This window comes from Erythrolamprus reginae, chromosome 1 (genome assembly GCF_031021105.1).
Source record: "Erythrolamprus reginae isolate rEryReg1 chromosome 1, rEryReg1.hap1, whole genome shotgun sequence".
Classification (NCBI taxonomy): domain Eukaryota; kingdom Metazoa; phylum Chordata; class Lepidosauria; order Squamata; family Dipsadidae; genus Erythrolamprus; species Erythrolamprus reginae.
Genome location: NC_091950.1, coordinates 334,905,643 through 335,187,837, shown reverse-complemented (window position 1 = coordinate 335,187,837; position 282,195 = coordinate 334,905,643). Strand labels below are relative to the sequence as shown.

The 282,195-nt window shown below is 39.4% G+C and overlaps 2 protein-coding genes across 2 annotated transcripts; both read right to left on the bottom strand.

The window, feature by feature from the left end:
• Nucleotides 1-38,839: 38,839 nt before the first annotated feature.
• On the bottom strand, nucleotides 38,840-245,197 carry DISC1 (DISC1 scaffold protein). The gene is made up of 13 exons (XM_070733963.1): nucleotides 245,062-245,197; nucleotides 214,303-215,228; nucleotides 213,158-213,227; nucleotides 195,875-196,022; nucleotides 190,216-190,336; nucleotides 186,937-187,172; nucleotides 175,690-175,744; nucleotides 172,814-172,916; nucleotides 166,169-166,357; nucleotides 103,308-103,368; nucleotides 74,001-74,274; nucleotides 47,698-47,814; nucleotides 38,840-39,071 (listed from the first exon to the last, which is right to left on the bottom strand). Exons 2-13 carry the CDS (start codon nucleotides 215,005-215,007, stop codon nucleotides 38,928-38,930), a joined length of 2,223 nt encoding a protein of 740 aa, XP_070590064.1. The 5' UTR covers nucleotides 215,008-215,228; nucleotides 245,062-245,197; the 3' UTR covers nucleotides 38,840-38,927.
• Nucleotides 245,198-253,377: 8,180 nt separating this feature from the next.
• Nucleotides 253,378-273,021, bottom strand: TSNAX (translin associated factor X). The gene is made up of 6 exons (XM_070733962.1): nucleotides 272,656-273,021; nucleotides 270,127-270,228; nucleotides 269,541-269,655; nucleotides 269,081-269,211; nucleotides 257,576-257,697; nucleotides 253,378-255,089 (listed from the first exon to the last, which is right to left on the bottom strand). Exons 1-6 carry the CDS (start codon nucleotides 272,669-272,671, stop codon nucleotides 254,712-254,714), a joined length of 864 nt encoding a protein of 287 aa, XP_070590063.1. The 5' UTR covers nucleotides 272,672-273,021; the 3' UTR covers nucleotides 253,378-254,711.
• Nucleotides 273,022-282,195: the final 9,174 nt, after the last annotated feature.

Below are 282,195 nucleotides of genomic sequence, written 5' to 3'. Positions count from 1 at the left end.
AATCCCATCTTGGATCAAAAGCAAAATCTGGGATTAGACAATTTACAACTATGTCACCTCCAATTTGATCTAAATGTAGTTCATAAAATCATATACCAAAATGTCCTTCCTGTTAATGTAAGGTGACCAGATTGCTAAAGAGGGACACCATTGGTGGGGGGGAGGTAGATGGGGACGGGGAAGGGGGGTGTCATGATTAAAAATTTGGTGTACCGTATTTTTCAGTGTATAAGACGCTCCTAGATTTTAGAGGAGGAAAAGTATTTTAAACCAAATCATGTAGTATTAAATAGTAATAGTAGAATAGAATAGAATAGAATGATGAGAAAAAACTAGTAGAAATAGAAATGCAGACTTAGTAAAAAGTTTGACAGTGTTGAGGGAATTATTTGTTTAGTAGAGTGATGGCGTTCAGGAAAAAACTGTTTTTGTGTCTAATTGTCTTGGTGTGCAGTGTAATAGTAACCTCTCCAGCCATGTTAGGGGGGGGGGGGGTTGTTATGAATTTAATTCGTTCCGTGACCAGGTTCTTAAGTAGAAAGAAAAAGCAATTTTTCCCATAGGAATCAATGTAAAAGCAAATAATGTGTGCAATTGGAGAAACCACAGGGAAGGCGGAGGCCCTGTTTCCCCCCAGGAGATGCCTAGAGAGGCCCACGGAGGCTTCTCCCTGCCTTTTCTGGTTACAATTTCCAAGGCTTGGGTTTGGGAAAATGGTTCTTGAGAAGAGGCAAAAAAAATCTTGAACACCTGGTTCTTATCTAGAAAAGTTCGTAAGTAGAGGCGTTCTTAGGTAGAGGTACCACTGTACATGAGAAAGGGGAATGAAACAAACTGGTTTTCCTGAAGGAATTTCTATGAAGTGGAATTTTTTGCCAACCAGGTTGCTTTGTACACAGATGGGGGCATTAAGTGAACTCATTATACAAATACCCACTCAGAATTTTTCAAAAGGAAGGCAGAATTTTTGATGAAGTGAAAAATCAACATTGTTGATAAGAGACAATGTATCTGTCATTCTCCAAAGATAAATACTGCTGCTGTTTGTTTTTTTCCACAGAAAAGCAGCCTTTTAACTTGATATATCTGACAGATGACCACATATTTTGTTTTAAGAGATAATTATGTTTCAGTATGCAACCCTTATTTGATTACTTCATCTATTTTAAACACAGTGGTTTTTCAGGAGCCCTTCTACATTTTCAAAATTGTGTTTATCCTCCTGAAAAACTACAAGAACATTCAAATGTCTTTTTTTCTGAAATTAAAGTTAGATCTCTTGATCACGGAGAGAAAAGATCTTTTTATTTCCAGCACATTGACAAAACTTCAGAAGAGAAGGATTTAGGGGTAGTGATTTCTGACAGTCTCAAAATGGGTGAGCAGTGTGGTCGGGCGGTAGGAAAGGCAAGTAGGATGCTTGGCTGCATAGCTAGAGGTATAACAAGCAGGAAGAGGGAGATTGTGATCCCCTTATATAGAGCGCTGGTGAGACCACATTTGGAGTACTGTGTTCAGTTCTGGAGACCTCACCTACAAAAAGATATTGACAAAATTGAATGGGTCCAAAGACGGGCTACAAGAATGGTGGAAGGTCTGAAGTATAAAATGTATCAGGAAAGACTTAATGAACTCAATCTGTATAGTCTGGAGGACAGAAGGAAAAGGGGGGACATGATCGAAACATTTAAATATGTTAAAGGGTTAAATAGGGTTCAGGAGGGAAGTGTTTTTAACAGGAAAGTGAACACAAGAACAAGGGGACACAATCTGAAGTTAGTTGGGGGAAAGATCAAAGGCAACATAAGAAAATATTATTTTACTGAAAGAGTAGTAGATCCTTGGAACAAACTTCCAGCAGACGTGGTTGGTAAATCCACAGTAACCGAATTTAAACATGCCTGGGATAAACATATATCCATTGTAAGACAAAATACAGGAAATAGTATAAGGGCAGACTAGATGGACCATGAGGTCTTTTTCTGCCGTCAGTATTCTATTGATGATCAATTGATCACATATTTCTGTGGGTTTTCAGTTAGCATTCCATTACTCATTTCATCGTCCAAAGAAAAAAAGAAAAATACTGTATATCATTGTAAGTGCACAGTGCTTTTAAAAGTGGAAGTGTAAAGAATTCTGCTTGCCTTCTCCCACCTCGTATCAGTTTGGGACCCATTTGTGTTTGTCATTTAGTTTTCTTATTAGTGTGAGATTGAATCGAACCATTCACTTGGGTTTGAAAAGATCTTCAAAGGCTGACATCTGCTCTGAACTTTGGACTTAGAGGTATTTTTTTACAGAGCTTAACATCATGATGTGCTCCAGTGGATTATCTGCATCCAACACAAGGTTAGCATTTCTAGCAATGAAGCAGTTTCAAAAGATTTTGAAGGGGTCCATCTGAAACTAGGTTTTTGTGGTTTTCTCTTAAGCAGCACAAAACTAGAGCTCTGTAAAAAAAATCGAAAGCTTTTGTGACTCAGTTATACATGCTGCATTTCTAAAACAAAACACATTTGGCGTTGGATGCATTTAGCTTATTAAAAGAAAAGCCTGGGGCAATTAAAAAAAATAATTGACCTAGAATGTAACATGATGAAAATTATGTGACATGTTCTTTATATTTAGATTTTGGGACTTCCTGTCCCATTCTTTGTAAGCAGTGATGGGCTACCAAAATTTTTACTACCACACTCTGGGCGTGGCTTATGCATTTTGTTTCAACATCTTTCAGTGCAAATTGGGTGCTCTGGGGTGGAGCTCCAAATTTTGCTACCGGAACTGTGTTCCTAACCGTTCCCGTAGGAGCCCATCACTGCTTGTAAGATGATTTTTAGGCTTTTGGAAGTTTTAATGCCAATACTTTGGGGGGCAACTCTCCAAAAAGATAATGGCTCAATTCATGGAACATGTTATGGTAAGTGAGAGGAGACTATAGTGGAACATTCTACCCCAGTGGTCATATCATATCATCATTCATGGCGGTGTAACATGATTGTGACATGGCAACCTACCTACCCACACATGCAACTGATTAGTCGGGTAAATTGAAAGATAGCTAAAATTGTATCTGGGGGACCTGCTCAAGCTCTCCCACTAAGTGTAAAGAAAATAAGAAGAGCCATGCTGAATCAGGCCAAAGCCCATTGAGTCCAGCATTCTGTGTCACACAGTGGTCCACCAATTGTCCATGGGGATCTTGAGCAGAAAGAGAAGGCAAGACCCTCCCATTCCCTTGACCCCCAACAAATGCTACCCAAGGGAATCCTGCCTGCCTCAACCAACATAGAGGAGGCACATGGACATCAGTTTCAATAACCACACTTGGCATCTATTTATCTGTCTAATCCTGGGTTAGTGATGTTTTTTTCTGGCTGGTGGGTGAAACGAGCAGAGGGATCCTCTAATCCAGTGTTTCCCAATCTTGGCAACTTGAAGATATTTGGACTTCAACTCCCAGAATTCCCAAGCTATCAAATGCACTCGCTAGCTTGGGAATTCTGGGAGTTGAAGTCCAAATATCTTCAAGTTGCCAAGATTGGGAAACACTGCTCTAATCACTGCCTTTCAATTGTTCCACAGAAATGCTGGGAAGACAGTATCAGTCATGAGCCTTGTCACTGAGGTAGATCAGAGTTTAGCTGTTAGGGCACTGCTAATTATGCTAGATTACATTTCCGCCGGCTTGAGAATCAGATGAAATGCATGCTAATTTGGCCCATAAATTAGCATATATTCCAGTAGAGGATGATTATTACTACTTTTTTCTTCAAATGTGATTCAATAAGTGCCATTTTCTTGATGGTAGCAGCAAATTATGAATTTTCTTAATATTTACAGCCCAAATCTGTTAGTTCTTATGATACAATATGTTTCTGGCAATGATTTTACCCTTTTAACACTTTTCTTTTTTCAAAATTATCCAGTAAAAATATATTTATTTATTTTTATTTATTTATTTCGTCCAATACACAATGAGGGTTTTAGTGGGTATATATCTATATACACATAGTAAAATACATGATGAAGGTTATAGAGGAGATACTCATAGTAAAATATATCTAAGAAATAATAGAAAAGAAGGTATAGTAATAGAACGTATCAATGAAAGAATAGAAGAAGAGATATAGGAATAGAAGAAAGGAATAGAAGATATAGGAGAGCAATAGGACAGGGGATGGAAGGCACTCTAGTGCACTTGTACTCGCCCCTTACTGACCTCTTAGGAATCTGGATAGGTCAACCGTAGATAATCTAAGGGTAAAGTGTTGGGGGTTTGGGGATGACACTATGGAGTCATTACTATGGAGTAATGAGTTCCACGCTTTGATAAGACAGCCAGCAGTTTGACTGTACCACTCAATGCTTCCTCACTCTTTTGTGAAAGAACCCTCTATCCCTTTTTCCCAGACCTAAAGAAAATAAAATAGATCTAGAAAGATGTTTTTTCCCCCTGTCTGAAACAAAAATACAAAATTTGTCAGTTTTATGAAAGCAATAAAGATTTATCATATGAGGAAATATTCTAAATCGGGATATACAAATGAAACATAGGAGCTTATTTGAGGAAAGAAGGAAAATGAGAGGAAAGACAAATTTCACACCTAGATAATATCGAGAAAATCTAATCTCAGTCTATGCTAGCTATTCATTACTTGTTTGAGTGGGATCCTTAGTCCAAAGGCATATTTCAAGGCACAGAGAATGATCTGAAAATGCATCTTAGCATCCTGCTTAGGTGTTAAGTAGATCTTTTTTTCTGATTCTTATAGTTCCATAGAACAGTGTTTCCCAACCTTGGCAACTTGAAGATATTTGGACTTCAACTCCCAGAATTCCCCAGCCAGCAACACCGCCATAGAAAGTGGAAATAAGTGAATGTTAGAAAGTTAGAATGTTAGTAACTTTCTTGTCCCAGTCAAGCAAAACCCTCTAATGTGATATCAGATGTTCCGCCAGCAAATCAACAAACCTCCTGGTGGCAAAACTCTCTCCTCCCCCCCCCCAATGATTCTTCAGCTGAATAGTAAAGGTGCTGACCAGTTTTCACAGATAAAATATATGAACAGAGATTTTTGTCTGAGATACATGCTAGAAAGGAAAATGTGATTTATTCAAGCTCAGAGCTATAAAATTAGGTAGGGATTTGTTATAGATAACAAAATATCTTGGGTTGCCTTGCCCAAGTTTTTACATTACATTACAAATATTGCTCACAAATCTATATTTAATTTGTCTCTGTGTGGGCAAATTCTTGTATAATTCTTCTCTCTATAGGTATACAGTTCTCTCTATAGGTATAAGGAGAAAAAAAATCAGAATTATATTCTGATTATCAAAGTTTATGTCATCCTGCAGAAAAAACAGTTGCTGCCAACCTGCCTTCCATTGAGGACCTGTACACTGCACGAGTCAAAAAGAGGGCAGGGAAAATATTTACTGACCCCTCACATCCTGGACACAAATTGTTTCAACTCCTACCCTCAAAACATCGCTACAGAGCACTGCACACCAAGACAACTAGACACAAGTACAGTTTTTTTCTGAACGCCATCACTCTACTAAACAAATAATTCCCCCAACACTGTCAGACTTTCTACTAAATCTGCACTTCTATTCTACTAGTTTTTCTCATCATTCCTATCACCCATTTCCTCCCACTTAGGACTGTATGACTCTAACTTGTTGCTTATATCCTAAGATTTTTATTAATATTGCTTCTTTATTGCTTATTTGACCCCTATGACAATCATTAAGTGTTGTACCACATGATTCTTGACAAATGTATATTATATTTTATGTACACTGAGAGCATATGCACCAAGACAAATTCCTTGTGTGTCCAATCACACTTGGCCAATAAAGAATTCTATTCTATTCTATTCATTCTATTCTATTTGGCTATTCCTGAGATGCCTCAGGTCTCTCTGAAGTAAGAATAGGAAAGCCATGTGATTTGCAAAAAAGCCAGAAATTAATGGAAGTCCTCAGTGGTCCTGAAATCCTGAGGAATCTCAGGGGGATTGGAATGTCAAACAGAGTACAAAAGCATGTATGTTTTACCTGCCCTAAATTTTAAAAAAAATGTATTAACATTTAGGGAATGAACAACCCATAACCCAGAGAAGTTCTATGTTGCAAGTATACATTTACTTTGTATTATACACAGAATTATAGGAACTATTGCTCCATCTGTGCCTTCAGAACATGCCAAATTCTAATTTTCATTAGTAGGAATTTGAAGCTGGGGGATCTATAGCCTCTGTAGGCTCCTCACCCCGAGACTCTTCCTCTTCCTCTGGCTCGCTCTGTGACTCCCTCGGTAGCCACACAGGCCGTCCATGCCCAGATGGTCCCAGTTCATCAGGCTCAATGTCCATGGCCAGAGAGCCTGGCTGTGAGCCAACCACAACACAAGATAGCAGGTACTGTTATGAACATAAACAAAAGCAAAGTAGGTACAGGTAAATTTGGACAATAGGGCAGTAAGACAGGGATGGTAGCAGGGGTGGGGTACTGCCCGGATGGCAGGGGTGGGGGACGCAGTGGGGTAGCGAAAATGGAGCTCCACCCCAGAGCACCCAATTTGCACTGAAAGATGTTGAAGCAAAATGCATAAGCCACGCCCACAGTGTGGTATTAAAATTTTTGGTAGCCCTTCACTGGATGGTAGGCACAATGGTGTGCTTATGCACCCCCTTACAGACTTCTTAGGAATGAGTAACAGATTAACAGAGTTGGAAGGGACCTTGCAGGTTATCTAGTCCAACCCCCTACCCAGGGAAGAAACCCTACATCTGCCTTTACCTAGGATCGAACACACAACCTCACTCATTGTGAGGCAAGAGCTCCACCTCTAGATGGAATGAGGTCGACTGTAGATGGTTTATTATTTATTTATTTTATTTTATTTCTTTATTTTGTTCAATACACAATACATATTGAAGAGGATAGACATGAAGTATTATATATAAAGAAAAGATATAAAAACAGAGGAGAAGATATATGAAAGGAAGAAAAGATATATGATATATGAGATAAGGAAAGACAATTGGACAGGGGATGAAAAGCAGGCTGGTGCACTTATGTATTCCCCTGACTGACCTCTTAGGAACCTGGAGAGGTCAATCGTGGATAGTCTAAGGGAGAAATGTTGGGGGTTGAGTCCGGTAATGAGTTCCACGCTTCGACAACTTGATTGCTAAAGTCATATTTTTTACAGTCAAGCTTGGAGCGATTAATATTAAGTTTGAATCTGTTGCGTGCTCTTGTGTTGTTGCGGTTGAAGCTGAAGTAGTCATTGACAGACAGGACGTTGCAGCATATGATCTTGTGGGCAATACTTAGACCGTGTTCTAGGCATCGTAGTTTTAAGCTTTCTAGACCTAGGATTGATAGTCTGCTTTTGAGGGCATTCTGTTTCGAGTGGAGGAGTGAAGGTCTAAGGTTAACGTTTTTGGGGTTTGGGGAAGAAACCACAGAGTCAAGTAGTGCATTCCAGGCATTGACCACTCTGTTGCTGAAGTCATATTTTCTTCAGTCGAGTTTCAAGCAGTTTAATTTGTGTTTTTCCTTTTCTTCCTTTTGCCTAAATATAGTACTGTACTCCCCATATTGTTTTAAATAAAATTTCAGGGTAAACAGGAATGACTGTAAATTCAATGGACAGGATTTTGGGGTGGCTCATTCTATGACTTGCTATCCAACCTGCACAACAGACTCAATTAGTTTAGCCATCCATTTTCAAAAAGCTTTCAGTCAAAGAGTTTCTGGCAAGGAGAAGAATATAAACTCAAGACAGATCTGACTTGAAATTTTAGGAGTCCTCCTGGATTCTTAGCGTGTTCTTGAGCAGCAGGTGGGAGCTGTAGGCAGGAGGGGTTTTCACCCAGCTGAATCTTGTATGACAATTGTTGTGGACTTTTGTGGGGAAAAATCTTTCTGCATAGCCATGCATACCATTGTATCTGAATAATTGGATTTTGCTCCTGAGGATCTCTTGCATTGCACGGCTGGTTCAGGTTCAGTATGCAGTGGCCTGAGTAATTAGTGGTGCCCCCATTTTCACTCAAGTGACACTATTGCCATGGGAGCTGCACTGGGTGCCAGTTAATTTCTAGATACAATGCAAGATGCTGATTGTCACCTTCAAAAGGTTCAAGACCCTGATATCTTCAAGACCATGTTTTTCCAGTTTGAATCTGCTCATCCAACAATATGAGGGGTAAAGAGCTTACTAAGAGTCCTTTTACCAGAGGAATGTCATCTATAGCAAGGGTCCCCAAGCCCTGGTCCATGGACTGGTCCTGGGCCACAGCATGCTTGCTTTTTATATGAAGAGGTTTAAATTCTTTTTAAATATTGGATTTGTACTGTTTTTATTGTTGTGAGCCACCCCGAGTCTTCGGAGAGGGGCAGCATACAAATCTAATTAATAATAATAATAAAAATAAAAATAAAAATAAAAATAAAAATAAAAATAAAAATAAAAATAAAAATAAAAATAAAAATAAAAATAAAAATAAAAATAAAAATAAAAATAAAAATAAAAATAAAAATAAAAATAAAAATAAAAATAAAAATAAAAATAAAAATAAAAATAAAAATAAAAATAAAAATAAAAATAAAAATAAAAATAAAAATAAAAATAAAAATAAAAATAAAAATAAAAATAAAAATAAAAATAAAAATAAAAATAAAAATAAAAATAAAAATAAAAATAAAAATAAAAATAAAAATAAAAATAAAAATAAAAATAAAAATAAAAATAAAAATAATAACAATAACAACAACAACAACAACAACAACAACAACAACCACCACTTTCACTGGCTTATGCCAGAGTCGTTGAAGATCTAAAAATTGAGCTGCAATGACTCTGGCATAAGCCAGTGAAAGTGGTCCCAATGGTACTTGGCACGCTGGGCGCAGTGCCAAAGGATCTCAGTGGGCATTTGAAAACCATCAGAATTGACAAAATCTCCATCTGTCAATTGCAAAAGGCCGCTTTACTGGGATCGGCAAACATAACTCGCCGCTACATCACGCAGTCCTAGGTGCTTGGGAAGCGCCCAACTGGTGATGAAATAAGAAATCCAGGATAGTGATCTCGTTTTCTGAGTTGTATTGACATAATAATAATAATAATAATAATAATAACAATAATAATAATAATGATGATGATGATGATGATGATGATGATGATGCCAGAAACCAGGTTGTGCAAACAAGCAAAGCCCCATCTGCGAGATGCAGGTAGCATGCGAAACTATGCCCCATCACAGAAAAACCTCTCTCCCTGGAACCAGTCCCTGGTGCCCAAATATTGGGGGGGGGGGCACTGATCTACAGGGACCATATTAAGCCTTTACAGGGCCGGACCCCTCTTGTGGAACAGTCTGCTCAAGACTTTCAGACCATCTCTTCCCTAGCTTGCTTTTAAATAGTTGTAAAAGCATAGCTGTTTAATAAAGCATTTGAGGAAATGTAATTATTGTTCTAATCAAGATGGTGCCTCTGGTCATGACTCTCAATGTTACATGGTTTGGTTTAAATCCAACAGTGTTGGCTCTGAAAGCTGCTTAGTGCTTGTTGGAATCAAACAGCACAAACCCCAGAAGTGATTAAATAAATAAACAATAGTACAAATACTTCCTGAGATTCTGTTTTCAAAACAGATTTAAATTTCTGTTAAATATAGCTCTAATCATACAGTATTACTTCTAAAAAGAAAAATTGCTTAATACATTTAAAAGTTTTGTTGATAAATTAAAAGTATATTTCTATATTTTGCACCAATCTGTGCTTGGAATTAATCTGAGAGGCTGATTACTTGGATTTTAGCTTTTTTGAGAAAGCTGAAATATACAGTTTTACTGGTGGATGGAAAGAAAGGAAAACTTTTTCATTTGTGGGATAAAATATGAGACTGGGTGGTGTTTCACTTTTAACCATTTGGTCATGCTGCTATTCTGGCAAATAATGAAAAAGACCATCTGTTGAAAGGAAACATGGAACATTCTGACTGCTGAATTGATTTAAAAGGCTGTTCAGCAGTGTTACATTAACAACAGCTAAAAAGCCGTCTTCTCTTCTTCGAACATTCTCAGAATCTTATGATGAATTGGAAACATAAGTTGGTGGGAAACACTGAAGTCCAATCTAGAAACAAGATAAATAAGACTACTTTAAAGTTCAATCCATAAATATAATCAATAAGAATCTTAATTGTCTCCTAAATCAGAGTCTTCGGAGAGGGGCGGCATACAAATCTAATAAATTATAATTATTATTATTATTATTATTATTATTATTATTATTATTATTATTATTATTAATATTATTATTAATATTATTATTAATATTAATATTAATATTAATATTAATATTATTATTGCATTGGTTGCCGATCAGTTTCCGCTCACAATTCAAAGTGTTGGTTATGACCTTTAAAGCCCTACACAGCAATGGACCAGATTACCTCCAGAACCGCCTGCTACCGCACGAATCCCAGTGACCGATAAGGTCCCACAGAGTTGGCCTTCTCCGGGTCCCGTCGACTAAACAATGTCATTTGGCAGGCCCCAGGGGAAGAGCCTTCTCAGTGGCGGCCCCAGCCCTCTGGAACCAACTCCCCCCGGAGATTAGAACTGCCCCCACCCTCCTTGTCTTTCGTAAACTACTCAAGACTCATTTATACCGCCAGGCATGGGGGAGTTGAGATAGCTCTTCCCCCTAGGCCATTACAAGTTATGCATGGTATGTTTGTGTGTATGTTTGGTTTTATAATAGGGGTTTGTAGTTGTTTTTATTATTGGATTGTACATGTTGTGTTTATTATTGTTGTTAGCCGCCCCAAGTCTACAGAGAGGGGCAGCATACAAATCCAATAAATTATTATTAAATTATTATTATTATTAAATCAGGATTAGATGCCCTTAAGCCACCTTTTGTATTCCCTACTTCAGAATGTCATCTGCTGGCTGAAAACCAAAGGTTTTGGAGGCAAGGAATAGATACAGACATACGGATGAAAACCTTGGACCCCACAAAATGTTAAATATCGATCCCATGGTAGGAATTTCCATGTGTTAGATGCCGGATCTTGAATGCTTCATCCTATAAGTGAGCAAATCTCTTTCTTGCTTACTAGAGTTGAAGGAATCTTTTGGGGCATCTGCTGTTCATCTAATTAGTATTACAGCTGAAACATTGGTGAATCATTATATAATTTTCACCCGTCACAAGAGAGACTTGGGTTTTATTTGGGGCCAGTACAAATCAAAACTTAAAGTCAGTGAGGTATGGTTAAATTATTGAACAGGTTTAGGGTTATAACAGAATCGGGTTCTTCTTGATCACAATTTTGATCTCAAGGCTGGATGAAAAAGGGAGAGAGGAAGGAAGGAAGGAAAGAAGGAAGGAAGGAAGGAAGGAAGGAAGGAAGGAAGGAAGGAAGGAAGGAAGGAAGGAGATTGTCATCATCTGGGCTGGGGAATTCTGGGAGTTGAAGTCCTCCAGGCATGAACTTGCCAAGGTTAGAGACCCCTGATCTTAAAGGAATGATGGACTACTGCTTCTTGAGCAAATTATTTTAGATTATTCTTCTGAACACCACTGTTAAAATCTAACACCCTTTCAGGAGAACAGATACTGTATTTGATGCTTGCAGTTGCACAGTTTCAGTAGAAGTTCTCTTTCTGTGTTTCCCTATAAAAATAAACGTGTCCACATAAAGAAATCATTATACTGGCCCTGAAGCATATGTCTCTGAGAGAAGATGGGAGTCTATATATCTCTGATACATCATATCAGGAAGAAGCAGATTCTCTTAAGCAGCAAATTATGACAAGATGGGAAACAGCTAAGCAATCTCAAAACCATCCATTTTATGTTCAGAACATGACAGAAGTTATATATCTACCCTTGGCCCTAAAGTGTAACTACTTCTGGCACCTAAAATACTGATATTGCCCAGGCTACCAACTTATAGCATCAGTCAACCATAGATTTGCTGTTAAAACATTTCATATCATAACCATAAGGGCAGGTTGGTCACCTTGACCAAACCCTAGAAGATCTCTTAAGTAAGTCAAACACTAAAGAGGGAAGAGTGGATTCATTTATTTTTGAATGAGCTCTCTCACAAGCTTGCTGCCATTTGTTCTGAATATTAATGTTTTCCATTAATCCCTCCTGTGGGTCTTTCTGTAAACGAAGGAAAAACAATACACCGACCTTCAAATTTATCCCATCCAAAAGCTAGATTCATTTGAGCCTAAATCCTCCCAGGTTTTTTCTTTATTGTTCTCAGTGAAACCTCCAGTGGCATTATTCATAAAGATCAGAATAATAGGATTAGAGGTGTGATCAGACTCCTGGGTGGAGGTAATATGTGGTGATTTCAGAAGTCTAGCAAGGAGGATAATTACATTTATATGGATTACTACAGTCCATGAACTTGTGCCCTCCCCACTCACAAACCAGATGCACAAAGGTCTCTTCATTTTCTCCCTTTCTACATTTTTTCTGAAAATTGTAATTATTGGGCAAGTTTTTCCAGAAGAATACTTTTTATTTCTCTCCGATAAATCCAGGGGCAGGCTGATGGGGGTTCACAGGGGGTTGGGAGAACATCTAGCTAAGATTCAATACAGTTTGGAGAACTCCCAGATCCCTGGCTAGCCCCACCCTGACCACTCCATCTCTCCCAGGAGTCCCCATGCAGCCCATTTTGGATGCAGGTAAGTGCAGAATGCAAGCAGAGGCCTAGAAGGGTGAAAAACAGGCCTTCTGGAAGTTTAAGAAGATTCCAGAGGACCCCCGGGGCCCGAGGAGGCTGTTTTCACCCTTCCGGAAGCTCAAAGAAAGCCTCCGGAGTCCGGGGAGGGCAAAAATGCCCCCCATGGTACAGGGGGATGACTAGGCCACACCTACCATGGCCGTGCTCACCCAGCAACCAGGCAGAGAACCCCTTGCTAAAGTTTTTGAAGCCCACCCCTAGATAAATTGATTAATTTCTTCCATTTTTGTAGTTAACACTATCAGTTCTAGTCAACCACTTCCTGTTTGCTCATCTCTTGGATCCTTACAAGGTTGAAAACTGGCCACTAACTGTGATGAAACACCTTCTCCCCAAACCTTGAACCATCTATGATTATCCCTCAAAGCTGAGAGCCAGCTCCCTGGCACTGTTCTGTCTGGGCCAGGTCATCGATTGGAATAAAAAGCACACACACGCTCAGAGAATCCAAAATAAAACTACATTGCTATTAAAACGTCCATTACAAAACAGGTTACCTTTTAGTCCATGCTGGCAGCATTCCTGGCTAAATTATCTCTGAGAGAAGGGTCAAGTCCCGGCCCGGAAGCCAAAATCAATTAGGAAAATTCCTTTGTAGTGCTTCTGTCATTCAATACAGACTTATAGCTCTCCGTGGGTTTTTGCCAGACAATGTCATTACTTGACAATGAGCTTACATGAGTTAGAACAATCTGCAAACGAAGTATTCCTTGAACCTTGGAGCTGGCACATCCAGCCATGATAGAAACATAGAAGACTGATGGCAGAAAAAGACCTCATGGTCCATCTAGTCTGCCCTTATACTATTTCCTGTATTTTATCTTACAATGGATCTATGTTTATCCCAGGCATGTTTAAATTCAGTTACTGTGGATTTACCAACCACGTCTGCTGGAAGTTTGTTCCAAGGATCTACTACTCTTTCAGTAAAATAATATTTTCTCATGTTGCCTTTGATCATTCCCCCAACTAACTTCAGATTGTGTCCCCTTGTTCTTGTGTTCACTTTCCTATTAAAAACACTTCCCTCCTGAACCTTATTTAATCCTTTAAGATATTTAAATGTTTCGATCATGTCCCCCCTTTTCCTTCTGTCCTCCAGACTATACAGATTGAGTTCATTAAGTCTTTCCTGATACGTTTTATGCTTAAGACCTTCCACCATTCTTGTAGCCCGTCTTTGGACCCCTTCAATTTTGTCAATATCTTTTTGTAGGTGAGGTCTCCAGAACTGAACACAGTACTCCAAATGTGGTCTCACCAGCGCTCTATATAAGGGGATCATAATCTCCCTCTTCCTGCTTGTTATACCTCTAGCTATGCAGCCAAGCATCCTACTTGCTTTTCCTACCGTCCGACCACACTGCTGACCCATTTTGAGACTATCAGGAATCACTACCCCTACAAACGTTGTTCACCAGCTCCCTTTTCCCAAGCCTGTCTCTTATATAGGAACCAGGCATGGCCAAGTGTTCCATAGAACTATAATGCAAAGACCCTTTCTTCCTCAAATATTCATATCTAGCCATCGTCCTCCTCACTCTTGCATCTAACATGGGCTCCCCTTCATCCTCTTCTGACTCACTAATATGCATCTGTCTCTGGATCCTCAAAATCCGTGACCAGCGGAGCCAGACACAGACCAGCCACAACAGATACTACCTTCAGTTTTGATTCACACACTGTGCTAAATTATACTTGAATGTGCTTTTCTAAATGTGATGTATAGTTGTGATTGAATTGGTTGACTGTTTTTAATACATTGGGATTTTAGCTTGTAGTTTTTAATTAATTAGATTTGTTGTACGCATTGTTTTATATTGTGTCTTGTGAGCCACCCCGAGTCTCCAGAGAAGGGTGGCATACAAATCTAATTATGGCTATTGTTGTTGTTGTTGTTGTTGTTATTATTATTCCATGGAGAGGGGCGGCATACAAATCCAATAAATAAAATAAATAAATAAATAAATAAATAAATAAATAAATAAATATTATTATTATTATTATTATTATTATTATTATTATTATTATTATTATTATTATTATTGCTGGTCTCAGAGCTTGTGAATTATTGCCTTTTTATATACTTTTATATACTTAACAAATCATGTTTGGTTCAACCATGGTTGTTTTAATCAAGGCTTAATGTGGTTCATTTTAATAAAAACTAGCCTGGAAAAAGGGAAAGCATGCTAGATAATGTTTGTGGCAGCTTGGGGCAATGACTTTCAGCATTTCCCCTGCTAGGATTCCTGTAATTGCTGAGCTGCCTAGAATCTGCCTTATGCAATGGAAGGAAAACTCCCATTCCCATTTTCTGTTTATACCATCTAACTCAACTCTCAGTTGTACTGTTACATCTTTGCTTAAATGACAATTGTACAAGGCCAAATCATCAAATCCTCTTTGCTTGCAGTAATATCTTATTTTTTTAAAAAATGCCGTGTTTGTGGAATGCTTGCCAAAAGCAGAGCTCCCTTTGTTTTACGAACAATGATGTTTGCTTATCCTGTGTTGTCAATATTTATATAGTTGCCGTGAAGTTTAAAAGCTAACCCTAAAGAGAGGCTCTTCAAATGCGCTGAGGTTTTCTTTAGTCTTGAGGATGTTCATTGGAGCCTTGCTGTGACTCTCACTCCTGCTGTGCAAATCTCTTTGCCTATTTGAGTTCTCGCAAGCAGCGCTTCTGACTGTTATGATGAGAAAGACCCCAAGCCATTCATCTCTTCTTAGCTTGGAACTAATGTTGCTAAAGGGAAACTAAATTGCATTTTTCCACTACTCCCTCATTTAAAGCTCCATGAGCCTTCCCTTAGCTCTGTACTCTGATCTTGAGCTTAAAAACTGCCAAGAAGCAAAACTAAACAAAATTCAAGCTGGAGATGTGCCTGCTATTATTTTCAGATTTAATGTATAATTTTAAAAATACGCCCGTATGGTTATAAAATAGGAATACTGGACTGAAAGAAAGAGAAAACACTGAAATGTTTGAAATGGCAGAAAGCTTGATTAGAAAACAAAGGCCAAGGGGAAAATGTGGGAAGATTATATGGTGCATAATCTTTCAGTGTACATACAAGTAACAAGTGAAAAAACACTGGAAAGGTATTAATTGCACTGGACTAATTCAAGATATGATTGAAGGTATTCTCCAAGAAGATAAATAAGAAAAACAGATGGTGGTACACCAATAAAAGTTTTGCACATCACTCAGAGCAATGAACCACAGAGGTATTGTTAGTGTTAAGGCAGTTATATTATTTTGCACTGCATTGGTCTTATGAAAGAGTTTGCTTTAGAAATTGTTTCAAAAAGCAATTGTTCCCCCCCCCCTGTGTGTGTGTGAGAAAGAGGGGGGAGAGGGAGAGGGAGAGGGGGGGAGAGAGAGAGAGAGAGAGATCTTGGACATCTGATGATGTGGTGGGCAAGAGGAGTGTGTGAATGTTCTGACATTTATGATGTAATTGGTGTATCTCTCCAATGATCTAACGCCTCTCTGATTCTTCTTGCTTTAATCCAGTCCTGAGAAAATATATTATGATGAAACAACTTCATCGTGCCTTTTCAGGAGCAGAAGCCCTGCCTTGAGAAAGAGTTGTAGACTGTTCCCCTGGAGGAAAATTTCTTTCTTCCCTGTGAATTTGGTAGAGTTTAAAGGCCATCTACAGTACATCCAAGCTCAAGTTAGTTGATCATCAACCAGTTGGATGATGTGACACAATTCAACACCACTGTTGCATGTGTGGTTACATGTTTCTAAGAACTAATTGCAGAGGAACAACAACAGAAGAAGCCTCAGGCTCAGCCTGAGCTCCACAAAGGCATTTGTAAGGTTGGATTGGATTTATTTATTTTATTTAGCATATGGCAAATACATGGACTTATAGTAGTTCAAGTATTAATGTCCAGTCCAGCCAGCCATTCAAAACAGGGTGCTACGTTGAAAAAATCAGACATTGGGCCAGTATAAGCTCTTGATGGACATTTGGATGCAATATGATGGAATTGGATGTATAGTATACTACAGTACAATACAGTACAGTTTGGTCTGTGTGTGTATGTGTGTGTACATATACACACATATACACATGTATGTGTGTATGTGAACATTAAAATTAACACAAACCAGTAGAGAATAATGAAAACAAAGACAGAAAAAGAGAAAGAAAATTTGCAAAAAGAAAAGCTTTTTTAAAAAAAGAAATAGCTCCCAATTTCCTTTACAGCAAATATAATCACAAATTTAGCTCTTATTCTGTGGTTACAAAAGAATTTTCTTCCATTATTCTTTTTTTCTTAATCATCAAAACCACAAATCATTAGTGTAGGTTTTTTCTGCTTCATGAAGAACATCTATAAGGGCTTTCCAATCAGCCATAAATGTAGGCGTTGCCCTTTCTTTAATCAAAGATGTCAGCTTAGTCATCTCTACAAGTTCCATCACCTTCATCAACCATCCTTCTATTGTGGATAGTGTCGAACCTTTCCACTTCTGAGGCATATAAAAATCTCACTGCAATTGTCATATATAAAAACTAATTTCCATGGCTCTTTTCTAGCAATCTGTTCATTAATCAAAAGAGTTCCTTGTTTCATTTTTTCCCCCATCTGTCCAAATTCCCCTGCTTCAATTGTTGTTAATGGAATAGTCACATTAGTTGCATGCGATTGACCAGGAAACATATTGTTAGGGATATTGAAAAGTTTTATCTCCCTATTTTGGGGAATGAGTGGGGATAAAAGTAGTAGAAGAGAAAAAGAGTTAATTTTCTTCCTTTTTTTACAGTGTGTTACTCTAATGGCTGAAATTTTAATTTTGAAATAGTGTTTTTTGTTTTTTATTTTTATTACTGCTAGTAGCATTATTTTGTTTTTTTATCTGCCTTAAGCAGTCTAGTGGAGAGGTAGGGTATTGACACATTAACTAAATAAAGATGGTCCACATATTTCTTAGAGATGAAAAACAATTGGCAAAAATTCTCAAAACTAAGCGGTAGCCACAATGATGTTCTGTCTGGGTGCCTCCAGACTTCAACACCAACTGAAAAAAGCAGCCAGACACGCTGGTAAAAACAAAGGTACTTTACAGTTGGGAAAACAAACACAGAGACAAAACTGTTCTTACAAACAGGGTTGTTAGGAGGCTTCGCAGCAGAGTCATGACGGCCAGACAATACAACAAACTTCCTGCTGGCACACACACCTTTGTAGAGAATAAGACCCACGCCTCCCCCCAAGGTTTCAGCTTTCAAGGCCACAAGCCAGATTCAGAGACGCCAAAGAGCACAGCCAGATCGCAGGACTCCCAAAGATAATACTCCACAATTACAGGAAGGGTGGGCCTGCCTTTTCAGCCTTTCTGGGGAGAACCACACCCAAACCCAACTGTAGCCTATTTAGTGCTGGAAATACCTGGCTAATTGTCCCCTTCGCTGGGCTGCTCTTCTCTGCCTTAGATCAATTATGGCTTGTGCATCCTCAGCTAAGGACTCCAGGCTGCTTGCTGGGGAGAGCTCCATCCCGGGGGACTCAGGCTGTTCTCCCTCTCCCTCGGCCTGATATTCCTCCTCCCCGTCTGCCTGGGCCTCCTCCTCCTCCTCCTGTTCCTCATCCTCCCCCTCTGAGCATGGAGCCGGCAGAGGTTCAGCCGTTCCCTGAGGAGCCTCAGACGGAATCACAACAAATGATAATAAATCTTGCACTGTTAAAATTCTATTCCACTGTATATGCCTTATTCATGTGATCTAAAATCTGTAATTTAGTATATTTCCAGTGTTTTTACAAAAGATATGTAGCTATTTTAAATGAATAGCATTAATCACAAACATTTTGGAGTTCAAAAGCTATTATCAACTATTTAATAACTTCTGAATTATCTAAAGCTGGCGATTCCTTATTCCTCTAAATAAATAAACATTTTGCTTCCATAGCAGTGCTGTGTTTTATTACATTTTGTAATGCAGCAAATATTGCACATGAAAATATGATTGCAGCTCGGAGGTCACTCTGACTGCAGACTCCCTGCAGGAGCTAGTCAGTTACTACTAAATGACCTGAGGAGTGCTCTGTTCTTCCATGCGAAGCAATAGACTGGTAACCAAAAATGAAGCTAGAAAGTAGTTGGCAGATGGAAAATACAGCAGGAAGTCAATTGCTGGCAGCCAGCAAGTAGGGAGCGCAATGGGAGAGACAGCTACCTGCCAAACTAATTGATGCAAGTGACACTTGCTAGTGAGTTGCACAATTATTTACACTTGGTCTGGGATCTACATCAAAGAGGGTTGTGCCTTTGTAGTTATCAAAAGCGATGATATAATACACCCAAGAGACTAAACCTGTTCTTAGTGTAATTCACTTTGCCACGATCTTATTTAGCAGCGGCACAAAGTCTCATTAGAAACTGTTGCTCTCTTGTGGATGAGATTTCAAGTCATTTCTATATGCTGAGGAACTGGAAGGGGACTGATGCCCCGTGGTAAAAGAAAGGTGAAGCACGCAGAAAAAAAATATTTCGGGAATAGTGAGAACTACCAGGTTATAGGTCACATTGTATGTGTTCCAGGGCTTCAAAGCAGGATCTTCTCCAGCAGTTCCAGGAGATGTCAAAACTGTCTGAATTTGATACTCTCTGAAATTTTATTCATTCCTTTTTTTGTTTGGCTCCCAGTTTGTGCTCTCTGGTGTTCATCCTTTTCGCACATTTCATGCTCTGTAAATCTTTTATAATGTAAAGAAACACTGAGTTAGTTTCCCAGCACAAAAGGGCAGGTTGTTTTGAAGTTGGGTTTCTTTTCTTTTTTTAATAAGATGGGATGGATGTCTTTCAAACAAATTATGTGTACAGCAGGATATAATAGATGATTAATAAAACTGGGAATACATAAAGTCCCATCCGACTGCAGAGGTTAGTAACTTTATAAAAATATACTTTTTAAGACCTTCCATCTAACCCTACTTTGTTTATTCAGCAGCTGGTCCAATAAATTCAGCACAACATGCTGTGAGTCTTTCAGGAAGACACTATTGGGGTTCTAGCTGGGACTTCCTCTTTATTCCTTTCCCCTTGAATTTTGTATCTGCTGAGGTGACTTTAGAGAAGCCATAAATCTAAGGCATTTGAAGTTCTGTGGCTACTTCCCAAACAGGACTTTTATGGTAACATCCAAGACAGTGTGATACCTCCCAGTCCCTCTGAGTCACCTACTGTGAGTAAATAATGACCAGAGGAAGAAAGCAGAATAACATATGGCCAAACGAATGTGCCAATGGATGAGAATTCTGTGCAGGCTGCCCCAGGACTATAAAACGTCGTGCAATTGGCTGACCAGCTGTTGGATTTATGGGCAAAGGAAACTGGCTTGCTGTTATTTTTAGCATGATAGTGTCTTGTGTGAATTAAAATATAAGCCAACACATATTGATTTTGTCCAAATAGACCAGCTTTGAAGAATGAGAAATTGTTGCTTTTTACCCCAGGGTTCTTTGCAAACTACTTCATTTAGTTCACCCAATTATCTATCTGAAGCTCTGGATATGCACATTTTGGCTGGCAGCTGTTGACAGTCTTAACCAATACTGAATCTTGGCCCATCAGGTCAGACTTAGCAAACTGATGCTCAGAGTATCTCTAAGTATAAAACCTTGGAACAACTATGAATTCTAGTGAATCTCTAATAGAGAATCAAGTTATTTTCCTCTACTTAAGAATAGTGATGGGCAAACCGAACCCGCACAATTCGGGTCCATACTGAATTTTGCAGTGTTCGGCAAGCCGAACACAAACCCGAAATTTTTTAAAACTTTGGGCAAAGTTCGGGGGCGTGTTCAGTGTTCGGAGCTTTGACGTCACCAGCAGGTTGCTAAGGATGCCAAGGTGATCACTTCCTGGATTCCACGAAATCCAAGAAGTGATCACCTTGGCATCCTTAGAAACCTGCTGGTGACATCAAGGCTCTGCCCCCGGAATCCCTTCATGGGAGGGATTCCCCAGCTCCTTCAAAGGGAGGTCTTCATGTAAAAATAAACATGTTTATTTTTACGTGAAAGGACCACCCTTTGCTTGCAGCGCCGCTGCAGCATCCTTTTTCGTAAAAATAACAATGTTTATTTTTATGTGAAGACTTCCCTTTGAAGGAGCTGGGAATCCCTCCCACGAAGAGATTCCAGGGGCGGAGCCTTGATGTCACCGGCAGGTTGCTAAGGACGCCAAGGTGATCACTTCCTGGATGCCATGGAATCCAGGAAGTAGATCACCTTGGCGTCCTTAGCAACCTGCCAGTATATGTGATGTCAAAGCTCAGCCCCCGGAATCTCTTGGTGGGATTCCCCGTTTGGGTTTGGGTTCAGTTCGGGTTTGGCCGAATTTTGCGTAAAGTTAGTCTGAACTTGCCAAACCCGAACACCGTTGGGTTCGCCCATCACTACTTAAAAACATTTCTAGATAAGAACCAGGTGTTCAAGATTTTTTTACCTCTACTTAAGAATCATTTTCTACTTAAGAACCCGAGTCCAAAAAGATTTCCCAGGAAATTTGAGAGCAGGCCAGTTTCCTGCCATTCCTCCTTTAATCCCAGCCATCTGGGCTGCCAGAGGAGCCTTTTGGTGGCACTTAAGGAAGCTTTGGCTGTCCAGAGTGAACAAAGCATTTTCCTTTCTCGGGGTGCTTGGACAGGGAATAAACTTCTGCCAGCGCCCAGAGAATCACTCCCTTGACTCTGGGAAGCTGAGGAGTCACCATAGTGAAGGAAAAGCCCCAGCTATGAGCGAGAGGAGAGGGGAGCCCTTCAGCATGGGAAGGAAGAGGCAGCAGCAGCAGCCATTGTATCAGAGGCAGTGTATGGGAGGCAGCCTCGCACATGCCACTTTGCTGCCTCAGAGTCCCTCTTTTTTTTTTAAGCATTAAAGTTTTGGATTTTTTTGATTCCCCTTACTTCACCTTCTTCCTTCAGCAGTGACTCTCCTCCTCTTCTTCTTCCTCCTCCTCCCCCCACCCAAATTCCTAGCTTTTATTTCTTTCCTAATGGTTTTGCACACATTATTTGCTTTTACATTGATTCCTATGGGAAAAATTGCTTCTACTTAAGAACCTGGTCACGGAACGAATTAAGTTCTTAAGTGTTGTGGTTAGCTCTGGCCCAGCTCCTGCCCCAAGGACTGTAGATGTGAGGGAGACATCCACATGCTGCAGGCCTGTTTTGCTCCCGGTGGAATCTGCTGATGAAGGCTCCTCTGACCAAGAAGACATGAGTGACAGGGGGGAGGAGGAGAGTGTGGCAGACAGCTCAGAAGGAGATCAATTATCTAGCTCCTCCTTGGATTCGGAACAAGAGTTAATGATACAGCCACGCATGCAGAGAGCAATGTATAGGCAGCAACAACTGAGAAATTATTATCAAAGAAAATGAGGCCACCTGTGGTTGGGTGGGGCTGTAGTAATTAGTGACGCTGCTATAAAGAGCAGCCTGTGGGTTTGGCCATTGTGGAGGATTATCTGATCGTTGTGTTTCGTGCCTGCTTTGCTGACTTTGACCTTTGTGTGCTGATTTTTCCTCGCTTTGAAACTAAACCAGAGCAAAGTGTGTTTCACTTTGTGAAAGAAGAAGGACTGTGAATTGCCTCACAGCTGCAAGCTAAGTATCACAGAACTGATAAGGGACTTGTACAAATTACCAGTTTGCTTGGAGACCAGTGCTCTTTGCTATATCAAAAGAGGGCTTGGTTAAAGTGAATTTTCGGTATAAAGAACATTGTTTTGAATTTTCAAACGTGTGTGTGTGTGAATTTGTATCTGTGCATTTTCGGGAGGATTCTACCAGAGAGCTCGATATAACATTAAGCAGAGGTACCACTGTATTTATGTAGTATTTACATTTATCAGTATTACTTATGAGGCCCCTATGTTAAATATTTTTGTGACATGAGCTAGTCTTACACCTATGCAAGAGAAAAGGCATTGATTTCTGATTTGGTGCAGTAGAATAGGGTAATAACATCAAACCACAACTTTTCAGTTTTACATAGTAGTTTAAACCAACCATTTCCATAAAATCATATCTAACTAATAGGTAAAGTTCAGAATCAAAGTTTCATTTTTTTCCTCCCTTTTCTATTACTAAAATAGAAAAAAAGTGAGATGGACTCTTAATTAAGCTAAAAATAAAATATCCATCAAGGACAATTTTACTAGGAAGAGCTATTCAGAAAGAATCAAGATACCTCCTGGCTAGGTGCAACTTCTATTGATAAATACATTGAGGAGTGGGTCACCATATGACATATACACTATAAAAGGATATTTGCTAAATTTCCCAGTGAAGGAAAATTCCAAGCATAAAACCGACACCAAAAACAATTTTCTTTCTCTTTTCTTCTTTTTTCCCCACACTTTTCATTTTCCCTTTCCTATTTATTCTTCTTTTTGCTTTTGTATTTTTTTGTACTGGTATGGATCAAAAATTAACAAAACTTTTTTCAACAACAACAAAATTTAAGAGGCCATCTCAACAAAGGGATAAATAATCATTAATCATTGAGTAACGGAACCTTGTTACTTGTTTTTTGCCAGTACATTCAAGTTTCTATGAATTCTTTTTAAAGACTATGTTCTTCTTTGATCAGTATTTACAGCTACTCATGTTCATACATCCATGTGAAGGATGTATTACATAATGCACCTGGGAAGAATTTTTTGCAGCAAGACTATTTTTCTAGGCATGGTATAAATAACAATAATAAAAAAGCAAGCCTTTTCTTCCCTGTCAAATATGATCAGCTACAAAAGGCAGAGATTGAGAAAACAAATGTGAAGCCATATATTCCCAACAACTCTGTCCATGTGCTCAAATGCCACAACCGGAATTTCTCCCAATAATATAAGAATGAGAAGAAACATTGGATACCAGGACGATCTTTATAAACAACTGCAGAATCTAAGATGTCACAGATAATAGCATTTTTTCCCCCTGCACAAAATGTCCCAAACGTTCCAAAAGTGAAGTTTGAAAAGTCCTCCCAACTGCTAAAGAGAGCTCAGCTGGATTATATTCAGGAAATATAAACATAAAGGAGGGAGGGAAATGCGATTTTTTAAAAATCTTATTCCTCTTCCCAAGGCCTTCATAGTATTCAATTGATTCATAGTTTTCTTTAATTCCAGGTTAGTCTCTAAAAAATATGAATGGGCGTCAAAGCAGTATTAAGGAGCTATCGCATGAAATTCTTGGATCATCTCTGCATTCTATATGTTGATGAGAACGTCAACAGAAGCTCAGTCACTCTGCTGGGAGTCCATTGAAATCCATCACCTCCCAGAATACAATATCTTGACTTCTGCCCCATCATCCATCTATATCAAAACAAGAAGCAATCTGGGCAGGACTAAAGAAAGATTATGAAATCCCTCTTGTCCTTTTAAGCGTGCTATCCTCCTGAACTTTTGTAATATTTTCTGAGACCGCCCGAGACCCATTATGATGATAAAGAGAGCCTGTAAACAAACCATGTGGAAACCTATGGAAAAGGAATTAGGGTTTGTTTGTTTTTTGTGAAATTTATAGTACCAGCTACCAATACTGGTTTTGCTCCATATTCTAGATTGCTTGTTCCCCATGTGCTACACAGACCCTTAAAAAGGGGGGGAGGGGGGAGTCTGTGGGCAATGTTGTTTTTTCAGGCTGAATAAAGTGAAAAGATTTCCACTTTTAAATGAAATTTCTATTAGACAAATATAAAATGTTCTATTATCTTAATTATAATTTACTAGCTAAATGGAAAAGAAAATGGGTTTTGTCTGTTACAAGAAAATGTCTATTAATGCCATAAATATCCTGCCAGGAACACCTGTGCAAAAAAATAATAATTAATGACCCTGCTGAATATTAGCAACTCACCCCAATAGATCTTCTATAGACAGATCACCCCTGGTTGTCTTGTGTATTAAAACTTCATAGAAGCAAAGACTAATTTAAAATTGTGATTAATCCATCACCCAGAGGCAATATCAGTCTTTCATTTCTTTCACTACATAAATTCAATGTTATATTTAATGGGGTTATTAAACACTGACATACTAGCAGTACTGATCAATACTGGGCTTCCAGCTAGGTGCTACTGAAAAGTTTGCATGAACAAGCGCCAAGTCGATGCAGCTTACCAAGGTGACGTTACTCCCTATTTGCATATTGTAACTACAGGGATATCATGTCTTACAAACTTAATTGGTTCTGGGACGAGGTTCTTAAAGTGAAAAGTTTGTAAGATGAAACAATGTTTCCCATAGGAGTCAATGGAAAAGCGATTAATGCGTGCAAGCCCAAAATTCACCCCTTTTGCCAGCTGAAGCGCCCGTTTTTGCACTGCTGGGATTCCCCTGAGGCTCCCCTCCATGGGAAACCCCACCTCCAGACTTCTGTGTTTTTGCGATGCTGCAGGGGAATCCCAGCATCGCAAAAATGAACACTTCGCTGGCAACGGAAGTCCGGAGGTGGGGTTTCCCAGCGAAGGGAACATCAGTGAAATCGCAGCATTGCAAAAACACCGTAGTCCTCGAAACCCCACCTCCGGACCTCTGTGTTTTTGCAATGCTGCAATTTCAATGAGGCTCCCCTCGCTGGGAAACCCCACCTCTGGACTTCCGTTGCCAGCGAAGGGCCCGTTTTTGCACTGCTGGTTTTCCCATGCTGGGATTCCCCTGCAGCATCACAAAAACACGGAAGTCTAGAGGTGGGGTTTCCCATGGAAGGGCGCCTCAGGGGAATCCCAGCAGTGCAAAAACAGGTGCTTCGCTGACAACGGAAGTCCAGGGGCATCCCAGTGGCGGCAATGGGTTTGTACGGTGAAAATAGTTTGTAAGAAGAGGCAAAAAAATCTTAAACCCTGGGTTAGTATCTCAAAAAGTTTGTATGACGAGGCGTTTGTTAGATGAGGTATCACTGTATTTCTATCTTTGTTCTATGATTTGGACATTGGCTTGAGAACGTTTGAGATGAAATCCCAAGCACTGAAGTAGATTCTTGACACCCTTGCAGAGAGAGAGAGTTGAGAAGAGGTGAATAAAATAGGGGCTCCATTCTAAAGAGAGATGGGATGTCCTTCATGCTGACAGGATTAATGTAGCATGACCACTTAGAGATGAAATAGTTCATTGGGAAATGAGATATGACATGTCATGCGCAATGAAGATCTGATACTCTGGTGACCTCAGTCAGAGCCTGAGGGTTAGGACAGCACTCAAGTAAATTGCCCTGGAAGGATGGGCCACACTGTGAGGCAGTTAACCAGTTTTCTAGAGACTGAAGCTGTTTAGGCGTTTGATAAGGAAGACCAGGCAATAATCCAGCAGTATACATCCTGGTACCACAGGTAAGAATGGGTTCCAATTTTATTAAAAGGGAAATGTGGACATTCTGTGTTTTTTCTCTGCTTGCTCTGCTCTGCTCTGCTTTTTTTGAGGGTTTATGTATTGTGGCTGGTCCACGTCTTGCTCAACTGATCACAGATTTTGACGATCCCTGAAGGCCAGCTGATGGACTGATTTGACACCCTTGATACTCTTGCAGAGAGAGAGTTCAGAAGAGGTGAATAAAATAGTCTTCGGAGAGGGGTGGCATACAAATCTAATATTATATTATTATTATTATTATTATTATTATTATTATTATTATTATTATTATGTCAGTACAACACAGCAAACGAGATTACTATGCTGGATTTTGTATTTCATCACCAGTCGGGCGCTTTCCAAGCACATAGGATTGCGTGATGTAGCGGCGAATTATGTTTGCCGATCCCAGTAAAGCGACCTTTTGCAATTGACAGATGGAGATTTTGTCAATTCCGATGGTTTTCAAATGTCCGCTGAGATCCTTTGGCACTGCGCCCAGCGTGCCAAGTACCACTGGGACCACTTTCACTGGCTTATGCCAGAGTCGTTGCAGCTCGATTTTTAGATCTTCGTATTATTATTATTATTATTATTATTATTATTATTATTATTAAGGGGCAGTGGGCAAAAGTGACTTTGGGACTTCTGTGTGTATTGTGTACCACTGGCTGTTGTCAAATAGTGTTGAAATTTACATATCTGCATTGTGTCATCACATATTGTAATTCACATACATGTGCCTTTGGCATTACGTTTGATGGGCTTCCAATTAACACTCTGGCCTTGTTTCCACCTTAGGGCAGCTGGGCCTAGTGGTGGGTCCCTACCGGCGCGGTAATTTTTTTCCGGCATCTCTGTATCAGAAGAAGCCCTCCCATCTGCCCTCGTCTTAATGCCGACCTTTATTCTTCGTCTGAAGCACAGCTGAGAAGCTCCTTCTCAGGAGACGTGGGGGGGGGGGGGAGAATCACCAAAAATTACATCATCAGTGAGTTCTTACCTGTGCGATGCGGTAGGAACCCACCCCTGAGCCTGGGCTGTCCATGCAAAGAAAGGAACAAGGAACCTTGCTAGTCTGATCATCAGAATCACTGGATGTTCTTTGGAGATTTAATTCAGAAAAGGGACTTTAGAAGGGGGGAATCACTTTCTTACCCATGGAAAATTAGACAGCTGTTAATTGACAATTGCTCCTTCTCCTAAATGAAATAAATGAGCATGCCTAAGATAGTATCCTCAAAGGAGAAATGCAGTGGCATGAACTTTTTCTGTTTTCCTTCTAAACTAAATAACATGAATGCTTGCCTTTCCTCCCACTTCTTAATAACTAAATTGTAATTGTGAGCAGTCATTCTTACTGTTCAAGTTGTTTACAGCAGTTTGGCAGATTGAATCTCAGAGGGCTCAGGGTTGACTCAGCCTTCCATCTTTCCAAGGTCCGTAAAATGAGGACCCAGATGGTTTGGGCAATGTGCTGACTCTCTGTAAACCGCTTACACAGGGCTGTAAAGCACCATGAAGCAGTATATAAGTCTAAATGCTATTGCTATTTATATTTACTTTCATCGACTTCCCAGTTCCAGGGGACTGTGGGTGAGCTACAATAAGCCAAATGACACAAAAAGCAAAAAAGAGCAGTTCCGCTTATATTCAGCTTAATAGACAATTAGAGATTCATCACCACTACCCTCCTCCAGATGGAACTCCAATAATTTTGGCCTGGGAAAGCAAGAAAAGAGCCAATGTCTAAATGCCAACAGGACCAGTGCCAACTATATATTGGGGGGAATTGCTCCAGAGACCACAATGGAAAAGGTGTATTTCCTGGGTCCTATCAGGGGATATCATTTTAGGGAAGGGGCCTAAAGCATGTCCATCCTATTAAAGTATGTAGAATGGATTGATACCATTCTGTGTTGTGTGGGGCTTTGTAGGTGTTAAGCAACATCTTGAATTGTACCCAGAATTCTGTAGGGAGCCAGTGTATTTCACAAAGTAGTGGCATTACAAAGGTATATCGAAGTACAGTGTTCCCTCGATTTTCGCGGGTTCGAACTTCACGAATAGCCTATACCACAGTTTTTCAAAAAATATTTATTAATTAATAGTTTTTTTCCTATACCATGGTTTTCCCCACCCAATGATGTCATATGTCATCGCCAAACTAGCAATTTTTGCAAATAAATAACAAAAAAAATAATTATTGTTAATAAATAATTATGTTTATAAATATCAGGATCACTAAGTGTCTTATTCCATGGTGAGTACTAGTAATAATGGTGAGTAAATGGTTGTTAAGGGAATGGGAAATGGTTATTTAGGGGTTTAAAGTGTTAAGGGAAGGCTCGTGATACTGTCCATAGCCAAAAATTGTGTATTTACTTCCGCATCTCTACTTCGCGGAAATTCGACTTTCGCGGGCGGTCTCGGAACGCATCCCCCACAGAAATCAAAGGAACACTGTACATCTGTAACTTCCCATGCTATGCATTCAGGACCCATTGTAATTTTTAGACAGTCTTCAAGGGCATGCCCCTGTGGAGAATATGGAGGGGGGGGAAGTCCAACCAGGAGGTGATTAAAGCACGACTGATAAATATTAGATTCTTTTTATTCAGTAACAGTCACAATTGGCTCATAAGACAAAGCCTTCACATAGGTGGGTTCCAACTTACCTTGCTGCCAGTTCTCTCCCTTCCATGCCACGTGGGTGCGCCTCGTGGGTGCCCCACTGATGGTTCTTGAAACCCAGCTCTGGAACAGTTTTGTATATTGGTGATAGGCAGGGGTGGAATGGTCCCAGTTCAGGCATGCCTGCCAGTCATCATAGAGCCGGTAGCGATCACAATGTGAGGCTTTACCCACCTGCCTGGACACTGTGATTTGTATGTTCTGAGCATTCCCAGAAGGTAAAAGAACCCAAATAACGGTGTCTGGGAGTGGGTAGGCGAAACCTCACACTGTGATGGCTATCGGCTCTATGAAGATCAGCAGACACGCCCAAACTGGGACCATTTCACCCCTGCCTATCACCAATATACAAAGCTGATCCAGAGCTGGGTTTCAAGAACCAGAGGAACAACAAAGTTGTTTAGATCATTGTTTCCCAACCTTGGCAACTGGAAGATATCTGGACTTCAACTCCCAGAAGTCCCCAGCCAGCATTCTGGCTGGGGACTTCTGGGAGTTGAAGTCCAGATATCTTCCAGTTGCCAAGGTTGGGAAATACTGGTTTAGATGAACTTAGCAATATGTGGACACCTGTGGTTAGTATAGAGTGTTTGTTACTAAACAAGCATTGGGAAGTAATCAGATCACTGCTAAGTTCATCAAAAGCATAATGAAAACGTGGGGAGCAGGATAACATAATTGAAACATGAAGTGCGAGTAAAATGGGAGAAAACTCAAAATAGCATAGCAGGCATAAGAAGGAACATCTTTTGGAAACTTGAATACAAATCAATGCAAAGAACATGGCACCAGGCACAGCTCCAGACCCAGACTCTTAGCCATGATATATATTCTATAGAGATACAAGATGTGCTGCAGAGCATTAATATGACTCAGGAGAAGAGAGGTCTAGGCAAACTACTAGACTTTTGGTCTTGTGAACCAACATTCCCAGATGGAACAATAAATTTCCATCCACATCCTGGCACTTATTCCCATATGAGGCTTTTGAGGTAGAACACTTAATCCAAAATTGACATGGTAGATAAAAGAAGCAGCAATGGCAATCCTGTCTCATCTCCAAGACGACAATACAGTCATTAAATCTAAAGGAACCCAAATCCCATATTTGTAATGCAAGACAGGACTGTTCCATAAATATTGCTTATTTCCTCCCCCATCTTGAATAAAAGAAAACATGAAAAGTGCATTATAAATCAATATTATAAATAATTTGTTTCAACTTATAATTTAAAGAATGCCAGAACAATTTGGAAGCTGCCTTTCAGTTTTTTGGAAGTTCTCCACACAGATGAATGTCCAGGGATTTAATTGTCATCTTATTAGAAATGATATATAAAGGGAAATGATATATAAAGGAAGACATGGAGGCATGGTTTTCGTTATAAGTGCATCACTAGAAAACTAACAGCCAATTTTTCAAAGGACATTTAAGAGACTTGACTTGGGAAATGTCTTTTGGGGCTCATAAAAATGAGCTGCACATCATAATTTTTACATAATCCTCATCCATAATGTCAAGACTTGTGTGGGATTTCTCCATAAACCTTTTTGAAACTTCAGGCAGTTGCCACCCAGACTTGATTAGCATAGCCAGCCTTGCCTTCCCATGTACTGTTTGCTTTCTTGGAAGGAAAGAAGGAAGGAAGGAAGGAAGGAAGGAAGGAAGGAAGGAAGGAAGGAAGGAAGGAAGGAAGGAAAAACTCTTCTTTAAAAAAAACCCTGAAGGTCCATCAGGGAAACTGATGTTAGATGGGTCATTGAATGGCCAGACCTATTAATGGGATTATTTTGGGGAGGAAAGGGCTATTTAAAATATACATTCCAATTCTCCTCAAATATAATAAACCCTTTAAAAGCACATAAAGAGATAATTAAATGTTGAAGTTACATTTTTAATGCCAAGGTAGCTGCTGGAGAAGTAGTATGTGTCAGCGCAACAAATAGCATCACAATAGAGGCTGCAACCTCACCTCATCTTAAGTATGGTTATACATTTTTTTAATGCTTCCCCAGCCATGAATATAATAACACCAAGCAGATCTGATGACAAGAGTGCACAATTTCATTCATACGGTCCTCCCTGTGAATGTGGGAGAGGCAATACAATTCACTTCTCACCAAGTATGCTAGAAGTCTTATTGTCTGCAACTGCTATTCAGCAAGCATTTTACACTAATCATTCTCAAGTGGCCTGTAGCTTCCCTATAACACAATGAGTTTAGGAATAGGATTCAGATGTCGGTGAATTGTTTGATCTATTCTGCTATGTAAATCTAAATCAGAGCATGTGAACACTCCAAAAGGGAATATTCCATTTGATCTGTGGGACAAAATTATCTTGCTGCAAGGGATCCCAATTTGTATGTTTTAGAAGGGATGTTAGAAGAAGTAATCATTGATGCTTGTTAAAGCTGGTAGGCAGAGGAAATTGTGGCACATAATAGGTAGCACTATTATTTCTAACTTTGGCCCAGTGTCCTTTGCGACAACACTAAGTCCATTTAAGCACTGACTCCAGACTTAATAGGAATGATTTTTACTTAGCTGCTATTTGAATCTCAAGTGGGGAAACTGTGGCTGCCCTAAGCCACTATCTCTATCCACCAATTAGTCTATCATTCATGTGGGAAAAATGCATTAGTGTAATTCAATTTAGAGACTGTCAAAGCCAACTAAGGTGAAGGATACAGTCAGCAGGGTGCTGGTGAATGTTAAAGAACTGGCTGTGGCCCAGCTCTTCTCTCTTACAAAGTTCTACAAAAATTAACAATCAACTCCCGCAAGCTGCCTCTAGCATCCTGTAATGGAAGCAGATCACGCATGGGTGCATATTAGAAATTTTGAGATTCGTTTTCTGGACTTGTTGCTGTAGACCAATGGTTTCTGGGCCACTTCACTCTGGAACAGACTAAGTAAGTGGATAGCAATGGCAGACTATAATTAGCTGGGAAAGTAAGAAGAACAAGAGCCATAGCCACTAGAGGTAGGAGAATCACGCTGATTTTTTTTAAAATTCAGTTATTGAATAAAAGTACTTTTAATAAAGCAAATAGTACAAAACTATTCCCCAACAACAAGAATTGTTGGCAGCCATTTGTGTGTGAAGCTTACACATAATATAGCAAACTGTTGCTACTTTGGGGAAATACATTTATCTTGATTAATTAACATTTCAAATAAAAATTATCTGGAAATTTAAATAAAGGAGGGATAATCAAGTGGTGGAGTACATCCCAGTAAAAATGGCAATACAGAAGAGGATACAACTCAGAAGAAGAGCGGGGGGGTTGGATTAGAAGACCTCCAAGGTCCTTTTCAACTTTGTTATCCTGTTCTGCCTTGTCCAAAATGAGCTGTGGTTTCTATGGGAGGTCTGCATGCTTTGTAGAGAAGGAGAGAGAGAGAGCCTGGGCTCTGTAAATGTTTAAATTTAGTTGTTTCCAAAGAAATGGATTCAATATTTAACAATGTTTATGAAAACTTCTTCTTCCATAGGTATATCTGTCTGTCCTTTGTTTTCCTTTTTGGAGAAAAATAAGGCAAACTCAGAGTACATTGATTGAAGCAATGTACTATCATCACTAGCCCTCCTCCAATGGAGCAATTTTAGGTTCAGACTCAAGCATCAGCATCCACAAGAGAAGATGAAAATGGAACTTTATAAATTTATGCCCAGAAGGAAAAGGAGGGAGGGGGGAGGGAGAGAGAGGGAGAGGGAGCATTTTTTCACCAAAACCATTTGAGAGCATTTCACTGAGGCAGCTTTCGATGGCGCCATCTTGGTTTCTGTCATGAGGCAACTTCTGCCATTTTGTGATTTTTGATTGTGCCCCGCAACTGCCAATGGAACCTGGCTGTGGAACCTAGCAAATTCCTATTATTCTTTGCTTAAAATTATGTTTCTAAGCTCATTTTAAAAACTACCCCAATAGTCCTATTTCAACTGATTTTTTCTTTCTCAGGTATACTTGCACCCTCTCATGAAATAAGACAGATTTACTTTTCCCTTCATCACATTTTGCCATCACACACACACACATCCTCTTTTTATTTTCAGGAAGCAAACACTGTTTCACACTTCTGCCACCTTACTCTTTAGAATTAACTGAAAACTAAACCAAGCCAAAAATCTAATCTGAAATACTCTATTTTTCCTCCAATATGGAGGGGGGGTTCTCCTTCAAAGCAGTTTCCCTATTGCCAATATTCCTGAATTTCAAAAATGAATAAAGTAGGACCCAGCTTCTTTTCATTCCTCTCCACAATATACAGTAATTACATGTATTTGTTATTAAGTCCTGAGGTAAAATGTGTATGGAGGAGTAAGCCTATTGAGGTAGTGCCTTATTCCTGCTTCCTGGGAAGAATATGTAAACAATTATGGGGGCGAGTACAAGTGCACTAGAGTGCCTTCCGTCCCCTGTCCTATTGCTCTCCTATATCTCCTATACCTTTCCTCTATTCCTATATCTCTTCTTCTATTCTTTCATTGATATATTCTATTCCTATATCTTCTTTTCTATTATTTCTTAGATATATTTTACTATGAGTATCTCCTCTATAACCTTCATCATGTATTTTACTATGTGTATATTGATATATACCCACTAAAACCCTCATTGTGTATTGGACTAACTAACTAACTAACTAACTAACTAACTAACTAACTAACTAACTAACTAACTAAATAAATAAATAAATAAATAAATAAATAAATGCTAAGAATGTACTGTAGAATCCTAACAATGTCACTCAAGATGTGAAGACACCCCAGCAGTGGTCGGTGGCTGCCGGTTCGGATTGATTCTTTAGAACCGGTTGCGTAAATTTGGCACCACTTACCCAAACCAGCCACAATGACCGGTGGTCCATGCTTCAGAACTGGTCTTCCAGTCACCGCAGATTGCAAAAAATCCCTATGTGCATGCGCAAAGGCTTCTACACATGTGCAGAGGGTCATTTCCGGGAAGAGATGCGTGCACTTCCATTGTGATGCAAACTGGTGGGGAAGGTAAGTAGAACCCAGTAACACTCCAGCTGCCCAGTTAAACTAAGAAATATAGAAACATAGAAGATTGACAGCAGAAAAAGACCTCATGGTCCATCTGGTCTGCCCTTATACTACTTCCTGTATTTTACCTTAGAATGGATATATATTTATCCCAGGCATGTTTAAAATCAGTTACTGTGGATTTACCAAGCACATCTGCTGGAAGTTTGTTCCAAGCATCTACTACTCTTTCAGTAAAATAATATTTTCTCATGTTGCTTCTGATCTTTCCCCCACCTAACCTCAGATTGTGCCCCCTTGTTCTTGTGTTCACTTTCCTATTAAAAACACTTCCCTCCTGAACCTTATTTAACCCTTTAACATATTTAAATGTTTCGATCATGTCCCCCCTTTCCCTTCTGTCCTCCAGACTATACAGATTGAGTTCATGAAGTCTTTCCTGATGAGTTTTATGCTTAAGTCCTTCCACCATTTTTGTAGCCCATTTTTGGACCCGTTCAATTTTATCAATATCTTTATGTAGGCGAGGCCCTTATATTGGCAGCAGCAATATAGGAAGATGCTGGAGGTGAAAGATCTCTTCGGTGACAACAAACAACAGCATTTGTTAATTTCCTCGTTTCATACCGCACTTGAGACATCAAAGATAAACCCTTTTGTATTTTACTAAGAAAATAATGTGGATAAAAAGGAAAAAATGACTGACAGCATTTTGCCACATGTATGGCCTCTCTAGTTGGGTTGCACTCAACACTCTACAGGGAACCAGCTAGGATCTTTTGAAATACTAATGGTGTTTATGATGTGGCTAGATTAAATCTTTCAAGACATCTAATTGATGAAGTCACCATGCAGGAAAAGAAAATCTGAAGCTGCAAATATAGGTAATCTTTGTTTAGCTTTTGGGAGCGGCAACTCAATGGTTGCTAAGTAAAACCATGACTGTCCTTACATTCTTACTTCAGTTTTCCTTTGCTTTACAACCTGACAAAGTCATGAATGTGAGGATTGGCTGCAATGTTACTTTTCATCACTGGCATAATCACTAAACTAGGCGGTTACTAAACAATTACAGAATTGCTATGGGCACATGGAACTTAAGAAGCATCAACACAGTGAAAGATGAAATGGATCGACTTTATATTGACATTTTAGGCATCTGTGCATTGAGACAGACTAGAATCCGATATTCTCAATCATATCACACTGTTTACAACTCTGGACATTAAAAAAAGAAAGAAGTTGTTTTCATAATTAGAATGTGGATACAGCAACATTACTTAATTACATTGCAGTCAATGATTGAATAATATTAACTAGATTTTGTGGACAATTGTTTAATATGATATCCAAGTTTAAGCTCCAACCACTGAAGGAGAAGTGGAAGAAATTGATGGGTTTTATGATCAAGTTCTATTTGAAATTGACAGAACATGCAGGTAAGAGTTCTTGAGATTGGAGACTGAAATGCCGATGGAGTACATAAAAATTGAATTGACCGTATTATTGGTACCAGAGGGTAATATACTGGCAACAGCAAAGACATGGCTGTCAGATCACAAACTGACCAAGGCAAGTTCCAAGTTAAGCTAAAGTAGAAGAAAAAAGAATCCGTTTCATTGTATTATCTAGAGCAGTGTTTCCCAACCTTTTTTGAGCCGTGGCACATTATTCATATTTTCAAAATCCTGGGGAACATTGAACCGGGGGGGGGGGGGGGCTAAAGAAAAGTTTGGACAAAAAAAATCTCTCTCTTTCTCCCTTTCGCACTATTTCTCCCTCTTTCTCTCCTTCCTTCCTTCCCTTATTTCTCTCTCCATCCCTCTTTCTTTCTTTCTTTCTTTCTTTCTCTCTTTTTTGCTTTCTTTCTCTCTCGCTCCTTCCCTTCCTCTATGTCTTTCTCTCCCTTGCTCTCTTTCTCTGTGTCTCTCTTGCTATCTCTTTCTTGCTTTTTTCTCTTTCTTGCTCTCTCTCTCTTTCACTGTCTCTTGCTATATGTCTCTTTCTTTCTCTCTCTCTGCCTCTCTTGCTATGTCTCTTTCTCTCTCTTTCTCTGTCTCTCTCTCTGTGTCTCTCTTGCTATGTCTCTCTCTCACTCTCTCTCTGCCTCTCTTGTTATGTTTCTCTCTCTCCCTGCCTCTTGCTATGTCTCTCTTTCTCTCTCTCTCTTTCTCTGTCTCTCTTGCTATGTCTGTCTGTCTGTCTCTCTCTCTCTCTCTTGGCTGATTGCAAGCGGGAGCCCTGACGGCGTCAGCTGGACGTGCTGCTGGACGCCGTTTATGCCAGTCCCGCAGCACCAGCATGTACGGCGTCCAGCAGCACGTCCAACCGCCACTGTCGGTGCCTCCACCCTGGAGCTCCCTCTCGCCGCCGCCATCTCCCCGTGATGGGTACTGAATAATTAATGGCAGAATATATTGTAGTGTCTCTTTTCACTCCTCTGGCAAACAGAAAATATTTTGTCCCAAAGGTGCTTTTTTAAGAGGCAACCAGACCTTCTCGTTTTTCTAAGAAGAAGACTAGATGGATCATGAGGTCTTTTTCTGCCGTCAGTCTTCTATGTTTCTATTTTTTGCAAAAAAAAATGGGATGCAGGGGTGGGGCGTCCGGAGGCCAAAAAATGGGTGTATTCAGTGTAAGATGCACCAGCATTTCCACCCTCTTTTAGGGGGAAAAACAGTGTGTCTTATACTCCTAAAAATATGGCATATTATGACTGTGATCTATCCAATGTACTATCATAGAGAAATAGCATGATCTTACTCATCCCCAAATGCTTTTTTCCCCCTTGTGCAATCATTCAGTCACTTCCAACTGTGATCTGATACACATTATTTCCCAGGATTGTCTGTCAATAACCACTCCTCTGAGTTCTTGTAAATCTCATAATGTTTGTTCAAAGACAATTTTGCCTCATGAGTCAGCTGAAATTTCTGTTCTGCCTTTACATACATAACCCTATCCTGCAAGAAAGAAGATCTGCTTCTAAATATATATATATATATATATGCATTTTGGTAATTAGGTGCTCATCAGTCCTACCACTGAACAGTTCTGATACCTTTTATTCCTATCCAACCCAACCCAACCCAACCAAATGTTGGAGATAAATAATATAAAAGCACTCCGAATTCTGCTTGTCTGCAGACTAACTCTCAAATCAGAACAAAGTGGGATCAAATTTGGTTAAATGGGAGAAGCTGTCAAAAAAAATAGCAATAGCTTTTCCAGCCCTTTCTAAGTAGTTTATGGAGTCAACATATTGCCCTCAACAATTTGGGTCCTCATTTTACCAACTTCAGAGGGATGAAAGGCTGAGTCAACCCTGCGCCAATTAGGAAGTATTGAATTTGAAATGGGCTGGATCTAAATTGGGTAAGAGGAGAAAACCATTCCAGAAAAAATAAGTCCAGAAACTACACATCCCTCTAGAAAAGACACCAGGCACCACCCCATTCTTAAATTCTTCTCTCCTCATTCCAATCCCCTGAATTAGAGATCATTCTATGCTCCCCAGTGTGCCCATATACACAAATATACAACACAACCAGAAAGGAGAAAATATAGACAGCTATATTATTATTACTTGTTGCAGAGAACAAAACACAGAGAATACCTGTGTTCATTGCTGGTATGAATTTCATAAACTCTTGGGTGTGTTTTTTTTAAATTCCAAAAGACATCAAATAAACGCATATAAAATAAAATACAGTTGGATAGTTGCGCTTAAAAACTCTTGAAAGTTTAACATACAACAAACTACATATGATCAGCTTTTAAAAATCATTTGTACACATCCTAAATAAAGTATCACTAATGAATATGCTTAAATATAAAATGTACATTTAAAAAGCATTGAAACATTTGTGTATTTTTTAATCAGACTAATCATTGCTCAGAACTTCAAGTTTTTTAAATCATTAGTTAATTCTTTAAATCATTTTGCCTCTAGAATTAACAAGCATTTGCTCTCAATTTTCGAGACTAAATGAAAATAATTGAAAAGCAATTATGTGATCCTTTGATATTAATTATCACTGCTATACAGAGTGCCAATGGGTATGTACAGTCCTCATTTCATTTAGCAAAATTTGTTTCTTAGTTTCAGCTTCAAGTTAGTGGTTTCTTTTTTGCTTTTTTTTTGGTCTCTCTTACTTTTAAATATATTTTGGAGGAAAAGAAGCAATAGGATGCATTTTACCCCAATCAACTTTTTTTTTAACAATGCTGCTTATTTGTGGTGGGGGGGACATCAATGTTATGTTATCCTGTGCTTCTGTTCCCCTAGAAAGTCACGATTTCTTTGGCTTTTCAAAAACAATGTGATTGTGTTCTCGAAAGACTAGTATTACGATCCTCCCTTTCATACTACAATGGTCTTGAGTGACATCTCAATCAATAACTCTGCAGTTGTCACCAGCACTTTAAGCTAACACAGCTTCTCATGGATGCTTTCTTGTGGGGTGTCAACTGCCTGGACATTTATCTGATTTCATGCATCCATTGACAACTGCCCCTTTTTGTAGCTTGTCTTGCTTTCCAATTCTGAAATATCCGTCACTTTGAAACAGATTCATGTCCATAAAAATGTTAACTCTCCTGGCAATGTACCAGTGCTTGTAACATCCTTGGGGTTTTGTTCTTAAAGATGCTTGCTCCTGTGACTTCTGAATGCATGGGTTTCCTGGCTGCATTTCAGGTACAGGAAAAACTAAGCCAAGGGGCTTGTAAACACATTGTCATTACGCAAATGCTTCTGTAAGGCATCATTTAAAACTACCACTTTTAGGAAAGGATGGATGAGCTGCTGTTGAAAACCGTTTCTAGAACCTGGCAGCTGAATTGTGTAAGCACCATTATTTCTCCAGGAAGACCTCTGGTTTCTATTCGCCATCTCCCCGGCTCCATAATAATGGCTGTTATTAATTTTGCAGAGATAGTGAAAATCCTCGAAGCCTGATAAGATGGCATTCCATTCTTGCAAGGAAGCCTCGTGAATTAAAGACCTTCCTTCCGTCTTCCTGCTTGCTACTCCTTTAAGCTTTCCTTTCCCAGACGCCAGCTGTCACACCAAGGAAATTTGCTGCAGTGACTTCTCCTGCTTCCTTCGTTGGCTGAAGCTGCACCAACATGGCCTGGAGAGTTTCCTTCACCATCTGGATCTCTCTTTGTAGAGACTGTATATGCTTTATTAAGGAATAAATTGAAAGGTAATTGGCAGCTCCTTTCCCCTCCCGCTTATTTAATAAGTTGTTGTTGTACTCTGCACAACAGATGGGCACTGCTAGCTAATTGCAGCATCAAGTTCATCTAAATTGATTGGATTAAATATTAATACATATTTCACACTAGCTCCCACCCCCGCACACAGACACACCTGTTTTTGTGAGCCTATAGGCAACCAACAGCCTTTATGCAGTGTTTTTGCTTAAGGGGTGTAAAATGAACAACATTCTAGGGGCATGTATGTGCATATGTTAGTGTGAACGGCTGCTGTAACTCCCAAAGTGGTACACAAAGAGAGAATTGCAGCCCGCTATTCTCTGAGAAAGATCTGAAATCTTCATTTCAAAAGTATATAAATGAATAAAAATAACTCGTTTGTCATTGTGCCAGAACTTCAGTTGATAGACATTAATTTTAACTAACATAAGATTTGATATCTGAGTGCATGTTTATACAATTCTCTTTCTTCCACCAATACTGCTTCTCCTAAAATGAAATGCAATCCCATATTTTTTTATCTAGAGTCAGAAATAAAAACATTCTGAACATGAGGTTCCACTCTGTTTGTAAACACATGTGCTCTAACATAAAATTTGTAACTTGGCGCATTAGCATGTACCCCCAGTTAGGAGTGCTGACTACAACTTGCAGACTTGAAGATGAGAATTTATTTCCTCTGCAGCCTTATTTTGTGCAATTGGATCAATATGTATGGAATGACTCTCCATAACACTAACCAATTTCCTATGGAACCTAGCACAAATGGAGCTTAATTAGAACAGATGCAATCAGAGTATGACTAATTTCTATGTACAGCAAGAAAAAAACGATACTTCAAAAAAAAAGGTTACATGTTTTGGTTGAGAACCAAATGTTGAAAATTATTTTAACATGAAGAGAGTTAACATCTTAACATGCAAATAGTTTGTGATGGGCATCCATTATTTTGTTTCAGATTTCTGATCCATTAGACAAACCTTGATGATTTTCATCCCCATTCAGCAAATTGCTTCTTTTATGGTGCAAAATAAAGGAGCAAAGGGATCACCTGGTGTCTAGTCTTCCATCTCTCCTCTGCTCTGACTATGTGCATCAAAGGTTAAAGATGGGATAACCATAGGCCACTTCTTTATGGACTGGCCATGCTGTTTATCTACAGCCCTCTGTCCAATAGCTCTGGAAAGTACTGTGCCTTTTGATACTGTGGAAAGTTTTATACCAAAATATATTCTATTTTGTACCATCTCCATCTTTCCTTAAACATTAACAAAATTGACAATGAACTGAGAATTGTGTCTTCGCTACATAATTGTCAGTCAATCTGAAACTAGGTTAATCTAGGTAATAAAAATAGCAAACGGGGGAAATCCTTTATTCAAACTTCGTTGAACCCCCAAATCACCCAGACTTAATCCACACATCAAAGAAGAAGGTCTGTAAATTCAAAAGAGAGTTAATTAAAACCTTCTCCCAGCAGAATTGCACATTCACTAAAATAAGCACCACAGATTACACATATCTACTCAAACTCCATGGCCCACAAAGAACCACCTTTCTATAAAAATGTCTGATTTCTGTAGCTGGATTCTGTGCTCTTTAAATAAACTAACTCCTTTCCATGCAGCATATTTGGTGTCCTTGAAACACCCTGGCTCAGATCGGGACCCTCAAATGTCTTGCACAATACAGATGAATAGATACATGGATAATGGAAATTTTTGCCTGTTATTCAACTATCTCTCTCTCTCCTTGAGGGTGGTTTTTTTTTTTTGCCTGTCCTATCCTATTTGCCAGTTAAATGTTTTGATGTTTGCTGATGTTTAGCATATAAACATCAAACTAAATTTTTGCTAGTTGATCTGAGTGGTGTACATTGTATGTACATTGTTTGATCTGGATATGTGGGTTGACTGGAGGTATGCTGGGTACAAAGCACTCTGGAGATTACCCACAATATTTTCCAACAACTGTAAGTTAAAAAAAAAATATGTGAAGGTTAAAATGTGGCCTTAAGAGGTAACTGGAAGGGATGGAAAATTCCAAGAAGGAGATGGGACAATCAGAAGGGAATGACGAGAAATATAGGTAAATGTTTTCAATCTCAGTTTCACATTCCAATTTAAAAGGCATTTTTTTCAGCTTTTTTCTATTAAAGCTTTCTCAAGATTCCGCCTCCCTCCCCATCATTTACATAAATTTGTCGAGTTTTTAAAAGGAATTGTACCGTTCTGTATATGCATGTGTAAAATTTCACTTTTTTATTTTAGAATTCTATGTTACTGTAGAAATGAAATTACAGAGAAAAACAAAAAGAATGAAACTGTAATACTAAACTCAAAATAATAATAAATTGAAAAATGAAGATGAAGATTCATATAGCAAGTTTCAACCTGAGAATATGAATATATAGAAAGGTCAGACAGGTTTTAACAATATTATTAAATTTAGACACACCGAAATATAGTGCTTCAATTTTTCATTTTCCACAATATTGGAATACTGAAAAGATAACTCACCTTTTGAATTCACATACTGTAAAGTCTTTATTTCCTCTCCACCTATGTAAGACTTGGCTGGGTTACACAGAGTGATTTTAGTTCATAAAAATCAACATCCACATTTTAAAAAATGTAATTTCAACCTTGTGCAAAATTTGATCCAGTGTTTAAAGATTTTCTTTTTTTGTATTGCTGAACAATTATTGCTCAGATCCTTAAAATGAAACATAAACTGACCCTTAATGAATCTTCATAATTCTACAGCAATTATGGAGGTTACCCATTCGAGGGAGTGAAATGGATACTGAAGTTCTACAAGGCCTTGTCAGACACACTATACACTCTTCTAAATGATGGTGCTCCATCTGTGTCAGAGATCCATCCTCACCCTACATTTACACAAGTTCAAACTATCTGGAGATAGTTCCAGGTCAGAGGGTAACAAGTAATAAGCTTCACTGGTAGGTTTTGTGGACCATTGAGCAAAATCACTTCAACGAACTTCCACTCTCCCAAAATGACCTTGGTAATTTTCCTCTGATCTAAAGTGATCTTAACCGATCTCCAGAGAAGCAAAGAAGGTTGGATCTGATGAGTTCTTGGAAGCAAATATACCAGAAAATCTCAAATTTGTAGGCAAGATTAGGACGTCAGAAAACATTCAAGAAGGCGGCAATCCAAAGTAATCAAAAGAGCTATGTCTGCTTACTACGCTTCAACAAGAGTTGAATTTGTTCTAAGAACTCTTTCATTTTTACTTCTGGGCCAATTGGAAAATCAAATAAATGCTTCTTCTCCTTTTCTTTGCTCGCTAAGAGAAGGCAAATAAACAAGGAAGCAATTTATTAGATGATTACTAACATGACCAAAGATTCAGGGAATAGCTATGGATTGACAACAGATTCTCTGCAACATAGAGATTTGTAATACAGATGTTCAGAGACAGCAATTTTTATGGTGAAGAAGGTTTAAATTAACAGTAAATGCAGTCTCAGTATGTAACCCTGAGACTATGCATATAGGATAGGATAGGATAGGATAGAAATTTTTATTGGCCAAGTGTGACTGGACACACAAGGAATTTGTCATTGGTGCATATGCTCTCAGTGTACATAAAAGAAAAGATACATTTGTCAAGAATCATGAGGTACAACACTTAATGATTGTCATAGGATGCCAATAAGCAATCAGGAAACAATATTAATAGAAATCGTAAGGATACAAGCAACAAGTTACAGTCATATGGCCATAAGTGGAAGGAGATGGGTGATAGGAACAATGAGAAGACTAATAGTAATAGTAATGCAGCAGTGAATAGTCTGACATTGGTGAGGGAATTGTTTGTTTAGCAGAGTGATGGTGTTCAAGGAAAAACTGTTTTTGTGTCTCTAAATAATATGATATTCTTTTAGCGGTTTTAGTTAAACGAATATCATATCGTTATCATATCAGGCAAAAGAACAGGATAGACATTCTGATTTCCACATGCACCTTCCTCCAAATACTATGTTTTTAGTTTGTTTTTAAAAAAACAAAATAATAATTTCCCCCCAAAAGAGAAAATAGGAATCAGTTAGTAATTCAGGACCACTACAGTAAATTATTGAAAGCTTTTTGGGGAGGGGCGGGGAAGCATAGTGAAAAACGAATCCTTTGTACACACAGAATTAAATGAGTCAATCTATATTTTTGTCAAACTATTATAAGCATTCAAATTGTCTGGCAAAATCATAACTGCTAATTAAGACCCCAAATAACTGTGAAATTGCAATATAAAATCCATTTAATTTTATTGGAAATGCTAGGACTCTCCCTATCAGTGAAATAACACCTCTCATCAGCTCCTTAGACACCAGAAGTGCATTGCCTTAGCTTTTGGCTCTTCCAATTAACAATTCAGATTATTTTCATATGCTTTTCAACTGATTAACAGCCACTGGCTCTTTTACAGACTTGCTGTACTCTGGTACTTTTATCTAAATATATTGATCAGGCAAAGGGATACATACAATCCAATACCAGCTTACTTGGGAGTAAGTCTCATGAAATTCAAGGGATTTATACCAAGCGAGGAAGTCTAAGAATGCAGTTTAATTTGGTTGTTTGCTTTTTTCCCTCCCCCATCTGCCAAATGTGAAACCTACCACTTAATATTTACTTTGAGAAGCTACAATATTAAATAAAAATCCCTAGTGGGCCTGGGTAAATATTCAGTGTTAAACATCAGTGCTGGCTTCTGGCTTCATCTATGTTGTGTTAGTCAGCTCCTGCTAGCAGGCTGGTTGATTCCAGTATTCGGTGCCATTAAAATGTAGATTGAAAAAACAATGACATCTGGGATTTATTCCTTCTAATAGAAATTTAATTATTAATCAAACCCACAGTGTGTTTAAATATTGGCAGAACCGCTTGCTTGACAGCACCAGGAAGTTGGATCACTCAGAAGGAATCTTTTAATCTCTCTTTTAAGAGATGCAGTTCTATCTATTAAACCTTAGTCAGACTCATAACTAAGGGTCTATTTTGCCATCTTGTTAGCATACAGCATGGAAAAAGGGAATGGAACGTTAAGAGAGAGCTAATTTGCATATTGGTATGTAAATCAGTTTTTGGCAGTTGGAAGATAGAATTCTTGGGATTCGTATGATGACTGTTGGTGAATCTGCATCATAGAGAGCAGATATAGAAAAATATACCGGTAGTTATACTGTCAAGTTGTTTATTTGTGTAAATATGAAACCAGTTCAATGAGAAAAGAAGAAATAAAAGCATAAGATTTATATCGGAGTCACTGTATTTGTACCCCAATATACATTGTATTATAAAAGTGTAGTTTGGAAATAACAAGACTTTAGAATTTATACTAACATTTTTCATATTTAGCATGGCATACAACTAGCTTGAAAATGGTTCAGATGAACCTTTGTGGGCTCTGTGAAAACCAGCATATTTTAATCTGACATAATTTAGATGAAGTTGGTGAGAAGATTTCACTCAGTTTCAAGAGCACTGGATAAATGATTTTCTGACAGACTCTGGGGAATTGACTGTTCAGGAATACATCTGATCCATCTGGTAATTTAGAATAATATTAGATGGCTGACAGGAAAAAAAATTAACCACTGATTCGTATCATGAGTGCAAAACAATAAGTGCAAAATTTTCAGTGCAGTGCAAGCAAAGACAATCTTTGGGAAAGCCTCTTGCAATACAACCAACCTCAAACAAGCCCCCATACAAGCCTTTTGCTTGTTCCTGTGAAAAGTTATTCTGATTCATCCCACACCTTAACAGGTAAGACGGAGAAGCTGGTCACTGAGGTACATGGGCCCAGTTAAAAATGGCAGTACAGTATCATGGCTAAGATTAAGACTGAGAATACTCTGGTTAAAGTCTTTAGCCACAGAAGTTCACGGAGGGACTTTGCTTATGCTTTGCTCAACTTTCCTCAGTGGATTATTTTTGTGGAGCTAAACTTGAAAAAAGACCCCTACGTAACTCTTGGAGGAACAGTGGGAGCCTCCCAGTTTAGACCAGATCGCCTGAACCGTCAGTGACCTGCTGGGTGACGGGGAAATGTCATCACGGATCTGGTTTAGTCTGTGCCCGTCCTTGTCTGCCTCCATCTTTTTTGGGGGGGGGGGGGTGTTCAACTATTTTTTCTTTGTTTGGATGGCTTCTCCTTGCCCTCTGCTTGGGGAAAGCCCTCCCACCCGCCCCTTTATTTCTTCACCCAAAGCACAGCTGAGAAGCTCCTCAGCTGTGTTTCAGGCTGAATCCACCTTCTGAGCATGCACGGAAGTGAAATTGCATGTGGGGATGCGCATGTACACAAGCAGAGCAAATGCACATGCATGAAACATCGCAATACGAATCAGTGGCAAAGGTAAGTGGAACCCACCCCTGCCTGGAAGTTAATCTAATTACTGTTTGTGATGATGCAGAAAAAACAATTGCTGCCAACCTGCCTTCCATTGAGGACCTGTATACTGCACGGGTCAAAAAGAGGGCGGGGAAAATATTTACTGACCCCTCACATCCTGGACACAAATTGTTTCAACTCCTACCCGCAAAACGTCACTACAGAGCACTGCACACCAAGACAACTAGACACAAGAACAGTTTTTTTCCAAACGCCATCACTCTACTAAACAAATAATTCCCTCAACACTGTCAGACTTTCTACTAAATCTGCACTTCTATTCTACTAGTTTTTCTCATCATTCCTTTCACCCATTTCCTCCCATGTTGACTGTATGACTGTAACTTGTTGCTTATATCCTAAGATTTGTATTAATATTGCTTCTTCATTGCTTATTTGACCCCTATGACAATCATTAAGTGTTGTACCACATGATTCTTGACAAATGTATACATTGTTCTATCGCTTTTCGCGGGGGATGCGTTCCGAGACTGCCCGTGAAAGTCGAATTTCCACGAAGTAGAGATGCGGAAGTAAATACACTATTTTTGGCTATGAACAGTATTGCAAACCTTCCCTTAACACTTTAAACCCCTAAATTGCAATTTTCCATTCCCTTAGCAACCATTTTGATTGTTACTCACCATGTTTATTTATTAAAGTTTATTTTTAAAAAAAATATTAAAAGCAGACGAAAGTTTGGCGATGACATATGACGTCATCAGGTGGGGAAAACCGTGGTATAGGGGAAAAACCCGCAAAGAATTTTTTAATTAATATTTTTGAAAAACCGTGGTATAGATTTTTCGCGAAGTTCGAACCCGCGAAAATCGAGGGAACACTGTATTTTATTTTATGTACACTGAGAGCATATGCACCAAGACAAATTCCTTGTGTATCCAATCACAATAAAAATTCTATTCTATTCTATTCTATAAAGGAGGAGGGAATTAAAGGACCTGAAGCCAGAGTAAGTGAAGGGGGAAAGTTAGATGCCCGAGTACAGAAGGTTTGCTGAGAGAAGTGAAAATGGGTCTTTGTTACTGGATGAAGAGAACAAGGCAACAAGCAAATTAGAAGGTGAAGCCCTGAGATAGTGGATGGAATCAAAAAATATTTTTGAAGGAAGTTGTTGAAAGGCAACTAGCACTCATTAACACAGCTTAAGAAAATTAAAAGCCATTATCCTTATAATACCTGATCATACCCGGAGAGAAGTAGGAAGTACAAGTGCCTTATTTTACATAATATATAATGCATTATACAGCTTCTTGTCCTTTCTTTCTTTTCTGATGACAATCTATGTAATTTTTAGCATCCAAGGTTGCACTCTTGATACCTTTATTAGTTGACTGAAAGGTCATCAAGATAGGATTGACTCCTGGTGAATTCATCGACAAATATTCAACACCTCAAGCTGTCTCTAGTAATAGTCTCTGGTTCTTCCAATGAAAGTCTTACAACCTGCGGAAAAAGTCAGAATTGGCTGCCTGCCTGTTCCTGGAGTAAAAACCTAGTGAGGTAGCATATTAAAGGTAGAGTGGACTGATTAAATATGTAAATTTTAAATAGATATTTATTTATGTATTGCCCTTGCCTAAAATCTATTTTTAAATGGATTTTTTTGCCTTTGAAAAAAAAAATTAGCACGAATATTAGGGTGGCTGAGGAAAGTGATAACATGACTGATGAGAATCTTTCAGTAGAACTAAACAAAAGGCTTTTTCTCCTCGAATGGCCAATACTTCAAATAAAGAGCCTTTATGAGATGAGCAAAGATAATTATGTGATTTACTGGAACTCTATGCTCAGCATGAGCTAATCTACTTCCCTTTAAAAAATATTTTTTTAGATGCATGCTCCTGAAACAAAGTTTTCTTTTCCAGCCTCCTAGTCAACGCTGAACCTAGGAATTAGTCATTTTTACTTTATAGCACTCAAATACATACTAATAGATCTGGGGTTTTTTTAAAAAAATAATATTTCTCATCAATGCGATTCAGTAGTTTTTAAAACTGTCATTATTTGGCTAGTTTTTAGGAAACAATACTACAATAGTTAACTTAAGCAAGCTTCCAAGCAAGGCAAGTTTCAATGCAGGAGTTGAATACAACCCCTTCTGCCGGAGTACTTAGTACAACACATCAAAAAAAGGATATGAACAAGGTTTTCATCATAGCTACAGGCTGCTAGTTGAAGTTGCTCTTCCAAGAATACCAGCTTCTTGCTTATTCTTTCACATTTCTCTCTGAATTCTGTAGAAAGCATATCGAATTCCTGTAAGTACATAAAAAATATGAAAAGGAAATGGTTGTCATACATTCGGTTGTTATTATCATAATTGGTGTTTGATAATATTTCACTGCTCAGAAGCAAATGAAACACTATAGCAGAAGGTATACCCCCAAATACGTATCAGAAGCGAGATAGCTGGAAAACCTATATGTTAAGGAGGACTATTTCAGGAAGATAATCTCTCCCTCTTTCTCTCTGTTTGTAGACACATGCATACTTTCAGCTGATTGTGCAAGTCTCTTTGTTGTGTAGTGGTTTCATATATAATTGGACCAACGGATTTGTTCCACATTTATCAAGCTGAAATTTATGTAACAGGAGATTAAGCCTTAGTTCTTATTTAGGTGGTAAAGTTCTTTCTGGACTATGCGGTTTGGTAATTTAGAAAGTGGTGTTTGATACCCAACTAATGCTACAAGAAGTATTATTGCAAATTCAATTCCATGGTTGCCACACTAAATTATTATGATAGCTTTGCTCATTGGAACGGTTGAGAGTTAAAGCAAATTTTCCATATGCCTATGGAAATATAATACAATTAGTGATTTTGGAAACGATGACAAAGTATCAATTTTACACCAAACAGTTTTTTGTTTTTTTCACATGTAATTATTCTCAGTATTATTAGCACAAAACAAGTAGGATGTATATAACAGTCTTACAGTCCAACTATTATGGTTCGTTGTACAGTTATTTAGATGTTCAGACTAGATTTGGTATGTTTATCCATCTATCAAGTATTATAATTGACTCCACTTTCTTCTTGATGGGTTTATATTGCTCCTCAAAATGATATAGCTGTTTTTTACTCTTCTTTTCGCTAGTCATCCATTTTAAAGATAATTGCGAGGGAGGGAGGGAAGGAGGAAATAATCTAATTTTTCAGGAGGCACCAATGTTTAGAAAGAAAGCTTTTGACATTTAGAATCCTTAAGAACATCCTATTAGAAGGATAGGTTTACATCAAGTATCTATATTTCAGGTGTCAGTGTAGCACATGCTTTTAAAAACATGGACAATCAGACTGAAGAAGAGAAGGAGAATCTTCAAATATTGGTTGTAAATGTTTTAGGGGACTTCTGAATGAACAACTTATCCCTCAAATTGTTAAATTATTTCTTCTGTATTTATAAGGATTCTGCATATTTGGGGGAGGTTATGGGGGAATACCTGAACAATTTTCAAAATTCGGAAATGTTAAGAAAATACCTTTATGGCTAGCAAGCTCTATCAACACAGTAAATATTGCTTATTTACAAATTTATAAGGCAACCACTCAAGGAATTATTATTATTATTATTATTATTATTATTATTATTATTATTTGTTTTGAAATACACATTGCCAAATGGATTACTGATGATCAAAAAGCATGTACATCTCAGAATCAGTGCTAAAGAAAGTTTGCATATGTTTAGGAATGGGATCTATTCATGACTATTACTTGGACTAAATACTAGATGTTGGTAGGAAAAGCTTTCAGCCAAAGCTCATAAACATTTATCAGTGAAAGTAATGAAAACAAGACACTCCCATCTAAATTCCTCTCTGAGGACTTCACCCAAGTAGAACCATCATAATTCAAACCAGGCAATGTTTTATTTCTTATAAGCATAGAAATTAAGCTGCAATTCCAGTGTTGATTTATTGAGTGCTTCAGCTGAATCTAACCAAACAACACCACTATATATGGCTATAGGTCAGACTCCCACTTCAATCACAGTAGAGACAGGCAACACTGATTTGAAAATGTTAGTTGCTATAAACAAAATTAGACATTGTGAAAGTTGTGACCTTTGTGAATGTTTGCTGTCTACATATCTTCTTTCCCACAACCAAATCACAATACTTGAGCGTACTGCTTAAATTTCAGATTATACAAGAGTATATAACCTGCATTCAAAACTCTGCTATCTAGTTATTGTTAATGGCGAGTATTCTGAGCAGAGTCAGGTTACAAGCGGTGTGCCACAAGGGTCTGTTCTGGGTCCTATTCTTTTTAATATGTTTGTGAGTGACATATGGGAAGGTTTGGTAGGGAAGGTTTGCCTATTTGCCAATGACTCTAAAGTGTGCAATAGGGTTGATATTCCTGGAGGCGTCTGTAATATGGTAAACGATTTAGCTTTACTAGATAAATGGTCAAAGCAATGGAAACTGCAGTTTAATGTTTCCAAATGTAAAATAATGCACTTGGGGAAAAGGAATCGTCAATCTGAGTATTGTATTGGCAGTTCTGTGTTAGCAAATACTTCAAAAGAAAAGGATTTAGGGGTAGTGATTTCTGACAGTCTCAAAATGGGTGAACAGTGCAGTCAGGCGGTAGGGAAAGCAAGTAGGATGCTTGGCTGCATAGCTAGAGGTATAACAAGCAGGAAGAGGGAGATTATGATCCCGCTATATAGAATGCTGGTGAGACCACATTTGGAATACTGTGTTCAGTTCTGGAGACCTCACCTACAAAAAGATATTGACAAAATTGAACGGGTCCAAAGACGGGCTACAAGAATGGTGGAAGGTCTTAAGCATAAAACGTATCAGGAAAGACTTAATGAACTCAATCTGTATAGTCTGGAGGACAGAAGGAAAAGGGGGGGGCATGATCGAAACATTTAAATATATTAAAGGGTTAAATAAGGTCCAGGAGGGAAGTATTTTTAATAGGAAAGTGAACACAAGAACAAGGGGACACAATCTGAAGTTAGTTGGGGGAAAGATCAAAAGCAACATGAGAAAATATTATTTTACTGAAAGAGTAGTAGATCCTTGGAACAAACTTCCAGCAGACGTGGTAGATAAATCCACAGTAACTGAATTTAAACATGCCTGGGATAAACATCCATCCATCCTAAGATAAAATACAGAAAATAGTATAAGGGCAGACTAGATGGACCATGAGGTCTTTTTCTGCCATCAGACTCCTATGTTTCTATGTTTCTATGTTTCTATCTAGTTTTCTGGACGATTTGAGCAACTGGGTGTGTCTTTACCTTGAATACATCTACTTTGATCTTTCTTGCCTGTACATTTGCCAAACCAAGTAGAGTTTCTTTCACCTGCCATTCAAATCAAAGATCGTGACTTGGTGCTCATTTACAAACTAAGGTTTTAAATCATGGCCTTTTCTCACCCATGAGGTCTGGCTTCTTTTGAAGTTACTAATCAGGACCTCTGAATAAAACTGTTCTTCTCATTGTTATTGTTATTTATTGTAAAAATGGTGCTAGCAATAAGGAACAAAGTGGGTACAAACAAGCTACATGTATAAATGCATAATTTATATAATCATCTTCCATTCTTGATCAAGCATTTTGTGCAAATTCAGCCCTTTACAGCTCCAACAAGAACTGACAGGAATATAAAACATGGTTCATCTACATTCCTTGGAAGAAAAATATGAAATACAAGCAATAAAAGAAAAAAGAAAAGAAAATGTGTACATTGAAACTGTTATTTCAAATGTAATTAGAAACAAAAAGTAGGTGTATTAGGATAAATGATATGAACATACGGCAGATACACACACACACATACACATATCTGTTTTTTTAAGAAATATAATTAAAAGTATATTGTATAATTAACTGTAACCTTGGTCTGGAATGTGTCACTCATCAGCTTTGGGGGATTATCTCACATTCCTCCTGAATATCATTTCTTCTGCTTTCTTTCTTTCTTTCTTTCTTTCTTTCTTTCTTTCCCTTATAATAGTCATTTTGTGTATAAACAGAAGTTACATGGGTCAGAGGGAAAAGTCCCAAGTGCAGATCAGCCGTAGGAATCCTACTCTTGGTACCATCTATCCACCTCATCCAAATTAAAATTAACCCAATACAATCTATTTAATGGAATGTTGAAAAAAGTAGTTATGCTGTCAGGATTTTATATTTTTTAATAACTGAAGATAATCTCATTTTCTCACTATGTAGATAATCTCACTACACTCTACATAATATCACTTGCTACTCTGGCCAGTAGCAATGAAAGATTGATGGATGAATGTTTTAATATTGGGATTTTGTATTTTGTTTTATTGTTGTACACTGTCCTAAGTCCATCAGGAGATGGGCGGCTTATAAATCTAAATAAATTAATAATTTTTTAATCAGAATCATTATTTTATTTATTTACAAATTTTGAGAGATTTAACCAAAGAAATCAATATGCCAAGGTGGCTATAAAATAGAGAGTAGTTCAAATGAAATGGTAATCATTTGTCTTTATGTCATTCCTATCAGTCCCTATCTTTTTTTAAAAATAACATAACCCCTTTTTCACTTTAATTTCAAAAATAGATAACTAAAATGCCTCACAGTGGGTCCTATGCTTATTAATCTTACTGCTAAAAATTTTATCTGCCTGATCTACTAATTATACATAAAAGCTAGTGACAATGAAACTTTTTTAAATATTTCCCAGCTGGAATTCTGTACACAGTCCCTGTATGTACAAAATTGTCCTTGTCGGCATGTTAGCCAAATGGCATGCTAAAGCTGGCAAGTTGATCTACTGTTACAAGCAAATAGCTTTCATTCTGGAAGCTTCTCTAGTCTCTTCTGTTAATTGAAAATAATATTTTTAAACTGAATGTTCGGAGGAAGCAAAACTCTGCTTCCATGAAGGATCCAACATACTATAGTAAAGATGAACCCCTACTTTTAAGAGGATGACATGTTTTCAGGCCTTCTAGATTTTACAATAGTTCTTGGTCGGTTGATTGAATGCCCGTCTCGCTGCAAGATGGCAGGAAAACTTTGTTGGTAGCAAAAGGAAGCTGCTGACCGCTTTTCACAAGATAGCAGACTTTTTATTCCAGACCAGCTGGCTCCAAGTTAGTTTAACTAGTCCTAATCCTGAAGGTCATTTAATCGGAGAGTAGGTAGAATGGTGGAAATGACACTAATTTAGGATGGAGGCTGAGTTCAGAAACATATACATATAAGAATCTGAGGGAAGGGGGGAGTGAGTGAGTAAGTGATTGAGTGAGTGAGGAAGGAAGGAAGGAAGGAAGGAAGGAAGGAAGATGGAAGGTGTTGTGGTTGGCTCTGGGCCAGCTCCTGCTCCAAGGACTGTGGGGGTTGATGTGGGTGAATCCTCCCAGTGTCAGAGGCCAGTTTTACTGCCAACTGCTTCCGACAGTGAAGCGTCAGTAGCAGATAGTGAAAGTGAAGTGGGATCCTCAGAGGGGGTATTTGCAGGCAGCCCATTAGATAGTCGCCCCGTGAGTGATTCATCATCATTATCATCACTGGATTCGGAAGAGGAGACATTCATTGATGTGCGCAGCCGTAGGGCAATGTCTAGGAAAGAGCAACTGCACAAAATCCAACAGGAAATAAGGGAGATCACCTGTGGCTGGGGGTGATTAGGCTAATGGGGCTGCTGTTAAATTGTCAGTGTTCTGGCCTTTGGGCGTGGAAGTTTATCCATTCGGTGAAGGAGAGACGTGTACTTTGCATCAGAATTCTACAAAAACTCTTTGAACTGTTTCCAGGACTTTTGAACTAAATCATAGTTAAGTTTGTGACTTGAGAACTCTTGAAGGAGGGTGGCTGTGATGTCTTTACAGCTGCTTGTTATCTGCTTTGTGTTTGCTTATTGTTCTTCACAGCATTCAAGGCTGCTGTTTTGAAGGTGAGCACTTTGCCTGACTAAACGTGTGTTTGGCTTGTATTTTCCTTTTGATAAAATAGTGTTACTGACTTTACAACTGTGTGTGTCTGAATTTCTCCCTTTGAACTTAATTGGGGGCTCTGTCGAGAAGCCCGGAAGAACAGGAGGAAGGAGAGAAAGAGAGAAGGAAGGAAGGAAGGAAGGAAGGAAGGAAGGAAGGAGGGAGGAAGGAAGGAAGATAGGAAGGAGGGAGGGAGGGAAGGAAGGAAGGAAGGAAAAATATTTGAAATAGCGAACCAAGAAGACCCTCCTCATCCCCCATCTGACAAACACTTATGAACAAAGCGTAAAGGAACAAGGGGAAGGAGGCTCACAGCAAAAGAGGATGCCAGCAAAATATGGAGACTATACAACCAGGAAAGAAAAGATGTCTAGAAAAGATAAGAATGCTGAAGATAAATATTCTGAACGGAATCAAAATGAGGTTAAAGGAAGATAGAAATAATGTACTGAAACTGCCTAACAATATTCCAGAATGAAATACACATTTTTAGGGAGAGTATGACAAAGAAGAACACAACCATACACTGCCAGAGAAATGTGAAATGATCAGGCAGATTTGACAAATGGTCAAGTGTTACAAGATCAGATAACTGAGAGAGTAAGAGAAATCCAAGAAGTTGCTTCACTGACTACAACAAGGTCTGTGTATTAAAGGCTAATAAGTGTGCCAGAACATGATCCTTCAGAGGTATCTTTACAATGAGGAAGAAACTACTGTACTCAAGGAACTGATCCCATATTTCTAATGGTGATACTGGTCATGAACACCGAGCACAGAAAAAGAAGAAAGAAGAAAGGAAAGAAGATAGATTCCTTCAAATTATACATTTGGAAAAAAGGTTTCTATGAGTACTATTGAATCAGTGAAGGGCTGCAAAAATTTTTACTACCACACTGTGAGCGTGGTTTATGGACTGCTAAATTGGCCACATCTACCCAGTCACATGACCACCTAGCCACACCCACCTAGCCAGTCCAGCTCCCCAACAGTCTGAGGGAATGTGAATTGGCCCCCTGTTTAAAATGTTTGAGGACCCCTGTTCTAAGCAGACCAAAAAAATCCAACAACTCCAGAACGTATATACAATGTGAGGACTGCAACAACCAATATGTGGGATAAACAGCCAAAAGTTGCCACAACGCATCCACACACAGCAAATCGCAGTCAGAATACATGAAATTTATTTAATTTCAAAACATATAGACAGATTTAACCATAGTTTCAATTGGAAAAATGTGAACAAGATCCAGACCAAGCCAAGTCCAACAATGCCAGGGAATTTCTAGAAGAAGACTGGCACTCTGACAAATCAGCCATCAATAGACATATGGACATTAACATCTAAAGATGATGCTATCACCCAGCCCAAAAAGGAACAAAAAAAACCCAAGCATCACTTCATCACCAATCAGCACCCAAATCAGCATAGATTAACTCCAAGCTTAACATCAGACCAACAATCAAACAAACAATATCCCAATCAAGAAACTGCCAAGCCCAACAAACGAATCTCTAAGACCATTCCTGCCAACACTGACAGGTAGGCCACTAGAATATAAACTGACAGCAAACTGCACTCCTTATTAGGGCTGATGTTGTTACCTAGTTTGGGTAATGAAATGTCTGCAAGAACACAAACAAGTTCAGAGAGTATCAATTCTGAGCTACAAATATTCTCCTTTATGGGAATTTCTATTTATAAGATGCAGGCTAATGGGTCTTGTCTAACAGCTTATAACATTTTGAATTGCTCAAATGGTGAGTAGGGGCCTTATTTTATTAAAACAGAGGGCCTCTAAGCTAACCAAGCTACTGAAAAAAAAAAAGGTTTAAAATTAGGTAAATTTTTAGGGGACCGCCCAGATTTTCTCATAGCTTATTCAAGAAATTATTCATAAATATATGGCAATGTATGTCAAAATAAATTATAATTCTTCATATTTATATAAATCCTTTATTTACTGAACAAGGAGTGAGGCGTTCTAGCAGTAAGAACATTGTTTGTTCACGTTGTGGTTTATAAATCTTATGTTAAGAAAAACATTTTGAATATACTGTAAGAAGCCTCTTATATTCTTATAAGCAGATTTCCTATTTATGGTGAAATTTATTTGTGTCTGTTCAGTGTCACATATATTCCAGTGTGACAGTCCAGTTTGTTTTCTGATTCACAGGTTCCTTTAGGCTTTTGAGCACCCCTACTGCTTTTGATAAGCATCACAAGTGGGATGCAAGTTTATTTCCTGGAGACCATATGCTATATCTCCTGGCGTCTAAGACCGCCCCTGTTCTCTTGGCAAGTGTTACTGCTAATGGCTGGACATTATCTATGAATCATATTCCCTCCCCTGCAAGAAACGGTGTTCCGTTAATTGGAGAAAAAATTCTATGATTCTCTTACAATTCAGCAGATTCAGACATATTGATGCCTTGGTCTTCTTCTTTTAATTTTTCTAGTATAATTTAATTACTTTTATTCTGAATGTATTACATTTACGTTTTACTGACACAGAAATAAAGGGAGACTAGCAATGTTCCCTCTCATTTTTTTTCGGTGTGGGCGGAAAAGTATAGTGTCTGAGCGACAGTCCCTTTGGGACTGGGCGGCATAGAGGTATAAATAAATAAATAAATAAATAAATAAATAAATAAATAAATACATACATACATACATACATACATACATACATACATACATACATACATAAATAACCCCCTCATATATACAAACCCATGTAACATCCCCTTATAAATACAGTCAATCATCAATCATCCCTCCTGAAATTTATACCACTGTCTCATTTCTGGGTACTTCTCCTGTCTTTCCCCCTTTTCTCTCTCATGTTTCTCATTTCTCTCTCTTCCTCCCTTTTTCCCTCATTCCTTCTCCCTCTCACTTCTCCTCTTTTTCCATCCCTGTCTCTCTCTCCCCCCCCCTTATGTGTGTGTGTGTAACCATTTCCAAAACCAGTTGAGGGCTGGTTTTTTTTTCTCTTTTATTCTTTTCAAAAACAGGTGTGGGCTGGGGGGGGGTTTCTTATTATTTGGATGCTTTTTACCATATGCTTCAAGAATCACCTCTCTCTCTCTCTTTTGTTTCTCTCTCCTCTCATTCTCTGCCTCAATCATTTTCTCATTTCTCCTTTTTTCTCCCCTTTTTGTTCTCATTTCTCTCGCTCTCCTTTCCTCTCCCTATCTGTCTTGCTTTCTCTCTCTCTTGCTATCTTTTTCTCTCTTGCTTTCCTTCTCTATCTCTTGCTATCTTTTTCTCTCTCTTGCTTTCCTTCTCTCTCTCTCTCTCGTTCTCTTATTTTCTTTCCCTCTCTCTCTTGTTCTTTCTCTCTCTCTCATGCTTTCTCTCTCTTGTTCTTTCTCTCTCTGTTGCTCTCTCTCTCGTTCTCTCTCTTATTTTTTCTCTCTCTCTCTGTCTCTTTCCTTTCTCTCATTCCCACTTTCTCTCTATCCTTTCTATCTCTCACTCTTTCCTTCTCTCCCTCCCTTTCTCTCTCTTTCCTTTCTCTCATTCCCTTTCTCTCTATCCTTTCTATCTCTCACTTTTTCTTTCTCTCCCTCCCTTTCTGTCTCTTTCCTTTCTCTCATTCCCTCTTTGTCTCCTGGGGCTGACTGCGCCTGCCTTGCACCCCCCACCGCGGAGGGAAAGCATTTGGCATTGGCACCGCCAACCCCCCCCTCCAAGAGCAGCAAAAGCCTAAGCGACAGAGCCGAAAGGCAAACGGCGCACCCCGCCACTTAGGCTTTTGCTGCTCCTGGAGGAGGGGGGAGGATTTTCTCCTCCCCGCCCCCCCGGCAGCCATATGTCGCTGAGGCTTTCGGCATCGGCGCCCACCCCTCCAGAAGCAGCAAAAGCCTAAGCAGCGGGGCGCGCCGTTTGCCTTTCGGCATCGGCGCCTTTCCCTCCACGAGCAGCAAAAGCCTCAACGATGGAGCCGAAAGGCAAACGGCGTGTCCAGTCACTGAGGCTTTTGCTGCTCGTAGAGGGGTGGCGCTGATGCCACTCCCCCCCCCCCAGGAAAGAGGTGCAGGAAAGCAGCGTGTTTAAAAGGCGCGCTGCTTTCACGGAAAGCAAACCCGGCTTTCCTGGCCAGCACAGGGCTTTCCCACCGCTCCCCCCTGAAAACACAATGGAGGATGACAAGTAGGACGAAGTGGGGTGGAGCAACGTGGGGCTCAATCAGGCAGCTTCCGCGCGTTTCTTTTGGCGGAAGAAGAGAGGGAGCGGATTGGGCGGGCAGGGGCAGCGCCTTCTACTGCCGGCGCCTCCCCCCCCCCCCCGCGGGCTGGCAGGGGGATGGGGACTGCGCGCCCATGGAAAAGGGCGCACGGGGGGGTATTTTGGGGGGCGCTGGCGCGCGGGCGCGCAGCCTACGGGGAACGGTGGAGACTAGTATGGAGATATTTCAAGCCATTTAGCTCTCATCAACTAGCCATACCCTTATGGGATTTGAACCCAGGCTGCTCACATATTAGGTAAATGTATTTACCTCTAAGCCATGGTTTCTCCTTATTTTGTCAGCTATATCGGGGGAGTGATTAACGGGGGGGGGTCCTCCGGTGAGACCAGTCTATCAGGGCAACCTGATCTACCCAATTATGGGATGGAACATACTGCTTTAGTTTTTGGAAACAAAAGCAGTATGCTCCATTCCATAGTTGGGTAGACCAGGTTGATAGACTGGTCCCACCAGAGGAAAAAACACTGTTACCCTGAATATTATACAGTATTCCTTATATTACACCTTTCCAGAATGAGAACATATGAGCTTATTTCAGTATGAATAGACTATCAAGAGTAAAAACATGTGTATTCTCAACCTACCACTGAACAAACATTTTATTGATTCTAAGAAAATGCCATTTCATGCTGACCTTCCTATTTATACATGCCCATGGAATCAGTGAAACAACTATTTTTTTTCTCATTGAGAAATTACAAAGTATAGAGAGTCTTAGTATTTATGAATATACGTTAAAAAAGCATTTATTTATATTGAAGTTAGGGGATTTAAGCTATATGAGAATACTGTATTTATTAATGGAACGGGTGGAAAATATCCAAATATGCTCGTTGTAGCTTAATATGGCTTTCTGAACCTTTAACATTATTGAACAAAGTCATTGAAGAATAAAATCATTTAACAAAATAGTAATTAGCAATGAAATGTAATTTTTTTCACAGCTATTAACATCAGCCGCAACTGTACCATCCTACTTTAGCAAGAAAAATGCATGATACTCTACTAGAGATGCAAAATATCACACTTTTCAGTAAAAAATCTCTCTCCCCCCCCCCCCCAATTTCACACAATTGAGAAAATGTTCCTGGTTGATCTTTATGTATAGCTGGGATCAAAAAAAAAATATTACAATAAGTTTGTGAGCTGATTATTAAAAAAACATATAATAGAAGATATCTTGTTGATGAGGGTCCTTGGTGAGGGATCCGTGGTCCTCTCTTGGAGCTTGCTTGTTTTCTTGCAAATGTTTCATTACCCAAACTAGATACCATCATCAGTGTTAGGTAACAACATCCACAACATCTTGGTTGTTTTTGATAAAACCTTCCTAAATCCATTTCAGATCTGTGCTAGGACTATATTCACAACCCTAGGCTCATAAAACTATATTGAAGAATAGGAAAAGGGACAGGAATTTTTTAAACACACATAGAGTAAGCTCTTCTCATTTACATAAGAGTTTTTCACATATTTGCAGAATACAGAACCCGATGCTTAATAGAATAAAATAAAATACAACTATCAGGACAGGGATGAAATGCTCCCAGTTTGCTTCTGCCTGTCAGTTGTCAGAGAGTCGGTCGTGAAGAGAGCGTGAGGTTTTGCCCACCCACTCAGAAAAATGGTCATTTGTTTTGTGGACACTCAAATATGTATTATTATTATTATTATTATTATTATTATTATTATTATTATTATTATTATTATTTATTTTTATTTTTATTTTTTTTTTAATTGGATTTGTATGCCGCCCCTCTCTGGAGACTCGGGGCGGCTAACAGCAATAATAAAACAGTGTACAGTAATAATCCAATACTAAAAATGATTAAAAACCCATTAATATAAAAAACCAAACAGACATACAGACATACCATGCATAAATTGTAACGGCCTAGGGGGAAAGAGCATCTCAATTCCCCCATGCCTGGCGGCAGAGGTGGGTTTTAAGTAGCTAACGAAAGACAAGGAGGGTGGGGGCAATTCTAATCTCTGGGGGGAGTTGGTTCCAGAGGGCCGGGGCAGCCACAGAGAAGGCTCTTCCCCTGGGTCCCGCCAAGCGGCATTGTTTAGTTGACAGGACCTGGAGAAGGCCAACTCTGTGGGACCTAACTGGTCGCTGGGATTCGTGCAGCAGAAGGCGGTCCCTGAGATAATCTGGTCCGGTGCCATGAAGGGCTTTATAGGTCATAACCAACACTTTGAATTGTGACTGGAAACTGATTGGCAACCAATGCAGACTGCGGAGTGTTTATATATTGTATAAATTTCCTGCATTATAAAGGGTAGATTATGGTTTCCTGCTTCTTTATAAAACAAGATGGAAGGAAGCTGTGTAACAGGCTTTATAGCAATGGTTCTCAACCTTTCTAATGCCGTGACCCCCTTAATACAGTTCCTCATGTTGTGATGACCCCCAACCATAAGTCTAGTGCCAATTCTCTGAACAGAGCTTTAAGCTGATTGGCAGGAAGATCAGAGGACACCCCCACTGTAAACACCTGATTGGTCAAATTGTAAAGATATGTTCCAAGGTGCCAGAATAAAAGCTTTACTTCCTAACACCATGGGAAATTTGCCTTTTCCCATGGTCTTAGGGGACGCCTGTGAAATGGTAATTTGACCCCTAAAGGGGCCCCGACCCCCAGGTTGAGAACTACTGCTTTACCTAAGACACTTCTTTAGGGAATTGTTAAATAATCATATTTTTCATTAAACTAACATCAACAAAATGGACTATTGGAGTATATATTAATTTGAAAAGAAATTTAGTTTGCAAAATTTGGTTATAAAATGTTTAATCTACCTTTTTTAAGTGTTATTTTTAAAAAAATAATAAAATGGAACAGTACCTTCCATTTTGGTTCTCTCTTCTATTTTTATTATGTATTGCAAAATGCCAAAAATAAGTGCCATTGAATCAAATTAATTCACCATAATGGGGGAGAGACATTTTCCCATTTCTACAGAAATTCTGTGGATAATTAATTTTAGTAAATCCTCCCATTTTCTGGTTTATCAGATTTTAAATTTCTTGGAGAAGCACTATTCCCAGTACAGTATGTCCTTCCTTTCCTTGGACAAATGTATCTTTTCGGGGGGGGGGGGGGGGTTCAGCTTTTTGGTTTTGCAAATCTGCAAATTATAAATAGAATGAGAGAGAGGGAAATTGGTTCACCTTAGGGGGAAAAAGTCAAATTCCCCAGCATCAATTCTCCAACCTTCATAATTAGCAGTTGCTAGCGATTAAAACAGAATAAAAATATGCTGCTAGATTCCAATTATAATTCCAAATTAGTTGGAGATTCTTTTTGGTAAAGTTTTCATGTAACATATCTATGAATTTTCATGCACCTTTTTTGCACAAATGTACATATTTGTAATTTTACCTAGTATAAAGTGACCAGATTATAACCCCGGTAAAGCGGGACACCATTGCCGGTGGGGGACAACCCCTCCCTCCCCGATGCCCTCACTTTCCCTCTCTTTTACTCCCTGGCTTTAAGCCCACTCTCCTTTCAACCGCTTTCTTTCATCTGCAAAGAAAACCTGCCCCAAAACGTCTCTCTCCCACACGCCCAGAAAGCCCTCTGCCCTTCCCAGACAACGACCACACCCCTTCCAGCTCCCCAATGACAAAACTCGGCCTTTTGCCAGTGTGAGAGGCAGAAGACGGGGTGCTCCAAGGGGTGATACATTGGCTGAAGCTCTATTGGATGTTAATCAGGCAGCTGCCAGGGAGAAGCCCCACCCTGGGAGTGCTGGGTCGGACCAAGTCCGGGGAAAGGATTAATGGGGGAGGGGCAAAAAAGTCTGTTCGCCTTTTCAGATGGGAGGGGGAAAGAATTGAGAGCCCTCAAAGCTGCAACTGATGAAAAACTCCAGGTGGTGAGGTCCTCTTGTAAGCTTACCTGGATGCAGGTAAAGAAGCAGGGATGTTGACACCTTTATTCCATCCCCCAAGAGAACCTTTGCTTCCCTCCCGTGCCCACCCTTCCAAGAGTTTCCAACTTTGAGCTGTTGCTGCTGCTGCTCTTCATCCCTTCTTCTTCCAGGAAGAGAAATCCACCCCTGGAGCCCTGCGGTGGCCGATCCGCCCCTCTCAAGAATGGTTTTCCTGTGCCCACTGGCCCCGCCCACCTCACCTGCCTACCTTGCCGACTTTTGTGGGGAGGGGTTGAAGGCAGATTCCCGCCCCCCACAAGACCCCTGGAGTAAGGTGACCAGATGTTCCATTTTTTAAAAATTGGGACTTTTTAAAAACGCCGCGGGACATGGGACAAATTACTCAAAAGCCGGACTGTCCTGCCAAAAAGCGGGACATCTGGTCACCTTAATCCTAGTATACAGTTTTTGCCAGCAATTTCCCTTAATGTAAAAATTTTGGTACACTTGCTATATTTGGTACATACATTATTTGTAGATATATCTGCATGTAAGATTTCTCTAATATTTATTTTTTATTTTATATTTAATAGACAAATGATATTAGTTTGGCTCCCTATGAAGTGGCAATTAAGTATGATTTATTTTTCCATTATTTCAAAAATGTGAAATTGTCTAAGTTTCTGTACAAATTCAAACTAAACAATTTGTCTCCTATTCCTTCTCCAATGCTGTATATCTGCAAAAGCAGTGATTACAACATTTAAAACATTCTTAAAAGTGTGCTACAGTTTCCTACATGTGTTTTCAGGAAGTATTTGTATGTAAAATCAGAAGAACATGTCAAGTTTATATCATGTTTTTGCATTTTTACATGGCCTTTTAAAGATTTTATTCTCATGGACATGCTCCATTAGATTCCTCAGGGATTTCCTGGACAGCATTGTTAAGGATAGGTGATGATAGTGGGGGGAAAAGTCAAAACATTTCTCATTAGACAGTAAAATATTTAGACAAAAATGAATATTTAATGGGCATGGAATCATATTCATTTGCAAATTCCTGGAGCCATCCTCTTAATGAGAAAGTCAAACAGAATATCAAGGACTTTTGCAAGGGGAATAGTTAATTATGGTATCTAATCATAAAGCACCTGATTTTAGGACATCAGTTCAAGGAGGCAGGGAAATCTTACAATGTTCTCAACATATAAGACAAATTCCCAGAACAAAATAAACTGATGCATCCATTTTGGACAGCTCCCATCATGTACAGTATATATGCTATATTCTGTGATGGGCTGCTGTCCCCATTGGAAGGGGGGGCACAGTGAGGGTAGTAAGTTTATGCACTATTTATTGAATACTTAATAGTTTTTATTGTCCTTCCTTCTCTAGTACCTTAGTATGACACCTTACAAAATAATACTATAGAGGGATATAGCATTGCTTCCAGCTGTACGGATTCAGCTCCAGTGATCTTAGAAGCCGATGTCTTAGAAGAACTTGAACGATTAAAGATAAATAAGGCAATGGGTCCAGATGGCATCCACCCCAGAGTTCTTAAAGAACTCAGATCTGTCATTGCTACCCCCCTGACTGATTTGTTTAACCAATCCTTGTTAACAGGAGAAGTTCCTGAGGATTGGAGAATGGCCAGTGTTGTGCCTATTCACAAGAAGGGCAGTAGAGAAGAAGCTGGTAACTACAGGCCAGTTAGCTTGACATCAGTTGTAGTTAAAATGATGGAGACTCTACTCAAAAAGAGGATAAATCAGCATATAAAAAACAATAACTTATTAGACCCAAATCAGCATGGCTTTACTGAAGGCAAATCATGTCAGACTAATCTCATTGATTTCTTTGACTATGTCACAAAGGTGTTGGATGAAGGTGGTGCCGTGGATATTGCCTACCTGGACTTCAGCAAAGCCTTTGATACGGTTCCACATAAAGAGCTGATAGATAAATTAGTGAAGATTGGACTTAATCCCTGGATAGTTCAATGGATTTGCAGCTGGCTGAAGCGTAGACATCAGAGAGTTATTGTTAATGGCGAGTATTCTGAGCAGAGTCAGGTTACAAGCGGTGTGCCACAAGGATCTGTTCTGGGTCCTATTCTTTTTAATATATTTGTGAGTGACATAGGGGAAGGTTTGGTAGGGAAGGTTTGCCTATTTGCCGATGATTCTAAAGTGTGCAATAGGGTTGATATTCCTGGAGGCGTCTGTAATATGGTAAATGATTTAGCTTTACTAGATAAATGGTCTAAGCAATGGAAACTGCAGTTTAATGTTTCCAAATGTAAAATAATGCACTTGGGGAAAAGGAATCCTCAATCTGAGTATTGTATTGGCAGTTCAGTGTTGGCAAATACTGAAAAAGAAAAGGATTTAGGGGTAGTGATTTCTGACAGTCTCAAAATGGGTGAACAGTGCAGTCAGGCGGTAGGGAAAGCAAGTAGGATGCTTGGCTGCATAGCTAGAGGTATAACAAGCAGGAAGAGGGAGATTATGATCCCACTATATAGAATGCTGGTGAGACCACATTTGGAATACTGTGTTCAGTTCTGGAGACCTCACCTACAAAAAGATATTGACAAAATTGAACGGGTCCAAAGACGGGCTACAAGAATGGTGGAAGGTCTTAAGCATAAAACGTATCAGGAAAGACTTAATGAACTCAATCTGTATAGTCTGGAGGACAGAAGGAAAAGGGGGGACATGATCGAAACATTTAAATATATTAAAGGGTTAAATAAGGTCCAGGAGGGAAGTGTTTTTAATAGGAAAGTGAACACAAGAACAAGGGGACACAATCTGAAGTTAGTTGGGGGAAAGATCAAAAGCAACATGAGAAAGTATTATTTTACTGAAAGAGTAGTAGATCCTTGGAACAAACTTCCAGCAGATGTGGTAGATAAATCCACAGTAACTGAATTTAAACATGCCTGAGATAAACATATATCCATCCTAAGATAAAATACAGAAAATAGTATAAGGGCAGACTAGATGGACCATGAGGTCTTTTTCTGCCGTCAGACTTCTATGTTTCTATGTTTCTATGATCCTTAATTACTTTTAAAATAGGAAATAATTAAATAGTATGTTTTTACCCATAAATGCTTTAATCATTTTAATTATTATCTAGAACTGAACTTTTATAGCAATTCAAGAAAATTGAGCCACCTGCCTAATCTGTTATCATAATGAACCTTGTGGGTTCAGAACAAAACCTTAAAACCTTACTGTGCTCCTCAACAAATAATGCTGTCTATCATTTGTCCTTTTTGTGGGTATTGAAATAATGTGGCTTAATCCAGTGATTTTCAACCTTTTTTGAGCCGCGGCACATTTTTTACATTTATGAAATCCTGGGGCACATTGAGCGGGGGGGGGGGGCGCTAAAAAAAAGTTTGGACAAAAAAAATCTCTCTCTCTCTCTCTTCCTCCCCTTCACTCTATTTCTTTCTCCCTTCTTTCTTTATCTCTCTCCATCCCTCTTTCTTTCTCTTCCTTCCTTCCTCTCTTTTTTGCTCTCTTTCTCTCTCCCTCCCTACCTCCCTCTATGTCTTTCTCTCTCTCTCTCCTTCCCTCACTCTCTTTCTTTCTCTCTCTTGCTCTCTCTCTTTCTTTCTCTTGTTTTCTCTCTCTCTTGCTTTCTTTCTCTCTTGTTCTCTTTCTCTCGCTCTTTCTCTCTTGCTTTCTTTCTCTCTCTCTTGCTTTCTTTCTCTCTCTCTCTTGCTTTCTTTCTCTTTTGCTTTCTTTCTATCTCTTTCTCTCTCTTTCTTTCTCTTGTTTTCTCTCTCTTGCTTTCTTTCTCTCTGAGCTTCGCGGCACACCTGACTATGTCTCGCGGCACACTAGTGTGCCACGGCACACTGGTTGAAAAACACTGGCTTAATCAACTGAAAAAGAGTCCAAGCACCTATTTGAAAACTTATCTTGGTTGGTAAGACACTCCCACCCAGTCACATGACCTTTAAGCCATCCCCCAATCACATGATTTTTTCAAGCCACTCCTACCTGGTCACATGACCAGCAAGCCACACCCACAAAATAAGCCATACCCATAGTGTGGCAGTAAAAACCCATCACTGACTATACTGTACATCCTCTACAAAATAAGCACGATATGGAAAAAGATCGAGTTCCGCTGAACAAATTTTAAGATGGGAAATGTGTAATGTATATATCTTTCTATGTACATTTTTGATCTTTAGGGGGGGGAAACATGCCCAGCTTTTTCATTTGATGGCACTTGGAAAGGTTAAAATGCCCCAGCATGACTTCTCCAGTCCCTGCAATTAGTAGGTGTTAACTATACGCAGAAATATGTACTCCACAGGAGATCCTGACTGCAGATTTCCACCACCTGTCTAATTAGATTTCTGGGATCCAAGTACATGCATATAATTTTTCCTTACCAAAGAATGGTAAAGTAAATTATCCTATCATATTATGAAGATAGAAACTAAGCACCTTGAAATGGTATCAGCAGTGTAATTATTCTCAGTAATAAAGCTATTGGGAAAATTATTTAGGTCAAACCTGAAGCAAATCATTTCTGAGAAGCTTTTCAGAAAGATTCCAGCCTCCTCTATACAGAAGAAAAATCTTAAAGATGGAAAATAAACCCAACTCCCTGAAATGAACTTTTCTGAGGTCCATATTTTCCCAAAGAAATTTGTAATTCCATCATTCCTGAGTGGGGGAATCCTTGTCTCTAGAAAAGAATGAGGGACACAGCATATGGCATAAGAACCAGACATGTGTTCTGCCGGGCTCTCTGATAGGAGCCTCTCGAAAATTCAAGGGTACAAATTTCAGACACACACACGTTTGAAAGTTCAAAACAATGTTCTTTATCACAAAATTCAAAATAAACAAAGCACTCTTTTTGTATTGCAAAGAGCATTCTTCCCAAAATAACTGGGTAGTCTATACAATTTCCCTTAAGCAGTCATTAAGTACTTAGCTAGCAGGTGTGAAGAAACTTCACACCCCTTCTTCTTCCATCGAAGTGAGACACACACGCACGTTGCTCTGCTTTGGTTTCGAAGGCATGAAAAAGCAACAAACTCCAGCAACACAAGATTCCTGACGAACTCCGATCAGATATTCTTCCACAATGGCCAAACCCACATGCTGCTATTTATAGCAGCAGCCCTAATTACTGGAGCCCCACCCAAACACAGGTGGCCTCCCTTATTTCCTGTAATATGTTCTTACTTGGTCTCTTCTACGCATAATTTTGCGCTTGCGTGGGTCCAAAATGTCATCATCTGAATCAAAGGTAGATAAGGGAGATTGTCTGCCTGGGCTGTGTGCCAAGCCCTCCTCTGCCGAGTCACTCCCACCTTCTTCTTCGTCCGAGGAAACTAAACAATGAACTGATTCTGAATTTTCCCCTGCATCCACCTCCCCATTCCCTGGGGCAGGAGCTGGGCCAGAGCCAACCACAACAACATGTATACTTTACTAGAAGAGCCCTCCACTCCTCCACTCGCAACAGAATATCCTACACAACTAGACTTACAATCCTAGGTTTAGAAAGTTTAGAACTACGTCGCCTTAAATACGACCTAAGCCTAGCCCGTAAAACCATCTGCTACGATGTCCTTCCTGTCAACTTCAGTTTCAACCACAACAACACACGAGCACACAACAGATACAAACTTAAAGTAAACCGCTCCAAACTCACCTGCAGGAAATACGATTTTAGTAACTGAGTTGTTGATGCACTACCAGACTCTAGTATCATCACCTAACCCTCAAAACCTTACCCTTAGACTATCCAATGTTGACCTCTCCCGATTCCTAAAGGTCAGTATGGGGCATGCATAAGTGCACCAGCATGCCTTCAGTCCCCTGTCCTATTGTTTCTCTCTTACTAATATCATGTATATAAACATTGTTATATCTTTGAATACTCCCAATATGTACGACAAAAAAAAACCCAAAATAAATAAATAAAATGTATCTCTGGTCTTAGAGGGTTTGTTGCAGGAGGATTTGGAAGAGGTCCATCTAGTCTGCCCTTATACTATTTTCTGTATTTTATCTTAGGATGGATATATGTTTATCCCAGGCATGTTTAAATTCAGTTACTGTGGATTTATCTACCACGTCTGCTGGAAGTTTGTTCCAAGGATCTACTACTCTTTCAGTAAAATAATATTTTCTCATGTTGCTTTTGATCTTTCCCCCAACTAACTTCAGATTGTGTCCCCTTGTTCTTGTGTTCACTTTCCTATTAAAAACACTTCCCTCCTGGACCTTATTTAACCCTTTAATATATTTAAATGTTTCGATCATGTCCCCCCTTTTCCTTCTGTCCTCCAGACTATACAGATTGAGTTCATTAAGTCTTTCCTGATACGTTTTATGCTTAAGACCTTCCACCATTCTTGTAGCCCGTCTTTGGACCCGTTCAATTTTGTCAATATCTTTTTGTAGGTGAGGTCTCCAGAACTGAACACAGTATTCCGAAGGTGGTCTCACCAGCATTCTATATAGCGGGATCATAATCTCCCTCTTCCTGCTTGTTATACCTCTAGCTATGCAGCCAAGCATCCTACTTGCTTTCCCTACCGCCTGACTGCACTGTTCACTCATTTTGAGACTGTCAGAAATCATGATGTCATGTGATGTCAATGTAACATGGCAACTTTGACACCGATGCCATAAAAGAAATAAAGATATAGTTCTTTGTTTGGGGACTCTTTTTTCCCCCGAAGGAAGTCTAATAAAGTTGCCATACTGAAAGGCTGAAATTGGTTACTACTTGTAATTGGATTCAGAACTAAATTTATCAGACCGATGAGAAATTCTTAAGGTATTTGTGGCTTGCCTTCTCATAAATTTCAAGTAATCACTAATATGTAATGAGACACCATTATATAATTCAGAGTTGATTTGCTTTAGCTACGTGCATAGTTGATTAAGTATTCATTTAATTTGGAGAAAGACAGTAGGTTACCAGTAACAAATAGCTTTGAAGACTAGCTTTGGTAAGATAAATTACCTCCCAAAATAATTCAGAACTTTTCACCCATATTATTGAATAAAATAATTATAGCTGAAGGAAGACTTAAAAAAAAAAAGATGGTGCACTGAAAATATTGAGTACATATTTTTTTTTTACCTTAACATTCTGGTTCTTTCTATTCTCCTCAGTCTGAGGCAGCTAAGAGCTGTCTTTTTCACCCGTTTAAATAAATGATAAATGCATAACGTCAGATCATATCCAAAGACTCGCTTTCTCAAACTTAAATTTTTCACTTTATAAGGCACTGCCTGGAGCCACCAGCAGCACTTTCAACACACTCTTCACCCAAAGGACTGTCCTGCACCAGATAAATCTCTCCCAAATAAGGCTTTCTTTAAAGACCAGATCAAACCTACCGCTAGACATCTCAATCTGTACCTTCAAGCCAACCCTGATGCCTGAATTGAGCATCCTGATCCCTAATCTGTACCATTTTCACTCCCCTCACATGGAAGGTTCCTTCGTGTATAGAACACACATGGACATGGACTACTGCGTTAATGGATAAATTAACAACTGATTTGAAAAGTATTAAAATGACTGAGCAATGGGGAGTAAGTTTTTTTCCCCTAATATAGTGGTACCTCTACTTAAGAACTTAATTCGTTCTGTGACCAGCTTCTTAAGTAGAAAAGTTCTTAAGTAGAAGCAATTTTTCCCATAGGAATCAATGTAAAAGCAAATAATGTGTGCAAACCCATTAGGAAAGAAATAAAAGCTCTGAATTTGGGTGGGAGGAGGAGGAGGAAGAAGAGGAGGAGGACAGTCGCTGCCGAAGGAAGAAGGTGAGGTGAGGGGAATCAAAAAAATCCAAAACTTTAAGGCTTGAAAATAAAAGAGGGACTCTAAGGCAGCGAGGAGGAGCATGCGCCTCCCATACAGCCGGCGCAAGGCTGCCTCCCATACACTGAACCAGAGCGAGAAACCCAGGGTGAATGGCAGGAAACTGGCTGGGCCTTTGTGCCGCTCTCAAATTTCCTGGGAAATTTTTCCGGGCTCGGGTTGTTAAGTAGAAAATGGTTCTTAAGTGTTGTGGTTAGCTGTAGCCCAGCTCCTGCCCCAAGGACTGTGGATGTGGGGGAGACATCCACATGCCGCAGGCCTGTTTTGTTCCCGGTGGAATCTGCTGATGAAGGCTCCTCTGACCAAGAAGACATGAGTGACAGGGAGGAGGAGAGTGTGGCAGACAGCTCAGAAGGAGATCAATTATCTCTCTCCTCCTTGGATTCAGAACAAGAGTTAATGATACAGCCACGCATGCGGAGAGCGATGCATAGGCAGCAACAACTGAGAGATTATTATCAAAGAAAATGAGGCCACCTGTGGTTGGGTGGGGCTGTGGTAATTAGTGAGGCTGCTATAAATAGCAGCCTGTGGGTTTGGCCATTGTGGAGGATTATCTGATCGTTGTGTTTCGTGCCTGCCTTGCTGACTTCGACCTTGGTGTGTTGCTTTTTCCCCGCTTTGAAACTAAATCAGAGCAAAGTGTGTTTCACTTTGTGAAAGAAGAAGGACTGTGAATTGCCTCACAGCTGCAAACTAAGTATCTCAGAACTGATAAGGGACTTGTACCAATTACCAGTTTGTTTGGAGATGAGTGCTCTTTGCTATACAAAAAGAGGACTTAGTTTAAGTGAATTTTCGTTATAAAGAATATTGTTTTGAATTTTCAAACGTGTGTGTGTCTGAAATTTGTATCTGAATTTTTGGGAGGATTCTACCAGAGAGCTCGACAGAACATTAAGAAGAGGCAAAAAAATCTTGAACACCCGGTTCTTATCTAGAAAAGTTCTTAAATAGAGGTGTTCTTAGGTAGAGGTACCACTGTATAGTCTTTCAATAGGCATTTTACCTCTTTGGCTCTTTCCATTGCCCAGGAAGTATTTTGGAAAGACTGTGGCTGGTGAGAGTGGTTACTTTTTCCTCTGAATTAGTAATATATAATAACATTGATATACGGAGGTTTCTATCTTAACCACTGTAAAATAAATCTCTGTGATTGAATTTAAATGGATACTGAGTGGCTCCACAATCCCTTTCCTTTTCCTCCTTTGTTATTTTCTAGCTTTGATATATACCCTGGATATTTGTATAAAAAACCCTAGAAATTGTCCTTCTGAAGGAGAAAGACCTTGAAAGAATAAAACAGAACTGGCACCTACACTATTAAAGGCGCAGTTGTAGCCCTCTGATTTTGCTCATGTTAGACGCACGCTTTTATTTCGAAGCAAGTTCAAGACTCAAAAAATAATGATGTCGTTTAGCCAGGAGTCAGAGGGAACAGGGTATTTATCAGAAGAATGCACACTTTCATTTTGGAAATAAACAGTCCTTTTGTGACACAAGCCAAAATACTTGCCATATTTTAATAGGCTCATAAATACACTTGGGCTACTTCAAGCCAACCTTGCTTGCTTCTTCTCTTCTCCACTCCTGTCCCACCCCAAATTTATCGGGAGTAAAGAGTGGTATGAATGGGTAGTTTATTTATTTATTTATTAGATTTGTATGCCACCCCTCTCCGCAGACTCGGGGTGGCTAACAGCAATATTAATACAATGTAAACAAACCTAATATTTAAGTTCATGTCTTGGCCAAATTAGAGCCTGAAGGCTTGCCAATAAGAAACTTCAGAGCACAAAGATTCAATTATAGATTAAATTTGCCAGGAATTTGGGGTGGGGAGAGCAACTAGGAAACTCTTCAGTGGAAATAATGGTAACACTGCGTGAGAGTTGACTACAGGGAAGTCTGAACGTAGCAGCTGGTAAGGAAGCATCTGGAATGGGCCTCAAGTATCTCATACCGATCCTGAACTGAGAATTGTTTAGGTTATCTTGCTGCTTTCAACTGAAAGGGTAACATGAACTATAAAACAAGAGAGAGAGAAATCACACAAAGAAACAGCCTCCTACTTGAGCTAACATATTACTGTGTTTCCCCAAAAATAAGCCCACTGCAACAATATCGCCAAAAAGGCTTCTAGAGTTGTTAACCTGATCCTATGCAGCTTCTGCTCTGGCAATCTCACGCTACTCACAAGAGCCTACAAAACTTTTGCCAGACCCATCCTTGAATACAGTTCATCTGTCTGGAACCCATAACTCATCTCGGACATCAACACCCTTGAAAATGTCCAAAGATACTTCACCAGAAGAGCCCTTCACTCCTCCACTCGAAATAGAATACCCTACGAAAGCAGACTATCAATCCTAGGTCTAGAAAGCTTAGAACTACGTTGCCTAAAACACGATCTAAGTATTGCCCACACGATCATATGCTGCAACGTTCTACCTGTCAATGACTACTTCAGCTTCAACCGCAACAACACAAGAGCACGCAACAGATTCAAACTTAATATTAACCACTCCAAACTTGACTGTAAAAAATATGACTTCAGCAACCGAGTTGTCGAAGCGTGGAACTCATTACCTGACTCAGTAGTGTCAACCCCTAACCCCAAACATTTTTCCCTTAGACTATCCACGATTGACCTCTCCAGGTTCCTTAGAGGTCAGTAAGGGGCGTGCATAAGTGCACCAGTGTGCCTTCCGTCCCCTGTCCAATTGTCTCTCCTTATCTCATTTATCTTGTCTTCCTTTCAAATATCTTCACCTATACTTTTATATCTTTTCTTCTATTCTTTTCTTTACTTATATTATTACATATCTTTCTCTTCGATGTGCATTATATATTGGACAAAATAAATAAAATAAATAAATAAATAAATAAGACCCTGTCTTTTATTTTTTTGAACCCTGAAATAAGGGCTTGGCCTTATTGCCATGCATTCAAAAAAACCCGATTGGGCTTATTATCAGGGGATGTCTTACAAGGGTTATCCAGAAAGTAAGGTTACAAGGCACATAACTCTTGTGGGGAACGTTCGTGGGGGAAGTTGGTATTACTATTGTGTAGCGAGAAGCCAGCGGAAGAGAACGAGCAGTGCCAGTGGTCAGTAGATCATTGACTGGTGTTCTGGTGAAGGTTAGAGATGAGTGCCCCGCCAAGTGCGAAATGCGCATTGCAATACACTACTTGAATGCTAAGGGCAAGAACGCTGCTGTGATGGGTTCCCAAGATTTGTGCGTGATGGGTGCCCAAGATTTTTCTCGCTGATTGCTGAGTTTTGAATTTTTGGGCTAAAGGAGAATGAGTATGGCGCCACTGCATTTATTGACATTTGCTCTCTGAAGTATGGTGGTAAGTCATTTCTTATCACTGTACAGTTGAAAAAAGCCTTGCCTTCAATCTCGAAACAGTCAAGAAATTCTCGGGGTGGCACTGATTCTGCCGATTTTATGCACTTCAGTAAGCATCGGACCAGAATATCTTCGGGACCACCTTCTGCCGCACGAATCCCAGCAGCCGATTAGGTCCCACAGAGTTGGCCTTCACCAGGTCCCATCGACTAAACAATGTTGTCTGGCAGTACCTAGGGGAAGAGCCTTCTCTGTGGCGGCCCCGTCCCTCTGGAATCAACTCCCCCTGGAGATTCGAACTGCCCCCACCCTCCTCACCTTCCACAAAACTTTGAAGACCCATTATGTTGCCAGGCATGGGAGGATTAATGCGCCCCCTTCCGACTAGCAAGACTTGAGTATGGTATGATTGTGTAGTATCGACTGTTTTTTAATGATAGTGAGTTTTTTAACGTTAGTTTTAACCATTAGATTTGTGCTATATTGTTATTGTTGTTGTGATCCACCCCGAGTCTTCAGAGAGGGGTGGCATACAAATCTAATAAATTATTATTGTTGTTGTTGTTGTTGTTGTTATTATTATTATTATCATCATCATCATCATCATCATCTTGGGCACCCATCACAGCAGTATTCAAGCAGCACTTTGCACTTGGAAGGAAACAGAATGAGGATGCTCATCTCAAACCTTCACCACAATGCCAGTCGATGATCTACTGACCACTGGCGCTGCTCGTTCTCTTCCACTGGCTTCCTGCTACACAATAGTAATACCAACTTCCCCCATGAACATTCCCCGTGAGAGCTACGTAACCTTACTTTCCAGATAACGCTCGTATTTGGGGGGGAAACAGGGTACATGCACAGTGGCTGCATGTTAGTAGGATATTATTACAGGCATTATGATAATCAATGAAAGTCAACCTTCTGCAATGCATCAAGCATCTCTTTCTCATTTCATCATCTGATTCCAATAAATAATAACATTTCACTTCTTTTTTTTTTACTAGGCTGGCTTGCTTGCAGCTCAAAATGGAACAAGCCTCATCAAACCCAAAAGAATGACTGCTGGAAACAAACTGGGAAAAAACTAAATCGATACCTCTTTTAATTCACAGGGCGAACTTTGGTGTTTCTTCTCAATAGGGGAGTATCGGAAAGATTTTTGCTTGGAACTATTAACTGAAAAGCAATTTGACTGTTCCCACTTTGAGGTTGAAAAGGCATCTTCCATCTCCTCTATTTCCTCAGTCTGGCTCTCTTCTCCCTCCGAAACAGAAGGGCCATTTTGGCTGAGCAGAAACCCATGGATCAACAGCTGACAGGCCTCCAAGTCAACTTCACATACTTTTTCTAAAAGATGGCTTCTTCCACAGCTGAAAGAAAAGGCAACATAAAAATCAATAATATGCTTAGAGAAAAAACACTCATGTCTCATATAAAAATGTCAGGATTCTCTTGGTTTCTTTTAGGGCATTTTGGTTTTATCATTGTAAAAACAGTTCTCATAAAGGATTCAGCAGATGTGTTGCCTTGTCAGTTTATTATATTTTTACCCCTTTTTTATTACTTTATAAGTAACTCAAGGTGGCAAATATACCCAAAACGCCTTCCTCTTTTTATTGGTTTGTTTGTTTGTTCCTTCATTTATTTATTTGCCGCCCCTCTCCGAGGACTCGGGGCGGCTTACAGCATATAAAGGAACATTATAACTTCCTAAATCCAGTTAGCTTAAATTAATTAATCTAAAAACCTAAAATCATTTTTTTTAAAACTCTCATTCCCACTCAATCAACTAACTGATAGTACATTCGTCAGCCAGGGGGTTAGAGTTTAGTGACCCCAAGCATGGCGGCATAGATTAATTGAGATTCTTGCAAAAGGTGAGGAGGGTGGGGGCAGTATGAATCTCTGGGGGGAGCTGATTCCAGAGGGCTGGAGCCCCTACAGAGAAAGCTCTTCCCTGGGGCCCGCCAAGCAACATTGTCTAGTTCAGTGTTTCCCAGCCTTGGCAACTTGAAGATATCTAGACTTCAACTCCCAGAATTCCCTAGCCAGCAAATGCTGGCTGGGGAATTCTGGGAGTTGAAGTCCAAGTAGCTTCAAGTCTGCATTGGTTGCCGATCAGTTTCCGGTCACAATTCAAAGTGTTGGTCATCACGTATAAAGCCCTTCATGGCACTGGACCAGGATATCTACGAGACCGCCTTCTACTGCATGAATCCCAGCAACCGGTTAGGTCCCACAGAGTGGGCCTTCTCCGGGTCCCGTCAACAAAACAATGTCATTTGGTGGGGCCCAGGGGAAAAGCCTTCTCTGTGGCAGCCCCAGCCCTCTGGAACCAACTCTCCCTGGAGATTAGAATTGCCCCCACCCTCCTCACCTTTCGTAAGCTCCTTAAAACCCACCTCTGCCATCAGGCATGGGGGAACTGAGATATTCGTTCCCCGTAGGCCTTTACAATTTATGCATGGTATGTTTGTTTGTATGGATGTTTGGTTTTACAATAAGGGTTTTTTAGTTGTTTTTAGTATTGGATTTACATGATGTTTTTTATTACTGTTGTTAGCCGCCCCTAGTCTACGGAGAGGGGCGGCATACAAATCCAATCAATCAATCAATCAAAAATAAATAAATAAATAAATAAATAAATAAATAAATAAATAAATAAATAAGTAAGTTGCCAAGATTGGGAAACACTGGTCTAGTTGATGGGACCTGGAGAAGGCCAACTCTGTGGGACCTAACCAGTCGCTGGGACTCATGCGATTCTTCCTGTGCTCCCCACAACTACAACCTTGCAAGGTGAGATGTATGGCTCTATGACAATTCACTATGGCCAACACGCCACAGCAAGCTCACCACAGCTACCTTGCTACAGGATAACTTACTGCAGGGCAAGAGTTACATGTCCAGATATATCACTATTACAGTTCTACTCAATATCCAACTCACGCTCAAACTACTCCAGCCAGCCAACGGACAATAACCACCATCAACCTCAAATGACCACAAGGGAATGGTGGAGTTGATCTGCATATTATAATGCTCTGGCCCAATCACATTGCAGTTCACACCCAATGACTCAGCATTAGCATGCTTGCATTCTACCTTTTACCTTATATGGTAATACAGTGATCCCTCGATTATCGCGAGGGTTCCGTTCCAAGACCCCTCGCGATAATCGATTTTTCGCGATGTAGGGTTGCGGAAGTAAAAACACCATCTGCGCATGCGCGCCCTTTTTTTCATGGCCGTGCATGCGCAGATGGTGGAGTTTGCGTGGGCGGCGGGGAAGACCCAGGGAAGGTTCCTTCGGCCGCCCAGCAGCTGATCTGCTCGGCAGCGCAGCAGCAGCGAGCAGACGAAAATCGGGGTTTCCCCGCCGCCCACGCAAAGGGGAAACCCCGATTCGGCTCCTCGCTGCGCTGCCGAGCAGATCAGCTGCTGGGTGGCCGAAGGAACCTTCCCTGGGTCTTCCTCGCTGATGCCCCCGCTCGCCCACCCGCTGCCCGCCCGCCGCCCGCCAGCAAGAGGGGGAGAGATAGAGAAAGAGAGAGAAGGAAAGAAAGAGATGAGAGAGGGAGGAAGAGAGTGTGAGAGAGGAAGAAGCAAGATAGAGAAAGAGAGAGAGAAAGGAAGATGAGAAAGGAAGAGAGTGACGTCATCGGGTGGGAAAAATCGCTATATAGCGTTTCGCGAAGAACGAGATCGCGAAAATCGAGGGATCACTGTACAATGAAATATCACCCAGATTGCTAAACCTGACATTACACTAATATCAAAGAAATGGAACAGCACCATTAAAGAATGAATACGAAAGGTGGGACAAAAGGAAACATGAATGACAAAACTTTGTTTTTAAAAAATTAAATAATTAAATTGAATTGTCAAATTGGTGAGTTGGCCGTGGTGCATTGTCCTGTGGTGAGTTGGTGTTGGCAAGTTGGCCAGAGCGAATTGGCCCATTCCAGATTTGGGCTCCGAAAGTGAGTAAACTGGCTCAAAGTCACCCAATCTAAACAAAACAAACAGTTTAGAATAATAGCGACTTGTTTCAGTATGAATTCGGGTGAATTTGGTTACTATCAAGCAGGCTGCTTAACATCAAGGGAAACCTGCAGTGGTGTGCATATTCATTTAAGAAGGGATGGTTTAGTTTGTACTTCATCCTATTCTGCAGCTCTTTCAAGAAATCACAACATTCAGTTTAGCCTCATTCAAATACAGTGACACCTCTACCTACAAACGCCTCTATTTACGAACTTCTCTAGATAATAACCAGGTGTTCAAGATTTTTTGCCTCTTCTCAAGAACAATTTTCCACTTACAAACAGGACCCTCTGAAACTGTAACCGGAAAAGGCAGGGAGAAGCCTCCATGGGGCCTCTCTAGGAATCTCCTGGGAGGAAAGAGGGCCAGAAAATGCGGGGAGAAGCCTCCGTGGGGCCTCTCTAGGAATCTCCTGGGAGGAAACAGGGCTGGAAAAGGTGGGGAAAAGCCTCCGTGGGGCCTCTCTAGGAATCTCCTGGGAGGAAACAGGGCTGGAAAAGGCAGGGAAAAGCCTCCGTGGGGCCTCTCTAGGAATCTCCTGGGAGGAAACAGGGCCGGAAAAGGCAGGGAGAAGCCTCCATGGGGCCTCTCTAGGAATCTCCTGGGAGGAAACAGGGCCTACACCCTCCCTGTGGTTTCCCCAATCTCACACATTATTTGCTTTTACATTGATTCCTATGGGAACAATTGCTTCTTCTTACAAACCTTTCTACTTAAGAACCTGGTCACGGAACAAATTAAGTTCATAAGTAGAGGTACCACTGTGTACACTATCTATACAGTGATCAGGATCCAATGATCAAGGCTATCATGGGAGCTTCAGAAAAGCATGAAAGCATCCATTTTCAAGAGTAAAAATACTACAAAGCATGAGTCAAGTCTTTTTGCTAGGAAGAAACAAGTAAACACTGGAGTCCATCTTAGATATGTAGGATTTAATGTAAAGCCACAGTCCTCTAAAGCAGCGTTTCCCAACCGGTGTGCCGCAGCACAGTAGTGTGCCGCGAGACATGGCCAGGTGTGCCGCGAGAAGCTCCAGCTGGGCGGGGCGCTGCTGGCGCCCCTGCCTGAGTGTCGTCCTGTGGATGGTCTTGGGCTTCACAGTCGCTTCCTGGTTCCCTCTCCTCCCACCACCTGTGTCTCCCGCCGTTGCCTCCCACCAAGCCGTCACCCGTTGCCATGGGTTCCTCAAGTGGGAGCTGCCGCTTCCCTCCGTCCAGCTCAGCCACGCTACCGTAGAAAGCACAGAGGTTATTGCCACCGCTTCTGCCTCCACTCAGGGAGCCACCGTGGTCACCGCGCCTTTTCCTCTCGCTCAGCTCAACCACGATGGCTCCCTGAGTGGAGGCAGAGGCGGCGGCAATAACCTCTTGGCGGAGGGGAAGCGCTGACGGGCTCTCCTCCTTCCCCACCCCCGCGCTTCTCTCCCGTCCTGGCTTTTGCTTCGCCCCATGATTTCCCCGCAATTTCATCCAGGCCACCTCTTGCCTCCTTTTGAACTGCGGGGAAATCTGCGGGCGAAGCAAAAGCCAGGGCGGGAGAGAAGCGCGGGGGTGGGGAAGGAGGAGAGCCCGTCAGCGCTTCCCCTCCGCCAAGCTGCCTGCTTGTCCTCGCGCCTCGTTGCTACCTCCTGCCTTTTTCCAGGGGCCTTTGGAAGGTACCCAGGGAAGGGGGGGGATTGGGGGTGGCTGCAGCAGCTTCTCGTCCTCCTCATCGGGCTGCTAACGCCCGCCCGGCCCCTCTTGCATGCAGTCCCTTCACCAAGTGCTTTTTTCTTCTCACAGCTGAGGCAGGATTTGGAATGTCGGGGGTGTGTGCGTGCGTGCTCCGCATCCCCCTGCCACCTGGAACATTTAAAATAAGAAAAACCTTCGCCGGCCTCCGCAGAGAAGAAAGGAAGAGAGAGAGCAAGAGAGACATAGCAAGAGAGGCAGAGAGAGAGAGCAAGAGAGACATAGCAAGAGAGGCAGAGAGAGAGAGAGACAGAGAAAGAGAAAGAGAGAGAAAGAAAGAGAGCTAGCAAGAGAGAGAGAGAGAGAGACAGAGAGAGAGAAAGAGAGACAGAGAGAGAGAGAAAGAGATAGCAAGAGAGAGAGAAAGAGAGAGAAAAAGAGAGAGAATGAAAGAGAGATAGCAAGAGAGGCAGAGAGAGCAAGGGAGAGAGAAAGACATATAGGGAGGGAAGGAGGGAGAGAGAAAGAGAGCAAAAGAGAGAGCAAGAAAGAAAGAGGGATGGAGAAAGAGAAAGAAGGGAAGGAAGGAAGAGAGAGAAAGAGTGAGGGAGAAATAGAGCGAAATGGAGGAAGATTTTTTTTTTTGTCAAAACTTTTCTTTAGCCACCCACCACCCACCACGTTCAGTGTTCCCCAGGATTTTGAAAATGTGAATAATGTGCCACGGCTCAAAAAAGGTTGGGAAACACTGCTCTAAAGAAGCCGGTGGGAAGAATGACCCAGTTATTTTGATTACAAAAGAATTAAGACCACATAGGAGTACATAGCTATCCCAGCTAAATCTTGTTAAAATAACATAACCTAGTTTCTCAAATGACAAATAGAAATAATTTTGAAACTAAGGAGGAATGTAATTATATGGAAGTATCAACTTCAATTTGTTTAAAAATTTTACACAGTAAGGGCAAATTCTTTATTACATTTGGTATCTTTTCTGCAGAGTCTATATAAATGAAATTTCCTCATTAAGATACATGCAACTGAACTACTTAGGGTATGACTATGTATATGTAAGAGTATCTGTAATTCAAATGTATGTAAGAGTTGGATTTAACAGATTCAGACATAAGAAATAAACTTTTTTACTTGTTTAATTTTCCCAGCAATCCATGCTACAATCCTCATGCAACTGATGCTATGCTAAGATATTCATGAACTGGGACAGCCAGTGGTAACAAAGTCAGACAAGAGCAACAATAATTATGGGACTGGAGAAAAACAATAATAAACAACAATAAAACAAAAAGGCAACAAAGTTCTAGGCTGCATTATAAGAGGGATAGAATCAAGATCAGGTGAAGTGTTAATACCACTTTATAAGGCCTTGGTAAGTCCACACTTGGAATACTGCATTTAGTTTTGGTTGCCACGATGCAAAAAGGATGTTGAGACTCTAGAAAGAGTGCAGAGAAGAGCAACAAAGATAATTAGGGGACTGGAGGCTAAAACACATGAGGAACTGGGTATGTCTAGTTTAATGAAAAGAAGGACCAGGGGAGACATGATAGCAGTGTTCCAATATCACAGGCGTTGCCACAAACAAGAGGGAGTGAAGCTATTCTCCAAAGCACCTGAGGGTAGAACAAGAAGCAATGGGTGAAAACTAATCGAGGAGAGAAGCAACTTAGAACTAAGGAGAAATTCTCTGACAGTTAGAACAATTAATCAGTGAAAGCACCTGCCTCCAGAAGTTGTGGGTGCTCCAACACCAGATGTTTTAAAGATGTTGAATAATCATTTGTCTGAAGTGGTATAGGCAGTGATGGGCAACTACCTGGAACGGCTGGAATGCCGTTCCGCCAGCAGCAACAGAGCGCATAGGCCCACTTCGTTGCCGCTGGGCATGCACGTGTCGTGCGTGCACAGCTGGCACTATTCTGGTAAAAATTATCGGGGTTTTGCTTCTGTGCATGTGCAGAAGCAAAGAAATGGAAATTTTTACCCAAAGGATGTCAACGTGAGATTTCAGCTGCTAAATGTCACTGCCGCACCTAGAGCAGCACCTAGGGCCAACAGGTAACAGCCGCCTGCCCGAGCTCCAGCCAGGTGGCCTGCTCTCTACTCTCCCGCGCCACAGGCATCTCTCGGCGCATGTGGGAGAGCACAGAGCTTGGGGCTGCCCTACCTGCTCCCCGCGCCATGGCCCATCGACCAGGAGATCAAATGTAAGAGCCGTGGTGCGCTGTAGGGGGCAGGCTGCTTGTGCTGGTGTCAGGGGGCGGTGGCAGCATGGCGGTGGCTGGTAACGTGGCGGGCCAATGGGAGCCGGCAACTCCCATCGCTCATGCTGGTGTCAGGGGATGGGGGGCAGCATGGCATCGCCTGGCAACGCGGTGGGCTGATGGGAGCTGGAAACTCCCATCGCTGGTGCCAGAATCAGGGGCAGGGGCAGCGTGGTAGCGGCTGGCAGCGCATTGGACAGATGGGAGCAGACCAGGGGGCGGCATGGCGGGGGCTGGCTGCGCAGTTCTTATTTGTTTCCAATTTCCGGGGATTTTTTGCTTCCACACATATGCAGAAGCAAAAGAAAATCCCGGAAATCGCACATATGCATCTTTGCATGATAATTGGCTTCTGCGCATGTGCAGAAGCCAAATCTCATGCCTGGCACAGGCATGCACCAGGGGCGGGCTGGGCATGCGCACATGGGGTGCACTCCCGGCACATTCCGCTAGGGTTAAAATTGGTAGCCCACCCCTGGGTATAGGGCTTCCTGTCTGAGCAAGGGATTGGACTAGAAGACCTCCAAAGTCCCCTCCTACTCTATTCAAACAATCTCATAAGATTTCAACAAACACAGAAGGTTTTTAAGATATTATAATCGTTAGTTGATAACATACTGGCCATTTCTCTCATATGTAATCTGCATAATCAATCTGTTTTCCCTTCTCTCCATATCCCAGTTTAAATCCTACATAAATTTAGTCTCATGAAATGAGCCACAACTCAACCATGTGCCATTTAAGAACATTTGTTAAGTTAAAAGTGTGCTACCCGACTCCTGATTTTCCTCATTCAATAGACTAACACCACTCTCTTCCTACAAATGTCACAAATGGAGAGAAAAAAAATGCAACCCGCCTGTTCAGTAAATGCCTGGACGTTTTCAAACGAGTTCACTGGGTGACCTTCACCAAGGCAAAGAAAGGCACAGTTTATGCCCATACAAGGGAGGAGGTTTACTTCTACTTCACTAGCACTTGTAAAATGTCATGAAGCCAAAAGCCAGAGGCTTGCAAAGGGAGAACAAGTTATCTTGATGAACAGCTCTAAGGAGATTTCAAGAAAAGTCAGAATAAAACTGAAAAATCAAGGAGAAAACCCAAAAATGTTTATGAAGGAGAATCATTTCTAGGATGAATGTGTTGTATGCTGTAACTGCTGAAAACAGAAAGAAGGTTTCAGTTGGAAACCCATCCACCCCTTAGCTGTATGGTGTATATGAGGATGGGGTTTCTTCTAAACAATTTTGTAAGGAGAGAGTTTTGACTGCAACTCTGAACAGTGTCTAAGTGAAGTCTATAAATCACAAAGACCAAAATTAAGTTTTTGTTCCTGAATTAATTCAAGATTCAACCATATGCAATTAGTTATGTTTGTATGGATTAAACATGGAGAAGGGCATATATGTTTGGACTTAGGGGTATAGAAACATAAACATATTATTATATGTTAATACATAGTAATGCAGCATGTCTTAAAGTGTACAGAAGATTGTCTTTGCTAAATGGTATTTTCATTTAGAACGGCCAAAGATCAGATGAATTTATTAATAAAGTCTTTTTTAAAACCTTTTTTTTTTTAAAGTAAGTGTGCACGCTGTAATGCTTGCACGCACTTTCGGCACGCGACGAGAAAAAGGTTAGCCATCCACTGGCCTAGTTGCTTCTCAGTGACTGATTATATGTTTTCTCTCTGCTAAAAGTTAAACACATCAACAGCAGTTAGAATCTGCAGTTTCCTGGCTGATGATAATAAAAAAAAAAAGTGGTTTCCGAACTCAGGCTGCACAATACCCAATCTAAATTGAACTCTAAAAATAGCCTCACAAAAGAATTTAGAGTGAAAAAAAGCTGACATCAATATCTTGAGGGCAGAGCAGCTCCTTGGATTTTATGAGAGGGTACCGATTATGTAACTATTCTTGTTACGTTGGGAAGCATTCAAGAAAATGAAAGGGAAGAGCAATTTTTCTACTGCTGAATCCAATAATGGATGTTTGATTATGGTTATTAAAAACAACATACCGCATAATACAGCAGAGCAAAAACAAGTCATAGAAAACCTTTCAGCATGAGTTAAGGATTGGAATTAAGCTCAGTTTCGGAGGGGAGGGGGTCTTCTTTTCATCTGCCAGATATTTATTTCATCTAGGACACAACTTTAATCACAGCCTGTCATTTTTCCTATCAATGTTCAACATCAGTGCGTTATAGTTAAATTATCTCCATGGGAAACTTAAAATGAGAGGCTGCTATAGTTGATTGTTTCTTCTTTGATTTCTTCCTTAGGTGACAACGATAAGCTTACAAAGTGGAGTTGTCAGACGCAGGAAATTAACTAATCTATAAGGAAATCAGCAAGGCGTCTTGTTAAGAGTTTACATTCTAATTGATTCATTTGATATACTGCCTCCTTTTTAAAGGATATTATCTCATGTACAACATCAAGTATTTCATATTGAACCGCTCTAAGCCTTTCGGAAGCATAAATCAGTCACTCAAGCGGTCCCATCCACAGCCAACTTGCTATCTTTGTTCCCAAAAATACTTCCATGCGATAAGATCAGGCCTTCCTATCGCTGTCCCTCTCTGCCAAATAGGTGCTCATCGTTCTGTGGTCATAGGCTATGACCGCTGTTGGTATGTCTCGGTATAGCTAGGCTATGAGACCTTTGACATACACTGAGCAGAGAATTTTAACAGAATGTGGATATGTGGTAAAGCCAAAGAAAAAGACACAGACTTAGTAATGCTTAATAAGTACTATTTACATATATACAAAATAGAAACAATCCATAACAAGCCCTAAGCAAATACATTCCCCCCTCAAGGCAAAGCAAAAGCGAATGAGCGATAAAGCATCATTGAGGGAAGGAGTACTGGCGCCCTCTTATGGCGAACCAGGCCAAAATATTTAAAGTGATAGTACAAGAGACTACAATAGGTAGTTTACAAGGGCAAACCCAAACAACCATGTACCTTGTACTAACAAACTCCCCCTCTGGGGTTGACATTTAAACACAGTCCCATTTAAGGTTTCAGGTTATACCCGGTACAATTATCAATATACAGGAAATAGTAAAAGGGCAGACTAGATGGACCATGGGGTCTTTTTCTGCCGTCAGTCTTCTATGTTTCTATGTTTCTAATATGTGGTTTAGCCCCCTGCGCCTTGGTGAAATTGTCAGCAAGATTATCAGAACTTTCATAGTACTCCAAGTGAATTGGGCCATCCTTAACACACTCTGTTAATCTTCCTAGCTTGTGACAACTTAAAACCAGTCTTGGTTTTCTCAATGTCAATGCCTAAATAATGGCTAATTTCTCCAATTTCTGCAGACCTATGGGACTCATGGCACAGGTGGCACATGGAGCCATATCTGAGGGCACATGAGGCATTGTCCCATGTCAGTTACAGAGCACATGTGCACTCTGGCCACTTGATTTTCGGCCTTCTTTTCAGCCATTTTCGCTCTCCCCAGCCTTCAGGAAAGCCTATGAGCATGTGTTGGGGGACAGCATGGGGAGTTGTGAGCATGTGGGGAGGCAGTGTGTGTGGGTGAACATATGCACAGGGGAGGGTATTGCATCATGGGTGTGGGCATGCAGAGGCACACTATTGTGTGCACACATCCTTTTGGCACCTGAGCCAAAAAAGGCTCGCCATCACTGGGCTATGCTCTGTCCTCAATTAGATGTCCTAGGTTGCCTTCAGCTTTATTCCTAAGTAAGTCAATGAATAAATTGTACAATTGCAAATCATGAGGTTTCCCCAAATGTGCTACTCTCTTCCTTTTGCGTAGAAAGAAAAAAGAAGTGTGAGGGTGGGATCACAGGGCTGGCTGGAGGGCACTGACAGTACTGGAAAAACTCAACTAAAATGATGCCCCCCCCTCTCTCTTTGTGGAATCAAAAAATACATTTAGAGGGAGGATCCAATGGTAATCAGAATACCCATCTTTGTTCCTGTACTAAGTATGCTAAGATTATTATTATTATTATTAATAATAATAATAATAATAATAATAATAATATAAAAATAATAATAATAAAATAATAAAATAATAAAATAATAAAATAATAAAATAATAAAATAATAAAATAATAAAATAATAAAATAATAAAATAATAAAATAATAAAATAATAAAATAATAAAAATAATAAAAAATAAAAAAATAAAAAATAAAAATAAAAATAATAAAAAATAAAAAAATAAAAATAACAACAACAGAGTTGGATGGAACCTGGGAGGTCTTCTAGTCCAACCACCTGCTTAGGCAGGAAATTCTACACTACTTCAGACAAATGGTTATCCAACATTTTCTTTAAAACTTCCAGTGTTGGAGCATTCACAACTTCTGGAGGCAAGCTGTTCCACAGAGTAGTTGTTCTAACTGTCAGGAAATTTCTCCTTAGTTCTAAGTTGCTTCCCTCCCTGATTAGTTTCCACCCATTGCTTCTTGTCCTGCCCTCAGGTGCTTTGGAGAATAGTTTTGACTCCCTCTTCTTTGTGGCAACGCCTGCGATATTGGAACACTGCTATCATGTCTCCGCTGGTCCTTTTCATTAAACTAGACATACCCAGTTCCTGCAACTGTTCTTCATATGTTTTAGCCTCCAGTCCCCTAATCATCTTTGTTGCTCTCCTCTGCACTCTTTCTAGAGTCTCAAAATCCTTTTTACACTGTAGTGACCAAAACTGAATGCAGTATTCCAAGTGTTGCCTTACCAAGTGGTTATAAAGTGGTATTAACACTTCACCTGATCTTGATTCTATTTCTCTGTTAATGCAGCCTAGAACTGTGTTGACTTTTTGTTTTATTGTTTTTCTTTATTGTTTCAGCTAAAACAAGACTAGCACTGAGACCATGTATTTTAGCGATGGTTTGCTCTTTGTTCGGACCACTTTTTAAAACCAGTAGTGCCAGCAGGGGGAGACTCCACCCACATGCCCCGGACACTTCTGTGCAAAATCATTTAGAACTCACCACTGATGGTGGAACACTATCTGCATAGCAGAGCCTCTCAATCATAGCAAGTGGCTGGGGAATTCTGGGTATTGAAGTCCACACAGCTTCAATTTGCCAAGGTTGAGAATCACGAGCTTAAAAGATTGTGCTTCACTTTTTTCCTCGCCAGCAAATTTCTGGCTACAAATACTTTTTTTTTTTTTTTTTGCTAGGAGATGAACCTAGAGCAGTGTATTTCAACCAGTGTGCCGCGGCACACTAGTGTGCTGTGAGACATGGTCAAGTGTGCCGTGGGGAAATTAAACATTGGTCCCCAAACTATGGCCCGCGTGCCGGATACGGCCTGCAGAGGCCATTTATCCAGTCCGCCGCCAGCCGCCTCCATCTGAACATAAACATTCCCCTCACAATCCCTCCAGCTATCAGCAACAGGAAGAGTGGAGGCACAGGGAACGCTCACTGACCAATCACCTTCTAGGATTCATCCTGACCACTAGCGATGAACCAATAGCAGGCTGCCTCTCATCCACACCCAGGAAGATCCCTGCTCGGGCTGCCACGCACTTGTCATTGTGTGGCCGTGGCGAGTAGTTGAAGCTGCTACTCCTCCCCATGGTCCCGATTTCTAATCCTGATCAGGACTGGAGGTAAATGTTGCCACCACTAGATGAAGCCTCCTAGATGTATAATATGTACTGTGTTAGAGTGTCATTTTGTGCCATTTTGGTTGGTGGTGTGGCCCAGGATTTTGTAAATGTAAACATGCGCCGCAACTCAAAAAAAGTTGAAAATCACTGACTTAGAGGACAGGGTAAATGGTAGAGGACAGATAAAACATTTTCATAACTTTCTTATACTGAAGTTCTACTGAAGCTGTCTTTTTCAATTTCACTCAAGCACGAGAAGCTGTATCTCATACTAATTTGGTTCCTGCGATTCAGATGTGAAAATGTCGAGGGCTGCACAACAATGCAGGGATGTCTGTTCGTTACATTTATACCCTGGGGTCTCACAAGACTCTTGGAGGTTTTACAGAAATAGATATAAATCATTAAAACATCTACAGTCCCGTTAAAAGCATGCAAAAAAAAAAAACCAAAGGCTATGCATCAACTTGCAAGTGCCCTCTGGAAAGTTTCTGTTTTCAATTGCATTCAGATGGCAGACAAAGTGGAAACTAACCCGAGTTCTAGTGTTGGAGCACACTGCAGTCAACTAGATGAGTAGTGATTGTTGTACATACTCCTGATCAGTTGGAAGATGATGAAGATATTGAGGACTTGGATTCAGATAGTGTTTATGAAGTAGTGGGCAGCCTGGGGTTACAGGTAGTAGAACAAGTGGGAGGCCAGCCACAGGATGGAGCTATGAGTTCAGGATCTAGCGAGGGAGAATCAGATACTTGCTGGGTTAATCCTAAATTCAGAAGAATTCAGAAACGTAGAGAGCAGAGGTCTGGAAGAAGATATTAAGGAGAGGAATGGGTTAAATATTGTAGTGAGGTAATTGGCACATCAGGCGGCTAGTGGAGAAGAAGGGTGGAGTTTCAACGTTGATGAAAGGAAATATGGAGGTGTTTTCACCACGCTAAAGTAAGCCAAAGTATTTTGTATTGTATTTAGTCAGTGCTGCTGTCTTTTTTAAAGCTATGTATTTAGGAAATAATTCTTGTCTAAGTGAAGCAGGAAAAGGAATGTGAGGAATGCGGCAAGAAGAGAGATAATGGACCGATTGATGTCTGGAATGTGTTGAAGTGCAAGAGAGCAGAGAAATAAACGGAGTTGCTTATTTCATGAAATGATGCATTTAATGAGAGTTATTTGTAATTACTAAACTTCTACCAGAAACCAGAACAGTGATGAGGGCGTGACTCACTGTTCTAAGATTCTCTTATTCCAAGTAGACTTGCAACTGGTGCATCAGCCAAAGCTTTGCAAACCTGCTCTCCCCCAGCCATTACTTCCACCTGCTGTTCAGGCAGCAACCATGAGTACAGGAACACCATCAAGTCCCAGACATGCTCCTTCTGCAGTAGTGCTTCTCCATCAAGAGACTCTCTGGAATTGCCCAGGCAATAATTCCATCCTGCGATGATTCAAAATCAGACTTCCAGACACCAGACCAAAACCTGAGTAGCCTTACCAACCTGGAATAGACATGTAAAGCTGAGCATCATCAATATACTGAAGATATTGAAGCCTTAATCAATGAAATGACCTCACCCAGTGGTTTCATGTAGGTGTTAAACAATAGCCGGGAAAGAATCTAACTTTGTCACTCTCCACTGAGAAACTGGCATGGAATCAAATCACCACCCTCTTCCACCATTGATTGGCCATGGAAGGAGAAAAGGAACTTCCTTCGGCAAGGAAGTTGCTGAAAAACAGTAATTCCAATCCCTAACCAACCAGAAGGATGAGATACTTAATGCAGGCTACTGGAAGTCTAAAAGGATGAGACGTGGTGGCACAGTGGTTAGAAGGCAGTACTGCAGGCTACTTCTGCTGCCTGCTAGCTGCCTGCAATTTGGCAATCTGAATCTCACCAGGCTCAAGGTTGACTCAGCCTTCCATCTTTCTGAAGTTGGTAAAATGAGGACCCAAATTGTTGGGGGTAATATGCTGACACTGTAAACTACTTAGAGAGAGGTGTAAAGCACTGTGAAGTCTAAGTGCCTAACGCCATCACTCTACTAAACAAATAATTCCCTCAACACTGTCAGACTTTCTACTAAATCTGCACTTCTATTCTACTACTTTTTCTCATCATTCCTATCACCCATTTCCTCCCATGTTGACTGTATGACTGTAACTTGTTGCGTATATCCTAAGATTTTTATTAATATTGCTTCTTTATTGCGTATTTGACCCCTATGACAATCATTAAGTGTTGTACCACATGGTTCTTGACAAATGTATATTTTATTTTATGTACGCTGAGAGCATATGCACCAAGACAAATTCCTTGTGTGTCCAATCACACTTGGCCAATAAAATTCTATTCTATTCTATTCTATTCTATCACCATCTAACTCTTATAAAGTTCCTCCACCAATGTGACCAAACCTATCTGTATCCCATCACAGTCCTGGACCCAAATGACAAGGAGCCAAATAATGCATTTCATCTAGAACATTAGTCATAGTTGCTAGAGATGCTAGGACTTACAGTCCAGCCACAATTGACGAATTGTGGGCACTCTGTTTCTTTATTTTGGAACTGGATATGCTCAGTGTTGGTTATGACCAATAAAGCCCTACATGGCACAGGACCAGACTATCTCCGAGACTACCTTCTGCCGCACGAATCACAGCGACCGGTGAGGTCCCACAGAGTTGGTCTCCTTAGGATCCCATCGACCAAACAATGCCGGCTGGCGGGACCTAGGGGAAGAGCCTTCTCTGTGGGGGGCCCGGCCCTCTGGAATCGCACTGCTCCCACCCTCCTCATCCTCCAGAAGAGTTTAAAAACTCATCTTTGCCGCCAGGCCTGGGGTTCCTTAGGTTTTCCCCCCAACCAATGAATGCTTTAGTTTGACTGTTGAATAAATGATATTGATAGTTTTTTTATTAGAATTTTAAGATTGTTTTTTATTGTATTACTTGGATTGTTATTATTGTTTCCTGTTTTTCTGTACATGCTGTGAGCCGCCCCGAGTCCTCAGAGAGGGGCGGCATACAAATCCAATTAAATAAATAAATAAAAATAAATGACTTAGATTTGGTTGAATGCATTTTGTATCTGAGTCCTATGCAAAAACTTCCTCTTTTGCGTTTAGATTCACAATTGTGCATTCCTTCAAAATATATATATATATTTAACCATCAGAAATATTGTGTGGTGGGGCATCTCCCTTGGAGCAACAGGATCTGCCAGGTGCAATTCTTTGGATTGTTTTGAAATATATTTTAAGAACTGTGCCTCCCAAAGTACTGGGTCTTAAGGAAACATTATTTCTTAGAAGATTTTTGAAAAGGAGATCCAAGCTCAATTCAGTAGCCTGGAAGGATAAAGGTAACCTTGGATCAGTTCTGAATCAAAGAGCAAAGTAAGAGCTGGGTGGTTGTGTTTTGCTACTTCATAAACATCAAAGGGATCTGTCAAGGGCAGAGAGTCCTACAATCTGACCTATTTTTTATGCTGATAAAAAAAAAAGTTGAAGCTTTGTGAAGAATATATAAGCACTAAAGAATCTCTAGCTCTGAAACGGTTTAGTGTACTTCCTTTATTTTCCAACCAATCAATGATACCAATCAATGATAAGAAGGCCGTGAAAATATTTATTGATCCCTCGCATCCTGGACGTAAATTGTTTCAACTTCTACCCTTAAAATGACGCTACAGAGCACTGCACAACAAGACGCCTAGATACAAGAACAATTTTTCCCCGAATGCCATCACTCTGCTAAACAAATATTTCCTCCACCTCTGTCAAACTATTCATTAAGGCTTGATTTCTATTACTATTAGTCTTCCCATCGTCCCTATCACCCATCTCCTCCCACTTATGACTGTATGACTGTAACTTGTTGCTTGTATCCTTACCATTTATATTAATATTGATTGTTTCCTGATTGCATATTTGTACCCTATGGCAATCATTAAGTGTTGTACCCCATGATTCTTGACAAATGTGTCTTGTCTTTTATGTACACTAAGAGCATATGCACCAAAGACAAATTCCTTGTGTATCCAATTATACTTGACCAATAAAAAATTCTCTTCTCTTCTCTTCCTGCAACCATTCTTCATATGTTTTATCTTCCAGTCCCCTAGTCATCTTTGTTGCTCTTCTCTGCACTCTTTCTAGAGTCTCAACATCCTTTTTACATCTTGGCGACCAAAATTGAATGCATTATTCCAAGTGTGGTCTTGCCAAGGCCTTATAAAGTGGTATTAACACTTCACGTGATCTTGATTCTCTTCTCTGTTCATGCAGCCTAGAACTGTGTTGGCTTTTTTGGCAGTTGCAGCATATTTCTTCCTGCCGATAGAGTTACAATTCCTTTTTCAGAATAATTTCAAAGAACGTGTCTTCCTAATCAGGAATACTGTGTCCTTTCCCTCTTAGAAGTGACTGAGTTGGACAACTAAAGACTAAAGGATACCCTTTTTAATTTCTTAGGTACAGCTGCAATAGACTTCCCAAACTTGTTATCAAATGTTAACTTTTAAGGAACCATTATCCTTAATAAATAAATTATTAAAGGATTATTCTTCAGCTTTCTATTAAAAAGTCTTTCTGACAATTATTCCTTAAGGCAAAAGGCTGGCCTCTATTTCCAGTTTCACTGTCCTTATCACTACAAAGTAGGCCTTAATAGAAGCTGTTAGATTGTACTGTAACTCCACCACAAGTCAAAAATAGTCAAGGAGCTCAGGCAGAGAGGTTGTCATGCAGCTAGGAGACTGATACAACAATGACCCCAACTCCCCTACAGCCCAGGGAGAACAGGAAGTCATATCCAGTAATCTGTGGAGTAGCACCCCTAAAAGCTATAAGGATGACAATCGCTAAACTTCCACCCCTGTCCTGAAATCTCAACTGATGTCAGACCCGGAACCCAGCTGGGTGTATCTCCAAAAATCCCCCCACCTTCGGGCCTAAACCTCAATAACACATGCCAGGTTGATTCTCCCATCAATGAGGGATTGCAGATGAAAAAGAAGTTATTAGATGCTGATCTTACATTTAAAAGCAGCATCCAGAAACTGGGGCATTTGAAGGTCTCCTGACTGGCGACAGGGACTGAGACCGTAGAACTTGAATGCAAAGCCAGCATCATATAGTGGCCAGTCCCACATTCTCCAAGAACTCCACTTCCTGTCTCCCACATCTCCTGAAGCCCCCATCACTTTAATACTTTGGCACACCTTCTACATATCCTAAAGGTAGCAGCATCCTTCCCTCCAAACCGGGGACAGATCCCAATGTCCTCCATTTCATTCATCCCAAGGACCAGGATCATTGTTTTTATTTATTTATTTATTTATTTATTTAATTAATTATTTATTCATTCATTCATTCATTCATTCATTCAATTTTTATGCTGCCCTTCTCCTTAGACTCAGGGCGGCTTACACCATGTTAGCAATAGCACTTTTTAACAGAGCCAGCCTATTGCCCCCACAATCCGGGTCCTCATTTTACCCACCTCGGAACGATGGGAGGTTGAGTCAACCTTGAGCCGGTGATGAGATTTGAACCGCTGACCTTCAGATCTACAGCTTCAGTGGCCTGCAGTACAGCACTCTACCTGCTGCGCCAGACCGGCTCTTTTTAGCTTTACTAGCTCTCAGTGTCATCAGGATATCCTGTGACCCGCACCCATACTCTACCCACACAATAATCGCACTCAAAAGGGATGCTCCTCTGATGCTCTCACCATCTGGCTATATCAGAGATATGCAACACTAGCAAATTTATGACCTGTGGACTTTAACTCCCAGAATGGCTGGCTCAGGAATTCTGGGAGTTGAAGTCCACAAGTCATAAAGTTGCCAGGGTGGACCATCCCTGGGCTAAAGGCTCTCTCTTCATTCTCCACCCACCCATCCACCCAGTCCCACCAATCTCTTCTCTGGCTGTGACCCAGAAAAGAAGAAGGAGAGCAATGGGAAACCTACAGTTCAAAATCATCAGCAACTTAGCCAAAAGATGGAATCCCCAAAAAGAGTTTGCGCCTCCACCAGAGGTCCAGGAAGAAAGAAATGTCTATCCAGGAGGAAATGTTTTCTCCACCTTCTCTCCCTTTTCACTGAGTGAAAATAATCTTTTTGAGATTTAGGATAATCACCTAACCACATTAAATGGCTTCCCCTAAAAAAATATGCTATTTATTTTGACTGATACAAATAAAAAGTAGTTTGGACCCTGAAAGAACAGCGATAAGGGATTTAGAATCCATCACTGTCTGTTCCGTGAGATGCCGTGAAATTCCATATCAACATGTGATAAATACAACTGCAGTCTTTCAGAAGAAAGATTGGGATATCATTATTATTATTATTATTATTATTATTATTATCATCATCATCATTATTATTGAACTGATATGATGTCATTTGTAAACAGTCTGAAAAAAAGAAGGTGCAACAGAGCTGAACAGATAATTAAGTAAATCACTTATTAATTAGAAGGTTTATCCCTCTGCTCTAAAGACTCACGTCAGACAACAAAACAAGGCTGGCTGCTTACCAATAAAACAGAGAGGAAAAAATGGCAAAAGGGGAAAAAATAAAACTAGATGTAATAATAGCATGTTTTATTATCCTGAGCTCACTATACATCCAGACAGGATAAAAATAACTTTTTAAGAGTTAGCAGTTAATAACAACCCTCAGCACTGCACATCTTGTCTTTTGCTCTCAAAACAGTATCAAAATTGATTTTTGGGGTGGGATTCCAGAAGGACAAAAACAATTATAGTGTATGATTTGTTTATGGAAATTGTTACTAGAATCCATGGTGAAAAGGATTACACAAAATCAGGGCAGTAAAACCTATCAGTGACCAAAAGTTATTACAGCTGGATGCCTACTTTCCCCCCAGAAATTAATGTTTGTGATATTTATTTCTATAGCATAATCTCCTCATACTTAAAGGCACAGTAAAGGCAGTGTCTTCTACCAGTAATGCAATATTGTGCCTGTACTTTCAAGGAAAGTGCCCCCAAAGGCTCATTGGAATATTATAGCCACACAAAATGTAATACAGTGGTACCTCTACCTACTTACAAACTTTTCTAGATAAGAACTGGCTGTTCAAGATTTTTTTGCCTCTTCTCAAGAATAATTTTCCACTTACAAACCCGAGCCTCCGAAACTGTAACCAGAAAAGGCAGGGAGAATCCTCTGTGGGACCTGTCTAGGAATCTCCTGGGAGGAAACAGGGCCGGAAAAGGCAAGCAGAAGCCTCTGTGGGGCCTCTCTAGGAATCTCCTGGGAGGAAACAGGGCCAGAAAAGGCAGGGAGAAGCCTCTGTGGGGCCTTTTTTAGGAATCTCTAGGAATCTCCTAGCAGGAAACAGGGTCTCCATCCTCCCTGTGGTTTCCCCACATTATTTGCTTTTACATTGATTCCTATGGGAAAAATTGCTTCTTCTTACAAACTTTTCTACTTAAGAACCTGGTCATGAATTAAGTTCGTTAGAGGTACCACTGTATTAGATAAATTTGGAGTTATATTGACTCACATTTTCTCTTAGAATATAAAACAAAGCCACATTCTTTATATAGTCATTGTATATTGGAACTTGGGCCATTCTAGGCCGGAGATTGGGATCCATCTTGGACATTTTTTTAAAAAATCTAAACGTTCTATTAATGGTTCTGAATATCATGTAAGAATATTCAGACAGCATTCTATTTAATCTGATTTTCATTGAAAGCGTCTTCCTCGACAATATGCAATTAATATTTCAAAAAGTAAGATAACAATGCCATCATTTTGGGACACTGGGCAAATACTGTAAAAAATGTTTCCTTAACAGGGACACAAAAAATAATGGTTTTCCTTTCATTCCTGGTATAAGTTTCTTTATCAAAATGGAAATCTGATCATTATCATCAAATTATCAAGGTACCACCCCAAAGAAATGTAGTAAATGCACAGGATCCTTTGAGGACACTGAAAGCCCCATAGCAACTATTCTAAACTCTTCCTTTTCTTTCCCTCATGTCAGAGGTGGGTTCCTACTGGTCTGGTGCGGTAGTCCAGTAGTGGCCTGCCGATTGCGCAATTTGCATGTGACAGCTCTGGTGCTGCCTTTGTCGGTCCATGCGCAGCACCATTTCTTTTCTTTTATTACTATTTTTAGGCCTTTTTTTTGGCTTCTGCGCATGCACAGAAGCAAAATCGCAGACGAGCAGGGGTAGGCAGTTTGCTCTTCTACAAGTTGTGGACTTCAACTCCCAAAATTCCTGAACCAATCATGTCAACTCAGGAATTCTGGGAGTTGAAGTCCACAAGTCATAGAAGAACCAACTTTGCCTACCCCTGCACAAGGGGATGTTCGCCCGCATGTGATTTTCAGCTTTTTTTTTTTTTTTTGCTTCTGCACATGTGTGGAACAAAATCACGTGAGGAGATTTATTTATTTATTTATTTATTCAATTTTTATGCCACCCTTCTTAGACTCAGGGCGGCTTACAGCATGTTAGCAATAGCACTTTTTAACAAAGCCAGCCTTTGCATTCTTGTGATTTTCAGCAATTTTTTGCTTCTGCGCATGCGTGGAAGCAAAATTGTGTGTGTAAAATGTTGCGACACACACGCAACACATCGGTATGCAGGTAAGAGGAACCTGCCCTGTCTCACATCCTGACCTTCAATCTGACCAAAGATTAAAAGTCTACCTCTACAAAGAGGTCTTCAAACTTGGCAACTTTGAGACTTATGGATTTCAACTCCCAGAATCCTCCAGCCAGCATAGCTGGTGATATAATGACATACCAGTGATACTGATGATACAATGACAATTCCATGTAGTTGTCTAGGCAACATTTTGAGGTAGTAATTAAACGAATATTACTTTCATTCTTTTTCTGACCATAATCAAAGGAAACATTTAAAATGGACAATGTTATGCAATTACTTGCAGAATTTACCAGCAAGGAATAGCCAATTAAATTCTGTTTTTTAGGTGGCAATACTTAGTATGAATGTCGAGGCTCGACTACTGTAACGCTCTCTCCATGGGGCTACCTTTGAAGAATGTTCGGAAACTTCAGATCGTGCAGAATGCAGCTGCGAGAGCAATCATGGGCTTTCCCAAATATGCCCATGTTACTCCAACACTCCGCAGTCTGCACTGGTTGCCGATCAGTTTCCGGGCACAATTCAAAGTGTTGGTTATTACCTATAAAGCCCTTCATGGCACCGGACCAGGATACCTGCGAGACCGCCTTCTGCCGCACGAATCCCAGCGACCGGTCAGGTCCCACAGAGTTGGCCTTCTCCGGGTCCCATTGACTAAACAATGTCGTCTGGTGGGACCCAGGGGAAGAGCCTTCTCTGTGGCGGCTCCGACCCTCTGGAGTCAGCTCCCTCCAGAGATTAGAACTGCCCCTACCCTCCTTGCCTTTCGTAAACTCCTCAAAACCCACCTCTGTTGTCAAGCATGGGGGAACTGAGACATCTCCCCCTGCCTATGTAGTTTTAGTGCATGATATGACTGTATGTATGTTTTTTATATTGGGGTTCCTTCTTTTTAGATTTTTTAAATGTACAATTGCTATTTTAGATTTTAAATTATTAGATTTGTCAATACATATTGTTCTTTATCACTGTTGTGAGCCGCCCCGAGTCTACGGAGAGGGGCGGCATACAAACCCAAATAATAATAATAATAATAATAATAATAATAATAATAATAATAATAGCTTTGATGACATGGTTTATCGTTTTTATATTCTATCTTTCTTTTATTCAAAGTGTCACATGTTATTTATTGTTTGATTTGTTGTCTTAGTCTATAAGAATAGAATTAAACTAAATTGAATGGGAGCTGCTACAGCTTCCATCTTAAGTGCTAGCACTGTATTGACCAATATAAAGCATTAATATTCAGTTATATTTACATCCATGTGTGCATACATGGAAGGAGGGAAGGAGAGGGAGAGAGATTACAGATTTCAGCATAAGCAATATAATGCAGAGGTCAGAAAATGAATAAAAAATAGTAAACCAAAGAAAAGCATGAGATACCGGGGGAGGGGGAATTAAATCTAGTTTTATAGCAATATCATTCATAATAATAATAATAATAATAATAATAATAATAATAATAATAATTTATTAGATTTGTATGCCGCCCCTCTCCGAAGACTCGGGGCGGCTTACAACAGTAATAAAAAGCAGTATAGCAATAGAACAAATCCAATAATAAAAAGATATATAAACCCCCAACAATTAAAACCATACAGCACATACATACAAAACATAAAATATAAAAGTCTGGGGAGATGTCTTAATTCCTCCATGCCTGGCGATATAGGTGGGTCTTGAGTATACTTTTTCATACCTTATATAAACCATCACTCTTTTCAAATCTGCCTTCCTTCTAATTGTCATATTAATTTCCAGTTAGTTCAGAAATTTTTAATTAATGTATATTATAAGATAATTAGATGTCCTTTAGTTGCTTCAAAGTGACAATAAGATATTCTATATATATTGATATAGAGAAACCAGCACAACAACCTTCCCCTTTCTAAAACCAACTATTCATATGAAGAACTTTTTAAAAATGTAAATACCTAGATAATCCTGTTATAAAGGAAACACAACACCAAGAGATAAGCCATTTAAGAGGCAACCAAAGCCTTAAGGGAAGCAACAGAGCTCTTCAAAGCTAGAAGATTAATCTCCACAGGAGTTCCAGAAATGAAATAGAGGAAACAAGCTTTATCTGAATAAGGATTAAATAATAATTTTCTTTTCTTGCTTTCTGTATTTGTGGACTATAAGGACTAGAATTCTTATTGATCTTCAAAGTTCTTGAGAATCTAACAGGAAATTATTTGATGACATGATACAATAAGCAGTGGAAAAATTCAGCTGAAAGGTGCAGAAAAAAGAGGCTGCAGATATAGAGGATTTTCCAGTATTTCAAGTTAAATAGATATTATTTTTAAATCCGGAGCTGCACAACCAGAGGCCCGGGGCAACCCTCTAAAGTGCTGAATGTCCTTGAATGTGTCAAAAGAGAAATATTATGGAATATATGACAGGCACCGTATTACAGTTTGCTCATTTTTAGTTATATGTAAAAGAAATAAAATCAAATTTACATTTAATTGTCGATTTGCCCATTACTTTTTGTATACAGTCACTAGCATGCAACATAGCGGCTAAACATGGCTTCAGCTCAAAAAAGCCACCCCTGTGTTAGTTCATATCTGGTTCATTGCCAAAGAGTAAACAAGGCATTTCAAGCTTTAACTCATCAAACAATTCGCTTCTCAGCATGAAATTTTTAGAAAGCAAGAAGGTTGAATCTTTTTATATCCTCCATGGATCCAGCACTATAAACTTGGCAACTTTAAGATTTGTGGGACTTCAGCTCCCAGAATCCTCCAGTCAGTCAGTCAGTCAGTCAGTCAGTCAGTCAAATAAATAAGCATGTCCCATTCACCCATGGCTACAATTTGACAATTTGTTTGTCCACTTAGTTTCTTGACCAAGTTCTACCCTCCACATCGGCAAAAAGAATCCGAACCTCATATATAAACTGAATAAACAAAACCTCACAGCCAACCCCCACTCAGTAAAAGACCTTGGAATACTAATGTCAAATGATCTAAGTGCCAAAGCCCACTGCAACAATATCGCCAAAAAGGCTTCCAGAGTTGTTAACCTGATATTATGCAGCTTCTGCTCTGGCAATCTCACGCTACTCACCAGAGCCTACAAAACTTTTGCCAGACCCATCCTTGAATACAGTTCATCTGTCTGGAACCCATACCACATCTCGGATATCAACACCCTTGAAAATGTCCAAAGATACTTCACCAGAAGAGACCTTCACTCCTCCACTCGAAACAGAATACCCTACGAAAGCAGACTATCAATCCTAGGTCTAGAAAGCTTAGAACTACGTCGCCTAAAACACGATCTAAGTATTGCCCACAAGATCATATGCTGCAACGTTCTACCTATCAATGACTATTTCAGCTTCAATCGGAACAACACAAGAGCACGCAACAGATTCAAACTTAATATTAACCGTTCCAAACTTGACTGTAAAAAATATGACTTCAGCAACCGAGTTGTCGAAGCATGGAACTCATTACCTGACTCAGTAGTGTCAACCCCTAACCCCAAACATTTTTCCCTTAGACTATCCACGATTGACCTCTCCGGGTTCCTTAGAGGTCAGTAAGGGGCGTGCATAATAGAATAGAATAGAATAGAATTTTATTGGCCAAGTGTGATTGGACACACAAGGAATTTGTCTTGATGCATATGCTCTCAGCATACATAAAATAAAATATACATTTGTCAAGAATCATGTGGTACAACACTTAATGATTGTCATAGGGGTCAAATAAGCAATGAAGAAGCAATATTAATAAAAATCTTAGGATATAAGCAACAAGTTACAGTCATAGTCAACATGGGAGAAAATGGGTGAAAGGAATGATGAGAAAAACTAGTAGAATAGAAGTGCAGATTTAGTAGAAAGTCTGACAGTGTTAAGGGAATTATTTGTTTAGTAGAGTGATGGCGTTCGGAAAAAAACTGTTCTTGTGTCTAGTTGTCTTCCGTCCCCTGCCCAATTGTCTCTCCTTATCTCATTTATCTTTTCTTCCTTTCAAATATGTTCACCTATATTTTTATATCTTTTCTTCTATTCTTTTCTTTACTTATATTATTACATATCTTTCTCTTCAATGTGAATTATGTATTGGACAAAATAAATAAATATAAATAAATAAGTAAATAAAAAGTCCATGTTATTTTTTTAAAAAATCAGGAAATGTTGGAAAAAGGATTTTTCTTCATCTGTAAACTTTCCAAATCTGTTAAAAGAGTGGATGACTCCTCAGTGATGACTGCATCCTTTATAGATGTTGAAATATAAATAAGTTTGAAAAAACTATTTGTTCTAGCTTTGTGCTATTTATGCATTCCTATCCTATCAGACACAACGATCTTAGTCTTTAACACACTAAATTTCAGATTCAGTCTCCTACATCATGTAAATTATCTTCACATATACTGCCAACTATTCAGGTTTTCAACAACAGAACATAAAACGTTGACAAAAATACATTCAGGCCCCAGTCAATGTGCTTCCAACATCACTACAAGCAAAGGGACATGACATATCCTTGTCCTGCTTCCTATTAAATTTCTAAGTTTTCTGTTTATTCTCATCTCTCATTTAATTCTACCACATCTGCCTTTACAGAATACTTTGGGAGAAGATTAAAGAAAAGGTTACCAGTCTGGGGTATATGAAATGGGTAGGGGGCTCAGAAAAGTTAAGATAGTGATCGCAACCATGTGTTTAAAGCCTCACAGAAAAAAGTTGTGGGCTTTGACCATATTTAGAAATAATACGGCCACTATACTGTCATATTTTACTCTCTCGAGGACACCCTTGTTATCAGCCCTAGTCAAATATGAGCCAGCAATGTGCAGCAACAGCTAAAAAAGCCAACACAATCTTGAGCCGCATCAACAGAGGGATACAATCTTGGACTAAGGAGATACTAATACCACTTTATAATGCCCCAGTCAGACCACACCTAGAGTACTGCATTCAATTTTGGACTCCACACTATTAAAAAAAATTGAAACTCTGGTAAAAGTACAGAAGAGGGCAACCAGAATGATAAAGGGACTAGAAACCAAAACATACGAGGAAAGGTTGCAGGAACTGGGCATGGATAGTCTAGTGAAGAGGAGGTCCAGAGGGGACATGATAGCAGTCTTCTTGAGGGGTTGCCACAGTGAGGAGGGGGTCACACTGTTTTCCAAAGCACCAGAGGGCCAGACAATGAGCAACGGATGGAAGCTGACCAAGGAGAGATTCAACCTAGAAATAAGGAAGAACTTTCTGATGGTGAGAGCGATCAACTGGTGGAATGGCCTGCCTGCGGAGGTTGCGAATGCCCCAACACTGAAGACCTTCAAGAGGAGACTGGACTGCCATATTTATTTTATTTATTTATTTAATTTATTAGATTTGTATGCTGCCCTCTCCGTAGACTCAGGGTAGCTCACAGCAATAATAAAAACAACGTACAATAACAAATCTAATATTTAAAAATATCTAAAAAACCCTTATTTAAAAACAAGATATACATACAAACATACCATGCATAAACTAAATAGGTCTGGGGGCGATATCTCAATTCCCCCATGCCTGATGGCAGAGGTGGGTTTTAAGGAGTTTATGAAAGGCAAGGAGGGTGGGGGCAGTTCTAATCTCTGGGGGGAGATGGTTCCAGAGGGTGGGGGCTGCCACAGAGAAGGCTCTTCCCCTGGGTCCCGCCAGACGACATTGTTTAGTTCAGTGATTTTCAACCTTTTTTGAGCCACGGCACGTTTTTTATATTTACAAAACCCTGGGGCACACTGAGCGGGGTGGGGGTGGGCTAAAAAAAGTTTGGACAAAAAAATTATCTCTCCCTTCCTTCCTCTTTCTTTCTCTCTCTCCATCTCTCTTTCTTTCTCTTCCTTCCTCTCTTTTTTGCTCTCTTTCTCTCCCTCCTTACCTACCTCTATGTCTTTCTCTCTCTCTCCTTCCCTCCCTCTCTTTCTCTCTCTTGCTTTCTTTCTCTCTTTTGCTCTCTCTCTCTCTTGCTCTCTCTCTTGCTTGCTTTCTCTTGTTCTCTTTCTCTCTCTCTTGCTTTCTTTCTCTCTCTCTCTTGCTTTCTTTCCTTCTCTTGCTTTCTTTCTCTCTCTCTTGCTTTCTTTCTCTCTCTGAGCTTCGCGGCACACCTGACCATGTCTCGCGGCACACTAGTGTGCCACGGCACACTGGTTGAAAAACACTGGTTTAGTTGACGGGACCCAGAGAAGGCCAACTCTGTGGGATCTAACTGGTCGCTGGGATTCGTGCGGCAGAAGGCGGTCCCGGAGATATTCTGGTCCATTGCCATGAAGGGCTTTATAGGTCATAACCAATACTTTGAATTGTGACCGGAAACTGGTCGTCAACCAATGCAGACTGCGGAGTGTTGGTGTAACATGGGCATACCTATGTCTGGGATGGTATAGGGTCTCCTGTACCAGCAGGAGATTGGACTAGAACAGTGTTTCCCAACCTTGGCAACTTGAAGATATCTGGAGTTCAACTCCCAGAATTCCCCAGCCAGCATTCGCTGGCTGGGGAATTCTAAGAGTCAAAATCCAAATATCTTCAAGTTGCCAAGGTTGGGAAACACTGGACTAGAAGACCCACAGGGTCCCTTCCAACACAAACTATAGATAGATAGATAGATAGAGAGAGAGAGAGAGAGAGAGAGAGAGAGAGACAGACAGACAGACAGACAGACAGACAGACAGACAGACAGACAGACAGACAGACAGACAAAAAAGTATAAAATAAATAAATAAAATAAAATAAAAAAATAAAAATAAAAAATATAAAATATAAAATATAAAATAAAAATAAAATTAAATAAATAAATAAAATAAATAAAATAAATAAAATAAATAAAATAAATAAAATAAATAAAATAAATAAAATAAATAAAATAAATAAAATAAATAAAATAAATAAAATAAATAAAATAAATAAAATAAATAAATAAAATAAAATAAAATAAATAAATAAAATAAATAAAATAAATAAAATAAATAAAATAAAATAAAATAATAAAATAAAATAATAAAATAAAATAATAAAATAAAATAACTCCTCTTTTACCCCCAACCAAATTCCTACTACTCTAGGTAAGCTGGGATTTCTCCATGTTCTACCAACTTGGAGGCTCAAGTAGTATACCAACACCTTCTCTAGATACACAAAGGGAATTCATAATAATGACATTTGTTGTCCCAAACACCTTATAGCAGGAATAAGCTATCATAGTAGACTGATCTCAAAACTAGGAATCTTCGAGACTGCACCATCAACATTCAGTAACATAACCAGCTAATTCTCCATGGATTGGATTAGAAAGTCATATCAAATAAATATATTAGATTTTAGAGAGGTTCATTTATCTATAAGAGGAGAGTGAAATCCGTCATTACAACAACCAAAAATGAAAACAAAAGAAGTCAAGATCCCTGCCCCACCTATTCTGGAGAATTTGTAATGTGCTAAATCTCTGATACCCCCAGTGAAATACTATATCTTAGTTTAAAAGATTCAAAATAATTCCTTGAATTATATTTAGTCCAAGATAATTAAATGCATAACTAAACAACATAAATGCCCAGGAATCAGACACCACTGAAAACACAAGAGCACACAACAGATTTAAACTTAATATTAACTGCTCCAAACTTGACTGTAAAAAATATGACTTCAGTAACCAAGTTGTCAAAGCGTGGAACTCATTACCAGACTCCATAGTGTCATCCCCAAACCCCCAACACTTTACCCTTAGATTATCTACAGTTGACCTATCCAGATTCCTAAGAGGTCAGTAAGGGGCGAGTACAAGTGCACTAGAGTGCCTTCCGTCCCCTGTCCTATTGCTCTCCTATATCTCCTATACCTTTCTTCTATTCCTACATCTCTTCTTCTATTCTTTCATTGATATGTTCTATTACTTTATCTTCTTTTCTATTATTTCTTAGATATATTTTACTATGAGTATCTCCTCTATAACCTTCATCATGTATTTTACTATGTGTATATAGATATATACCCACTAAAACCCTCATTCTGTATTGGACAAAATAAATAAATAAAATAAATAAATAAAATTTTCTAAAAATTTGAAAGATCCCAGGATGTCTTTACCTTTGCAGTTTATCTTCTAGCACTTCCATGTACTTGAGAGTGTTTTCTTTCAACTTTTTCTCTGTAAGACAAATATGATTTTTTTTCCACTGAGAGAAGAAAGAAAAAGGACATAACAAATTATAATTTATAATTTTCATGGTTAAGGGAAGTTTTAAAATTAGAATTTTTAGGATTGTTTTTCAATGTATTATTAATTGGATTGCTTATTATTGTTTCTTGTATATGCTGTGAGCCGCCCCGAGTCGTACAGGGCGGCATACAAATCCAATTAAATAAATAAATTAAATAATAAATAGAAATAGATAGGAGAATTTTACATATTTTGCTCCAGTACAGTTTTCAGATTTAAAGTTAAAGACTTGCTCTTTATTAAGAGTTGCATTTGGCGAGATGGGTGGCTATGTAAATTTGATGAATGAATAAATAAGAAACACCCAGCTGCTAAAACACTAAAGGTAAAGGTTCCCCCATCAGTAGTATCTGATAAGGGCAGTGATGGCGAACCTTTTTTTCCTTGGGTGTTGAAAGAGTGTGCGCATATGCTATCACACATGAGCAAGTGCCCACACCCATAATTCAATGCCTGGGGAGGGTGAAAACAGCTTCCCCTGCCCCCTGGAGACTCTCTGGAGGCTGGAAACGGCCTTGTTCCCAACTTCTGGTGAGCCCAGTAGGCTCGTGTTTCAGTCTCCCCAGGCTACAGAGGCTTCCCTGGAACCAGGGGTGTCACGCTGTGTATTGCCAGCCCCAGAGACATTCAGAGACATTTAGTAATTAAATAGTTAACTGTGTGTATGTTAATCTAGCTCCACCCATTATGATGTAAATCCTGTCTAGATAGCCAGCATCACTTCCCTTCTTCTCCGATGAAGAAGAAGAATCTCCATCTTTCCTCTAACTCTCTAGCAATGTAGACGTACAGTAAGAGCCTGGGACCAGGCAAAGCTGTTTTATTGTTTTCATTAATAAAAGTAACTTCATTTTGAAGCAGTTTCTGTAACTTTATCCATCGCCTCCAGATTTGATTCATCATAGCTCACGCGGGCTGTGATTTATCTCTCAAAAATCTGACAAGGGGAAGGTAAAAAATTCCCTCCCCATCCCCCTGGAAGCTCTCTGGAAGTCAAAAACACTTTCCCAGAGCCTCTGCGCAAGCCAAAAGTCACCTGGACGGCACACACACTCACGTTGGAGCTGAGCTGGAGCAACAGCTCGAGTGCCAGCAGATATGGCTCCTCATGCCACCTGTGGCACCCATGCCATAGGTTCGGCATCACTGGACTAGGGCATGGTGCTCATCTTCGTTTCTTGGCTGAGGGAGTCAACGTTGTCTAAAGACAATTTCTATGGTCATCTGGCCAGCAAGGCTATGTGCTAAGGCACACGTAATACTGTTACCTTCCCACTAAAGTGGTACCTATTAATCTATTTGCATTTGCATGCTTTCACATCAGAAGGTGAGCAGGAGCTAGAGCCAGTAAGGAGAGCTCACCTGTTGCACGGAGCTTGAGCTTGAACCCAGGCTGTCACAAACCCAGTGTCCTTAACCACTGAGCCATCATGCCCCCTTGCCTGTTCTCAAAAGTGCATAGATACATAATACAAATATACATAATATAGATTATTATTATTATTATTATTATTATTATTATTACATCATGCAGTCCTAGGTGCTTGGGAAGCGCCCGACTGGTGATGAAATACAAAATCATAATACACATATACATGATATAGATGATGATGATGATGATTATTATTATTATTATTATTATTATTATTATTATTATTATTATTTATTAGATTTGTATGCCGCCCCTCTCCGTAGACTCGGGGCGGCTCACAACAGCAATAAAACAATTCATGACAAATCAAATAATTAAAAAACCCAGTTATTAAGCAGACATACACACAGACATACCATACATAAATTGTATAGGCCCGGGCAAAGGTGGGTTTTAACGAGTTTACGAAAGGCAAGGAGGGTGGGGGCAGTTCTAATCTCCGGGGGGAAGCTGATTCCAGAGAGTCGGGGCCGCCACAGAGAAGGCTCTTCCCCTGGGACCTGACATTGTTTATTCGATGGGACCCGAAGAAGGCCAACTCTGTGGGACCTAATCGGTTGCTGGGATTCGTGCGGCAGAAGGCGGTCCCGGAGATATTCTGGTCCGGTGCCATGAAGGGCTTTATAGGTCATAACCAATCATCTGAGAAGGACAGCATAGAAATCTAATAAATAAATATGCTATATGCATATGCCTAAGCCCTAAGACATAAACCCATATAAATACTGCCCCTCTTAAATACACAGCAGAAAAGGGAAGCTTGAGAATTCACAAGGTTGATATTGTATGGAACAAAATTGAAGCTGAATCTGGATGTTGTGCTATCCCCTCCCAGAAGGTAACAAGGAAAACAGATCATGAAGAGTATGCGTAGTGTCCCATACATTAAATGTACAGTGTCTCAGACATTAAATGTTCTCCGTTTCATGCCTATAGAAATTATATGATCTAATTTAGCCTCAACATCCTTATATCATGCTACCTGTAGGCACTAGAGAAAATGTATCCAGCTTGGTCCATGGCCTGCTAATTTAAAAGAGGGGGGGGGAACCACCCACATATAATGTTTTATATGAGGCATATCATCTTTACACCAGAGTTCATGTATATTTAAATGCCCCTTACTTATTCTAAACATTCTTCTGTCTTCCAGAGTTCAATCTGAGGACTGTAAAATTACTGAGATGTGGCAAGGACATGATGGCTTTCTTGAATCTCATGGCCGTCTCAGATCAAAGTTAAAATAAAAAGTAAAGTCTTCTGCCTGTGTGTCCATGTTTAAATAGCAAACACTGTCAATCAAACCTGTGATAAATCCTTTGATAATACCACAGCTTTATGCTCCAGCTTTCATTCCCCTCTGCCCTGATCTCATCATTATATGGCCCTGGAGCATGACATAACACTCTCCTTCATTTTAAATGTACAATAGCAATAATCCGGTAACTGGAGGAAAAAAGGATCTGTGCTTCATAATGACTTTGTTTCTAACTAATGTTTCAATATATTCTATTACATGAATGATAAACCCGAGTTCCAATTTCTCCTGCTGTGCTAGCTGGATTTTAATTGGATATTATCTGACATAGTAATTCTTGCTTTTCACAGTTGTGTCCTATTCCCCATGTGCAGTTTTACAATGTCCTTGAAGCAGATAGCTTAATAAATCAGCAGTATTCAATGACAAAAAACGAATCAGGTAGGAAACCATCAATAAGCGAAAAGTAGGTCAGTTAAAAACCCTCCAGGAAACATAAGCATGGCATACGCAGTTTCATCAAAATGCTTTATCTAAACTGAAATGACAAAAGAATATAATATTATTCTCACACGTCACAGGGCATAAGTTATAACCCTTTTAAAATACCAGTCAAATTATTTCCCACCAACAATTTGAAGAAAATACCACGAAATATATCTGGATTTTCCTTAAGTTTAGATCGACTCCAAGCTACTGACGTGGAGTTTTAACTGAATGCAAGTGAGTGGCAATTGTTCAAGGAAAGGGATGTATGGGAATCCAAAATTTCTAAATCGAATCACAAAAAGAATAATGTAATCGTGCTATAAGTTGGGGCAAGACAGAAAATTATGCAACTGCACTCTATGTACTGTATATGTTAAAAGATTTATTTTCGTTATCTCTTTGTGTTCTTATCCCCAAGGTTGATTTGGTCAGCTGTTATTGACCATAAAAGAGACCCACTAATGGAAGAAGATATAATAAAAATCATCCTTTGCAGAGACACAATATGCTTCGAGCAGTGCCTTTTTTTAATGCTTATCTTTTTGGAAACAGGATTTTAATGCTGAAAGCGCCATCAGATTGTATAGAAGAAAGGCAGCCAGACCAATACCCATCATCCCAGCATCTATTTGCTAATAATATTGTACTGTCATTGTAGGATATTAATTCAGAAAAATGTGCTTTAAAATGCTATGTATTATTCCTATGGTTGTAAAATTAATTGATTCATGAATACACCACACACCCCATATTGTAGCAATAGCACTTAGACATATACCATTTCATAGTGTTTACAGTCCTCTCTATGTGGTTTATAGAGACAGCATATTACCTCCAACAATCTGAACCCTCATTTTACCGACCTCCGAAGGATGGAAGGCTGAGTCAACCTTGAGCCGGTGAGACTCAAACTGTACCTTATATGATGAGCACAAGACCTCAAAACAGGCCATGTGTTATATTTCCAAACATTTTATTGATTGATTGATTTGTTGGTTGGTTGGTTGATTGATTGATTGATTGCATGTAGCAATCCAATATTAAAACAACTAAAAAACCCTTATTATAAAAACCAGACATACATACATGCATAAACTGTAGAGGCCCAGGGGAAAAGAAAATCTCAGTTCCCCCATGCCTGACGGCAGAGGTGGGTTTTAAGGAGCTTACGAAAGGTGAGGAGGGTGGGGGCAATTCTGATCTCTGGGGGGAGTTGGTTCCAGAGGGCTGGGGCTGCCACAGAGAAGGCTCTTCCCCTGGGTCCCGCCAAACAACATTGTTTAGTTGACGGGACCCGGAGAAGGCCCACTCTGTGGGACCTAATCGGTCGCTGGGATTCGTGCGGCAGAAGGCGGTCCCGGAGATAATCTGGTCCGGTGCCATGAAGGGCTTTATAGGTCATAACCAACACTTCGAATTGTGACCGGAAACTGATCAGCAACCAATGCAGATTGCAGAGTGTTGGTGTGACATGGGCATATTTAGGGAAGCCCATGATTGCTCTCGCAGCTGCATCCTGCACGATCTGGAGTTTCCGAACATTCTTCAAAGGTAGCCCCATGTAGAGAGCGTTACAGTAGTCGAGCCTCGAGGTGATGAGGGTGTGAGTGACTGTGAGCAGTGACTCCCGGTTCAGATAGGGCCGCAACTGGTGCACCAGGCGAACCTGGGCAAACGCTCCCCTCGCCACAGCTGAAAGATGTTATTGCAAGAATAATATGATGCTTGAGACAAAGCAGATAACCTTGGTCTGTATTTCCAGATTCCTAGTCCTCTTCTAGGTTTAACATACTAAAGAATTAAAGGCATTGTCTACAGTAGGTATCCAAGGCCAGAAAGAGATGCACGAAGTCACAAAACTATTTAGTTAAATGGAAAATTAGAAGATCTGTAAATTGTTAAACATTTAAAGATGAGCAGAAGTCAATTGCCCAATATAGTCATACTCAGTATTTTCTGATATTATACTTTAAAGTATTATTTCAGTGAGAGGAGGAAAATATCTTACTAAAAAAATAGAAGAAAACTGGTGGAACATCAGAACATTAGTTGAGATTAATAAAACCCCAGACACCACTCCACAGAATATATGGGATACACTCAAAGCTTATATAAGAGGGTTAACAATATCTTACACAGCAAAATACAATAAGGAAAATAAATTAAAGTACGTACAACTAATAAATGAATTAAAACAATTGGAATTTGCATCGCAGCAACACACCAAGAACAGAGACTTTAAAACAGAAATAAATGTAATTAAACATAAAATTAGAATTATAGAACAAAATCAAATAACTGAAAAAATTAAAAGAGCAAAACAACATTATTTTGAACATGCAAATAAACCAGGCAGATGGTTAGCATATAAACTTAGAAAGCAGAGTCAATCCAAATTGATAAAAAAATTAGAAGACAAAGATGGTACAATAAAATATGATACAGAAGGAAAGGCGGATATTGTTTATAATTTTTATAAAGATCTTTATGCCAAAGACAATGTTAGTGAAGATGAGGTTTTTAATTACTTACAGGCTTCAAAATTACCACAAATAACAGAAGATCAACAGACTATGTTGGATGGTCCAATAACAATGGAAGAACTCCTAACTATAATTAAAAAACAGAAAAACAATAAGGCCACTGGTCCGGATGCTATACCGGCAGAATGGTATAAGATAGACAATGAAATAGTAAGAAACTATATGTTAGAAATTTTTAATTCATGTAGACTTGAGGGTAAAATTCCGAAATCTTGGTCAGAATCGCTGACAACTTTAATACACAAATCCGGCACTGACCCACTAAAAATCAAAAATTATAGACCCATATCTTTATTAAATGTAGATTATAAAATATTTATTGCCATTTATGCAGATAGACTTAAAAGAATTATAAATGGAATAATACATCAAGACCAAAATGGATTTCTACCAGGGCGACAAATTAAAAATAACCTTAGAACAGTAATAAACACATTAGAATACTATGAACAACATCCAGATAAGACAGCATCCTTAATGTTCTTAGATGCTCAAAAGGCCTTTGACAACGTTAACTGGACATTTATAAAAATGCAATTAAACAAAATGAGATTTGGCTCAAAATTTGTTAATTTAATAGATACTATATACTCAAAACAAACGACTAAAATAATATTAAATAATAACCAATTACAAGCACTTGATATAAACAAGGGAGTTCGTCAAGGATGTCCTATATCACCATTGTTATTTATTATGACACTTGAAACTTTATTAATTAAAATAAGAGCGGATTCCGAAATAAAAGGTTTAACTATAGGAGACGAAACTTACAAACTCCAAGCTTTTGCAGATGACTTAACGTTTATAATTGAAGAACCGATAACAACTGTCCCTTCTTTATTGCAAACTATTGAACAATACGGAAAGGTAGCAGGTTTAAAGATAAATAAAAGCAAAACTTCTTTCTTAACCAAAAATATGAATAAAATACAAGAAACTAAATTAGAAAATATTTCTGGAATAAAAACCGTAAAGAAAGTAAAATATTTAGGAATAAATTTAACAGCGAAAACAATAACTTTAAAAAATGATAATTACATAAAATTATTATCAGAAATTAAAAAAGATTTAGAAACATGGAATAACCTGAAAATATCATTTTTAGGAAGAATTGCCACAATCAAGATGAATATTCTGCCTAAGGTTTTATTTCTCTTTCAGGTAATTCCAATAAACCCAGGGGGAACTTTCTTTAAAACTTTGACAAACTTAGTTAAAAAATTTATATGGCAAGGGAAAAAAGCAAGGATAAAAATAAACTGTTTGGAAGACATTAAAGAAAGAGGAGGATTTGGTCTTCCAAACTGGAAATTATATTATCAGGCCGCCGCCTTAACATGGATTAAAGATTGGATTACCTTAGAGAATAAAAGAATATTAAATTTAGAAGGACATGATCTTATGCTGGGTTGGCATGCATTTATATGGTATGACAAGGAAAAAAATCACTCATATTTTAAAAGACACACATTAAGGAAGTATTTACTAGAGGTTTGGAAGGACATAAAGAAAAATCACTTCTTAAATGTTCCAGAATGGATAGCCCCCCTAGAAGCAATAACACATCCAAAATCTATAAAAGACACGAAAATATTTTATAGATATAAAGAATTATTAAATGATCAGATGAAGCTAAAGCCTAGGAATAAACTACAAGAAGAAGGGATAATAATAGATTGGTGGCATTATGCCCAGATTCGATCCAGATACCAGAAGGATATAACTCTTTATACTTTTAATAAAAGTAAGAATTTGCTAAGTCATTTAATTATTAATAATTCAGTAAAAATGATAGGGAAAATATATAAATTTCTTATCGCTCACAAAAATATAGAGTTGACTCTAAAAGATACCATGATAAGATGGTGCAGAAATATAGGCAAGGAAATAGATATAGATACTTGGGAAAAAGTCTGGATTAATAATTGGAAAATGACCAAGTCAGTTTCATTAAAAGAAAACCAAATTAAAATGTTTTATAGATGGCACCTTCCACCAAACAGGATAGCTAAAATGTTTCCTAAAACATCCCCACTGTGTTGGAAATGCAAGAAAGATATAGGAACTTATTACCATCAATGGTGGACATGTAGCAAAGCTAAAACTTATTGGAAGATGATTGAGAAGATATTAAAAGAAATATTAAAATATGACATAGATAACACCCCGGAATTTTACTTATTAGGAATTACTAATCAGACTTATAACAAGGAAACTCTTTACTTAATTATACACATATTAACTGCGGCTAGAATAATATATGCGCAAAACTGGAAGGGGGAGGAAATCCCCAAGAAAGAAGAAGTTATAGCTAAAATATTAGATTGCGCCGAAATGGATATGATGACAAGACGATTAAACGATCAAGAAGACACAAAATTTTATGAAACATGGAACAATATATATAAATGGTTAGATAAGAAAAAATAAGAGATAGATTTGTTTTTATTTAGGTAATAACAATATTAGATGTATTTGTTGATGATTTTGACATAGTTGTTTACTCACAAGCGATATATTAAAAATTTTGTTTTATGTATGCTTAGTAATTGAGATTAGTTTGAATGTTTGACTAGATGAATATATTACACATAAATAACATATTAAGCATTTTTACTTATACCGTACTAATATTGCATTTAAGATTTGAAAATTTTTTACTAGACTTTTTAACATTTAACAAATGTTTGATTATGTATTCTTTTCTCTATTTGAATGTATACTTTCAAAAGAAGCGGGGAAATACATCCCCATTTTATGTTTAATGTTTGTACGTCTGTATGTCTGTTTTATGAAAAATAATAAAAAAATTGGAAAAAAAAGAAAAAAAAAAAGAACATTAGTTCTGGAAATTAAATAAAAGTATCCATGCAGTTTTGAACTATGCCCACATAATGCATTTGAATCAGAAGGTTTAGTATGCTATAATTGCTATAAGTTCAAAAACATTATGTGGTGTTCTCGAGTATACGGTCTCTTAAAGTTTTTATTCTAGCTTTAGGCTTTATTCAAGATTGTTAATAAAAGCAATCTGTTGTCCACAAAAAAAGATTTAAGGTGACGTTCAATAGGGAAGGCTAATGCAACCGAAATTATGATTATGTGAAACAGATGAGGAGTGGTACTATTTTGTTAAGGAGCATAAAAGAGAAATGTTAACATGAAAGAGAAGATTTAATATCACAGGTCAGGAGCCAAATGTGAGCTACAGGGAGAGTGCTCCTTTTTCTTTATGCCGGCCACTAGATCATCATCATCAAAAGTTTTTAAGAACTACCACGTGGGCCTCAAGGCACATTTCCTTTCTTGAATGGCACATGCCAAATCACAAAAATTAAACAAACGACTCAAATGTGACAAGATGATAAGCCATTATGAATTTGTGATTATATCCTTCCTTCTAATTTAAAAAGATATATGCTGAGCTGTATTCAGAAGATCATCAGCTTTAATGGTCTTTGGACCACAGGAAAACTAGAGAGCTCTAGAATCTAGGAAAAGCACGTGACGATTGCCAATGGATGAGGAAATTCTAGATCGGTGGTTCTCAACCTTCCTAATGCCGCGACCCTTTAATACAGTTCCTCGTCTTGTGGTGACCCCCAACTATAAGTTTAGGGGCAATTCTTCCAACAGATCTTTAAGCTGATTGGCAAGAGGGCAGAGGGACACTCCCCCTGTAAACGCCTGATTGGTTGGATTGTAAAAATATGTTCCGAGATGCCAGAATAGAAGCTTTAGTTGCTAACACCATTGGAAATTTGGTGAATTTTGGCTTTAGTTGCTAACACCTGTGAAATGGTCGTTTGACCCCCAAAAGGGTCCCGACCCCAAGGTTGAGAACCACTGTTCTAGATCGAACCAGATCTCTCTTCAGGCATTCAGCTGAAGGAACGGAAAGCTTTAAACTGGGTGGAGAACTGATTGTTCCTTCATGTTGTTTGTGCCCCTCCCGTCACCAAGGCCCTCCATACCTTCAGTTAAGTTGCACTTGTACAGTATATGCAAAAGCATGAATACAGGTATGTTTTCAGGAATCGTTCTTTGTTAGCATCCTGAATCACTCAACTTCAAAAAAATATCAGTACCGCTCTCCTTCAGAATTCCAGTTCAATAAGTAAAGATTGAGAGGTAAAGTTGCATGTACAGTTTTTAGCTTCTAGGACAGTGATGGTGAACCTTTTTCTCCTCGGGTACCAAAAGAGTGTGCCCATAGTGCCACTGCACATGTGTGAGTGCCCACACCCATGATTCAATGCCTGGGGAGGGCGAAAACAGCTTCCCCCACCCTTTGTAGGCCCCCTGGAGGCCGGAAACTGCCTGTTTCCCACCTTCTGGTGGGCCCAGTAGGCTTGTGTTTCACTCTCCACAGACTCCAAAGGCTTTCCTGGAGCTGGGAAAGGGTAAAAACACTCTCCCCCCATCACCCCTGGAAGCCAAAAACGCCCTCCTAGGACCTCTGTGCCAATCAAAAATCAGCTGACCGGAATAAACACGCAAGTTGGAGCTGAGCTAGGGCAACAGCTCGTGTGCCAGCACCCGTGCCATAGGTTCGCCAGGATAAACCCAAAGAAGGTCAACCCCCACCCCCATTCACCATTAATTAACTCCCTCCAAAGATTCGAACAGCTTCCACCCTCCTCGACTTCCGTAAAATGGTGAGGACCCACTTTTGTCGCCAGGCGTGGAGATAATTACCACCTTTCCCCCCCCCCCTTTTTTTATTATGTTTTTGGCCTTACTGTATGATAGATTAGATTGAATGTGTATGATTGCATAGTTAGGGATTTTATTATGTTATTAATGCTTTCTTAAATTGATTTAATTTTTATTATTGGATTTGTAATGTATTGTATTACTGTTATGCTGTGAGCCGCCCCGAGTCTTCGGAGAGGGGCGGCATACAAATCTAATAAACTAAACTAAACTAATTTCAGTTTCTTGTTCAGAACACATTCTTTCTCTATATTTCCTCAGAATCCCAAACATGACATATCAGAAGTTGTGACTATTTATTATCTTATTTTACTTTACTTTACTTTACTTTACTTTACTTTACTTTACTTTACTTTACTTTACTTTACTTTACTATTTTATTATTTTATTTTATTTTATTATTTTACTTTACTTTACTTTACTATTTTATTTTATTATATTATTTATTTTATTTTATTTATTTTATTTATTTTATTTATTTTATTTATTTTATTTATTTTATTTATTTTATTTATTTTATTTATTTTATTTATTTTATTTATTTTATTTATTTTATTTATTTTATTTATTTTATTTATTTTATTTAATTTATTTAATTTATTTATTTTATTTATTTTATTTATTTATTTATTTATTTATTTATTTATTTATTTATTTATTTATTTATTTATTTATTTATTTATTTTATTTATTTTATTTATTTATTTATTTATTTAATTTTATTTTATTTATTTATTTATTTTATTTTATTTTATTTATTTATTATTGAATTTATAGGCCACCCTTCTCCTAGCAGACTTAGGGCAGTTTACATTAAAAAGATTACAAAATTAACATACCCCAATACATAGAATAAAAACAAGTAGAAAAATTAAAACCCAGTATAAACGGCATACAATCATCACTCATTCATACTACTATCGCTCAACGGCCCCAGGCCTGCTGGCATAAGTGTGTTTTCAAAGCCTTCCAGAAGGTGAAGAGAGTGGGGGTAGTACAAATCCTGGGGGGGGGAGTTAGTTCCAGAGGACTGGGGCTGCTACAGAGAAGGCTCTTCCCTATGGTCCAGCCAGCCGGCATTGCTTTGCTGACGGGACCTGGAGAAGGCCGAATCTGTGCAATCTAATCAGTCACTGGGACATGTGAAGCAGCAAACGGTCCTGTAAATAATCTGGTCCTTAACCATGTAGGGCTTATGGCTAAATCAGTGTTTCCCAACCTTGGCAACTTGAAGATATTTGGACTTCAACTCCCAGAATTCCCCAGCCAGGGGAATTCTGGGATTTGAAGTCCAAATATCTTCAAGTTGCCAAGGTTGGAAAACACTGGGCTAAATCATGGATTTAGACTATGGATAAATCTTGGATGCTGCAGGGGACGGGGCAGATGGGGGACAACCCAATAATAAGACTAAGTACAATATTATCAAAGAGAGAAGAGATTATCTTTTTTTTTTTCCTGATCCAAATTGCCTTCATTCCCGAGATATTTTTCTTCTTTTCTCTAATTAAAAATTGGGTAACATTATTAATATTAGCAAGATGATGAATACCAACTCTAAACACTCAAAGATCCCATGCAAGAGCGTTAATCCACTGATCTATTTTTACATGGTTTACATGGAAGATGCAATTTCAATGAAACAAGGTAATTAGGTCTTGGATGAGAAGAATAGGGTTTGTTCCAGGGCAGCTGCTCCCATTGACAGCTGAATTATACATTTGCACACAAAGCTTTGCTCATGCTACATCAGAACCAAACTGAGGAACACCTCCACCTGGTAGTCTTGTGCTTTCTCTAAATCTAAGATGGGTCAACCCAAAAAGTAAGCTACTTCTGCAATAACCAATGGATGCCTTAGACTCTTTTTCATATTCTACTTATACAACTATGTTGCTCGTTTATCCAAAGTACTTACTGCTATGCCAAATGCCATTTTGGGTTAAATCCCAGATTATCCTATTATGCTTCAATGGCTGTACAACAGCTTACTTGCAAAATACAAGCAATAGCTAGAGGCATTCAATCCAGAAATTAACTCAATTAACTCAAATGAAAAAAAAAAAGTCAACTGGTAGAGTTCAGTGCCAAATTTTCCTCTCCCCTTCTTTCCCCCACCTTCTTAAGACATGAATTGCTATTATTGAGCTGGCAACATTCTTGTATGTATTTGGAGAAATTCCAGGCACTCGGGAGGCTCCGTTTCATGCAAGAGAACAACATGACATTTTGTGCTGCTGGTAGATCTTAATTTGTTAGTGAATTATGTCAGGAATGCTGACACCCGTCTGATATGCATAAAGTCAGCTGAGCTTTCTGAGTTTTCAAGCCCCAGCCATTTAAGTATGCATAAAAGAACAGGGGGGCAATCATAGCAAATAAGAAACTGATGAAATCAGAGCTGTTGTCTCAGCCAATGAAAAGCCCTGGCATATAACTTACCAAAAGACAAAAGAGAGTTATAATATCACTTAGCTTTGTGGTTATTTTAAAAAAGCAATAAGCAGTAGAATGTCTAAAGCTGTAGACTGAAAATATAGAAACATAGAAGACTGACGGCAGAAAAAGACCTCATGGTCCATCTAGTCTGCCCTTATACTATCTGAAAGCAAAGAGATACAATTTTTTTTGACAAATCCATTAGTAAAAAAAACTCCCACAAAAATACAGCTATGATTGGAAGTAGGGAAGAAAATGTTTTTGAAATTAAAATAATGTTGAAATTAAGGGGGGCAATTGAAGAAAAGGCAAAGAAGCCCTCTTATCTATGCAACAGTCCTTCTAGCTTTCATATTTAAACATCTATGGGGAACCATGGAGTAGCTAAGAGTGGTAAGAATTCAAGATGATCCCTGTTGTATATGCTGCCATTGCCATCCACTGCTGTTCTCATCATACCAGTTCGCATGATCAAAAAGGCACCATATTAGGTAAAGCTGAGTTATCCCTTTTCTCCTGTACTTTGACTACTGCAAGGGTCTGAATTGCTTTAACCTTAAATATTTTTATCTTACCTACTGTCCTAGAACTACTAAACATCTTACAATTAAATTCCAAGATCAACACAACACAATGGGATTGTTTCTATCCTATAATCAAGTTACTTATCTTTGTGAGGCAAAAGTCCATAATCCACAGCAGGTCAGACATCTCCATTATGAGCCGGGGTGGCGCAGCAGGTAGAATGCTGTACTGCAGGCCACTGAAGCTAACTGTAGATCTGTAGGTCAGCGCTTCAAATCTCATCACTGGCTCAAGGTTGACTCAGCCTTCCATCCTTCCTAGGTGGGTAAAATGAGGACCTGGATTGTGGGGGCAATAGGCTGGCTCTATTAAACAGTGCTATTGTTAACATGTTGTGAGCCACCCTGAGTCTGACGAGAAGGGCGGCATAAAAATTGAATAAATAAAATAAATAAATAAATAAATAAATTACTCTTCATGCTACCAATTGTCACAAGGGAATCTAGGGGGTTGTTACTCCCTTCTCCACTTCTTCCTTGCTTCATTTTCACCACCCTCTGGAAGCAGAGGCAGAACACATAGAAATGATCTACTCCTATGTGGCTCTCTGGGACTATTTCAAACACAGATGGAAATGAAAGTTAAACCTGGCTTAAGAAAACCATAAAATATAGTGGGGATTAGTGTAAACTAACACTGGTCAGTGCTGAGCTAAAACTATTCCCCTAAGAATTAATTGGTTGGATCGAAGTCAAAAGAACTATCAGACTACACATACCACGAATAACTACCACAACTAAGAAAAACAAACTACCCATATCAATAAGGAAGCTACAATTTTAAAAAAATTCCCTGTTGAAAAAACAAAACAAGCTATGTAGCCAACTTCAAAAACCGCTACAAAAATATATGCCACCAAATAAAGACAGAATATTTCAACTATCACAGCAAACAAGAAAAAAAGCTTCTGCACCCCAAATCCAACCCCGCCTTCTACAACTTAGTAAATAACAAACTCAAGGACTCATCCCACTACTAAAAGGACCCAACAACAAAGAATGCTACAATTAAACAGTCAAAGCTAATCTTTTCAACACATTTTTTGGCTCAATGTTTGTAAACAGTAACGGCTCATGCCCAAAATCCTCATGTCATATCACAATACTCACAACAATTTAACACAAATAGACTTCAATGAAGACAACATTGAAAAAGCTTAAAACCTTCTCTATCAATCGGGTCTCATGGACTATGTGCATGCTTCCTAAAAAAGCTCTCCACAGCCATAGCTGAACCACTAAGTATAATCTTTCAAACATCCTTCAGGAGCAGTTTCCTACCAAACCTATGGTCACTAGCCACAGCCATCCCCATCTTCAAAAAGGGAGATCCCAGTCTAGTTGAAAACTACAGACCAATCCCTCTTGGCTGCATCACATGCAAAGTCATGGCATCAATCATAAAACAATACATTGCCCTCCACCTAGAAACTGACAACCTACTCTCTAACAATTTGGTTTCAGAAAAAAATTATCCTGTAACCTGCAACTTCTACACTGGAAAAATAAATTTATTGGGTCAAGTTCAGAAATCACACACACATTCAAACACACATTGACAGACACACCTATACCATATACCGTTAACATATTTTCTTGGAATATGCCGGTAATTCCACTATGTTTAATGAATTTCTCTTTTGATTAGGTCTATCTAAAATTAAAGCCCTTCATGGCATCGGACCACAATATCTCCGGGACCGCCTTCTGCCGCACGAATCCCAGCGGAGTTGGCCTTCTCCGGGTCCCTTCGACTAAACAATGTTGTTTGGCAGGACCCAGGGGAAGAGTTTTCTCTGTGGCGGCCCCGACCCTCTGCAACCAGCTCCCCCCAGGGATCAGAATTGCCCCCACCCTCCTCGCCTTTTGTAAACTCCTTAAAACCCACCTATGTCATCAGGCATGGGGGAATTGAGATATTCCTTTCCCCTCAGGCCTATACAATTTATGCATGGTATGTTTGTGTGTATGTTTGATTTTTAATAAGGGTTTTTTAGTTATTTTAATATTAGGTTTGTCATATGCTGTTTTAGTATTGTTGTTAGCTGCCCCGAGTCTATGGAGAGGGGCGGCATACAAATCTAATAAATAACGAATAACGAAATAACGAAGATGTAGGTCTTAAATTTTCATAAAGGAAGGTAGAGAATTACATTTAATAAATGCATTGCAATCACCAATTCTTATTTTCATATGTTCCAATATTCTGTTCCGAAGGATGTAAAGTGTAAAGTCTTTTTTAAAGATGTCCTTAGGGTTGGAATCTACTTCTGATAACTTCATGGTCACATCCAACAATAACATATAAGAGGTCTCCATTGTTTCCTTCCAGAATGTTATTTTTTTCTTCTACTCACTGTTGCTTATAATTCTGGTACTCTAATCCAGTGTTTCCCACCCTTGGCAACTTGAAGATATCTGGACTTCAACTCCCAGAATTCCACAGCCAGCATTCGCTGGCTGGGGAATTTTGGGAGTTGAAGTCCAAATATCTTCAAGTTGCCAAGGTTGGGAAACACTGCTCTAATCATGTCTCAATCATACTTAGCATCTCTTTTTTATAATTCCAATCAGGGTGGGCCACCATTCCCGGCGTAGATGCCGAATCTCATGCAGGGATGGATGTGGCTGAGATTTCCGGGAATAGGCCAAAATAAAATTTGGCCTGGAAATAGGCCAAAATAAAATAAGTGACTGCTGCTGCTCACCGCAGCTCACCTCTGCTTGCCCTGCTCGCCCCACCACTCACCACCACGAGCATCAGCTCTGCTGTGAGTGGCCTGCTCACTGCCCACTCTGCCACGCCGCCACCTGCCGCTCCCGGCCTTTACCTTGCTCCGGCACGTGACCTTCTGCAGGGGCGCCGAGAAAATAGGCCATGGTGCAGCAGCCACACGGCCTGCTCTGTGCTCTCCCATCCCGCAGTCCTCTCTCCTGCGGCATGGGAGAGCAGAGAACAGGCCACGCAGCTAGAGCTCAGCCAGGCCGCTTTTGTTGCTGTCCCCAGCTGCTGTTCTACGCACCGCAGACATCCTTCCGGGAGCAAAATTTGCCAGTTTCTTTGCTTCTGTGCATGCGCGACAGCAAAAATAAAATGGTATTTTTTTTACTGGAATTGTGCACGTGCCATGCACGCGCACGCCTGGCGGCAATGGAGCTAAGCTACGTGCTCCATTGCTACCACCAGAATGGCATTCCCTCCATTCTGGGGGGGAGCACAGTGGAGTAGTGAAAATGGAGCTCCACCCCAGAGCACCCAATTTGTACTGAAAGATGTCGAAAGAAACTGCAGGGCATCCTGCATAAGTCACGCCCACGGTGTGGTAGTAAAAAGTTTGGTAGTCCTTCACTGCGGTAGCCCATCCCTGATTCCAATGAAACTATAAAAAGTTGAATTAAATCACTCATTAAAGTAAATGCCAAAACTATTTAAACTTTTTCTTTCCTTTTGCATACCATGGAGAGACTTGCTTCCTGGCATCTTGCTAGAATAATTAAAACATAAGCTAGTTTACAACTAAACCTTTAAAGTGTCAGAAGCATACTTTGAGCCTGAGCCTTGGCACCAGTGAATGACATCTGCTCATAAACCAGGGGACAATTACAAAATCAACATATTTCTCTACAGGTCATTCAATACTAATGCAAGGCCAGGATCCAATTTTCTGACATGGCAGTCTTACTTGGCCTCTTGGCAAAACTCTTCTGAAATTTGGAGTTGTTTCAGGAATGAATGAGCTTGATATCTGTCACTAAAGCCAACTGTTCAAAGAAAAACATAATCCAAAATTCCAATGAAGGCATCTCAATTCAATCCAATAGGGGCATCTATACCAGCTTGAAAGCAGTTTTACAACTTGGGTCATATACCATCAGCAGTGTTGCACAACTGATATTATTTCTGGTTCAACCACAATATATTTGAAATTGCTGGGAAGGTAGAATGTGTTGGGTTTCTTGCCATACATTGATTTCTTTTTGAGACATGGTAGTAACAAACTCAAACTCAACCCAGACAAGACGGAGTGGCTGTGGGTCTTACCTCCCAAGGACAATTCCATCTGTCCATCCATTATCCTGGGGGGAGAATTATTGACCCCCCTCAGAGAGGGTTCGCAACTTGGGCGTCCTCCTCGATCCACAGCTCACATTAGAGAAACATCTTTCAGCTGTGGCAAGGGGGGCGTTCGCCCAGGTTCGCCTGGGGCACCAGTTGCGGCCCTATTTGGACCGGGACTCACTGCTCACAGTTACTCATGCCCTCATCACCTCGAGGCTCAACTACTGTAACACTCTCTACATGGGGCTACCTTTGAAAAGTGTTCGAAAACTTCAGATCGTGCAGAATGCAGCTACGAGAGCAGTCATGGGCTTTTCCAAATATGCCCATGTTACACCAACACTCCACAGTCTGCATTGGTTGCCGATCAGTTTCCAGTCACAATTCAAAGTGTTGGTTATGACCTATAAAGCCCTTCATGGCACCAGACCAGATTACCTCAGGGACCGCCTTCTGCTACATGAATCCCAGCGACCAGTCAGGTCCCACAGAGTGGGTCTTCTCCAGGTCCCGTCAACCAAACAATGTTGCTTGGCGGGACCCAGAGAAAGAGCCTTCTCTGTGGCAGCCCTGGCCCTCTGGAACCAACTCCCCCCAGAGATTAGAATTGCCCCCACCCTCCTTGCCTTTCAAAAGTTGCTTAAAACCCACCTCTGCCGCCAGGCATGGGGGAACTGAGATATACTTTCCCCCTAGGCCTTTACAATTTTATACATGGTATATCTGTATGTATGATTGGTTTTTATATAATGGACTTTTAACTGTTTTTAGTATTGGATTTTGTTATATACTGTTTTATTGTTGTTGTTAGCCGCCCCGAGTCTGCAGAGAGGGGCAGCATACAAATCCAATAAATAAATAAAATAAACATATTCTTATTGGAGAAAACATCTACTCCTCCTCCAGTCTCTGAGCTTCAAGTCCTGAAGGAAATGGTGGCCGGGTAGCTCACCCTTAGTAATCCAGACATTGACTAAGTCATTGCCAATTTTCCTCTTCTCTGAAGCAATGGGATTTTCCCCTTCTTTCTTTCCCTGTGGTGATAAGAGAATTATTGCTGCTTCAAGATCTTTAGCCATTTGGGGCACAGAGGTGCTTTCTGATTATTGTTCTCAGCATTTCAAGTCAGCAAAAGTCAAGGCAATGACAGATTACCTTCAAGGGCTTCTGGGGGATTAGAGAATTGAAACAATGACCATGTAAGAATGATCCCAAGCAGTTTCATATATTCCAGCTAAATACCTGGAACTCTCCAATAACTGATATGGGAATTAATATTTTTTCTGATAATGAAAAGGAAGGGAGACTACTATAGATCTATTTCGGGCTTATTTGCCCTCATCAGGTAGCCACACCCTTACTGGGATTTGAACCTGGGGCGCTGCCTTGTAAGGCAGTGGCCTTAGCCTCTGTATCAGCTTGTACCAGGAAAGGGTTATGTGTGATTTTTTTTGTCGAGTCATATATAATTATGTAATGTAAACATAGTACAGTAGTACCTCATCTTACGAACGCCTCTTCTAACAAACTTTTTGAGATACGAACCCGGTGTTTAAGATTTTTTTGCCTCTTCTTCCGAACTATTTTCACCTTACGAACCCAAGCCGCTGCTGCTGGGATGAAGGGGTTTCTTTTTCTTTTTTCCTTTTTTGAAGAAAGAAAAGGGAGGGGCGGCTTGGAGGGGGAAAGAGTTTGCATTTAAAAAAGTAGGAGAACAGCGTGCTTGCACAGGCACTGAAAGGGTGTCTTATGAAGAAAGAAAAGGGAGGGGCGCCCCCCTTGCCTTTCTTCCTTCCCACTCACCCTTTAGCCTAGCCTTGCTTCTTCCACCCGCCCCCTTTAGCTGCTCCTCCCTGCCCTCTGTTCGCCTCCCTTCTAAAGTTTGGGATTTTCCTGAAGGATTTGCACGCATTATTTGCTTTTATATTGATTCCTATGGGAAACATTGTTTCGTCTTACGAACTTTTCACCTTACGAACCTCCTCCTGGAACCAATTAAGTTTGTATCATGAGGTACCACTGTATATTCCTGTGTTTAAGGAAACACAAGACTGTTGCTGTTCCTTCTTTTTTAATTACAATCTGTTTTTACACCTTGTGCTTTGCTTGATTGTCTTTTTTTTCTAATCAATAAAGTTGCAAATGTGGTAATAAATAAATATATCTGCCATGCCTCCCTTAGGCCAGATGCCAGGGAAAAAGAAAAATTTTTGTCTGGTACCCAGCCAGCAAACCTGAGGTTTACACACAATGCGAATTCACAATTTTTAAATATGAGGGGAGGGAAATGTCAACAAATCACAGTAACCATGCTTAGCAACGCTGAATAATAATTGGTTCAAATAATACAGTAAACCAGAGTATAATAACAAACTGACTTGAAAGCAAACCAATGCTAGAATAGTTTCTTATTTGTTTCCAGGGTTTTTTTCTTCCTTCAACTCATATGCTGTCTTTCATTTAAGAACTCAAGACAGCATTTTAAAGAAAAAAAGGTAAATATTTTCCCTGATGAGTCGTGTCCAATTTTAGGGACTGGTACTTACGCATTGTATATTTCCTAGCAGACAGAACCAGTGTTGTCTGAAGATGCTTCTGTAAGCACATGATCAGAATGACTAAATGCTGTGGCACATGGAACCTATTTATCTACTCCCTCTTTCATGCTTTCAAATTCCTAGGTTGACAGAAACTGGGGCAAGGACTTCCCATCATGTAGTACTTGGGTCTCAAACTGCCAGCCTTCCAGCCAAGAAGAACAGCATTTAAAGCATCTTCCACAATAATCCTGGAAGGTTGATTGGGCTGAAAGCAAGTAAGTGATCCAAAGCACCTCAATTAAGGTTCTGTGGCTAAATGTAGATTAGAAATTGGGTCCCTTTGCTCCTAGCCGGGGTGGCGCAGCAGGTAGAGTGCTGTACTGCAAGCCACTGAAGCTGACTGTAGATCTGAAGGTCAGCGGTTCAGATGTCATCAGATCTCATCACCGGCTCAAGGTTGACTCAGCCTTCCATCCTTCCGAGGTGGGTAAAATGAGGACCCGTATTTTGGGGGCAATAGGCTGGCTTTGTTAAAAAGTGCTATTGCTAACATGTTGTAAGCCGCCCTGAGTCTAAAGAGAAGGGCGGCATAAAAATTGAATAAATAAATAAATAGTCTGTCACCTTAATAATCGTTTCATACTTGCTTTCATAATGTTCTCTAACAAATACACACGTTATATAGAGCATTATGTTTTTAAGTTTCACAATTCCTGCTTATTCACCATCATATGAAACCCAGTATCCAGTACTAGTTTCTTACTTAGCACATAGGAAATAAATCTCAATTCCCTGATTCACAGGCAACATGAAACTTTTCTTTTTGTAACTCAGGACAAAGGACAGAACAGGTTAGGGCAAGAGAAGAGTCTCTCAGACATACAGTCACAGTTGAGTTAATGAACCAAGAATCTATCAGTTCCTATTTTTTGACTGACAGCCAGAGTTTTAGTTTCAAGGGACTAGAAATGAAGACATTAAGAACTGCCTGCTAAATTCAGTTTTCAATTTAACTGGGTAGTTTTTAAAACGTTGGCACTTGATTGAGATAGTTCTATAGGAAAAATATCCAGTGTTGACTGTTTTTTTATTTTCAAGTTTTATATACAATTATAAACAGTGATTTCTTATTCAACACATGTTATTTCAAATCAGCATGTAAATTATACCTGTTAAATTCATAGTTTAGTGTGCTGAAATGCTGTAATACTGCTAAATCCCCAATGAGTCGTTCAGAAATTTAACTTATATTTAAGGGGCTATTACAAAAGAACAACTTAAAAGCATTTTCACGGTAATATTATACATTCAAATTTTATGCAGAGGAGGAACAGTTATGGTGAAATTACTTTCTTACTGTCATTTTTTTCCACCACTTAAATTGGCAGCTATATTCTTGACATACATATATTCATGGATTCTCTGTCCCAAAGGATTGTATATATATTAAACACAAGTTAAGCCTACTAGGATTTAATCTATAGTCATTCGATGTTCATTATGGGGTTTTTACTCTGGTATTTTGCTTAATTATTTCCCCCCCCCCCAATCTGCAATATTGAATGGCAGTAATAATGAACTCATATAATTGTACAAACCCCAATAGTAACTATTCATCATTTGCTAATGCAACATTATATTTGCATTAAAATATTCTGTTCAAAACGTGGTCTGTAAATGAGTTCAAACCACAAATCTTAAAGTAGAACATCAGCTCAATTAGCAGCTAAGCCAAAAGAGTTACGTGAGAATAAAAAAGATGTTTAGCAATTAAAATCCAAATTAATATTTTCAAACTCAAGTAGATGTGCAGACAGGTGATCTCTACACGTTAACATGTAATACAAACTCATAAAGGGTGTAGATACAGCAATGTCGACTGGCGGGACCACGGGGAAGAGCCTTCTCTGTTGCGGCCCCAGTCCTCTGGAACCAACTTCTCCCAGAGATTCATACCGCCCCCACTCTCCTCCCTTTCTGAAAGGCATTAAAAACACACTTGTGCCAGCAGACCTGGGGCCATTTAGTGATAGTTCTTCACTCCGCTCAGTAGTATGAATGAGTGATGACTGTAGGCTGTTATATTGGGTTTTAATTTTTATATGTTTTTATTCTATTATTGGGGTATTTAAAATTTGTAATTATTTTATTGTTGAAAGCCATCCTGGGTCTGCTAGGAAAAGGGTGGCCTATAAATTTGATAGGTAGACAGACAGACAGACAGACATCTGTTTTTTTTTTAAATACTAAGAGCATGGCAATCTGGTCTCAGCATAGGTAAGGACTACAGAACAATTTGTGAAGGCAGGAATGTGGCCTTCTCTATTATTGCCATGCATCAAACATAGTGGGGGGGGTTTTCTTCCATTAATTTTGAGAATATAATTCAGAATATATACACTTCCCAAACAGCTAGGGCGATGTAAAACTGTGATATGACAAACCCGTTTCCGATAGCAAAAGGGGTCTGTCAAGGTTGCCCCATGTCACCTCTTCTTTTTATCCTTACACAGGAAATACTACTAAATAAAGTACGGAATAATAAAGAAATAAAATGCATGCATGCATTTTCACATTCTAGGTGAATCCACCTCTGGCATCATCATATGCTGGATCAGTTTTTCTATGAAAACTGCATCGATTCTGGATTATAGCTGCTCCTAGAGTTCTTTGTCCACTTAATTATTTGTTTGCCAAACATATACAAGATAGCAGGTGTTAGGTGTAAATATAAAACATAAGCAAAGTTAAGTACAGATAAATGAGGATAATAGCACAGAAAGATAGGGACAATAGGCACAATGGTGTGCTTATGCACGCCCCTTGCAGACTTCTTAGGAATGGGGTGAGGTCGACAGCAGACAGTCCAAGGTTAAAGTTTGGGGGGTTTGGGGAAGAAACCACAGAGTCAAGTAGTGCATTCCAGGCATTAATCACTCTGTTGCTTAAGTCATATTTTCTGCAATCAAATTTGAGCATTAAGTTTGTATCTATTGTCTGCTCGTGTATTATTGCGGTTGAAGCTGAAGTAGTCATTGACAGGTAGGACATTGTGTCAGATGATTTCATGAATTACATTTAGATCAGATCGAAGATGATGTAGCTCTAGGTTTTCTAAAGCCAAAATTCCAAGTCTGTTGCAAGCAGAGAAGTGGAGGACTCTTCTTGTGAAATATTTCTGGACTCTTTCAATTGTATTAATGTTCGATATAAAGTGTGGGTTCTAGATGGATGAGCTATATATTAGAGGATTGGTCTGGCAAATGTTTTGTATGCTCTGGTTAGCAGTTTAATATTGCCAGAGAAGAAGCTACACAACATTAGGTTAACACCTCTTAGTGCCTTTTTGGCCATGTTGTTACAATGGGCTCTAGCACTTAGGTTATTAGATATGAGTACTTGATATGTTCATTTTAATTCCATCTGGGGAGCAGATTTGAAAAGCTGTGTGAGCAGAAATGCTGTTCATCTTTTCTGGATGTGGTTGCATCCTTGTGGTAACTCTGGGGGCGGTGGGAGATATATGCACCATCATGTTCCATGTGCACACAACTTTACAAAGAGAATACTGCTAAAAACCAAGAAATGTCACATTGATTTATCCCCAATTTGTTATTTGATTACGAAGTGGACATGTTTAAGGAATGAAAAACCAAAATAACACAATGTAATTAAATAATTTAAATTGGCAGATAAAGAATGATGGGAGTTGTAGTCCAATGAGCATGGAGGATATGAGGAAAGGGAGAATCAAATAACCAATTTCTTTTAATCCATTAGTTCTAGCACCATTCAAAGAAAAATATTTCGAAGGCGTGGGTAGAGTGATTTAATTCAACAGCTTATATTGTCACATTTCTGGAAGGTTTGAATCTCTTGTGAGGGTTTAAATCCCCATAATGGAAATAATTAAACTATCTCTTTCTTTTATTCTTCTAGCTGAGTGAAGATAATATCAAAAGTGCACCGAAAAGCAATGAGGTTATTTCAAACAACAAATTAGTGCTGACTACCAAAGATGAAATACGTTGAAGGCAGAATGCTGAGAGAAGCCTAAACATAGAAATAACATAATAAACCTCCACAAAGAAGAAAAAGAAGAAAACAGAACTCATTCAAGAAGAAGAGGGGGAGTCTCCCCCCAGATCATGCAAATTTGCTGAAGCTAGTGAAAAGCTCTTAAGAATAATTAGAAACAGATGATACAGTCAGCATGCTAGTCAGTATGCACACGTAATGAGTGCAACATTATAGATATTTTATTTAGCAAAATTTTCCAAAACAAAATAATATAGTGAAAAAATTCAAGTATATTAAGTACAGGTCATACAAACCCCAAATTAAGGGGAGGGGGAAGAAATATAAAAAGATTTTGCTCGTGCATAAACTGATTGCTCTTTGTAATAAATAGCTCGCTGCTCCTCTTTCTCCAAATCTTCTATGCTTCTGCACTAAAAGTCCGCCCGATGGACATATTTATTTAGATGATGGCAGCTTAGTGCAGTGTTTCCCAACCTTGGCAACTTCAAGGTATTTGGACTTCAACACCCAGAATTCCCCAGCCAGCGAATGCTGGCTGGGGAATTCTGGGAGTTGAAGTCCAGATATCTTCAAGTTGACAAGTTGGGAAACACTGGCTTAGTGTACCAAAACACTAAGTTGGAAATTCTGACTTGGCTCTCTGTGTGAAAAACTGATTGAACACAGTTAAACATACATCCAGTAGTGGGTTGCTACCGTTACGGAAGAGGATGGTGCACTGGTAGCACACAGTGCGCTGTGCGCACAGATTTGGTTCTTTTGCATGTGCGTGCACATCCTAGCATGTTTTTGCTTCTGCGCATGTGCAGGAAGCAAAAATGTTCTGAAATCTGGCAAGGAGACGCAATCATGTGTGAGATTGCCAAGATCTGTTGCACATGTCCGCTCATGAGTTTGCTTCTGCACATGCTTACAAAGAAAAAATACGCTGGGACACACAAATGCGCATGCAAGAGAACTGAAGCTGCATGTGCAGCACATCATGCGCTATCGGTGTGCTGCCCTCTACTGTGCTGGTAGCAACCCACTACTGACTCAAGCTCAACCCGGATAAGACGGAGTGGCTGTGGGTTCTGCCTCCCAAGGACAATTCCATCTGTCTGTCCATCACCCTGGGGGTGGCAATTATTGACCCCCTCAGAGAGGGTTCGCAACTTGGGCGTCCTCCTCGATCCACAGCTCACATTAGAGAACCATCTTTCAGCTGTGGCGAGGGGGGCGTTTGCCCAGGTTCGCCTGGTGCACCAGTTGCGGCCCTATTTGGACCGGGACTCACTGCTCACAGTCACTCATGCCCTCATCACCTCGAGGCTCGACTACTGTAATGCTCTCTACATGGGGCTACCTTTGAAAAGTGTTCGGAAACTTCAGATCGTGCAGAATGCAGCTGCGAGAGCAATCATGGGCTTCCCTAAGTATGCCCATGTCCCACCAAAACTCCGCAGTCTGCATTGGTTGCTGATCAGTTTCCGGTCACAATTCAAAGTGTTGGTCATTACCTATAAAGCCCTTCATGGCACCGGACCAGGGTATCTACGAGATCGCCTTCTGCCGCACGAATCCCAGTGACCGGTTAGGTCCCACAGAGTGGGCCTTCTCCGGGTCCCATCAACAAAACAATGTCGTTTGGCGAGCCCCATGGGAAGAGCCTTCTCTGTGGCGGCCCCGGCCCTCTGGAACCAACTCCGCCCCGGACATTAGAATTGCCCCCACCCTCCTTGCCTTTCGTAAGCTCCTTAAAACCCACCTCTGCCGTCAGGCATGGGGGAACTGAGATATTCTTTCCCCATAGGCCTTTACAATTTATGCATGGTATGTTTGTTTGTATGTATATTTGGTTTTACAAATAAGGGTTTTTTTAATTAGTATTGGATTTACATGATGTTTTCTACTATTGTTGTTAGCCGCCCCGAGTCTACCGAGAGGGGCGGCATACAAATACAATTAATAATAATAATAATAATAATAATAATAATAATAATAATAATAATAATAATAAATAATGTTGAATTGTGTTCATAGAAACGTAGAAGATTGACGGCAGAAAAAGACCTCATGGTCCATCTAGTCTGCCCTTATACCATTTCCTGTATTTTATCTTAGGCTGGATATGTGTTTATCCCAGGCATGTTTAAATTCATTTACTGTGCACCACGTCTGCTGGAAGTTTGTTCCAAGCACCTACTATTCTTTCAGTAAAAATAATATTTTCTCACGCTGCTTGTGATCGTTCCCTCAACTAACCTCAGCTGGTTATTTAACCCTTTAACGTATTTAAATGTTTTGATCGTGTCCCCACTTTCCCTTCTGTCGTCCAGACTATACAGATTGAATTCATTAAGTCTTTCCTCATAAGTTTTATGCTTAAGACCTTCCACCATTTTTGTAGCCCATCTTTGGACCTGTTCAATTTTATCAATATATTTTTGTAGGCGAGGTCTCCAGAACTGAGCACGGTATTCCAAATGTGGTCTCACTAGCGGGATCACAATCTCCCTCTTCCTGCTTGTTATACCTCTAGCTATGCAGCCAAGCATTCTTCTTGCTTTCCCTACTGCCTGACCGCACTGTATGCCCATTTAGTGTTCAATCAGTTTTTCCCACAGAAAGCCAAGTCAGGATACTGTAAATTTGCTTCGTAAGAAGTGCTCACTAATCTGATTATATTGATTGAAGAAACATCTATAATAATAAATAATAATAATTTATTAGTTTTGTATGCCGCCCCTCTCCGAGAACTCGGAGCGGCTCACCCTTCCAGGTAAATCTATCCCAATTTAACTTTAAAACTGCCTATAGTCCAGAAGGATTTCTGAGTTTATTTTATCATTACAGTAGCTAAGTTTCTTGGTAATCCAAACAATCCACTACAGAGTAGTTTTCGATTTGCTACTGCAACTAAGCCAAAAATTTGTGGGACATTTGTTAAGTGACGTTTGCCCCATTTTATGATGCATTTTCCTGCCTCACTTGTTTAGTGAATCACTGCAGTTGATAAATTAGTAACCTGTTTGTTAAGTGGATCTGGTTTGCCTGTTGACTTTGATTGTGAGAAGGTCACAACAAGTGATCACATGACCTTGGGACACAGCAACGGTGTCAGCATTCCAAATAACATCCGAGAAATAAATCTCGCTGGCTGGGGAATTCTGGGAGTTGAAGTCCAGATCTCTTCAAGTTGCCAAGGTTGGGAAACACTGCTATAGAGAAAGGTGATCATAGATTGTGCCCAAAAGAATAATAATATCTATTCTGATTTATCTATTCTATTCTGTAATATTTTGTGTTCTGATGCTCTTTGCTTTTTTTTTTTTTTTTTTTTGGCTTCCATTGCTTTTACTTCTATGTAAAAATGTACAAGCATAATAAAATAATTTTGCAGTTATTACAGCTGATGTAAGGACTAATATATATACAGTGGTACCTCTACTTAAGAACTTAATTTGTTCCATGACCAGGTTTTTAAGTAAAAAGGTATGTAAGAAGCAATTTTTCCCATAGGAATCATTGTAAAAGCAAATAATGCATGCGATTGGGGAAATCACAGGGAGGGTGGAGGCCCTGTTTCCTCCCAGGAGATTCCTGGAGAGGCCCCATGGAGGCTTCTCCTCGCCTTTTCCGGCCCTGTTTCCTCCCAGGAAATTCCTAGAGAGGCCCCACAGAGGCTTTTCCCCATCTTTTCCGGCCCTGTTTCCTCCCAGGAGATTCCTAGAGAGGCCCCACAGAGGCTTCTCCCCATCTTTTCTGGCCCTGTTTCCTCCCAGGAGATTCCTAGAGAGGCCCCACAGAGGCTTCTCTCCATCTTTTCCAGCCCTGTTTCCTCCCAGGAGATTCCTAGAGAGGCTCCAAGGAGGCTTCTCCCTGTCTTTTCCGAAAAGTGGAAAGTGGTTCTTGGGAAGAGGCAAAAAAATCTTGAACACCTGGTTCTTATCTAGAAAAGTTTGTAAGTAGAGGCATTCTTGGTAGAGGTACCACTGTATTTTGCTGTATCCAGTATTGGGTTGCTACGGGTATAGATGAGAACAGCACACTGGTAGCAAAAGTTGCACATGCACAGAAGCAAAAAAAAAATCACCAAACTCACATGAGCACACACATCCCCTAGTGAGTTTTTGCTTCCTGTGCATGCACAGAAACCAAAACACACAGGGATGTGAGCACACACATGCAGGAAAACAGAGGCTGCACACACAGCGCACTGATATCAGCTGTAATGGGAATCTACCCTTGGGTGTATCATTTCTTTAAAATATAAGCTTGTTTTTGTGCTGGGTTATTTACTGTAATTTACCCCTATTTACAAAATGTGGTAGATAATTTCTCTGAAGCTGATTCAGTATGTTGAGGAAAGTGTGGGGGCTATGGGACATGTTTCGGATAACTAGACTATTGATCATGGGAATTCTACTGTATGAGAACTGACAGGCTAAGTATTTAAAATACTTAGCCTGACTGTCTGCCTTATTAAAACTATTTCTGTATAGATTTCCAGACTTATAAATAGGTTCATAAAGTCAAGTAGTTTAATGGCCATTTCTTTGATTCTGCTTCTGGATGTATTCAAAAACACCAGGCTGCAATTGCCATATTTATAAGTGAATCCTCTCTTTGGCATCCAGCTATTTAAAGTACAAAGCATTATCGCTCAGCCCAAATGTTATGGCGCCCAATATTTACAGCAGAACTGTCAACCTCATAGGCATTTCTAAAATACCATATTTATCCAGCATTATCGTACCCACAGAAATTATTTCAGGTTTTCTCCAGAGTCAGCTGCTGTGGGCTAGAGGTGGAGCTCTTGTCTCACAATCAGGAGGTTGTGAGTTCAATCCTAGGTGGAGGCAGATATAATGTTGGGATGTGGGTTGGACTAGATCAGTGTTTCCCAACCTTGGCAACTTGAAGATATTTGGACTTCAACTCCCAGAATTCCCCAGCCAGCAAAGGCTGGCTGGGGAATTCTGAAAGTTGAAGTCCAGATATCTTCAAGTTGCCAAGGTTGGGAAACACTAGACTAGATGACCTGTAAGATTCCTTCCAACTCTGTTATTTTGCTGTTGATTTTTTTTTTCAGGAAAAGCAATGACGACGACGACGATTTAGATCTGAATTATAGTATTTATTTGGTTAAGACTGAAATCTGAGTCAAGGTTTCAGAGTACAGACCCCACTGACAGATGGACCTTGTGGATATGCACACACATGCTCAGTAACAAAATAAATAAATAAATAAATAAATAAATAAATAAATAACAAAGTTAAAAAAAAGATGGCAACCATATACACAGTGCTGGAACTCAGCTTCTGCACATGCTCAGAATATTTTATTTTTAAAAAAATTGAAAAAAAATTGAAAAAAAGATGGCGACACCCACAGACCAGCACCAACCAATCTGGTTCGGTGATAATTATGACATCACCAGCGGGTTGCTATTGGTTCAGGTGAACCCGTCCGAATTGGGAGGAACCCACCTCCAAAATACACCCTTGTACACTGAACTCTATCCCCATGCTGAATTCTGAATCAAGTCATAAGTATATATGCTTTTTAAAAGGGAGTAATCATTTATCATTACAAGCGGGAACAAATAGTCTTCCAAGTACTGCTGAATGACAATTCTAAATATTTTGTTACTATGGCCAGCAAAAAAGAAAACGGGAATTTTAATTCAGCAACAAATAGTAGGTTGGCTTACAATTTATAATTAACTTTCTACTGTTCTTTGGGAAGAAATGTTTATATCACTCTTGCAATACAAGGAAGTTACATCTTATCCAAGACTTGTAATGATTTGCAAAGTTAATCATTAAATGTCTTGTTCTAGTACGTTTTAAAATAATCAAATTTGACCAATAAAATTACTATTCTTATGTAACTACCTACAATATACATATTCATCACACAAATCCCTTAACCAGGGCTAAGCAAAATGCAGTAGTAATTTAAGTAGCTATGAAAATACATTAAAGAGAAAGTTGATCTAAGTAAATCTAGCTTGTACCAAACTTGTACCTCTCCTTGTTTTCACCATGTCCAAAATCATGTAATATATTCTCTTTTGCTCTTCAAATGTTATACTGTATTTCTTACATTTTCACTTTTGACTTTCTCACTTTTACATCTCTTTTTTATCCATTCACTTTTTCTTCATGTATTTGTTTTGTTGTTTAACTGTTTCAAATTCAGTCTACATCATTTCTGTATTTAATCCATTTTATCATTCATTTATTATCTAAGATCTTCATTTTTTCATAATACATACATTCCATTCCATTCTATTTTACTCAACTTGCTTTTGTTTCTTGTGATGTACCCAATTCTCACTTCATGTAGCAAAGGAGTTCATTTTTGCTTCATCAAAAAGCACCACCTTTTACCCATTATCCAACAAAATCTGCATATCTTAACAATTTCTCTCATCCTTGTTCCCAATATGTGAGCCTGTTTGGTCCAAAGATAAAGGTACCAGACTAAAACTGGGAGAGAGTTTTAGTCCCACTTTAGGAACAAAGCCAAACTAAGTGACTTTGGGCCAGTCAATCTGTCTCAGCTCCAGGAAACAAACAATGGTAAAAGTTTTGCTGAGAAAATTGCAGGGTTTGAAAATGTTGAAACAGATGAGGAGCTAGAAAGAGAAAAAGCTAAGGAGACTCTCTAAAATAAGAGCTTTAGAAATGATGATAGCTCCCAAAACGATGTACCTATTTCAGGTGCTGTCGGCGGGGGGGGGGTATCGGCATGTAAGGTTAAAGAGTGGGACAAAAAACTAAATTATTGGATTGAAGTAGATAAGAGACCAAGAATAAGGAAAAAGTGGTAAATTGCGAATGAAAAAGAGGGGGGATGGGGAGTTCCCTGTTTGGAGCTGTATAGGGAAGCTTTTCAAATGGAAAGGTTAATGGAGTTGCAATTATGTGAAAATAAATGGGTGAAATTGGAAAAACAGATAAATGGGATGAAGAATAGAGAATTAATTTTTAGAAAGTGGAACAGGACTGACTTAGGTAAATTAATAGGCCCCATGAAAGGGACTATGGAAATTTGGAAAAAATGGCAGGGGAAAATAGGATTATATAAATCTAAACTGTCATTGCTTTATGTAATAAATAGAGATAATGAAACGAACTTAAATAGGGTTATAGGAGAGTTGAAGGGAAGATGGATAACTAAGATAGAACAGTTATATGAGAAGGATGGCAGGCCAAGTAGAAATCGTATAGAATGGTGGTTAGGTAAGGGAAGGTAGCTACAAATAAATGCAATATGTAAATATCTTAATGAAAGGGCGAATAAAGAAGTACTATGGAGGGAGGAGACAGGGTTAGAGAAAATAATAAGAGAAAAAGGTGAGGGGATAAAGGCGCAAGCAACCAATATATATAAATTCGGATAATGAAACTGAGTTGGGACAACTGATGGGACGGTGGGACAAAGTAAGACAATATATGACAAGCAGAATCCGAGACCAAGCTACAAGAAATAAATTGGAATCACTCTATAATATGTAAACAGATATATTGCTCTTGGGTTAAGTAGACTATACAAGAAACACCCCCAATTTGGTGGTGGGGAATATGTGTGTGTCGGGGTGGTGGGCACAATTCACTATGCACTGTTTTATGTTGTGTGATATAAAAATTGTTAAAAATTAATTAAAAAATATTTTTTAAAAAGAGAGAAAATTGCAGGGTTTGAGGAAAGCTAATCCAATAATTCAATAGCATCAGAAATTAATCTATTTTCTAACAATTCTTCATATAGTTTTGTAGTTTCTCTTCCTGCATTCATTTGAGTTTTCCTCTACTTTCTTTCTCGTCTTTCCTTATTTCCATGTCCATTTTTCCTCTAAGATCTCTCCTTGATCAAATCAAATAATGATTGGTCTTATATGCAGTGTCTCTTATCAGCCCTGCATTTTTTTAGTAATTTTATTTTTCTTTCATTATATACAACAAAATAAACTATGCTTTTGCATTCATTGCTTTTCCATGTGTATTTCAATAAATTTTGCTTAAACTACTTATTTGGAAACAACAGATGTTTTTCTAAGCTATAGATAAGAGTCATCATTTTCATTCATTCACAGGTGTGCAAATGGCCCAATTGCTTTTTCTGTACTCTCTTGTCTTGTTGCACCAATCTATTTATATCACCTAAATTGAATAATTTTCTGTCAATTGTATCAATTCAAATTGTTGCTCTGATCTTTTCCAACTCTGTAATTGTACTTTTTCATGATATTATTTGATAATTCATGTTCTTTATAATTTATTCCTTTTATATCAAAACTGCAATCTCTTACATGCCATGATTATAATTGTTGTGTTCATGAATATTGATCACCATGCTCCATCAATGCCTTTGGTCAACCACAGCTTTTACATAATGGTCTTTATTAAGATAGGGTGAAAAGCATTCTACCCAAGATTTCTAAAAATGAACCAGAATATATTGTATTATCTTTTGCAAATTACTTAAGACCCACCTTTACCGCCAGGTCTGGGGGAACTGAGACATCCTCCCCCAGGCTTTGATATTTTATGTTTGGTATGTATGTGTTGTATGGTTTTAAATTGCTGGGGTTTTAGATATGTTTATTTTAATATTTTAGCTTATTTTAATATTTTATTTTATTTTAATTTAATATTAGATTTGTTTCACTGTTATATTGTTTCTATTACTGTTGTGAGCCGCCCCGAGTCTTCGGAGAGGGGCGGCGTACAAATCTAATAAATAATAATAAATAATAATAATTATGCTGAATCACTACCCTCATAAAAATCACAATTTTCATGAGGGTAGTGTCCTCCATTACACTAACAAATATTCTTGTAGTACAAATGCCAAAGAAAGCACTTCCCAAAGTTTCGGGTGACAACATTCCAATCCTTAATTTGAAATGATTGTGTGCATGAGGCAGTTTTAGCATCAACAGACTATTATGGGATAATCAGGCATGTGGCCATATGAATGTAATAGCATTCTCCACTCTCTACTCTTTCTCTCCAACAGCTTTTGCAAGACGTTACTTCTGATATTTGACCTAATTTATAGACAAAAGAATAGTAAGCCTTATTAGCCTTTTTTGAGAACTGCAGCTACTTTTTTGCCTAGAGCAGTGATGGTGAACCTTTTTTTGCGCCAAGAGAGAGAGATAGAGAGAGAGAGAGAAGAGAGAGTGTGTGTGTGTGTGTGTGTACTAGCATGCATACATGTGCCCACACTCCTTCCCTCCCCCATGCATGTGCACTTCCCCTTACACAGCCCCTACATATACGCACAATCCTCCCCCATCCCCGCACGCACACACAGGCATCACTGAAGCCGGATACGGCGAAAAAACATCTAAAAAGGCAAACCAGAAGTTCGGAAAATGTGGGAACGCGGGAACTAAAAAGCATAGACCTTGAGCATGACACGTATGATAACCCAGTTTCTCTAGCAACATTCTCCTTCCCAGCACTCTTATCTTGCCTTCTTTGCTGCTAGCCTAAGAAAAGTGCAACATTATATATCATGGGGTGGGCTGATGGGGCCCTTCCCTCGCTCTTGCTTTTGTTTTCTCATGAATCAGCACGTTGAAATGTAGCACAAGTTGTGTGAATTTTATTGGTTATATTTTGTAATACGTTATGAGTTCGAATTGGTGTAACAGACCCATGTGAAATGTAGCATCATAGAAGCCTGCCTTTCTTTGTTTGCTTTCAATAAAAGGGTCATCCTGGATTTAATCTAGGTTGTTTCACCAAAGAGAAAAAGTTGTTTTCAAGTTTCTTGTCCGAGGTTTTTTCTCACAATTGGATTTGTGAGTAACCCGCAGTCAGTTGCCAGCTGCGAGCCTCAATAACCCCCATAGGGAAACACAAATCTGATTTGCCCATTGTACTTGCTTTTTGCACTCCCGAGGGTTCGGGGAAACATCCTGAAGCCCCCGAGTGCAGAAAACAGCACAACGTGTATTTTTCTGAACTTCTGGTTTGTCTGTTGGGTGGTTTTGTTTGCACTCCAGGGCTTCAGGGACACTGCTCTGAAGCATCCGGAGGATAAAACGGCCTTCTCCAAGACTGAAAATCAGCTGGCCAGCACACACATGCGTGCTGGAGCTGACATAGGGCAACACCTCGCATGCCCTCTGATATGGCTCCACGTGCCACCTCTGGCACGCATGCCATAGGTTCGCCATCATGTGTTCTGGTTTCTGGTAGAAATTTAGCAATTACAAATAACTCTTATTAAATGCATTATATCATGAATAAAGAAACTCCATTTATTTCTCTGCTCTTCTGGAATTCAAACACATTTCATACACGCACTTATCTGTTGGTCCATTATCTCCCTTGACCGCATTCCTCACATTCCTTCTCCTTCTCCACTTAACAAGATTTATTTTCCTAAATGCATGATTTCTAAAAACAGCAGCCCTGACTGTTAATCAACACAAAATACTTTGGCAAGAAAAAACATCCATTTTTCTCATCGGCAGCGTTGAAACTCCACCCTTCTTCCCCACTGACCCCAAATACATCACTACAGTATTTAACCCATTCCTCTCCTTAATATCTTCTTCCAGACCTCTGTTCTCTACGTTTTTGGGCCCTTCTGAATTTAGGGTTAACCCAGCAAGCGTCTGATTCTCCCTCGCTAGATCCTAAACTCATAGCCCCATCCTCTGGCTACCTCCCACCTGTTCTACTACCAGTAACCCCGGGGGCCCCACTAATTCATAAACACTATCTGAATCAGAGTCCTCAATATCTTCAACAACCTCCAACTGACCAGGAGTATGTACAACATCATGGGCCTAGTGAATTCTACAGTTCAACTATGATTTGTGTGAATTATTTTCTTTTACTTGGGTGGGCATCACTAGAAAAACGCAGTGTTAGAGTCTGCACAAAAGTAACATCCTAGAAGGTGACAATGGCAAATTATTTTTGGTGTGATGCCAAGCAATTGACATTGATGGATCTACAGTATGAAATCACTAGAACTTGCATTTCACTTGAAAGAAAGTTTTTCGCTTTTCTTAGCAGTTTCCACTTAGATAAAAATGTAGTTAGTTTTTAATGATGTAAAACTTACATCTCATGATAGACTCTGGGCATCACACAGACGTAAGTACAAAGCTCTCTGGTGAATTTTATGACCAATTGATTATCCAGAAAATTTGTGACCATTAATTTATTGATTCTGATTCATATTTTATATACAATGAAATTACCCATTACTAAAATATTTTTCTTTAGATGCTTCCTTAATTTTATTTACTAAAACAAAATCACTTGTCTTTTTCTTTTATGTATCTTTTTCTTTTATGTACGCTGAGAGCATATGCACCAAGACAAATTCCTTGTGTGTCCAATCACACTTGGCCAATAAAAATTCTATTCTATTCTATTATTCATTCCAAAGAAGGGAATGGCTGAGTTTTATAAAATTAAGAAAGAAATGTTTTAATAATGGGCAATTTCATTATATAGAATAAATGAATCAGTGGAAATTCTGGTCACAGATTTTCTAGATAATCAATTGGTCGTAAATCCATTTGATAATTCTGTGAAGATATCCTATCTTGTGATTCTCTCCATTGTCCAAGTTTCCACAGTGTCCACTGAATCAATGCCTTTCTCAAAACCAATGTTTTTCCTTCTCTGAAGTTGCTTTTGGTAAGTGCAAAGAAGCATCTTTGCACAAAATCTCTTTAGCAAAGTAAGTTTCCTTTTTTAAAAAAAAAACTTTTTCAACATCCTTCAGTTCATTCTGAACTTATGTTCCTTAGCACTAGCCAGTTTTCAGCTAGGACCAAGTTAAAAATTACTACTTTTTTCCCATATGACCTGTCATCCGATGAAATATTGCACAGCTTCACTTGTCTCCAAATTTCCCCAATGGTTAAATTCCTCCTCTTTCTATTCTGTGCCTGAATCCATGCACTGATGTATCTCTTTTTCTTTTGTCCTTGATAGGCAGCAGGTAGCATTTTAGAAAAAAGCTTAGAAAGGTTGGTTTTCCAGTTTCCTATCTAGCTGTCACACTTGGTTTTCAGAAGTGTTTGGCTTAGTCGTACATCATTGGCAGCAATGCACCTTATGAGCAATACCTACAACTTTTTTCCAGCAGGTAAAGTGATACTTTACACAGGTGATACTCCATTCAATACACTGGATAGCTTTACAACCTTGCTGCCTTTGTCTTCCTACTTCTTTATTGATTTGTTTCTCTATATTCTCTCTTATAGTTCATCTTTATATGAAGTCTGTGGCTTGACCTTGCATTCTGACCTTCAAACAAATCGAGTTCTTTGAAGGTGGGAATATTGTAGGAACAGCACAGCTTGTTCTATTCTGAGCTCCCATCGCGGTCTTCCTGATACTTTCTCTCTTTGAGAGTTCAGCTAGATAGCAAGTTTAAAATATGCAGGTTCCTTTAAAATTTGTGTTAGGGAAATCTTCTTCTGGAAGCTAACTTTGAATAAAATATGACTGGGTATTCTTGGTTGACAGATATTTCCACAATTTCAGTGACTGATTTCAAATAATATTTCTAACCATTTCTGTAATACATCAACATGTCTATTTCCACAGCAGCCAGTGAGATGCCAGTGGGAAACCAGAGCTGGAGATGATTTATGTTAGCCTTTTTCTCTTGCTAGTCTCAGCAACCATCACAGGCATACTGAACACCAATAAAGCAGTTAACCCCCAAATCGGTGCCCTTCAGAAATCTTGGTACCAGGGCTTCCAAAATTCTCAGCCAGAAGGAATTTATAATTTAATTATGCAGTTAAAGATTTTTTTAAAATCATGAGACCAAATATACTACCATGTCAGTTCTTGACAATGAATAGTAATAGGCAGTGAAGGGCTGCAAAAAATTTGCTACTGCACTGCAGGCATGGCTTATTTTGTGGGTGTGGCTTGCCGACCATGTGACCAAGTGGGAGTGGCTTGATGATCATTTGACCAGGGTGGATTAAAGGTCATGTGACTGGCTTAAAGGTGGCCAACTTGACGTCACTCACATCAAGGGTTTGGGTTAGGGTGCCTGGCATTGAAAGGCTACCCAAAAAAATTAAAATGAATTGAATTGAATTTTGTTTCAACATCTTTCAGTGCAAATTGGGTGCTCTGGGGTGGAGCTCCATTTTCGCTACCACACTTTGACACACACACCCTTTCTGGGCAGTAGCCCACCCCTGGTGCCTGGCCTCTCCTCATCTCAAAGAGATACAATTTCACTGTCTGTTTCCTATTACTGAACAGCCGAAATATACTATTTAATTCTATGTATATATGCCATATGCGTACATACATATTACACGCAGGCACACAAAAATATACTATATAAACTGTATGTGTACATACATACACACACATACGCATGCACAACTCTTCTAAAATTATACACATTCAGCCTGATTTACTGTGATAGGAAAAACATACCCAGAGCCCAAAAGGTGGGAAAAGAAAAAAAAATCAATTTTTTTCCTACCAGTTCTGCGTACCTGACCGTACCTTTAGGAGCCCATCACTGGTAATAGCCCTCTATATATAGAATTTGAAAGCCAGTTTCGTATAGTAGTTAAAGCAGCAGGTTAGAAACTAGAAGATCAGGAGTTATAGTGCTGACTTAGCTCAGGCCAGTTGGGTAACCATGGACCAGTCAATCTCACTTGGGCCTAGAAGGCAGGCAATAGCAAACCACTTGTGCAAATCTTGCTAAGAAAACTGCAGGGATTATCGAGGTAGTTGCCAGGAGTCTAGACTGCAAGGCTGACTCAAAGGATGCACACAAACGTATACCCCCTCTCTCACACACACATGCACTGTACAGTTTATAATTTTGTAGGAACCTGTTGTATGTTTATCTAAATACAAGCATATTTTATTTATTTATTTATTCATTTATTTATTCTTTTATTTATTTATTTTGTCCAATACACAATACATATTGAAGAGGATAGACATGAAGTATTATATATAAAGAAAAGATATAAAAGTAGAGGAGAAGATATATGAAAGGAAGAAAATATATATGAGATATGAGATAAAGGAAAGACAATTGGACAGGGGACGGAAGGCACACTAGTGCACTTATGTATGCCCCTTCCTGACCTCTTAGGAACCTGGAGAGGTCAATTGTGGATAGTCTAAGGGAGAAATGTTGGGGGTTAGGGGTTGACACCACTAAGCCGGTAATGAGTTCCACGCTTCGACAACTCGATTGCTAAAGTCATATTTTTTACAGTCAAGCTTGGAGCGATTAATATTAAGTTTGAATCTGTTGCGTGCTCTTGTGTTGTTGCGGTTGAAGCTGAAGTAGTCATTGACAGGCATGATGTTGCAGCATATGATTTTGTGGGCATTACTTAGATCGTGTTTTAGGCGTCGTAGTTCTAAGCTTTCTAGATCTAGGATTGATAGTCTGCTTTCGTAGGGCATTCTGTTTCGAGTGGAGGAGTGAAGGGCTCTTCTGGTATCTTTGGACATGCACACATGTATCCAAGCAGCTATACTAAAAGTCTGAATTGTGAAGTAAATAGATTACCTTTTAAAGTAGCCTTTAAAATACTTAATGTGCAATACTCTAAACTTATATTTGGAATGGTGAGTTCATTTAACAACAGATCCACGTCATTCATTCTTCACAGTCTGCAGAAAAACCCCTTAAAAGTTAAAATCAACGAAGAATGAGACAAGAATGAGAATGACCTTGGTTACAAAAAGAAACTATAATATAGACCTCTGAATCAATGACAGACATTTGCAGCACTCCGATACAGTAAGATCAATACAATGGATTTGGAAATATATGAAAGAACAGCTATACGATAAACCCTAATCAGGAACTTCTTTCATTACTAACAAACCAAAGAGTCACAATTTGATAACAAGTAGATGTGTAACTCAACATATTCTGCCAAACAGGTTTTGAAATGAATGATTGTCCAAGGCAAGTACTGGTGTATTGACTTTTCTGTTATTACAGACAGCAATACATCACCCAAACAAATATTTTTAGCCATCACTCACAGACCGGAGAGAGCAGGAACTGGTCTGTTGTGTCTTTAAGTTGCAAGAGTACACTAATCTACACAGTCTCATTTTCCGGAGGTAGGTAACCAAGTAAATGGATAAGGATATAGAATTTATATTGACCTAAAGAGTAAATACATTTTAATAAAGGAGGAGGGTGGGAAAGCAAAGTTGGATTGTTAAATTCAGTTTTCAATAAGCACAAGGTACATGCACATAACATAGAACTTTGATGGCAAACTTATGGCACATGGAGCTATAACGGAGGACACAGGAGACATTGCTCTATATCTGCTCCAGCGTGCATGAACTCACTGGTCATCTGATTTTTGGCCTTGGGGAGACTCCAGAGTGCAAAAAACAGCACAATGGGCAAACCGGAAGTCTGTTTTTCTAAATTTCCAGTTTGCCCGTTGAGCCGTTTCCCCCTGAAACCTCCAGAAGGCAAAACGGTCTTCTGCAAGGCCGAAAATCAGATGGCCAGTGCACACATGCATGGTGGATCTGACATAGGGCAACATCTCATGTGCCCTCCAGTATGGCACCACTGTAGAAACAGAGAAACATAGAAGATTGACGGCAGAAAAAGACCTCATGGTCCATCTAGTCTGCCCTTATACCATTTCCTCTATTTTATCTTAGGATGGATATATGTTTATCCCAGGCATGTTTAAATTCAGTTACTGTGGATTTACCAACCACGTCTGCTGGAAGTTTGTTCCAAGCATCTACTACTCTTTCAGTAAAATAATATTTTCTCACGTTGCTTCTGATCTTTCCCTCAACTAAACCTGAGATTGTGCCCCCTTGTTCTTGTGTTCACTTTCCTATTAAATCTTATTTAACCCTTTAACATATTTAAATGTTTCAGTCATTCCCCCCTTTCCCTTCTGTCCTCCAGACTATACATGTACTTTGTGCTTATTAAAAACTGAATTTAACAATCCAACTTTGCTTTCCTCCTTCTTTATTAAAAACCTAAACAAAAAAATCAATAGCAAACCATGGTAGGGATATAAAAAGTAATCCCTCTAAGCCAGAGCGTGATTCTTCCTTGAGATCATTATGGTTAAGAATCTTTGCAAAACCATTCACAAATTACAAAGGTCACCGCATCAAGATTATACACCTGATATTTGAATTAATAGGAGATTCTCTAAGATGCGTTCCGCAGCTTAGATTTTGTACATGACTGAATTTCTCACAAGTCATTCAACATAAAAGAAACTCCAACTCTCATCATTTTGATTCTAAAAACTGCACAGGTGACGCTTCATACTAATAACATATCAATTTGAATATTTTTAATACAACCACTTCTATTGCCATTTTGACCCTTATCTATTAGTTTTAAATGGCAGTATCACAACAAACTCAATATTAAGTCAAAATCAACTCCAAAATACTATGCAATTTGAAAGCAAAATTCATTGTTCTGAAAACAGGCCATCAAAAAAAGTCTCACTAGCAAAGAGGAATGTAATTTGCAAAGAGAGATGATAGATAGATATTTTCCCTTCCCTCTTGTACTTTGCAGAAATCAGTAACAACGATGTGAACCTAATAAAAAAAAATCCAACTTTGAAGTTCATAGTTTCACCTTTAAGTTACTAATTGTTTTTATTTTCGATTTATAGTGCAACAACAGTGCCCCCTGGTGCAAGAAAAAATGTTTTAAAAAATATCTTCTATTTCAAAAAGCTATTACCTTAATTATGTATTCCTTGCCATTTTCAAACAAGGTCAGGTAGAATATTTCTAGGGACCATAAAGGTTACAATAAAATAAGAGCTGTATCATTCAAAAGAATCAAAACATTAGAAGACTTCTATAAAATGCAAATTTGTACACTTTTAGGTCTGGTAAAGAAAGACTCTAACAAGGGCATAATTCCACATTACACCGAACTGAAAAACATACTTTGCGTATGCCCCCAATGACAAAAATTAAAGAAACAAGAATTTGATTGTTTATATCAGATTGCATGGAAGGTATTTCTACCATAATGTTTATGTAACTGGAGAATATATTAACAAAACCAAACATGCATCAGCTTTTCCAACTTGTTCTGATTTGCCTAATTGTGATTTTCATCATCTGTAAATATCTTTGTAAAAACATTCCCATTGTCATAAATCTCCTTGATGTACCATTATATGTGGGTGTAGGAATGGTTACATGCCTAAGTACTAACACATCAGGATTTAATATAGAATTCAGCATTTGTTCTTAATTTCTTACAGAGCAAACAGACAGGGATGAGTTAAAGAAAATAAATCTATTTTGAATCACAAATAAAGGAGACTGTGAACCTGCAAAATTTATTTTTGAACATGAACAATAGCCATGCTAAAATAGGTGATAATTAGTATACAGCAGTATAACAGCAGTAATACAGTGGTACCTCTACATAAGAACGCCTATACTTACAAACTTTTCTAGATAAGAACCAGGTGTTCAAGATTTTTTTGCTTCTCCTCAAGAACCATTTTCTACTTACAAACCCAACCTTCTGAAACTGTAACTGAAAAAGGCAGGGAGCAGTATCCCTGGGGCCTCTCTAGGAATCTCCAGAGTGGAAACAGGGCCAGAAAAGGCAGTGAGAAGCCTCTGTGGAGCTTCTCGAGGAATCTACTGGGAGGAAACAGGGCCAGAAAAGGTGGGGAGAAGTCTCCATGGGGCCTCTCTATGAATCTCCTGGGAGGAAAGAGGGCCTCCACCCTCCCTGTGGTTTCCCCAATTGCACACATTATTTGCTTTCACATTGATTCCTATGGGAAAAAATGATTTTTCTTACAAACATTTCTACTTAAGAACCTGGTCACGGAACGCATTAAGTTCATAAGTAGAGGCACCACTGTAATTTAAATACAACATAATTAGCATATACAGTATTTTAAAATACACTTGGTAAGAGAGGTAATTTGATCATTTTCAAAGGATACTCTGAGATTATCCTCAAACAATACAACAGAAGCCATCAAACATTTGGCAGTGCTGAAGTTCTGGGTTAATGACCCTAGTCTAGAAACACTTCGCAAGCTACTATGGCTGGCACCTTCAGAGAAAAATGATCTCTAGGCTGACTACAGGCAAACTATGCAGGCACTGCCTGGATTCCTGTCTTTATAGCCAAACAACCTGATTGGTCTTTAGTCAAAATGGTTTTCAATTGGTGCAGGTTGATGCCAGCTGGATTCTGATTGGTTCTTTTGCTCAATCCTGATGGGTTTTCTTGGTGTCACCTGGTTATAAAAACAGTCCAGTCAATTCCTGCTTAATCCCCTGTCATCTGCCTGGCACACCACCTTGATTCTGAAAATGGCAGCCACAGTTGATGGTGAAATGTTGGGATAATTACTACCTAGACCAGGGATAGGCAAAGTTGGCACTTCTATGACTTGTGGACTTCAAGTCCCAGAATTTCTGAGCCAATCATGCTAGCTCAGGAATCCTGGGAGTTGAAGTCCACCTGTCATAGAAGAACCAATTTTGCATACCCCTGACCTAGACTATGGTCCCTAAACTCTGAAGCCCAGCACTGCCCAAAAGTTACCATCTGCAAAACCCTAAACCAAGCAAAGGTTTATTGAATCCTTGACATTGTCAATATTTTGGATAGAAAAGTGGCACTCTATCAACTTTACCAGCAAGCCCATCCCCAAGGTTAGTAAAATAGCTAAATTAAGTTTTCCTCAATAAAAACCTGACTTTGCACATTTATTTTTGGATACATGTCATATCTTCTCACTCACATCATTCCTTTCTTAGCAAATCCTAGAGCAGTCCCAGTACAGTAAATCATAGAATAGGATGAAAAATTGGCTATATTACAATTCCTTTTTTCTGAAACTGAAACAAGTATGTTTTCCTGAACAGGAGATACAAGTTCTTTCAAAATTGTGGAACTTGTGCCCTATGGAACAAAGTGATTTCTATAGTGTGTATTTTATTTGAACATCTCCTATTTTACTGTGTATAATAGCAAAAGTAATATACAACTATTGCGGAAGCAAAGCACAGTGGCCCATACCAACAAAATAAAAAAGAATTAATCAAAAACATAAACTGGAATCCCTTGAAACATATCAGAACACATGGCACAATAGGGTGGAGTCCTACCTAGAAGTAAGACATCTAAGAGCATGAAACTGGCAGAACCAGGAGCACCTGTGGAAACATAATATACTGCTCAAAAAAAATAAAGGGAGCACTCAAATAACACATCCTAGATCTGAATGAATGAAATGTTCTCATTGAATACTTTGTTCTGTACAAAGTTGAATGTGCACAACAGCTTGTGAAATTGATTGTCAATCAGTGTTGCTTCCTAAGTGGACAGTTTGATTTCACAGAAGTTTGATTTACTTAGAGTCATATTGTGTTGTTTAAGTGTTCCTTTTATTTATTTATTTATTTTGAGCAGTGTATGAACCTGTGGCCAAGACTAGGGCAATCAAAACTCTGCCCTTTTTAAATGCACAAATCAGAGCTTCTATTGCATGGCTGGCTCCCATCTTGATTTTAAAAAGAAATCTTGTCCTTTTTCAGTAGCATTTCAGAATGATACTGCAACCCTTCACGAAGCAGAGGGGAGTTTTACGCCTGCAAAGGAGGCCTAGATAAGTCTTTCTAGAGAAGAAGAGCCTCTACAGTTTGAACCTGTTTAGAAGACTCTTTCTCACATGCTACAGAAACAATCCTAAAATGTGCCCCAGATGTTGGCAGAACTGAGAGATGAAGTGATAAAACTTGAGAGATCAATGGGGCTGATTAACTCATTACCAGACTCCATAGTGTCATCCCCAAACCCCCAACAATTTACCCTTAGATTATCTATGGTTCACCTATCCAGATTCCTAAGAGGTTAGTAATGGGTGAGTACAAGTGCACTAGAGTGCCTTCCGTCCCCTGTCCTATTGCTCTCCTCTATCTCCTATAGCTTTCTTCTATTCCTATATCTCTTCTTCTATTCTTTCATTGATATGTTTTATTCCTATAACTTCTCTTCTATTCTTTCTTAGATATATTTTACTATAAGTATCTCCTCTATAACCTTCATCATGTATTTTACTATGTGTGTGTGTGTGTGTGTGTGTGTGTGTGTGTGTATATATATATATATACTGTACACCCATTAAAACCCTCATTGTGTATTGGACAAAATAAATAAATAATAAATAAACAAACAAACAAACAAGGATTTCTTTTGTATTGCTCAGGACTCCTCATCCAATTTAAGATGCTTTAACAAACTAGGTAATTTTGGAGCACATTAACTGAAAAATGTTTTTCTTATACAAAGCTTCTTAAGGCACAGGTGCTTTATTTATGTAAACCTATGAATTGTGTCTGGAAATGAACTTGGAGTCAGTATTATTACTGTAAACTAGAGATGGGTAAATAAGTTAATGCTAACTTTGCTACATTTCTTCCATTCCTTATCATAAGCTTCCCCAAATATGCCCATGTTACACCAACACTCCGCAGGCTGCATTGGTTGCCGATCAGAGCCCTTCATGGCACCGGACCAGATTATCTCAGGGACTGCCTTCTGCTGCATGAATCCCAGCGACCAGTTAGGTCCCACAGAGTTGGCCTTCTCCGGGTCCCGTCAACTAAACAATGTCGTTTGGCGGGATCCAGGGGAAGAGCCTTCTCTGTGCCGGCCCTGGCCCTCTGGAACCAACTCCCCCCAGAGATTAGAATTGCCCCCACCCTCCTTGCCTTTCGTAAGTTTCTTAAAACCCGCCTCTGCCGCTAGGCATGGGGGAACTGAGATATTCTTTCCCCCTAGGCCTTTACAATTTTATGCATGGTATGTTTGTATGTATGTTTGGTTTTATAATAAGGGTTTTTTAGTTGTTTTAGTACAGTATTGGATTGTTACATGCTGTTTTTATTACTGTTGTTAGCCGCCCCGAGTCTGCGGAGAGGGGCGGCATACAAATCCAATAAATAAATAAGCACTTTCTGTAGCAACCTACTTATGCACAAACCTACATATTTGGTGGGACTTAACTTCAATGTGAACATTCACATGCTTTTTGTGTGAATGCTTCTCATAATATGTAGTTTATATGTGCACATTTTGCTGGTTTAAAATGTCTTATTGTGGTGCATTTTGGTGCACCTTTTCCTACTATAAGTTCTGCATTTGTTTATGCATGTATGTGTTTTGAGTTATAAACATTATAAACAGTTTGAAAACTGTGGGTTTTGCAAAAGTGCATTGTGGCTTCACAAATGCTTGAGAAAGGCAAACTAAGTATCTTTATATCAAAATTGGGATCAAATGTATTTCTCTTCATCTCATGTTGTTGCATAGAAGTCACCCATTTTCTATATATGGCCTCAGAAAATAATCTGGCTGCAACATACCGTATTTTTCGCTCTATAAGACGCACCTGCTGATAAGACGCACCTAGATTTTAGAGGAGGGAAATAGAAAAAAAATATTTTGAGCCAAAAAGGGGAGAGGAAGAGAGGAAGGAGTGAAAGAAGGGAGTGAGGGAGGAAAGAAGGGAGGAAGGAAAAGGAAAGCAAGAAATGGAGGGAGGAAAGGAAGGAAGGAAGGAAGGAAGGAAGGAAAGAAAGAAAGAAAGAAAGAAAGAAAGGGGGAAGGGACAGGAACAGAGGAAGGAAGCAAGGAAACTTATGAAAGGGGAGAGTAAGAGAGGAAGGACTGAAGGGAGGGAGGGAGGGAAGAAGGTAGGAAGGAGAAAGAAAAGAAGAAATAGAGGAAGGGAAGGTAAAAGAAGAGAGAAAGAAAAAGAGCAAGAAAGAAAGCAAGCAAGAGAGAAAGAAAGAAAATGAAAGAGAAATAAAAATAGAGAGGGGGAATGAAAGAAATGGAAGGAGGGAAGGAAGGAGAGAAAGCAAGAGAAAGAAAGAAAGCAAGAGAAAGAAAAAAGAATGAAAGAGCAAGAGAGCAAGAGAGAAAAAGAAAGAAAGAGAGAAAGAAAGAAAGAAAGGCAACTTCAAAGAAAGGCTCACTGAGCATCTCTCACTCTCTCTTTCTATTCCTCTTTCTTTCTTTCTCTTCCTTTCTCTCTCTCCTCTTCCTTTATTTCCTCTCTCTCCCTCCCTCTCTCTTTCTCTCCCCCCTCTCTCTTTCTCTCTCCCCCTCTCTTGCTATCTCTCCCCCCTCTCCCACTCTCTTTCTCCCTCCCCCTCTCTTTCTCTCTCTCCCCCTCTCTCTTTCTCTCTCTCTCTCCCCCTCTTTCTCTCTCTTCTTCTCACTTTCTCTCTCTTGTTTTCTTTCTGTCTCTTTCTGTCCCGGGCTCTCAGCAAGGGGGTTGCAGGAGAGGCGGGGCCGGCGAAGGTGATATTCAATGTCGGGGGCGCTCGGGCGGTTGAGTGCGCTCCCTATCTCCCTGCTAGCCCACTCGGAATATTCAAAATAAGAAAAACCTTTGCTGGCAAAGGCTTTTCTTATTTTGAATATTCTGAGTGGGCTAGCAGGGAGATAGGGAGCGCGCGCAACCGCCCGTGCGCCCCCGACATTGAAGACCTCCGCTGAGAAAAGCCTTTGCCAGCATTTCCTCTCGGCATCAAGGAGGCGCAGCGGCGGGCAGAGAGAGGGAAGGGGGGGCAGCGGCATCCCTCCTGGCCTTGGCGGGCCGCCCGACCCTCCCCACCTCCTGCAAATGCGGCGGGCGGCGGGGGGAGAGCGAGGAGCCGGTTCTGGCAGGCGCGGGGCTTGGCTGGCTGGCTGGCGGGGGGAGCGCCGCTGGTGGTGCAGAGGGAGACCCTCCTCCGGGAGGGAGGGGGCCAGGCAGCAGCTAGCCAGCCAGCCGGCGGGATGGCGCTTCCGAGTTCGCAGCCTCCCCCCCCCCCTCCCTGCCTGCATCTTCGCTCCATAAGACGGGGCTGATTTTTCTTCCTACTTTGGGAGAAAAAAAACTGCGTCTTATGGAGCGAAAAATACGGTACCTACAGAACTTTGTTGACAGTACTTAAATTTGATCCAGAAAATGCAATTTATCTCATGAATTATAAATAGACTGAAGCTTACCATTAGTTTTCTATCAGTGACCGGGAGTCATTGCCACTGCTCATAGTCACTCATTTATTTATTTATTTATTTATTTATTTATTTATTTATTTATTTATTTATTTATTTATTTATTTATTTATTCAATTTTTATGCCACCCTTCTCCTTAGACTCACTTATGACCTCATCACCTCGAGGTTCGACTACTGTAATGCTCTCTACATGGGGCTACCTTTGAAGAGTGTTCGGAAACTTCAGATCGTGCAAAATGCAGCTGCAAGAGCAATCATGGGCTTTCCCTAGGTATGCCCATGTCACACCAACACTCCGCAGTCTGCATTGGTTGCCGATCAGTTTCCAGTCACAATTCAAAGTGTTGGTTATGATCTATAAAGCCCTTCATGGCATCGGACCAAAATATCTCTGGGACCGCCTTCTGCTGCACGAATCCCAGTGACCAGTTAGGTCCCACAGAGTTGGCCTTCTCTGGATCCCATCAACTAAACAATGTCGTCTGGTGGGACTCATGGGAAGAGTCTTCTCTGTGGCGGCCCCGACCCTCTGGAACCAACTCCCCCCGGAGATTAGAATTGTCCCCACCCTCCCTGTCTTTCGTAAACTCCTTAAAACCCACCTCTGCCACCAGGCATGGGGGACCTGAGACATCTCCCCCGGGCCTATACATTTTATACATGGTATGTTTGTGTGTCTGTTTTCTTTTTAATAAGGGGTTTTTAGTGATTTTTAATTATTAGATTTGTTATATATTGTTTTGTTTTTGTTGTGAGCTGCCCTGAGTCTGCGGAGAGGGGCGGCATACAAATCTAATAAATAATAATAAAGTAATAATATAATAATAATATACATAGGAGACAGTAGGATGACAATTTAAAAAACCCAGAAAGGTACCACTTCCAAGAGATACTGTACATCAATTGTCATCATGACTTAAAAGCAGATTTGCACACATGGTTGTGGAGGATAGGAATTATGAATGGGTGAAGTCAAAAAGAAAGAAAATACAGAATGTAAATGCAGTGATAACTGCCCATCACAATGGACATTTATCAACAGTTGTTGGGTGTTGCCATAGAAGCCTTGCACTGGTAAAGTTGATTAATAAAGAATGCCTTGTGTTACAAAAATATGTTCAAGCTACAAGACGTATGAGCTAAATGTCATGAATTGGCATTTAGATATTTCATATTGAAAATATATTTCTTTGTTCAAGGAAAAAAATATTTCCTTGTCCACCATAAAGACAGTAACAGATTACTTTGAGAGTCTGGTATTTCCCTGTTCATTTTTAACTACTGCACTGTCATTTCTCTTGTCAGATTGTAGAATTTCTAAAGTCAGCCTTATAGTACAACACTAACAAATTGTGCTTGTATCATGTCAGATCATAGAGGTGCAAAAGCTTCTTATGTGTGCATCCTGTTCTGTAAGAGTTGGCAAAAAATCCACCCCAGTGCTTTTGTGTATGTGTGACTATGGATGACACAATTTCCCTAGCACAAATCAGCATAATAAATCCATTGATTGTAGTTAACAATTTGCTAGAGACATTAAAAATACCCATCAAAACTCATTCTCAATGCATTCTTGAAAAAATCTTCCAATTCTATTTTTCACGCCCTAACAAATAATCCATCTTTTCATTTAAAGACTATAATATTTTTTTTTAAAAAGAAGGGGTGACACTAACAGCTGAAGATGGAACAATTGGAGGGATGCTTACGCTGTATCCTAGCAACCACAAACAGAATCTTACTATTAGACCAGAGCTACTCAGACACTCCTTTTCAGATGTGAGCTTCTTTGCTCCCCATACACAGAAGCATTTAAAGCTATACCAAAGGAGCCAGCAAATCTTGGGAACAGTTTTGGGTCTGATCTCTTCAAGATGGGAGCTGGCAGAACACATGTTTCCTCTAAGTTAGCAGAACTTTATAGCATTTGGATCTAACTAGCAATATTTAGAGATAAAATTGTAATCATACACGTTCTCTCTGCTGCAACATGTTACAATTTCTGTAGAGAAACAGAATCTCCAGCTGGCAATGGAAACATACAAAACTGAAACATATAAAACTGTTGACAATTTGTTATCTTTTCAGAGGTAGCTGAATGACAATGGGCGGGCAAAAAAAAGTACTGGCAGTGGGAGTAACTGCTGACTTTCTGCCATCTTCCCCGTTGACCTGCTTGTGAGAGGCTGAGAGAGAGAGTATCAGAAAAATTCTTCTCTCCCCTCTTCCTTCCTCCCACTTCCTCCCTCCCTTTCCTTCCTCTTCCTCGTTTTCATATTTGCTTACTTCTCTCTTTCCCGCTCTCCCTCCATTCCTTCTTTGCATGCTTGCTTCTTTCTTCCTTTCCTGTTTGTTCTTTCTTTCCCTTCCTTCTTTTCCCCCTTTCTCCTTTCCTAATTTTTCTCGTTTCTTTATTCCTTCCCTCCCCCATTCCTTCCTCCCTGTTTCTCCCTCCCTTTCCTTCTTTCCCTTCTTCTATCCCTCCCTCCTTCACTTAATTAACCTAAACCACCACAGCAGAAGTTTGCAAAGTTTGGAATCCAGGAAGTTATCACCTTGGCATCCTTAGCAACCTGCCGGTGTACATGACGTCAAAGCTCCGCCCCCAGAATCTCTTTATGGGAGGGATTCCCCAGCTCCTTCAAAGGGAGATCTTTTCATGTAATTTTTTTTTTGATTTTTACGAAAAAGAACATTGCAGCGGCACTGCAAGCAAAGGGAGGTTTTTCACATAAAAATAAGTTTTTATTTTCACGTGAAAGGACCTCTCTTTGCTTGCGCCGCCACTGTGGCATCCTTTTTCGTAAAAATAAAAATAAATAAAAATTAAAAAATCATAAAAATAAAAAAAACGATGGGATTCTGGGGGCGGAGCTTTGGCACCACGAACCGTTCAGGCTTGGCTGAATTTTGCACAAAGTTCATCCAAACTTGCCGAACCCGAACACCGTTGCGTTCGCCTATCACTACTGAAGATCATAAGGATAATGTCTATTTCAGACTATAGCTTCATGTCTGGTATTCTAATTAGAGATATTCTGAACAGAGAGAAGTAACTAATAAATGTATCCATTTGGCCTTAGGCTGCAATCTAACTCCCAGATTAAAGTTTCTAATCACACTGACTTCAAAGAGATCAACTTGCTGAAAACTGTAACCCCAGAGTCCAATTTCTAGAAAGTCAAGTACAGTACACTTAAGCAAATCTACCAGTGCTACAGGTGAGGTCAATAATCTATTTTTAGCCACAGTGTTTGGAAACATTAACATTAAAAGACGAAATGAAAGCTAACATCCCACATGACTCTTTATCTCTGCATACCAGTCTATGCTGTTTGAATATGAATTTCATTCTCCTAAAATAATTTGGTTTTCATTTTAATGCACAGAAATTGAGAGAAAAGCATTAAATATAGTTCTGTTGATCTATTGCATATAAATAATAATAATAATAATAATAATAATAATATTGCAAAGAGTACATCATGTTAAAATAGTCATAGTTTCAAATTATGAAATTGACGTTCAAATCCATGTTATCCCTAAAAATCATCACTCATCTTTAGAAAGTTCATCTCATTACCTATGACCATCTCATAATATCTTATAATTTTTGTAAGGTAAGAGACTCTGGACTCTGAAAATAATTTTAACAATAAAAACAATGAGGAATTGTTATTTAAGCCATCCAGATGACATCAATTTGCAGAGGGCTGGAAAGGCCCCATTTAAAACTCTTATATTCAAAACATTTTGAATGTGTAAAATAGATTTTGCAGAGTTGACACAATACCCATTAAAGCAGTTATCTGAAATGATTTTTTTCTCAGTTATTTATAAAATAAGTGATATAATGTATTGCATCACAACAAAAATGTAACTTTTCTTCTTATTATTTTTCCTTTCTTTTCTCAACAAGCTTTATTCCAAAAGTTATTTTTGGCCTCCACTGCAGATGTTTCATAATCTTCCCAAATATTGTTGAAATTCTCCATCTAAACATTAGTTTTTCATTCATAAGAAATACACATTTCACTGCCAGGGTGAAATGTATATAAACTCCATTAATTAAAATACAGAATTTTTCCCATCCTTATATTTGGGGGAGAGGGCAGTAAGATTAATAGGTTCATGTGGAAATGACAAGGGAATCACCATGTTTCTTTTGACTGTACCGCTTTTGGAAAATGTGCATTGAAAATGCTATTAAGCCATTTTGAATCCACTCTAAAAAGGCTATTAACTCGGATGGCCAATAATGGGCGTTGTGGGTTATATTCCATTAACAGCATTGTTTTTGCATGAACAGAAATATTTCATCTATTTCATTAATGGAACTAGGCAAAAGGGGGATATCTGTGGAATGCTCTTCCCCTTCAGCAAACAATGCAGATTATTTGTTGAATTGGATCTTTATTCTCATTCTATTGAATTGTTTGCTTTCAAGAATAGAAATGCTGCTGAACAAAGCATCTTGTAATTAGAATTAAGAGGAAATTATGCCTTCAATTTTAACAAAATCATTGTAATGATTGTATTTCACATTTGGTAGATGTGCTTTATTGTTGTTGTTTTCAGCTCCTATCGGCATCATTTGTCAAATCTGGACCTTAGTTTACCAGAAACAGCAACATGTTTGAAGATGGTACTTTGAAATAATAGTACAAGAGCAAAATGTCAGAGTTAGAAATAACTGAATGTTAAATGAAATAGTTTTCCACTGGTTAATGATTTTGACAATGCCTGTAGAATACAATTTTTTTAATTTTAATTCATGGGTGAGCAATTTTGTAGTGTTGAACTACAAGCCCCAGCACTTTTCATCTTTAGTTATTTCCAGTTCTATTTATCTTTCCACTTTTTTATGTAAAAAAGGGGGGGGGAGGTAGATCTTTGCCTTAGGAATTCATATAGGCCTGTAGGAATCATATAATACCAAACTGGATATAGGTTTCTGATTGTTTTTAGTTGCACTTCTGAAATATGGTAGCAGAAGAAAAAAAGGAAATTTATAATAACTTATGTTATTATAATAAGTAATAAGTAATTAATAACTCCTTGAGTACCACTTGTTGGGGGTCAAGGAAAAGGGAGGGTCTTGCCTTCTCTTTCTGCTCAAGATCCCCAAGGACAATTGGTGGGCCACTGTGTGACACAGAATGCTGGATTCGATGGGCTTTGGCCTGATTCAGCATGGCTCTTCTTATGTTATGTAATGAGGCATTTGCAATATCAGTTGTAGAAAGGTACGTCCAATTTGAAAAGGGGGAAAACAGACATTTCAGAAGCCAGGATCTGTCTGAAATTCTATCAGCCAAATCCCTCGTTTCTCAGGATCCCAAACAGCTGCAGAGGGCAACCACGCCATTCCAAGCAAAGGTGTGACTGCTGTGAAAATTTGCACACAGGTGTTGTGTTCCTGCCCTGGCATGCTCCAAAGGATTGGCTTCAAATTTGAAAAGCTAAAGATACTTCGAGAAGAACTTTCTCTAAGGCTTCTCCTTAGCAAAGTAAAACCAACACATTGTAAAACCACCCTCCTTGCCTTTCGTAAGCTCCTTAAAACCCACCTCTGCCGTCAGGCATGGGGGAACTGAGATATTCTTTCCCCCCTAGGCCTTTACAATTCATGTATGGTATGTTTGTATATATGTATGTTTGGTTTTATAATAAGGGTTTTTAATTGTTTTAGTATTGGATTTACATGCTGTTTTTTGTTACTGTTGTTAGCCGCCCCGAGTCTACGGAGAGGGGCAGCATACAAATCCAATCAATCAATCAATCAATCAATTGTAGAAGAGGGTCAGGGAAACAAGCTATTTGAGCTCAGCAATTTGAAAATTGCCATCAGGATTCTAGAACCACAAAGGGGGCAGGGGTTTTTTTAAAAATAAAAGAAACCTAGGTGTTATTACAAAACATTATATGGACTATCCAAAGGTGAAATGCTGCTGGTTGAGCCAAGTACGGGCATAGTGGTAGTGGCGGCTGTCAGTGGTTCAGAGAACTAGAAGCAACGGCAGTGTGAGACTCCACTTACCCATCCATGCCATTTTTTTTTTAACCCTCTGCACATGCTCTTCCAGTTTCTGGCATGTATGCCCACTCCCATTTTGGCACTTGGCGCCAAAAAGGTTTGCCAACACTGACATAGAAGAAGCAAGCTAAAAAGAATATTTTTATGGCAGCTTAAGAGCAAATTGAAATATTATAGATTCAGGAACAACACATCGCACCTAGAAATTAAAATATGCAGGAAGCAACTAAATGTAAAATATGTTTTAATCTTTCAGAATGCAGTGATACCTCGTCTTACAAACCCCTCATCATACAAACTTTTCGAGATACAAAACTGGGGTTTAAGACTTTTTTGCCTCTTCTTCCGAACTATTTTCACCTTACGAACCCACCGCCGCTGCTGGGATGCCCCGCCTCCGGACTTCCGTTGCCAACCAAAGCGCCCGTTTTCACGCTGCGGGGATTCCCCTGCAGCATCGCAAAATCCGGAGGTGGGGTTTCCCATGGAGGGGAGCCTCAGGGGAATCCCACGAGTGCGAAAACGGACGCTTTGGCTGGTAAAAGGGGTGAATTTTGGACTTGCACGCATTAATCGCTTTTCCATTGATTCCTATGGGAAACATTGTTTCATCTTACGAACTTTTCACCTTACGAACCTCATCCTGGAATCAATTAAGTTCGTAAGACAAGGTATCACTGTACTCTGATGTTACCTGAAATTATCTTCCTTTGCAGAAAACATGGTGTGCCTGAAAGTGCCATTGGAGAATTGCTGAACCTTGGTGCTATTCTGTTCTCCCACCATTGGCATTATATTACCTTTAGTAAATCCAGCATTGGTGTGCACACCATACTTTCTTCTGGAGGAGTGTTACAGGGTCAGCCTTTTGTTGCAAAAATGTTGGTAGGTTCAGCTATTCTGCCTTAATTAAAGTAGTCAGAGTTGGTAGTCAATTTCTTAATTGGTGGTATCCTAAAATTGAAGGTTTGGCCAGAGGCTACTTTAACAATAAAGTCTAGCTGGAGCAGGAGTGTTGAAATCAAATATCAGCTTTGAAGAGATACAGCAAGTACACAATTTATCATGCTTTGGAGAAAATTATTCTGTTTCTGTGTAAAAATTTTCTGTCTATATTAGCATATATGTTTAGGATTTCCAAATTGAGAGAAATTTCTCCTATTTTGGCCTTTTGGGGGTAATTTGGTTCTTCTTTTAAACAATCCGCAGTCAAAAGAAATACAGAATTTATAGGTTTCCATTTTTTCCCTTTTGGGGGATGTAGGGGGAGGACAGTGGACATATTTGGAATTTAGAGAGCATGTTACAGACAGTGATACAAAATGGCCAAACTTTCAGATCTAGGATACCCCAAATTAAGAAAATCCTTCCAAATCTGCCCACTTTAATTAAGGCAGAATAGCTGAAGCTTTTTATTTGTTTGTTTATTTGTTTTGTCAAGTACACATTGGTAGTATACAAAGATATAACAATGTTTATATACATGATACTAGTAAGAGAAAAACATTAGGACACGGGACGGAAGGCATGCTGGAGCATTTATGCACGCCCCTTGGTGCACTTATACACCACGTTTAATGCTACCAACATTTTTGCAACAATACTGACCCTGTAATACTCCTCCAGAAGAAAATATAGTGTGCTCACCAATGCTGGATTTATGAAAATTAATATAATGCCAATGGTGGGAGAACAGAATAGCAGCAAGGAATGGTGGTTCAGCAGTTCTCCAATGACATTTTCAGGCACACCATGTGACCTGCGAAGAAAGGTAATTTCAGGTAATATAAGAGTATTCTGAAAGACTAAAACATATTTTACTTGTAATTGCTTCCTACATATTTTAATTTCTTGGAGCAATGGTGTTGTTCCTGGATCTATAATATTTCAATTTGCTCTTAAGCGGTCATAAAAAAAAATTTTTTTAGCTTGCTTCTTCTATGTCAGTGTTGGCAAATCTTTTCGGCACCAAGTGCCAAAACAGGAGCATGCATACGTGCCAGAAACTGGAAGAGCAGCCATCAAGTGCGCATTCACATGCTGGGAAAATTATCTTCCAGTTTCCCGCATGTGCATGTGTACCCAGGAATGGGCAGCCAAATTTTTTACTGCTACTGTGGGTGTGGCTTAATGGTCATGTGACTGTGTAGGGGTGGCTTGCCAGCCATGTGACCAGGTGGGAGTGGCTTGAATGATCATCATCATTCAAGTGAACTGTTAAGTCCCCGACTTACAACCTTACCAATGTTGCTCGCTGGGGTGACAATTTGCTTCGCGTTTCCTGCACTCTCCTTCCTGGGCCGCCCCCCCCCCCCCCCACTTCAGGCTGGGTAGCTAGGCGAACGGGTGCCGCCACAAGCATAAATGCTGCCAGCGCCGCTTCCACCCACACCTTCTGCTTGCACCTCAGGTGGGAGGTGGCGACGTGAGGCTGGAGGGGAGCCGGGAAGGAGAGAGGGTAGCTCCTCCGAGGCCAAGAAGGAGGAAAAAGGAAAAAATCAAGGAGTTCAGATGCAGCAGCAGGGGGAAAAAGGAGAGCCGAGCTGAGACCAGTAATCGAGGAAGTGACAGCTGCTGATCAGCTGGAGCTGCGCACGCATCTTCATTTCTGCCATTGGACACTGCGTTCCACCCCATCCTGCCTGCTGCCCACCCCTGTGTGTACCGGCCACCTCGTCATCTAGCCAGTGGGCATGGACACATCAGAAACTGGAAGATCACCTTCCTAGGGCACGCATGTGCACCAGGCAGCTACTCTTCCAGTTTCTGGTGCTCTTGCATGCATGAAGACCAGTTGGCTGGCACACCAGAACCCAGAACAGCAACAAGTGACAGCCCACGTGCCCAGAGAAATGGTTCTGCATGCATGGAAAGATGGCTCTTCATGCCTCTTCTGGCATGCATGCCATAGGCCAGGGTTTCCCAACCTTGGCAGCTTGAAGATATCTGGACTTCAAATTCCAGAATTCCCCAGCCAGCATTCGCTGGCTGGGGAATTCTGGGAGTTGAAGTCCAAATATCTTCAAGTTCCCACGGTTGGGAAACACTGCCATAGGCTCACCATCACTGTTCTATGTTAACTGTATTGAAGAAACCTGCTTGGAAACCACTCAAGAAACGATTTAAATTTTCTGTTCCATGCTGCAATAATTATATTAGGTTATATATCCCATGAACATTGTTTAACGTGTGGCATCAATGTGAGCAGCCAATGATAAACCTCTAGAGTTACTGAAATAAAATCAGAAGGTGGGGTTATGGTAGGAGAAAATGGCAAATTCACATGCAATTGGAGTTATGGGCTTAATTGCACGTACCGGCTGCTTTGGGATCTTTAAATCATAAGCTCAGGCCATATTTATTCAAAAGGAACTACAAGATTCCAAATATACCAGAGGTTTTTTTCCCCCCTGCAAGGCATACACAGATCAAAGGATAAATATATTTGCTAAGCCACTTCTCTGTGCTACTTCTGCAAGCTTAGCAGCTGGCAAGGAAAGAAAAAAACTAATTAACATACTAATGATGTGCCCCATTTTAAATTCCAGCCCTGATTATTATGTGATTAAATCTCTGCCCTTGACTTCTGCCTCCTTCTATCAGTGTAAGAATACTATCAAGTCAGGCTTAGCTCAAACGTCTGCTACAGATCTCCGCTGTGCTGAAACTTATGGGTTCATAGTTCTATATATTTTAACTATTTCTTCTTTTCACAAGAATTGATTCATTCTATTACCTAGGTTTTCTTTAAAAAAAATACTTTGGTTATTTTCTATGCAGGCTGGGAAAAGTAACGTTGTGATAAATATAACAATTACTTGCAAACGTTGTGGGTTTTTTTTTAAACAACTATAATAATAATAATAATAATAATAATAATAATAATAATAATAATAATTTATTAGATTTGTATGCCGCCCCTCTCTGAAGACTCGGGGCGGCTCACAACAATAATAAAAAACAATATTATAGCGAAACAAATCTAATATTAAAAAAGAAGCATATAAAACCCTATCATATTTAAAAACCAAACAACATATACATACCAAACATAAAATATAAAGAGCCTGGGGAAAAGGTGTCTCAACTCCCCCATGCCTGGCAGTATAGGTTGGTCTTGAGTAGTTTACGAAAGACAAGGAGGGTGGGAGCAGTTCTAATCTCCGGGGGGAGTTGATTACAGAGGGCCGGGGCTGCCACAGAGAAGGCTCTTCCCCTGGGGCCCGCCAAACGATATTGTTTAGTCGACGGGACCCAGAGAAGGTCAACTCTGTGGGACCTTATCGGTCGCTGGGATTCGTGCGGTAGCAGGCGGTTCCAGAGGTATTCTGGTCCAATGCCATGTAGGGCTTTAAAGGTCATAACCATTCACTAATAAACCCCTGCACATTTTGTTTTTGATCCTCTATGGGAAGATGACAGGGTGTTTTTTTTAAAAAAAAATTACATTAAGCAAAAGTTTTGCAATTTGGCATATACTTCATGAAATAAAATAACCAATCCGTCAGTGGAGTGAGGTCCCATTAAATCCAAATCTAGAGAATTGCAAGTGATGAAGGTAATGTCACAAGAGGATGTCATAACATCATTCAACAAAACCGTCCCCAGTTTGCCTCATCAGTCCTCTTTTTGGAAAGAGCATGCACAGGCATGACTTTGGCAAGACCTCAAAGCAGCTGCATCAAGGATCGGAACACCTCAGCTTCACTTCCAAAAGAATGCTCAACTCATGAATAAAGGCCGCTTGGCAAACCAAGTCAACTCAAGCATAAGAACTCAAGCAGGGGCAAACCAAAGTGCTTTGGAGGGGACCAGGGTCAGTCCTGATTACTGTATTTTTTGGAGTATAAGACTCACCAGAGTATAAGATGCACCTTAATTTGGGGGGAGGAAGACAAAGAAAAAAGGCCTCTGCTCCCAGCAATTTGTCAAACAGCAAACAACACAGATTTAATATAATTTATTTGACTTATATGCCACCCAATCCCATGGGACCCAGTGTATTTATTTTATTTTATTTTATTTTATTTTATTTTATTTTATTTTATTTTATTTTATTTATTTTATTTTATTTTATTTTATTTTATTTTATTTTAATTTATTTTATTTTATTTTATTTTATTTTATTTTATTTTATTTTATTTTATTTTATTTTATTTTATTTTATTTTATTTTTTTGTTTGGATTTCTAGGCCGCCCTTCTCCAGTGGACTCAGAGCGGCTTACATAATAAAATCCATACAAAAATACAATATATTTCTCCCATATTTTTCCATCACTCTGCAGACTGCATTGGTTGCTGATTATTTTCTGGACGCAATTCAAAGTGTTGGTTATGACCTATAAAGCCCTACATGGCATCGGGCCAGAATATCTCCGGGACCGCCTTCTGCCGCACGAATCTCAGCGACCGGTTAGGTCCCACAGAGTTGGCCTTCTCCGGGTCCTGTCAACTAAACAATGTCGTCTGGTGGGACCCAGGGGAAGAGCCTTTTCTGTGGCGGCCCCAACCCTCTGCCGCCAGGCATGGGGGACCTGAGACATCTCCCCCGGGCCTATACAGTTTATGCATGATATGTCTGTGTGTATGTTTTCTTTTTTTTAATAAGGGGTTTTTAATGACTTTTAACTATTAGATTTGCTATATATTGTGTTATTACTGTTGTGAGCCACCCCGAGTCTATGGAGAGGGGCGGCATACAAATCTAATAAATAATAATAATAATAATAATAATAATAGTAATAATAATAATAATAATAATAATAATAATAATAATAATAATAATAATAATATTGTGCCTGCGTGAGTACCAACACCCATAATTCAATGCCTGGGGAGGGTTACAGTTCCTGCAACCGTTCTTTTAGTCTCCAGTCCCCTAATCAGAGATGGCTTCCTCCCAGTTTGAACCAATTCACTTTTTTGAATTTATTTTTTCTCTGAGCATGCATAGAAACCAGGTTTCCAGCACTGTTCATCCAGTTGCCATCTTATTTTTGGCTTTTTTAAAAATGTAAATTGATTTTTTTATTTTTTTGGAATTGCGCACATCCACGTGGGGCAGGAGGAAGCAAACTGGCAGCGAGGTAGTTAGAACCCAACCCTTCCCCTAATCACATAACGAATGCCATGTGTGGATTGTTGCTGGAATGGGTATGATTGATTTTAATTAAATTGGGGTTTTTAGATTAGCTTATTTAGTTTAATTAATTGGATTTAAGTATTGTATATCATTGTTTCTTTTATATGTTGTAAGCCGCCCCGAGTCCTTGGAGAGGAGCGGCATATAAATCAAATCAATGAATCAATGAATCAATAAACAAACAAACAAACAAACAAATAAATAAGTCAGTCAGTCAGTCAGTCAATTATCCTGGTTGCTCACCACTACACTTTTTCTAGAGTCTCAAAATCTTTTTTTAGTGTGGTGACCAAAACTGGATGTAGTACCCTAGGTGTGGTCTAACTAAAGCTTTATAGAATGGTATTAGTACCTCATTTGATCTAGATTGTATCCCTCGGTTAATGCAATTTAGGATTGCATTGGCTTTTTTGACTGCCACTGCACACTGCTGGCTCATATTTAAGACTCCAAGATCCCTCTCACAGTCACTGCTATTAAGCCTGGTTTCACCCAATTTATTATTTTTTTAATAAAATAATCTTTAATCAGTATATACATATTAAAAGAAAAGAAAAAAAATATATGTGAACCATCCTAATTTATAATTTAGAAAGCACTATATAAACTACAGATTATTACATATTAACAGAGTTGGAAGGGAACTTGTAGGTCATCTAGTCCAATCCAGAAACGGCAGTCCAATCTCTTCTTGAAAGTCTCAAGTGATGGAGCTCCTACAACCTTTGGTATTTCTTTATTTTTCTCTACATTGAATTTCATTTTGTTAGGTAGGCCCCAGTGTTCACATGTAAATACTAACTTTCAGAAATCTTTTAGCAGACACCTAGAAGCTATCACATTTACAGAAGATATAGCGGCACCCTAAAAATAAAAACTAACAAAATCTTTTACTAAATCTTTAAAAGTCCTTAATAAAGGGAGGGCAAAGTATTCCAAGAAAGATTTCCATTGAAAGGATTTTAAAAAAATAAATAAAACTCAGCTATGTTAAAATGACATTGGCATATGGTAAAAAGTGTCAGTGTTTACAATCCCGGGGCATGTTTTCACTAAATTTATTATTATACATTTCATATAATTAGTTCAAAAACAAATTACTGTAGCCTAAAGAAAGATGTGCTGTAGATGAGAGCAAAAGTGAAAAGGGAGGTGGGAGTAGGGAAGGAAATCACATACTTTAATTATTTATATTGCTCCATTGAACTTTATAATACTTTATTATAGTATATATTATAGCCTTCTCTGTGGCGGCCCCAGCCCTCTGAAATCAACTCCCCCCGGAGATTAGAACTCCTTGTCTTTCGCAAATTACTTAAGACCCACCTATAACGCCGGGTATAGACACCTCCCCCAGGGTTTTTTTATTTTATGTTTGGTATGTGTGTGTTGTATCGTTTTGAATGATGGGGTTTTATATGTTTTTTTAATATTAGATTTGTTCCATGGTAATATTGTTTTTATTATTGTTGTGAGCCACCCCGAGTCTTCGAAGAGGGGCATCATACAAATCTAATAAATTATTATTATTATTATTATTATTATTATTATTATTATCATCATCATCATCATCATCATTATTATTATTATTATTATTATACAAGGCAACACATTTTTTTTTAAGAAGGGATGTTGGTCTTACCTGATATGCCTCTTCTCGTAGGGTGGAGCTAACATAAAGAATGGGATGACACCATCCCTTCAGCCAATGAGGACTGAGTCTGACAAATTGAATTCTTCGTCCTCTTTCCTCATTCCCCCTCTTTGATGAAGGACAATGATCAGACTCGGTGTATAACTTCCAGAGTCAAAAACAAATAAGAAGATAAAAAATTGATGTGCCGAAGGCCAGACTAGACTAACTTTGGGCAGGATTGAAGATTAGCTCCACCCTACAAGAAGAGACATATCAGGTAGACCAATGCCCCTTCTCCATAGTGGGAGGAGCTAACCTCCAAGAATGGGACATAGCAAAGCAGTCCATCCATTGGGAGAGCTAAGTCTGACTGGCTTCCCCAGACTGTGGCACCATGCATTGGAAAACCCTGAGACCAAACGTCACCTCCGCCAACACAAAAATGTCTATTTTGTAATGGCAGATAAAGGGAATTGGTGAGGCCCAAGTGTCCGCCTGACAGACCTCCTCGATGGACACTTGAGTGGACCACACTGCTATCATTGAAGCACTATGTGTTAGAAACATAGAAACATAGAAGTCTGACGGCAGAAAAAGACCTCATGGTCCATCTAGTCTGCCCTTATACTATTTTCTGTATTTTATCTTAGGATGGATATATGTGTTGAGTGTGTAGTCACCCTGGTAGGTCATGGAAAGGACTGCAGGTCATAAGTCTTTGCTATTACGCTTTGTATCTAAAACAAAGAAAGCCACTCCCATTCGCCTGGTGCACCAGTTGCGGCCCTATTTGGACCGGGAGTCACTGCTCACAGTCACTCACGCCCTCATCACCTCGAGGTTTGACTACTGTAATGCTCTCTACATGGGGCTACCTTTGAAAAGTGTTCGGAAACTTCAGATCGTGCAGAATGCAGCTGCGAGAGCAGTCATGGACTTCCCCAAATATGCCCATGTTACACCAACACTCCGCAGTCTGCATTGGTTGCCGATCAGTTTCCGGTCACAATTCAAAGTGTTGGTTATGACCTATAAAGCCCTTCATGGCACCGGACCAGATTATCTCAGGGACCGCCTTCTGCTGCACGAATCCCAGCAACCAGTTAGGTCCCACAGAGTGGGCCTTCTCCAGGTCCTGTCAAGTAAACAATGTCGTTTGGCGGGACCCAGGGGAAGAGCCTTCTCTGTGGTGGCCCCGGCTCTTTGGAACCAACTCCCCCCAGAGATTAGAATTGCCCCCACCCTCCTCGCCTTTCGTAAACTTCTTAAAACCCACCTCTGCCGTCAGGCATGGGGGAACTGAGATATTATTTCCCCCTAGGCCTTTAAAATTTATGCATGGTATGTCTGTATGTATGTTTGGTTTTTATAATAAGGGGTTTTTTTTCAGTTATTTTAGTATTGGATTGGATTGTTGCATGCTGTTTTTATCATTGTTGTTAGCTGCCCCGAGTCTACGGAGAGGGGCGGCATACAAATCCAATAAATAAAATAAATAAATAAATATCCAAAGCAAGCAACAACAAAAAGCATCATTCATGAATGACAGGGACAGAAGCTGACAGCCCTCAATAGGTGGTATACATCAAAGCTCCTGGCAGAATTGCCCATCCGAGATCTTTGTTTAAAACATCATATAAATTACATTATTGCTTGTCAAATGAAGCATAAGACTGGATGTCACCCTGCATAAAAACGGCAGGCCTCTGTCATCCCAACAGCCGGCCAATTGCTTTACTCACCAAATACAAACTCCTCTTGCTCCATTTCTTCCTTCGTTTTTTTGTAACGTTCTTTCTCTCTCTCTAGCTTTTGGATATTTTTGGCATTCAGAGTTGACCATTCATCGAGCAGCCCTTTCAGGTGGTCTCTTTCAGCTGTTAGTGATTGAATTTCTTCTGCAAGATCTTTAGCAGTACAGAAATTACCTCCTGTGAAGTCAACAGATGAGATTAGAAAGAGTTAAAGACAGGGAAGAAACCAAACCTTGACTTTTTTAAATAGCCCGAAACAAAAACTAAAAAGATAACCATTTGTATAGCACAGGGGTCCCCAAACTTAGCAACTTTAAAACTTGTGGACTTCAACTCCCAAAACTCCCAGTCACGATAGCTGGCTGGAGAATTCTGGGAGTTGAAGTCCACAAGTCTTAAAGTTACAAGTGTGAATAATCAAGATTCTATGATGTTTGGCAAAAGGTATATATATGGTGGGATACAAAGAAAAAGAGATAACTTGACTGTTATATTACTTTAAACATACTAGCATTTAGTAGTTATATTGTAGATGATGATTATTCACAATATAAATGTAAACTCCTTTTTTCTTCTCCTTTTTTTTCTTTTTTCCTTCTTTTTTTCTTTTCTTTTAGTTCAGTTTAAGCTAGAATTTTAATTTTTTTATATATGTTCTTAAATACTTTAGATGTGTTTCTAACTATCACTTTATAATTGATATTTTTAAGTATTTTATAGACCTGTTAAACAACAACAAGATCTTTTCTTTTCAATTTTTTTTTCATTTAAATATAAAGATGACTTCTACTTTGAGTGGAGCGACTGTAGCTCCACTAAGTGTTGCATGTTATGTATGTCATGTTTGTCTATGCAATTTAATGAAAATATTTTTTTAAAAAAAATAAAGTTACAAGTGTGAAGACCTCTAGTATAGCACATACAAGCTGAGCACTGAGCATATATTCAATGTATTCATTCTTATTTTTATTTTCTCAAAGTCATTGACAATCAATTAAAATATAAATATAAACAGTTGTTATTAGGGTTGGTTGCACAATCAGCTAGATTTTTAACGTATTTGGGCATTTTTATTTACCTAGCAAGTCCTTCCCAAGGGTCTGGGATCAACAAATATTCTTGTTTGGATTCTTTAAGCCAATATTCTTAAAGACCCGTTCAACTGCAATGCATCGTTATTTGATTCAAATACATTATAAAAGCATATACAGTGATCCCCCGATTATCGCGAAGGTTCCGTTCCAAGACCCCTCGCGATAATCGATATTTCGGGATGTAGTGGTGCGGAAGTAAAAACACCATCTGCGCATGCGCACCCCTTTTTCCATGGCCGCACATGCGCAGATGGTGGAGTTTGCGTGTGGGCGGCGGGGAAGACCCGAGGAAGACCCAGGGAAGGTTCCTTCGGCCGCCCAACAGCTGATCTGCTCCGCAGCGCGGCAGCAGTGAGGAGCCGAAGATGGGGTTTCCCCGTTGCCCAGGCAACGGGGAAACCCCATCTTCGGCTCCTCGCTGCTGCCACACTGCAGAGCAGATCAGCTGTTGGGCGGGCGAAGGAACCTTCCCTGGGTCTTCCCGCTGCCCAGGCAAAGGGGAAACCCCAAGATCACTTGCCGCTTGCCGCTTGCCCATCACCCGCTCGCCCGGCCGCTCGCTTGCCGCTTGCCCGTTCGCCCGCCCGCCCGGCTGCTCGCTTGCCGCTCGAGAGCAAGAGGGGGAGAGATAGAGAAAGAGAGAGAAGGAAAGAAAGAGATGAGAGAGGGAGGAAGAGAGTGTGAGAGAGGAAGAAGCAAGATAGAGAAAGAGAGAGAGAAAGAAAGATGAGAAAGGAAGGGAGTGACGTCATCGGGTGGAAAAATCGCAATATAGCCTTTCGCAATGATCGGGATCGCGAAACTCGGGGGATCACTGTACATGTTGACTTACAAAATTGGGGAAATTCAGAATACAACCTCTTCATATGAGGAAGGATTATGCCATGTTAAGAAAATCCAAATTGAGATCTAAATCATATTGTGGGTCACTCCCTCCATTTACCTTTCTCTGTCCTTTCTCTGAAAGGTCAGGCATGAAAGACTGGGTCCACACATGAAAGTTCTAATTAAAATAATTTATTGATAAACAGCCTATGCATAGAAATCTTCTCAGCTAATCGTAAGCACTTGCTTGGAGATAGTGGGGTCAGGTGATACAATTATCCAATTAAAAGATTCCAATATACTCATATTTCATCTCAAAAATGATCAAAGATGCAGATCATATTACTAGATTCAATTTCACAATTCTATATGGAGAATATGCTGATGGACCTCAATGCTTACAGATGTGGTAAAAATAGTGGAATAGGACAAAGGAGACCAGATTTAAGCCTTTATTTGGCCATGGAAATTACTTGAGAGTATTTAAGAAGTCACTCTCAGCTATCTTTAAAGCACTGCTGGGCTCAGAGCACAAGCAGAGTTTGGGTATTTTTCCACCTTTGGTTCCTGGAAGAAACATGGATGCATGTAATTAATTGATTGACTGACTAACTTATTGAGTACCATCAAATTGTTTCTGATTCCTAACAACCACATAGATATACTGCCTCCATGACCATCTGTCTCTAACCTGTAATACAATAACACAATATTTAAAATAATAAATAAATAACCTTAATAATTCAGCAGCACAGTGGCTCACATGGTTAGGACTGGCTTAACAAGCAACAAATCTGCATTTAGAATCCAAGTACCGCCATAGGGCAGGGTGAGAATAGAATAGAATAGAATAATTTAATAATTAATAACAATAATAATAATTCTTTAGATTTGTATGCCACCCCTGTCTGTAGACTTGGAGCGAATAGAATAGAATAGAATAAATTTAATAATTAATAATAAAAATAATAATTTATTATTACTGAGCCGGGGTGGCGGAGCAGGTAGAGTGCTGTACTGCAGGCCACTGAAGCTGGACGTGTAGATCTGAAGGTCAGCGGTTCAAATCTCATCACCGGCTCAAGGTTGACTCAGCCTTCCATCCTTCTGAGGTGGGTAAAATGAGGACCCGGATTATGGGGGCAATATGCTGGCTCTGTTAAAAAGTGCTATTGCTAACATGTTGTAAGCCGCCCTGAGTCTAAGGAGAAGGGCGGCATAAAAATCGAATAAATAAATAAATAAATAAATTAGATTTGTATGCCGCCCCTCTCTGAAGACTCGGAGGGAATAGAATAGAATAGAATAGAATAGAATAGAATTCTTTATTGGCCAAGGGTCATTTTACACACAAGGAATTTGTCTTTGGTGCATATGCTCTCAGTGTATATAAAATAAAAGATACATTTGTCAAGAATCATGAGGTATAACACTTAATGATTGCCATAGGGGTTAAATATGCAATCAGGAAACAATCAATATTAATACAAATGGTAAGGATTCAATTGTAAGCTGCTATCCTTTGCTCCAGCTACTGAAGGGAGCCTCCAGCTGGGCATCCCTGGAGCAGCAGTGACGACACCAGCTGATACTTTCAACTTGGAAGCACCTCGATGTTTCCGACATGAATCTGATCTGATCTTAATAAATCAATGCGTAATTTTATTTTTAACAATGATTTAATAATAAATAATCCATTCGCTGAAATAACAGTAATTGCAACACAATAAATCTTAGCTGCCATAGTATCTTATCAGGGATGCCAGATATTGCACCGCAATAATATTTGGACAGCCATGGCACAACCCTTCTAAGCTGGACTTAATTTCCTTAACCAAGAAAATCTGTTGCCATCTACTGCTGCATTCATTCCTTCATTATTTCAAAATCAAAATTCTGTAATTAGAAGTCGCTCTATTTTGTTTTGAAAGGTCAGGGAGAAGATACTCTCCTCGTTATTAAAGTTTTATGCTTACTGAATGATTATTAATTCCCAGAAGGAAACTTAATATCAAGACTTGAAGCGCTGATGAAATACACCCCATATCCCAGTTAATAATTTATAAGCATTTCTGCCTCTAATATATGCTCTGGAGACAAATCTGCCCTTGTTTGCTTTTCTTATTATTTTATTTTATGGCAGCAAGAAATGTGACTTTAATTCTGAGGTGAAATATCAAAAACTCATCCAGAAATTATCATGTCACTCTCTTAAAACGCCAGCAGTGAACTCCTGACCTCAATCACAGTAACAAAAATTGGCCCTTTTTAAAAACCACGAGGACTCTTTTTCTAAACATATCTGCATAAATCTGCCCCAGTGATAGAAAACACCAAATGATAAGGAATTCTAATCTTATTTGTTTAAAAGACTAAGTAAACATTCTTCTGGGAAATAGTTAATATAATTAATACAATTCTTTTATTTTTCTTGACAGATTTATACTTCATTGAAACCACACATTGTGATGTTTCATTGCTTGACTTTCTGGTTTCATCACCTCCATATACTTGTCAGGTCTTATTAAGAAAAGCATCCAAGCCTTCCCAACACTTGAAATGCAAATGGATCCATGAAAAGCGGAGGGGGAGAGGAACAATTGATGGTGCGCAGAATAGTTTTATTTACTCATTAAGAATCAGATGGTAAGTTTAGCAAATTATGGTTAGTCACACACTCAGCATAATTGGATTTGGTATTTTTATCCACACATTGAATCCTTCCCAAGGATTGGGACAGGAAGATGTTGTTTGATGGTGTTTGTTAGTATGTCTCGGTACAGCTCTGTGTGAAACCTTCGACATACAATCAACAGAGTTGTTGCAGTGGTGTAGATAATGCAGGCTAGCCAGATAAAGACTCAGACTTAGTATTAACAATATTATTATTTACATATGCAACAATATTAACAATAGATTACAAACCCCACACAGCAAAGAATAATACAACTCACAAGCAAAGATATCTCAAAGTAACTCTCCCCAAAGGGAACGATGCTGGCGCCCTCTTATGGCAAACCAGTCCAAGTTCTTAAAGATACAGTCTTTACTTTCATAGACCAACGCTGTTAGTTTACTATATGGTAATCCCAAAGTAGGTTATGTACTATGTACTAACAGTGTTAAAGGTATCAGGATGAAAGATGCTCTTCAATGAAGGCTGCCTTTTGCAATTGGATCAATGGTAATTTTTTTCAGTGCCAAGAGTATTCAAGTCATGTTCTAATTCTTTGGGGGTTATACCCATGACATCTACGTATTACTATTGGTACTGTCTTCACCTCATATTTCCAGATTCTGTTTGCTGGTCTTTGTATTATGTAACTTTCTCCAGTTCTATTCTGCTGTCTCCAAGTACTCCAACATCCATTATTCATACCTTTTTATCTTTCTTATCAACAGCTATTAATATATTATGTGTCAGTTGCCTTCTTGAATTCTAAAGTCTCAGACCTATTAAGAGCCTTCATTTTCTATTGCTTTGTCAGTTTTGTGGTCCTACCACTTCTTGCTTGCAGGCAAATGGTATTTCTTGCTGATATTCCAATGCATTATTGTTGCTACTTTGCCATGCTGTTGTTTGTAGTCAATCCGTGTTCCGGCAGAGAATATTAATACTATTTTTGTTTTCATTTGCCAGAGTCATTGTACCTCTATTTCTACTTAAAGATTTTTATATTTTGTAATTTTCTCTGATTCTTCTTCATCTGTTCTGCTATGTCCAAGTGCTACAAAGTTCACTGTCCAGACTTTTTTTTTGTTTTTCTTAAAAATAATTATTAAGTCTGAGATGTTATTATTATTTCTAAAACCCAACTGAATTAGTTTTTTCTGAAATAATGCTGTTGCATTTTAGTCGAACAGAGAAAATATTGTTTTTTGGAATTTCCACTAGACTTGATATATTAAGAATTAAGTAGCATGGGCCTAACCCCATGCTAGCACGGTGACTGAGTCCCTGGTTTGGGAAGGATGCTCATATCCTTCCTTGTTCTTCTTCTGACTTCTTTGTTCCCAGTAATTCTGAGGACACATATCTCTAAAAGCATATTCTGAGCCTAGCTAGTAGAAAAACCCACAGCTAACAAAGGGAATTTCTAAGATGGAAAATGACTTGGACAATGACTTTCCATCCCATTTCAGTCAGTGTGTCTTTGGGTTAAGATGTGCTAATAATGGATATTCCTATGTCTTTAAACAGATATTATAAAGAGGGGCTAGTTAAGGGTTTTTTTTTTGCATATATGTATTTATTTAATAAATTTATAAGCCACCTCAGTCAGTGAAACCTATCTAAGATTATGTGTAACCAATTAATAAACACATTTTAAAATCAAATGCATACTAAATAAACTGTGAGATTACCAAAACTACATTTAAAATGTAAATGTAAAGGCTACAGGTAAAAGACAGAGAGAAATGAGAGAGAGAGATAAACAGACAAATCTTCTGAAGGTGAATAATACTTCCATTGCAATAGTAGTATTTATTATCTAAAGAAGGAGAAATTGCCAACTCTTTTGTTCCAAAGAGAAGTACAATTTAAATCAGATACATCTTAATCCTTGCATCCTTTATTTTCATTTACCAAAAAATAAAAAAAAGCCCACAGTGACTTAAAGAATTTGTTCCTGACTTCTTTAAGAATTTTAGTTCTGGTGAAGGATTCTCTGTCATGAAACGTTTTGGCATCTTTCTATTCCTCAATAATTACCTGATGCAGCAAGTATTTTCGTTTCAAGAAGAGCTGGAAGTTGAATCTCAATGTGTCTCACTTTTTTCCTTAACGTACTACAGAGCTTCTGACTGGTACATACCTATATGGAGAGAGGCAACCTTGTTATGGATTTCATTCATATAAGGAAACACAAAGGCATCTCGGGTTGTCTTGGTTACAAGGAATGTATCATTTCAATACAACAAGAGGAATAGAAAATAATGTGTAATTTTGCTGCAAATTGTGGATACAGCTTTCTAACATAAACAGCACTTTTATTAGCAATAGGCAAAGCAGAGAAAAATAATCATAAAGAAAGCAGAAGAGCAGATATTATGGGATCATTTTTCAAACAAAAGGCCAAAGCTGGCAAATCACCATAAATGTCTGGACTTTTTGCAAATATCTTGTTCAGTAACCACTGAATAGAATGTGCTGCACTTTGTATCCAAAGTCAAAAAGATGCTTCAGAAAAGCCATTGATATGCTCAAAGAAATACCTGAATTTCAGATGCATAATTTCCTAGAAATTATAGGTAGTTTCTATGTGTAGAAATCACATAGTTACTATGCAAGTCAGAAAGACTTTTCAGAAGGCCCTTTCAGGGACATATCTAATCCTGCTCCTATAGGCATGAATTCAAATCACGCGGCATCCATATTTTTTGAACATCGAAATAAATAAAAGACTTGAATTAGATGAACAGCTTCACCCTATTCTTTCCTTTCACGGCATGATGGAACTACTGGAACAGTGTCTCGTTCCATGATATATTGGGCAAAATTATGACAGCTTATAGTTCTTAAAATAGAGTCCATATTTCTCATTAGTGCAAATCTTTGTTGATCAAGAAGGCAGCTAAATTCAGATGACCCCGAGGAAGTAGTACAAAGTGCTTTTGTAGTTAAAAGTACCGGCAAGTAAGTGGCTCAGTGCTTATCAGCTTGAAATTAAAATGCAGCCACCCAAAATAAGACAAGGAGTAATATCAGAATTACAGACTTGATAGGAAAAAATGGCCTTTCAAAAGAACAAGGTTGTGGCCCTCTCTATCTCAGAATGATGTGTTCCTCACACGAGGCTTGTGACAAAGAAGGTATACTTCCAAACCCTCACTCCTTTCAATTCATGTGCAGGAAGAACCTCAGCAGCCTGTCTCAGATCAAGATGAAACCAGCAAGGAAAGTTCAAGTGCCAAGGAATGTGGGTTTTCACAGGTTAAAACCAGGTATCTTGGATTGGACCTGAAATCTGGCTGACAACCATTGCAATGACCCAAAAACATGTATAATGTACTAGACCTTTCCCATTAGTAGATGTGTGGTTGCATTTTGTTATCAATTGTAACTCACTCAACCGTTTTCAAGGACAGCCCAATGTAAAACAGGTTGCAGTAATTTAAATTCAAGTTCACCAAATTTGATATTCAAAAATAAGAATCTACCAGGCCTTGCTTAAGGGCAGATTGGAGTCTTTCACTAATGTACTGTAACTCACTGATTCATTAGTACTGGGAAAATACAGAGGCCACTGCAACAACATTGCAAAAAAGGCATTAAGAGTTGTTAACCTAATCTTGCATAGCTTTTTCTCTGGTTATTTAGTTATTTATTTAGTTATTTAGTTATTTAGTTATTTAGTTAGTTACTTAGTTACTTAGTTACTTAGTTACTTAGTTACTTAGTTACTTAGTTACTTAGTTACTTAGTTATTTAGTTGACTTATGTGCCACCCAATCTCACAGGACTCAGGACAACTTACAACAATAAATATTGTACTGCTAGCTACAGCATATAAAAACGTTTGCAAGACCAATTCTCCAATACAGCTCATCTGTCTGGAACCCACACTGCATATCGGACATTAATACAATTGAGAGAGTCCAGAGATATTTCACAAGAAGAGTCCTGTACTCCTCTACTCACAACAGAATACCTTATGCCACCAGACATGTTGGCCTTAGACAATTTAAAACTATGCCACCTTCAGTCTGACCTAAGGGTAGCACATAAAATTATTTACTACAATGTCCTACCTGTCAAGAACTGCTTCACCTTCAACCACAATATACAAGCATACAATAGATACAAACTTAAGGGAAACCGTACCGAGCTCAATTGCAGGAAATATGACTTGAGCAACAAAGTGGTCAATGCCTGGAATACACTACCTGACTCTTTGGTTTCTTATTATTTTTTATTATTATTATTTATTAGATTTGTATGCCGCCCCTCTCCGTAGACTCGGGGCGGCTCACAACAATAACAAGAACAATGTAAGAACAAATCTAATAATTTAAAAAACACTAAAAACCCCATTATTAAAAGCAAACATACACACAAACATACCATGTACTGTATAAACTGTATAGGCCCGGGGAGATGTCTCAGTTCCCCCATGCCTGACAGCAGAGATGGGTCTTAAGACCTTTACGAAAGGCAAGGAGGGTGGGGGCAGTTCCCATCTCCGGGTGGAGCTGGTTCCAGAGGGTCGGGGCCACCACAGAGAAGGCTCTTCTCCTGGGTCCTGTCAAACGACATTGTTTAGTCGACAGGACCCGGAGAAGGCCAACTCTGTGGAACCTAACCGGTCGCTGGGATTCGTGCGGCAGAAGGCGGTCCCGGAGGTATTCTGGTCCTTCCCCAAATCCCCAAAACTTTAACCTTAGACTGTCTACCATTGACCTCACCCAATTCCTAAGAGGTCTATAAGGGGCGTGCATAAGAGCACCAACATGCCTACTGACCCTGTCCTAATGTCTTCTTTTATCCACATCCATTTCATGTATTAATAATCATGTTTATACCTACATCTGTTATCTAATACATGCTTGACAAAATTAATAAATAAATAAATAAAAATAAATACTTGCTTCAGCAGCTGTTTCTGTCATAGATACGTTAAGGGACTGCATTTTTTCTTGAAGCCTAGAAATAAAAAAATTAGTGTTAAAATCTGATATCATTTCTCAATCCATCAAACACATATTCAAAAGCATCACCAACTTCAGCTAAACCTATTAAACATAACAAGTACATCTGATTACCCATAACCTTAAAAACTTGTGACCTTATTCACAATGTTCTAATTTTGGTCACTGCAGATCTGGCTACTTTCTAGTAGAGCAAGGGGAACAAGCAGGCCCTCAGACCATGCAGACTGCAAGATCCAGAGTCAGAAGCTGATGAACTAGATACCTGTGTATCAGAGTGGGGTTCCTCCAGGTTCGGACCAGATCCCCCGAACCATTAGAGACCTGCTGGTGATGTAATTTTGGTGTCACAGGTCCGATTCTGTCTGTGCTGGTCTGTGCTCTGAATTTTCAGCAATTTTACGGTGTTTGGATGGCTTCTTCTCATTCTGTGCTTTGAAAAAAGCCCTCCTGCCTGACCCCAGGTTAATAATGACCTTTATTTCTTCACACCGAAGCACAGCTGATCAGCTCCTCAACTGTGTTTCGGACTGAATCCAACTTCTGAGCATACGCGGAAGTGAAATCGCACAAGGGGATGCGCCTGCACGCAAAATGCCGCGATGCAAACTGGTGGCGAATGTAAGTGGAACCCACCCCGGCTGTGCAGCCTTCATATACGTCCATAGCTACAAAGCCCCTCTCCAGTCTGTCCCCAACAAGACACTCTTGACCATGAGTTTCTGCCGCTCCAGGAACCCAATCAGTGGTGATCATGTGAGTGAATAGGCTGGCAGAGTTAAGACTATTTTGTTTCTTGTCATTAACAACAGCAACAAAAAAAATGGAGATGACTTTCGCATTAGTCAGGCTGATCACATTATCAACAGGAAAAGTCTTCTCAGTAATAACAGTTGTGCTTTTTCTGAACAAGTGATATGGCAGCCTTTTGGCTGCAGCTTGTCTACCAAGAAGTTAGCCTTGCAAGATACCATATTTTTTTGACTATAAGATGCACCAGTGTATAAAATCCACCATGATATCAAAGAGGTAAGTAAGAAAAAAAGGTTTGTGTCCTCTCAGCCTCCCCAGCCCTCTACGCGCCCTATTCTTTGCGAAAGTGGGCCTGTTTATCACCCACTCTTTTGTAGAGGATCTGTAAAACCTGCAGAGAGTTCCTGGGGGCTGGGGGGAGGCAAAAATGCCTCCATTTTTGCAAAAAACAGGCAATTTTTTCTCTATTGTTTCACAAAAATGGGGTGGGTAGAGAGTCTGGGAAGCCTGCGGAGATCTCCTAGAGGCTGGGAAAAGCAAAAATGCCCCCATTTTTGCAAAAACCAAGGTGTTTTTGCTTTCCCCCAGCACATAGGAGCTTTCTGCAGGGTTCCCAGACCCTCTACCCACCCCATTTTTGTGAAAAATGGGCCCATTTTTCACCAAAGTGGGACATTGGTACAGGGCTTCAGGAGGCCAAAAATTAGGTATTTGGTGTATAAGACGCACCAACATTTTCACACTCTTTTAAGAGGGGGAAAGGTGCATCTTATACTCCAAAAATACGGTACTTCAAGCAAGAAGCACACTAAGAAATATTAGCTCTAACTTTGCTGTAAGTTTGTACTACCCTTGCAAGTCATTTTCATTTCATTTCATTTTATTGGATTTGTATGCCGCCCCTCTCCGTAGACTCGGGGCGGCTAACAACAGTAATAAAAACAACGTCTCCCCTCTTGCTTCTATAATCCAAGAAGCCAATTTGGTCAAGTGGTTAAGTCACTAGGCTAGAAAATGGGAGACCATGAATTCAAATCCCACCTTAGTCATGAAAACCAATTGGTGACTTTGGGCTGGTCACACTGTCTCAGCCCAACTCACCACACATGGTTGTCGTTGTTGATGTGATGTAGATTCGCCCACGTTTCTGCAACACTCCGCGGCCTGCACTGGCTGCCGATCGGTTTCCGGTCACAATTCAAAGTGTTGGTAATGACCTTTAAAGCCCTACATGGCATTGGGCCAGAATACATCCGGAACCGCCTTCCAGCGCACGAATCCCAGCAGCTGATAAGGTCCCACAGAGTTGGCCTTCTCCGGGTCCCATCGACCAAACAATGTCGTTTGGTAGGCCCCAGGGGAAGAGCCTTCTCTGTGGCTGCCACGGCCCTCTGGAATCAGCTCCCCCCAGAGATTAGAACAGCCCCCACCCTCCTTGTCTTTCGCAAACTTCTTAAGACCCACCTTTGTCGCCAGGCATGGGGGAGTTAAGTTATTCTTTCCCCCTAGGCCATTACAAGTTATGCATGGTATGTTTGTGTGTATGTTTGGTTTTTTATAATAAGGGTTTTTAGTTGTTTTATTAAATTGGATTGTTACATGTTGTTTTACCATTGTTGTTAGCCGCCCCGAGTCTGCAGAGAGGGGCAGCATACAAATCCAATAAATAAATAAATAAAAACAGGAGGAGGAAAATATGCTGTAGATGTGAGTTATTTATAAAAAAAATAAAAGAGAGATACAAAGGAAGAAAAAAACTAGGGAGGGACCCTTCTGAAATATTTGCCATGTGCACATTTGTTCTGTGGGCTCAGCTGCATCTCAGCTGACTATTGTCTACTCTGTGATACTTCCTCCTTCTTCCCAAGGTCAGTCCATTATCATTACAGATAGAAAATCATTTGATAACCTCTCCTGCTCTTTTCAAGCTCTTTAAAGGAAAACGAGAATAAAAAGGTAATAACAACCAAAGCTTTGGCACAGTAAGGGGCAAATCTAGAAAACAGCAATTTTCTGATCTCTGATCACAGGCTAGTATATGATCCTACCCTTCCTAATTTTCCCCTGAACACAGAGCCACTAAAAATTGTATCAACCAACTTCCAAATAATATCATGGAGAAATAACACAGGGTGGAGGAGAGAGGAAAAGAAACCAAAAGTGTAAGAAATATCATACGCCTTTTCCCTTCCATCCACAGTCACCATCAGTGTTGATGACCAGCCTGAGCCCAAGGGAGGGTTCAAATGCACCATCAGTTTCAAGTTTCCTCATGCCCCCAAGAAATCTAAGTGAACCCCCCTTAAAATCCATTGACTCTTATCTACCACCAATTTGCTTAGTCTATTACTGGAAGTAGTTCAGATTTTTGTAGAGAGTTTAACTTGCAATAAGTCTTTGTAGTCATCTGAACTGCCTGGATTTCCTGATTTCTTTGGCACTCGACAGTAAGGCTTTTTTAGAGCTGCTCCCAAATGAAATTGATACTTTTCCATGCACAAGTTCTCTTTAACAAGATTTATTGAGATGAATAGAATGAGGTTATGAAGATTATTATTTATTATTTATTATTATTTATTAGATTTGTATACCACCCCTCTCCGTAGACTCGGGGCGGCTCACAGCAATAATAAAACAATGTACAAGAAATCTAATATTTAAAAGTAACTAAAAAACCCTTATTTAAAAAGCAAGACATACACACAAACATACCATGCATAAACTATATAGGCCTGGGGGAGATGACTCAAATCCCCCATGCCTGACGGCAGAGGTGGGTTTTAAGGAGTTTACGAAAGGGAAGGAGGGTGGGGGCAATCCTAATCTCCGGGAAGAACTGGTTCCAGACGGTCAGGGCCGCCACAGAGAAGGCTCTTCCCCTGGGTCCCGCCAGACAACATTGCTTAGTCGACGGGACCCGGAGAAGGCCAACTCTGTGGGACCTAAGTGGCCGCTGGGATTTGTGCAGCAGAAGGCGGTCCTGGAGATATTTTGGTTCCAGCAACCTCTGCAGACCTGGATGAACTCACAGATTCTGGAATATTATGTCAGTTTCTGTGAAGACCTATGTGTACCGACCAAGAATGGTAACAATAAACCATGGTTCACAGCTAAACTTAAACAGCTATGTCATCCCAAAGAGGAAGCCTACAGAAAAGGTGATAGAATGCTGTGCAATCAGGCCAGAAATATATTAACAAGGGAGAGCAGAGCAGCAAAAAAAAAAGCTACTCTGAAAAGCTAAGGAATTAGTTCTCAACAAATGAACCAGCAAACATGTGGAAAACTCTAAAAAACATCAACGGTTATGGCAAACCTCCTTCCCAAGCTGAAAGGAATCAGCAACTGGCAGATGACCTAAATGTGTTCCACTGCAGATTTGAAAGAAAACTACAGCCACCAATCTCCACAACCTACATCCCAGACATACCAACAACAACCAAACCTCCTACAACTGACCCCATCTCATTGTCTTCACAGCCCCTGGTGATCACAGAAAAGGAAGGGGAAGATCTATTTCACAGACAAAAGCCAGGAAAAGCACCATGCCCAGACAAGATAACTCCTTCTTGGTTAAAAGTCTGTGCTGACCAAATCTTCAAGAAATCCAAATCTTCAAGAAATCACTAGAGATATGCCATGTTCTTTCTTGTTCCACGATTGCAGCAGAAAAAACAATTACTGCCAGCCAGCCTTCCATTGAGGGCCTGTACACAAGTCAAAAAGAGGGCCATGAAAATATTTATTGACCCCTCACTGACATCCTGGACATAAATTGTTTCAATCCCTGCCCTCAAAATGAGTCTACAGAGCTGCCACATCAAGACAACTAGATACAAGAACAGTTTTTTCCCCAAATGCAATCACTCTGCTAAACAATAATTCCCTCACCACTGTCAAACTATTCACTAAGGCTGCATTATTATTGCTATTAGTCTTCTCATTGTTCCTATCACCCATCTCCTGTACAGACTGTAACTTGTTGCTTGTATCTTTACAATTTATATTAATATTGTTTCCTGATTGCTTATCTAGGACAATCATTAAGTGTTGTACCTCATGATTCTTGACAAATGTATCTTTTCTTTTATGTACACTGAGAGCATATGCACCACAGACAAATTCCTTGTGTGTCTACACTTGGCCAATAAAGAATTCTATTTTATCTTCTATCTAAATTATTTTCAATTTAGAATTAATACATTCCTCTTAATATATTAATACATTATGATAGACACTCTTGAGTTTTGTTTTAATCCTTCCAATACTCCAGCAAAGAGGCTTTCTGCATAGTGGTAAAGGGGAAACTTATCATTAGCTATTTGCTGCAATTTGCTTGAAATTTTTATCAATCTGGGAACCAATTCTTCCATGCAGCATACTAAATAAAGCAACTATAAGCTACTGGGAAATGGGAAAAAACTGATGAAGATTGAAAAAAGGACTGGACTTTACTTATCGAGGAACTCCAAAATGAGAATGAAGGCTCTTGGCTCTACCAAAGGCTTGAAATCTTTTGCCAAATGTCATTAAAAGGCATGACCTTCAAAACAGATCTAATCCAACTCCTTTGAAAGAGGACAAATTCAATACTCCGGGGGATTTCTCTGTGCTGAAAGTTACATCAATGAAAAGTATATAGCAAAATTTTATTAAGAGTGAAATGGTTTCTTTGCCCTTCAGCATCATAACAGGGCATCATCAGGGCATCCAATAATTCCTTAGTGCTTGCAGTTTCTACCTGTGAATTTTTATCTATATTTTCTCATGTTTTAACAAGTAAACTATTTAACTATAATATCATTTGGTTTATTTTGTACTTTACTGGTTAAACAACAATTTTAAAAAAAGCTTATTGGATAAATTGTATCTTGTGAATAAGCAGAAATCACTCTGTATTCAATACTGGAATAGTTACTTTTGCTATCAATTAACTCCATATAATTTAAGGAATAGTTTTTTGTTGCTATAGTACCATGATAGCAAAACGGAGAGGGGCGGCATACAAACAAACAAACAAATAAATAAATAAATAAATAAAACTATGGTACATGTGCCACAGGTGGCATACAGAGCCCTCTCTGCGAGTGTGCCAGTCATCGCCCCAGCCCAACTCCATCACGCATGCCACCCACCAGCTAGCTGGTCTTTGGATCTCTGCTGCGCATGCATGGGGGATGAGACACATGCATGGGGGGCACACACATCGCATTTTGGGGGTTGCATGCATGCGTGCAACCCCCCACTTCCCATTTTGGGTCTGGAAGTCCACCTAGAAGCCAAAATAGGTGCCACATGAGGCCCTGTTATGCCTGTTTTAGGCTTGGAAAGCCTCCTACACCAACCTGGAAGCCAAAATGGGGCATGGGGATGTCACACAAGGCCCCACACACCACATTTTGCGCCTGGAAAGCCCGTTGCACTAACCTGAAAGCCAAATGGGGGGCGGGGGGCATGAGCAGGGGCGAGGCACTTACATTTTGGGGGTTTCCACATGCACAAGCATTCGTGCATGCTAGCGCTTTAGCTTTTCGGCACCAAAAAGGTTAGCCATCACTGCTATAGTAAATAAACTCTTTTCAGGTGCTGCTTAGAAGAACGATGAAGACCCAGGTCTTCACCCAGGCTTTGAGCAAGCAACAATTCAATCCCTGGCTTCACTGTGCTTGCCATCTTTTATCTTCATCTTTTACTGATTTTATTGTAATGTCTTTCTTTGCTTTGGAAAGCCACCCAGAGTCATTGTGAGTTGGGCAGCATACAAGTCTAATACATAATTAAATAATGCATTACAATGATGATGAATATCATTTTGACTCTATGAAGAGAAGATAGGATAGGGTAGGGTAGGGTAGGGTAGGGTAGAGTAGAGTAGAGTAGAGTAGAGTAGAGTAGAATAGAAATCTTTATTGGCCAAGTGTGATTGGACACACAAGGAATTTGTCTTTGGTGCATAGGCTCCCAGTGTACATAAAAGAAAAGATACATTTGTCAAGATGAAGTGAAACATAATAAAATGTATTTGGGTTCCTAAATTTAAGCAAGGATCTGTGAATCAGTGAAAGTTGGACCATAAGAAAGGCTGAGCGGCAAAGATGTGAGGCCTTTGAGCTCTGGTGCTGGAGAAGAGTCCCCTGGACTGCAAGGGGATCGAACCAGTCAGTCCTAGAGAAGATCCACCCTGACTGGTCTTTAGAAGGCCAGATCCTGAAGATGAAACTCAAATACTCTGCCTACTGAATGAGAAGGAAGGACTCACTGGAGAAGAGTCTAATGCTTTGAAAGATTGAGGGCAACAATCTAATAAACAAACAAACAAACAAACAAAAGAAGAACGAGACGACAGAGAATGAGGTGGCTGGATGGAGCCACTGAAACAGTAGGTGTGAGCTTAAATGGATTCCAGAGGGTGGTAGAGAACAAGAAGTTCTGGGAGAACATTGTCCATGGGGTCGCAATGGGTCAGACATGACTTTGCAACTAACAATAAGTAGCTGTATTCCATGTTTCAGATTTCAGTAATCACGTGAGCATGTTAAAGGATTGTAAGAGAGCAAGGAATATCTCTTGTGAAGCATTTATATTACTCCCAGGAATATAGGCTCTGTACTCATTTGACTCCAGATTTGGTTAGGCAATTGAAGCCATGTATTTCCTTTCTCCTGCCTTTCAGTAGAAAAAAGACATGGGGTTTTCCCCTTGAAGCATTGGACTTATTTATCGATACAAGGAATAGCTTAGTGGTTTAGCATCCCTTTGCAAGCACTTTTTTTTTTTTGAGATGCACCAAATAAAAGTACTGAATGTCAAAGAGGCATGGGGAACTAGGGGAAAGCCATCTGTCATGTTCTTCTACAGGTTGCACGGATCAACTGATGTGGCATATCAAGTAACAGTGAGAACACCTCTGCTGGGTTTTAAATTGTTTCACAGGGTTTGAAGTGTGCAAATGACAGCTTATGGAAATAGCCTTTGAATTCCCAGAATATAACTACCAAGAAACTTCTAATATGAAGTGTAAAAGGGTTCAAAATAAAATTAAAAGTGCAAATAATAGTTTGTGTATTATTCTTTTAAGCAAATCTATGGTTATTATTGGTTGTAAGAGTCTTTCTCTTACTCTTGTTCGGGGCTGGATGTTTTTTTCTAGAAAATTTGTCCAGATCTAAATATACTGCTCAAAAAAATAAAGGGAACACTTAAACAACAGAATATAACTCCAAGTAAATCAAACCTCTGTGAAATCAAACTGTCCACTTAGGAAGTAACACTGATTGTCAATCGATTTCATTTTGTTGTCAGCACATTCAACTTTGTACAGAACAAAGTATTCAATGAGAATATTTCATTCATTCAGATCTAGGGTGTGTTATTTGAGTGTTCCCTTTATTTTTTTTTAGCAGTGTAGTTGTGGCTGTTAAATTGATACACGATTTGCAGAGAATATTTTTTCTTAGGTCTTATGCATATTGTGCTGTTTGAAGATTATCTGCTTCCTATGGAAAGTATCCATGTTGGTCTAGTTATTTCACAGTGTTATAAATCAGGTATGCAAGTCATGTATCAAAGTCATTAAATCCAACTAAAAATAGAGCATCCAACAATTGAACAAATGGAGCTGGGGGGCAGGGGGCTTAAAGACACATAATTGTGTACCACTTGATGGAGAATGCAGTGGCTTCAAAGGAAAAGCAGAGCAGTCAACATTGCTGTGCTTCAACATGAATTAGCAAAAAAAAAAAAAACCACCCCAGAAATAAGCACATCTCAAGGACAAGTTAATAGAAAAGACAATAACAAAGCTCTATTAAGCCAAAGAAAGAGATGACAGCAAGCGATCAAGGAAAACAACTGCCAAAGAGCTCCTGCACAAAATGAAAGCTGCAAAAATCGAATACAGCTCTAACTAGCTGTCCCAAATGTCACCTGAATATTCCAAATGTATAAATGACCAAGCAATGTTTGGATTAGAAGTATCGCTGCCAGTCTAGTATTATGGAGAAGATATTCTTTTCTTGTTTGGAGCTTATTACATTCCAAAACATGAAACCTGGGTTTGGATGGGCCAAACATCATATCTCCATACACTTCAGATACCAAATCGACATACAATATATGAAATTGGAATAAAAAGGAGGTTGTGGGAAGGGCTCCAATAGAATTTCATTTTCAGACTTTCAGGTGTTTCTAGCAGGTCTACCAGATTCTGTAGCAGCTTTGTTCCTTATGCCATCCGTCTGTTAAACTTGCAAGATTTGGGCAGGGGGGTGCATCCAAACCAGACTGTGCTGTTTCTCTGTGTCATATAATATATGTGGGTATGTGCTTTGTTCATTCATTCATTTATACTTCTGACATGTTTATGTAGTGTATACTGGAGGTGGTGACCCTTTGAGAGCTATATGCAACGAAATTTCATTTTAATGTATGCCAATTAGTGCACATTTGAAGTGACAATAAAATTATTAGATGTCTATTCAACGTCTCAAAGTCTATAATATGTATTTATTGAATTTCTTTGTGCCCATTCTGTAACTCTGGACAGTTTTAGCAGGTGCTTTGTGTGTGCAGCACAATTAGGGGAAAAGTGAAGTAACAATACCTTCCTCTATAGACATAATATATGGGCCACTTCAAAAGTAAACCAAATCTTCTCAACCACAAGAAGATTGCATGATGCAAGAAGCCCTGTTAAGGTTGCACTCTCATTCCAAAGACACGTAATAATGGATTTATGCTATAGGAAAACAGATTCTAATTGCATGTTTCTTTTTTTAAAAAAAAATTAAATGCAAGTAGTCTTCTCTTAACAATAATAATTGCAAATGGAATTTCTATTGCTAAGTAATGAGGTCATAAAATGTGAGGTCAAGTGACTGCCTTGCTTAGTGTATAATTCTTCACAGAGCTTTACATCCCTCTTTAAGCGGTTTATAGAATCAGCATATTTCCCCCAACAATCTGGGTCTTCATTTTACTGACCTCGGAAGGATGGAAGGTTGAGTCAATCTTGAGATGGCCAGAATCGAACTGCTGGCAGAATTAGCCTGCAATACTGCATTCTAACCACTGAGCCAAATTGACAAGGAAAGGTCACAAATGGCATGACCACAGGATGCTGCAACCATTGTAAATGCAAGCTGATTCCCAAAGCACCCAGATGACAATGATGTGACTACAGGCCTTCTGGGATGGCTGGAATTTTGGGGACCGGTCATAAGTACCACTTGTTTGTTTTAATTTTCACTTAAATGAGAAGTCATTAACCAAGAGCAGTTTGATGATAGAAACAGTTTCACAGAAAGGTGGTGGGCAAGTTTTCATTCCATGGTTTCAAGAGAAGACCAGACAGACATTTATCTGGGATAATTTAATCTGGGTTACAATACTGAGCAGGTTTATTGGCCTAACAGGCTTTTCTAACTCTAGAATTCTATTATTCTAATAAATGAATAATGTCATGGAGCTAACAGTAATGGAAAGTCAAATCAAAATAAAACATGACATCAATATTACTCTGATACATAGAGTGATTTTCTAAGAACTGGGATATAAAATGAAAGATTATATTTCTATATATATATATACAGTGTTCCCTTGCTTTTCGCGGGGGATGCGTTCCGAGACCGCCCGCAAAAGTCAAATTTCCGCGAAGTAGAGATGCAGAAGTAAATACACTATTTTTGGCTATGAACAGTATCACAAGCCTTCCCTTAACACTTTAAACCCCTAAAGTGCAATTTCCCATTCCCTTAGCAACCATTTAGATCATTACTCACCATTTTATTTATTAAAGTTTATTTAAAAAAATATTTATTAAAATCAGATGAAAGTTTGGCAATGACATATGTCATCGGGTGGGAAAAACTGTGGTACAGTATAGAGAAAAAACCTGCAAAGTATTTTTTAATTAATATTTTTGAAAAAACGTGATATAGACTTTTCGCGAAGTTCGAACCCGTGAAAATCGAGGGAACGCTGTACACCATTTTTGGCTATAAACAGTATCACAAGCCATCCTTTAACACTTTAAACCTAAATTACCCTAAATTACCATTTCCCATTCCCTTAACAACCATTTACTCACCATTATTACTGGTACTTGCCATTGAACAAGACACTTAGTGATTCTGATATTTAAAAACATAATTATTTATTAACAATAATTAATTTTTTTGTTATTTATTTGCAAAAAGTATTAGTTTGGCGATGATGTATGACGTCATCTGGTGGGGAAAACCGTGAAGGTTTTTTAAATTAATATTTTTAGAAAAAACGTGGTACACGCTATTCACGAAGTTCGAACCCGTGAAAATCGAGAGAACACTGTATATGTTTCTTCATTAAATGTAGAATAATATAGTGAAAAATAAGAGGCAAAAGTATAAAGCAGATTTTCATTAAAAAAAAAACAATAATCCATAAAATGAATACCTTTTGACAGATTCAGGAAAATCCAACCTGCGTGGAATTTTATGGGAAGCCACCAAAATATCAGCCAAGGCTTTGCCAATTGTCTGCAGTTCTTTCAGTGTCACCCAGCTGAGCAAGGTAGACAGTTCATAATCCTGCTCTTGAATACGGCGGTCTTGTTCTTGAATTTCTGTCTTTAGCTGTTGATCTTTAGCTTCCAGAACAACCAGCTTTGCTCTTAGAACTTCAATTTCTTTCTGCACGGAGATGGAATATACATATTCCAACATATATTCCAAAGCATCAGAAGGCAAGACAAGAAATAACCAATTGAAACTAATCAAGGAGAAAAGCAACCTAGGAGAAGCTTGTTTAACAGGGAGGACAATTAATCAGTGGGACAACTTGCCTTGTAGGTGTTCCATCACTGGAGATTTTTAAGAAAAGACTGGATAAGGTCTTCTATTTGAACAGGAGGTTGAACTAGAAGACCTCCAAGGTCCCTTCCAGCTCCAGTCTGATTTATTGTATGTCTTTATAAAAGAAAAAAAAAACCTTCTCAATGAATAATACAAAATATGTAAGAGAAATTCAAATATACTTGAGTTATATTGTTGCCCTGTATGACTGGAAAGCATTTATAGATCAAGCCAATCAATCAAATCAGCGCTCTTCCCCTAATGGGCAATATGTTCTGAGACAAAAATCCCATAATCAAATCATGGCTTTTAAATGTCCAAATTCATCATTAAGCTAAGGTATTCATAAATGATTCAACGTGGCTTCAAAAGATCAAAGTTTAACATCTTTTGCTTATTGGTTTAACCTTGTTGGGTATGATTAATGTATGCAAAATCCACTAATTTTTATAAGAGTGGCCTAGGACTGAATAACAGAATTATAGAATAGAATAATGAAGTAACAAAATTGGAAGGAACCTTGGAAGTCTAGAAGTCCAACCCCCTGTACCATTTCAGACAATTGGTTGTCCAATCTTTTCATTAAAAACCTTCAGGCTGCATCTTATTTATTTTATAAATTACAAAATAAAGGCACGAATTATAAAAAACAAGAGGCAGTTACAGTAATCCCTCATTTTTCGTGGAGGATGCGTTCCAAGACCACCCGTGAAAAACGGATTTCCGTGAAGTAGAGGAAAGTTTTTTTGTGTATTTAACGAGTATTTGGACTTTTAAAACCCACCTTTTGCGTTAAACAGTCATTCTATAATGTTTCTCAGCTGAACTACATGTGATATCCTACCAGTTTCTTTAATAGAGTACAGTAGTACTGTAGAAGAATTTTATGAATTTTTAATGGATTTAAAATTTTCAATGGATTTAAGCCCTCTTTGAAAACCCATGAAGTAGTGAATCCGCAAAAGATGAACCGCGAAGTAGTGAGGGATTACTGTACTTTGAAAAGGCATATTGTTGATGTCAAGCTAAAACTGAAAAATTAATTTAACTTTGCAGTTGTATTCAGTATCTCAGGATGAACCCCTTTTCTTCTTGATTCAATGAATTGGCTGAATAAATTCAATTTATATTTACTGTATGCAACCTCAGATATTCATTTATTCCCCTGTCTGAAAGATTTAGTGGGAAAAGAACAGACTAAGTAATGCTTTGACCTCTGTCACGAAGATAAAAGAGGCCATCGGGACAGCATTAGGTCTACTATTTTGAGTATAAAATCAAGTTTGTAACCCAACCACAATCATTCTTTGTGCTATCAATCTAGGAATTGTGTCAGAAATTCAATAGACTTCAGATGGAAAATACATCTATAAACTCTTATTTTCATAAAATGAGGTTTTAACCTATGCTACAGTTGAGCATCTGATAAAAATTAAGTGATGATAATCAGTGTTAATGTCAGAAAAGGAAGAAAATGTAGGACTCATGATGATACCCTGATATTTGAGGGGTCCTTGGTGCTCTCTGAGCTTGGCTGTTTTCTTCCCCAAATGAGATTACATCACAAGTGCTAGTAGGGAATGTAGGGTTTTTTTCTCTATTTACATTCTAGTGGCTTCCCATATAAATCGAGAATAAACCCCACTCCCATTAGTACTGATGATCTTACCTAGTTTGAAAAATGAAACATCTGCAGGGAAGAAAAACTCAGAGAATATCAAGGATCCTTCATTTCAACCCTGAGCTACAAATATTTCCCTTTTTTTGTACAGTGAAGTTTGTTTGTTTGTTTGTTTGTGGTTTCTTCTTTTTCAAAAAAAACAGAAATCCTAAAATGCCATCTGGATTTATATATGTTCATTTTTTAAAATATGCTCAGTTTATATTTTGAGTCAATTCTTCTAGCTTATATGTACTGTTAATAAACGTTAAAAATACTGCCTATTTTCCAGAAAAACAGAATAGTTAACATTGCAGTAGAAACTGTGCCAGTGGTAACAATACGATTTTGGTAATATTTTTCCAGTAATGTTCAAGTAATTAATGAATAACAAACACATTAATCAAATTTAATAAGAAGGGCTGAGCAATATTCCATCCCTTCCCCTTCCCTTATATAGCTTTTTTATATTTCAGAATTTTAATGGTGGAGCTGCTCAGAGTCACCATCAATGAGTTGTGTGGCCATATAAATGAGATTAATAAATAAGTAAGCAAGCAAATAAATAAATCCCGATTACCATATTGACTGCATGATTCTATCTTTCAAGCTACTAGGGCAGTGGTTCTCAACCTTTCTAATACCGCAACCCCTTAATACAGTTCCTTATGTTGTGGTGACTCCCAACCATAAGTCTAGTGCCAATTCTCCCAACAGAGCTTTAAGCTGATTGGCAGGAAGGTCAGAGGGACATCCCCATTGTAAAAGCCTGATTGGTTGGATTGTAAAAATATGTTCCAAACCGCCAGAATAGAAGATTTAGTTCCTAACACCATTGGGAAATTTGTCTTTTCCCATCGTCTTAGGCGACACCTGTGAAATGAACGTTCGACCCCCAAAGGGGTTCCCCAGGTTGAGAACCACTGTATTAGAGAGACTTTTAAAAAGAAAAATAGAGAAAGATTAATAAATACATTTGAAAAATAATACTGTAAGATAAAAACATGTTTGTTAAACTGAACCTTGAACATCCACACATTTTTCAAAATATTTGTATAATTCTTAAGTTTCTAACTTCCCTTATTTTTTTTTCAAGTAATAGGTAGGTTTACTCAAGATTTTGGTCATATAACAACAAATATGTGTTAAGGAGTGTATTTGTTTATCTCTGCGTGCAATCTCCATAATACTATCCCACAAAGTGCATCATATTCTGCTTACCTGTATCCACATCTTCTCCCCAAACAGCTGATCCCGTTTTGTACCTGGAATCTGAATCTTTTCATGGTAAGGAAGGCTTAATATCTTCTGGTCATTTTTTTCAAGGAGAAGGTTCCTTTCCCTGTTACAGCATTCATAAATATTAATGAACATACATAATGGTGTTGTTGCAATTTCCCCCAATCTGGTGACTTCAAAATGTATTGGACTATAGTAATGAGAAACTCAGCATATAGACCAATATATCTGTAGAATGCCAGGATGGGGTTAGAAAGGCTAAATAAACAATTATTTCTTAAAGATTTAGCTGCAAAAAGACTTAACAGAGAAAACTCTCTGTCCACACAATGATACTTCATTTATTGAATACATAAAATCAGATCAAGGTATATATATAGCCCTTCATGGCATTGGACCAGAATATCTCCGAGACCGCCTCCTGCCGCACGAATCCCAGCGACCGATTAGGTCCCACAGAGTGGGCCTTCTCCAGGTCCCGTCAACTAAACAATGTCGGTTGGCGGGTCCCAGGGGAAGAGCCTTCTCTGTGGCGGCACCGGCTCTCTGGAACCAACTCCCCCCGGAGATTAGAACTGCCCCTACTCTTCCTGCCTTCCGTAAACTCCTTAAAACCCACCTTTGCCGTCAGGCATGGGGGAATTGAAACATCTCCCCCTGGGCATGTTTAATTTATACATGGTATGCTTGTGTGTGTGTCTGTTAGTATATGGGTTTTTTTTTAAATCTTTAAATATTTTAATTAATTGGATTATTTATGATTTGTTGCACTTGTTGTGAGCCGCCCCGAGTCTTCGGAGAGGGGCGGCATACAAATCCAAATAATAAATAAATACATATATATTTTATAGTACTTCAGCAAACGGATGTTGTAAATTGCTTTAGGAGTTGGACAAAAGGTGTCATTCCCCTTTATTAAGAGATTTGCTTATATTTTAAGGAAGAATGGAGAAAGAAAGAAAAATGAATTAAAAATGTGGACAGAATTAGGAAAAAATTGGGCGTGGCATGGGACTTCACCTCCGCAGACTTGTTTTATAAGGGAACTGTACATTTCTATTGTTTTTTAAATACTTACTTGATCTACTTGATCACCTTCTGAGAGAGATACCAGATCAAGAAACTGACTCCATAGGAAGACTAGAATTATTGACATAGTCTGGTAGCAAACCCTAAAAGGTAAAATAATTTACTTTTCATCCCTTTTATAACCTGCTGGGTCAAGGGCGGCTTCCTGGAGCACTCCAAAGGTCCCATTTTGTTCAAAAGTGGTTGTTGTGGGGGGACCACTTGCACCCCACCCATGCCCAATTTTTGCTAGTAGAGGCACCATGGGCCAGTCCTTTAATACATACGTGCACCAGCGTGCCTTCCATCCCCTGTCCTACTGTTTCTCTTTTACTAGTATCACGTATATAAATATTGTTATATTTCTATATACCACCAATATGTACTTGACAAAACAAATAAAAAATAAATTAAAAATATATATTTCTAAACCGGCCCCGTGGGTCTTGAGTTTGACATCCCTGATCTGCAACTGGGGGGGGGGGAGAGAACATATCTTTCTGATTGATAATCTTAATCAGAAAAGTATACCATTCCAAGTGACAAGGAGTGAGATTAAATGGTATCTTTATCATACCATTTTCTTTGTCAAAAAATAAGCCAATTACCAGGCAAATGAATAAATGCAACCTATTCCCTTACTGACTCCCCAAATCAATATAACAATTAATATGTCAATTTAGAATGCTTAACCTTGTCTATTTATCCACCTATCATTTAGCAATAACTTATGGCTTCTTAAATCATGGCACAACGGCATGCTGTATGTGCCAATGGTTTGTTCTGCAGAAAAAAGTAAAAGCCTTTAATTAATAATATACAGAGTTTTATGAAATAGCTTTAAACATGTTTAATCAATTTTGTGATATTTCTGTGTAAATGATTGATGTCCTAGTTACACACTAAGATACAGTTGCCTTTTTTAATTGAGGAAAATTCATCATGCCAATAAATCTTTTCTCAACTGTTCTGTCTGGGTGCCTCCAGACTTCAACACCAACTAGAAAAAGCATCCAGACACGCTGGTAAAAGCAAAAGCACTTTATAGTTTGAAAAATAAACACAGAGAAAAACCTGTTCGTCCCAACAGGAAGGCTATGAGGCTTCACAGCAAAGTCCTGACGGCCAGACAATACAGCATACTTCTTGCTGGCACACACACCACTGTAGAGAATAAGCCCCCACGCCTTTTTCCCCAAGGTTTCAGCCTTCAAGGCCACAAGCCAGAATCAGAGACGCCAAATATCACAGCCAGGTCCCAGGACTCCCAAAGATAATACTCCACAATACAGGAAGGGTGGGTCTGCCTTTTCAGCCTTTCTGGGGAGAACCACACCCAAACCCAGCTGTTACCTATTTAGGACTGGAAGTACCTGGCTAATTGTCCCCTTCGTTGTGCTGCTCTTCTCTGCCTGTGATCGATGATGGCTTGAGCATTTTCACCTAAGGACTCCAGGCTGCTTGCTGGGGAGAGCTCCACCCCGGGGGACTCTGGCTGTTCTCCCTCTCCCTCGGCCTGATATTCCTCCTCCCCTTCGGCCTGGGCCTCCTCCTCCTCCTGTTCCTCATCCTCCCCCTCTGAGCAGGGAGCCGGCAGAGGTTCAGCCGTTCCCTGAGAAGCCTCAGACGGAATCACAACATCAACTAGACTCTTAATTTTGTTGTGCCATCAGATAAATAATCTAATCATTCTTTATAAACTGTTTGGTAGCATGATTACATTTTCTATTCTCACCCATTTGGCAAAATATTTCTTCTACTTTCACCTATTTGGCAAGAAATTCCACTCATGCTGTATATCCATGTTTTTGAATAAACTATTCTAAAAACCAATACACAAAGACCTAAAAAGAAAAAAAATCACTCCAAATACAATTCATAATTAATCACACGATTCAACCTTTCTGCCAACAGTTAGATACATCCTGTAGTCTTTCAGGCAGAACAAGTACATTTGGAGATCAGGACAGAAAGCCACAATCTCTCTTGTCTGGTGCACACAAATATCTTACACATATTTGTCCCACTCCAATGTTCTTAATATTCAAGAAAGCCCTAATTATTTTCATATCAATAAGTAACAAAACATTGATGGGTAGTCAACAAAGTTTAAAAGCACAGACATAAAAACTCAGAGGCAGAGTCACAAGTTTCAGATATTTTCCCAGTGACCAAATACAGGGAGTCCTTGACTAACACAAGTTTGTTTAGTGACTGTTCAAAGTTACAGTGGCACTGAAAAAAGTGATTTGTGGCCATTTTTCAGAGTTGTGACCTTTGCAAGTATCCCCATGATCGTGTGATCAAAATTTAGATGCTTGGCAACTGGTTCATATTTATGATCGTTGCTGTATCCCAAGATCATGTGATCACCTTTTGCGGACTTCTGGCAAGCGAAATCAATGTGGAATCCAGATGCACCTAGCAACCATGTTACTAATTTAAGAACTGCAATGATTCATTTAACATCTGAGACAAGAAAGGTTGTAAAATGGGGCAAATTTTACTTACCAAACTTCTTAGTTAACTATAGAAATTTTGGGTGTGATTGTGGTGATAAGTCAAGGGCTACCTGCATTTCATGGTCATGACAACAAGCATTTAATTATTTTTTTCTTAGGGAAAGACATAGATAATTCCAGTTCTCATATTTTTCTTCTAATGTTTTTGCCAATAAAACAAATAATAATTATCCAAGAAAAGGTCTATGACTAGACTTTTTAATATGCTTGCTCAGCACAAACTAGCAAGGCACCATTATCTCTTCATCAGAATTGCCCAGATTTTCCGGGAATATTTGAAAGTTTTTCAAAGAGTAAATTGGGCTGCAATACAGGCATATGATTTCCAGAGTTCTTTTTTTTTTAAAAAAAATATCCATTTTGCAGTTAAGTGGCCTTTTATTTCTCCAGTATTTACTCCAATGAGTTTCAACATTCAATTTTAGGTTTGGACATTACTTCAGAAATTTGTATAGAAACTAATCAGTTGGAAAAAGTCTTCAGTTTAAGGTTTCCTGATGTCAGTTCCTTACTTGCCAATAGCCTACCAGACAGTAAATCCAGCAGAAGGATTTGGACACAATGAAAAATGTGTGGATGTTTGCTATTTTCAGCACAACTATTAATTTTTCGGAGAGAGAGAAGGGGAAAGCTAAATCAGTCATAATAGACTGCTGTGTTATCATTTCTGGCACAGGTGGTTAAGGAGAAGTACAATAAAAAATAAATTTGGGGTTTTGCTATGGATACTAATCTAAAAATTACTCTAAAAGCTGTTTTCCACAAGTGACAGGAATGCAATTCTTAGATTTGCCAGATGGTAATTATGGAAGCTATAGCCTTAACAAAACTGTTTAGCAATTGATTGAAGAAGACAGCTCTTCGGATTAAATTCTGTAACTATTTATACATCGGTAAATTAGTAAAAATACAATACAATGGTACGCTCTATTGTGCAAGTCAATTTCAAATCTCTAGGACTTGCACGTATATTTCAATAAAGATTGCCAGTAAACTTTTTCCTACTAGTCTGTGTTCCCAAACAGTTCTCATCATCAAATACTTAGCATTTACACTAAAACATGTACACTGTTCAAACCAGATCGCCTCCATTGACACTCAAAAAAATGAGTCAAAATTAATCTTCTATGATAGTAAGGAAATTTAAGGTGAATGCTGTACTTTGCTTTGAAGCAATGTATGGCAAAAGCAAGGTCTTATTTCCCAGCTCACATTCTCATATACACACTGCACTCACAGAATAATAGGGTTGGAAGGGACCTTGGAGGTCTTTTAGTCCAACCCCTGCTCATGTAGGAAACCCTGCCATTTCAGACCAATGGTTGTCCAATCTCTTCTTAAAACTTCCAGTGCTGAGGCAAGTCATTTCACTGATTAATTGCTCTGTCAGGAAATTTCTCCTTAGTTCTAAGTTGCTTCTCTCCTTGATTAGTTTCCAACCATTGTTTCTTGTCCTTCCTTCAGATGCTTTGGGGAATAGGCAGACTCCCTCTTCTTTATGGCAACCCCTGAGATATTGGAACACTGCTATCATGTCTCCTCTAGCCCTTCTTTTCATTAAACTATACCCAATTTCAGCAGCTGTTCTTTATATGATTTAGCCTCCAGCCCCTAATCATCTTTGTTGCTCTTCTCTGCACTCTTTCTTGTATCTCAACATCATTTTTACATCATGGCAGCCAAAATTGGATACAGTATTCCAAGGCATTATAAAGTGGTATTAATAGGAACACTAAATTTATTGGCACATAAGTACAGAACAGCAAACACAATATTACAGTGACCTGCTATAACCTCTCCCAATTCCTAATAGGTCACTAAGTATGGGCCGTGCATAAGTGCACCAGCCTGCCTTCTGCACCCTGTCCTAATGTTTCTCTTTTACTAGCATCATGTATATAAATATTATTATATCTTTGTATACCACCAATACGTACTTGACAAAACAAACAAACAAATAAATATTTTTAACCATTACACAGACTTAAATTCCTGAGTTCATAAATTCCAACATAATTGTGTGGAAAGGTTTCAGGTTCTTGCACACTTACTTATTAACTCCCTCATACAATGTCATATGAACGTAGACTCTGAATTTGTCCAAGAAGCTGCTAATGGAAGGAAGCTGTGAAGGAAGTTGAAAATTCAGCAGGCTTTTCTCTTTATGCAGCACCTCAAGTCTTCTTCTAAATTTATCAGCTAGGAAAACAAGGGACAACTGAATCATCAAATATTATACGGTATGATAAAATTTGTCTGAAATCAAATGATAAAGTGATATTAGATATGCAGAAAACATTTACTTGTGCATTTAAACTCATTTTATCTTTTTAAATGGATACAATTTTTAAAAACAGAGCTGAAAGTTCTGTTGACAGAAAATTTTTCCAAACACAGAAAATTTTTCCAAACACAGAAAAATTCACCCAAAATTCCCAAAAAGAGACGGCCGTGCCCATGGATCAGCATCAACTGAACCGGATCCATGATACCATTGTCACATTACCAGCAGGTTCCTAATGGTTCCAGCGATCTGGTCCCAACCAGGAAAACCCACCCCTGCTACTTCTGCTGATCACTAGCTGCCTGAAATTTGTCAGTTCAAATCTCACCAGGCTCAAGGTTGACTCAGCCTTCCATCATTCCAAGGTGGGTAAAATGAGAGCCCAGATTGTTGGGGGCGATATGCTGACTCTGTAAACCACTTAGAGAGGGCTGTAAAGCACTGTGAAGCAATATATAAATCTAAGTGTTATCGCTATATGTTTTTGAGAATAAAGATTTGTTGAAGAAATATTGCTGTTGAAAACCACTAATTCCACTTACATATAGGCCTAACGTACATTTTTATCAGTATTTTTGCTGTAAGTCTAAGTCTTTCTTTGTCTATTCAGACATCTGATAACCCTGATCATACCTCCACAATCACTTCACTCGTAACAGTTTTTCACTGGTAAATTCTTAGGTCAAATGTATCATGATATATCATAAATGTATCAAATGTATCATAATTACACAACAGTCATCATAAAGGGGACAGATTGTTCCTAAGGTGCCCAGAATGGCCCAGGAGGAGGGCGAGGAAGGCTTGAGAATAACAATAACACTTAGCAATAGCGCTTAGACTTATATACTGCTTCCTAGTGCTTTTACAGCCCTCTCTATGTGGTTTACAGAGTCAGTATATTGCCCCCAACAATTTGGGTCCTCATTTTATACATCTTGGAAGAATGGAAGGCTGAGTCAACCTTGACCCAGTGAGATTTGAACTGCTGAACTGCAATTTGCAGTGAGATGAAGTAGCTTTTAGTACTGCATTCTAACCACCCTGGCTCTGGGTTCAGTGTATAAAGACTATAACAGAATGAGGAAGGCTCACTCTAAAATAGATCAAAAATCGATTCTATTTATTACTGTAAAGTTTTAAAAGTTTAATTGATTCTGTACCTGCATTCAACAGCTGCCAAAACCCATTTGAACTGTTTTCAGCACTAATCTCATCACATACTCTAAGCAGGTTAATTTTAAATTCTTCCTCTAAAATACTTATAATTTAGATTATCGCTTACACTGAATTTATTTTTTAGGTCCTTTAAGAGCTTGAACAAAGAGCAAACCTGGAAACGATTATTACTTCTTCATTGAATTAAAAAGATATATTCATTATTAACACAATTTAGAAAGTGTCATTTTCTTCTTTTACAATATTATAATTTTATAGAGAGCATTTAAATATGCGCTCTTCAAAGTAAAATCCAATTGCTGTTTTGTCTGAGTGACAAAAAATCTTCGATGCTTTCATCACTTACAAGCACAATCATTGTTTTTCATTCTGTTTAATATATGCTTATCCTCTCAGCTGTGCAAATACACTCAGATCTACTGTTATTATTACATCTCAGAAGGAAAACCTACCTAGGTGCTAAGGAGAAATGAAAATATAATCTGAACTAAGGTTTATGCAAACTGAAAATCATAGGCTTGCAAACATTTTCATTAGAGATAAGAAACATCTCCAAGAAATTGAAAGTAATTAGAATTAACTGATTCAGGTAGAGAAATTTGATGAACACTAGTTGGTAGCAAAAAGTCTTTTCTATTCTCTTCACTGCATCTAGTTGTCACTATGATTTTTGCAGGCCTGATCTGTTAGTCTAGAGAAAAGATTAAAAGAATACAACAGTTTTTAGACAGATAACTTTAGAAAACTTATAAGAAATCTTCATTTTCCAGAACAAAAGTGTAGTTGGAGGCACATTTTATTATGAACACCCTCCCCCATCAACAATATTTCCTCCAGAAAACAAATGGTGTTAAAGTATTAGCCTGGAAAAACCAATCCAGGTAAAAGGTAAAAAGGTAAAAAGACCCAACCATTGTTGCTAACAAAAACAAAAGGTTACAGGATTAGGAAATTATGCATTTTTTGCTTCATATAATTTTTTTTTCAGGACCAATCAACATTCCAATATAATTATTGTCTCAGCACTCACAATGGACAGCTCACATCTCTTTTGACTGATGGATTCTCCATTTCAAAATGCAGAGGGGGGGAGGCAATCTTCCAGGCCCTGCTTTAAACCCCCTCAGGAGGCTTTTGAGACTTCTTCACAGCGATCGGGTGGTTGCTGTCAGCAGCTTTGCTGGCCATCGCAGGTCTTGACGTCAGGGGGCCCCTGCTGCCCTGACTGCCGTGCTTGCCTTGTGCCATGGGGGGGGGCGTGCAAGCCCCTTGCTTCCACCGCCTCCTCTTCCACCACCCCACTGCCTGAGCCTGTTTACAAGGGGCTGGTGGAAGACCCGATGTCGCTTTTGCTAAAGGTAGGGGGGGGAGAGTAAAAGCAACATTGGATCTTCCACCAGCCCCTTGTAAACGGGCTCAGGTGGAAGAGGAGGCGGTGGAGGCAAGGGGGTTGCATGCCCCCCCCCTATACAGGGGCCCACTGACATCAAGGCCGCCCGGGGAAGCGGCACGCAGCAACAGAGCCGGAGAAGCCGGGCGGGGCTTAGAGCCCACGGGGCACCGGCTCCATTGCGCTGGCATGGAAAACTCTGGGCTGAGCTTGGTTTTTCCCTGCATCCCAGCGCATTAGAGGGAACATTGGCCTCCACCCTCCCTGTGGTTTCCCCAATCGCAGGCATTATTTGCTTTTACATTGATTCCTATGGGAAAAATTGTTTCTTCTTACAAACATTTCTACTTAAGAACCTGGTCATGGAACGAATTAAGTTCATAAGTAGAGGTACCACTAGGCCGTAAACTCCACATCATATTATGGATCATTCTGTATCCAGGCTGAAGCAGAAGTAAGATTTCACTGTTTAACATTTCAGGGGGGAAAAACAATGGTAGCAATCAAGCCAGCTTATTTATATGATAGTCTGCATGAAGCTTAGCAGTGGGAATTTCAATCTAAATTATTTCAAGCTGTGAGCTGACATCTCTAAATTGTAAAGTGTAAATATCAAAAGTGGTAAAAGAATCCTAGCAGTTTGCAGGGAGCAATAACCAACTTTATAAGGCAGAGCAATTATATTTCTGAAGTAGTGTGATCCAAAACACAACTAAAATGAATTATTTTATTATTCTATTGCTACTGGTTTAGTATCTGTATGATCTCAAAGGCAACCAAGGACATCTGCAAGCAAGAGTGTAAAAAAAATATCAATCTTCATTTTTATTTTATTTTTAGTATTGTGAAGTCATGGATGTCCTTCCTTTTTCCACCCATTCATATCCCCTGAAGAGTACAATATGATAAATGTTATTGGAATCTTCCTTCTCCAAACTGTGTCCCACCAACTACATTCAGCTACTGAGTGATATGATCAGAAATATGATTAGATAGATCTGAACAATTCATTTTTCTTCCAATAGAATTTCAGCTCTGTAGGCTACATCAAACACGTAGAAAACCCAAAAATACATTTTCAAAATGTAACAATTATTTAGACTTCCATTGGAAATTATTAAGACATAGAACTTGGAAATCATGCCCAAAGTTCGCATATTCAGAAATATAGATACTGGATACTGTACTTTGTTTCCTTCAAGATCACTATAATATGAGCTATATCTCTCCTATATCTCTTTATATATCCTTCTTCTATTCCTATATCTTTTTTCTAGTCTTTCATTGATTTAACTTACTATAAGTTTATCCTCTGTAACCTTCATCATGTTTTATTTATTTATTTATTTATTATTTGGATTTGTATGCCGCCCCTCTCCGAAGACTCTTTATATTGGACAAAATAAATAAAATTATATATATATATTTGCCTAGAGGCAAAAAAAGGAGCTGTGACGTTCCTTCAATATACCAGGGTAATCCAACAGAAAAAATATATAGCCCCTCCCTGGAACAAAGCTGAAGGGATCAGATCTGGTGGCCTAGAGGTTAATTCTCTGCCTTACAAGGCAGAAGCTGCTGGATCAAATCCCAGTAAAGGTATGGCTAGCTGATGAGGTCAGAACAAGGCCAAAATAGTGCTGTCCTAGTCTCCCTTAATTAAAAAAATTCAGCAAAAACGTATATACATATATACACATACATACATACATACATACATACATGTCACATGGTTTTTTTGCTGAATTTGAAAATTAAGGGAGACTAGGATAGATCTATTTCGGCCTTATTTTGGCCTCATCAGCTATCCATACCCTCACTGGGACTTGAACCTGCAACCTTCAACCTTTGCCATATATATATATAATCATCTTCAGGCTGGTGTTTCTGTCCTTGTTCTAAGGTGAACACATGTTCGCCTTAGAACAAGGACAGAAACACCAGCGTGAAGATGACGAGTGAGACCTCATCGAAACGTCGCCAGAAATTTCCAAATCCTACACGAGAAGAAACCCAAATATACCAAAACCATCATGTATATGTATATGTATATGTATATGTATATAAAGAATACACAGAAAAATATTCAGCAGCAGGTGAAATAAATCAATGGTATAAATAATTTACACAACTAAGACAATGTTTACTTGTTCTAACATACTAGAACAGTTTTTGGAAGACAAAAATGTGGTCCTGAGATAACTGGAGAAGAAGCCACCGAGAGGTAGATAAACCAAGGCATTATAACGTATAGCCAAACCTACTAAGCTGTGGTGGCGCAATAGTTAAAATGCAGTATTGCGGGCTAATTCTGCTGTCTGTCAGGGGTTCGCTCCTCATCAGCTCAAGGTTGATTCAGCCTTCCATCCTTCCAAGGTCGGTAAAATGAGTATTGTTGGGGGCAATAGGTTGAGTCTTAGCTTAGAAAGGCTAAAGTACTCTGAAGCGGTATAGAAGTCTAAGAGCTATTGCTAAGCTCTCCTTAAATCAGACAATAAGTACTGCAATGAGTTATGTGGGTTACCTCACAGGGCATTAATTACTATAGAGGGATTCAAGAAATGAATTTGTTGCTGGAATTATCTTTATTTTTAGAGAGCTTTTACAACTTACAGTAGCCTACAGAAGCAACAGCAGCAGATGTAGAAGACCAATTGCTCTCTGACCACTGGTAGTTTTGCATATACAGTGATCCCCCGAGTTTCGCGATCTCGATCTTTGCGAAACGCTATATCGCGATTTTTCCACCTGATGACGTCACTCCCTTCCTTTTTCATCTTTCTTTCTCTCTCTCTTTCTCTATCTTGCTTCTTCCTCTCTCACACTCTCTTCCTCCCTCTCTCATCTCTTTCTTTCCTTCTCTCTCTTTCTCTATCTCTCCCCCTCATGCTCTCGAGCGGCAAGCGAGCAGCTGGGCGGGCGGGCGAACGGGCAAGCGGAGCGGCCGGGTGGGCGGGCAAACGGGCAAGCGGAGCGGGCGGGCGGGTGAACGGGCAAGCGGAGCGGAGCGGGCGGGCGGGCGGACAGGCAAGCAAGCAGCCGGGCGGGCGGGTGAACCAGGCAACGGGGAAACCCCATCTTCGGCTCCTCGCTGCTGCCGCGCTGCGGAGCAGATCAGCTGTTGGGCGGCCGAAGGAACCTTCCCTGGGTCATCCCCGCCGCCCACACGCAAACTCCACCATCTGCGCATGTGCGGCCATGAAAAAAAGGGCACGCATGCGCAGATGGTGTTTTTATTTCCGCACCGCTATATCGCGAAAAATCGAGTTTCGCGAGGGGTCTTGGAACGGAACCCTCGCGAAACCCGAGAGATCACTGTAATTCTAAACCACAATATGTATAGTGCATTTGGTTTTGCTTTAAATGATTTTTGAACCCAATCTCTGTGGTTTGCAAGATGTAATATATGAATTAGGGTGATATGTGGCGCTGATCAAATTTAGTTAAGAAATTGTGGTTCATCAAACCATCAGGCTCCTGACATCCTCTTTCCTTAATTATTTATTTAGCATTATGGCACATCATATATAGATTAGCAATATATATTAGCATTTCTTTTTTCCTAATTTTTTTTCTATATGCAGCTTCTTCCTGACAAGCAGATCTACCATTCATTCTTACCTCAAACCCGAAGCAGTGGTATAGCATATAAATTTTGTTTTTACATGTTGCCAGGTATTAACCTCTAGATCTTTGCAAGGCTAATATTGTGGTCCATTCATCTATATTCTCTATCCCTCTTTCTCTAACTAAAAAATTAAAAGATGGTACTTTTGTCCCCCAAGTGGTTATGGCACAGAAATTCCTATCGTTGGAGAACTACTGAAGCATTTCATAACAGAATCCAACTGTTTTAAAAAATTCAATTCAATTCAATTCAATTCAATTTATTAGATTTGTATGCCGCCCCTCTCCGAAGACTCGGGGCGGCTCAAAAAAACCTAATCATCACAAAATTTCCCAGCTAGAACTATCCAGGCTACAAATAAGGGTTGTTCAATTAGTTTTATTTGAAAAAGAAAGTGGGAGAAGGAAGCGTCATAAAGCTATAAATAAACCTCAAAAATATGGCTCTGATTTCTGTAAATACAAAGCCATGCTTTCTCACAACTATAATCAATGCTTTTTAATTATTATTATTTCTCGTGTAAAATCTAGCAAATATTCCACACTTAAATAATAGCTCTTTTGTTTCCATTTATTTCATAATCCAATTGAAAAGAAAACATTAAAATATACATGCCCTCTAAAAGCATAAGCTTCCATGAGTAGATATAAAAATGCAAGCTACCTTTTCCAGGCACCTTCCACAGAAATTCTGCTTAAAGAAATCTAAGTGGTGAGGTTAACCTTGGAGCTGTCAACTTCTGTCATGAATAATGAACCATGACAACATTCCAACATCCTTGGACAACAGAAAAAAAATCTCCTCTATGCTAAGCAAGGCAAAACGTTGTTACTACTTTCCAATAGAATTTTACTTGCCAAGAAAATGTATGTATTGTATTTAAAATTGAAGGAGCAGAAAAATCAATTTGTCTGTATACTATGAAATCCATATACTACAGCAAGAAAACACGTGCACATGAAAAAAATTCAACTATTCCAAAGAAGCAAAACCCAGGGAAAAGACTGAAACAGTTTTACACAAATTATTGTTGAGTTCATGAGTATCGTTCAGCATGATAATGTGAAATTCATTTCAATTAAGCCATGTGTTGAAGATATATGCATACAAATGAGCATATATGCACACACACACATATACGTGTGTGTGTATAACTATATATGCATATAATGTATATGTATATATGTGTGTATGTGTGTGTATACATGTATGTGTGTGTATGTGTGTGTGTGTATAAATTAAATTTATATGCCACTCATTTCATGATGTGAGGAGACTCTGAACAGCTTTTATATCATCAAATAAAGAATTACCAACGTCTAATCAGGCAATCTATTTATTAAAATATTTTGGGTGTGCTGATTATATACCTTCTTTTAACTGTCATAAATATTAATGAAGGTAGGTTAATTCAATCTCTAAGTAATATAAACACTCTTAGGAAGTTCAGGATAAAATAGCTTTCCCAAGAAATTAAATTATCAAACAGTAGCGTACCATTATCCAAGGCATGTATCAATATACTAAAATGTGGGCAACATTATCTTAGGTGGCAACCTATGGCAGAAATCTTAAATCTTAGTTTGCACAGAATACTTTGACTTTGTTTGGGGTAAAAAGGGGCTCCAATTGCCTTTGTGGCATTCTCTGAAGTCTTCCAGAAAGGGCATTTCCATTGGCAGGGATTATAATCTCTAGGATTTATAACCTTTTTTAAAAAGTCTTCCTCAAACAAGGTATAAAAGCCTCAACTGACCAAAAAGATTGTGGATATCTGATGAAGATTGAGGTGGAGAATTACTACGATACTTGGAAAAGGATTGAGTGCTAAGGAGCATGAATTACCAAAAGGAAAGCAAACAGTTATGTTGTATGTATGTGAAACTAAGAAAAAGAGGAAGAAAGTAACAGAACTGAAGTGAAGTAGTCTGATCCCATGCAATATGTATATGAATGTGCTTGGAAATAAAAGTATCATAAAAGTGTTGAAATAAGGCCAAAAAGTCTGTACCAAAAAGATTATTGTTAGGGCAAAGGAAATAGAAATCTATAGGGACTAACAACCTACTCTCTAACAAACAATTTGGTTTCAGAAGAAAATGATCCACTAACCTGCAACTCCTACATTGCAAAAACATATGGACATCACAATTCAGTCAAGGTAAATCAATAGATGCAATTTACATAGACTTTTGTAAAGCCTTTAATTCAGTAGTACACAACAAATTATTTTGAAAACTAACATCTTATGGCATCTCTGGTCCCCTTCATGATTGGATAACTGCGTTCTTGTCAAACAGACAACAAATGGTTAAAATAGGGGGTGCCCTATCAAATCTTGCATCTGTCAATAGTCTCAAGGCAGCGTTCTAGGACCAACACAATTCATTTACATAAATGACCTTAGTGATCATATTATAAGTAACTGTGATCTCTTTGCTGATGATGTTAAACTATTCAACACTACTGACAATACTTAATACCCTTCAGAAAGACCTAGACCATGTATCACAATGGTCTGATAACTGGCAATATCAAATCTCAACCAATAAATGCTATTGGCAAAAAGAATCAGAATACAAAATAAAAACTTGGAGGACACAATCATGTAGACTACCCTCACTCTGTTAAGGACCTTGGAGTACTCCTATCTAATCATCTAACTGCCAGATCCCATTGTAACAACATTGCCAATAAGGCATGAAGAGTTGTTAACCTAATCTTGCATAGCTTCTTCTCTGGCAATATTAAACTGCTAATCACAGCATACAAAACATTTGCCAGACCAGTCCTCAAATGCAGCTCAACCCCTGGAACCCGCACTGCATATTGGACATTAATACAATTGAGAGAGTCCAGAAATATTTCATGAGAAGAATCCTCCATTCCACTGCTCGCAACAGAATGCCTTATTCCACCAGACTTGAAATTTTGAGCTTAGAAAACCTAGAGCCACATCACCTTTGATTTGATCTAACTGTAGTTCATAAAATCATCTACTACAATGTCCTACCGGTAAATGAATACTTCAGCTTCAACTGCAACAACACACACGTGCAAAATAGATTCAAACTCAATGTAAACCGCTCGAAACTCAACTGCAAAAAAATCTGACTTCAGCAACAGAGTGATCAATGCCTTGAATGCACTACCTGACACTGTGGTTTCTTCCCCAAACCCCAAAAACGTTAACCTTAGACTGTCTACAGTCGACCTCACCCACATTCCTAAGAAGTCTATAGGAGGCATGCATATTGTCCAAATTTACCTATACCTACTTTGCTTTTGTCTATGTTTATACCATAACTATTATCTTGTACACATTTTGACAAACAAACAAACAAATTGCTTTTCAATTATCTAGGAATGGAAGGAGCATCATATTGTCTGTTCCTGTACTCCCAAAGAGTTGGATTACCTGTTCAGGTGATGGACTGAGTAGGACATTTGAATACAGTGGTACCTCAAGATACGAACCTAATTGGTTCCAGGGGGAGGTTCGTAAGATGAAAGAGCGGCGAAGTGATGTGGAGGAATGCGAAGCTGAAACCGGGCACTTCGCCACTCCTGTCCTGGCTAAACCGTGCAGCAACAGACAGGCTTTGGGTTTTTGGCTGGGGGGAAGAGGTAGGACCTTCCTAACTCCCTCCCCCCCCCAGCCAAAAACCCAAAGCCTGTCTGTTGCCACACGGTTTAGCCAGGACAGGAGCAGCAAAGTGACGTGGAGGAATGCGAAGCTGAAACTGGGCACTTCGCCGCTCCTGTCCTGGCTAAACCGTGCGGCAACAGACAGGCTTTGGGTTTTTGGCTGGGGGGGGGAGAGGTAGGACCTTCCTAACTCCCTCCCCCCCCCAGCCAAAAACCCAAAGCTTGTCTGTTGCCGCACGGTTTAGCCAGGACAGGAGCGGCGAAGTGACGTGGAGGAATGCGAAGCTGAAACCGGGCACTTCGCTGCTCCTGTCCTGGCTAAATCGTGTGGCAACAGACAGGCTTTGGGTTTTTGGCTGGGGGGGGAGAAGTAGGACCTTCCTAACTCCATCCCCCCCCCCAGCCAAAAACCCAAAGCCTGTCTGTTGCCGCATGGTTTAGCCAGGACAGGAGCGGCGAAGTGACGTGGAGGAATGCGAAGCTGAAACCAGGCACTTTGCCGCTCCTGTCCTGGCTAAATCGTGCGGCAACAGACAGGCTTTGGGTTTTTGGCTGGGGGGGGAGAAGTAGGACCTTCCTGACTCCCTCCCCCCAGCGCCGGACCTCCTGCCCTCCCTCCCAGCCAAAACCCCAAAGCGGCCTCCCGAACCCAAACTTTTGCTGAGAAGCCCCGCCGCCCGGCTGTCACCTTTTAAAACAGCCAGGGGACTTCTCGGCGGCCTCCCGAACGGCGAAGCCGGAAGTTCAGGTTTGGCGTTCGGGTTCAGGAGGACGCGGAGAAGCCCCCCGGCTGTTTCCAAAAGCAACAGCCGGGCGGCGGGGCTTCTCAGAGGCGGCAGGTTCGTAAGACGGAAAACGTTCGTAAGAAGAGGCAAAAACATTTCTGAACCCCGGGTTCATATCTCGGGTTGTTCGTATGGCGGGGCATTTGTATCATGAGGTACCACTGTATATGCTTACAAGAACTAATTTCTTTCTGCACAAGAATAGCCTATCAGAAGCCCTTACATTCTGGTTAACCTGTCTGACCACTGAGATGCCGTGTGATTGTGCATGCCTATTCATTTTCCATGGAACTGTTGATTGTGTTACGTAAAAACTGACATTTTAAGGATGTGGAAATAAAATACTTTTTACATGCCATTTATGCTTTTCTGCTGCTAAAATTCTTCTTTTGTTTTTCTTAGGATTTGTCCCACACGGTTGCAAGACCTGCTTGTTTTCATACTGCCCTAGTCTAGTTCCTAAAAAACATTTTACCTATGCTGAGTGCAAAATCAGCCTATGAAGTTCTCCCATGGAAAAATCGCCTAAAACTATTTTGAAAAATGGCACTTCAAAAATATTAAAACTTAATTTAGCAAGGCATAGAAAGGAATGGTTTGTTTCAATTTTATAATGAAAGAAAAGAAGTATATAGGATTGCTGAAAAAGTGGATCTTGGGAAGAGGAGGGGGAGAAGAGGGAGGAGATTGTTGTTGTTGTAGTAGTAGCAGTAGCAGCAGCAGTAATAGAAGTAATTGTAGTTGTTGTTTCGAATTATAGAAGATACTATAGAAGGTACTAAAGGGAAGGATGAAAAGAATGAAATTGTAATTTAAAAGAGTACAGTATATGTAATATATGTGCATTGTGCATAGATAGAAAATATGTCAAAGAGTACCTTATGTCGAGGAAAGCAAGAAATATTAAGCTTAAAACAGACAGAAAATACAGAAGAAATTTTCATGGAAGTAAAACAAAATGTAAGGGAAAAGGCTAATCAAAGAGCACCAGCAAAGTGAATAAAGATAAAAAATAAAAATGATGAAATTGTAAGGAGGTTTTTGAGAAATGTTTGTGTTTTCTCCAAACCCTTAATAATATGAAATTAAACTTGCTAAATGGTTCTATGCTTGCTGATTATTCAGATTTTTTTTTATTGGTTTGGCTATGATCCCTCCCTAATAGATTATATAAGAATTTTGAGGGGAGAAAACATCTTCTATTCAGAATATTTTATAGCTAGTATAAGCTATTGATGAACGCTCCCCAGGAGGTTTATTTATTCAAGTTCCTAATGTATTCTATTTCTTGATTTGACCCCTATTGTCATGGAGGAAAATGACCTTTGCCCTATCCAATGAAATGGGCACCCCAACTGGGAGAAACAATTTCTAACATTTTAAAATCTGATCCAGCTCAGTTGTCATCTGCTCTGGGGAGCCAATTTCAAGCCATCACTTTAACACAATCCAGTTCCTTCAACCTGCTGTTATAGCAGCCACAGCCCCAAAGACCAGGGATCAGATTTTTCACACAGAGAATTGGTTTGACTTAGATTGCCTCGAAGCTAAGAGACCTCTAACCAGGCTTTTTAACAAAGCCATGAAAGATCCTTTTTATGTATTCTATACATGATCTGTAGTGCAAGTTGCTATGTCCTAAGAAAAAAAAGGAATTATTTGGAATGGAATCGAAATGGGAGTATAGGGGAAGAAGTACTGTAAAATTTTGAAGGAAGTAACCCTGATATACTAAAGGATGGAATAGGAATAAATGCTGTTAAAGTTAGTGCTCAGGAAGAAAAGGGAAAAAAGAAAGTAATATGTTCTGCCGGCGTGTCTCAACCACCCGTAATTACAGGGTAATTAGTCCAGGAAGACACACACCACACGATAAAAGGAAAACCCAAAAGTTTTTATAAACAGAAAAACAGAAACAGCTCCCTTTTTAAATGTAAAAAGGATTTTCTGGTACACACAAGGCACAGGTTAAATGCAGTCCAATTGCTCACCCAATAACTGGGAAATTGAGTCCAATTCTAAAGTCCAGAGAGTCCACACACACAATCCTGAACAGAAAAAAACACGATCTTGATGAAACAATGAATCAGATAAACTGCCATGAGGCTAAAACACCAGGCTGCACTTTTACCTGTAGCACTAATTACAGCAGCCCCACCCAACCACAGGTGGCCTCATTTTCTCTTGTAATAATCCTTCAGTTGTTGTCTCCTATGCATCACTCTACGCATGCATGGATGTGTCATTAATTCTTGTTCAAAATCCGGGGATGATACAGATGACTGATCTCCTGGGCTATCTGCCAAACTCCCCTCTTCCCTGTCACTCATGCTTCCTTGGTAAGAGGAGGCTTCGTCAACAGATTCTACTGGGAGCAAAACAGGCCTGCGGCATGTGGATGTCTCCCCCACATCCACCTCCACATTCCTTGGGGCAGGAGCTGGGCCAAAGCTAACCACAACACAATAAAAGCTATAAAAATGTTGAAAAATGGTATGGCTGTGGCAGTTGCCAGTGTTCAACACTGAACACAGAATAAAACAAAAATAAATGATGTTCCCTTCATTGTTTGATGTATTTATAAGTAGATTTATAAGAAATGCTTCTGGTGATGTTGTAGAGGAATATTGACTAAAGACACAGTGCACATATTTTATATATGGTATGCTATTAGCTACGAATGTGAATGATTTGCAAAAAATATAAGACAGAAGCTGTAATAAAATAAAGAGCATGGATGTTATCAAAGATGATGGTAGTTGTTTTTGACGTAGAAAAAAATAAGAATGAATTGCAAATTTTACATACATTGTAAAATCAGAAAAAATAAGTGAACTTCTTCATAGAATGTTCCTAAGATGGATAACAAATGGAAAACTATTAAGATGTGAAAATGTTTGTAGGAGACTATTAAGCAACATTTAATCTGATAAAGGAATGAATGTTTATTAAAAGAAGGAAAATAGCTGTGTAAGAGCTTTCTTCTGCTCACTTTATGTTTTAAAAAATCTGACAGATTTTCTAAATGCAGCAAGGTTATTTACTGATTTTATATAGTGAATTTGTTAACTTTGTATTTTATCTGGTGAATTGCTCTTCAAGAAAAGCAATAGGAAAATTATGTCGATGCAGTTTTCACAAAAGAGTGCAATGGTAAATGATCCATTCATACATTTATTTACAGTTTTTCCTCTAAGTGTGACTGCTATTTTAAACCTTGTTAAACATTTAACAAAAAAAATTTAAAAAGTGCAAACCATATGGAAAAGACCGTAACATTTTAATTCTTTGTTCTGTTCTGTTAAAAAAAGAACTTACTCTTGAAAATAAAGTGTGGATTTCATAAAACGTTTTGAGAATTCTGCTCATCTGATACAGAACACTCAAATATCCATTAGGAGAATGGAAGAAAAAGAAGTAAGTAGATTAAAGAGTTAAAAGGTTAAGAATAACTAATGCCTTATTGGCACTACTAATACTGTAAAACAATGGAAAAAATTTAATGTCAGAATATTGACACGTTTGTCAGTATTGAAGTAAAAATGAAGCACCAAAGGTAATTGTGAAAATTAAATGTAATGCTGGCCCAAATAGGTACTTGTATTAGATAGAACCAGTTTTTTAACGTAAATTTTCACTACAAATAGAAATGAGATTCCTTAATGCAAATGACTGCCATCAAAAAATAGAAAAAACTCAACATTCTCCCAAGGATCATAGGAACACAACAGTCTTCTTCTGGCAGAAATAGATAAGGATCTAGATCTAGAAATAGGACTAGCTGAGGAGAGGAAAAGAAATCTACCATTTTTAGTTTCCCAGTCATTCAATAGAAGTATTTTTGGAAAGTAATCAGAATCTACATTATTCGAAGTATCCCTTTATAGATTTGGAAGTACAGTAGTACCTCTAGATACGAGTTTAATTCGTTCCAGAAGGGAGCTTGTATGTCGTATCTGGAACAAATGGCTTTAGACTTTGCTTTTCCCCTCCGAGATAACCAGAAGCAAGGATTCTTGCACCACCTAGTGGACGCTCGGCTCATATCCCGAATTTGAGCTTGGGTCTGGAACAAAAATTTCTCTGCCCTCGTGGCTCGTAACTTGGAATACTCGCATGTGGAGCAGCTCGTATCTAGAGGTACTGCTGTACACAGACGATGGTTCTCATATCAATAGCTTTTAGGTTTGAATACAGCTTATTCACTCTGCCAGGTTGTTGCATTGCTACAACAGCACAGCAACCAGCCATATTTTTTGAAGTATAAGACATACCTTGTTCCCCCCGCCCCCAAAAAAGAGGGTGAAAATCTGGGTGCATCTTACACTCCAAATCTAGCCCCACCCTGCCTCTCAAATGAAGGTTTCAGAGGCTGAAAAAAAGCCTCTGAAATGGAGCTTCAGGAAAAAAGCCTCTGAGATGGAGGTTTCAGAGGCAGAAATAAAAATGGAAAGCTAAGCTCGCAATCAATGAACCTGTTGCTAAAATTCACTTCTGGGAACAGCTGATGGGAGGTATTCTGGGAGGTCAATCCATCCTCCAATTATCTTTTTTCTTATTTTCTTCCCCAAAATCTAAGGTTCAAAACTATAAATTTTTTTGAGGGTGTGAATGGATATCAGCCTTTCCCCATGTCCTTCCCACTGCTAGATTATCCCATTTTAAAGTGCAGATGTTCCTTTTAGGTAGTACCTTCAGCTGACATATTGGGATTAGCACATGCAGAATTTAGACAACTTTCTAAAGGACATTGTTGTGGTTAGCTCTGGCCCAGCTCCTGCCCCAAGGACTGTGGATGTGCCCCCCCCCCCGGTGGAATCTGCTGATGAAGGCTCCTCTGACCAAGGAGACATGAGTGACAGGGAGGAGGAGAGTGGGGCAGACAGCTCAGAAGGAGATCAATTATCTAGCTCCTCCGTGGATTCAGAACAAGAGTTAATGATACAGCCACGCATGCGGAGAGCGATGCATAGGCAACAACAACTGAGAGATTATTATCAAAGAAAATGAGCCCACCTGTGGTTGGCTGGGGCTGTGGTGATTAGTGAGGCTGCTATAAATAGCAGCCTGTGGGTTTGGCCATTGTGGAGGATTATCTGATCGTTGTGTTTCATGACTGCTTTACTGACTTTGACCTTTTGTGTGCTGATTTTTCCCCACTTTGAAACTAAACCAGGGCAAAGTGTGTTTCACTTTGTGAAAGAAGGACTGTGAATTGCCTCACAGCTGCAAGCTAAGTATCACAGAACTGATAAGGGACTTGTACAAATTACCAGTTTGTTTGGAGACGAGTGCTCTTTGCTATACCAAAAGAGGGCTTGGTTTAAGTGACTTTTCATTATAAAGAACCTTGTTTTGAATTTTCAAACGTGTGTGTGTCTGAAATTTGTACCTGTGAACTTTTGGGAGGATTCTACCAGAGAGCCCGACAGAACAGACATATAGCAAGAGAGAAATTTGCACCACAAACATCTCAGACATCAACACCCTTGAAAACGTCCAAAGATACTTCACCAGAAGAGCCCTTCATTCCTCCACTCGAAACAGAATATCCTACGAAAATAGACTAACTATCCTGGGTCTAGAAAGCTTAGAACTACAGCGCCTAAAAAACACGATGTAAGTATTGCCCACAAGATCATATGCTGCAACGTCCTACCGGTCAATGACTACTTCAGCTTCAACTGCAATAACACAAGAGCACGCAACAGATTAAAACTTAATATTAACCACTCCAAACTTGACTGTAAAAAATATGACTTTAACAATCAAGTTGTCGAAGCATGGAACTCATTACCAGACTCAATAGTGTCAACCCCTAACCCCCAACATTTCTCCCTTAGACTATCCACGATTGACCTCTCCAGGTTCCTAAGAGGTCAGTAAGGGGCGTACATAAGTGCACTAGGGTGCCTTTCATCCCCTGTCCAATTGTCTTTCCTTTATCTCATATATCATATATATTTTTTTCCTTTCATATATCTTCTCCTCTATTTTTACATATTATCTTTATATATATATTACTTCATGTCTATTCTCTTCCATATGTATTGCGGATTGGACAAATGAATAAATAAAATAAAAAAACAAAAAAACATGGGCAAATAAAAGGCCTCTCATCTTATATGGCCTCTTACTAGCTCTTAATTCTGAAACAAGAGTTAATTAATTTGAGTTCACTGCATACATGCATATGTAACATGGAAGCATGTTTTTTCACATGATTTCACTACTGAGGCACAGAAAACTTAGATTGAGATGACACTGGAACCGACAAGCCATTTTCTTCTTAAACCTTCCTTCAGTAACTGTTGGGAAAATTTAAAAAGATATTGTGCCAGTCTGAGTCATGAGCTGATTTCTGGGTTTTGTCCATCCACAAGAAGGAGCAAAAGAAGCAACAGGTTGCCAGAAACATACCTTTCTCATAGTCATCCTCGGCTATTGCTTTCTCCTCAAGCTTCTGAAGTTTTCTTATCAAGGATTTTATCTGTATCAATTAAAAGATCATGAGCAATATTCCTCTATGCTGCTTTGAAAAATTGTGACCTAAGTATTGTATATGTGATCACGACAATCCAAAAGTTTGGATTTCATTCCACTTGATCCACCCATTTCTAAAGACCACTTCTGTAACCCCACGTTGCACAATCATCATACATAATTCAAGAGCAACTACAGTACACATATAGATATAATGACAGGATATATTTATATGAAGATGTGAAAATCAGATGAGTTTCCCATGATTCCCAAATTGGGGGGGGGGGGGGGGAAATGCATGTCAGATTGCTTACATTTTGCTTACTAATTATAACTATCCAACAATATCTTTGTAGGCATCTTCTAAAATTCTCAGTAGAAACGTTCATTATAGCAGTTATTACATTGCTTTATATTAACAGTAGTACCTCGTGATACGAACCCCTCGCCATACGAACTTTCCGAGATACGAACCTGGGATTTGGAAATATTTTGCCTCTTCTTACAAAGTTTTTCCACCTTATGAACCCACCGCCCGAATTCCGAACCCGGACGTTCGGCAAAAGTTCGAGTTCGGGTGGCCGCCAAGAAGCCCCGCCGCCTGGCTGTCGCCTTTTGAAATAGCCGGGGGGCTTCTCGGCATCCTCCCGAACCCAAACGCCAAACCCGAACTTTTGCCGAACTTCCGGGTTCGGCGTTTGGGAGGCCGCCGAGAAGCCCCACCGCCCAGCTGTCACCTTTTGAAACAGCCGGGGGGCTTCTCGGCGACCTCCCGAACGCCAAACACGGAAGTTCGGCAAAAGTTCGGGTTTGGCATTCGGATTCGGGAGGACGCTGAGAAGCCCCCTGGCTGTTTCAAAAGTTGACAGCTGGGCAGCTGTGTTTTTGCGGGGGGGGGGGGTTCTTGCATGCATTAATTGATTTTACATTGTTTCCTATGGGAAACATTGTTTCATCTTACGAACTTTTCACCTTACGAACCTCCTCCGGGAACCAATTAAGTTCGTAAGCCGAGGTATTACTGTACTGTACTGTACTTGCTTAAAATTCTATCACACAAAATGGGCACAAAGAATACAAACCTTTACCAAACGACGATTGCCCAACAAACATTCTTGTAGTACTGGTTCAAACTCCTTCATCAGAAAATCCCAACTGTGCTCACTAGCAATGCCGCAACTCTCATAGCCTGAAGTCACCGAAGAATCAGCAGATGTTGCCTCTAAAGAATCCGTGGAAGAAGAAAATGCATTATTTGCGTGGAAAGGTGAGAGCCTCCCACAGTCCTGCAAAATGTCATCTTCTGCAGCTTCCGAGGGACAGGAACCAACGTCACCACACAAGGAGTTACATGAAGCCCACAGTTCCGTTCGCGATCTTCTTTGGACTTCTCCAGATAGATGAAAATTAATGTTTTCTGTTTTCTCTCTTCCATCTAATTGCAGAATTCCTTTAGATTCCCTACTTCCTGATCCACCTGCAGCAGCTTCAGAAGCTAAATTTAGTGAGAGCTGGATGAAACTAAAATGTGAGCGAAAGGAATCCTGAAGACTGGAGGGACCCTTGGAAGTTTCTTTGTTTTCAGCCTCCTGGGTGGTGGCCCCTTTCTCCTGATGCTGAGTACATAATGTTTCTTTCTTTTTTGAACTGACACCCTCAGAAGTCTTCTCCACTGCATCTAGCAACTTGCCCGACCATATAGATAAGCTTTGTATAGGTGAGACATCTTCTTTATGGTTGTTAATAGCAGGAGAATCTGACCAGATGGTTGCACGGGTCTGAGACATTCTGTTTTATTTGTGGCAGCAGGAGGTCTAAACAGCATACCAGAAAAAGAATAATCCCAAAATAGGTTCACATGGTATCTTCAAAGAACAGGACTTAAGTTCTTGATTGTGTGCTCAGACAGTTTGATTCACAGGTGGAGGGTGAAATTCTGTCTTGTAGGACCCTGGTTCCTTTTCCACCTTCTCTTAAGAATCCACAGGTAATTAAAAATCTTGGCTCTCTAAAATAAACAAAGTAAGAAAATGATCATAAATATATTTTTCCCACGTAAGAGGGCATTTTGAAACCTATTTTGGGGAACAAAACAATACTGCACAGATTTATAGCTTGTCATATTCAGTTTACAAAAAGCAGAGTTTCCCAGGTGATAACAACTTTAAAATTATTAGCTAATAAAATGTAACTTTTAATATGATGGGAAGAGATTACAGTGATACCTCTACTTAAGAACTTAATTTGTTCCGTGACCAGGTCTTTAAGTAGAAAAGTTTGGAAGTGGAAGCAATTTTTCCCATAGGAATCAATGTAAAAGCAAATAATGCATGCAAATCCATTCGGAAAGAAATAAAAGCTCGGAATTTGGGTGGGAGGAGGAGGAAGAAGAAGAGGAGGAGGAGGAGGACAGTCACTGCCGAAGGAAGAAGGTGAAGTGAGGGGAATCAAAAAAATCAAAAATTTTAAGGCTTAAAAGAAAAAAAGAGGGACTCTGAGGTGGTGAGGAGAAGCACCCGCCTTCCATATACCAAGCGTGAGCCTGCCTCCCATACACTGTGCCAGAGAGAGAAACCCAGGGGGAATGGCAGGAAACTGGCCGGGCCTTTGTGCCGCTCTCAAATTTCCTGGGAAATTTTTCCGGACTCAGGTTCTTAAGTAGAAAATGGTTCTTAAGAAGAGGCAAAAAAAATCTTGAACACCCGGTTCTTATCTAGAAAAGTTCTTAAGCAGAGGCGTTCTTAAGTAGAGGTAACACTGTACTTAAAAACAGGGCTTGATGAAAATAATTTATTTTTAATTTTGGTTGTATTTAAAGCCAAGTAAAAGGTAGTACTTGTTCAGATGTTACCCACTACTTTGGAGATTTGACTCCCAGCATATCACTTAAAGACCATAGTTAATTGTCAGCCTGGAAAAGCCTTTTTCTAATGGATTGTGCCATGTTTTTCCCAGAATATTTAATTGTTCAGATTTCTGTCAATAATTAATTTGTATCATTATCAAACATAGCAGCTGCACACATATTTTTTGCTGCTTTTTGTCACACACTTTATGACACTTTTTGTCATAGCCTTTAGGCAATTTAGACAAAGAACCAATGAACGTAATTCCAAATACAGTGGTACCTCTACGTAAGAATGACTCTACTTACGAACTTTTCTAGATAAGAACTGGGTATTCAAGATTTTTTTGCCTCTTCTTAAGAACCACTTACAAACCAGAGCCTCCGAAACTGTAACCAGAAAAGGCAGGGAGAAGCCTCCGTGGGGCCTCTCTAGGAATCTCCTGAGAGAAAACAGAGCCTCCACCCTCCCTGTGGTTTTCCCAATCGCACACATTATTTGCTTTTACATTGATTCCATGGGAAAAATTTGCTTCTTCTTACAAACTTTTCTACTTAAGAACCTGGTCACGGAACGAATTAAATTCGTAAGTAGAGATACCACTGTAATATGAATGACAATTTAATCTTGACCATGTGCTGCCTATAAGAGAAGCTATTGTGTGAAATAAAGATTTGAAATAATGTTTTTTAATAGATCAATAGGAAGCACTCTGTGATTATTTGACTGACATTTTTGGATGGCAAATCAAAGAATTATCAACACGATCTCTTTTGCTATATGTAAATTGTGGTATTAACATCAGTGAGATGTAAGATAAAAAGACTTTGGCTCATACACATAAACATTCCTTGGTACTGAAATACATTTTGAAGCAATATAATAAGTTATGTCAGTGATAGCGAATCTATGGCACGGGTGCCACAGGTGGAATGCAGAACCATATCTGAGAGCATGCGAGGTGCTACTCTATGTCAGCTCCAGCGTACATAGGCTGACTTTTGCCCTGATTTTTGGCCATTTGCGTTCTCCGCAGGGCTAAACGCTGAGAATGGTAAAAAAATGGCCCAATGGGCCTACTGGAAGTTCAAATGCTTCAGTGAGGCCTGTGCACAAGCCCAGGGGGAGTGGGGTGGGCTTGTGCACATGCGTGGGTGACAGTGAGGGGGTTGTCACATGTGCAGGGAAGGGCATTGCATTATGGGTGTGCACATATTATTGCACGCACGCACACCCTTGTGGCACTCGAGCCAAAATGTTGTGTATGAAAGTGCCTGTTTTTATCTTTATGGGGTTTTTCATTTTATAACATTTTAGTTTAGAAATGTTCGTCTTCTTTTATCTTTTGTATATATTTTATTGTATTTTTATCACTGTTGTAAGCCTCCCTGAGTCCTTCGGGATTGGGCAGCACAGAAGTCAAATGAATGAATGAATGAATTAATTAATTAATTAATTAATTCATAAATTAATTCATTAATTACTTAATGAATTAATGAATTAATTAATGAATTAATGAATTAATGGATTGATTAATGGATTAATGGATGAATTAATGAATTAATGAATTAATGAATTAATGAATTAATGAATTAATGAATTAATGAATTAATGAATTAATGAATTAATGAATTAATGAATTAATGAATTAATGAATTAATGAATCAGGTTCCCTATCACTGAGCTATGTTATGTTAATGTATGTTGGTATAATATTCCACACATGCCTAATAGAAACCTGAGAAGTGGACTGTAACCCAAAAAGATTTAACCATTACAGTACTATAAATAGAGATGATTCTAGTGTACAGTACTTCTTTGATTGTAAATTTGAAGACCTGCCCCAATTACCTACAAAGACCAGATAAATCTATTTCCACGCAAAACTTCATGGGACTGTTTACCATCATTTCAGGGCTTTTCCAAATCTTCTGATCACAGTTCTGCCTTATCATGGAATCTCAACATGTTTTGTCAATGCATGTTTCTTTCCAAGGGTCCACAAAGATGATTTAATCTGGTAAAGATATTTTTAATAGCCTTAAGCTTTTATCCAGTTGGTTTCCAGGCAGGGGTGGGCTGCTGCCCGGATCGCGGGGTAGCAAAAATGAAGCTCCATCACAGAACACCCAATTTGCACTGAAAGATGAAGGGTGCCTTGTATTAGCCATGCCCACAGCATGGTAGTAAAAATTTTGGTAGCCCTTTACTGGTTTCCAGGTAGTACCAAATGCCTCCAATTTCAGACATACCAATTGTAGGCATAAATTTCCAACCATCTCTGATTCTCCCATCCTCTCAGTTCATCATTCTTAGTTACCCCAGTTAAGAGAGACACCGGGCCATTCCACCAACTGCAAGAACTTCATTTGGACAATATTCTATGTCATGTAACTCAGATAAAACAGTGAACATCTGACAAAGCTGAATCATCTCCACTATCCTGTTATAGCTGTGAAAGAAAAAGGAAAAATATTGTCACCTATCTATTTTTTTCTTTCAAGTATCTTTTTCTCCACTTTGCATAAATCTTCAAATCAGTCTTTCCTGATTTTTTCAAACACTTGGTGCTATAGAAACATCTCCTTCCCCTTGACTTCATTAAGAGCTAGCTTGTTGGATACCTATCTATTCCCAAATATAAACACCAGTCAATTAAACTAAAATTCCCATTAAAAGAGCTTCGGAGTCAAGCCTATAGAATGAAGTCGGCAAATGAACGGATGAATTTGTGCATTCGATAAATTGAAATGCAGGCTTGCTATAAGTCAATACACGGATGCTGTTGCAAAGACTGGTGTTACACAAGTTCAGTCTTGTCTTTTAAGATCACACACATCAAAAAGAAATTAAACAATCCCAGCAGTATTTTACTTCAAGTCTGTAAAATGTAAGTATTTGTTCCTTTATTCTAGCTTGAAAAAAAATCTTGTTCCTTTAATTTGGGTTCCCTTGAACGATGTCTTAATGGCTGCTATAATAGCAACATGCAGATTCAGAAAAAAATGATACTGGATTTATTGGAAGCAGGAGAAACACCAGCTGGTAAGTGGCTTCATGTTATTCACACTACAGTAACTAGAGGAAAGCTCCTTCTGTAAGTTTCCTATTCCCAGAAGATACCATCTGCTGTAATTAGCTTTTGTGTAAGCAAGCCAATTGAATGTTTGGGTTTTAATGTAGGCTCATTTTATTTTGCTGACCTCTAAATACTTAACAGAACTCAAGACTTTAGTGAGAAACAGCATCTACACCAGGAACTGGCATAAAACATTGAAACACATTCATCCTCTAATCAATTCTTCCCAGTTTGTTCCCCTGCTTCCATGGAATTTAAGCACAACATTAAACATTGACATCTTGGAAACTAGCACGGAGTTGTCAGATGTTCTGTGTCGATTGATTCGCCCAATCCTATTGGTCTGTGCTACAGCAGGAATACAGGCCACAGTTGGAAGACACATGATGTGACAGAATTGGACTGATTCGTACTTAGATGGATAAGCTATAAAAGTTACACTGAGCATTATGTAGGAAAGGTGAACTATGAATTAAATGTTTATGTTTGAAGTAACTCTTAGCTAGAGCCCAATTAAAAAGAATAGGCCATTTTCATTCTTGCGTAGTCTACATTTTTAATGCTAGAATCCTCATGTTCTTCCAAATATATGGAGATAAAAGATTCATAATATATTTTTTTAAAGTAGCATCAGAAACACAGGTGAGGGATACAGGGCTCTGCCAGACCCATTTATCACAAGAAAGGAACAATTTCGTTTATATCTGTGTACTACTGGAAATTGGAAATAAGTGTCCAAATTATACCAACTTCACATATTACAATCCTAAACTGCATCAACAGGGGAATACACTCCAAGACCAGGGAAGTCTTAATACCACTCTACTACACCCTGGTCAGACCACACCTGGAGTACTGTGTTCAGTTCTGGTCACCACACTTCAAAAAAGACATTGAAACTCTGGAGAAGGTGCAGAAAAGAGCAACCAAAATGATCAGGGGTCTAGAAACCAATACTTACGAAGAGAGACTGCGGGAACTGGGCATGGATAGCCTAGAGAAAAGGAGGGCCAGAGCGGATATGATAGCAGTCTACAGGTATACGAGGGGTTGCCACATCTTGCCCAAGCAAACTAGGAGTGAGTATTGCAATGGTCCTGATTTTGATACACTAGCACCATTCAATTATGTCTCCCTTATAAATCTGATGACAACACTTCCCGAGAATGTCATAACCTACAGTTTGACTGTATATCATGTCCGAATGTAGAATATGTTAAAGCTACTTCATGTGCCAAAACAACTAATTATTTTTCTGAGCAGTCTTTATAATGATCAAAAATCTATAAGAATTAAAATCTTAGAAAACAGTGGTTCAGAACTGATAAAGAAATAAAATTTCTAATAACTACTTCATGCACAGTATTATAGATAGTACGTCATGACTATGGCAAGGAATGGGAAAAGAATATAGTTGGGAATTAAAATTGGAGACTGAAATCAGGAATGATTTGAGTTATGCAGATGGTGCTATTTTGTTAGCCAAGAATAAAGAAATGAGAGTTGTTAAAATAAAAATGGTAAGTGAAAACATCTGGGTTCATGTTAAACACTAAGAAAACAACAATAATATCAAATTCCTCACTTTGTGAATTTATAGCTGATAGTGAAAAAGCAAAGGTTGTAGATACTTTCATTTGATTGAAGAATAAAGACAAATGTGCCATAGAAACAGAACAAAAGTTTTACTGGAAAAATTGTTGTGACTATTTTTTCACTAGAAGAATCAAAATATTATGAAATTTGGGGGGGAAATTATGACTGGGTCGAGACAAGAAAAAAAAATAATGGTAGTAAACAAATTAGATGTTCTTAAAATCAATCCGAGACACAAAACTAAGATCAAATCAATCTGACTTTAGATTAATTGTATGATAGAGGGGCGGCATACAAATCCAAATAATAAATAAATAAATAAATAAATGTTTGATAACCGCTGATGCCATAAGCTGTATATTGATATCAAAAACAAAGAACTGTGTGGCTAACAGTTCAACGGAGAGGGAGGGGGAACTAGGGGCAGCTCTGTATAAGATATTTTAGAATTCAAGTACAACAACTACACAAATAATAATTATACTGTGAAATGATACAATATGTACAACACTATCTGCCTGCTCTTTTTAATCTTTGTATTATAATAAAAAAAATATTTTTTAAAAAAAGAAAAATTGTTCTGACAAGGCATTGTTCTAAGACCAACACTCTACATAAACGATCTTTGTGATCATTTTATAAGCAACTGTGTTCTCTTTGCTGATGATGTTAAACTATTTAATACCACCGACAATGCTGCTACCCTTCAAATAGACTTCACCATGTAGCAGAATGGTCAAACAACTGGCAACTCCAAATCTCAACCAACAAATGCTCTGTCTTACACATTGGCAAAAAGAATCAGAATACAAAACACAACTTGGAGGAAAGGAACTTGTAGATGACCCTCACTCTGTCAAAGACCTTGGAGTATTCCTATCCAATGATCTAAGTGTCAGAGCCCACTGTAACTACATTGCCAAAAAAAGGACTAAGAGTTGTTAATCTAATCTTGCACAGCTTTTCCTCTGGCAATATTATAGTGCGAACTAGAGCTTACAAAACATTTGTTAGACCAATTCTGGAAACAGCTCACCTGTCTGAACCTGCATTGCATATCAGAGATTAATACAATCAAGAAAGTCCAGAAATATTTCACAAGAAGAGTCCTTCACTCCTCTACTCGCAACAAAGTACCTTATTCCACCAGACTTGAAATACCCTGGTATTAGACAATTTACACTACGTCGCCTCCGATCTGATCTAAATATAGTTCATAAAATCATATACCAAAATGTCCTTCCTGTTAACGAGTACTTCACCTTCAACCGCAGCAATACATGAGCAAGTAATAAACCAAATTCGACTGCAGAAAGTACGACTTCAGCAATAGAATGATCAATGCCTGGAATGCACTATCTGATTCTGTGGTTCTTCCCCAAACCCCAAAAACCTTAACCCTAGACTGTCTACAGTCAACCTCTCCCTGTTTCTAAGAGGTCTGTAAGGGGCATGTATAACTGCACCACTGTGCCTACTATCCCTGTCCTATTGTCCTCTTTTATTGTTACTTTTTACTTATGTTATGTTTATACAAATTACTACTATCCTATACATGTTTGATAGATAGATAGATAGATAGATAGATAGATAGATAGATAGATAGATAGATAGATAGATAGATAGATAGATAGATAAATTTAGACAAACTGTGAAGGTTAAAAACATTTCAACTATTAAAAAAGTCAGAATGAAATGGTCTTTCCAGTGTGCCAAAGGATTTTTGTGAAATCTGGACCATGAGAAGTACTGAGAGAAAATCAGATGCCTCTGAATTAAGCCCGGCCTTTAATGCCTTTGATTATTAAGCTATGAAGATTATGATAGATTGTGAGAAGATCAATAAATCTACTTGGATCAAATAAAGGCTGACTGATCCCTTGTGGCAATGATCAACAAGTAGAAACACCTTTTGGGCATATGGTAGTTGAAACAGGTGATGGATTAAAAAAATGATTATGCTTGGCAAAGGTAAGACACGATCAAAAGGATTACTGGAATGGCATGATAAATCAAGATGGAAAGCATTTATCAAAATTTTGCCAGAGTCAATCCAGCTTAATGGTAGCAAACATTGTAAACTGCAGATGTTCCTATTAATGGTTTGGACTTTTTCAAGGGTTATTAAAATGTGGTTGGAACACTGATGCTTTAAGATTGCTTGGGGCAAATCAAAAACTGCACTGGAAATCCCCAATTCCCTATCCAGAAACCACAGATAATTTCCCTGACAAATTAGATGTTTTTAAATTTTGGTTAATGAAAGAAGAACCTTGAAGGGCTTTTGGCTTTGATTTTACTGGCAGATAGTGATACTGCAACCTTTGCTGTGTCCTGCTTTGACTCCCAAGTCTACCTGGATATAAAACAATTTAAGAGTTCATCTTCCTATTTTATACATGGCTCCTGTTTTTCACCCATTGGAGTCTCTTATTTCAGAGAGTTTTGATATTCAAATTCAAAATCTCTCAAGTATATCTCTACACCTGAACAAATTGTATTGACAGAGCTTAAAATGGACTAATAAAGAAAATTTGGAACATGATTGCTTGTATGGCTCTCCATTATGATGGGTCATTTAAGAATCTGCACTAATCTAGCTCTATCTGATAAGTGACAAAATGTTCCAAATACCCTATACATAGATACACATATATGCAAATGCACACACAATACACATACAGAAGCACAGTGGTCGAAATCCCTGGTAAGAACTTTAGTAGGCGGCTTACCAGTCAGATATTGGGCAGCATGTTAACACACTGACAATAATCAATCTGAGAAGCAGGCTTCAGTTCAACCATCTGAATGTTTAATTTCACCAGGGAATACATTGCAAATTAAGTATCTGACATACAGTCCATTTGGAACCACAATTCAGTTTACCAAAATAGAAAGTAATTTTCTCTTAGCAACTCAATATGATTGCACATAATGAGAAAAAGACAAGCACAGCAACAAGCACAAGTACATTCACCAAGGACAATATGTCAAATATTCCTACATTTGGCAGTTCAGCTTAATTAAAATCCAAATCCTAAATCGTATCCAAAAAACCTTGGTTCTCCCAGGTGTTAACCGTCCCCTCCTTCTCCTTAGAATGTTTTGCAGCATGGAAAACTATTCCAGAATGTCATGTATAAAATTATATGGTTATCTATTGGTTGTATTATACCTTCCTGAGAAGTAATTTGGCTTAAAATTAAATCCAAACTTAATTAATACAAAGCCAACTTTCCATTTAATGCATGATCCTGTATTGAACCCTGCTGCTCTTCCTAAACAGAAATAAGCAATTATAAAATGAAATGACCTTGAGAATAGCCATTGTGTTAATATAATAATTATTATAATTTACTATGTAACAATAAGGATTATGATTATGAACAACTTAGACAATGCTTCAACTGCCCAATAATTACTAACCATCTAACTTTTCCAAAATATTATCTCATAAAATTGAAATGGGTGACACCCTCATGCAATTTTTGTAAATCTGAAAGAATTTCAAAAATAGCTTGCTAAGCAATTTATCTGCTTCTTGAGAGAGAAAAGATCCTAAAACTCTTCTTGAACTAATTTCTCCAAAAGTAACTCTTTTTCTAGGTTTTCTGTTGTGGATGTTCATTATTCATTTTCTCTCCTCCATTACAAAGACAAATTTCTTTCTCTTTATACCCTCGGAAAATACTCGGCAGATAAATTACCGTTCTTACACAACAACACCCCTGAGAATGGAAACATTCTTCTTCTATAGTCCTTTGCACATTGATCCACCTACTTCATATGAGTTCTTCATATGAGTTAGTCATCAAACTTTGTTAACTTTGCCTTGGAATAAAAAGTTCCGTAAAGATTTGAGAACTTCACCCATCCCAATAATTTCACAATTTTAATCATTTCTGTCCAAGAGGAGCGAACAATTACATACAGCACCAGCCTGTTAACTGGTAAAATTTAAGGAGTAGAGCTTTCACCTTACCTATTTAACTTGAAATACTGTGGAAAACGAGACAACTGTTTTTCTCAAGGCGGGATCGCTAAACCTTGGATTTTATCTCTTAAGCATTAAATGAATTTTCTGTCCAAGTCCTGACTTTGCCTAGAATTACAGGCCTTGGTGTTGTTTGTACTGGTGCCTTATATCAAAGACACCTGTCACAATGGAGCACAACAAGTCCACATCTTCACCATACCTCATTTTGACTATTGTAGTCTTCTCTCTGGTCTTTTGTCAGCCTTCAAGCTTTGATTTTCTATCCAAATTTTCCTGCATAGTAAAATTTATTTTTTATAAATTTCATGACTTGCACGAGATCAAACTGATTCCATACTGCTTTTATCTTTTGCTTTGAATCCAAAATGGAATTCAATTCATGAGTTGCTTCCTTATCAACTTTAATGAGTTCCTTCATCATTTTTCAAAGCTAGTTCACACAGATCAAAACTTTTTTTTCTTATTAAGAAGTCAAAGTGCATAACATTTTTCTATACTAGTGCATAGCTACTTAAGACAATCAGTTACAAAACATTATTTTTGCTGGATCTTATGCCTAGAACTTGAAGAATTTATTCGAGAGGCCACATCCTTATATCCTAATCCCAAACCCATGATTTCCATAAAATTTGATCAAACTCAACATTTTAATACAGCTAAATACTCAATATTTTCCCCATTGTTACCTTCACCTCCATTTATATCCTCTTTCACTTTTATCTCTCTAGTCTCCTTGTGTAGACTACAAGTGGCTTTGCACTTGATATCAAGAAGCACAATTAATACATTATGTATCTATAATTCCTACTTTTAATATGCATTAAGAATATTTCTCAATCAACCCAAAAATGTAAAAGGGCAGCATTTGTTTATCTGTCTATCTATCTATATATGTTTAAATATTTTTTGATAGTAGGAAGTTAAGGAAAGTAGCAAGTTATAGAATGATCACAGAAAGATATAAATTATTAAGTGAGAATATGGGTTCCCTAAGGTTATACTGTACATTTGGACATCTGGACAAGAAAGAAATAGAAGGGATCAGTTCATTACTTGTAAGAGGAGTAGATAAGCAACATTAACCTCACTGCCCTTTCAATGTTTATTCAGCTCAAAATATATTGCCTGTCAAGAGTACTGAATTTATAGGAGGTGGCATTAGATTAATAACATATACCTAAAATAAAGAGTTAATAATATAGATATTATGTTAAACAATAAAAAGTTTAAAAGTGACGCCGACAATTTAAAGAAGAAATGTTATCAGTCTGTTAAATGTAATACAGTGGTCCCTCGATTATCGCGAGGGTTCCGTTCCAGGACCCCTCGCGATAATCGATTTTTCGCGAAGTAGCGGCGCGGAAGTAAAAACATCATCTGCGCATGCGCGCCATTTTTTTTCATGGCCGCACTGTGCAGATGGTGGGGTTTGCGTGTGGGAGGTGGGGAAGACCCTGGGAAGGTTCCTTCGGCCGCCTAGCAGCTGATCTGCTCGGTAGCGCAGCAGCAGCGAGGAGCCGAAGATTGGAGTTTCCCAGCCGCCCACGCAAAGGGGAAACCCCATCTTCGGCTCCTTGAGCTACCGAGCAGATCAGCTGCTAGGCGGCCGAAGGAACCTTCCCTGGGTCTTCCCCGTGGCCTCGGATCCTCGCTGATGCCCGCCCGCCGTTTGCCGCTCGCCTCGTTCGCCGCTCGCCTCGTTCGCCGCTCGCCTCGTTCGCCGCTCGCCTCGTTCACCCGCCTCATTCACCCCCCGCTCGCCTCGTTCACCCCCCGCTCGCCTCGTTCGCCCGCCTCGTTCACCCCCCGCTCGCCTCGTTCACCCGCCTCGTTCGCCACTCGCCTCGTTCACCCCCCGCTCGCCTCGTTCGCCCGCCTCGTTCGCCACTCGCCTCGTTCACCCCCCCCGCTCGCCTCGTTTGCCCGCCTCGTTCGCCACTCGCCTCGTTCACCCCCCGCTCGCCTCGTTTGCCCGCCTCGTTCGCCACTCGCCTCGTTCACCCCCCGCTCGCCTCGTTTGCCCGCCTCGTTCGCCCCCCCCCGCTCGCCTCGTTTGCCCGCCTCGTTCACCCCCCGCTCGCCTCGTTCACCCGCCTCGTTCGCCACTCGCCTCGTTCACCCCCCCCTCGTTCACCCTCCTGCGGTGGGGAGAGGTGGTGGGTAGAACCTCTCTCTCCCTCTTCCCCCACCCACGGAAAAAATAAAGCAGCCCCAGCCAAAGACGCCCAGCGAGAAAGAGGCCTCCGAGCCGGACTTGTTGCTTCTGCCTGCCAAGAGAGCCGGGCGTGGGCAGCAGCCGAGAAAAGTCGGCGCGGAGGTCTCTTTCTCGCTGGGCGTCTTTGGCTGGGGCTGCTTTATTTTTTCCGGGGGGGGGGAGGGAGAGAGAGCTTCTCCCCGCCACCTCTCCTCCGCCGGAGCTCTGCCGCGTGCGCCCCTTCGCAGCCCCCTCGCTCCTTGTCCTGACAGCCCCACCCCACCCCAGCACTTTGAATCCAGCAGCCGGGCTGAGCGGGAGGGGTCCGGAGAACAATGATTCAAAGTGCTGGGGTGGGGTGGGGCTGTCAGGACAAGGAGCGAGGGGGCTGCGAAGGGGCGCACGCGGCAGAGCTCCGGCGGAGGAGAGGTGGCGGGGAGAAGCTCTCTCTCCCTCCCCCCCCCCGGAAAAAATAAAGCAGCCCCAGCCAAAGACGCCCAGCGAGAAAGAGACCTCCGCGCCGACTTTTCTCGGCTGCTGCCCACGCCCGGCTCTCTTGGCAGGCAGAAGCAACAAGTCCGGCTCGGAGGCCTCTTTCTCGCTGGGCGTCTTTGGCTGGGGCTGCTTTATTTTTTCCGTGGGTGGGGGAAGAGGGAGAGAGAGGTTCTACCCACCACCTCTCCCCACCGCCTCACGGGGGTCGCGTGAACGTGCTACATACATACTGTATTGCATAGGAAGCCTAGGAAGACGAGGCGACACCGGCCGCCGTCGAGATAGAGGAGGAAGCGGATCGGCGCTCCGCCCCGCCAGGGTTCCTCTCCATGAGGGTGTTCGCCGAGCTGCCCGTCTTCAATTCGCCGTCTCACCCGGGCTCCCGATCCTGCTAGGCGGCGGGGAGACTCGGCGGGGAGCGCGCGCGTCAGGGACCCAGAGCGCCCTTGTGGCCGCCCATTCATGCTGCTCCGTCGCTCGCCATGCCGGTTTCCCCTCAGGAGACGCGCCTGAGTGGCCTTTTTGCTGTTCCTCTCAAGAGTTCTTGCGGGGGAAAAGCCGCTAGCCGGCTTTCGGAGCTCCTCCGCCATCACCCGGCTTCTGGTAGAAAAAAAAGAGAGAAGGCTTCTACCAGAAGCCGGGTGATGGCGGAGGAGCTCCGAAAGCCGGCTAGCGGCTTTTCCCCCGCAAGAACTCTTGAGAGGAACAGCAAAAAGGCCACTCAGGCGCGTCTCCTGAGGGGAAACCGGCATGGCGAGCGACGGAGCGGCATGAATGGGTGGCCACAAGGGCGCTCTGGGTCCCTGACGCGCGTGCTCCCCGCCGAGTCTCCCCGCCGCCTAGCAGGATCGGGAGCCCGGGTGAGACTGCGAATTGAAGACGGGCAGCTCCGCGAACGCCCTCATGGAGAGGAACCCTGGCGGGGCGGAGCGCCGATCCGCTTCCTCCTCTATCTCGACGGCGGCCGGTGTCGCCTGGTCTTCCTAGGCTCGCCACCCTCCCACGCGCTCCCGAGGCCGGCGGGGAGATCCTTCATGCCCCTGCCCGCCGTCCCCGGCTTCTGGTAGAAGCCTTCTACAGTATCTTTTTTTTTGTGCGCTTGGCGAGGAAAGGCAGGCGGGGAGGAGGCAACGGGGCCAAAGGTGGCCGAGGGAAGCTCGGCTGCGGTCGAGAGAGGAACGGCTTGGGCTCGCCGCAAGAAAAAAAAGAGACAGGCTTTGAGTTTTGGCTGCGGGGGGAGGGAGTTAGGAAAGTCCTACGTACTTCTCCCCCCGCAGCCAAAAACTCAAAGTCTGTCTCCTGCCGCCCGGTTTAGCCAGGACACGAGCGGCGAAGTGACACCCCGCCCGCCCACGCTGTTGCCAGCTCCGCTTCCCAGCTGGGAAGCTGCCCCAGCAACGCGCGCGGGCTTGGGGACACCCCACCTCCGCTTCCCAGCTGGGAAACGAAGCTGGGGTGTCCCCAAGTGCGCGCGCGTCGCCCGCCCGCCCACGCCTTTGCTGGGGCCGCCGACCCAGGGAAGCCTCTGCCCGGCGGGGAAACTCCACCATCTACGCATGCGTGGAAGGGCACGCATGCGCAGATGGTGGAGTTTACTTCCGGGTTGAAAACTCGCGATATAGCGTTTCGCGATGATCGAGATCGCGAAAATCGAGGGATCACTGTACGTATTAGAATTAAAATCACTCAGTGAAGGGTTTAGAAGGAGAAAGAGGAAGGAGCAAAGGGAAGGAGGATAGGAAAGGAGGAAGGGAGGAGAAGGAGGAAGAGAAAGGGAGAGAGTGTAGAGAAAAGAAAGAAACAGACTGATCAATAACAGCAAGACTAGGGGTAAAAATAAACTACTGAATTTTGATTGATTGGAAAATGTGCATGTTATAGGTATATTCTTAAGGTATATGTATTGGTGTATACGTGGAACTGTGGAGACTTTAAAAAAAGAGTTCTGAATTTATCATTGTCAGTTAGGGAAAAGAATCTGCTTACCAGATATTCATCTGACTAGCATCCTTAGTCTGGTCAGCTTCAGCACGTTATTTTATCCCTAGGTTAAGGGCTTAAAAAAATTATTCTCAGAGACTAACCATGAAAGAGCTTGCAAGCCAGTAAGAGCTTGGAACATCCTTAGCACCTGGAAAGAAACAGCCTGAGCAAGTAGAGCAATGGAAAAAACCCTGCAAAGACTTAGGGTTTGGAAAACATTCTTCTTTGCAGAGAGTAACAATGAAAGAGCTTGCAAGCGGTAAGAGCTGACAACATCATTAGCACCTTGTTGGGGCTGGAAAGAAACTTACTCAGAACAAGTTAGAGTAAAGAAAAAACCCTGCAAAGTCTTAGGGCTTGGAAAACATTCTTCTTTGCAGAGAATAACAATGAAAGAGCTTGGGTACATTAATAGCACCTGGCTAGGGCTGGAAAGAAACATCTGGAGCAAGTAAAGCAATGAGAAAACCCCCGTACAAAGATAGGGTTTGTAATACATTCTTGGCAGAGAGTTAACAATGAAAGAGCTTGCAAGCCGGTAAAAGCTGGGAACATTGTTAGCACCTGGTTAGGGCTGGAAAGAAACATTTGGCGCAAATAGCAAATTTTAAAAAATCAAATACAGGGTTTGGAAAACATTCTTCGTGGAGAGAAACAATGAAAGAGCTGCAAAGTAAGAGCTGGGAAGATTGTTAGCAGCTAGTTAGGGTTTAAAAAAAGCTACATTACAGAGTATAAGACGCACCCTAATTATCAGCCTCTTTTAGGGAGGAAAAAGGTGAGCCTTATGCACCAAAAAATACGGTAGCAAAAAAAATCAGTATTGGTCAAATTTCTCCCACAACTTCACATAAGGCTAATACAGAGAATGATCTGGAAAATCATAATCACGAAAGCTCATTTCTGAATGGAGTAGTACTATCAAGTGAGAAACTGAGAAGCCAGCTTCCACCCAAAGTGGTCCATCTAAGTCAGTGTTGGCGAAACTTTTCGGCACCAAGTGCCGAAATAGGAGTGTGCATGCATGGGAGCGCCAGAAACCGGAAGAGCAGCTGCCCAGTGCCCACATGCACAATGGGTGGCTTCTGTTCTGGTTTCCAGTACACCTATGCACCCCCCCAAGCTGGTCTTTGTGCACGTATGCATGCCAAAAACCAGAGGATCAGATGGCTGGAGCCCATGTACAGGCCAGAAACCAGAATAGAAGTGGCACAGTGTGCGCATGTGCACTGGACTGCTGCTCTTCCTGTTTCCAGTGCTCCCAGACGTGTGAAGACCAGCTGGCCAGTGCGTCAGAACCCAGAAGAGCAATGGGTAACAGTTCGAATGCCCAGAGAGATGGCGCTGCATGCCGATTCTGGCACGCGTGCCTTAGGTTCGCCATCATGGATCTAAGTTGATAAAACGAACTTTGAAATCAGCACAGATAATTTTAAGGCCTTCTTCTGCAGAGAATATTTACATTTTGCCTGGGTCATTTTATCATAAATGGCTAAATCAAAACCCCCAGGAAAGCTTTTGCAGGAGAGGCGGAGTAACGACACGGACACAAGAGCTGGATTTAACTGGGTCATTTTTATTAAATTAAATTAGCATAATTTATTTAAATAAATTAGCATAAATTACCATAAATTTGCATAACGAACTATGACCCAAACAATGGACCTACAGGGTCAAACAATTGCTTCCGGGGCGGAAAAGTTACGTCACATAAACTTCCTGAGCAACTTATGGGCGTAGCTCGATGCTAGTCCAGGTGAGGGACCCTCCCTCACCTGAGACCCTGCCATGCCTTGCATGAGGGGGGTCACGCCGGCTAACCCCTAACAGGGGACTTAAAGGTGCGTGACCCAAAGACAGGTTCCCCCCAACTGCTCAGGTCGCTTCCACCACAAGCTTGGAGAGAACCTGTCAATCATCCCCAAAGATGCCCAAGGGAGAACACCAGTTGCTAGACCACCACCCAGTTTTCCGCCCCTAACCTGCCTACCCAAATGACCAAAGGTAAGCCAATCAGCCTAATAATTGCAAGCACCCCCTAACCGCACATCCATCATCCCAGTGTGGAATGGGCGGAAAAACGGCCCTGCAAACAGGCAGAACCGCAAAAAATTCCCATTCGGCCCCCCTAGGGGCGACCCACCTTAGCACACTGTAAAATAGGGAGGGCGGGCAGGTGTCTGCTCGGGGCGATGGTCCGGGCAAACAGGCTGAGCCCCGGGCCTGCTCGCCCTTAAATAGGGCGAGCCGGCCCCACCCGGACCAATCAGCAGCCAGGCCTGTACAGACCCAAATCTCGGGCGAAGTCTCGCCTCGCGAGACTTCGCCCGAGAACCAAGATGGCGGCCGCCATGGGGTCCGATGTCTTCCCAGCCCCTCCCGCAAACGCCACCGGCAGGTAAGTCCGCCGGCGCTATTTCTTTTTATAATGCATTTAATTTTTCACATGTAGGTTTTTAAACTTTTAAATATTTTACATATTTTATTCTAATTATAATATGCTGCTCTTTCTAGATTTCAGCTTCTCATTTTAAAGTCTAAGAATATTTTAAAGGGTTCTAATTTTTTGCTGTTAACTGCTTAGGGTAGGGAGTAAATGTTTAATATACAAATGCAAACATAGCATTTAAAATAAAATAAAAACCCAATGATCATAGATTCTTATATCGGTAAGAAACATACAATTTTTTCAGCTTCATGTAAATACAGTACCTCATATGAAAAAGGAATGCTTCTTTAAAAGGACACCTAGCACTGTAAGTTTTTTAAAAAATAGTTGTTACTTCTTTCCTACCATAATGAATTCCTGCTTGTAAGATGAAATACAGACGTGAGAATGGTCAGGTCCCTCAGAAAATGAGGTCTGGATCACCACCTCCAACCTGAGATTAAGGCAGATTTCATGTACAATATAGGCCTCATCTTGAACGCTCTATTTTCTCAGCCTTATACAAACCTATTTGGGAATAATTACCAGTATTTACTGAATATGGTAGAATTAACTTCTATCTTACAATGAAGTGGATCAGATTGTTAATCACTCACTTGAATATGAGTACAATTTATTTATTTTTATTTATTTATTTATTCTTTGTCCACTATACAATACATATGGAAGAGAATAGACATTAAGTAATATATATAACGATAGAAAGTAAAAAGAAGAGAAGTAGATGGGAGGGAGAGAATATATATGATATAAGAGAGAAGGAGAGAATATATATGATATATATATATGATATGTGTGTGTGTGTGTGTGTGTGTGTGTGTGTGTGTGTGTGTGTGTTTTTATGTCGGATCACCCTGGTATATTGAAGGAACGTCACAGCTCCTTTTTGCCTCTAGGCCCAACCCAGGACCATTTCAAGGCAGTTAATTTATTCATAGCCAACAACTATATTCTGTATGTATCAAATGTTTTTAGCTGGAATTTTTAAAATTAAGGGAGACTAGGATGGTCCCATTTCGGCCTTGTTCTGGCCTCATCAGCTAGCCACACCCTTCCTTACTACCAGATTGAAGGGTGTGGCTAGCTGATGAGGCCAGAACAAGGCCGAAATGGGACCATCCTAGTCTCCCTTAATTTTAAAAATTCCAGCTAAAAATAGATAGATAGATAGATAGATAGATAGATAGATAGATAGATAGATAGATAGATAGATAGATAGATAGATAGATAAGGAGAGAATTTATATGATATATGAGATAAGTATCCAACCAAGTGATATGTTGTTTTGAAACAATCCAAACTTAACCAGATAAGATGATGGAGATTTCATAAAGTATCTGTTTGACTTAGAGACTTTCTGAAAAGTCTGGACTCCGGTAGTTTAAATCAAACTGGTTTATTCATGGCAAGAGAGAATACAAGAACACTGGAACGGTAGATTTGCCGGAATGAGGGCAACGGCTAACCCGTTGCCCTTTTATACTCTTTTTAACGCGGGCTTTTCCCAACTGACACACATTTAACTTTCGCGGCTATTTTCTGAATAGCCGCGTCTTAACCAATCGCAGATTTTCTGCGAATATTTTTAAACAAACACAACACCCCTCCCTCTTCGGCTGAGACCATGATTACGTGTTGATCCACGTCACATAGTCCTGCAAGCGGATTGGTGGCTTTACAGATCTCTGGGACCTGCGCAGTTCATTTTGCTGGGAGCTGCTTGCCTGGACGGCTGGCTCCGTTGCTCCGCTAAGGCTAGTCTCTGACGGGCCTGGTTGCGATGATGCATTTTGATCTTCGCCGGCCGCCAGGGGCAACAAGCAGCCATCGCTGGAGTCTCGAGGTGGTTCTGGTAAGTCCTCTATTGGTTTGTCTACAGTAGGCAAAATGTCTGAGTTAGTCTTAATTCTTTTGCGTAGTTGGTCGACATGCCGATGCCAACTGCGCCCATCTGTTAATATTACAACATATGTTTTTAAACCTGTTTTATCCAATACTGTTCCATCTTTCCATTTATCGTTCGAATCATAGTCTTTGGCATAAATTAAATCCCCGATGTTAAACTGTCTCTCACTTTGTAGTTTTATTTCTTTTTGGTCATTCTGGTAATTTGGGTGAATTCTGTCTAATTTGGAACGAAGGTTTCTGCCCATTAAAAGTTCGGCCGGGCTTTTGTTTGTAGACGCTGACGGCGTAATATGCTGAATGGTTAAAAATTCATCAATTTGTTGTTGCCAATCTCCTAATGGTGCTTTGTTTAATGCTTCCTTTGTGGTTCTAACCATTCGTTCTGCTTGCCCATTAGCTTGGGGAAAATGAGGTGGAGTGAGCACATGCTTTATGCCCTGGTCTGCAAGAAATAGTTCCATTTGACGGGCTGTTAACTGAGGCCCGTTGTCAGATACCAAAATATCTGGAATACCATGTGTGGCAAACATTTTCCTTAATGCCTTTATAGTTGCACTAGTAGTTGTGGATGCCATGAGTTCAATTTCCAGCCACTTGGAGTATGCATCCACAACCAGTAAAAAGGATTGGCCCCTGATTGGTCCTGCAAAGTCAATATGTATTCTAGACCAGGGCCCTCTCGGTGTTGGCCACTCTGATGGTGTGACTTTTGGTGGGTTGGGTCTTGTTCTCTGGCAGGGTATACAACCACCCACCCATGACTCTATGTCTTTGTCCAAACCTGGCCACCATAAATGACTTCTGGCAATAGTTTTCATTTTGACTATTCCTGGGTGACCTATATGCAATAGCTGCAATGCTTGCTTCTGTAAGGATTTTGGAATAACAACCCTGTCTCCCCACAATATACAATCTTTTAACACATTTAATTCAAACTGTCTATTCTTAAAAGGTTGAAATTGGTTTGGTTGTTGTTCAATTGGCCATCCCTTTAATATCCATTGTTTAATGTATTTCAAAATTGGATCTGCTTGTGTCTGATTGGCTATTTCTGTTGCTGTTAATAACGTTTGTTTACTAGTTTCAATTAATAAAACGCTTGAGGCAGGGGCTGGATCACTGACTAATTCTGTTTGGGGGCACCTGCTTAATGCATCAGCATTTCCTATGTCTTTCCCCCCCCTGTGGATTAATGTATAATTGTAAGCGGCTAGAAAAATAGTCCAACGAGTCATGCGAGGAGAAAGAAAGGCGGGCGTTTGTTTGTTTCCCGCCAAAATGCCTAAAAGCGGTTTATGGTCAGTGATTAACGTAAAGGGCCGACCACAGAGGTAATAATGAAAACGTTTAACTCCAGCGACAAGGGCTAACGCCTCCTTGTCGAGCTGGGAGTAATTCCTTTCAGCTGCCGAAAGAGTTTTAGAATAATAGGCTATTGGGGCTTCTGTGCCGTCCGGAAAGTTATGGCTGAGGACGGCTCCTATGCCGAACGGTGAAGCGTCGCAGGTTAGGGATAAGGGCATAGCTACATTATATTGGACTAGGACACTGTTGGAGGAAAGTAAATTTTTTACTGCTTGGAAAGCGGCTTGTTCTTTTGGTCCCCACGTCCAGGCAGAGTCTTTCTTTAGGAGGTTATGAAGCGGTTCTGCCACCGTCGCTTTCTGTTTAAGAAAGACGGAATAAAAGTTAAGGAGTCCTAGGAATGCTTGTAAGTCTGTCTTATCTGAAGGGATGGGGGCATTTCGTATGGCATCAACTTTGTCATTTGTGGGGTGAATTCCAAAACGATCTATTGTAAAACCCAAGAATTCAACTTTGGGCACAGCCCAAGAACATTTGTCTGCTTTTAAATGGAGTCCTGTTTCTTTAAATTTAGTTAAAACGCGCCTGATTCTGTCCCATAACTCAGATTTGGATGTGGCTGATATTAATACGTCGTCGAAATATGGAACGACCCCAGGAATATTATTCAAAATGCGTTCCATCAGACCCTGAAAGATACCTGGGGCGGTAGAGACTCCAAACTGGAGCCGGGTGCATTTAAAGGCACCTCTATGAGTTACGATTGTCTGGGCTTCAGAGGTGTCTTGATCTACGGTGAGCTGTTGATATGCCTGTGCCAGGTCCAACTTCGCGAAGATGGACCCATTTCCTAAGGTGTGCAAGAGTTGTTGCACTACTGGGATTGGATAGGCATTATGCTGTAGTGCTTTATTAATCGTGGCTTTATAATCTGCGCAAATTCTAATAGAGCCATCCGGCTTAACGGGCGTTACAATAGGAGTTTCCCATTTGGCATGATCGGTGGGAACTAAAATGCCCTGAGCTATTAATTTGTCCAATTGTTCATCCACTTTAGGCAAAAGTGGAATGGGGATTCTGCGGGGCTTTAATCGGATAGGCGAAATATTTGGGTCCAAATTAAACGAAATGGGGCTGCCTGTATATTTACCCAGAGTGCTAGAAAAAACTTCGGGAAATTCTTTCAATAAATCATTTGGGTCAAAAGAGTCACATACATTGTTAACCCCTGAAATTTCAATACCTAAAGGTTGTAACCATCTAAGTCCCAGTAAGGAGTGTTTAGGACCGTCAACCACTAACAGAGGTAAAAACCCTTGAAATTTTTTAAACGCAATAGGAACATTTAAGCATCCTAATACTGGAATTGAATGGCCCTGAAAATCACTCAAACCCGGTTCCCAAGGTTGCAAGTCAGTTTGTTTTACACGAGGTAAATATAATTTAAGTTTTTCCCAAGGCATTATGGAATGTCTGGAACCGGTGTCTAATTCCATTTGGCAGGGGTGGCCGTTGAGGAAAAGAGAAACAAATAGCTTGTTTTCCGCAGCGGGAAAATTGCAGTTTACGGAAGAAGGGGAGTTACCTCGTTGGTTAGAAGAGGGCGGGTTGTCAGCCGGGCGGGAAACGTTGCGCGAAAACGGTGGTCGTCGATTTCTCGGTGAAAAATAGGGTCGTTGGTTTTGCTGAGTTGCTGGAGTTGGGTTGGCGGCGCGGCAGACTTCAGCGATGTGGCCGCGGCGCTGGCAACGGCGGCAATAGGCGTCCTTGAAATGGCAGCGAAAACGAGGGTGATTTCCGTTGCAGCCGGCACATCTGTCTGCACGGGAGGCTTCTTTGGTGTCATGGTCGGAGGCTCTTCGGATTTGGAGACAGGTGTCGTCTGGAGTAGCGGATTCCGAGTGTTTTTCATCAGGAGGGCAGGCGTGCCAAGGTGATTCATCAGGAATGTGATGAACGGTTGAGGTTGCGCGTTTAATTTCGGCAACAGATGTTTCAGATACCTTGGAGGCTTTTGCTGCCTTAAGAATGTCTTGGAGCGAGGCATCCTCATCAACTAAGTATTTCTTCTGGAGCGTAATATTGGTTAGACCGAAAATAAGGCGGTCAATCAGCTGTTCCTCTGGATCCTTGTATTTGCACTTCGGGAGGAGTGCGCGTAGGCGAGTTATAAAATCATTGGTGGATTCTCCGTCCGCTTGCCTCATCTGAGCGAATTGATGGCGGTATACGCGGACAGGAGTCGTCGGCTGGTAATGAGCGGCAAGTTTTGCTTGTAGAGTTGACCATGCGACGGTTTCCAGGGTGTCTGGGTCAACGAGTGTAGAGGCTAGGCTGTAGACTTCTGTGCCGCAATAAGCGAGGAATATAGCTTTCTTCCTCTCGTCATCGGCGTCATGTAGATTGCTCGCTTTCAAGAAAAATGTGAATTTGGACATATACGAGGTCCAAGCTTCCGTCTCGGAGTTGAATACGGGCGGCGGTGGAGCCATGGCCGAGTTCATGGCTGCGTTAGCGGGAGTTCGACCTCCTCGTCGCCACTGAAAAGTCTGGACTCCGGTAGTTTAAATCAAACTGGTTTATTCATGGCAAGAGAGAATACAAGAACACTGGAACGGTAGATTTGCCGGAATGAGGGCAACGGCTAACCCGTTGCCCTTTTATACTCTTTTTAACGCGGGCTTTTCCCAACTGACACACATTTAACTTTCGCGGCTATTTTCTGAATAGCCGCGTCTTAACCAATCGCAGATTTTCTGCGAATATTTTTAAACAAACACAACACTTTCTGGCACATTTTCTACTGAAGATACAAAGGAGTCCATTGATAGAGACTTTTTAATTCCAGAGGAACAGTGTAGGCATTATCATCAAAATGAAAGCCTTCTGACTCTTGGGGGAACTATGAATGAAACTGAAAGAACAGCACAGAAAAGAAGCTTAAAATGAGCCGCAAAGACTCCACTCTTTGACGAATTCTTCACTCCATAAGCATAGTTCGCATGACTACCCAAATAGGAAGATATAAAAACTCAAATGTTTCAGGACATTTTCAAAAGATATTGGCTACAATTTGTGATGGCTGTGTCAAAGATTTTTTAAAAAATAAAATATAATTATGTTTTCCAAATTAGCACAACATACGGTTATTTCTGCTTCCTGCACTGAGATACACTAAATAAATGTTCAAGATCCATAAAACCAGAAAATTTAATCTAAAAATTAAAACTGGGGAGTTCAGTCTATATCTAAGGTTAGAATGCCCTCTGTTGGATTGAGACAATACTACTAGCAGAAATACAGAACAACCTGTAGTCCTCAGCCTAATATTGTAGGGGGCTTAGCCCAATTTTATACAATGGAGAAAGCCCACTGAGACAAAATATATGTAGCAAAGAGAGGGGGGAAATCTTACTTGGAATGTATGTCTTCTACAAGCAAGTAATTCATATATAGTGGTACCTCTACTTACAAACTTAATTCGTTCCATTCCCAGGTTTTTAAGTAGAAACGTTTGTAAGAAGAAGCCATTTTCCCCATAGGAATCAATGTAAAAGCAAATACTGTGTGTGATTGGGGAAACCACAGGGAGGGTGGAGGCTCTGTTTCCTCCCAGAAGATTCCTAGAGAGGCCATATGGAGGCTTCTCCCTGCCTTTTCTGGCCCTGTTTCCTCCTAGGAGATTCCTAGAGAGGCCCCACGGAGGCTTCTCCTCACCTTTTCCAGCCCTGTTTACTCCCAGGAGATTCCTAGAGAGGCCCCACGGAGGCTTTTCCCTGCCTTTTCCGCTTACAGTTTCGGAGGCTCATGTTTGTAAGTGGAAAATGGTTCTTGAGAAGAGGCAAAAAAATCTTGAACACCCGGTTCTTATCTAGAAAAGTTCGTAAGTAGAGGCGTTTGTAGATAGAGGTACCACTGTATAATATTTGGACATTGTATCCATCATATCAGAATTCTAGAATTTTTTATAAGGGTTGATGTTAACTGAAAAGTAAGATAATCAGTCAATAAAGCTGTATTCAACACTGAACCTATTGTACCTTCTTTTTGAGACAGAGGGAGAGTGGAGAAGACAAATCAACCTATTCTCATGATATTTGCTGATCAACATTCAATATTATTGATGGAGACAATCATCCACAAAAGATTAAAAAGAATTATTTGGTTTATCCACAATGGGTCAAGAAGACCTGTCCTCCATCATTCCAAAATTCAGAAACATAATTATCATTTAAGTTAAATAAAGGCAGATTCCTACTGAAAATTGGAAAAAAGAATTTTGGAGCAGTAAAAGTAGATTACCATATTTTTTAGAGTATAAGATGCACTGAAATATAAGATACACCTTAGTTTTTGGGGGAGGAGAAAAATCTGCCTACCAGGTATTCATCTGGCTGGTGTCCTTAGTCTGACCAGCTTCAGCACATTATTTTATCCCCTAGTTAAGGCTTGAAAAAAAATTATTTGGAGCAAGTACCAATGAAAAAGAGCCTGCAAAGACTTAGGGCTGGGAAAAATATTCTTTGAGAGAATAGCTGAGAAGATTGTTAGCACCTTGTTAGGGCTGGGGGTGGGGGAACGCTTCAAAAAAAACCCCTACATTCAGAGTATAAGACGCACCCAAATTTTCAGCCTCTTTTAGGAAGGAAAAAGGTGCATCTTCTACTCCAAAAAATACAGTATTCAGAAAAACTATGAGCTTCTTTTGCTGCACATATTCAAATGGAACCAGGATATTCTGCTCTGAATAGGAAACCAAATTTCTTTTTTTTTCTTTTTTTTTGTAAATTTCATGGCTTACAATGGACCCTCCCAAATTTAATTCTATGGACTGCTTGGTCTGAGTCTAAAATAAAACAAGAGAACACATTTATCAGGAACAAAAGTACCAGCACAATTTTACAACTACCCATCAATGACTTTCGGAAACCTCTATGTGAGACTGATGAATCCTATTTTATTTTTTGTGGTGAACACACTGCGTGGTAGCAGGATCCAATCTGTGTCGATCATGGGGACCACAGGTTTAGTCTTCTGAGCTTTCAGACTCATTCTCACATGTGAGAGAGAAGTTTCCTGAGGATGGGCTCCAGCATGAGTCCAAAAGCTCAGAAGACTAAATCTCTGGTCCCGTTGACCGACACAGATTGGATCCAGCGACATTATCCTGGGGTGTGATGCTAGTTTGCCTCCTCTTGGTGCACCCTGGATAGTGCCAGACTACACTAAAGAATTGGCAGTTAACGACAGTTGGAAGTCAGACATCTTTGTAGTTACCATGTATTGTTTTTTATCACTGTTGTGAGCCTTCCGTCCCCTGTCCTATTGCTCTCCTATATCTCCTATACCTTTCTTCTATTCCTATATCTCTTCTTCTATTCTTTCATTGATATGTTCTATTACTATATCTTCTTTTCTATTCTTTCTTAGATATATTTTACTATGAGTATCTCCTCTGCTGCACGAATCCCAGCAACCAGTTAGGTCCCACAGAGTGGGTCTTCTCCGGGTCCCGTCAACCAAACAATGTCACTTGGCGGGACCCAAGGGGAGGGCCTTCTCTGTGGCGGCCCTGGCCCTCTGGAATCAACTCCCCCCAGAGGTTAGAATTGCCCCCACCCTCCTTGCCTTTCGCAAGCTGCTTAAAACCCACCTCTGCCGCCAGGCATGGGGGAACTGCGATACCCTTTCCCCCTAGGCCGTTACAATTTTATGCATGGTATGTCTGTATGTATGATTGGTTTTTATATAATGGGTTTTTAACTGTTTTTAGTATTGGATTATTGTCATATACTGCTTTATTACTGTTGTTAGCCGCCCCGAGTCTGCGGAGAGGGGCGGCATACAAATCCAATAAATAAATAAATAAATGAATGAATGAATGAATGACTGACTGACTGACTGACTGACTGACTGAATGAATGAATAAATAAATAAATAATGAATAAATAAATAAATAAATAAATAAATAAATAAATAACCTTCATCATGTATTTTATTATGTGTGTGTGTGTATGTATATGTATATGTGTATGTGTATATATATATATATATATATATATATATATATATATATATATATATATATACCCACTAAAACCCTCATTGTGTATTGGACAAAATAAATAAATAAATAAATAAACAAAATAACTAACTAACTAAATAAATAAAATAATAACAACAACAATAATAATAATAATAATAATAATAATAATAATAATAATAATAATAATAATAATAGAACTCCTGGCTCTCTAAATACGTGGCAACGGATAAACAAATTTTGAGGAACCCACTTCTTCCTGTGCACGCCGATCTTCCTCATCTATCAATTGGCAGGCTTAAATCCAGGACGCCCTCTTTGGCATTCGCTCAACAGCTGTCTAACAACTTGACATCAACACACATTGGAAAGCCAAATGGGCTGCAGAATGCTCAGATGAGGGCAGTTTTATAGATGACCCTAAACAAAAGGTGCCAGGTTTTGACATTCCTCGCCAGCTTTGGTCAACTCTGAACAGGATCCGTACCCATCATGGGGTCTGCCAGGTCTCATTGTTTAAGTGGGGTAGTACAGTGGTACCTCTACTTAAGAAGGCCTCTACTTACAAACTTTTCTAGACAAGAACTTGGTGTTCAAGATTTTTTTTTTGCCTCTTCTCAAGAACCATTTTCTACTTACAAACCTGAGCCTCCAAAACTGTAACCAGAAAAGGCAGGGAGAATAATAATAAATATTAATAATTATTTATTAGATTTATATGCCGTCCCTCTCCGAGGACTCGGAGCGGCAGTTGGAGAAGCCTCTGTGGGGCCTCCCTAGGAATCTCCTTGGAGGAAAAGGCAGGAAGAAGCCTCTGTGGGGCCTCTCTAGCAATCTCCTGGGAGGAAACAGGGCCGGAAAAGGCAGGGAGAAGCCTCCGTGGGGCCTCTCTAGGAATCTCCTTGGAGGAAACAGGGCCTCCACCCTCCCTGTGGTTTCCCCAATCGCACACATTATTTGCTTTTACATTGATTCCTATGGGAAAAATTGTTTCTTCTTACAAACGTTTCTACTTAAGAAACTGGTCACGGAATAAATTAAGTTCGTAAGTAGAGGTACCACCATATTTGCCTTATGCCAAATAAATAAATAAATCCTGGGACATATATATTTGCCTTAATTCTTGATACTGCTTTGTAATCTAATTCTTATCCCTTCCAACTAGACAATAGGCAAAAAAAATGATCTCATCAAGGCAATCAATTAACACATATTTAGTATCTAAAGCAAATATAAGAACTCCTTATTAAAAAAAAAGCAAAGGACAATATAAATCAATTCTTCATTACCTCACCAAGGAATTTGACATGATCAGTAGAGCTGGCCTCTGCAAGATCGAAGTCCTAGTCAACTGTATTGTATACTTTGATACACTCAAGTCAAATGTCTTTACAAGTAAAGGATGGATTCAAACTGTATTATACTATTTAAACAGTTTTTATGGACATATTTTTCTTTGAAGGCCAGAATTTGTCCCTGTGTTCCAGATAGATATTATTGACATGGCAGGAGAGACATAATTATATACCTATTCCTATAGCAAAAGTACACAGGCTACATTTGAAATAGTATCTTGTATAATTTCCTCAAGGCCAGCTGACTTATTTAGCTTGACCCCAGATCAAAGTTGATTAATAAGATCTATGACTCATATCTTGCACTTTCTTTTTTTGTTAAACAGTTTCATGACTATTATGAAGACAACGGAAGTGGATAGGGGAAAGTATTTAGTTCCCTCCAGTGTGCTACTTCCCCCATTTAAATCACAGCCCTCTCCAAAGTTGGAGTCAGCTTTACAGAAGAAAAGACACAGATAGCCAAAAAATTCTTTTCTCCATATCAAAATGCTTGATTCCCCTCTGAATGGTGGCAAGGCTAATTTTCTGCCTTACAATTCTTATTATGCCCTTAGCCAATTGTATTTTTATTCTTATTGCCAATTTTAGTAAAATAAAATAAAATAAAAGATTGAAAGATTCAGTTATTAGAATTAACTAATTAATTAATCCATCCAAGCCAGCCTTTCATGCATCTTGATTTTAATGGTTTGGCTGCACTGCACTTCAGAAAGGTCCCCGCTCCTTAAGTTTTCAACTATTTACCTGGCATAAAAGTGACTTTCCTTATTGTTCACCTACATACCAGTTACTATCATTTTTTTCATAAATGGGAAAAGGAGAGAGAGAGAGTTGGGTATTGCTAGAATGGACTTAATCCTGGATGAATTGGTGCAGAATACAATGAATGTTTGGTTAGGGTGGACAAAGCATTTCCTTTCCTTCCTGTTTATTATTATTAATAATAATAAAGACCTTAGCCAGCATTTGAAAACAATAAACATTGACAAAATCATGAGCTGTCAGTTGCAAAAGGCCACTGTACTTGGATCTGCACGCATTATACGAAAAAACATCACATAGTCTTAGATGCTTGGGAAGTGTTCGACTTGTGATATTGTGATACAAAATCCAGCATATAAATCTCGCTTGCTGTGCATTACTGTTTTTTGTGAATAAAATAACAATAATAACAACAATGAGTTGGAAGGGACCTTGGAAGTCTTCTAGTCCAACTCCCTGCTTGGACAGGGAAACCCTATCAATGCCAGGGTCCTATAAAATACTCTTAAAATCTTTTAAATGCTGCAATCCAACAGGTGGGACACTTCCAGCGGCAACTATAACTCTTGGCTGCCCAAAGCCACAGTAACTTGTTAGGAGACCCGCCAGGAAAGTAGTAAGCCGCCTTTGTTTATTTTGCCTCCAACATCCTTTGTCCTGTGGTGGTTCACACCACACCAGGCAGGGTTGTGTTCTAGCCACAGAGAGACCGGAGGTGGCGATGGAGGGGAAAGGCAGGCAGAGGAGCTCGGCTGGGGGGGGGGAACTATTTATTTTATTTCTTTATTTATTGTTCTTGTATGCAGCTCAACTTCCGAAGGACTCTGAGTGGCTTCCAATGAAATAAGAACAATACACTGATAAACAGACTAAAGAATAACAAAAATAGCATAAAAACATGAATAAAAACCCTACCAACCCTACTTAACTTACATTCCTACAAAGTTACCTGTAGGTTACTGTGTTACAAAGTAACACAGTTACAAAGTTACCATGGCAAACCAAAATTCTCTAACCAGGGGTCCCCAAACCTGGCAACTTTAAGACTTGTGGACTTTTCTTTCTTTCTTTCTTTCTTTCTTTCTTTCTTTCTTTCTTTCTTCCTTCCTTCCATCCTTCCATCCTTCCTTTCTTCTTCTTTCTTCCTCCCTGCCTCCCTCTTCCTTCCTTTCTTTCTTTCTTTCTTCCTTCCATCCTTCCTCCCTCCCTCCCTCCCTCTTCCTTCCTTTCTTCCTCCTCCTTCCTTTCTTTCTTTTTCTTTTTTCCTCCCTCCCTCTCTCCCTCTTCCTTCTTTTCTTCCTTCTTTTCTTTCTTCCTTTCCTTCTTCCTTCCTTTCTTTGTCTCGCTCCTTCCTTCCTTCTTCTTCCCTTCTTCCCTCCCCCTTTCTTTTTCTGTCTGTCTATCTATCTGTCTATCTGTCTATCTAGAGTCGGAAGGGACCTTGTAGCTCATCTAGTCCAAACACACACACACACACACACACACACACACCGCCCAGCATAGCTGGCTGGAGAATTCTGGGAATTGAAATCCACAAGTCTTAAAAGTTGCCAAGTTTGAAGATCTCTGCAAGTCTATAAGCTTTTCCTCTTAAGTCTCCGTTACTGCCATGGCAGGCGTCTCATTTTCAGCTGGTTCCCACAGCTCCGGGAGAAACAAGAGGCGGCGCGGCGCCCACCGGGAGGCGTTAAGCAGAGGATCCGGGAAGGCAGCGGGGTCGCCAGGACGCGAGGCGCGTTTGTTTCCCACGCATACCTGGCGTGGCTCGGGGCGCGACTGCTGCCAACCTGGTTTCCTTTCGCCCTCAAGAAATCCCAAATCCTCACCTGGGTTGAATCAGCCCCGTCTTGGCCGAGCTGAGGCGCGCTGGAACTTCTTTCCGGCTCCGCAGATGTTGCGCAGCTGGCGCGCTCCGGCCACTTCAGTCTTCGGCCGCTGCCTCTACTCCGCCCCTGGACGACCAACTCGCATCCGCTGGAGCCGACGGGAAGGCCTCAGGGCGGCAGCCTAAAGGCTGGGTGGAGGCCGCTCCATCCAATCTGCCTCAGCCGAGACCGGAGAGGAAGAGCCCCTTCTGCTCCTCGCAGCCGCTCCCCGAGTTTGCCGCTTCCCCCCCCCCCTTTCTCTCGCCCCGTCCCTGGGGGGTCTCCAAGATTTTAACTTAACCGCCCGATTAGTAAGTCTCTTTTTTGCTGGAGGCGGCTGCTGCTCCTGTTTATTTATTTATTATTTATTTTATTAATTGGACTTGTATGCCGCCCCTCTCTATGGACTCGGGGCGGCTCACAACATGTACCAAAAAAACCATAACAATACAGTTTATCCAAGCCGCTCCGAGTCTCCGGAGAGGGGCGGCATACAAATATAATAAATTAAATTAAATTAAAATTAATTAATAAACTAAAACGATTCTAATTTTAAAACATTCGTTTACATTCATTCAATAATCACACTAAGGACATTCGTTGGACAGGGGAAGGTCTAATGCAGTGTTTCCCAACCTTAGCACCTTGAAGATATTTGGACTTCAACTCCCAGAATTCCCCAGCCAGCGAATACTGGCTGGGGAATTCTGGGAGTTGAAGTCCAGATATCTTCAAGTTGCCAAGGTTGGGAAACTGGTCTAATGTCCCCAGGCCTGGTGGCAAAGATGTGTTTTTAAACTCTTTTGGAAGGCAAGGAGGGCAGGGGCAGTGTGGATCTGGGGGGAGGGAGCTGATTCCAGAGAGCCGGGGCCCCCACAGAGAAGGCTCTTCCCCTGCCAGCCAGCATTGTTTGGTCAATGGGACCCTAAGGGGACCAACTCTGTGGGACCTCACCGGTTGCCGGGATTCGTGCGTTGAGTTTCTGGCTTGCCTTCCCTGGGACTGGAGATTCATTCCAGACAGTCCTCAGCCTCACGGATTAATATTTGGTGCAATCATCACATCACACACAGGAATTCCTCCTAGGTTTCATTCAAGGGTCTGGAATCAACCTCAATCTGTTTTCCAAGGTTTGGACTTGACATATAAATGGTTCTAGGCATAGGCATATACTGTAAATCCCAATAGACAGACAGGCAGGCAGACAAACTGACTGACTCTGAGCATGTAAAGAAAAGGGATACTTTTCATTTCATGGGCAGAGTCTGGGCCTCCTTCACCACCATGTTATTCAATTGAAACTACTGTTCTGGTGTGTATGTGTGTGTGGCTGTGTGTGTGTTTGTGTTTCAATGTATAACTAAAAGGAAATCAATGTATAACAATTGGAAATCAACAACCAAAAGTGCAGCCACTTGGTGGTCACATGAGGCACAAGCATAAAGGAACTGACAATATCTTTCTGACAGACACATTTGTGGTTAGCATGGTACGCAGCAACATTGTCTCACGCTAACACGTGAGAAAATGCCTTGGATCCCAAAGCCCTCTTAGTGGGACCTTGTCAGTTCAGTTCCATTGTTAGGATACATGTTCTCCGATGTCTGTTTCTTGAATTAATTCCTGGAATTAGCCACCCCAAGTCTTCGGAGAGGGGCGGCATACAAATCTATTATTATTATTATTATTATTATTATTATTATTATTATTATTATTATTATTATTAACCAATAAAAGTGGTCAAAAATGAGCAAGCAAAACTACTGTGGGACTTCCGACTGACCGAATTCTGAAGCATAGCATGCCAGACACCCTGATTATGGAGAAAAAGAAAGTATGGATCATCGACATTGCAATCCCAGGAGACAGCAGAATTGAGGAGAAGCAGCTAGAGAAATTGCCAAAATACAAAGATTTGAAAATCGAGCTGCAACGACTGGCATAAGCCAGTGAAAGTGGTCCCAGTGGTCCGCAGTGCCAAAGGATCTCAGCGGACATTTGAAAACCATCGGAATTGACAAAATCTTCATCTGTCAATTGCAAAAAGCCACTTTTCTGGGATCAGCACACATAATTCGCCGCTATATCACGCAGTCCTAAGTGCTTAGGAAGCACCCGACTGGTGATGAAATACGAAATCCACCAGTGATCTCGTTTGCTGTGTTGTATTGATGATGATGATGATGATGATGATGATGATGATGATGATAATAACAACAATAACAACAATAATAATAAATTTTGGAACAAAGTTGATGTGCAGAAAGCATCAAAAGGGGAAGAACTTAGAAGGAACTGAACAGAAGAAAGGTTCCTTAGGATCACATTACAGAAATTCCACCAATGAAAACGCTCAGGCAAATACCGGTTTTAGTAACTAAAATCTATATAGTCCATCACCAATCCTCTGGTGATTCTACTTCCAGCTGGATGGTTTCCTGTTGCAGGAAGCCGTGGATTTAGAGTAGAATTGCTGAGACGGGCAAGGCTCTTCCTCATCTTCTTCAGCAATATAGTTAAAGTTTGCTGACTTCCCGTTGCCATTAGCAGCCGGAAACCGCCAGTCTGTTCTCCACTGTTCAGATGCTCAGGTTGATCAACAGAGGAACAGACCTCTTGATCTCCCTTGCAAATGCTAGCTAGAAACCAGCCGGTCCCTCCATTCTGCAGACCACAGCAGAGGGTGGATGTATTTTATTCTATTGTGGCCAATAACTGATTTCTTACCAGGACGTTGTTGGTATGATCTCACTTGCTTTATACGAGGATGAGTCAAAAAGTAATGCCATTTTTATTTGGGACAGGTATAATAACAAAACAGGGACATATAACATACATGAAAATGAAGCTGGTCCTCTGTGGACCACATCCTTACATCTCAACATAGTCATTGTTTCTCTCAATAGCAAAATTCCACCTTCGAATGAGAGCATGTATCTGTCTTGTAAAATTTTGTTGACTGTTCTTTGAGCCACTTCTTGACTGCAGTTTTCACTTCCTCATCACTGAGATAATGTTTGCCTCTCAAACCCTCTTTCATGGGGCCAAAGACATTGCTATAATCTAAAGCATTGTCCTCAAACACATTTTGTAATTGTCTGTGAATGTTCACAGGGGTTTCCCCCTCAGCAACAAGGAATTCAATGGCTGCTCTTTGTTTTTGACGCAACTCTAAGGGGCAGCCATTTTGAATTTTCCTTGGGAGTCTACAAACTTAAAAAGTAAGAAATAAAATATTTCAGAATGTAAATGATACAATCATTTATAATTGGGGATAAAATCAGGTATTTTTAATCCAAAGTCTTACCTGAAATAAATAAAATGGCATTCCTTTTTGACTCACCCTCATATATCAGTAGTGTTCGTTTGAAATTATTAATTGGTAACAATAAATAGTCTACAAACTTAAAATAGATAGTCTACAAACTTAAAAAGTAAGAAATAAAATATTTCAGAATGTAAATGATACAATCATTTATAATTGGGGGAAAATTCAGGTATTTTTAATCCAAAGTCTTACCTGTAATAAAAAAAAAGCATTACTTTTTGACTCACCCTCATATATCAGTAGTGTTCATTTGAAATTATTAATTGGTAACAATAGATTGTCTGCAAGAGGAAAGCCAAACGAAGACGAAATGAAAAAGAGGTTGGATTTGAAGCTGTCATGTGAGTTAAACACACATATCATAAAAAGCCATGATTTGTTAAGCACATTATCATTGTCTAGGCTTAACAGGCTTCAGATTCCATTATGTACAAAATCATAGACTGTACTTTCTAATTGAAGACTTCCCTCCCCACCCCCTTATGTAGCATTTAGCAGGCTGAGAAAGTATTAGCCATATTGTATATGATGCTTCAGTGCATCAGTCTTAGATCAGAAGGAGCTTAGATCTGGTCAAAGATACTGTACTACTCCCCCACCCACCCAATAAGTCTGCTGAAAGCTGTAGAGCAGTGTTTCCCAACCTTGGCAACTTGAAGATATTTGGACTTCAACTCCCAGAATTCCCCAGCCAGCGAATGCTGGCTGGGGAATTCTAGGAGTTGAAGTCCAAATATCTTCAAGTTGCCAAGGTTGGGAAACACTGCTCTAGAGGTACATATGGTACATTAGTAGTAGGGCCCAAATTAAGTTGTAGCAGCTGAAGCAATCAAGCCTGTGCAGGATTGTAAATCTCTTTGAACTTCTGATGCTTCCGGAAATGGTCCCTTTTTCCTCCCTGGATGTACTGCATCAAAATTCTAATATATCTCATGCATCAAAATACTAATGTATCAGAAAGTTTAGATTTCTTGTATGAAATATGCAATATATTTGGGCATATTTGACTGGAATTTGTAACTTTCATAGTGTATGGATATTTTCTACGGTACAGAAATGTCATGAATAAATAATAAATTGTGTAGGTCTGTAGGCAGGACTTTATAGCTGCATTTGGATAAATGAGAGTGAAGTGGTAGCTTGAAGGAATTGGCCTTTGCAATTTGTCTTCAGCATTCAATCCATTATTTACCATAAATAAGGTAATAACATTGTCTCCATTGGGATTGCAATTAAATCCAATCATTAAATGGAACCACAACTATAGTTTTGATCTTTCTTCTGCTTTCATTTGCTTTACAGATTGATAAAGGTTATAAATGCGAGATTGGTCGCAAAGTTACTTTATCATCACCACTGGAACTGCAAACTGTTGGTAAATGAGGCAATCAATAAACAACAGCTACATGTAATTTGTTTCGGACTGTTGAACAATAATTGTTTAATTGATTGTTGGAGTTGTCACATTTACTGGAATTTTTCAAAAACATAAAAATAAAATCCCAGGCAGGCCGAAATAGAATTGTTTGAAGTGATAAACAATATTATCCACAAGATGTCACTATGGGACTGTACAGTATTAGGAACCTTCATAGTACCTTTTAAAAAGCATGATACCATGATTTCTATCTGCAAAAAAACTGAATTTTAAAAGCAAGAATGGGTCATTTTTTTTTAAAAAAAAACCAACAACAGACATTTCTTGATCCCTGGATGTTGCCACGAACCATATAGGAGATAGCCTACAGAAAGCAAGCATGGTTTATGTTTGGAGCTATCTTCTAGCTTCTGCTAGTTCAAATGTAGAAATAGTCAAAAGTGACTGAGGTGGGTCTGGAAAGAGATTCTAGGAATAATTTGGGAACACTCACCACTTCTCAGATATTATTTTTCATCTTCTGTTTATAGACATGATATTCCAGGCAACCTTATATAACTTTCAGAAAGAACCCCTAAATTTCAGTAGCTGCTGTAAAAAAAGACATGTTGCTTGGGTTTTAGCTGGTTATACTTTCACGGATTCTAAAGGAAGAAGGTAAGTAGACAGAATAGGCATGGGAAGGATATATTATGTGCTTCATTCAACTCACTACTTCTAAAGTGTTCTCTTAGCTCAAAGAAACTGGTTTCCTTAAAAGGAAACAGCTCCTAATAATATAGAATTTTATAGTGCAAAGGAACATCTGTTTAAACAATGCTTGGATTTTGGCCGAATACCAAGCCAGTATGATCAAGCCCAGGCTTAAGCAGGCTAAGGAATAGGCATTTTGCCACTTATTGTTTTGTGACTTCAGTATCATTTTTCCAAATACTCAGTCATGTAAATTTGAAAGGCATTTTAACTTTCTCTATAACATGTATTTTTTTAAAAAATCTTTTTAGGGAGGGCCAAATAATGAGACTGTGATCAGGACTGGATCTTGCTTCTCTTTCATTATTTTTGTTTAATGTAGCGGGAAAGCTCTTGTGCCATTTTTCCTCTGCAAATCATCTTTTTGACTGTCCTTTTTTAGTAACTTTTTAATGGGGTTTTAGTTTTAGATGTTTTAGTTTTAGATAATGTTCGACTTCTTTTTATTGCTCCTTGCTTAGTTTGACTTAGATTTTATATGTTTATTAAGAATTTTTTAAAAAATTTAAGACCCAGTTTCTTTCAACCATTATTTTGACCTCAGATGCAGGCATATGTCACAGGTGTATTTCTAGAAACGTTGATGCTTTTCCATTAATAATGCTCAACTTGTATTATGGTATTATGGAAGCTCCTGAATAGATTGGAGAGCACCAAGAATATTTTACAAACTATGCAGGTAATAATGAAACTTCGGAGAGGGGTGGCATACAAATCTAAGTAATAAATAAATAAAGTTATAAATAAGCAATACATATGGAACAATTTTTTCAGATAATCCTTTTGATAATCCTTCAAAAGGCATCTGGACTTTGTTTTTCCTGGAAGACGTTTCCATAAGAACGGAAGAAACTTCTTGGATGAAAAGCAAAAAAAAATTTCAAAGAAAAATAAAATCCAGTAGCCTTTTGAAAGGCAAAAGGGTCCACCATGACCTGGGTTTCTGAGAATCTCCATATAATTCTAATGTAATGTAATTCTATATATTATCGTTCCTTTTCCAAAGACATCATACCATAAAGAATGTTTGCCATTCAGAGAACAGATTGAATTTCCCAATTTCTTCATAGGTTTTAGACTACCAATCTCAGCCTGGTGGCTGCTACACAGTAGATTGCAGTACCTATCAATCCAGCATGTTTTAAGCCATGTTTGTTCTAACTGACCAGTTTTAATGCAACACATCTAGAGAACATCATATTCAGGAAAACAATGGCTGTGGCTGGGGGGAGGGGCGTTTACACAGGTTCGCCTTGTGCACCAGTTGCGGCCCTATCTGGACAGGGCGTCTCTTCTCAGTCGTTCATGTCATTAGCTCAAGGTTCCACTACTGCAATGCCTTCTACATGGGCCTACCTTTAAAGAATGTTTGAAGACTACAATTGGTGCAAAATGCAGCCACAAGAGCTGTGCTGGGCCTTCCAAGGTACGCATATTTCTCACCATCACTCTGCGAGCTGCATTGGGCACCGATTGATTTCCGGAAGTGTTGGTTATTACCTATAAAGTCAGGCATGGTTTAGGAACCAAGTTACTTACAGGGCCGTCTTCTGCTTCACGTATCCCAGCAGCCGGTCAGGTCCCACAGTCGGCCTTTTCCAGGTCCCATCAGCTAAGCAATGCCAGCTGGCAGGGCCTAGGGGAAGAGCCTTCTGTGGTAGTCCCAGTCCTCTAGAATCAACTCCCTCTGGAGATTCGCACTGCCCCCACACTCTTGGCCTTTCATAAGGTCCTACAAACATACCTCTGCTGGCAGGACTGGGGCCATTAAGCACCAGCATCTTGTTCCTGCCGATGATATGAATGTAGAATCTTGGTTAGAATATGAATGTCTGGTTTTTAAATATCTTTTGGAGTTTTAGTACTAGTTTTATGTTTGGGTTTCTCTTTGCTGTATTGTGTATTGTATTCCTATTTTTGTAAGCCACCCTGAGTCTGAGAAAAGGGCGGCATAGAAATACAAACAAACAAACAAACGGATACATTTATTGATTGATTGATTGATTGATTGATTGGATTTATATGCCGCCCCTCTCTGGAGACTCGGGGCAGCTTACAAAAATAGGAAAACAATAATTATGATTAATTATGCTTAGATAACTAACTACTGTAAATGTATTTCAGATAACTCAATACTTGAGTAGAACAACTTTTTGATTCAGCAAGCAATTTGGAAATTTGAGTACAGTACAGTAGATTATCAAGACATAAAACACATTTTCCAGAAAACAAATTGACAAAGCAATTGATCATTATACCCTTTAGGCCCCAAAACAGCATTTTTCTCCACAGCATACTATTGGTCTTTTTTCAATAGCTCGCATATTTCAAAACAAAGCACCAGATTGAAGCTACTCACCATTTTAATTTCTATTATTGCTTATGGGATCTATGAGGCCATACAGAGGCATTTCTATAAAGGTGCCAAATTTTGACATTTTGTTTGCAACATCACCATTCTTTTGTGGATAGGGTAAAACTTCAGAAGGGAACCTTGTACAGTATGTGCTAAAGGAAGAACCATGGATGCTTCTGACCCATAAAAAAAATCAAACAAAAGGGTTTTTTTGATCTTTCCAAATAATGTAAAGCAATCAACTACAAATATCTATTTTATCTTGAATGCAAGCTGACCAAAAATTATGAACATTTAGAGCAATATTACAATTAGAAGTTTTAATTTTTGTACAAAAAAAATAATTACATACCAATTTACTATGTGGCAAACTGAAAAGTGTTAGGGAAGAAATGGTGTTCTTTCATTAAAGTATAACAAGAAGAAAAAATCTTGTCAGAAAAAAATGCCAAACAATTAATATTTTTACAAGAAGCCTTTGTTTATTATTTAAAAATGTAGAAACATCATTAAGCCTTATAATGGGAGAAAAAGGTTGCTTTCTAAATTTTTATCACAAGAAGTCTGGTGCTTCTTAAAAAGGTGGCAAAATACTGCTGTACTATATCATATATCTGAAAATAGACCATGCTAAATATCAGCAATATAAAAACATGGAAGAAGTGTGGTAGGAAATTCAATGTGTTTGTGTACAGTGGATCCTCACCTACTTTTATGTTTACATTTCCCGCAGAACACAATGACTTGGATCCTGAATTCTTACATTCATACAAGGAATATCTACCAACCAGGCCTTTTATAATTTATTCCACACCATGCTCAAGAGTTCCCTGTTCTCGGGAACAGATTTGCAAGAGATACAGGGCTACACAGAGAAAAGGGAAGCAGGAAAGCGTGTTCTATAAATTTAATTCTATTCTGTTCACAGAAAGGAAGTTAAAGTCTAAGCTGGAGTGGATAATCAAGAATTTGAAGCAAGAGATTAACTAAATACACAAAACATTATCATAATCCTTTAAAGAACATACATAGGACAGATACATAATTTACAAATACTGTTCAACCTCAGTTTTAAACCATATTTGAAATATTTTTTGTATTTATTTTCTCGAGCATTATCTTCCAAATCCTTCCACAGTGTATACTTCAACTGGGTGTACCCACTGATTCTATTCATGCTCAAACTCTTTACAAGATATCTGCTTTTGCTTGGCTTAATTTGCAAGATGTCAGTATTAACTTACCTATAAAAAGTCAACATTAAGATACATAAAAAGATATACTATGAAAGTACCCAAAGAATAATATAGCTAAACTTCTTAGCTTTTCCTAGATTCTTTCCCATTTGATTAACTTTCTCTTCAGTCATTGAAAAAGGAACGTATAAATTTTAACACCAGAACATTCTGAACAGTCAAAGATTTTAACCATTTAAATAATAGCAACAATGAAATAGAGCAAACCCTTATATTGCATCCATATATGTATATTATGGACTATGGTCCTTCACTGTTACCTGGTTTATGGTAACTTGCAGTGCCCACAATACTAAAGTAAAGAATATAAGAAGTGGTCCTTGTAAAAAATCAACATTTTCATTGGGCAATAAGCTTGGGGAAGGAGAGGGTGCATTTTTAAATCATTACACAATAACAGTTTTGCAATACAACATATTCTACTTCAGCTATTCGTAAAACATGAATTATGGCTAAGATTTCTGATAAGCAAATTCAGGGCTTGGCTTTGCTCTGATCCTGTAGTTCTTGATCTGGTATGTTGTGAGATTTCCAGTATGCTTAAGAAAGCCCATCCTCTTGATCAATTATTTCGGTTTTATTGGAGAACACATCAGCTAGCATATGCTTTGGTATCTCAGAACCCCTGACTTTCAGTGTATAACAGGCATTCTCCACTTTAGCTAAGCTCTGTTTCAAAGTATAGAGCTTCTTAGAAACTTCATACGGTCCAGTATTACCAATGTAAGAAAAGCCATCATAAATCTGACACAGGAACTGACCCAGTTCAAATGGAGTATCAATATCACCATTGCCAACACTATTAATACACATCCGCATCAATTCTCCAGTTAGATCAGCCACTCCCAGAAGATAATCCACAGGTGTCACTTTTATGTTCCAGGTGTTCTTTTCCTTATTAGGAGAATCTGAAGATGGCTAGTAATACAACAGAATACAAAACATTTTATCACAGAGAAAAAGTTCAATTTATAAAACAATTCAGGAAATTAACAAAAACAATTTTAGAAAGAAGTGATGTTGTTTTGGAATTTTTTAATGGACGAACTTCCCTTGTGGAAGACTTGCAGTTTTCATCACTTTTACATTGGTCCCAAGTGAATTCTATTTCGGGCGGCATAATATTAATAGCATATTAATATCTTTTTTATATAGTAAATTTCCTTCGTCATCAACAATTACATGGTGTTAAAAATCATCTCCACACCAAGTAAGTCTTACATTATGGCCACTCAAGCAGTAAGAAATAGGAGTTTAGTTAGGAAAAAATTATTGCAGTTATTTTTATGGAAACGTCATATTCATTAACTCTTCAGCTGATTCATTTCTAAATCAAAGAGAAGCTGCACCGCTGTCTGTCTGTCATTTCTACTTTGCACTATTTCTATTTTGAAAACAATAAATATATTGCTACTACTATATATTTATCATCATCACTGTGTAAAAAACTAACACATATTGCTGTTTGCTTTCACAGTTTAATTAAGTGAACTAAAAGATAATTCCTTAATCAACGAAGGCCCATAAAATGTATCAACATCCTCAAGATGCACCCTTTATCAAGGATCAAATGAGGGTAAGATTGCCATATCTCAAGAAAACTGATCACTTTGGCAGAAATTTAGGTATATGCAATTTTTGAGCAGCAAGATCTGATTGACTGGAAAACTTGAAGGTGAAAGGCTAAAAAAATCCGTTGGAACAGAAATGAGAAGCTTAGAACTCCTCCTGCCAAGCTCTACAAGTAATGGAAGGAAGAATGGTATCCATTTTGAACAGAAAGGGCAAGCAGCTGCCGGCCAACCTAACACTCCATGGCTGCTGCTTAATGGAATGTCTGGAGCTACGTACGGGAAGCTAGAGAGTCCATATAAGGGCTGATGAGGAAAGGCAGAGTACAATGGGATGGCAGACAAGAATTAGAGTTTCCTATAATTTTGGAGTCCAGAAATAGTATCTCTAGTTTGGCCTGATAAGTTTTTTAAATCCAATTTTGTAAATGGAAAAAGAATTCCACCCTTCGGATTAAAAAAAAAAGAATTGAGAAAAAGAAATGTTACAGGTCAGGCTTCCAACACTATAGATATTACCCTAAAGCAGGTGTCTGCAACCTGTGGCTCTGGGTCCTCTGATGTGGCTCCCTGCCAGGTGATCCCATCACTGACAGCCCCTCCCTTCACCGTCCCCTCCTAGTCATGCCTTGCCTAGCGTGAGAAGGGCAATAGTGGGGGATGGAGAAGCAACTGGGACTGATTCTCCAGCACCTCATTCTTGTTGCAGCTTCTTCCTACCGCTTTGGGCTTGGAGCTATAAGCTGTATCCTGTTGCTAGGGGCAAGTGTAACAGAATCAAATTGTGGCTCCATGTTGTAATGGGCTCCAGGAGAAGGAGGGGACCCCATCACCCTCATTGTAAAGTGCGCTAAAGTTCACTATGTGCACAAGGCACTGCAAGAGGGCCTCATGGCCTGCTCGATGCCTCATATCAGAATCAGAGAGGGGGGAGAGAGACATACACAGAAAGAGACAGAAACAGAGAGATATAGAGAAGGGGAGAGACATACAGAGATACATAGAGTGAAACAGAGAGAGAGAGAAGGGGGGAGAGATACACACAGAAGAGAGGGGGGAGAAAGGGAGAAAGGGGGAGACACACACATACACAGAGTTACAGAGAGGGGGGAAGAAAGGGAGCGATAGAGATACAGAGGGGGGGAGAGAGAGAGAGAGAGAAAGAGTTACACAGAGAGATACAGAGAGGGGAGGGTGGGAGGTAAAAGGAGAGATGTCAAAAGGATTTTGTGGCTCCTGATATTTTATAATAACCAGTTGTCTGCCCTAATGAACAGCTGGGTAGGCATGGCTAGGGTGGTCATGTGATTGGGTGGGAGTGAGTGTTGTCGAGTTGGCCACGCCCACCCAGCTTTTGTGGCTCCCGGTGTTTTGTTTTCTGTGGGAAACAGATCCAAATGGCTCATTTGAGTGTTTAAGGTTGCAGACCCCTGCCTTAAAGAAACCTTTTCTTCATTCTATCTGTCACAGGACCACAATGTCAGCTGCACAATCCTAATATATTCCCAATGCTGCTATTCTTCTATTTCTCAATCATATTTTAAAGGAAAACACCCCAAGGTTATAATAGAAGTAATAGTGACAAAAAGAAAAGATGTTTTTGATAATAGAAATACAAACTTTCATTTTTCCCTGACCCCAAATGAAAAAAGTGAGGATTTTCAAATTACCTTTGAAAAGGGAGACAAAAGAAAAGGAACACAAGGAGACATTTCATGATCACATCATTGGCGTATTGTCCACCCTCTATATAAATTCTTTATAATATCCATTTAAAAATTATTAATGAATCATAAAATTTGTAATTTGTATAGACAAGATTATTTATAGTACCTTTCTTTCTTCCTTATTTTCTTCTGTAAATATCAGTTGTTTATTGATGTCCTCCAAGCTAATTAATGATCGGGTTTTGATAAAATACTGAAATGAAACAGCTTCCACATACTCTTGAAGACCTGGTTGACATGGAAATATGTAAAATATATTATCCTGTAGGGATTCACAGTAAAAGAGTTTAAGTGATATTTTATGGATGTCAGCTTTTAATCACTTTTTGACTGATGCAAACTTTTTTAGGTTATAATCCGGAGATTGTTTTAATTATGAATATGACAATTTTAGTTTGCAATAATTAGTATTCTAAAGCCTTTACTGCAGTGATTCTTGGAAAAGCATAGTATCTGAATGTTTGTTTCTCTCTACCCAAGCTAATATAGTAAAGTATCTTGGAAATAAAATCTGCATGACTGAAAGATTCTCAACGATAGAGAACATGAAATTAAGGGGAGAATTAATATAGGAAACATAAATTACAGCATGAATGTTCAGTTCCTGAAAAAATACTGGTCTTCAATTCTTAGCTTAGGCATTTAAAAAACAATATAACAAAATTCAGTTTATTCAGTTTGTTTTGATAAATACACATTTAATTATCTGAATCTTTATATACTGTAGCTAGATGCTCACTGATAGTTCCCCTTGCATTTTTCTAAAGATATAATCTATACATAAAAGACAATTTAAAATGTGAGGGTTTCATTGGATAATAAGTAATGCTATATGTCATGACTGCATTGAATTAAAAATAGAAAAACAGGATGTGTTTGTTTCAAACATTTACGTATCCACCAAAATCAAACAATGTGACTGTGTCAGTATACGATAAAAATAAGTAAGAGGACATGGGGCTCTATTCAATTAGACCCCAATTCCTGAGGGAAACACTTTTTAAGGGCCAGCAAGGTTGGGGCCAGTTATATATCATGTGGGAGGAGGGGGAATTGTTTCAGAGAACAAGAGTAGCCACTGAAAAGGCATGCTTCCCATTTCCCATAAGACAGCAATGCTTAAATGACAAATGAAGGCCAATACTTTGAGAGCAAGTCCTATGCCTTGCATAACATTAAAGATAGTAACTAACAGCTTGCATTACATACACTTACTGGAAACCAGTGCAGCTCATGGGTAGTGATATTGCATGAACATTACAAGTTGTTCCCATAATTAAAAGAAAAATAGATGGTCCATATTCTACACACATTAGTCTCTAGATTACATTGAGATTTATTTTAACAGTATCTTTCTTACAATAAATGTTTGACATTAAATATGTGTCTTTCAGAAGTTCTCCACAAAAAGCAGCTTGAAATAACATTTAAAATGACCCAAGACCTTGACAAAAGGTGGTTTTGCTAAGCAGGTAAAAGGATGTTTTAAATACATTGTAGTTTTAATGGAAGGACATCCGTTACTTCACAAATAATCCCCAAGGTGGGTGGTTGGGGAAATCCCCATCCTACTTCTCTACTTTATCCAACACCATCTTCCTGCTTTTAGTTTTGGGTTGTTTCCAAGAAAAAAAAATTACTTAGGAATCTCACTGCTGTGAAGTGAGTAGTTTATAAGACAGCTTTTGTACAGTACCTTAGCAATGAAGATTTAGAATGGAGATATTTTTAAGATATATTGAATCAATATGTGTTCATTTTATACTATACAACTTCCCCCCCCCCATCTCTCTTTTAAAATATAAGATTAACATATAAACAAATAGGGAAAACACACAGAGTACAATTATGGAATTCTTTCCAATGCTGCTAAAGAAGTAATGGTAGGAAGCATTTATATTTTATTCTGCTTACATCTTTGGATTTAGTATGTGTGTATTGGGAAACAGAGTAGGGTCTTCTGTTCACATGACTAAGGGAAAGAGAGCTTACAATAGAGTAGCTGGCAACAATCCAATGTGCAGCCCAACTGTGTCTTTTGTAGGGCTCCACCATTATATTCTGGAATGTTTTGCTCTATAAGCCCTAGCCAGATTCAGCTCCTTTTTATACTCGATATTTCTTTTTCCAGCTTTCCCCACCCCCACCCCCAAAAAATAAGTTTCATTCTGTTCTGTTCAGTTTTCAAGTAGTTCTCCTAAGGATGGAATCAGAGGTAGCCTTGATCCAGATTACATAATTTCCAATATTATGCTGGATTGAAAAAGAACAGGGCAAGGAAAGCAGACTGGATTTCCCTCCCCCATTATAGTAGCTCTGCTCTGAGACATGTGACCAGGAGTGTTTTGTAATGTAGGCAACTTGTATTGTGATTTGTTTTGTTAAAAAGACCCAGATTCACCTACCATGGTTGTCACAGTTACCACTAAATCTTTAAAAGATTATTTTCTATTTCTATATTTCTTCTCTATTCTCTGATCTTAATACAGACTAGGCTATTTATCATTTCCCCCTACAAATACTATACCCTTCCATAAACTTCCTCATGGCGTAACAATGCTTCCTTTAAGAAGGCGCTTGTCTTTTTTTCTTCTATCATAATATATCACTGCCTAAGTCTCTATTTCTTCAGCTCCACAACAGACTTTTCAAAAGTCTTCTGCCCTTTTTCCTTTTCTGATCATCTGAGTTGGCTTAGTAAAGCATCTGTGTGACACCTTTTCATGAACCCTGGATAAAATTCCATTTTTATTTCTTCTCTAATTCAAGTGCACAAAGCAATTTCCTGCTCAATTACCATATCTTTCAGAGTAGAAGACACACTTTTTTCCTCTCTAAGAGGCTGAAAATTTGAGAGTGTCTTATACTTATAATGTAGTTTTTTCAAAGCTTTTCCCCCCCCAGTCCTAAGTAGGTGCTAATGATCTTCCTGGCTTCATATTCCCTCTGAAGATTTTTGCTGCCCTGAGTCTTTGTAGACTTGCTTTCATTCCTACTCGCTTTCATTCCTACTCCCTCTGAAAAAGGCTTTTTCAGCCAGGGGATAAAATATTGTGCTGAATCTGAACAAACTAAGGATGCTAGCCAGATGAATACCTGATAGGTAGATTTTCCCCCTTATTTTCCTCCCCCCAAAACTAAGGTGGGTCTTATACTCTGAAAAATACAATATACTGTATTGGCAATTTCCCTCTGCTTTTCTCCCTGTATCAATTTTTAGACTATGTTTTTGTTATACTTCATGGTGCATAATAATAGCATTTGATGGATTATGGAAGGTTTATATAAGGCTATACAGTGATAGCTCATCTTACAAACACCTCGTCGTACAAACTTTTCGAGATACAAACCCAGGGTTTAAGATTTTTTTGCCTCTTCTTACAAACTATTTTCACCTTACAAACCCACCGCTGGGATGCCCCACCTCCGGACTTCCGTTGCCAGCGAAGCACCCATTTTTGCGCTGCTGGGATTCTCCTGAGGCTCCCCTCCATGGGAAACCCCACCTCCAGACTTCTGTGTTTTTGTGATGCTGCAAGGGAATGCCAGCAGGGGAATCCCAGCAGCGCAAAAACGGGCACTTCGCTGGCAACGGAAGTCCAGAGGTGGGGTTTCCCAGTGAGGGGAGCCTCAGTGAAATCGCAGCATTGCAAAAACACAGAGATCCGGAGGTGGGGTTTCCTATGGAGGGGAGCCTCAGGGGAATCCCAGCAGTGCAAAAACGGGTGCTTCGGCTGGCAAAAGGGGTGAATTTTGGGCTTGCACGCATTAATCGCTTTTCCATTGATTCCTATGGGAAACATTGTTTCGTCTTACAAACTTTTCACCTTAAGAACCTCGTCCCGGAACCAATTAAGTTTGTAAGACAAGGTATCACTGTATAGGTAAAATCATATGCATACTTACTACAAAACAGAGTTTCTATCAATCTTAGTAGGAGTTACTTCTAACTAAACTAGCATAGAATATCCAAAAACAAAACTCAACTCTAAATAGTCATCTTCACACTTTATTCACATGTTTCATGATAGAGAATGTTTATATTAAGAATCTTATTTTAATGTAAGGCACTAAATTGAAGCCTATGGGAATTCCCTTTATTAAATAAAATTAACTTTTCAACCAATGTAACACAATTAGAATAACAAAAGCAACTACTGTACAAAATAAGTTTTGCATTTTCCTATCATTATTTCAGTTTTAAAGCCAAATTGTTCATATATTCCAAAGGATATATATCCTTTACATAGGAGGAAAGAGATAATTTTTTATTGCAAACATACTTCAAAAGTAAGCACAAAAAGATAACAATAACAATGTACAAAAGTTGGTCTGCCTTGTTTTTTAACTAGTTATTTCAGTGTATCTTTGTTTGCTTGTTCAATTATCCCTTGGGACAATCTGTACTTTAAGAAATGTGTAGAAAACAGTCATCATTTTTGTTATTGTTCAATTATTAGTACTATACTCAGCATTTGAGCTCATATGAGTATCCTTAGGGGAAATGTTCTGCATGCCATTAGCACTAGTCTTAATGAGGGGAAAAGTGGAACTTCTTTAGTGCTTTGCCAGAATTATTTTATCTTTAAGTCAAAGAACAGTGGCTTGGAGTAACCCCAAAAAAAGCATTTCGTAACAACTAACGCCAAACAATATTCCCAAGAATCGTATTTGTGGCACTTCTATTTATAGATATATAATTATTACAACTCAACCTTTGTATATCCTTGTTAGATTTTTTTTTGTTACAGTCACTACAGTAACAAAAAACTACATTCAAATTAAATAGGTTATTCAATTCTTTAACCTTTATTGTTTCACAACTTTTGATAAAATCTAAATAAAATAAAAATACAATCAATTTAGTTAGGATGTACAAAGATCTTCAAGTACTTTTTCTTAGCATGTCACTGAAATCCTACAATTGTTCTGAAGTTTGAGTGCTATACCATAAAATGGGTAAATTTCTGAAGTACAATATTATCTTGCTGTGATTGCTGACCATTAAAAGTTCAAATGCTATTCATTAACATTAGTGCTAAAACTGTTGAAATCAAAACTTTTATATGCATATTTTCTTAAAAAAACCCAATAGCTTTTGCCTGCAAACAGTACAAAATAGAAGCTTTTTAACGCTTCAGATGGTCCTCAAAATAATTAAATAACAAAAACACTTATAGTTTGACTACTTTGCCCCTGGAACAATTTGAAAGAATGATTTTAAAAACTTATTTGAAATATTGCATTGCTGCCTCCACCGAAAAACATTCTATGAATTGTAAAAGCAACAGGATGATTTAAAAATATATACCTTGAACTTTATAAAAGTTTTGCATTTATACCTGTTTAAAGATACCACTCTGTAAGCATGCCTAGACACTTCTATGTGTCATATATATGCCATAGTACAAACATCCATACAACCATTAGGTAGCATAAAAATTGTTATTCTTTGCTGTTATCAAGTGATAATTTTCACTAGAAGATTTTTGCAAATAACCTATTGGAGATGGAAGAAATAAAATCAAGTACAGTGGTACCTCTACTTATGAACTTAATTCGTTTCATGACCAGGTTCTTAAGTAGAAAAGTTTGTAAGAAGAAGCAATTTTTCCCATAGGGATCAATGTAAAATCAAATAATGCGTACAATTGGGGAAACCACAGAGAGGGTGGAGGCCCTGTTTCCTCCCAGGAGATTCCTAGAGAGGCCCCATAGAGGCTTCTCCTCGCCTTTTCCAGCCCTATTTCCTCCCAGGAGATTCCTAGAGAGGCCCCACAGAGGCTTCTCCCCGCCTTTTCTGGTTACAGTTTTGGACACTTGGGTTTGTAAGTAGAAAATGGTTCTTGAGAAGAGGCAAAAAAATCTTGAACACCTGGTTCTTATCTAGAAAAGTTCGTAAGTAGAGGCATTCGTAGATAGAGGTACCACTGTACTTAAAAATACTGGCTAAAGATAAGAAAATAGTGAACAATCCAACAAGAACCAAGAGCCAAACCCAACTCACAGAAAGTACCGGTAAGTATTGCAACATTAAAACAAATGAATGTTTAAACCAAAAAATTCTGTACAGTATCTCTTTTCATATTTTTTATTTAATGTAAGGATAGACTGGTCTTTTTCTCTCCACTCAAACACTATGGAAGACTAATCTTTGGATGTCACTATCCGTTCACAGTGAAATCTTTATCCTTGTCTACTAATATGATTCTCAATATTCTCTTTGTCTTTTCTAAACAATTAAAATGTCTGAAAGCGATCAAACATCATCAGGAGACAAGATCTTTCTCAAAAGAGGATCAAGGTAATGAACCTAACAATTCAGACCCTGAGGAACTAAACACAATACCAGCACTGAAATATGAAATGTCAGCATTTCCATTCCCAAGCACAATGCAGATCACTGACCTGAAATTGGAAACACATGCATAAAGAAAGGAAAAAGCCAGCAGCTAGCAAAGCAGGGAAAGGATCCTGATAACAGCTGAAACTTTGCATGGGCAAATCCTAGTAAATTAAATCTGATTAGTTTCAGCTGCATTTAAATGGTAATACAGCAAATGCCACTGGTATTTAATACTGCCTGAAAACATAGATTGAATGTTACAACTGGTTGGGACAACTTTGATGTTAATCTTATTGCAAATTTGTCTTTCTGCTATATGACTCGTTACAACTCTGATGAAAGGTTGAGGACTGATTTTATGTCCAAATATGATAGTAAGCAAGCTATTCATTGAGAAGTAGCTGTAAAAGGCTCATTGGGCTATGGTAGAAAACCAGAAACTATATTAGGACCTGGAACCACATACTTTTTAGCTGGATTATAAGTAATAAGCAGTGGAAGTGATGTGCTGGTGTCTGGAGGCTGTTAGGCTTTAGATGGGCTCAAGTTCAATCCCAACAGGACTGAGTGGCTATGGATTTTGCCTCCCAAGGTCAATCCCACCTGTCTGTCCATTTCCCTGGATCTTTGTCCCCCCCCCCCCAGGGCCCACAACTTGGGCTTTCTCCTTGATCCACAGCTGAGCTTAAAACATCTCTCAGCTGTGGCGAAGGGGACGTTTGCACAGGTTTGCCTGGTGCACCAGTTGCAATTCTATTTGGACAGGGAGTCTCTTCTCATAGTCACTCATGCCTTCATTGCTTCGAGGTTTGATTACTGCAATGCTCTCCACATTGGGCTACCTTTGAAGAATGTTTGGAGACTGCAGGTAGTACAAAATGCAGCTGTGCGAGTTATCATGGGCCTTCCAAGATATGCCCATGTCTCGTCAACACTCTGCGAGCTGCATTGGTTGCCAATTGGTCTCCGAACGCAATTCAAAGTGTTGGTAATGACCCATAAAGCCCTACATGGCTTAGGACCAGATTACTTATGGGACGGCCTTCTGCCTCATATATCCCAGTGGCCGGTTTAGGTCCCAGAGTTGGCCTTCTCCAGGTCCCATCAGTTAGGCAATGCCGCTTGGCGGACCTAGGGGAAGAGCCTTCTCTGTGATGGCCCCGGCCCTCTGGAATCAACTCCCTCGAGGGATTCATACCATCCCCACCCTCCTGGCCTTCCACAAGGCTTTAAAAACTCATCTTTGCCTGCAGGCTTGGGGGCTGTTGAGTGCTGCACCTAGCTCCGGCCATTGACTGGAATCTATCTGGGATGAATGTGGATGATTGTTTTTAATGTGTTGGGGTTTTAGATTTAATTTTAAATTAGATTTCTTACATATTGTATTGCTATATTGTTGTTGTGAGCTGCCCTGAGTCTGCAGAGAAGGATGGCATAGAAATAAACAAATAGCAAAGTAAATTCCTTTGAGCAGTTACTTAAGTCTTAAACATTAAAGCACAAAGTTTTATTTTTTAAATGTCTGTATATTCCTCCACTATCTCTTTCATCCTAAACTATTTTGAAACTTCATCTTCCAGTGCTATTTTTTTATTTGTGGCTTTTACTTTTATACCTCAATGGCCTATAACAGTCTTTCCCTAGTGATCTGTTTATTTTTTTAAAAATAAAGAAAGAAAAATTGATCTACTTACCTGTGTTTCCCAAAAAATAAGACCCTTTCTTATATTTTTTTGGAACCCTGAAATAATTGCCATGCAATTGCCATGCATTCAAAAGTCCAATTGGGCTTATTATCAGGGGATGTCTTATTATAGGGAAAACAGGGTATTGCTTGGCCACTTCTTGGCATGTTACTTGTCTTTTCTCCAGATGCCCTTTCTCTGATGAGTCCTTTTTTATTAGACTTCAAATCCTCAGCAAAAGCCTCGTATCTTGTATGATGGCACAATAATAAGTATGTACACACAGACTTATGCAAGACTGCAGTAATCTGCAATCTACAAACTTTAGAGTAGAAATCAATTATTCCGTAAACTTCTGGAGGTTCATTCATCAATACTGACTTATTTGATACAGTTTTGATTGCAATTTAGATAAAACATTATGTTCGAGCTCAGGCTACATATGAAACACCAAACAATAAATGCTTCCACATTCCCTGAATCACTGTCAGTTTCTATGATTCTACTGATGGTCTGTGGCCTGAAAAACTGCCTAAGAATGTGACCTTTCAACTCCTGTCTAAAAATCCTTGGATTTGTTGTAAGCACTGTACTGTTTACCAAAGGAATTAAGTCCCAGACTCATTTAGTTCTGGTAGTTTGGATAATTAGTATGCTTTTCCAAATTTACTTTTCTAAGAATTTTGGTGGAATGCCATTATCTTGCTCTGTGTGGAATTATTGAGATGATATAGAGGTGTTATTTTTACATATTTCTGAGTCTATTCATTGTTCTAATTATATACTACAAGTACTACAAAAATATTTGAAGAAATACAGTACTTGTTAAGAATTCCAAGAATTAAAACAATTGCATTCTTTCTTACTGAAGCATTCAGAGTTTAATTTGGAAAAGGTGCCCTTCTCTTGATGATGAGCTTATTGAATGCTGTAGAATTTCATTGTAAAGTGCTACCCTTCAACAGTGCCACTAAATTAGTTTAAAAAAAAATCATGTGAGAAGCTATATACTGTATATTGCTAACACACAACCATACCATTTCCCACCAACTATAAAAGTTGTAGTCCTGGTACTTCATTAAAACTTGACCTGATTTTTTTGAAATTGACTGAACCCATTTCTAATCTACTGTAGCTCTTTTAGAAAATTAAAAATATAAAGCAAACCAAAATAATTGCGGTGTCCTTAGTAATTCTGTACCAAACTGAATTGTGCGGCTGGCTTTAATTTGTGGGAAGCTGTTTCCTTTTCTAGCATTAAATAGGTGAGTGCTGTTAAACCACCTTAATGTCTATGTTTTTTGTTTTTATGCAAATAATCTTCATTTAACTACCACAATTGGGACCAGAATCTCATAGTATGGTCATTAAGTGAGATGTCACAGGACTGCCAGGACTGCTTTGCTCAACAACCACTACCCTGGCAATCCCAGTGGCTGTCATTAAGTGGATAGAGTCCCAGGTAAGGGTGGCAGGGGTCTTTGGGGAAGAAGCTCCCAGGGAGGCTCCACTCAGGAGCTGAAAATCCTCCCTGCTACTTCAAGCAGTATTTTCAGCCTCAGAGAGAGAGTTACTCATGTGCAGACTGCACCAATATCCCAGGTTCTTCCCCTGTCAATTGAGTCATCCCACATTCCTTACACAGTACAATTCATTTGTTTGGCTTTTGTTGCAGTCAGGGGTTTGGGTTTTTTGGAGGAGGGGTGTTCCTGCAATATTAGGTAGACAGGAGTGGATTGCTCCTACCGCTGCTACCGCTGCTACTTAGAAGTTTGGGCATCTTGCATGCGCATGCATCCCAGCATGCGCAGGAAGCAAAATCTCACAAGGGGACGTGCAAAAGAGACTTTGGTGATTGTTTTGCTTCCGCACATGCGCAGGAGCAAAAAATCACTGACATCCTGCATGGCTGCATGCCCCCTCGCAAGATTTTTCTTCCTGCGCATGCAGGAAGCAAAACACCATTGGGATGTGCATGCACACAAGACATCTGAAGCTACGCACGCAGCTCAACTTTTGCTACCAGTTAGAAGTCTTTTACCGTTCTGGTAGGAACCCGCTACTGGAGGTACCTGAAGGCTGTGTCCTTCTTTAGCATCTATATAAAACAATTGGGTGAGTATGTTGATGATGCCCAGTTTCCTTTTCTCTTTCCAAGATAGCATTATTTTAGTGTTGATCCAGGCCCTGTGATATTCTGGAAAGGGGGAAATTGGCTCCAACACAAGCCTAGCAAGATGGAGTAGCTTTGGGTTTCTGATTTCTTTCCAGGTGCAATGCAAGTTCTTCCCACTTTTGAAACTCTGTGTGGCATGAGGCCGGGGTATTTGTGGAATGGATTCACCCTGATTTCATCTGCCCACACTAATAGTCTAGATAGTGTGAGGACACTCCAGGTCCCATCTTTTAAATCTGATGGGAGTCAGGAAACATCACTTTTCCATAGCTACCAGGGGTGGAGCGAGCATACGTGATCAGAACATGAAGTGATATGTACCATATAAGGGATGCGATGAAGGCGTCGTAAAAAGCTAGTAATGAGGGATGGTTCCGGGTCATTGAGATGAACCTGAAAGAGTAACCAGTGGTCTCGTAAAAGGCACTGTGGGAGGAGTTACAATACATGGACGTGAAAAGCGGGACTGCCATGCTTTACGCTGAAGGATAGAGGATTTCTCGGGAGGGACTACATCATGGGACACCAATTGGAACAGGATATTCGTGAGTAATTATGAATAACTAGTCACGTCCCCAGATGTGCCATGCATGGAACGACTCAGAATATGAGGCAGATAGGTAGGTGTGCTGGTTGGACCAGAATATCTTATCTCTTCCTGAGATCTAGCAGGCATTTTCACCACACATTTAGCTTCCCAAGCATTCAGATAGAGCCCAAGGATGTCATTATTTGTTGCACTAAAAATTGCAGATCAGGTGCCTGGTTTATTATCTTTGAGGTTTTTTTTATTACTGCTGTAGTTTTTATTATTATGAGTTGCTCAGAATTGTGATTTACAAGATTGGCAGACATAATATGTCATTTAAATAATTAAGTAAATATTGAAGATTTTTTTTTCATCTCTTTGATTATATAACATAAAATAAGTAGAATTTTATAGTAGAATTATTAAGGGTTAACCCACTAATTAGCTAGCCCCGGGATTGGGAGGATTGATGAATACCAGAAGTAATTAATTTGGAACTAATAATTTGGGGGGGGGGAGAGAATTATATTTGTTTTACTAATTTGATATTGTTTTTATTGTAATATGAAGGTATTTTGAAATGTATTGAAAAAGCTTGTACGGAGGAAAAAAAATTATACATACAAAACCCCCCCCCAAAAAAAAATTAGCTAGCCCAGAACAATTGCAACCAATTTCTGTACAATGCAAAGCCTCTTCCTAAATCAGTGCTATACATTCCTATATCCAAATATCTTAAGGAAATCAAAACAAACATTTTCCCTTGGTAAGAGAAGAGCAATATGTTGCCCAATGTAATGAAATCAAGACTGATAAAATATCCAAAATTATCCGTTTTGCAAGTTTTATTTGCTTTTTTTATTTCTCATACATACCTGGAGAAATAGCTCTATGGTACTGATGCATATCTTCTCCAATCAATTCTTGTGCTACTTGTTTTATCTTCTGTCTCACAAGATCTAATTTGATTTCAGATTCTGTTAGTATTTCTTCTACATTGGAAGCACTGTGATTACAGAATACAATCAAATTAAAAACTGACTGCTTTTTATAAAACATCAGCTAAGAAGCAATTATATATTCTACACAGGTCATTTTCTATTTTGCTTTAAAAGTTATCACATTCATCCTTTTAAAACACTATTATAAGCACTAGAACTTTAAAGTATATGTTGGCTTCTTATATATTAAAATATATATAGAAAATAAATCCTTCCCCCCATTCTTAACTCTTTTTTAAAATGTTACTTATTACAGGATTCCTTTGTTTTTGTGTATCTGACTAAAGCAAAGGGTATATATTAGGAAATGTGAAAGACAAATATAGATACCTGCCTGGTAATTCTATGAAGTAAGAATATGGTCCTTTTACTTTCAATAGTTATGTCACGACTAAGTTTCACAAGTCTTTCATATTTATCATGTCTTGTATCAAGTTCCAGCTGAAACACTAAAAATGAATGTCAATAAATATAATGAAACAAGCTTAGAAATAGATATTAACATGCAAATATACAGCTATACAAAAACAGATTACATGTGTTCTGAAAAACTCATAAAGCTACTAAAATACATTTAACCTTTGTTTAAACACAGCTAAACTGTTTAGAATGTTAATAGTTTGCTAAAGAGTTTAATAAACTTCATGTATTGTGCAAAAATTCTGACCTAAACCTTGAAAGAATTCTATTCAATTCACCCACATCAAAAAAAAAGTAGTGCAGTTATCCATTTTTATGGAAATAATAACTTACCATATGAAGCAATCAACACACAGAACCCATCTGGAACCATGTCGTAAACACAGTACACTTGTTATAGAAATGGTGCAGAATGGTTCTATCATAGCTTAAGAGGAATTGCAAGGAGAAATCACATATATCATCACTTCATATAAATTAAGGCTTCTAAAATTACTTACTCTTGAAGGATGCCATTATAGATGAAGAACAATTGATGCTATCTTTCTCTTCCTTCCTATGACCATGTGAGAAATTGTCATGTTTCCTTTTTCTGAAGCCACCTGTATGTGTAAAATTTAAAAACATGTTATCAAACAATAATATAGTTCTGAAAAAAAGTTCACAATTTTTCATACCTGAAATGCCCATATCATGGGCATTTGGGAAACTAGAAAACTGTCCACAATTCCATCCATTTTGTACAGAATACTGGATTCACTCTACTGGAAACACTGATTTCATGGTATTTTAACTGCCAAACAAGGCGATGGCACTTCATACATAGTTTATCATTCAAAAGTCAGCTGATTTTGGTTGTTTCAAAAGGCCAGCTAACAGTTTTTTAAATTTATTATATTTGATTGGATCAGCATAAAAGTAATGTAATATTAATTGCATTTCATGTTTTCCTACTTTCATGGACAATCTGTGCTTCTCTCCAGATAATACTTCTACATGTTCTAAGTGAAATAGCCATTAAAACAGAATTGTTAAAATCTGCTTTCTGGGGAAGCATATATTGCCCAGTCTTGCCCTATGCTTTATGTGTAAATAAAAAGCAACAAAAACAATGCTATGCTCTGACATGTGAACTCCTGGACCAAACATATAAACAGAATATTTCATATTGTGGGTTTCTGCCTCTTCCATTACATGATGTGTTTCATCATACTTTTTACAGGCACAAGACTTTCCTGCCAAAAAGCAACCTTTGGGTTGTGTTCATTTTAAGGTCAACAAGCTTCCCCCCTCCCCCTTGTTGCTGATGCCTAGACTCCACCTGGGGATTAAATACAAGGAACAAAAATGAGGAAGAACAAGAAGAGGATTACAGAAGGCAAGAAAATGCAGCAATGTTAAACTGAAAGACAATAAAAGGCAAGTATAAAAAATAGAAAGTGAAACACATAAATACCAGAGTACAGTATAGGATAGATCAGAGATAGGCAAAGTTGGCTCTTCTATGACTTGTGGACTTCAACTCCCAAAATTCCTGAGCCAATCATGCTAGCTCAGGAATTCTGGAATTTGAAGTCCACATGTCTTAGAAGAGCCAACTTCACCTACCCCTGGGATAGGTAATCAAAGAATAAAACTTCAAGCACCCAGAAGAAAGTAAATCTATTAATGGAAGCCTGCATGTCAAAAACAGATTGTGTCAAACAATAAACAGTAAAGCTGTTGAGGCTTTGGAAAGAGTAGAGAGAAGAGTATAGAGAAAGATGATAAGGAGTCTGGAGGCCAAAATGTGATGAATGGTTGTAGGAACTAGGTATGTTTAGGCTAACAAAGAAAAGGAGCAGAGGTGTGACATAATAGCAGTTTTCCAATATCTAAGGGGCTGTCATAAACAAGAGGGGAACAACTTCTTCTCCAATGTATCTGAGGGCAGGACAAGAAGCAAAGGATGGAAAGTTATCAAAGATCCAACCAAGAAGAGAAACTTTCTGACAGTGAGAACAATTAATGGAAGAACAGAAATTGTGGGTGGTCCAATACTGGAGGTTTTTAATATTTAAGAAGATATTGGACAACCATTTATTTAGAATGGTATAGGGACTCCTGTTTGGGGGTGGGGGGTGGACTAGTTGGAAGGACTTCCAACTCTGTTATCTTATTACAGGTGGTACTCAACTTACAACAGTTCATTTAGTGACCATTCAGTTGCAACAGCTCTGGAAAAAAATGAACCATGACTGTTTTTCGCAATTGCAACATTTGAAGCATCTCCAATGCAATCAAAATTCAGATGATTGGCAACTGGTTCATGTTTATGACAGTTGCTGTGTCCCTATATCACATGATCACTGCGCCAGGGTACAGCACTGTAGGCTACTTCAGCTAACTGCTAACTGTAATTCAACAGTTCAAATCTCACCACCTGCTCAAGGTTGCCTCAGCCTTCCATCCTTCAGAGGTGATTAAAATGAGGACCCAGATTGTTGGGGGCAACATGCTTATTCTGTAAACCGCTTAGAAAGGACTGTAAAAGCACTGTGAAGTCTAACATGCAAAGTCAATTGGGAAAGCCAGATTCACTTAACAAACAGGTTATTTAAGTTATCGACTGCAGTGATTCGCTTTAACAACTGTGGCAGGGAAGGTCGTAAAATGGGGCAAACTCGCTTCACAAATGTCTCGCTCGGCAATTTCAGCCATTTCGGGCTGACCGGGGGTCGTAAGTCGAGGACTACTTGCATTTAAACCTAAACCAGGGGCAGGCGAAGTTGGCTCTTCTATGACTTGTGGACTTCAAATCCCAGAATTCCTGAGGCAATCATGCTAGCTCAGGAATTCTGGGAGTTGAAGTCCACTGGTCATAGAAGAACCAACTTTGCCTACCACTGGCCTAAACCATGAAAATGAAGAAGCCAGATTTAAAATAAAGGGCCTGGGAAAGGCAGCCGCTAGCCTTCCTCGCCCCCACCTCCACACACACATTTTGCTACTCGGACGAGGACCTCTTCCCTCCCCTTGTCCCACGTCACCTTCTTTGCCGCTCATCTTGTCTGTGCAGTGATCCCGAGACAAGCAACTCCGCGTCTATCAGAGTCTGCCTCGGCGACCAGCACGCGCAACCAACGGCTGTCGCGCGCCCAATGGCGATTCGGCGCTGCTCCCTCGTTCCAATTCGGTCTCCCGCAACACTCAGGACCCTCACTCCTCCGCCCTCCCACCGCTCTCGGGGTGTCTAATCTGATCCCTGATAACAACCTTTAATTTTGTTCAATCGAAGCCCCGCTAGAATTTAACTTCTCCGCTCCGCCAAGGCAGAAAAGGAGCGAGGCTTCCCGCCAGCCCCTACTGAAGTACAGTATTTTGGTAGGCAGAGGAATTCATTCATTTCCCTAATCAGGCATTAGTGTGAGAGGCATATCCGGTTTGCTTACGTGGGGGGCTTCTTTAAAACTGGATAATCGAGCAAGACCTTATGGGAAACGTAGTTTTTCTCAACATGAAGCGTGTGCACAGCACAGTAAACATAAAAACGTTGGGATTGGTTTGGGAGTACAGTAATGAGCGCTGGAACCAGAACTGGAGCCTGAAATACTTACAGATTTCAGATATGCCGATTATGGCAGTTTGTGAATGAAAATTAAAAGGAAGATTTCGTTGTGGGAAATAAATAACTGTCTGGTTTGGTGCTGCAACCCAACAGGACCGACACAGACTTCAGAGGATAATCAGAATTGCAGAAAAAACAATTGCTGCCAATCTGCCTTCCATTGAGGACCTGTATACTGCACGAGTCAAAAAGAGGGCGGGTAAAATATTTACTGACCCCTCACATCCTGGACACAAATTGTTTCAACTCCTACCCTCAAAACGTCGCTACAGAGCACTGCACACCAAGACAACTAGACACAAGAACAGTTTTTTCCCGAACGTCATTACTCTACTAAACAAATAATTCCCTCAACACTGTCAGACTTTCTACTAAATCTGCACTTCTATTCTACTAGTTTTTCTCATCATTCCTATCACCCATTTCCTCCCATGTTGACTGTATGACTATAACTTGTTGCGTATATCCTAAGATTTTTTATTAACATTGCTTCTTCATTGCTTATTTGACCCCTATGACAATCATTAAGTGTTGTACCACATGATTCTTGATAAATGTATATTTTATTTTATGTACGTTGAGAGCATATGCACCAAGACAAATTCCTTGTGTGTCCAATCACACTTGGCCAATAAAAAAAATTCTATTCTATTCTATTCTATTCTAAATCGGAAAGTGAAAGATCTAGATTGTTAAAAAAATTCTTAATTTCTAGATTAATGTTAAATATTTAGAAGGTTGGTTTTTTTATAATGTACATTATGAAAATTAAACACTGATGTACAAGAGAAAGAAATTATTATGTCATATATGTGGTTCTCTAAACTGAAAATCAATCAAGTCAATCATGGACCAAGGAACTCTTATCCATGCATAATAATTGAGGAATCATTGAGTCTGTCATCTGCACCTCTATAACTGTCTGGTTTGGTTCGGCAACCCATCAAGACCGACGCAGACTTCAGAGCATAAACAGAACTGCAGAAAAAACAATTACTGCCAACCTGCCTTCCATTGAGGACCTGTATTACTGCACGAGTCAAAAAGAGGTTGGTGAAAATATTTACTGACCCCTCTCATCCTGGACATTAACTGTTTCAACTCCTACCCTGAAAACGTCACTAGAGAGCACTGCACACTAAGACAGCTAGACACAAGAACAGTTTTTTCCTGAACCCCATCACTCTACTAAACAAATAATTCCCTCAACACTGTCAAACTTTTTACTAAGTCTGCACTTCTATTACTAGTTTTTCTCATCATTCCTATCATCCTTTTCCTCCCACTTAGGACTGTATGACTGTAACTTGTTTCTTGTATCCTAAGATTTTTATTAATATTGATTGTTTCTTCATTGCTTATTTGACCCCTATGACAATCATTAAGTGTTATACCATATTATTCTTGACAAATGTATCTTTTTCTTTTATGTACACTGAGAGCATATGCACCAAGACAAATTCCTTGTGGGTCCAATCACACTTGGCCAATAAAGAATTCTATTCTATTCTATTTGGACTGTTACACACATGTATTAATGTGCTTTCATCCTGCCTCAACCTGCTCCGTTTCCAGGGAAGGGTTGCAGGGAAAGCTTCAGAAATGGTTCATTCAGAAATAGATGCTGCACTTGCAATCCTGCACATTCCAGAGCCTTTTTCCCAAGTTAATTTTAAGCTTTGCCTAGCCCTAGCCTTATTGAGATAATGCTCAAACGATGAACGCACTACTGTGTTATCCCTTCAGGCGTCATGCATAGTTGCAATTAGAAAATTAATCATTGCTAGAAACCTTCACTTTTGGATTTTCAAATAGCAAGTTACCAACAGAAATAAACCACTGAATTTCAGTTATTTTATTTTATATGCTTTGTCAAACACCTATTAAATAATAAGTATAAACATGATTTGAATACATGAAATGAATATGAATAAAAGGGAATATTGGGACAGGGACGGTAAACATGCTGGTGCGCTTATGCACACCCCTTATAGGCATCTTAGGAATTGGGTGAGGTCAACAATAGACAGTCTAAGGTTAACATTGGGGGATCCCCAAATGTCCATTTTTATGTCAGTTTTTGTTCTATATTCAAAGCAGACAGCAATACAAAATGATGCCAGTCAAAATGCATTAAACCTTAAGAGCATTTGCTTCCAGGTTGTTGCAAAATCATCTGGATTTTAAAAACTTTGCATTTTATTCATTCTTTTGTCCACCTTTTCTGCCTGCTCTAACCTTGCTCTACTTTGCAGACAGCTCATGTGGTGGGCATTGGAGCAAGACTATCATACCTGGTTACAAGCATCTGGATGGCCACTAGAGAGTAACAGATATTTTTTTATCTCTTTACTGCCTTAATGGTTGTCTCAATTTCTGCAGACCAGATATTATAGTCCTAATTTGGAGGTAGTAAAAATTCACAGCTGCATGACTGAGTTAACTAGCCTCCAAGGAGTCTGTATACAGTATTAGTGATTCAGAATGGTCTGGGTAGGAAGGAAGTGTACAAAGCAAAACAAATAGTTGGACCCTGAGACAAGCTGCCAAACCCTTTTTCTTTCCCTTTTTGGCTGGCTTTGCAATTAAAAAGTCTGCTGCCAGTATCACTGATATTGGCATTACTCAACATTCAAAAACCAAAAACACTATCTATGTATGTATAAGAGAAAGAGAGAGAAGGGGGGACAAAAGTTATATTTGGGGAGAAAGATTTGTGAGTGGGGGAAACAAATAAAGTAGCTTATGTCAGATAAAAGAAGATGGACAGTTTAGAAATAGGAAATATAAATAAATGAAATAAACAAAAAGTATGGTGCTTAGACTAAATGTAAAAAAAGTGCAGGGTAACACTTCTTCCAGCAAACCAAGGGAAGTTACATTAGATCTAGCAACATTATTTAATTAAGAAAGGACACATATTAGTAACCAAGAGTAAAAAGGTGAACATCATACATTCCACATCCTGTGATAGCTCTACCCTCCACATCGGCAAAAAGAATCCAAACCTCATATATAAACTGAATAAACAAATTCTCACAGCCAACCCACACTCAGTAAAAGACCTTGGAATACTAATATCAAATGACCTAAGTGCTAAAGCCCACTGCAACAATATCGCCAAAAAGGCTTCTAGGGTTGTTAACCTGATCCTACATAGCTTCTGCTCCGGCAATCTCACACCACTCACAAGAGCCTACAAAACTTTTGCCAGACCCATCCTTGAATACAGCTCATCTGTCTGGAACCCATACCACATCTCAGACATCAACATCCTTGAAAACGTCCAAAGATATTTCACCAGAAGAGCCCTTCACTCCTCCACTCGAAACAGAATACCCTACGAAAATAGACTAACAATCCTGGGTCTAGAAAGCTTAGCACTACGATGCCTAAAACACGATTTAAGTATTGCCCACAAGATCATATGCTGCAACGTCCTACTGGTCAATGACTACTTCAGCTTCAACCACAACAACACAAGAGCACGCAACAGATTCAAACTTAATATTAACCGCTCCAAACTTGACTGTAAAAAATATGACTTTAACAATCGAGTTGTCGAAGCGCGGAACTCATTACCAGACTCAATAGTGTCAACCCCTAACCCCCAACATTTCTCCCTTAGACTATCCACGATTGACCTCTCCAGGTTCCTAAGAGGTCAGTAAGGGGCGTACATAAGTGCACTAGTGTGCCTTTCGTCCCCTGCCCAATTGTCTTTCCTTTATCTCATATATCATTTATATTTTCTTCCTTTCATATATCTTCTCCTCTATTTTTACATATTATCTTTATATATATTACTTCATGTCTATTCTCTTCCATATATATTGTGTATTGGACAAATGAATAAATTAAAAAAAATAAAAAATTAGTGACAAGATAATAAAGGACTTTTCTTCACTAATATATTTTGTCTAAAAAGACTATACTGAGTACTCCAAAGTACAGGTATGTTGTCTAAATCCTCTATGACAACCCAGGATGCTAAACTCATTGTTGCTGAACTTTGCAAGGTTTAGCCTCTTGCGTAAATTTGAGGAGTACTGTATATAACTTTAGAGTGATTCCAATCACTCTATACTTTGGAATCACTCTATACTTTGTAAACATGCTAATTTTCCCGGTTTTAAAATATTATAAATCAGTTCACCCTCATTTGGTGAAGGGATCAAATGATTGTTGTTGGGTGGTGGGAGCACATTTCACTGTGCACTGTTTTCGTGTTGTGTGTATTCGTTTTACTATTATTTTATTATAAAAATCAATAAAAATTTATTCCAAAAAAGGGAGTGTATAATTTTATCCTTTATTATATATTTTCATATGGGAGTTGCATCAAGTTGCAAAATACCATAAATCATTGCTCGTACTTTGGATTACTGTCTTCCTTTCTCTAGATCTGTCTCGGGTTATTATGTCCACTCTACTAACAAAGTATTGTTTCCAAACTAGGGTTTTTTGCTATTGATTTGTGAAATGGACAACACTGTCATGGTTTCCTTAGCCAAGTTTCATTGAATAATATACAACCGGCAGGTAATGCATAACATATTGTACTGTAAACAAGCCATGGACATGGCTTCACAAATCACCCTGTACACATTGATAACAATGGATTAAATTAAAACTTCATAAACCATCTTCAGCCATGAATGAAGGCAAATATACATAAACCCAGAATAATATTACAGGATCCAATCTGGATCCAATCTGGATCAATCACTAGGACCAGATCCTTGATCCTGCGTTTTCAGTTATATTAAAATGTACTTATGACTAAATAATGCCCATATTTGTTTAAAAGAAAACAGCTTTTCCAGTTTTATTTATAAATGAATATATGTGGAGTAAAACTTTGCATAATTTACACACATGCATATACACATATTCAGGAGTGGGCTGCTGCCCGGACCGGGGGAGGGGCTCAGCGGGGTAGCGAAAATGGAGCTCTACCCCAGAGCACCCAATTTGCACTGAAAGGTGAAAGAAAATGCAGGGCATCCAGCATAACCACGGCAACAGTGTGGTAGTAAAAAAATTGGTAGCTCTTCACTGCACATATTATACATTTTATAACAAATTCTTATTAACATCATCTCATATGATGATGAGAGCCTCTTTATCGAGCGGTTTGGATGGATGGATGGACCGATGGTCACTCAGACACACCTCTCTAGATAAAACATTAGGTTGAGCAAACTGAATAAAGGATAAAACCCATTATTTCCAAAGTAGTGTAAATAACTGACATAATGTATATGCTAATTGTCTATTTGTATAATGATGTGAATATACATACAATGTTACATCAATTGTATTAAATAGACATATAATTAGTGGATATTTCTTCTCCCTGTCTGTAAATTTGATGTTTTAATCTTGTACAATTTGGTTTGATTAAAAACTGCTAAGGGTATGAAATGAAAATTAAAATTAAAAACAGTTTAAATCAAATCAATAAATGTATCATCTTTGTCAATAAAGATGATACATTTATTGATTTGATTTAAACTGCTTTTAATTTGTGTGACAATTAGAGCTTATTACAGATAGCTGAAGGATAAGAATTATGTCTCTTCATTTTTGCCTGCTTAAAAAAAGCAGGCAAGCAAGAGGAAATGCTGAAACCCCCAGTAAAATGAAAGAAGTTGTATATTCTGGATTTTCTTCTTTATTTGTGTCAAAAATATAAAACTCATTGATTTTCCTGAGAAACGAAAACAGAACATGGAGAAAGAACAAAAGACAGATGTATAGGGCCAGAAATAAAATCTTCCCAAATAATATCTATAGCCTGAAGCTCTGCTTCTCTTGTTTTCCCTAGCTAGAACAAATATATATAACTCATAAAATTACTCTGTCAGCTGCAACTGGAAAACCCTGTACGTACTGTACTTGGTTTAAAGTTAGGTAAAAATTTAGTTCAGATAGAAACCTTGAAGTATTTTTGCTATTTTTGGCTTGGGGAGTTATGGGAACCCATCCATTAAAGCCAAGTGTGATGTGAATGTCAGATAATTCAAATAATTGTTTTTTAAAATTCCAGTTTAGCTTGATAAATTTTACATTGGCCTTTTCCCTCAAATCTAATGATCCAATTAAAAAAAATGAATTGATATTCTTTCATGTTTCAATAGCCCTATTTATGGTAAAATAAAGCACTTGCGATAGGTTGTCTTTTCCTGGTGTCATAGGTGAAGGGATTTCCAGGAAGAAACTGGTGAGGCAATCGATCCACCAGATGGTGGGTCTTGCTGGGCCTCCTTTGACAAAAGCTACATGATATGGTCTAAACAGCTTGGTGTGTGACTTGATATAATTTCTGAATTACTCCTGAAAAATAGAGCAGGGTGATTCTTGAATGTGAAATTCTGCAGGAATTCATAATTGCATTTCTTTTAGATTGAATACTGTCATGGTCAACAGCAAACAAAATGTGCTTATTTTATAGAAAGAATTGTACATACAAACAACATTTTAATTTATATTTCACATTTCTAAATCATGAACCTTCCTTCACATACAATGGATTTATCCTAAAGCTCCTAATGCTAATGCCACTTCTGTAAAGAAGTGGAAAGTGCGTAAAAATACACTGCTCAAAAAAATAAAGGGAACACTCAAAGAACATTAGCTAGATCTGAATGAATAAAATATTCTCATTGAATACTTTGTTCTGACAACATGTGAAATCGATTGTCAATCAGTGTTGCTTCCTAAATGGACAGTTTGATTTCACAGAAGTTTGATTTACTTGGAGTTATATTGTGTTGTTTAAGTGTTCCCTTTATTTTTTTGAGCAGTATACTTTTTTGTCATCTATTTTAAAATAAAATATTATTTGCAGAAGGTAGAATATATTCTAATTGCAATTACAAGGCAGACAAATGTAGATGTTTTCTTTATGACTGCCATCTTCATGCAAAGTAAAGTGCACATCAAATATTCTATTTATTGTTCACTGCATAAGAACAATGGAACTCTTGTCAAAAACAAAATGTAACAAACATCATGTGGGTTATAAAGCTGTGCTTTTATTATTGAGTTATTCCCTATCACAACATCCAGCTTTGTAGGGGGCATGTATTGTTAACAGAGCAATTAAGACATACCGGTAGTGTATGACTGTTTAGAATGTACATGATGCATTAAAAATTGCTGTAAGAAGAAATGGATAGACATAAGATAGGTTAATTATTAAACAAATTTATGTAAAGAATGCAAGAATTGGCATTCTACTGTAGCTTTCACAAGGTCAGCTCTCATGTTTCTACGCTGAGTCATAGTGATGTAACTATGTTAAGTAAACATCAAAATGCAAAGTAAGGTCATGGTGAGATTGTGCTTTTCTTTGGAAACGGAGGGAAAAGACAGTGCTGAATAGATTTCTACTAAGCATATGTAAATGTAATATGCTATAATGCAGTTTCCAATAATTTGTTTTTAAAACTATTTTACAAGTTTTGCTTGCTAATAATATCCAGTCTAACCTACCCAGGCTTCATACTCTGGGGAATGGTCATGGTCTTTGAGACTAAAGAATGGCAATGAATATCCACTCATAAATATTCTAAAATTCACAACATTTATATCTTTTGAAACTTACACAAGCTGAATATGTTTGAGATATATTGTTCCCTTGAAAAATAAACGTATGACTACACTGTTGATTTCTTTTTCAAGCAGCACATAAGCTATAAACTGGTAGTGCTAATTATGCATATCATTCCTGGACCACCAGAAAAATAACAACCACTGAAGTGAAATGGAGATATAAAAAACTATCTTCTGTGTGCTGCCATCCAACAGTAGTCCAGATTTTTGTAGCAAAGATACTATTAAATTGCCTCCCCATTACTTTATGTCTGTATATTTATTAAGATTCTCATTCTGACATTACATGTGATAAATTGCTCATTACACTCTTCTGAATTTTGGATAGTTCCTTTGAAAGCATTTTTTAATAATGCTCAGTTTCATTCAAAATGCAATGTTTTCCATGAGAAACAGACTCTATTTTGTTCTACTGATGTGTAAGATTTCTTGTGCATATTATTTGTTTTTCTAGAAGTTAATGACAGCTGAGCAGTTTTTCCAGGATCTGTTCTAAATTTTGCAATGAAGAACTGCTACTATACTTGATAAACTTCCTGGAATTTGAAAGTTATTTTCCTCCGCTGTCTTGTATCAGAATTTAGCCCTTAAGAGCAAGTCATTTGCTTGAGCAAGAGGACATACTGAATAAACCAGGGGCCGGCAACCTTAAACACTCAGAGTCATTTGGACCCATTTTTCACAGAAAAGAAAACACCGGAAGCCACAAACCTCTTCCCATGCCTGACTATTTATTGAGCAACCACAAAGTGGTATATTATTATTATTATTATTATTATTATTATTATTATCATCATCATCATCATCATTATTTATTTATTATTATTATTTAGACTTGTATGCCACCCCTCTCCGAATATAGTTGAATTAAAAGTTATTTTTTCTTCTGAAACTTTTTTCATGGATTTATCCATGGTTGGCCTACTGGGGATCGTAAAGCTTAATAAATTGTACATGAAGTGTCACACGTTGGCATTTGTAATGCATATTTTGAGTGACAGGGAGTTGCAGCAGAGGGATGAAAGAGCCACATGCGGCTCCAGAATCATGGGTTGCTGACCCCTGGTGTAGACCAAACCTCTCAAGTGTGGGCAGCTACTTAAAAATCTCCCACACAACGTATTTCAGTTTTTCACAAGACAGTTTAAAATAAGGGCAAGGGCAATATAAAAATACTTTGAAGTTTTGCAGCATTCTAATCGTCAGCTGTTATAACTGTAGACATGGGAACTGTGAGCCTGTTAGGACTGGCTATAGAATAATTAATCTTAGGAAACAAGCAGTATCATTTATAGAAATACATTGAGACCAGAATTTGCATTGCACTAATTTACAATTTGGT

Excerpts from the sequence above, each read along its gene's own strand:
- DISC1 (XM_070733963.1), bottom strand. The coding sequence starts at position 215,007 with ATGTCTCAGACCCGTGCAACCATCTGGTCAGATTCTCCTGCTATTAAC. Across the intron at positions 196,023-213,157 it reads CGAGGATGACTATGAGAAAG|CTGATAAATTTAGAAGAAGA; the intron begins GTATGTTTCTGG and ends TTGTTTTCCTAG. Across the intron at positions 187,173-190,215 it reads GGGAGAAGATGTGGATACAG|AAAGAAATTGAAGTTCTAAG; the intron begins GTAAGCAGAATA and ends ATCTCCGTGCAG.
- TSNAX (XM_070733962.1), bottom strand. Across the intron at positions 269,656-270,126 it reads TATAATGGCATCCTTCAAGA|TGTTTCAGCTGGAACTTGAT; the intron begins GTAAGTAATTTT and ends ATTCATTTTTAG. Across the intron at positions 255,090-257,575 it reads AAAATAAGGAAGAAAGAAAG|CCATCTTCAGATTCTCCTAA; the intron begins GTACTATAAATA and ends TTGTATTACTAG.